Raw genomic sequence first — 288,358 nt, forward strand, 5'->3', positions numbered from 1 at the left:
AATTCCAGGTCATCATCACTTTCTACGTAAAAAAGTTTTTCCTCACGTTCCCCCCTGCATCGCTTGCCCAAAACCTTAAATGCATCCCCTAGTCCTTGTACCATCAACTAGTGGGAACAGCCTTTCCCCGTCTAGCCTATCCAAACCAGTCATAATCTTGTACACCTCTCAAATCACCCCTCAACCTCCTTTGCTCGAAAACAAATTCGGCTTCTCCAACTTGTCCTTATAGCTAAGATCCCCCATTCCCGGAACCATTCTGGTAAATCTCCTTTGCACCCTCTCAAGGGCCTTCACGTCCTTCCTAAAGTGTAGTGACCAGAATTGGACGCAGTACTCCTGCTGTGGCCTAACCAGCGCTTTATAAAGGTTCCGCATAATTTCTCTACTTTTGTACTCAATACCTCTATTTATGAAGCCCAAGATCCCATATGCTTTGCTAACCACACTCTCAATATGTCCCGCCACCTTCAGGGCCCTATGCACATGAACTCCCAGGTCCCTCTGTCCCTGCACACTCTTTAAAACTGTGCCATTAAGTGTATATTGCCTCTCCCTGTTCCTTCTGCCAAAATGCATCACCTCACACTTCTATGTATTAAATTCTATCTGCCACTTGTCTGCCCATTCTGCTAGCCTTTCTATGTCCTGTTGCAGTCGATTGGTATCAACCTCACTGTTTGCCACACCCCCAAATTTGGTGTCATCAGCAAATTTAGAAATTCTACTCTGTATTCCAATATCCAGGTCATTCATATATATCAAAAAAGGCAGTGGCCCCAGCACTGACCCTTGGGGAACACCACAGTCTACCATCCTCCAGTCTGAAAAACAGTTATTTACCACAACTCGCTGTTTTCTGTCCTTAAGTCAATTCCTTATCCAAGCTGCCACTGACCCACCTATTCCATGAGCCTCAATTTTGTTAACCAGCCTTCTATGCGATACTTTGTCAAACGCCTTCCGAAAATCCATGGAGACAACATCCCTTCATTCCTTTCATCGATCCTCTCTGTTACTTTCATCAAAAAATTCAATTAGATTAGTCAAACACGATCTGTCTTTTACAAATCCGTGTTGGCTCTCCTTAATTAGCTTAAACCTCTCCAAGAGCACGTTAATTTTTTTCCTTGATTATTGTTTCCAAAACTTTACCCACCACTGATATTAAGCTGACTGGCCTGTAGTTACAAGGATTGTCCTTACATCCTTGGTCTGCCTTTTATACCTACCCAACTCATATCCCAAGAACAGCGTTTAATATATCCCAAGAACAGCGTTTAACATATTCCTAAGTGCAACTGTTAAAGAACAAGCTTGCATTTGTATTGCACCTTTCATGGCCTCTGGATGTCAAAGCGCTTCACAGATATGAACATTAATAGAAAGTTTGGTCAAATATTTTTATTATTCAAAAGTAATAAATCAACATTTTGAAGCAGAGTTTACAGGCTGAACGTTTTCACCCCGCTGTATAGTTTCAGGGTTTAAGTGGAAAAGATGTTTCATACAATCCTAGAGTTATTTTTTTGAATTGTCACAATTGTTAGTCCAATCCAATAAAATTACTTGGTAACACTGCTATTTTTACACAGGATGGTGCTGTAACCTCTAGAAACCAATATTATGGCCTGTTATTTTTGCCATTTCCTCTAATTGTAAGCAAGGCCATAGGAGATTCACTAGTGCTTACATATATACATTCACCATGGATACCATGAGTAACCTAGAACTGTAAAGAAAGCCACTAAAGATAATGACTTAATACAGGTAATCCAATCTTCAAAGTTGCTCTGTTCTGAATCTTTGTTTTGTTTGAGAACTCCCACTGCATCAGTGCACAACGAGCACCCAACAGCCTCCTACCCTTCAAATCACACGTGTGATTCTGCTCGGAAATCTTCAGCAAATTTGAGATCAGCGGTGATGGAAGGATTCTCAAGGAGCTGGTTTATCTGGTTTTGTAGATCTGAATCAAGGAATGCACTCTGCATTGCAGACTTCTGAAATTACAGCATTAATCACAAGTTTACTTACTCTCAAACAAACTTTAATAAATACGCAACACCAATACAAAAAGCACTTTACATTTTCTTTGTCTATGAGTGGCTGATAACAAGAGGCTGCAGTCAGAACCAAGTGACAACAAGAAAAGATGTTTCATGGATTTGAACAACAGTTATTGGACGTACAGACAAATTTGGCAGAAATTGTCTTGAGGTACTGACAGCACGTTTACCAAAGCCTAATAGTAACCACTTCAGTGAGCAATAGCTGATCCTGAATTTATAATTCTACAAGTAAAGAACAGAGTTTCACAGGCAGGAGAAGCAGTGTGCAAAATCTTTTGCCCCAATTCATAATTATTTATCACTTCAATATTTGTTCATGTGTGCTTAACCTAGCTAAATACTACCATTATATCAACCAGTATAAAGTAGAATAAACAACAGTTATAGTTTGTTTCACCTTTTTGTTTGATGCAGAAGATGTGATTGGAGGATTGAAGGTCATCTCTTTCATGCTGAACTCCTCAAAAAGCTCTGTAGCGTGCCTGGATCAAGCAAACAAATGCATTCAGTCTCTGCTCAAATGTTAAAATTTGATACTCAAAGATTCACAATAGCAGAGTAAAGAACAAATAAACATGCAAGTTATATAGCACCGGTCATGCCATCAGGGCAACCCACAGCGCTTTGCAGCCAATGGATTCATTTTGAAATATAATGTTATGTAGGCAAAAGTGGCAGCCAATTTGTAAACAGCAAATTGGATAATCTGTTTTTGGTGTCGTTGGTTAAGGGATAATGATGACCAGGACACCAGGCAAACTTTCTGCTCTTTGAATAGAGCCATGGGGTCTTTCATGTCCACCTGAGTAAACAGGTGCCTCATCTGTCTGATGTCTCAGCCAAAAGTTAGCACCTATGACAATACAGTCCTTTTTTCAGTACTGCATTGCAGTGATAGTCTCTATTATGTGCACTGATGTCATTGAGTAGATACATTTTTAGAAGTTGGCCCTTTGAACATCCCTGATATTAAATGCTCCACCATTGGCAGTCGTGCCTTCAGCTGCCTAGGTCCTAAGCTCTGGAATTCCCTTCCTAAATCTCTCCACTTTTCCTTCCTCCTTTAAGACACTCCTTAAAACCTACCTCTTTGACCAAGGTTTTGGTCATCTGTCCTAATATTAATGGCCCAGTAATTCCTGTCACAACGCGTGAGTACGGACGGGGTACTCACACGTGTGCCCGGAGGAATTGCCGGTTTTCAGCATGCACAGCGCATGCGCTGAAAACCGGCATTTCCTGTCCTCTGACCCAAGGGGTTAAGAGGCAGAACGCGTGCGACTGCACAGGCAGCGCATGCACAGTGAAATTCCTTTTTTTTTCCCCCCCAGAGTTGCCCGAGTGTAAAGGCCTCCGGTTTTTACGCATGGAAAAACCAGACATAAGTACTTAGTTTTACAGGTAAGTGGTCTTTTAGTACAATTTAGAAAAAAAATTTCCACAAGTTTATTATTTTTAAAGAATTTACAGTAAATTAAGTTTAGTTTTAGACCCTATTTTTAAAAAATTTTTTTTTTTCAAAAATTTGATTAATTGTTTAAAATATTTTTTTAAACTTATTTATAGTTAATATAATCAGTGGGATGTTTTTTTAAATTTTATTTAAAGTTTAAGTAGTGTTTTGGCAGCCCATACTTTTCATGAGTTTGACAGTTCTTGCTGTCAAACTCATGAATGAGGTTTCCCCTCCCCTGATTGGCTGCACAGTGCTCACCTGATCCCAGCCGGCACATCGCACTAACTACGCCGCTGGATCAGGTAAGCACATCGCGCCGACATCTGAACTGGGCCAGTGACAGGAAATGCAAGCAGGCCCGGGCTTCAGATGTCGGCGCGCAGGGTGAGTGCACATCGGGGGCTTGCACGCGCGGCAAGCTCCCGATCCTAATTTCAGGGCCATTATATATGGCTCGGTGTCAAATTTTGTTTTTTTTGGTAACACTCCTGTGAAGCGCCTTGGATCATTTTATTACGTTAAAGCCGCTGTATAAATATAAGTAGTTGCTGTTGTTGCTACATCACAAATTATTACACTGTCTGAGCATCTTCAAGGATTCGTGAAGTAGGAAAAAGTGCTTAATTTAAGAGAAATTAACTATTAAAAATTACAAAACACAATTTTCAAAGCTGAAGCTGTGTAGACCAGAATTTGCAACAATGACATTACATTTTGTCTATGTAAAACAGTACAATCTCTTACTTTCTACTTAGTTCTGCTCTCAGGGCTCCAGAGCCCTCTGATGGAGCACCAACACTAAGATGCGCTGCAAACCTTCGGACCACAGGATGAAAATGTCTCTGCAATAAAAATAAGTGGAGGTCAATGAAGATCTTGTGGTGAGTCTGGATTCCTGTTGCATGGACTATGTTGGGATTAAGAGTCTGATTATAGACAATTTGTCTTTAACAGTACATCTAACCCAGTACTAACCCAAAACATAACAGATCTGGCAATGACATGCTTAAATCAACAATTTGATCAATAAACACTCCAAATATTGTCATGCAAACTTACAAAAAAAAAATGTAACTGTAGTGGGATTAAACACCATGAATAGTAAACATTTAATGAGATTAAGGGTACTGAATTAAACGGTGTAAATTTGGAGTTAATGTACTATATAGAAAATACTTTTTTTTAAAAACTAAATGGCATTGAAAAGCAGCTTCTATCTAATTCGTCCATATGACTCATGTAGATTTCTTTATATTTAGCTTCATATTTTATTATATTTCCAATTTACTGTGTACCTGTGCGGTACCAACAGGGCTGAATATCTGATAAGAGACACAATGCAAAATGAGCTTACCTGGAGGTAATGTAACTCCCACAATGCAGTGTTCTGTGCATTGCAGTATTCAGGTTCATCAAACTCTGGCAGATAAAGTCCACTACCCTGGGATTCATTGTCGAGCAAAATATCTGTCTTAGGAAACGACTGGAGGAAATAAAAAGCTTTGTTATAAAATAAAATTTTGCACATTGATTCAACCTTACTCCTCCCGTAAGAAAGCAGTTTCTCAGGCCATCAATAACATTTATGCAACTGTAATCATTCAGTACAATCTAATAGTAACCATTAATGTGTAATTTGGTTTCTGAGTAACATAAGCACTTGTTCTCACTTTCACAACGTGATTCCTTTAACTCCTACCTCGTGCAATTACATTCTTTTGAGAATACTGCAGTCTCAGCAAATTGCCAGTTTTATAGGTAAATCCTGGCATTCACTTAATCTGCCATAGACAAAGGTAACATTTCAACTGATAGCAGGCACATCATGATGAACCTTCTACAAGCAAGGCTAATTGTATAACTCATGAGTAACTACACAAGCCTTCACTGAACAATTCCAGACATACAAAAAAACATAAAAAATAATGCACTTATTAATGCTGCTAAACTAAGGATTACATACTGCCTGCTCAAGAATTGATATCCTAATAGCAATAATATATATTTTTAACATTAAAAAAACACCCCAAGGCACTTCAGAGGTGAAAGGAAAAAATAAATGCCTAGCCAAAGAGGGAAATATTAGGAGGGGTGACCAAAACCATGGTTGAAGTAGTCCATTTTAAGAAGGGTCTTTAAGGAGGACAGGGAGGTGCAGAGGTTTAGGTAAGGAATTCCAAAATGTGGGGACAGGCAGCTGAAGGCATGGCCGCCAATAGTGGGGTGAAAGGAGGGCGAGGAGATGCATAAAGGACCAGGGTCAGAGGGACAGAGAGTTCAGTGGGTGGGTGGTGGGGGGCAGGGGACAAGACAGGTTCTGGGTTGGAGGTTATGGAGATAGGAAAGGAATAGGGCATAAAAAGATTTAAACACAAGGATGAGAATTTTAAATTTAAAACGTTGGGAGACCTGAAGCCAATGAAGGCCGGCGAGGTCAGGGGTGATGGGTAAGTAGGACTTGATGTGGGATAGGATATGGGAAGCAGAGTGTTTAATCAGCTGAAGCTTACAGAGGGTGGAGGATGGGGAGGCTGGCCAGGATCATTGGAATAGTTGTCTGGTGATGACAAAGGCATGGACGAGGTGAGCAGAAGATGGGCTGAGGTGTTAAAGAGGTGGATGTAGGGTCAGAAAGTCAGCAGTTATAACTGAAAATAGCCAGCTTCTCCCAGTAAGAGAGCACTTACATTCATTAACACTCTGTTAGTTGCCAGGATACCGATGGTAGAATTGGGTAGAACATTAAGTGCAATTGTAGTCAGACGTTTAATATAAGCAATAGCACGCTGCAAAGAAACTTGCTTTCTGCGTTTTGTCAGCATCACATCTAGACATTGCAGCACAATCAAAACTTCTTCATTTGTGTCTCCTGAAAAACAGAATCAATAAATGTTCAAAGAGCTTTCAAAGCAACCTGTTTCGAGAATTGCTTTAAGACTGGGATTGAGGTATTCACACACAGAGCAGGGCCAAACTGTTTTAATTTGCTATTCCCAGGACCTTAGCACACACTGCACCAGAAATCACTTTACTGCTTGTTGTTCCCAGAGATGTTAGTGATCAGTCAGGGAAGAGGAGTTGCTGAATTACCAAACTGTCTTTTCATTTTTGCTAGATTGAATTAAAGTCTCCTCTCTGTGTTCTTATTGAAGGGTCCAACAAGAAACGAGTATCAACATTCTCAATCTAGTTTATATTAGACATGGAACTCATAAAATGACGATTGGGAGTCAAGTGAAGCACTCGACCTGCCACAACCTTGCTATTTGTTAACTCAATATTACTAAGAAAAATCATAGAAACTTTATTCAACTTACCAGCATGTAGTGCAAACAACATTTTGTAAAGGTGAGTGTAGAATTTCATAGGGTCAATGTTCAGGACATCACCTGAAGAACAGAGTAGAAAGTTAAAACATTTGAATTGGTAGACTCGGAATTGCTATTAAAAGTTTCAATCGGAATAGTTTTAAGAAAAAGAGAAGCATAATGATAAGATGTATTGTGAAGTATAGGAACAACGACCATTTTTATAGTTTCATAATACGTCTGAATATCTGCTTAACAAAGGGGCCTACCTTGACCAGAAAGTACATGAAAGGCAGCCTGAATACAGTGAAGGCACTCTCTGTAATTAAGACTCTGTAACAAAAAAACAAAGTTCATACTAAACGTACAAGAACAAAATGTCTGACCCACCAATACGCAATGTAAAATCTCTCTGCTTAAAGTAAGTACAGGTCCACAACCCCTTATCCGCAATTCCGAAATTCGAAAAGCTCTGAAAACCGAAAGTTTTTTCGTGGAGCGTCACTCGTGTGCACGACATGACCCGAGTGGCACCACACATGACCTGACGCGGCCGATGCTTGACCCACGCAGGTGTGAGGCGTCAGTTGTGTCTCAGCGCTGCTACCAGTCACACGTGCGTCTGCTGCTCTCTTGATATTTTTTGTTATTTTGAGTTTAATTTCACTGTGAAAATGTCAAAAAGAGCTACCGTTCTGAAATCCGAAAAATTCCGAATTCCAAAACACATCTGGTCCCAAGGGTTTCGGATAAGGGGTTGTGGACCTGTAATGGAATAATTTGCACTCACCCCAGAGTCAATGAGAGAATACAGTACTACCAGGAGGTCATCAAAGAATTCCACATTAATAAGGTGAGCAAATCTGTGGGAACATTTATACAGTTAGTTTCTACATTTGGAAAGAAAATTGAAAATACAACTGATTATTAAGTGGTTTTAAGTAATCGGCAATTGCAAGAGTCAAACCACAAAACTTAAACACTGAAGTTGGAATTCTAGTTTTAAACAGATAAGTGTCCCTGCAGCATACAAATAAATTAAAGGTACTCCCTTACTTAGCAAGGCCTTCCAGAACACCAGGAAGAACAACAGATTTTTGTGCTTTCTTCAGGATTCTGAAGTACGTCAGAAACACAATGTTTAGGATTTCAGTGTGCTGTCAGAAAGAGAAAACTCCATTAGTAAAATCTTACTTTAGACTAATTAAAAATAAACGTATAGTATAGAGGAAGTTCAGCAACTTTTTTTTAAAGAAGTAATTCATATACATAACTATAAATAACAATTTCTCAACTGAGGAAAAAAAGAAAAAATCAGAAACTGAATACAGCAGATCAGTAATCATTGTGGCATGCTGCTTACTTGTGGTCACCAACACACAAAAAACTTAGACAAGGGGATGAGATGCCTGCCCTCAAGAGCAAGTATTCCTATAAATTGATGCTGGCTGTCAGGTTTTGATTAGGAATTGGGGGACACAAAGTAGCACTTACCCTGCGCCATAAGCAAATTGCAGTGCCAGTAGAACACACTGAAATGGTTATACTACACGAGGACCAACAAACCAGTGACTGCATACTACACAAACAATGCTTAATTCACATGATGTGCATGTTGCCAACAAGCTGACTAGTATATGACTTTAGTGAAGTCTTTGGAGCAAATACATTTTTAACGTTTGAGATATTTATTTATAAGTTGTAGAGATATTTGTAAGTTCTAGAGATATTTATATTTTCTGTCTGCCAAATACTCACAGTTCCCTTCCACTTGTAGCTCATACTTAATGCTTTACATTTTTTTTCTTCCACATCATGTTACAGCAACTCCACCACAAATACTCCAGCATTTTACTGTGGTTATATACATTGCATACATTTCACTCCAGTGCACCCTTTTAAAATCATCTAGGTGACCTCACTCCACTACCAATATCAACAGCAGACGAGTGGTTTACAGAACTCCAACTGTGGCAGCTTTTTAAAAAAATTTCAGTCCCTTTGCGATCTATTGTAAATCGCAGTTTCTGACTTGGTTGGATGGGAGATTTTGGTAGAGTCCTTTCAGGGATCACTATTTAGAAGCAAATCAGAGATATATAGGCATTTTGCACCAAGGACTGAAACACAGAAATCACATACCAGTTTGAGTTTTTTGTCTTTACTTTCTGAAGCTTCTGTTTCTAGAAGTTCTTTCTCTAGTTTCTCCCCTGCTTTTTTCCACTGAAAAATAGACATTTTAAAATCAAATTGATTTACTTGTAGAAGCATTAGGAATCACCATCTTAACACAAGAGCAAAAGGATATTTTCCACACATTTGCCTGGCGCTGCAACAAAAATTGGACAGTGGAAACATTACCTTTCTCTGCATCCTGGATAGATTTTTCCTCTTCTCTTTGCACGTCATGAATCTTTTTTTAGGGGCGATGTCTTCAGAATCTTTTTTAACCTCCACTTCCTTAATTCGCAAGGTAAGAAATGTCTTCAGCACCTGATTAGAGAAAAATAATTAAATTTTAACGGAATGCACCTGATTCAGATGGCATATTGCGTCATGAGGTGTGGAATAAGTTACTAGGGAAGACCACTGAAAGTGAACTGTACAAATGGGCTTGGCAAAATGAAATGGATTTCTGTAGAGAGAAGGATGGAAGGACATGCTGAGAAGACAGGTAGGTGGATTGATCTATAAAAAGGAAAGGACGGGGTTGCTGGACCTAATGACATTTCTGTACATTATAGAACCATGATGTTGCTCCCTAGTGAACCAATATAGTTCACATCAGGAATGGTGTGATGCAGTACAGCGCCATACAAACTGAATTTCACTATATACATATATACCTTCACATATATATCTTTTAGTTCATTATTTATCAATTTATTTTTGTGCACCACCCATGACCCACCCCAGCCACAGTCTGTTCGCCCTCCTGCCATCTGGGAGACGCTACAGATGCATTCGCACCCGTACGACCAGATTTAGGAACAGCTTCTAAGCCTACATTTAGTTGTGCTGCACTTGTGCACTAACAATGACAATAAAGTTGATTATGATTATGATTAAAGCAAGTACGAGAGCAACCATGGTAACTGAGCAATTTTCCATTTTCTGAGGAGATGAAGCAAGACTACACTAAGCACTTCTAATGTTGACATGGAGATATAGGTCCGGAATTTGTGGTCAGCGGCGAAACAAAGGCATTCGCCGCTGGCCCCAAAGAAAGCTGACGTCAACAAGCTGTCTAAGCAGCCAATCACATTGCAGAATTCTCACAGACAGGGAACCAGGAAATGAGAAGCTGCTTTCACCCGGACATTCTAAAAACATTAGAGAAAGCAAAGTGGGGTGTGGTGGGGGCACAGCGCAGCCTGTGTCGGAGCAGTGAATGACTAACCGCAGCCTCAGGATTTCCACGTTTAGATGTACATGCGCTACATCCTGAAGTTGCAGTCAGTTTCAAAAGTGTAATAACAGCGAACGCTGTTAGTTCACCATTATTACCCATTGCAACTTCCGGCCCATTATTTGAAGAAAGTACTGAATAAAAATGCATACATCAGTTTCATAATCAGCACTTAAAAAAAAAGTTATTAAAAGAAAGGCTTGCATTTATATAGCACCTTTCACGACCACTGGATGTCCCAAAGCACTTTGCAGCCAATGAAGTATTTTTGAAGTGTAGTCACTGTTGTAATTTAGGAAACGCGGCAGCCAATTTGCGCACAGCAAGCTCCCACAAACAGCAATATAATGACCAGTAAATCTTTTTTTTATTTTTTTTAAAGTGATGTTGATTGAGGGACAAATATTGGCCAGGACACCGGGGATAACTCCCCTGCGCTTCTTCAAAATAGTGTCATGGGATCTTTTATGTCCACCTGAGAGAGCAGACGGGGCCTCGGTTTAACGTCTCATCCGAAAGACGGCACCTCCAACGGTGCAGCACTCCCTCAGTACTGCACTGAAGCGTCAGCCTAGACTTGAACCCGCAACCTTCTGACTCAGAGGTGGGGGTGCTACCATCTGAGCCACAGCTGACAGTTATGATAAATGACTTTGGGATTTGGATGCTACCATTTTTATTCTTTAAAATTCAATTTGGCTAAAACATTTACATACCACCTTCTGGATAATGTAGTCAGATTATCCCAACATAAAGGCAAGCAATTCAGTTCTCATGGGTTTAGGATTATTTCTGTACAGCATAACCACACGACACACCTGACATTCTCAAAGTATTATATTGTATACTTGAAGAATCAAGCCTTTCTTTAAAAGGGATGGCAATCTTTTGTATTACAAGAATGTAAAATGCAATCTTTAAAGTTACAGCACCAATCTATAAATTAGCAGTAACCATAATACAGCCCAGGGTCCTACTTGCAGTCCACCTCGCTGTCACACGTGGACATCAGTAAACTTATTGTTCAATGAGTCTGAGGGCCTAATCTGAGAACACACCAGATTTTCGCGAGGGGAAGAAAGAGATGTAAAAGTGTGAGAAGTAAATTAAGCATTCTATTGTAGGTTTGCAAGCACGCCACTGCTCACACTGTGGGCCCTTAACAAGTGTCTTGCAGTAACTTACAAATTATTTGGAATTCACGAAATTTAATTATCGATGGACAAATCAACTGTGGGGTACTGGAACGGAACTGCGTCATGACGAGGGAGAATTTTACAAAAAATACCTATCCTCGGGCTCTCTCAAAGAGTAATTCTAAAACATAAGTCAAGCTAAGTGGTGACGTAGAGACATTAGTAAGATTGTAGCCAACTCCCTTTATAACACAAAGAATGAGTCAAGTTAATGGTATTTATACACTTCCCTTTTACACACACCTCATTTTGTAAATTTGGCTAAACCAGAATTAGATGTGCACGTCAAAATAAGTTTGTTTTAATTTCCAAATTACAACCTGAAGGTTAAAAACTGTCCAGTTTATATCTGCAAGTAAATATTCTATATATGTGCATCGAAAGCCAAAAAAACTTTTTGTATTTAACAGGTAGGAAAACCGATTTATAGATCCAAATTCAATATAGTTCCTTCAAATGCTATTTTTGACATTAAAAAGGGTCATCAGCTTTAAATTTGACAATGTTTCATTTTTAAATAGTTCATGTTCCTGTTGGTTTCCTTTCTATTTAGACCATAGTTTCAAATGTAGTGCATGAAATAATGCCAATCAAAAGCTTGGCATGTTTGCTAGGGCTTTAAAAAATAATTCTCCCTTGCAATTACTTAACCCATTAGAACTTACCTCAGGTTTGACGTCATAGTTTCTGCTTTTAACAAGACCAGAAATTATTTTGACCACAGCAAGCGAGGGCTGGCCAATTTTGTCCTGCTTAAAAAGCTTTTCCACAGCTCCACAACACATTTCTGAAATCTGAAGAGACATCACTGTCAATCACCACAACAAATAACAAAGGAACATAAAACAACCCATCACAGAATAGAATCACAGAATTTTACAACACAGAAACAGGCCATTCATCCCATCATGCTCCATGCCTTTTCCCATACCATTTAAAAGTTTTCTTTTTCAAATGCTTATCCACTTTACTTTTGAAAGCTAACATGGATTCTGCTTCTACTCTACTTCCAGTAGGGTACATTATTTCCCAACAACCCTGTGTAAAAAAAACCTCTTTTTGTTGTTTTGGTGATGGTCTTAAAAAGCACTTCTAGTTACCAACTAATTGACTAGTGGAACTAGTTTATCCTCATTTACCCAGATGTGAGCCTTAGCAGTGGTAGTAATCTAGCCTCTGAGTCAGAAGGTTGTAGGTTCAAGCCCCACTCCAGAATACTTGAGCACATAATCCCGGCTGATACTCCAATGCAGCACGGTCAGAGATGTCATCTTTTGAATGAGACGTTAAACCGAAGCCCCCATCTGCCCTCTCAGGTAGACATAAAAGATGAGCAGGGGTGTTCTTCCAGTGTCTTAAAAATAATTATCCCTCAACTGACATCATTAAAACAGATTATCTGTTCATTATCTGATTACTGAGACCTTCTTGTGCATAAATTGGCTGCAGCATTTCCCTACATTACTCTTCAAAAATACTTAATTTGCTGTGAAGTATTTTGGGACCCCCCAAGGTCACAAAATGTACAATATTTATCTTATCAAAACACTTCATAATTTTGAACACCTCTGCCATATCTCCTCTTAACCTTCTCTGTTTTAAAGAAAAGAATGACAGTCTCTTTAGTCTCTCATAACTTAAAGCCTCTCAACCCAGATATCTATCTCTTCCAATACCATCTCCGTGATCAAGTCATCCTTCCCAATTGGTGCCCAAAACTGGACATAATATTCTAACAGCTGCTTAATCAATGATTTGTGTAGGTTGGGCATTAACTCTTTGCTTTTATGCTCCATGTCCCCATTTATAAAACCTAATAGTATCCTATATGTAATCTACACATATGCACTCACTGGGTCATTTGATAATCAATGTCATACAATAACTTTGTATTTAGATAGCACTCCGCATGTAGTAGAATGTCTCAAAATATTTTGCAAGGGGGACAGAAGGACGAAATGTACAAGAGGGGTTGGACGCTGCAGTGGACCAAAAGCATAGACAGAGATTGATATTTAGGAGGTTTCTGAAGGAAGGGAGAGCAGTAGCCAGGCAAATTAGATTCAGAAGAGTGTTCTGAATGGCAGGGGTGCTATGGCTGAAAGAATGGCCTCTGATGATAGAGCAGGTGATGAGCAGTAAAGAGAAGGAACAGCAAAGGATGAGGATTAGGGCACAAAGCTGGAAAAGATTGTGCAGATAAGGTACATTGTGACTATGCATCTCTTTCTCTCACTTCCTTTACTTTGTTTCTCTTACTTTCCTTTGCTTAGTCTTCTGTTTTTAACCTTGTTTCAGTTTGTCTCTGGAACTACAGCTGAAGAGAAGCACCAGCATCAAGCTCAACAGCGTTGTTTGAACCCCTTTGACGGTAGTTTTAGGTGAGAGCCAGTGGTTAGAAAGTGGGATGGCCAAACCATAATGCTCCCATCACAGAAAAATATGAGTGAGTTTTTTTTAATGAAATCTGCTCACCTCAGAAAAACAACTGTATTTCCAATAGCCATTATTCATACGTGACCGTTGACAGTGAATGCAGGCACGCTATTTGACCTCGGAGACATCACGGCCGAGCCTGATCGTCTTCTCATCCAATAGCCCGTGCATAAGCAAATTAGCCTAAGCTGCTGAACAGCAATCAATTGTGGGAACCCTGCCTGATTTTCCCCATCCTAATTCAAGGGTGCTAAGACCAACTGTAGTACCTCCACTGCTGCGGTGGCCGAGATCAGCTAACTCAACATATTGAAGCTGGGATTCACTCGTCTTCATAGCTCAGCTACTCAATGGAATACCATACTAAGATGAGCAAAACTATTTTCAAACTAGCCCAAAACTGCCATATAATGGAGGATGAGTATTACATTGCTAACGAGGCATTACAAATACTTTGGCCTAAAATTCAGCGGGAGGTTAGTGGCGGCAGTAACCATTAGCACCCTGCGGTGCTGCGCCGCCGGCGATGACGTCATCATCGTGCGCAGCACCCCGGCCGCGATCTTCGGTAGCGCCCCCCCCCCCCGGCTTACTGCCGGATGCTATGTCTGACGGGGTCAGGGGGGCCTACCTGAGGTCGGGGCTGTGCTAATGTTGCTGGCCGCCTGCCAGCACCTGACCCCTCTGCCGTCCGCGGCCTCCTGTGAAGCCCCGCCCCCCGTGGAGTGCCGGCTGCGCTCCGTGAGTCCGGCACTTCTCTTGAGTTCTGGGCTCATTTGCCGGCACTCCAATCCCTGGTGACCCAGCTGGGCCCCAGGTCGTACTGCACAAGGCCCCTCCCCTTTAAGAAGGGGAGGAAGGCCTGCAACACCCCGGAGCGATGTGCCGCGATATTCACTTGCAGCGCCCCAAGAGGGAGGTGGGGTGCTTCCAGTAGCACCCCGCTTCTCTCTTGCGGCCCTACCGATGAATTTCGGCCGCAGGGGCGCTAAAAGTAGCTACGGCAAAGTTAGCACCCCAAAGGGGGTGCGACGCAATTTTTCCCCCTTTATATTTTAAGAAAATACAGAACAAACAATAAAGTTTCAAACAACCAATAAAACAAAATAAGTGCCAGGAGTCTAAAATTAAATTACTGCCTTGTTATTCATATTCTTGTAGGTTCTGATTTATTTCCTGATTGTTTGGAGTATCTTTAAATGCTTAAGGAGTTACGTGGACATGCCATTGAAATAACTTTGTGACTATTATGATACAGCAATTGCAAAAAAAAATACTTCCAAGTTTTTCCACAGGAGGTAATGAGAAAGCAGAGGTTCTGTAACATGTGGTCCAGGGCTACAAGTAGCCCTCGAGTTCTAGTAACTCAGTCCTACATTTGAAAAGGGCCATTTTAAGCACTAGTTACTGTCTCACTGGTGGAAAATCCTACATCAGAACACCAAGATCAGCAACTTGAGATATATGCAAATTCATGGGAACAATGATTTAAACTTTATATGTGCCCAGCTCAACAGTATGCACCTATGTGGCTCACAAAGACAAAAGCTGGGACACCCCACCATGATAAAATGGATTTTGTTGTAGTAGAGGAAAAAAACAGCCTAATTATGTTCTATACTAAGCTTCTTTAAACTGTATATTTTAGATTGAAAATTGTAATCATAACCCTTGATGATTAACACAATCTCTTCCAAACGCTGCAGGCAAATAACGTGCTGTAAAAGACAATCCACTGCAGATGGTGATTCTACCCTCATTTTGAGGTTATCCGCATCAGGTTACGAATAGAATTAAGGTAAATACAGTTTAATAGATGACTGGCAATGAAAATAAAAGTAAATCAATCAAGTGGCTTGGATGCCATAAAGGCAAAAACACACTTTAGAATCTTTCGCTAAATATATAAGGGTGAATTTCCACCGGAGTTCTCCAGTTTGTCTGCCGTAACTTCAATGGTAGAGCTGCAGAAACACCATTTTCCCGCAGCTCTTCTGCTTACGTTATGGTGGATGACCGGGAGAATCCCACTGGAAATTTACCCCAATAATATTAGTCTGTAGTTTTTTAATTGTAATTGTTAGGTGGCATATATGATGAAGGTACATGGCATCACATGACCTATCCAAGTACAGGAATATACATACAGAACAGATTTACCTTTCTTGATGCATCATTCATAAGTGGTACAATCATCACAGCAATGTTGTTATGGAAGTTAAAATGTGGCAAAGCCACTAGCAGTTCACAGAGACATTTTATAGCCACTTCTGCAAGGCCTTTGTATGCTTTTAACGAAATGACATCACTCTTCTTTTTCTTCATCTGCTTCCAGTCTGGATGAAGAAAAGGGAAAATATGTTTAAATTCAAAAATGGCAAAACGCCAAAAGTCTAAAAAAGCTTGCTTCCTCTATTAATGTTACTCTTCCACTCTATTGTTCCAATTTCTATGGCAACAACCAATATCACACAATACAAGCCTGTTCTCAGATATAGTTTAAAAACAGCATCTTTCACCAGCAGCAACTGAACTTTTAACTCATTCACCAACTCACGCCATTCAAACAGAGGCCTTTTCTTTACTGACTGCCTGAGGTCTGAATTATATAGATATATGCACAACTCATTCACAAAATCCTTGGAACACTATACTGCAGCTTAAGCTTTGAATCAATGCCCATTGGGAGGCATTTGGTTCGAATCAAAATATAAATTGGAATCTACACTTGACTATTCTTTGTCTCCACAAAGTGCCAATTTGAACTTCCCATTTCCCAAACTCCTTATTCTTGTGGCTGCTGTGTTACATTTGAAGGTAATGTTCTTGGCCACTGGGAAGCCATTGAGACTGGTCAAACTCCTGATACACAAGACTATTTAGACTCACCAGATAGGCAAGACTTTTATTTCACAAAAGGCGAAAGAGTGTAGTTCATTTCTCACCTAATCCCCAATCAGCTTCAAAACCAATAATGCTGTCTATCACCAAAATTGGCTGACTCCACCCTTACCTCAATCCCACATTTGCTAAAGTACAACACAAGAGGTTGTTACTCAAAATTAGGGCTCATGGAATTGGTGGTAATATATTAACTTGGACTGAGGATTGGTTAATGGACAGAAAACAGAGAGTAGGAATAAATGGGTAATTTTCGAGATAGCAGGATAACTAGTGGGGTGCCGCAAGGATCAGTGCTTGGGCCTCAGCTATTTAAAATCTATTATCCATGACTTTGATGAGGGGACCGAGTGTAATGCATCCAAGTTGGCTGACTATACAAAGAGTTGAGGTAGAAGATCAGCCATGACTTTATTGATGAATGGCGGAGCAGGCTCGAGGGGCCGTATGACCACCTTCTGCTCCTATTTCTTACGTTTATGTTCTTATGACCCATCCCTTACCCGTTTATCAACAGACTCTAGCCTCCAGTACATCCCTGCTCCCTCCATTTCATCACTGGTGGTAAAGCCTTCAACCCTACTCTCAGGAACTTTTGTTTCACTCGCTCTCTCCCCACTTAAGTGCAGTACTGAGGGAGTGCTGCATTTATCGAAGGTGCTGTCTTGCGGATGAGACATTAAACTGGGGCCCTGTTAAGGTGGACGTAAAAGATTCTAGGTCACTATTTGAAGAGGAGCAGAGTAGTACTCCCGGTATCCTGGCCAACATTCATCACTCAACTAATACAGTACCACTAAAACAGAATAACTGGGCTTTGATCTATTTGCTGATTGTGGGATCTTGCTGCCATGTTTGCCTACAAAACAATAATTACACTTCAAAAGTAATTAATTAGCTGTGAAGTGCTTTGGGACATGAAAGGAGTTATATAAATGAAAGTCCTTTCCTCTTCATAAAAGCATTCTTAAAGTATTTATTGAACCACTTTTGATCATCTCTCCTAACTCTCCAACTGCTGCTCAGCATTTATTTTCTCCTATATGAATGCCCACGGGATGTTTTCTGTGAAAGGCGCTGCACAAACACAAGTTATTGTTACGGTTTCATTTCCTTCTCTCTTTTAGAATGACGACAGTAAAAAGTATGGAATTCAGAACGACGACAGTAGAGAGTATGGAATTCAGAACTGATATTCTACAACTGGTTAGAATTATTTCCAAATCACTGATTGTATACGCCACACAATAAACATTCAACCTTTAACTGTTTTAAAATAAATGCCCAGGATACTAGGAAATGCAGCTGAGTTTATCTAACTTATTAATATTATTTGAGTTCAATTCCCCATGTCACCTAATGGACCAATTATATTACAATGAAATAGCAAATGGACCAATTATCACTAAATTAAGCCAACTCCAGATGAACCAAACTCATTTAGCCCGTGTTTGGTCCAACTTGATGCACGTATCCTCTCTGCTCTAAGTGGCGAGATTCTGGCCTGCTCAGTTTAAAAGTACTATTAGATATATAAATTCTTGTATTGATATAGAAGTCCTCCCTGGGCAGGTATCGCTGCCCTAGTTATAATTAATAATTTAGATAATTTCCCTAAGAATGTTTCATAGAGATATAAAAATATATAGTAGTGTTGTAAGCATTCAAGTACCTTTAATGGTCTGTTCAAGATTTTCCAGGTAAAACTTGTATTGACATACTAATCCTTCTTCAAATTCTCTCAGATGTTGGGTTTCTTTTCTAACCTGAAAATAAAAGATACAGTACTTATATAGCTTTTTCCTCCCCCCCCCCCACCCTCCAGCGTGGGTCGCAGCTGAATGACCTTACTGCAACAGTTAAAATTGAGTCAGAATTGCAACTAAATGGAATATTGTAGTGCAAGATGATCTCCACTGATATTGTATAAGGAACTCATATAAACAGGCACATCCTCAGGCCAATTAATCAGAGGCTAATTGTTGAGGAAAATATCTGTAGATTGGCAATCAGAAAAAAACACCAGGATACTATTTGCTTTTTTTCTTACAATTTTGACACTTGAGTGGGATGTCCAAAATTATATATAACATATGGCATTGTACACAGCAAATTGAATGACCATGCTATCAATCCTTCCAAGACATTCCAAGGACATGTGCCACATCAGGCAGTCTCCAGTGGAGGCTTGTATTAAGCAAGTGACGGACACTGCATTTCCAAGGGCAACACCTTCATTACGTTCCCTGTGGCAATATATCCAAAGAAAAGGTTTGCAATAAATTAATGTTCAGCTGGTATCTGACCATGGAAATATCAAACTGCATGTTAATGGTTGTTGGTGCCATCAGTAAGCAGCAATCCATGGTGGCTGGATCTATCGAAGGAGAAGAAACGCCGGGGGGTGGGGAGCAGGAAGATGGCCCTTAGGAGATCAGGGCCAAGCTCTGCATCCATGGCAAGCGACCCCATTGAGAAACCTCCCAACATCAGAAGAGGGCCATGGGCTGGAAGCCTGAGTATCTGTTTACTGTTCCATGTCCACCACCTCTTGCTGCAAGAGAAGTATGCTATCCAGCTTTGACACAATAAACAAAACAGAATGTGCAAAATGGTAACAGTTTTAGAATGTTTGAAATGATGCTCCCCAGATACCCAACTTAGATTGATGTCATGCTTGATGGGCCCCACAAGAAATGTGGAAGTGAGCCTTCCTCCTGATAACAGCAAACTTCCTCATTTGCAGCCAGATGCAAGGGACCTGGGCGACTACATGAACCCAGCTGGCAACCTTCCTTGATGCAACATTATCTTTTACTGAGGGTGATTTTCAGCTCTACATGACTACCTTTCTTTGGTGCACCCCCTGTAGCAGGACATCCAACTCTTCAGCATCAAAAGGGGCAATGCTACCTACATCTTCACTATACCACCATGCCACTAGTGTAATGGCTAGCTGCAGGCTTGCCAGATCTTCTGATCCTCAACTGAGTGTGACATAGGCCAAGCTCTCTGGGTGAGCCTTTTCTATGCCTTCAGCTTAAAACCTATTCAGTTTAGGAGTAAATTGGGCCGGGCCAGGCCAGATCTCTCTGCTGCAGCCACAAGTGAGCTTGCACACTGGACCAGTCTAAAACTATTTTCCTAATTCGCCAAAAATTAGGGTTTGTGTTTCTTACCTCTTGAGTTCTGATTTGCAGATGTTTAGCTCCAAAGAAAAATGCGATAGAAAAAGTGTGACAAAGAGTAAACAACACTTAAAGGTGTGCACTATATCCAAGATCATGATAGGTAGATACTGTAGATAGATTGATAGATAGTCATTTTATACAGCTTGTAATAATGTGATGCTGACTGTGGTTAACGGATTGGGTTCAAGATCAGGGTCGCAGTAATTAAATCATGAGAGAAAAAAAATGTAAACGCTGGAAATATATAGCATTTTGGTCAGTTACTGAAATAAGAAAGATGAAAAATGCTAATGACGTGCTGATATTTCTAGCATTTTCTGTTTTTATTCAATTATATTATTGTGGCTTCCCAGACCATTATAAATTCAAACAACAAAAAGAAACAAAGACCTATCACAGCCCATGCTAACTTTTTCTTATGAAATGTTTCTGAACTCCCTGGAAGAAGCGCCATTATAATTAGCAAACAAGCTAACAGCTCAGCGAGACGAATTCCAAACTTGTAATAATAATTGCACTGACTGTAATTAGATTTACACCAATTTCATTCACAGCTTTCAACACAGTTAATCAATCTTACATTGTAGAACATTCCCCAGATTAGTCTTTGCTGGTCTCCAAGCAAACCATATTCTAAACAACAAACTAAAAGCTGGAAAAGGTTCTAGTGATCCTTAGAGTTGTGAGTCTACAAGTGCTACACAAATATTGCACCACTAGATGGCGATAAGAGCAAAGTATCCTTTCTTTCATAAACCATGTCAGTACTTGCAAAAACCTGATTATGAAACAAGTACACGCATGAATTGATAAGTAGTCCCAACCAAATGTAATTTTTTTTTAAACCAACTTCCTTCTTTACCTGTTCTCTGAAAGCAGCTATTTTACTCAGAAAATATGTACATTTTTGAACACCAACACCGTTCCAGCTCCCCAATGCTGTGTCCAAAGTCAACACAAACATGAATTGGCAGATTTGGATGAATGGCAGGTCGCCAGAGACAGACATGTCAGAGACATTATCTGAGTGGGGCTTTCCAGCTTGAGGCTGCTTTTCCACTTCTACACTCTGGAATAACTCCCTCATACAGGAAATCCTTTTTTTTTATAAATAGTTTCGGGGCGGGAGGAGGAGGAATAGAGTACTTCCCTCTGTAGAAATGTTCCTTTTTGAATATATACACATCAGATTCTAATAGAAACTGTTAGGGGTTTACATTTTTAAAAAGGGGAAATGATAATTTGCTGAATTTTGTGCCATCTCTGGCCAGAAAGGCCTGCTAGAAGATGAAGAGTGGTTCAGGAGGACTAGCCCTCCAACTTTCCTTTGCTGTCGGAATATGAAGCTTTCAGTTAGCATCTACTTGACAACACAGTCATGAGTAATATTGGGAAGCTGTAGTGTAGAGAAACACAGGGGTAAACACTTCTGTTTCTGTCTGTAAGCTGTAGTTAATATTTCATCAAATCCCCAAATTAAAAAAAAAATCATATAGTATCAAATCAATGTTACATTTATCATTTGGTGCATTTTCCTAAATATCAAATATGGAATCAAAACGGTTTGAAACATTTTATATTTTAAAGTCATGACATGAGAATAAAAAAATTAGTTTTCAAATCCTACATGGAATGAGATTTCTACACAAACAGTAAAATAAAGATTAGCAACTTGCATTTGTATAGCGCCTTTAGCGTAGCAAAATGTCCTAAGGCGCTTCACAGGAATGTTATCAGACAAAATAATAGTACAATACAAGATCTCCTTGACATTATTCACAGCTACTGATCCGAAATCAAGCTGGAGGAAGAGAGTGGGGCTCCAGGAAACAGGTTTGGCTCTACGCTGGGCAGATACAGAGGCCTATAAAGATCATAAACATGTCACGTTTCCGACTTCAAAACCACGGCCCTGAAATTCCTAGGGCTGGAGAATGGATGCAACTGCACTTACACCAGCGGAGTGGGGCCCCAGGAATTTCCTGGCCCAGCTCTTTGACACTGTATTTTGTGCCAGGCACATTTTCCATTTTTTTTTTAAGCACACAAGCACATTTCTCTCTCTCCAGCACAGAAGTCACCTGGGTGTGGTTGAAACAACTGCATTACTGTACTGTGCCACGCAGGTAGTTTCATCAAGACGAGCAGAAGTATCAGGTGGCAGACTGCCCTATTCAGGTAGTCACTTTCTCAAAAACAAATCAAGTAACAAACTGAAACTAGATCACACAAACCATCCTATGGCTATTATAACCAAGAGTGTTTCTTTCAAACATAACTTTAGATATTAATATTTTTCCTTTCAGCTCCTTCTAGATTTCTTTCATTGTTAAAGGTATAAAACATGTTTTGTGCAGAATAAGCACACACATTATAAACAATGGCAACACTTCAGAGTGTAAAATTTCATTTGTGTAGAGGCCTGAAAAATATTGGAAGGGAAGCTCCCAGCTGAACGAGGTAAGCTCCAAAAAAGGAGCAAAACTCAGACCCAGGCCACTGAGCAATGGAAGGCCTCTGTGGAGGCAAACATATTGGACAGATTTTCAAGCGACATCATCAACAGTTTTTGGGATATGTTTAAACATTTGCAAGTTTGTATTTATTTGTTATGTTACAACCCTTATTTTTAGGTTAATAGCAAAACAAGATGGCAGCTGAAAAAAAGTTCCAAAATATTTTTTGAGAAGCTTCATTAGTTTGCTTTCTCCTACTTTCCAGTTCTTTATTGATAGCTGTTTGCTAATTCTTCACTGGTAGTTTTTCTATCTGCTTGCTGTTTGCCCATCGGTAGGTTTCCTACCTGCTTAATATTTTGGGCCATCAGCTTTGTTCAGTTAACATTGATTGGTTCCTTTTTTATGAACATGATATTTCAGCCAATGTGGTTCAAATGTGACACGCATTTGACGTGCAAGATTTTCAAGTGTGACATACATTTTTCACGCACAACAGGGGCAAGCTAGATGTGAGAATTCTAATTATATACATTAATTATCAATAAATATAGATTTACCCAAATTTAATAGCAGCATGTCTGTCACAACATGAAGTATTTTATCATTGGCTGTTGCACTGATTTTAACTTAAATCCAAATTTATTCAGTACCTTTGTAGCTTTCTCAGCTTCAGTTAGAGGCCGTATCCTGTAGAATGGTGCGATGTCTTTAAAGAGCTCCAACAAAGATACCATCACCAGTTTTCGAACTGTTACTGCAACATTTGGATCCTTTTCCATTAGCATTGAACGCAGTTCCTTCAGCTTTTTAATCTGTGAACAGAGTAACAGCTTTAGATCAATTTTAAAGCATTTTTTCCCCAAATTAAACATTGTCCCAATATATATTTATTTCATTTATTTTTCTGCTCTTGTACACTGACACTCTTTTGAAGTTCATATTCAGTTAGCCATTATTAACTCCTCCATCTAGAGGCATGAAACCCAATTATTTTGCCTACACAAAACTACAGAGAAGGTTCACTCGGTTGATTCCGGAGATGAGGGGGTTGACTTATGAGGAAAGGTTAAGTAGGTTGGGCCTCTACTCATTGGAATTCAGAAGAATGAGAGGCGATCTTATCGAAACATGTAAGATTGTGAGGGGGCTTGATCGGGTGGATGCGGTGAGGATGTTTCCACTGATGGGTGAGACTAGAACTAGGGGGCATAATCTTAGAATAAGGGGCTGCCCTTTCAAAACTGAGATGAGGAGAAACTTCTTCACTCAGAGGGTAGTAAATCTATGGAATTTGCTACCTCAGAGAGCTGTGGAAGCTGCGACATTAAATACATTTAAAACGGAGATAGACAGTTTCCTAGCTGATAAAGGAATAAAGGGTTACGGGGAGAGGGCAGGGAAGTGGACATGAGTCTAAGTTTGGATCAGCCATGATCCTATTGAATGGCGGAGCAGGCCCGAGGGGCCATATGGCCTACTCCTGCTCCTACTTCTTATGTTCTTATGTTATTTAACAGAGTCACCAGTGCTCGAGTGGAGCTTAAAACGCCGGCATGGACTGGTTGGGCCGAATGGTCTGTTTTTGTGCTGTATATCCTATGTAACCAGTAGTTATCCATGGAGTGCTTAAGATTTCCTCCAGAAGCTATGGATTTCCATAAAAATCAAAACTCACAACAAGTACATGGATGACAGATTATTATTGGATATATTTTTGTTATTTCAGTCTAATATACTAACTTATTTTAGCTATGAGACTTTGAAGTACTTTATTATATGCTAGGAGCGCTAAAAGAAGATACTTTTGAATAATTCATCATGGGACACATTAAAGTTTTTAACTTATGACTCACAGACAGCACAATTAACACAAGAATATAAATAGTGGGCCACACCATTATGTACAGGATGAGGTCCTAAAAGCTGAATATAGGGAGTTAGGAGGTAAATTAAAAAATAGGACCTCAAAAGGTAGTAATCTCAGGATTGCTACCAGTGCCACGTGCTAGTCAGAGTAGAAATACCATGAATACGTGGCTAGAGGAATGGTGCATGGGGGAGGGATTCAAATTCCTGGGACATTGGAACCGATTCTGGGGGAGGTGGGACCAGTACAAACTGGACGGTTTGCAGCTGGGCAGGACCGGGACCGATGTCCTATGGGGAGTGTTTGCAAGTGCTGTTGGGGAGGGTTCAAACTAAAATGGCAGGGGGTTGGGAACCTGTGCAGGGAGACAGAGAAAATGGAAACAAGGATAGAAGCAAAAGATAGGAAGAAGAAAAGCAAAAGTGGAAGGCAGAGAAATCAAGGGTTTAAATCAAACAGGGCCACAGTTAAAAATAATTCTAAAAGGACTAAGAGTGTTAAAAAAACAAGCCTGAAGGCTTTGCGTCTTAATGCGAGGAGCATTCATAAGGTGGCTGAATTAGTTGCGCAAATAGATGTAAACGGATACGATATAATTGGGATTACGGAGACATGGCTCCAGGGTGACCAAGGCTGAGAACTCAACATCCAGGGGTATTCAATATTCAGGAAGGACAGGCAAAAAGGAAAAGGAGGTGGGGTAGCGTTGCTGGTTAAAGAGGAGATTAACACAATAGTAAGGAAGGATATTAGCTTGGATGATGTGGAATCCATATGGGTAGAGATGCGAAGTACCAAGGGGCAGAAACATTAGTGGGAGTTGTATACAGACCCCCAGTGGGAGTTGTATACAGACCCCCAAACAGTAGTGGTGAGGTTGGGGATGGCATTAAACAGGAAATTAGAGGTGCGTGCAATAAGGGCACAGCAGTTATCATGGGTGACTTTAATCTGCATATAGATTGGGCTAACCAAATTAGTAACAATACTGTGGAGGAGGAATTCCTAGAGTGTATACGGGATGGTTTCCTGGACCAATATGTCGAGGAACCAACTAGAGATCAAGCCATCTTAGACTGGGTATTATGTAATGAGAAATGATTAAGTAGCAATCTTGTTGTGCGAGGTCCCTTGGGGAAGAGCGATCATAATATGATAGAATTCTTCATTAAGATGGAGAGTGACATAGTTGACTCAGAGACTAGGGTCCTGAATTTAAATAAAGGAAACTACGATGGTATGAAGCGCAAGTTGGCTAGGATGGATTGGGGAACATTGCTTAAAGGGTTGACGGTGGATAGGCAATGGCAAACATTTAAAGATCGCATGGATGAACTACAGAATTTGTTCATCCCTGTCTGGCATAAAAATAAAACAGGAAAGGTGGCTCACTGTGGCTAACAAGGGAAATTAGGGAGAGCATAAGATCCAAGGAGCAGACATAAAAATTGGCCAGAAAAAGCAGCAAACCTGAGGATTGGGAACACTTTAGGATTCAGCAAAGGAGGACAAAGGGATTAATTGAGAGGGGGAAAATAGAGTATGAGAGTAAGCTTGCAGGAAACATAAAAACTGACTGTAAAAGCTTCTATAGATATGTGAAGAGAAAAAGATTAGTGAAGTCAAGCGTAGGTCCATTGCAGTCAGAATCAGGGGCATTTATAATGGGGAACAAAGAAATGGCAGACCAATTAAATACATACTTTGGTTCTGTCTTCACAAAGGAGGACACAAATAACCTCCCAGAAAGGTCAGGGAACAGAGGGTCTAATGAGAGAGAGGAACTGAATGAAATCAGTATTTGTAGGGAAATGGTGTTAGGGAAATTGACGGGATTGAAGACCGATAAATCCCCAGGGCCTGATAATCTACATCCCAGGGTACTTAAGGAAGTAGCCCTAGAAATAGTTGATGCATTGCTGGTCATCGTCCAAAATTCTAGAGACTCTGGAACAGTTCCCATGGATTGGAGGGTAGCTAATGTAACCCCACTACTTAAAAAAGGTGGTAGAGGGAAAACGGGGAATTATAGACCGGTAAGCCTGATATCGGTATTGGGGAAAATGCTAGAGTCTATTATAAAAGATGTAATAGCAGAGCACTTGGAAAACAGTAACAGGATCGGACAAAGTCAACATGGATTTACAAAAGGTAAATCATGCTTGACAAATCTACTGGAATTTTTTGAGGATGTAACTGGTAGAACTCATAAGGGAGAACCAGTGGATGTGGTGTATTTGGACTTTCAGAAGGCTTTCGACAGGGTCCCGCATAAGAGATTAGCATGCAAAGTTAAAGCACATGGGATTGGGGGTAAGGTACTGACTTGGATAGAGAACTGGTTGGCAGACAGGAAGCAAAGAGTTGGAATAAATGGGTCTTTTTCCGAGTGGCAGGCAGTGACTAGTGGGGTATCGCAGGGATCGGTGCTAGGACCCCAGCTATTCACAATATATATTAATGATTTAGTCGAGGGAACTAGATGTAATATCTCCAAGTTTGCAGACGACACAAAGCTGGGTGGGCGAGTGTGCTGCGAGGAGGATGCAGAGAAACTCCAGTATGATTTGGACAAGTTGGGTGAGTGGGAAAATGCATGGCAGATGCAATATAATGTGGATAAATGTGAGGTTATCCACTTTGGTGGCAAAAACAGGAAGGCAGATTATTATCTGAACAGCAATAGATTGGGAAAAGGGGAGGTGCAATGAGACCTGGGTGTTCTTGTGCACCAGTCGCTAAAGGTAAGCATGCAGGTGCAGCAGGCGGTTAAGAAGGCAAATGGTATGTTGGCCTTCAAAGCGGAGGATTCGAGTACAGGAGCAGGGATGTCTTGCTGCAGTTGTACAGGGCCTTGGTGAGACCACACCTTGAGTATTGTGTGCAGTTTTGGTCGCCTTATCTGAGGAAGGATGTTCTTGCCATGGAGGGAGTGCAGCGAAGATTCACCAGACTGATACCCGGGATGGCAGGAATGACGTATGAAGAGAGATTGGGTCGATTAGGCTTATATTCGCTAGAGTTTAGAAGAATGAGAGGGGATCTCATTGAGACTTATAAAATTCTAACTAGATGCAGGAAGGATGTTCCCGATGGCGGGTGAGTCCAAAACCAGGGGTCACAGTCTAAGGATAAGGGGTAAGCCATTTAGGACAGAGAGGAGAAGGAATTTCTTCACCCAGAGAGTGGTAAACCTGTGGAATTCTCTACCACAGAAGGCAGTTGAGGCCAAATCATTAAATATATTCAAGAAGGAGTTAGATATAGTTCTTAAGGCTAAAGGGATCAAGGGATATGGAGAGAAAGCAGAGACAGGGTACTGAATTTGGATGATCAGCCATGATCTCATTAAATGGGAGAACAGGCTTGAAGGGCCAAATGGCCTACTCCTGCTCCTATCTTCTATGTTTCTATGTACTTCAGTTCCTTGTCCTAAAGGAAAGCAGGCTGTGAGAGCCATTACTGGTTTTTAACAATAAATCCTCATTCTAGCACCATTACAATGTATTCATCTTTTTATGTTATATACACATTGATACTACTTCTATAGGTCCCATAATGTCCCATGTGCAGGTTCTTGCAGAGCGCCTTGTTATGTGGATCATTACACAGCAGCTTAAATACAATCTACTCTACTTTGCAATGCCATCAAAAACACAAAAGTGAAAAAACTCAAAGAATATCTATTGTTAAGTATAGGCTTTAGGTTGCACTCTGAGTCTGTCCAAAACACTCCTACATCCTTGAGACAGTAGTCTGTCTCTCTGAAGCAGTTCTCACTTCACTTATCTGGTGACTATTTGAGATTATATTCCATAAAACACAGAAGTGCTTACGTTATTGTCTGGTTCAGTCAAGATGGATGATGCCAAAGTGGCAATGTGGATCTTTTTTTCTTGTAACGTCTTTCTTCTCAGCAGTAGTAACTCCTCCGTGGTCAACACCTGAAGAGGCTCCTTTGCAGCAACTAAGTGAAAAGGAAAACAATAGAGATGAACAAAGAGTCTTTCCTTAAAGATAACTGTTAGAAGTGCTTGTGTACATACTTTATATGGAAATTGAAATTAATAGAACTTGCTGCTCATCACAGTGCAAGGAAGATACTTGCCACCGGCCATCCATAAGAAGGCAACTTCAAGAGGAAAAACAATGGAGCCCTGGTGGATTAAGCCATGCATCAATCATAATTGTTCTGCAAAACACCTGTCCCTTTTAGCCTTACTTGTTCATTTTTTATTTTTTTATTATTTATTTTCTGCACTCTTAAAATTCTACTGTATTTTTCCCCTCAGGTAATCAGCATTTTTTTTCTTGTCTTGTCATAAATCCTAATCAATTTTTAAGCTTTGTTCAGAATTTTCTTTGTAACTCTTACTTTTATTTTTTAACTTTTGCAGCAAGAAATCATTTTTCAACAGTCAAACTAAGCAGGATTCAAACCCATTTTTTGGAGATGAAAGAGAAGCACTTAATCCCATAATTGACAGTCACAAACTCTGATTAAAAAGGGAGAAATGCATATATATTTATATGCACAGTTGAAATATTCACAATTACAAAATAAATTTTCCTTTCAAGTAGTAGTGTTTCAGTTACTTGATAAAATAAAACCACTTGAAAAAGCTAACAACTCAAAACTGCAGCTAGCATATATTTATTTTAAATCATTTTCACATACACATCATTCAATTTATGAAAGGCTGCCAAAAGCAGTTGGACAAGTAGGAAATTTACCCTTCTAGTAATAGCAGGTTGGGACACAGCTTGAAGTGTGAGACTGAAGCAGGACAGGACTGGAGTATCACTTAAAGAGGTGTGTGTACTGCTTCCTTTCTGACGCTCAGGGTGAATCACTGTATCAAAAACAGGTGATTGAATCACATTTGAAGAAAATCAGTCTGCCCTATCAAAGTCCAGCCATGACTTAGAGCATGGATTAGAGTTTACGTGGAGATGAAAGAAAGTGCCCTTGGTGTCAGGTCGAATGTGGGTTGAGCAATATGACAAGGTTCTATGCCTCTGGGATGAGTTGACGATGATAACTGGGTAAAAAGATGGAGGACTGGAGCAATGTTCCCAGTGATTTTTATGGTGCGTGGGCCCATTAACTGGCTGCACGGCCCATTCAATTTTTCACGCATGCACGATTATTTCCGCCCTGGTGAACAGCCTGCGCAGGACCTCCAGACTGCTGCGCAGTCGCGCAGCTTAGCAGGAACGTTGGTCTGGAGGCCTGTAGAGGTTTGTGGGAGCTGAAAAGGTGGCCTTTCCTTTATATTGACATTACATTAGAGGAAGTTTTGGCTCATCCATGTCTTGACGTTGGAGAGGCCCAGTGTTGTTGATGGAGTTGGCAAGGTGGGATAACCCCCAACTTATAACTTCACTTTATTAGGGAGATAGACTATCAAGATACAAATACTTTATATTGGCGATAGCACCTTATTACACCTCTGAGAAACTTCCCAAAGTTCACTTTCAGCCGATTTATTGCAGGCAATGGACATGACCATTTTGATTACATTGACGTTTGGAAATCTGATGGACCTGCAAGTTACAATATTGAACCAGGCGGTACAGGTAAGTGCTAGAGTTATACTTCTTGAGCTAATATGAGCACCTCTCCCATGGAGTTGGTTAAGGTAAGTAGGAAGATATTGTACTTAGCACATGTCCTTTGGATAAGATGTGACATCCGTCTGCCTGAAATGTTGCTTCAGTTGGATATTCAAAGATCCCATAACATTATTGATGTAAGAGCAAGGAGAGCTCCTTGTCAAGATTCATCAACGGATACTACCAAAAAACAGCTTAACTAGTTATTTGTCTCTTTGCTGTTTGTGCAATTTAGCTGTGTGCAAAAATGGCTGCCTGCAAAACAACTCGCTACATTCCAAAGTAATGAATTATGTGTGAAGCGCTTTGGATATGAGATGCAATATTTTTTCTTTCAACAGTGGCCTGGAGTTTCTGCTAGGTTGCACTGCTAATTCCAGCGCAATTCACCCCAGATCGGTCAAACCAGCACAAAAGATGGAGGAATTTCAAGCGGAAATCGAATTTCCGCAATCTTTTGCGCTGGTTTAAAAAACATCGTGCTGGAAGCCAGCCCGGCCCACAAAACTGGCAGCGCTCCCAGATTGAATTAATCACCATGGCGAGTTTCTGCTGATTGCACCCGTTTGCGGGCCTTCGAAGAGGCTCTTGAAATTATGTTTTATTTTTAAAAGGTACAATAAGCACCTTTTAATTGCTTTAAATTTTTTTTCTACTTTACGAAGAAACTGACGACTGTACACCAATGTAACTAGTATATGGTTCTGTAGTTTTTTAAAGTCATTTTCAGTTATTTAAAATCGAGTTACTAACAGGTAGTAGATTAGACACCAATTTAAAATGCTTATTTTTCAGGATAAACCCATTTTCAGTTGTATTAATAAAACCACACCAGGTTATCACTTAAATATATCATGGAATATTTTTAATGCCAAAGTTTTTCAAACAAAAATTATGTTCTAAAACGCTGCCCAACTGCGCTGGTTCTTGGAAGATTTTACGTTTGCCGATATGCAAATTAGTTTGAGCAGAAACTTGAGCAAAAATTTCACTTTGCAAAATGATACAAATTTGAGCACAATTTGCACCCGGGTCGCCGATTGCACCCAAAGCGGAAACTCTTGGCCAATATATGTGATTTGTTGCTGTTTTAGGAATACGATATATCAGCTTATCAAGTGCCAGTGTGACACAAGCTTCACGTATGTGAAATTCAAATGTGACACTTTAAGACAAACATTTTTTTTAAATATGTAATTGACAGATTTGTAAAATCATTTTCTTACCTTCCTCATGCTGTTGATTTACCTCAGTCATTTCTTCTTCTTCTTCCATTAGAACTAGAGAAAGCATGCTACAGTTAGTATCTGCAATGTAGTTAGTCACACCACAGTCGAGTATATTAAAAATATTGGCCTAGAAATTGAGTTTGCGCTGCGCCAGGGCTTTAGCGCCGGAAGTTAGCGCCGGCGCTAAGTCCCTTTGCGCGCGCCAAAAATTCAGTAGCGCCGCGCCCAAATGGCTGCCGGCGCTACTGAAGGGTTTTAGCGCCTGAAAACTGGCGCAACGCGCCGCATTGCGGCGCTGCGGCGCCCGCTGCGGTGCGGCAGGCTCGGGAAGTGCAGGCCTCCTCCTTCCGTTAAGGAGGAGCTGCCTGCACCCGGCCGCGGCCCGCGCAAATGTCCTCAAAAATGAGCCCGGCACCTCGGACAAGTGCCGGGCTTGCATCTGTTCCGCGGGGGGGGCGGGGGAGAAGTCCGGGGAGGGAGCTGCGGGCAGGCGGCCGGCGGGAAAGCGGCCGGCCGCCGCGCCTCCTTAAAGCGCCGGCGCAGACTCCGGCAGCACTCGTTTGCCGGAGTCTTAGTTGCGGCTGCCACTGGCGAGGCGGCCGCAACTGAATTTCGGCTTGGGGCCGGGTTACCACGGCAACCGGGACGATGCGCACACCGATGACGTCATCGGTGCCGGCGCAGCGCTACCGGTCTACCGCCGCGGAAGGGCCCCAGGCAATTTAGGAACCGGCGCCAATTGCAGCGCTAGGCCCTCTAGCGCCGCAAAATCGGTGCTAAGGGCACTGAATTTCTAGGCCATTACATATTGTCAACATTTCAATGAAATTACTGTGATCATGTCATACAAGGGCACTTGAGAAATCAACATTTTTAGACTACAAGACAAATATTATTTGACCCAGTAACATGCAAAAAGTAAAATTACCAAAACAGTGAGTGTTGCATAAAATGTTAAATTTTGACTAAATTCCCACAAATCTCCTGACGGCCCTCATACTAGTCGGGAACTTCAAAAACCATCAATATCGCGTCTATAAAAAACGCACTCTCTCAACCCCTCTGTCCTTATTAACTGTCACCCAAACTCCAACCTCCTTTTCTTATCCATGGTCCTTGAAAGTCGCCGCCCAGATCTGTGCACACTCTCCTGCAACTACCTGTTTGAATCTCTCCAATCACGATGCTCCCCTTCCCACAGCACTGAAACTGCCCTAACCAAAGTCACGAACAACATTCTCTGTGACCGTGGCTATGGTGCATCATCCCTCCTTGACCTCTCTGCAGCCTTCAAGAGATTGACTACACCATCCTCCTCCAATGCCTCCCCGCTGTTTAGGTTGTGGGACTGCTTTGTCCCACTCTTACTTAGCCAATTGCAGCCAGGCATGCCCAGCAATTGCATCACTTCCCACCCTGAGCATCATCACCTCTGCAGAATCCATCATTGACCCCTCCTTGTCCTCATGCTGCCCCTTGGTGAAATCAACATCAGAAAGTCAGCTTCCATATGTATGCGGATGACACCTATCATGACCCCTCCACTGCACTGTGTGCTGTGAAACTGCTTATCTGACATCCAGTCTTGCATGATCTGTAACTTCCTTCAGGAAAACATTGGAAAGATCAATGTTTTCAGTCCTCACCACAAACTCCATCCTCTCAACAGACTCCACTCTCCTCCTCAGCTACAGTCGCAAACTGAACCAAACTATGGCAACCTTGACATTCTGTTTGACCCCAAGCTGAGCTTCTGATCACGTATCCTTTCCATCACAAAAGCCGCTTACTTCCACCTATGGCAGCCTATCTGCCGCTGAAACTTTCGTACACACTTCTGCTACTTCCAGACTTGATTACTCCAATGCTCTTCAGGCGGGCTTCCCGTCTTCTACACTCCATAAACGTCAACTCATTCTCTGCTGCCCATATCCCACCCCACACTAAGGCCGCAGTTTCGCCTACCAAGGCGGGCTTATGAAGGGAGTCACAGCACGCAGGGAGGTTCTCTTCCCTTCCAATGGGCGGAAGACACCTCCCCAGGACACCAACGAAGCCTGGATGCACATTGCACAGGAGGGCACAAGCAGGGATGTTGTCAGGAGGACCAGGCTGCAGTGGCGCAAACCTTTCAATGATCTCAGTAGATCACGAAACGTTACTGCAAAGCCACACTCAACCTCATCCTGCTGTGCCACTCATCACATCCCCATCACTCTGCCTTTCCTACCCTACTCCTGCACATCCTTACTCACACCAACGTACCTTGCACCTAGACCCATCCCTCTCCCTCTATCTACATCATCACAGCCCCAGCTCACTAGCCACCCCACACACTCACCAAACATTGAAATCTTTATTTTCCACACTTGGCCTTCTTGGACAGATTTGTGTGCACCTTTGGAAGTGGCTTAGTGAGTTGCAGTGAATGGTGAGACATAACGGAACCCCCCGCAATGATGATGAGTGTGAAAGGAATGGCTTGGTCATTGCAGGGATGCTTTATGGTGCTGGTGTGGGGTGGTGCCAACCTGGCACATCATTTGGCAGCCAGGGTGTACAGCGTCAAATGAAGTAAATCTGGCCATGGGGAAGCCATCCTTGGCCTCCCGGGCAGCAATGTGGTCGGGTGCTGATGCCTCGTGTCCTGTGCAGCATCAGGTGATTGCAGAGCAGGTTGGTGCTGTTGTTGGTGTGCCTGGTGATGTTGGTGTTGGGGCTGATCATGGTGGAATTCTGAGAACTACAGTGAGATTTTTTGCAAGGGTACCGATGCTGCTGGAATTGATGGCAGCTGAAGTTGAGATGACAGAAGCGATCTGTCAATGGTGAGAGAGGTTGCTCCAAGGAGGTGACAGTGGATAGAGAGTTTACTCCAAACACTTCCAAACTGCATAAAGCTGAAAAGTGTATTCCAAATCCTGAAGGCTCCAGCTTCTAACACTGGAAAGTGAACAGCTATGAAATGGTAGCTTTTATGCCACTGTTGTAGCTGTCAACTATTCAGAGGAATGGAGTCATTGAGAACCCGACATACTTACCTGACATGATCTCCATGCGCCGGGAACCTTGTGAAAAAGCTGGTAAAATGGTAAGTACATGGTAAAATGCTGCTTAAGTACCTTTTAACAAGCTTTTAAGTATCTGAATTGGCTGACCCACCGCTTGGTGTCAGGTCTGTTCAGGGATGACAGACCCGACACTTGGGAAACTGACACAGAGGCGGGTTGACAGCGGGATACCCAAGTCTTGCTCACCCATTATCCCAATCCTCACTGACCTACATTGGCTCCTGATCCTCCAGTGCCTCAAATTTAAGATAATCCTCATATTTAAATCCCACCATGGCATCACTCCTCCCTATCTCTGTAACTTTCTCCAGTGCTACAACCCCATCTCCCCTGATCTCTCTATTCCTCTGACTCTGGTCTCTTGTGCATCCCACAACTTTCTTCGCCCCTGAACTGGTGGCCGTGCCTTCAGCAATCTGAGCCTCACACTCTAAAATTTCCTCTCTAAACCCCTCCATCTATCCACTTCCCTTTACTCCTTTAAGACCCTCCTTAAAGCCGCCCTTTTTTACCAAGCTTTTGGTCATCCTCTTCATGTCATTGGGATTTTTTTTTAATGTTGACGATGGTGTATCTATGCAAGTTGTTATTTCAAAATTTGTGCTTTTCACAATACTAATATAAACCTAATTAAAAATATATTACAATCAAAACACAAATCTTTCAATTGCCAGTCCATCTCGTAGTCCTAGATCTAAAGGACATTTTACAAGCTACTCCCATATTAATATAAGTACACAATGCCCTGTTTAAAACTTAGAGATTACTTTTCTCCATTAAATTGAAGATTACCATGTATTAACTAAACTGTATCAAACAATATCAATCTTAATTCGTCTGTGAAATTATTATTTAATGTCATTAAGTGATGGGGCCCAACAGTTATTCGTGAGTTATATCTACCAGTAAACATTATTTTATTTAACCTGTGTACTTATTAAAAATAATACATAACACTATCAAGTTTATATTAAACTAGCTGAAGTGCCCGGCGGTGCCGAGGCTTTTTCGAGGGCATGTTGTTGTTGGAAGAGAGAGAGAGAGAGCGACTGGGGGGAAGAGAGTGTGAGACTGGGGGGGGAAGAGAGAGAGCGACTGGGGGGGAAGAGAGAGAGCGACTGGGGGGAAGGGAGGGGAAGGGAGGGCGGGTGGGGGGAAGGGAGGGTGGGGGAGGGGAAGGGAGGGGGGGAAGGGGAAGGGGCGGGGGGGGGGGAAGGGGGGCGGGGGAAGGGGCCGCTCTCGGAGCCCCCGCCCTGCACTCTCGAGAGCCCTGCTCTCCAAGCCCCAGCCGCCCCGCTGTCCGAGCCCCGCCCGAGCCGAGCGTGGAACACTCACCAAGGCCGAGAGCACTGTCGAGAGCCCCGCCCCCCCCGCCCGAGCCGAGCGCGGAACACTCACCAAGGCCGGGAGCACTGTCGAGAGCCCCGCCCGCCCGAGCCGAGCGCGGAACACTCACCAAGGCCGAGAGCACTGTCGAGAGCCCCGCCCCCCCCCGCCCGAGCCCGGAACAGAGACGCCGCGTCTCACCTGCTCCTGCTGCGCGCGCACCCTGACCCTCGTGGCTGACGCCGTTGCCCTAGGTAATGTGACACGGGGGGGGGGGGGGAGGAGCTTAGCAGAAGCCCAATCACCTAGCTCGGGCGTGGCTGGGCAAGAAAGGCGCAGGCTTTCAGGCCTAAGAAAAAAACGGGGAAAGGTAGGAAAAAGAATGTTCAGGTTAGAGAAAATATTTACAAATGAGTGATTTTTTAAAAAACAATTTAATAAATTCAATTTTATTTTGGTGGAAATGTATATTTGAAAAGAAAGACGCAGAAAGCAGGAAAAAGAATGGAAGCAAGATGGCGGCGACTCACCTCGGTTCAGAACGATAAGGCCCGCCCACACACGCACCGATTGGTCGACCGTCAGGTCACCAAAGCGTAGGATTGGTCAATCGTCCCGTCACTCGACCGTAGGAGGGCCCGGCCGCACGCGGCAGCAAGCCGCCGTACGATTGGTCGACCTCGAGGTCACTCTGTCGCTAATGAGCGGATAATGAGATGCTAATGAGCGGAATGTTAAGGTTTTTTGGATACCGCGGGCGCGATTTTAGCCCGGCCGAAACGTAAATACGCTTAAAACCGTCTCGGAAGCGTAAGCTTTCTTTGGAGGTAACGCGCGCGTAGGTACGCCCTGTAACTTTCGAGCGCATAGCCCGCCAGACGCACACGCGATGACAGACAGACAGACAGAAGGACAGATGTACCGATTTATATATATAGATAGATAGATAGATAGATGAGCACAAACAAAACCGTATTTTCTTACTTGGCCTCTCTATTGACTGAGGAATGATACCCCACTTATCTTTGGTAGGCAACAGGTGGATAAGCTCCTTCTCAGGTTCAGTCTGTAAAAACCTTGGCACCTTCTCGTACTGTTTCACCATATTTTCATTCTTTCGTTTTTTGGCATGGATTGGTTCACTGCAATATAACAAATAATTACAATCAGGTTAACTAAGGACCAATATTTAGTGCAAGAGAATAGGTCAGAATTTGTGGAAAAAAGACAATATATTTGCACTTAGAATAAAAAGGCACAGTCTAAATATATTAAGCTAAAGCAATTCCAGACACTGCTTGAGGTTAACTTCCCAAACATATCAAAGCAGTGCTTTATAGTTAGTAAAACTGAAATTAATATGTTGTACTCACTTAATTGTCCAATATAAAATAACCTCACGGGAGGTTAACTAGTACTGTTGTGGGGGAGGGTTTAAACTAATTTGGCAGGGGGGTGGGCACCAGGATGAAACATTTGAGAGGAGAAACAAGGTGCACAGTGGACTGGGAGAGACAAATAGCACTAGAGTAAAGAATAGTTCAGAAATAGGAGGATTCAGACAGGGGGCAAATGCGAAGCAGTCTAAGATGGGTTTGGAGTCCATGTGCGTAAATGCACGGAGCATAGTAAATAAGGTTGGTGAGCTGCAGGCACAAGTCGCCACATGGGACCGTATTATAGTGGCAATAACAGAGACGTGGCTCAAAGAAGGGGAGGATTGCGAACTTAATATTCATGGCTACAAGGCATTCAGGAAAGACAGGGAAGGAAAAAAAGGAGGGGTGGTGGCAGTATTGATCAAAGAAAGTATTTTAGCACTAGGAGAGGGATGATGGAGTTGCGGGGCCAAAGACAGAATCTATTTGGTTAGAATTAAGGAATAATAGAGGAGCTATACACTACTGGGTGTACACTATAGGCCACCAAATAGTGGGAAGGAGATAGAGAAGAAAATTTGTAGGCAAATTACAGAAAGATACAAGAGCTACAGAGTATTGATAATGGGAGAATTTAATTATCCTAATTGGGATAGTAACAGTGAAAAGGGCAAAGAGGGGGAGGAATTCTTGAAATATATAAAAGAAAACATTCTTGATCAGTGTGTTTCCAGCCCAATGAGGAAGGAAGCTGTGCTGGATCTAGTTCTGGGGAATGAAGTGGGGCAAGTGGAGCATGTTTTAGTGGGGGAGCTTTTGGGGAACAGTGATCATAATATCATCAGGTTTAGAATAGTTATGGAAAAGAACAAAGTACAAGCAAGCATAAAATTACTTAACTGGAGGAGGGCTAACTTCAGTGAGTAGAAAAGGAAACTGGCACAGGTGGATTGGAATCAAAAATTTGCAGGCAAAACAGTAATTGAACAATTGGGGGGCCTTCAAAGAGGAGATGGTTTGGGTACAGAGTAGACACATTCCTATGAGGGGTGTAGGAACAGCATCCAAAATTAGAGCTCCCTGGATGACTAAAGATACAGAGGTTAAAATGAGACAGAAAAAGGAAGCTTATGTTAATTGTAAGGTTCATAATACAGTAACCATGCTGAATATAGAAAGTACAGAGGACATCTTAAAAAAGAGAATAAGAGGGGCAAAGAGAGTATGAGAATAGATTACCGACTATCATAATAGGGAACCCAGAAGTCTTTTATAAACACATAAATAGTAAAAGGGTAATCAAAGGAAGGGTGGAGCTGATTCGGAACCAAAAAGGAGATCTTCTTGTGCAGGCAGAGGGCATAGCTGAGGTATTAAATTAATACTTTGCATCTGTCTTCACTCGAGAAGAGGATGCTGCCAATGTAGCAGTAAAGGAGGAGGCAGTAGCGGTATTGGATAGGATAAAAATAGATAAAGAGGATGTACTTAAAAGGCTGGCAGTCCTCAGTCACCCTGTCCGGATGGGATGCATTCTTGAGTTACTGAGAAAAGTAAGGGTGGAAATTGCAGAGGCTCTGGCCACAATCTTCCCATCCTCCTTGGATATGGAGGTGGTGTCAGAGGATGCAAATCCCCTGTTCAAAAAAGGGACAGGGATAAACCCGGCAACAACAGGCCAGTCAGCCTAACTTGGTGGTGGAGAAACTTTGAGACAATAATCTGGGACAAAATTAATTGGCATTTGGAAAAGTATGGGCGAACAAATGAAAGTCAGCTTGGATTTGTTAAAGACAAATCGCGTTTGACTAACTTGATTGAGTTCTTTGATGAAGTAACGGAGAGGGTTGATGAGGGTAGTACAGTCGATGTTGTGTATATGGACTTTCAAAAGGCATTTGACGAAGTACCACATAATAGATTTGTTAGCAAAATTAAAGCCCATGGGCTTAAAGGGACAGTGGCAGCATGGATACAAAATTGGCTAAAGGACAGAAAGCTGAGAGTAGTGGTGAACGGTTGTTTTTCAGACTGGAGAGAATCAAGAATCATAGGCGTTTACGGCACAGAAGGCCGTTCGGCCCATTGTGTCTGTGCTGGTCGAAAAAGAGCTAGCCAGCCTGATCATAAAATAGTGTGGTTACTGGTTAATTCTTTATGGTGGGAGCGTTTTATGGGATCCCACAACCCATACAATGAGGGGGGGCCACACACAGCCATTGGACACAAGTGGCCCATAACTCGGAGCTGGAGCTCTGATCTCTACTCATCAGGACTGCCTGGAGTGGAACCCTGAACCTTCTGACTCAGAGGAAGGAATGCTACCACGAAGCCAAATAAATATACAGTTCCCCAGTGGTCGGTATTAAGACCACTGCTCTTTTTGATATATATTAATGACCTGGACTTGGGTATACAAGGGATTTCAAAAAATACAAAACTCATAAATGTAGTAAACAATGAGGAGGATAGTAACAGACATTAGACAGACTGGTAAAATGGGCAGACACATGGCAGATGAATTTTCACGCAGAGAAGTATGAAGTGATACATTTTGGTAGGAAGAATGAGAAGAGGCAGCGTCAACTAAATGGTATAATTTTTAAAGGGGGTGCAGGAAGAGAGACCAGGGGTTGTACGTACACAAACCTCTGAAGGTGGCAGGACAAGTTGAGAAGGCTGTTACAAAAGCATGTGGGATCCTTGGCTTTATTATTAGAGGAATAAAATACAATAGCGAGGAAGTTATACTAAACCTTTATAAAACACTGGTTAGGCCACAGCTGAAGTATTGTATTCAATTCTGGGCACCACACTTTAGGAAAGATGTCAAGGTCTTGTAGAGGGTGCAGAAGAGATTTGCTAGAGTGGTACCAGGGATGAGGGACTTCAGTTATGTGGAGAAACTGGAGAAACTGGGGTTATTCTCATTAGATCAGAGAAGGTTAAAAGGAGATTTGATAGAGGTGCTCAAAATCATGAATGGTTTTGATAAGAGTAAATAAGGAGAAACTGTTTCCAGCAGCAGAAGGGTCGGTAACCAGAGGACACAGATTTGGCAAAAGAATCAGAGGCGATAGGATGAAACCTTTTTTTACACATCAAGTTGTTGTGATCTGGAATGCACTGGCTGAAAGGGTGGTGAATGCAGATTCAATAGTAACATTCAAAAGAGAATTGGATAAATACTTGAAGGGAAAAAAAATTACAGGGCTATGGGTAAAGAGCAGGGGAGTGGGATTAATTGGATAGCTCTACCAAAGAGCTGGCATAGGCACGATGGGCCGAATGGGCTCCTTCTGTGCTGTATCATTCCATGATTCTAACTTACTAGTAATAAATGTTTGCTAAGGTATAGGAAACTTAAAAGGACTTACCAGTCTCAGCCAGATTCTCTGAAGGAAAGAGGAAAAGCAACTGAGCACGGGACACTTCCCAGTATTACTCAAGTACACATCATGTCAGATGTAAAAAAAAAAGTATTATAGGCCTTTGTGGAAATGTACAAAGACTGCAATATCCCAATCTCTTGATTAAGGATCACACGTTGAGTTGGGAAATAGGGTAGCAAAAATACAACAGTGCTTTTAAAAATTAAGCAAGACTAGCAGCTTATTGGTATCTAAAAACCTGCACAGTGCTTTTGTTCAGTTTATTTGAATAACAAATTCATGATATAATTGGAGCCGATATACTTGCCTCTGAGATATAGTGAATCTGCACAATGAAGTTAAATGAAAAATTTAACTATAAAGATCTTACCTTGACTGAAGATCCCTGGTGAGAAACGATGCCCTTTGACCCATACTTTGCATATATTCTAAATCATCATCCTCCAGCATATCTAAAGGAAGAGCATCCTCCTCCTCCTCCTCCTCATCTATTTATGTATGTGGACAACACAATTGGTTAATAATTTGCAGTGTTCTAAAATACTTTTAGAGTAACTACGCAAAAAAGACAATGGCCCGGATTTTGTGTTGAGAATAACGGTGAGGCTATCAGCGCTCACTGTTATTATGGAGTAAATGAAACAGCAACTTCCGGCGTCCACACATGCACAGATAAAACACAGAAATCTGGAAGTTGCTGTCCGATTTGTCCTGCTCCTCCACAGGTTTCGCTCCACTGGTACCTCACCAATAGATTTGGCATTGAAATCCATGCAAGGACGTGAAGTTCCTGTACTTACCCACTAGACACGCCAGAAAGTTAGGGCTGGTGCATTCAAGTGTTAAGTAAATTTTTAACAGCATGATAAGTTTTAATTACTGCCAAACAACCTCTCTGGCACAGAAAATGTAATTTTTTTTGTTTTTGTTTTGAGTGTGGCGTCTCATTCCTTCAGAATTTAATTCTTGTTGGGGAATTCAAAAAAATAAAAAATTAAAATAATTGTTTTAACTTTTTCTTTGCTTCTTTCATCTCTCTCAATCACATCTTTCTGTCCCTTTCTTTATTTTGATTTCTGTACATGATTTTAAAATGAATTAAATATTCCAATTTATACTTCCTGGTTTAGACTTTGCGTGTCTCAGTGAGAATTCTGCAATCTGATTGGTTGAAGAGTTATGCTGCTGCTTTCCCTGCTCAGAGGCCACCGATCCCCTGTAGAGGGCACCGCGCTGGATCAGACGCCCGATGACAGCAAGTAGCCACTCAAAAGCCCGCAAAAAGTCTGTGGGGCAGCTGTAAGTGTAGTGAACAGTGAGCGCCATTCCTTCGCCGCTGAGCGCAAAATCCGGGCCAAAGAATAATTCAGTAACATTATTCTTTACTATGCCCAACAATCATCATTTGAAGTCTCTTCATTAACCCCATTGTTACATTACTTCAACTTTCATAGAACTAGAAACCAGTTATACAATGTCAATTTACAGCATTAAAAAAAAATCAAACTAACACGCATTGTTTTCTTCTCATACATACAAATTTGCATAGCTTGATTTATAGTAAATAGGTGTCCTGCACTTTTACTTTGTGATGAAGAAGAAATGAGAACAAGGCTGTCACTACACCAAAGTATAATGTTGTTGTGCCTAATATTTAAATTAACAAATGGTAAGAAACTAGAACACGAACTGAACTGATTGGGTTGAATCCTCAAATGAGTTAAATTAACATTTTTAAACAACTGTACCTATTTGATGGAGATGATCAAAGATAAGGGTCGTTCTATACGAAGATCACTGATTCATTTTTTTTCTTCATGGATACATGGGTGGAATCATCATGGAATACAATCTCCAAGTCAGCAGTAAAAAAAAACGTAATCTCATAATAAAAAATGGAATTTGATTTATTTAGCCACTATAATCCGATGGTCCTGCCTATACTATGTGCTTTATTGGGGTCATAATAAGTCAACATAGGTCTATGGGACTTGCCTGGCCTTTTCCTTTTTGGCTGATCCAATGGTGTTCCTGTTTTAGCTGAAACATCTCGAGCAGCTTGTCGAAGCTGTTTCTGTTCTTTCTTGTATTTCTTTGCCACACTTTGCTGCTTATATTGTTTATTTTTCAATTTATTTGCAAGCTTCACATTGCTAGTTTTCAGCAGCCTGCGAAAATTTGGAACTCTCTTTGTGTTTTTTCTCTGTAACAGAAGGCAGATGTTAACATTTCCATGAGACATATAGATTGATGTCTCAGCAAGTTTATTCAGTCAGTAATCCGACAGACCAGGAAGGTTTTTGCTTTGTGCAGTTAATTTATTTCGGCCGGTGCAGTAATATGGACACTACAACTGTTCTCAGTGCCTGAGGTAGGGAGGAAAAACAGGACAGATTTCACATACCTAATACTACTCAGCAACTCCCGCTGGGTGTTGTGTGAGGACCATAGAAACATAGAAGATAGGAGCAGGAGTAGGCCATTCGGCTCCTGAAGCCTGCTCCGCCATTTAATGAGATCATGGCTGATCATCCAAATTCAGTACCCTGTCCCTGCCTTCTCCCCATATCCCTTTAGCCTTAAGAAATATATCTAACTCCTTCTTGAATATATTTAATGAATTGGCTTCTACTGTCTTCTGTGGTAGAGAATTCCACAGGTTCACCACTCTCTGGGTGAAGAAATTCCTCCTCATCTCTGTCCTAAATGGCTTACCCCTTATCCTTAGACTGTGACCCCTGGTTCTGGACTCCCCCGCTATCGGGAACAGCCTTCCTGCATCTAGTCTGTCTAGTCCTGTTAGAATTTTATAAGTTTCAATGAGATCCCCTCTCATTCTTCTAAACTCTAGCGAATATAAGCCCAATCGACCCAATCTCTCCTTATACATCATTCCTGCCACCCCAGGTATCAGTCTGGTGAATCTTCGCTGCACTCCCTCCATGGCAAGAACATCCTTCCTCAGATAAGGCAACCAAAACTGCACACAATACTCAAGGTGCGGTCTCACCAAGGCCCTGTACAACTGCAGCAAGACATCCTTGTTCCTGTACTCGAATCCTCTCGCTATGAAGGCCAACATGCCATTTGCCTTCTTAACCACCTGCTGCACCTGCATGCTTACCTTCAGCGACTGGTGCACAAGGACACCCAGGTCTCGTTGCACTTCCCCTTCTTCCAATCTATTGCCGTTCAGATAATAATCTGCCTTCCTGTTTTTGCCACCAAAGTGGATAACCTCGCATTTATCCACATTATACTCCATCTGCCATGCATCTGCCCAATCACCCAACCTGTCCAAATCCTACTGGAGTTTCTCGGCATCCTCCTCACAGCACACACGCCCACCCAGCTTTGTGTCATCTGCAAACTTGGAGATATTACGTCTAGTTCCCTCGTCTAAATCATTAATATATATTGTGAATAGCTGGGGCCCTAGCACCGATCCCTACGGTACCGATCACTGCCTGCCACTCGGAAAAAGACCCGTTTATTCCAACTCTTTGCTTCCTGTCTGCCAACCAGTTCTCTATCCAAGTCAGTACCTTGCCCCCAATCCCATGTGCTTTAACTTTACATGCTAATCTCTTATGCAGGACCTTATCGAAAGCCTTCTGAAAGTCCAAATACACCACATCCACTGGTTCTCCCTTATCTATTCTACCAGTTACATCCTCAAAAATTCAGGTTTGGCTGTGCTGCCCTCTGTGGTCAAACAGCTTGTCAACACTGCAAATGTCTACATGTGACTAATGTTACTTGGGAATTGGCATGACAGTAACTGATGCCTATGGAACCCTCCCAAGCAAACATCCAACAACTTCATGTACGGAAAGGGTGGAGGAACACTTGCAAAAATATAGACATTACTTTATAATGACCATGGTAAAATAAGGTAGGTAACACACATTTGCACTGTTCCAGCTTTAACCACCCATACTACAATGTGCTGAAATGTTTTTTATATTTATATACATTATACACAAGTGTAATGTTGCCAGTACACACACCCTGTTGGTTTAGCAGGCTCCTTTACAAACAGTATATCCATTTCAAGTGTTGACGGGGTTGGGTGGCAAGAATTGTATCAAATCCTTAATTTTCTTCTTATTGGTAAAACAGATTTTCACACTATAATCTGTGAGAAATAACAGTTTTTATCTGTCTGGGGCAAGCATACTGTGTGCCATGAGCACTGTTTTGATAATTCTCTATTTTCTATTTGTTGACATACTAACACAATTTTTATTGTCGTATAGCAATAAAAAAAACAGGTTTCTACAATCAAAGCAATGTTTTCCTTTAACTAACTAGCACTGTCTTTCAATAGCTACGCCACAAGGTCCCTGGGAATGCGTCAATAATTGTGGGGTCCTTGGGAATATATCAGTATTTACAAGGGGTCACCCATACAGAAACGTTTTAAAATAACTGCTATAGGATCGTGTTTATTTCAGCAGTTAATTTTGATAACGTTCACCATCCCACAAGATCATTTACATGGGCTTCTGCTGTTGCTCTGCTTTGGCCCAACACCAACTTTTAATCAATGTCAAGCAGGAGGTAGGAAAGGTTAACAGCACCATTATGAGGTCATGAATTGCTGGGGTCACTATACTAAACAGCATCTTATAATAGCAACAGATAATTAATTAGGACATAAATACAGTAACTGAAGTAGTTTGGAATGAGTTACATATTGAAGAAACACATGGATTGTTGTCTATTATAATGCAATAAAATGCGGAAGCCATAGTATTTCTCTGCAATATGAAGGAAATAAATGTTAATGTCGCTGCCATTCAAAAAAAAAGTCAGTATTGCTGCCATTCCAAACTTGTGGTATAAGAACACTTCTGCCCACGTCATGAGCAAATCACAAGAGCTGACCTTGTAAGAGGTCATACACTTTGGAGTGTAGTTCAAGGCAGTAACATTGGTGCAGAAATTCCGATCCTACAGGTGGGTACGCGCTGTGTACCCACCTGTAGGGACATCGGAAATGCCGGTTTCAGGCATGCACAGCTCTTGACAGATCCTCCGGCTGCCGAAGGGCCTCTTCAGGCGGATAGTTCCGCTTTTTGGAGACCCTCCACCCGCAGAAAACCCTTACAATTCTTGCGCCTGGTAAAAGCAGTTGGTAAAAGAGTTGAAAAAAAGTAAAAATAAAATAAAATTTTTCCACTGATTTATCATTTAAAAATACTTTAAAGGTAAGTTTATTTTTAGACCCATTAAAAACTTTAATTATTTTTTTCAAAAAATAAAATTTGTTTAAAATACTTAATTTATTGTAATTTAGTCATTTTAAAAATGATTTTTAAATTTTTTTTTAAAGTTTCACTATGTTTTGGGGGTGATCTCTATTCATATATTTGACAGGTCTTCCTGTCAAATGTATGAAGGGAGATTCCCTCCTGTGATTGGCTCCCCATGGCCCACCTGATCCCAGGGACGCTGCGAACTGCCTGCACCTCTGGGATACGTGGGCCCTGCGCACTGGCTGTCTGGAGAGGCCCAGCAGCGGAACTCTGCGCCTCCCGGGAGCCCTCCGGTCCAGGCGCAATTTTTCCAGATCGCAGCCCTCTGCCTGCGGGAGGCCTGCGATCAGAATATCTGGGCCATTGAGTTTATCAATGCCATCTCAACACTGACATGCATTCGATCCCTGAAATGCACTTCCGGCTTGCAATTCTTTTATAATATAAACAGGCGCATTTAATCAGGAAATTTATTCAGTTCCAAGTAAGCTTTCTTCTACATTTCCATCTTTTCTTGGCCAGCACCAGGAGTTACAGTAATCGGCAAACTCCTGCATCTGAATCACATGATTTTAACATGATCTGAAGTTCAATTATAATCGGGGTATTTCACTGTGTCTGTAAGGGTTTGGAATTTGATCGAAGAGTTTTGTGAGCAGGCTTCATACTTCAAGTGTCAAAATATATATATATATCTATATATATAAAGTGGCTCTTCTGTCTGTCCGTTCTCTATACGTTTGAAAGTTACAGAGCGTACCGACGGGCGCGTCGCCTCAAAAGAAAGCTTGCGATTCCGGACTGGTCATAGGCGTATTTACGTTTCGGCCGCACAAAAATCCCGCCCACGGTATCCGAAAAACGTTCAGCCTTCCGCTCATTAGCATCTCATTAGCGACCGTGTGACGTCGAGGTCGACCAATCGGACGGCGGGTTCCTTCCGACAGTTGAGTGTCGAGTGACTCGACGATTGACCAATCCTACGCTTCGGTGACCTGACCGGTCGACCAATCGGTGCGTGTGTGGGCGGGCCTTATCCTTCTGAACCGAGGTGAGTGGCCGCCATCTTGATTTTTCACGATTTTTTCCCCCACTTTCAGTGTGTTAGGGAAGTAAGGTAAATATTTGAATTATGTGTTAGGGAATTAATTAACAATTTATTTGAGTTTTATATTGTGTTTAGCAACCCCCCCCCTCCTCCTCACCCTCGCGCAGGGGGGACTCGGGGCCTGAAGCTCAAAAATTTTCTCTCTCTTGCTCTCTCTTTCTTCCCTCTCTCTCTCTCCTTCTCCTCTTCCCTCTCTCTCCTTCTCCTCTTCCCTCTCTCTCCTCTTCCCTCTCTCTCCTTCTCCTCTTCCCTCTCTGTCTCTCTCTACTTCCCCCTCTCAGGTTTCACGGTGTCGCGGACGGAGCGCGGGCGGGCCGCCCGAAGTTTCCCGCTCGCTAACGGCTGCCAAGCCGCCCTTGCCTGCTCCCCGCGGGCCGCCTCGCGCCGCCCGCACTGACCGCGCATGCGCCGCCCGCCCGCAGCGGCCGTCCATCAGCCGCGCGATACGCGGGGGACCTCAGCTCCGGTCCGTCCCGGCCTCAGAACCCGACCGCGCCTTAAGCGCTAGGCCCCGCACGGCCGCTATCGCAACGGCACCGGACCTCAGGCGCTAGGCAGGGGGAGGGGCCGGAGAGGGACAGAGGGGAGTGGGGGAGGGGAGGGGTGGGGGTGGGCGAGGGGAGGAGAGGGGTGGGGGAGGGTAGGTGTGGGGGTGGGGGAGGGGAGGGAGGGAGACAGGGGAGGGAGAGAGGGGAGGGGAGGGAGGGATAGGACAGGGAGAGGACATGACAGGGAGAGGACATGACAGGGAGAGGGGGGACACACAGGGGCAGGGAGACCAAGCGCCCCAAAATTGCCCTCGCAACGCGGGGCTCCCCAGCTATTTTTATATATATGCATGCTGTTTCTTGTCCTGACTTGAAGGCAGAAACTTATAAGCACTAGGCAATCTGCAAGCTTCCCTCACCAAACAGCAATTAAACTCCGATTGATTGACCCAGGAACTATTTAGATGCCATCTACTCACCAGCAAGTACTCAGGTCTTTGTAATCTGTTTGGAGTCTTATAACTTCACTTGAATGCACGTTTTTGGCTTGCATGTCACTGCATCTTTAAACTTACTTAAAAACCTTCAGGAAGCACAGGATGGTACTGGAGACGGCACAGGATGGGAGTCATCTTGGCCACTGCTTTCCGGCTGGAGGAAGAGAGCCAGCAGCAACACATAGGGCAAATGTTAGGGAGCTGCATATAGGGCTGTAAGCAGTCCACCAAGGAAGAAAGCTGCTCACAGGTATCCTTACCCTGCCTATGGGGTATATAGGCCTAGAATCATCTACCTCCAATTTAGTTAGTAGTGTGTAAGGAGGCTTCTCAAGAGAGGCGATAGGAGAACTTTGCAACCTGTTACAGTCGGGCCTGGAACCCACTGCCTCAAATAGCACTGCATTGTCTGTGGCAGTGAAAGTCATGACACCACTCTCTGGCCTGGAATTTGCGGAGGGTATGGGCCATACCTCCTTTGAAATCCACCACAAGTTCGGGATTTCCGCATGCGCGAAATCCAGAACTTGGGGTTCGTCAACGTACGTGTTGACTGGCCATCCGCACGGCCCACGAAAAAGCAACTGCTGCCAGAGTTGGCCGACTGGTAAGCAATGGCGTTCGGAAATGTTACGGTTGATGCAAACAGGCACAGGACCGGTTTGCATCAGCGGAAGGGGATACATCAGGCATGTTTTCAACATTTTCATCTCGGAAATCATACACATACATGTAGTTGAAGATATAAGAGTTTTAATGATGTCAAAAATTATCAAAAAATTTAAGTTTTAGTAAAGTTGGTGGAATGAAACTAATTAGGAATTAAATCTGATTTCAGAATTCCACTAAATCTGATTACGGATTCCCTTAGGAAATGATTAAAATCTAATTCTGTTTTGTGATTGGAGGACCAGGCCCACGTGATCCCAGGTAGGCTTCCATACCACCTGTGTCCCTGGGATCCGTGGGCCATTACGCTGCCCTCCACAATTTTTGGCCCAATGTTTTTCACCTCAGCCTCCTTCCTGGTTTCAGCAGATGACCCATGTAACATCAATCAGTCTGCAGTCAATTCCTGCATCCAGCAGTTCAATGACACTCTCTTCTCAAAGGCCAATGACTATATCAAGCTCCCCATGAACACCAGAAGCCAGCAGGAAAGTGCTGTGGTTTTTGCTACCATTACAAACTTCCCCCAAGTACAGGCGGTGATAGACTGCACCCTTGTTGCCATCAGGACACCTGCCAACAAACCAGGACCCTTGATAAACTGAGGAATTTCACTCAACACTTAGCTGGTCTGTGACCACCGACAACAGTTAATGCCACTCCCATTGTGCCACTGCCACCACCACAAGGCTGTGGCTCAGCACTTCCATTTATCTGAGGGAGAGCAGAATGTAGGAGACTTGCAACACAACTGTAGCTCTATTTATTCAGTCATTCCCCAGCCTCCTGATGGCAGAGGACATGATGGTGCCAAGAGCCTGACTGGCACGAGTTTGGGCAGCCGAGAGATGCCAGTACCTGTGCCAAAGACTCCTGGAAAAAGGGCCCAACTGCAGCATCCCCCATAAATGGTGACCACATGTTCCATGACAGACTGCAGAGTGCTGATACATTGCACCAGAACCCCCACACAAGCTGGAAGCAGACTCCTCCATAGTCCAGACATGTCCACTGCTTTGCGCAAATACTGGTGCACATGAAAAATCTTTCTTTTAAATGCTGAACCCCTAAAGTCTGCATCTCTGTCCTCTTCAGCAGAGCAAGGACTTAAGCTTGTCATCCAGCGAGCCATTTCCTGGTCTATCCTTTTCACTCGTGCCAGCTCCTGCTCACTTGTGCTGTGTGAATCACTATGCAGGCCCCTCTAACTCACTATCTATACCAGCCAGTGCTGGTTTCTGTGCTGGTGCTTGTAAAGGTTGGAACGTGTGATCACGCATCTTTGCAAGGATGGTTCCCTTTAGCTGCAGGGCCCATTCTACGGATGGACCTGGAAAAAGGGGACAGGGACAAGGGTCAGTTTGATACAGCATTAGCAGACGAGTGGTATTGCAATGCAGCACCAGGTTGCTATGCTGCCTGCATGTGCGATTGTTTGAGGAAAGAACCCTCTGAGAACTCTTGAGTTCCTCCAATTCTGGCCTCTTGTGCATCCCTGATTTCCTTCGCCCCTCCATTGACAGCTGTGCCTTCAGCTGTCTGGGCCCTATGCTCTGAAATTTGCTCCCTACACCTCTCCATCCCTCTTTCCTCCTTTAAGACGCTCCTTAAACCTATCTTGTTCACCTGTCCTAATATCTACTTATGTGTCTCGGTGTCTAATTTTGTCTGACAACGCTCCTGTGAAGCACCTTGGGACATGTTACTATGTTAAAAGCGCTATATAAATGTAAGTTGTTATTATTGTAGCAAGAAAAATAGGTAAGGACTGTAGCTAAATATCCTGCTGCACTTGCCCTCCAGCCTTGTCATCTTCCTCGTGCCAATAACCTCCAAGGGGCTTGGCTCTATTGGACCGGGGGATTGGGCAATGGCTGGACCTTTCAGTTCTGGTTCTCTACCTTGTGTTGCTTGCTGGCTTGCGCTCCAAGAATAGTGGGGGTGAGTTTGTGTGTGGTCCTTTGAAAGGGCTGTGCACATGCGTGAGGTAGCTTCATATAGTGTGCATGCTGACAGGGAAGCAGAAAGTGTGAGCAAGAGGTGGTTATGTGCAAGAAAGTGATTTCAATATGAATTGTGAAAGCAGTTAGCAAAATATTGAAATGCATTCCAGTTGTAATTAGGTAAAAGCAGAAGGCTGTTGGTGCATGTTGAGAGCAGTGTCTGGTTGTGATTGGAGTACAAGCATGGGCATTGGAGGATACAACGGCCGGGTATGCTGAGGACAAGTGTATAGTGGCAAGGCACCATTCTGACAAAAAGACACATCATGAAATTATTCTCACCTTTGCTGTCCGACTAAGGTCACTGAACTTTTATCAACACTGCAGCCAGGTCCTTGGCATAATGCTGCAGACATTGCCATTCTTTGCTACCTCTTTTCAAGCCTGCTGGATCATCTGCCCAGGCACCTGTCTGCCATCTGATGCCCAGAGGACCTCTGTCTAATCCTCATCTGCTCCACTAATACTTCCACTGCAGTACTGGTGAAACAGGGTACCCTGGCCTCACAAATTAAAAAATTGCACCCAAAAGACTTCTGAAATTAAAAGAAACCCCCGTACACTAGATGTATCCGCCACTTAGCCCCTTCCCCTCACCCAAATGACTTCAGAGGATAACTGTAAATGAGTGGTCTTCATTAAATAGACATTTTAAAATGTTTAATTTTTAACCCTCACCATTTTTAAAGCTGAGGATATGCAGCAAAGTGGTCGGATGTACCAGTTGAAGGTAGGCTGACACTCCAGTGCAGTACTGAGGGGGGGCTGTCTTTCGTATGAGACATTAAACCGAGGCCCGGACTGCTCGCTCAAGTGGACGTAAAAGAGCCCATTGTACGATTCAAGTTCTCCAAGTGTCCTGGCCAATAATTATCTCTTAACTAACATCACTTATGATCTGGTCATTGTCACATTGCTGTTTGTGGGACTTTTCTGTGCTGACCTGTTTCCTTTATTGGCTACTTTATTTCCTTTATTGGTTTCCTACAACACTGACTACACTTCAAAAAGTACTTCATTGGCTATGGAGCGCCCGGTGGTCGTGAAAGGCGCTATATAAATGCAAGTCTTCCTTTCTTTGAATGCCGTGTTTATGCCATTTTCCCGGGGTTTCCGCGGCCCTTTCGCCAACATTACGCCGGACAAGCAGGAGATCCCCTCACCCCGGCAGTTTAACCAGCGAGGGCCGGCTGATCCAGTTAACCGGCCATTTCCAGGATTTGTTTCTATTGCACATACCGGCCGCCGCTTGCTCCAGGTGAAGCCATGTGAGCGCAGCTGTCACAAACCGCTGGGCCCTTCAACACCCCGGCCCACCCGCCGCTCACTTACCGGCCCCATGTTGCACCGACTCTGCTCACTCGACTACTTCCCGAAGAATTTCAACCACCAGCGGTCTGTGGCGGGGCCGCTCGGGCGCTCGAGCCCCGGCCTGTGGCGGGCGCCGCTCGGGCGTTGGAGCCCCGGCCTGTGGCGGGGTCGCTAGAGCCCCGGCCTGTGGCGGGGTCGCTAGAGCCCCGGCCTGTGACGGCGGGGCCGCGCGGTCGCTGGAGCCCCGGGAGGAATGGAACGTTCACCGCTTCAAACCAAACGGTTTGGAATCAGAGTCACACGTGCCCCCGGATCCATGGAGATACAAACAACGCACAAGCGCCGCCAAGAGCGGCGCTATAACGTACATCACCGCCCCCCTGGAGGACCAAAATCCTTTCATTGGAGGACTAACCTGCTCAGGGGCATAGACGGCGTTTCACTGCAGCTTAGAACGTTAGAAACTCAGACTATTTGAAACATAGATATACATATTCAGAGACAAAACAGGCGCCATTTTGGAGCGTCTGAAAACAAAAGACCATCTACTTAGAACTTTAAAACTGCCAAATCACTGACAGTGGGAGTGAAACTATCCTCTATTGACCACTTGATTCAGCAAGCTGGTTAGAGAGAATCAGAACTAGTGGTGGAGGAACCTAGAATGGGGTCCAAACAATTTTCCTTCTGCATCTACCACATCCCAGTGGAGTGTTCTGCCATCAGGACATGGTCTCTGGGAAAAATTCACAAAGCACCGCTAAGCCTTCAAGACAATTTGTGCTGTTTGTTCGCTGAGCAGAAATTTCTTCCAACTAAATATTGGGAAGACCAAAACCATTGTTTTTGGACCCTGCCACAAACTCAATTTCCAAGCCACCAACTCAATACCTCTCCCTCGCGACTGCCTGAGGCTGAACTAGACAGTTTGCAACCTTGGTGTCATATTTGATCCCGAGATGAGCTTCCGACTACAGATTCGTGCCATCACCAAGACGTGAAGACACCTCTGACACATTGCCCGACTCTACCCCTGCCTCACCTCATCATCTGCTGAAACCCTCATCCATGCCTTTGTTACCTCTAGACTTGACCATTCCAACGCACTTCTGGCCAGCCTCCCACTTTCTACCCTCTGTAAACTTGAGGACATCCAAAATTATGCTGCCCGTCCTAACTCGCACCAAGTCCCATTCACCCATCAACCCTGTTCTTGCTGACCTACATTGGCTTCCGGTTAAGCAACACCTCAATTTGAAAATTCTAATCCTTATTTTCAAATCCCTCCATGGCCTCACCCCCTCCCTATCTTTGTAATCTCCTCCAAACTTACAACCCTACGAGATATCTGCGTTCCTCTAATTCTGGCCTCTTCAGCATCCCCGATTTTAATTCTCCACCATTGATAGCTGTGCCTTCAGCTGCCAAGGCCCTAAGCTCTGGAATTCCCTCCTCTCTACCCTCCTTTAAAATGCTCCTTAAAACCTACCTCTTCGACCAAGCTTTTGGTCATCTGTCCTAATATTTCTTTATGGGGCTCACTGTCAAATTTTGTTTCATAACGCTCCTGGGAAGCACCTGGGGATGGTTTACTATGTTAAAGGTGCTATGTAAATACAAGTTGTTGTTGCGATTTCTCAGTATTCGAGCCCCCAAGCACCAGTTTATTTTTGGGATTTCAAAATCTGCTCTCCTTTTGCATTTGTAATTCAAAACCATCAATTGGAATTCACTTTTATTGGCATTGAGATGGATTTTGTGTGGATAAGTTAACCTCACCATTATTACGTGGTAAATCGGACAGCGACTCCCGGCGTCCGCACATGCGCAGTTAAACGCAGAAATCCGAAAGTTGCTGTCAGATACCCCACTCCTCCATAGGCTGCGCTGTTACAGTCCTCACCGATAGACTCGGCACCAAAATGAATGAAATGGCTTGAACTTGGGGTAGTTCCCCACTAAAGACGGCACAAATTCATTATCAAGGAACACAAAACAAAATAGTAAAATATTTTATAGGCACATCAATAAAAAAAAGGTTGGTATGGCAATAGGGTCATTAAGGGATAGTCAGGACAATACCACAGGTAATGATAGAGAAATGACAGAAATATTAAATAATTATTTTGCTCCAGTATTTACCAGGGAGGTAGAACAGGTGGACATGACATTGGATGATGAGATCAGTAATGAGATAAGTGCATTTAAAATTAAAAAATGGGATATGTTAAATAAAATAATCAAACTCAGAGGATAAAACCCCTGGTTCAGGTAGATTGCATCCACACATTTTAAAAGAATCTAGGGAAAAGATAGCAGAGGCATTACTACGCCTATTTAATAATTCGTTAGAAAAAGGTATAGTGCCAGAGGACTGGCGGATAGCTAACGGAATACCAATATTTAAGAAGGGGGATAGAACATTTCCAGGGAAATATAGACCAGTCAACTTAACATCGGTGGTAGGAAAAATAATGGAATCCCTACTAAAGGAGAAAATAGAAGAAAATCTAGAAACCAAAAATAGAATAATGAATAGTCAGCATGGGTTTCAAAAGAGAAAGTCTTGCTTGACCAAACTTATTGAATTTTTTGAAGAGGTAACAAAGAGTAGACAATGGTCTTTGTACATGAGTCACAAAGTGAATGTGCAGCAAGCCATTAGGAAGGCAAATGGTATGCTGGTCTTCATTACAAGAGGATTGGAGTACAGGAGTAAATAATAATAATTCAACTTTGTCATTGTACAATGCACAAGTACATGAACAACGAAATGTGATCTTGCAAGCTCCCATGAGTCCAGTACAAATAACATTAACATTAAACGTAAATAGCACCATCCTGGGAGAAGCAAAGCCGCTGCGTCTGTGCGCGCCGCCATTCCATTTCCACCATTCCTCCTGTCCGACAATCTTCAGCCCAACGCCCGGGCCTGCTCACCAGCCGCCCCTCCCGGGGCTCCTTCCGTGACCTTCTCACCAACCGCCCCTCCTCGGGGCTCCTTCTGTGACCTTCTGCACCTGGTCTTCCCGGATGGTCACCCCTCCAGGTACTAACCAGGCCTGGCTCTGTTTAGCTTCCAAGCCTTGCCAGTGACCCTGTCCCTAGTCCCAGGAACAGGGCATACTCGTCTTACTCGAATTATATAGGGCCTTGGTGAGGCCACACCTCACCACACCTGGAGTACTGTGTACAATTTTGGTTTCCTTACCCAAGGAAGGATATACTTGCCATAGAGGGAGTGCAACGAAGGTTCACGAGATCAATTCCTGGGATGGCGGGACTGTCGTATGAGAAGAGATCGAGTAAACTAGGCCTGTATTCTCTGGAATTCAGAAGAATGAGAGGGGAACTCATGGAAGCATACAAAATTATTACAGGGCTTGATGGGGTGGATGTTGGGAGAATGTTTCCCTTGGCTGGGGAGTCTAGAACCAGGGGCCACAGCCTCAGGATAAAGGGTAGGCCATTCAGGACTGAGATGAGAAGAAATTTCTTCACAGAGGGTGGTGAATCTTTGGAATTCTCTACCCTAGAGGGCTGTGGAGGCTCAATCATTGGATATATTCAAAACAGAAGTCGATAGATTTCTGACTAGTAAGGGCATCAAGGGATATGGCGATAAGGCCGGTGAATGGAATTGAGGCAGAAGATCAGCCATGATCTCATTGAATGGCGGAGCAGGCCCGAAGAGCCGAATGGCCTACTCCTGCTCCTATTTCTTATGTCCTTATAGTAATGCAATAGATGTAATTTATCTGGATTTTCAATACTGAGGAGGACTGCAACAAATTACAGGAGGACATTAATAAACTTGCAGAATGGGCATATAATTGGCAAATGAAGTTCAACACCGATAAATGTGAGGTATTACATTTTGGTAGGAAGAATAGGGAGGTTGCATATCACTTGGAGGGTGCGAGTCTAGGTGGGGTAGAGGAACAAAGCGATCTAGGAATAAAAATACACAAATCACAAAGTTGCAACGCAGGTTAGCAAGGCCATAAAAAAAGCAAACCAAGCACTAGGGTTTATTTCTAGAGGGATAGAATTGAAAAGTAGGGAAGTTACGTTAAATCTGTGTCAAACCTTGGTTAGACTACTGCGTACAGTTCTGGTCGCCATATTATGAAAAGGATAGAGGCGCACTGGAGAGGGTGCAGAGAAGATTTACAAGGATGATACCAGAAATGCAAGGGTATACTTATCAGGAAAGGATGAACAGGCTGGGTCTCTTTTCTCTTGAAAAAAGGTTGAGGGGTGACCCAATAGAGGTCTTTAAAATTATTAAAGGTTTTGATAGAGTGGATACAGAGAGAATGTTTCCACTTGTGGGGAAGGGCATAACCAGAGGCCATCAATATAAAATAGTCACCAAGAACTCCAATAGGGAATTCAGAAGAAACTGCTTTATCCAAAGAGTGGTGAGAATGTGGAACTCGCTACCACGGGGAGTGGTTGAAGCGAATAGTATAGATGCATTTAAGGGGAGGCTGGACAAACATATGAGGGAGAAGGGAAAAAGAGGGTTATGCAGATAGATTTAAATGAGGAAAGACAGGAGGAGGCTAGAGTGGAGCATAAACACCGACATGGACTGGTTGGGCCGAATGGCCTGTTTCTGTGCCATATATCCTATGTAAAATGGTAGGGCTGGTGCATTCAGAAGTGAATTTTTAACAGTGTGATAACTGATAATTACTGAAAAACCTCTTTGGCCCTGAAAATTTAATTTTACAAGTGTGGAGTCTCATTCCTTCAGAATTTAATTAGTGTTGGAGATTTAAAAAAAAACTTTTTTTGACTATCTTTTCTCTCTCTCCTAATCCCATCTGTTAGCCCAATCTTTATTCCGCTTTCTGTACATTATTTAAATCCTTCCTGCTTCATACTTACTGGTTTAGACTGTGTCTCAGTGAGGATTCTTCAATCCGATTGGTTGAACAGCCTCACTGTTTCTTGTCCTGTAGAGGGTGTACGCTGGAACAGACGCCGGATTAGAACAAGTCATAGAAACATAGAAGATAGGAGCAGGAGTAGGCCATTCGGCCCCTCGAGCCTGCTCCGCCATTCAATGCGATCATGGCTGATCATCCAAATTCAGTACCCGGTCCCTGCTTTCTCCCCATACCCCTTGATCCCTTTAGCCTTGAGAAATATATCCAACTCCTTCTTGAATATATTTAATATATTGGCCTCTACTGCCTTCTGGTGGTAGAGAATTCCACATGTTCACCACTTTCTGGGTAAAGAAATTCCTCCTCATTTCTGTCCTAAATGGCCTACCCCATATCCTTAGACTGTGACCCCTGGTCCTGGACTCCCCGACCATCAGGAACATCCTTCCTGCATCTAGTCTGTCCAGTCCTGTCAGAATTTTATAACTTTCAATGAGATCCCCTCTCATTCTTCTAAACTCCAGCGAGGACAAGCCCAATCGACCCAATCTCTCCTCATACGTCATTCCTGCCATCCCAGGTATCAGCCTGGTGAATCTTCGCTGAACTCCTTCCATGGCAAGAACATCCTTCCTCAGATAAGGCGACCAAAACTGCACACAATACTCAAGGTGTGGTCTCACCAAGACCCTGTACAACTGCAGCAAGACATCCTTGTTCCTGTACTCGAACCCTCTCGCTACAAAGGCCAACATGCCATTTGCCTTCTTAACCACCTGCTGCACCTGCATGCTTACCTTCAGCGACTGGTGCACAAGGACACCCAGGTCTCGTTGCACTTCCCCTTCTCCCAATCTATTGCCATTCAGATAATAATCTGCCTTCCTGTTTTTGCCACCAAAGTGGATAACCTTGCATTTATCCACGTTATATTGCATCTGCTATGCTTTTGCCCAATCACCCAACCTGTCCAAATCATCCTGGAGTTTCTCAGCATCCTCCTCACAGCACACGCGCCCACCCAGCTTTATGTCATCTGCAAATTTGGAGATATTACATCCAGTTCCCTTGTCTAGATCATTAATATATATTGTGAAAATAGCTGGGGCCCAAGGACCGATCCCTGCGGTACCCCACTAGTCACTGCCTGCCACTCGGAAAAAGACCCGTTTATTCCAACTCTTTGCTTTCTGTCTGCTAATAAGTTCTCTATCCAAGTCAATACCTTGCCCCCAATCCCATGTGCCTTAACTTTACGCGCTAATCTCTTATGCGGGACCTTATCAAAAGCCTTCTGAAAGTCCAAATACACCACATCTACTGGTTCTCCCTTATCTATTTTACCAGTTACATCCTCAAAAAATTCCAGTAGATTAGTCAAGCACGATTTACCTTTTGTAAATCCATGTTGACTTTGTCCGATCCTGTCACTGTTTTCCAAGCGCTCTGCTATTACATCTTTTATAATGGACTCTAGCATTTTCCCCACTACCGATGTCAGGCTTACCGGTCTGTAATTCCCCGTTTTCGCTCTACCACCTTTTTTAAATAGTGGGGTAACATTAGCTACCCTCCAATCCATGGGTACTGTTCCAGATTCCATTGAATGCTGGAAGATGATCAGCAAAGCATCAACTATTTCTAGGGCCACTTCCTTAAGTACCCTAGGATGTAGATTATCAGGCCCTGGGGATTTATCGGCCTTCAATCCCATCAATTTCCCTAACACCATTTCCCTACAAATACTGATTTCTTTCAGTTCCTCCCTTTCATCAGACCCTATGTTCCCCGACATCTCTGGGAGGTTATTTGTGTCCTCCTTTGTGAAGACAGAACCAAAATATGTATTTAATCGGTCTGCCACTTCTTTGTTCCCCATTATAAATTCCCCTGATTCTGACTGCAAGGGACCTACGCTTGACTTCACCAATCTTTTTCTCTTCACATATCTATAAAAGCTTTTACAGTCAGTTTTTATGTTCCCTGCAAGCTTACTCTCATATTCTATTTTCCCTTTCTTAATTAATCCCTTTCTCCTCCTTTGTTGAATCCTAAACTGCTCCCAATCCTCAGGTTTACGGCTTTTTCTGGCCAATTTATATGTCCTCTCCTTGGATCTTATGCTATCCCTAATTTGCCTCGTTAGCCACGGTTGAGTCACCTTTTTTGTTTTATTTTTATGCCAAACTGGGATGAACAAATTCTGTAGTTCATCCATGCGGTCTTTGAATGTTTGCCATTGCCTATCCACCGTCAACCCTTTGAGTGACATTCCCCAATCAATCCTACCCAACTCGCACCTCAGACCATCATAGTTTCCTTTATTTAAATTTAGGACCCTAGTCTCTGAGTCGACTACTTCATTCTCCATCTTAATGAAGAATTCGATCATATTATGATCGCTCCGACCCAAGGGGCCTCGTACAACAAGATTGCTAATTAATCCTTTCTCGTTACATAATACCCAGTCTAAGATGGCCTGATCTCTAGTTGGTTCCTCGACATATTGGTCCAGGAGACCATCCCTTAAACACTCCATGAATTCCTCCTCCACAGTATTGTTACTAATTTGGTTAGCCCAATCTATATGTAGATTAAAGTCACCCATGATGACTGCTGTGCCCTTATTGCACGCTTCTCTAATTTCCCTTTTAATGCCATTCCCAACCTCCGCATTACTGTTTGGAGGTCTGTATACCACTCCCACTAACGTTTTCTGCCCCTTGGTATTTCTCAGTTCTACCCATACAGATTCCACATCATCAGAGCCAATATCCTTCCTTACAATTGTGTTAATCCCTTCTTTAACTAGCAATGCTACCCCACCTCCCTTTCCTTTTTGCCTATCTTTCCTGAATATTGAATACCTCTGAATGTTGAGTTCCCAGCCTTGGCCACCCTGAAGCCATGTTTCCGTAATCCCAATCAAATTATATTCGTTTACCTCTATTTGCGCAGCTAATTCATCCACCTTATTACGAATGCTCCTTGCATTAAGACACAAAGCCTTCAGGCTTGTTTTTTTAACGCTCTGAGACCTATTAGAATTATTATTTACTGTGGCCATGTTTGATTTAAACCGTTGATTTCTCTGACTGCCACTTTTGTTTTTCTCCTTCCTATCTTTTGCATTTATCCTGGTTTCCCTTTCCTCTGTCCCCTTGCTCAGGTTCCCAACCCCCTGCCATTTTAGTTTAAACCCTCCCCCGGAGCATTAGCAAACACTCCCCCTTGGACATCGGTCCCAGCCCTGCCCAGGTGCAAACCATCCAGTTTGAACTGGTCCCACCTCCCCCAGAACCGGTTCCAATGTCCCAGGAATTTGAATCCCTCCCCATTGCACCATTCCTCTAGCCACGTATTCATCTGAAATATCCTTCTATTCTAGCACGTGGCACTGGTAGCAATCCTGAGATTACTACCTTTGAGGTCCTATTTTTTAATTTACCTCCTAACTCCCTATATTCCGCTTTTAGGACCTCATCCCGCTTTTTACCTATATCGTTGGTACCTATATGCACCATGACAACTGGCTGTTCACCCTCCCCTTCCAAGATGTTCTGCAGCCGCTCTGAGATATCCTTGACCCTTGCACCAGGGAGGCAACACACCATCCTGGAGTCTCGTTTGCGGCCGCAGAAACGCCTATCTATTCCCCTTACAATAGAATCCCCTATTACTATAGCTCTACCCCTCTTTTTCCTCCCGTCCTGTGCAGCAGAGCCACCCGTCCTGTGCAGCAGAGCCACCCCTGGTGCCAGGAAGTTGACTGCTGCTGCCTTCCTCCGGTAAGCCATCCCCCCCCCCCCCCCCCAACAGTACTCAAAGTGGTGTATCTGTTTGACAGGGGGATGTCCACAGGGGGCCCCTGCACTACCTGCCTGTGCCTAGTACTCTGTCTTTGGTCACCCATTCCCTTTCTGCCTGTCCAACCTTTGCCTGCGGTGTGACCAACTGATCAAACGTGCTATTGACGACGTCCTCAGCCTCGCGAATGGTCCAGTATGAATCCAATCGCAGCTCCAGCACCGCAATGCGGTCTGCCAGTAGCTGCAGCTGGACACACTTCCTGCACACATAGTTGTCAGGGACACAGGAAGTGACCCTGAGTTCCCACATAGCGCAGGAGGAGCATACCACGGCACTGGGCTCTCCTGCCATGACTTACCCTTTAATTAATTGCAATTATATTAAATCAAATCAATCCCACCAATTACACTACAGGTAAATAGTATATTTATGGGCCCTGGTTTATAAACAGTCCCCGCTACACCACAGAGACTTTAGAAACTATAAACCAGAGTTAAAGTTTATAAAGAGAGAAATACTCACCAACCAATCACTGACCTGCTTTCTGGTGACGTCACACTTCGATTACTTTTTACTTCTCTCCCTCTGCGAGATTGGAGATTAGTAAATCTACCTGGTCTCTGGGGTCTTTTTATATCACCGCCACTCCGAGATTCCTCCCGCCGCCGCCGCTGAGGCCTACCTGGTCTCTGGGGCCTTTTTAGTCGCTGCTCCGCGATTCCCACCGAGATTTCTCCCGCTGACGCTCTCCACTTTAAAGCCCGCGAATACTTTGTGGGCAGCCCTCAGCAAGGGGAGCAGCGAGCGCCGTTTCTTCACCGTTGACCTCAAAAGCCGAGCCAATGTATTTCTACTAGTGGATCTTCCATGGCATTGCTCACAATCTGCAGCAGTCATGTTTCACTGTTAAGATGATGCTCTGTTTAACTTAGCCTGTCCTTTTAAAGCCACTGCTTAAGTACTCCTACCAGAGAAGTGGTCCAGGGAAACGTAGCTTCTTGTCACTTATATAACAGTTTACGGAGCTATCTTTTCTCATATCACAAGATTATTTTGTTAAGAATCTATTATATCAGCTCTGTGGACGACTTATAATGGCTCCTGCAAGCATAATTTTGAGTGGAAATTCTCGTGCCTTGATTTCTCTATATTGGAGGAAATCCACATAGCTGGCTGCTATGCCAATTTCCACTTCAAGGTGGGTACATTACCTGTGTCTCGGTCAGGAGTGTCAAACCCAATTTATATGGTGAGCCTGATGAGATATCCTGACACTAAGCATGGGCCACATTCAGCAAACATCATTTGGACACAGTGGGGTATGCATTTCGCCCATGTTTTAGACATAAAACGGACACAACGTATGACAATTTTTGGTGGCGAGGTCCCGCACATAATCTTCACTGACAGCATGGCCGCCACCATATTGGTCCTCACTGTTTTTAGGCGCATCTGGTGGCTAGCCTGAAATCATTGTTGGATCAAGTTAAATATGCAAAAAAAAAGTTCTGCGTCTGTTTCAGGACCCGTCTGCAAAATGTGAGAAAAACTATGGAGTATGCACGTGCAAGCTCTGACTCGTTTTTCCTAGTTGTACAGAGGCTTAAACAGTTTAAGAAAGGGTAGGGAATGTTTTAAAAAGTTTAAAAAAAAATTTAAACTTTGCTTTCTGTGGAGCCAGGAGTAGAAGTGCTGAAATAACAACAGAAAATGCTGGAAACACTCAGCAGGCCAGGCAGCATCCGTGGAAAGAGAAACAGAGTTAACGTTTCAGGTCAGAGACCCTTCGTCAGAACTGGTAAAAGTTGGAGATGTAACAGATTTTAAACAGGTGCAGAGGCAGGGAAAGGGGGGGGGGGGGTGGGGGGAGGAAGGAACCGAAGGGACAGTCTGTGCTAGGGCGGAAGGCAGGAGAGATTAAAAGATGCAAATGGGGATAGCAGAATCATCAACAGCTGCCGCCTGAAAAAATAGGGGGGGGGGGGGGGGGGGCGGCGGTGTTATAGTCTGAAATTGTTGAACTCAATGTTGTGAATCCAGAAGGCTGTAAAGTGCTCCTCAGTATGACTGTGGGACACTGCTGGCCCATACTCAGCTCACCTGCATTTTCCTCGACCCCCACCTTGCAGGATTTATCGGCAATGCAGCAGGCCCAAATTTGACTCGCAACGTCGGTCGAGCGGCTTCTGGAGACGTGGTGGACACCGGCTGCTCACCTCTATTATTACAATGAGGCCAGAGGCCCAATTGCAGATGAGCCTCAGGCCCCGACTTGACGCAAGCTTGAATTTCCACCCCACTATTTCTGCAAGGTTTAGCATGTAGTTCAAAAATTCCTCAGAAAATGGTTTTGATGACACAATTATTTTGTGGGCAATAGCATCACTTACATGGCGAGCATTAGCAAACATTGACTGCTGCTTTTTAAACGATGGTGCTAACTCAGAAAATGTATCTTTACCTAACTTTTCTGTGTACAAATCATTACTCACCATGGTTTGCTTCACTGTGTCTTCAAATGTTGTATTTTCAGCACAGCTACCTGTTGCTTACAAATCAAGAACGTGGGCCTTCCACTCATGTCCACAAAGAAATCTGAAATTAATTTGATAATTCATGTGAATGTTCTGGTAATTTACCTAACTGGCACAGAGTGTGACCTGGGTTACAAACTGTAGTTTGCGAGGGGGAGAACAAAAATTAGTGAAGACAATTGTCAGTGCTTAAAAAAATTATTTCTGTTTCTGAAAAAAGCTAGATTTTCTTTTGTAACTCGAGCCCTGAAGCTGGTAGTAATTGTTTTTCTCAAGTGAATCGGTAGCATGAGTTCGGCCAAGGAAAAATAGCTACTTTATTTTTTAAATTAAAACTTTGTATTGTTAGATTTATCACCACCATTAGTAAAGTAAATGGTGGAAATAAAAACATATCAATAGATTTAGGCATGATCACATCTGCATCTCAGATTTATGGATTTGTATCATTAAAATCCCAGCCACCAAGACAGTCTCCCCCTCCAATCCCATCTTTCAGCTGTTCCCTTTTGGAAGCTCCTACATCACAGCCACAAAGTCATAATAATTGTGTAGTTTTAACAAAATCAGATAAATCAGCATTTTTCTTTCAAACTAGAGTGCAACTCCATCATGCTGCATACTAATTGTTTGTTGAGTTTTCTGCTTCCCTCTCTCTCTGCATTCTAAAGAGTGAGCTTATTGGGCTACTAGACCCAAGTTATTTTAGCTCAGCCTGTTCTGAATGGACTTACTTTTCAAGCTCACCTTTTCCTTATCTTACACTTCCAATTCAAACAAAAAAGGGGAAGTGCTTAGAAGGCAGTGTGCTGCTACTCTGACATACTGTACAATACCAACTGTAGGATCCAGATTTTTATCAACTACTCCAAAAATAGTTTATACCTGGACCTAACAAGACAACCTAAAACCAAGGCTAATTTGACTTTCTAAGCAGGCTATGCAGGATTGACGTGCACAAGAGATAAATAACCAAATCAATTCACATTACATTTTTGAAAAACATATTCATCTATCATGCCAAACATTTAACAAAAGAATAAATGAAAGAGTAAGATCGGTGCAAAATTGAAAGAGTTCTCTTGGGTTGTTAGAAGCAGTGCTCGGGAGATTTCATATCCCATTCCAGGAAACTCAGCAACCCTGAACACAGCAAAGGCCAGATGAAACTGTTCCGCAGACCATACATTCGACACCCCTGGTCTAGGTGGGCTGTATATTGAGTGTTAGATTCAAGGTTTCCCTGACGTCCCTGATTACTGGGCTGAAAAAAATAAAGAGCTAATTGTTCGGGATTGCCGTCTAGCCCACCAGAGTTGCTTTGTTTCACATGTGTAAACATATCAGGAAAAGTGGTCATGCAGACGGTACCTTTCAACCCTATTTTGATTGATATATTTAACTATTCTGAAGTTATCCCCTTTTGATCTATCTTGGTGCCAGTTTGGACTTCATAGCAATGAAGGGATATAAGTGCCCGGTGTCTTTAGTGCATAACCACTTCACAAGGTCGTTGAATGAGCTGGGGTTAATTGGTGAATATCTAAATTGACAGAAGCTTTTCAGCACAGGTGTGTGTTCCAAGTTACCAGAATTATTAGTTGAGATGTGAACTGGATTTAAAATGCAGATGATAAATCAATAATTCCTCTATTGCAATTAGTAAAATCTGCTGTTTGCACACTGGCTTCTATTTAGTTTTAATTTGCAATAACCTGATTTATAGTTGATAGCCTGAAATATATGATCTGTTAGTGTTATTTGTCTATCAGATGCAAAGATTACGAGAGTAAAAAGCATCTCATATTATTTCCAATAAACTTATCAGCAGCATAAGGGATTCATTGTTCACCCTGGGCCTATTAGCTCCCAGATTACTTTGAGCACAAATTTATGTTTTGGCTCATATGAAGTGTACACCTGTGGAGACAGCCCTTTCTGCTGGACACCAGAACAAGTTCTCCGGTGAGATTCTGAATCACAATAATTATAAATACATTACCAACCCCCAATTCCCCACCATCAACATCCTGGGGGTCACCATTGACCAGAAACTTAACTGGACCAGCCAGATAAATACTGTGGCAACAAGAGCAGGTCAGAGGCTAGGTATTCTGTGGCGAGTGTCTCACCTCCAGTCTCCCCAAAGCCTTTCCACCATCTACAAGGCACAAGTCAGGAGTGTGATGGAATACTCTTCACTTGCCTAGATGAGTACAGCTCCAACAACATCCAGGACAAAGCAGCCTGCTTGATTGGCACCGCATCCACCACCTAAAACATTCACTCCCTCCACCACCACCGTACCGTGGCTGCAGTGTGCACCATCTACAAGATGCATTGCAGCAACTCGGTAAGGCTTCTTTGGCAGCATCTCCCAAACCCACGACCTCTACCACCTAGGACAAGGGTAGCAGGCACATGGGAACACCATCACCTGCAAGTTCCCCTCCAAGTAACACACCATCCTGACTTGGAAATATATCTTCAGTCCTTCATCGTCACTGGGTCAAAATCCTGGAACACCCTCCCTAACAGCACTGTGGGAGTACCTTCACCACATGGACTACAGCGGTTCACCACCACCTTCTCGGGGCAATTAGGGATGGGCAATAAATATTGGCCTTGCCAGCGATGCCCACATCCCAAAACGAATTTAAAAAAAAAGGTGCATAAGTGACGTTCCAGAGCTTTCCTACAGGGAGAGGATTTCCCAAGACAAGTCATTCCAAATCTACCTGGTAGTGGCCAGCTGAACATGGCCATAGATCTGCCACCAGGTCACCTTTCAGCTGGAGTGCTCAGGGAGACCCAAAGAGCATATGAAAAAAAAGGAAACAACTGTAAAATTCATCTGACCTCCTTTCATTAGCCAAGAGTTATGCAAATACCTAAATCAATGGAAATTCAAAACTAACTAATGTGCTCAACACCACAACGTGGCCTGCTGATAGCTATTGAAGAAATGTGCAGCATCGCAGGCTTTTAGTAAGACACTGTTCACTACACTAGAAAGCTCTGAAATGGAAAAATACATTAAGGAAACATCATTTTACTTGATTTTACTGATGTTAGATAGCAACAGCTATTGTGGAAATATTAAAAATCAGACCCACATACAAAAAAAAGACAGGGAGAAGAACATAGGCAAGAAAAACTGCCTCTAAGAGGGAATGACAACTGGGTTTTTTTGTTTATTGCCTCACAGAACCAACTACTGAACACTTACCCATGTGATGCTACACGTCCTATTTGGAGAACACCAAATAGGATAACCCTATTGAAAGTTACGCAAAACTGAAAAAGCACACATTTGAAGGCACTTGACTTCATACTTTATTTACATGTGAAACTGGTATCTAGTGGTATTAGCTGTGGACTGTTTCCCTTCTATTTACAATCAATTTGCATATACATTACATCTGTAGTCAGTACGAAATCTGTACAATAGAAAGCAAGATAAAGAATTTCATTCAACTAAATGAAAGGATATATAAATAAAAAATCTTATAATTCAAACAAAGTATTTTGCACTCAATCTGTAGTACACTATTGTTTATGTAACATGCCAATTCCTTTAATAGAGACTTCAAAACAAACTAGAAGGTAAAAATTCCTACACAATTCATATTTTTATACTCCAATAAGATAATTTGCAATACAGGGAATACAGGAACTGGTTTTGCTAAGAATACAAGAAAATAAAGTACAAATCCTTTCAAATAAAAAACAGAAAAGTGTAAGAAAGTATACTTTATAATCTGCACGCGAGACAAATCTCAAATTTACACAAACATCTGTCACCACACTCATTGCAGAAATTACAAGTCAGGTTAGAAAAAAGCCTGATAGTTAGCCCTCTGCCCTTTTGTGATTACTGACAAATAATCTCACTTTATTGTTCCATTGTGAGCAGACAACAGTCTTGAGCAATGTACTGTAATATAGCACACATTGCTACAGCTTGTAGCTGTCATCAGTTTATCATCACCTGATTTGAAATAAAAGTTATTGAATGTTATCATGGTTACATTCCAAGACTTGTGCAAAGCACTGTGCCATTTTGGAGTTTTCTGTATTGCACATCATAAAACATACACAGTTACGAAAGTCAAGCCCACAGCACCTGTCTGAGGACAATCACAAAGGCTTCATCAGCTGAGAGACACTGACTTTAAACTGTAGTAGTACAATATTTGGAAGTTTCTAAACTTGGACATTTCACAGTTCTACCATTCTGCTTGCAGTTCGCCCCTAGGCCTGGAAATGATACAACACCCCTATTTCCACTGTTGAAAGCACCAGAAAAGCAGCTAACTACTGAAATGAAGGTCAGTAAAAATATTTGTAGTACAATTCAGTAATTGAATAAAAAAATGCCACAGTTCAGTAATTGAATAAAAAAGATCCTTCTCAGGTTTACAAGAAACAGGAAATGCCTGGAAATATTAAAGAGGATGTTGTGGAATATTTCAAACCAAGCACCTTTGCAGGTTGCTAACAGGAATGGTGGTTCTGTAAAGCAGAACAGTACTGGTTTTGATGCTCTCAGCCTGGGCCTTTTACTTCAGAATCTTAGAAAGCAAAATGACCGCATTAAAAAGTAAAAACCAGCTATTTCCAAACAGGACTATCACTAAAAAATTACACATAATGGAGGAAAGTAATTCAAAATCCATTTGGTCCACATTAGGTAGTTTCTGGGAATCAGCTGGCTTTGGAGGTATTCTGTGCACCAAAAAAAAGTGTACAGCAAGCTGGTTGGTCTATAAGTGCTCAGAAATTTTACATCTCAGTTTTCAATCAGCTAATAAATGCAGAATAAACTACTTTGCACAGGACTCGATTTTTCCTTTAATACTGACATTAGTGTAAACATTTCTTCATTTTGTTGGACGCAAGCCACGAAAGGATCAACTGCACCAAAACACTCTTCCCATCAATGAGGATGACAGACACAGATCTTTGGGTCATTCGCAGTCCAACAATATTCAGTTCTTTAACTCCAACAGACATCAATTTTAAATAGATGCACTGAAGAAATTTCCATATAATATTGCTACACCATTAATGCTAACAAATTCCTGCTCACTGACAGTCGCAAACATCAAATGTCCTCAAAGGAATATTAACTTTTCAGGGCAGGGCTGTGGTTTTTCTCAACTTCCTTGTTTTCCTTCATCAGTGAAGCAAACACCTGCAGATTATAAAAGGAAAGAATGAGACTTTGTACAAATGGCCAAAAAGTCTGATTTACAAATTAACTTGAGAATGGAGGTGCACTGCAGCATTAATAATTACTGTAATTATGCACTTAAGGAATCAAATGGCAGATAAAACCCCTCTCAGTCCTGAACCCAGCAGACTCCAAAACAATAGTGAACTTAATGAGAAAAGTCTACTCCACGCCAGAGTCTACCCTGGACAATATTGGAGAGATGCATCATGCACAGTTACAAGATCCTTGCCATAAGAGTTGCTAGTGCTTAAACCAGGCCTCGACTGTTAATGCAAAAGCAAAATACTGCAGATACTGGAAATCTGAAATAAAAACAGAAAATGCTGGAAATACTCAGGTCAGGCAGCATCTGTGGCGAGAGAAATAGAGTTAATGTTGCAGGTCGATGACCCTTCATCAGAACTGTAAAAAGATGGAGATGTAACAGGTTTTTAAGCAAGTGCAAGGGCAGGGAGAGGGGGGAGGGGAGGAAGGAACAAAAGGCAAGGTCTGACAGGATGGAAGGCAGGAGAGATTAAAAGACAAAAGGGATGATGGTGCAAAGCAACAGGAGATGGTAATGGGACAAGTTAAGAAACAAAAGATGACTCAATGGCAGAATGATCGACAACTGCCATGAGAGAGAAAAAAATGATGGGGGCAGAAGTTATGGTCTGAAATTTTTGAACCGATGTTGAGTTCAGAAGGCTGTAAAGTGCCTAATCGAAGGATGAGGTGCTGTTCCTCGAGCTTAGGTTGAGCTTCATTGGAACAGTGCAAGAGGCCGAGGACGGAGAGGTCAGAGTGGGAGTGGAGCGGAGAATTAAAGTGACAGGCGACCAGAAGCTCGGGTTCACCCTTATGGACTGAACGGAGGTGTTCCACAAAGCGGTCACCCAATCTGCGTTTGGTCTCCCCAATGTAGAGGAGACCGCATCGTGAGCAGCGAATACAGTATACTAAATTGTAAGTAGTACAAGTAAATCGCTGTTTCACCTGGAAGGAGTGTTTGAAGCCCTGGACAGTGGGATGGGAGGAGGTAAAAGGGCAAGTGTTGCATCTCCTGCGCTTGCATAGGAAGGTGCCGGGCAAAGGGGAAGGGGTGTTGGGGGTGAGAGAGGAGTGGACCAGGGTGTCGCGGAGGGAGCGGTCCCTTCGGAATGCTGAAAGGGGAGGCAAGGGGAAGATGTGTTTGGTGGTGGGATCACGCTGGAGGTGGCGGAAAATGATCCGTTGAATGTGGAGGCTGGTGGGGTGAAAGGCGAGGACAAGGGGAACCCTATCGTGGTTCCGGGAGGGAGGGGAAGGAGTGAGAGCAGAAGTGCAGGAAATAGAACGGAAATGGTCAACGGCTGTGTCAACCATGGTAGAGGGGAATCCTCGGTTGAGGAAAAAGGAAGACATGTCAGAAGCACTAGTATGGAAGGTGGCATAGTCAGAGCAGATGCGGTGGAGATGGAGAAACTGGGAGAATGGAATAGAGTCCTTACAGGAAGCAGGGTGGGAGGAAGTGTAGTCCAGGTAGCTGTGGGAGTCAGTGGGCTTGTAGTGGATGTTTGTCAATAGCCTATCCCCAGAGATAGAGACAGAGAAGTCGAGGAAGGGAAGGGAAGAGTCGGAGATGGACCATGTGAAGGTGAGGAAAGGGTTGAAATTGGAAGCAAAGTGATTGAAATTTTCTAGTTCAGGGCGAGAGCAGGAAACGGCACTGATACAGTCATCAATGTACTGGAAAAAGAGGTGAGGGAGGGGACCCGAGTAGGACTGGAACAAAGAATGTTCCACATATCCCACGAAAAGGCAGACATAGCTAGGACCCATGTGGGTTCCCATAGCAACACCTTTCATTTGGAGGAAGTGAGTGGAGTCAAAGGAGGAGTTGTTCAATGTGAGAACAAGTTCAGCCAAGCGAAGGAGGGTGGTTAATGTTAATGGCTGCGCTTCAACATTCTGTATCAATCCAAAATCCAGATAGAGAGCCAGCAGCAAAGCTTCACATATCACTCCTCTTCTGTTAAACGCCCTCAGATAACTACTGGAGGATGGGAGGAAGGGGGAAAGACACACGTTCCTCATCTCCCAGTGGAGATAGCCCTCTGGTTGCTGGAATGTCCATTCACTTGCATCACGAGCAGAGATAATTTCTAACTTGTCAGTTAGTACCCCGGCACAAACTGAAGTAGGATTTTCTGTGCACTTAGTAACCAGAGTCAATTCTGAAAGGCCCTTTCCCTCGCCATATTTGCCTCTGACTTCAGTGTTATAGCTTATAACATAAAAATAATAATTGTAGTTTCTTCTGGCCAGCTGCTGTCTAATTCCTGTGCCTGTTTCACACTTTCTTTTTTATAGTGATTGATTTTTATAGTAGAACACTACTGAAACATAGAATTTAATAAACAGTTTTCTCTACACATTCAACTGTTGATGCTAATAAATTTCTATTCTAAACAATTTTTACATTAAAAAATACTATATTCATCACAACCAGTACTGTACTTTCAGAACTAAAAGGAAAATACTGTGGATACTGGAAATCTGAAATAAAAACTGAAAATGCTGGAAATACTCAGCAGGTCAGGCAGCATCTGTGGAGTGAGAAACAGAGTCAATGTTTCAGGTCGATGACCTTTCATCAGAACTGGAAGATGTTAGAGAGGAACAGCTTTTATGTAAGAACATTATTTTCTTGGGATGGCAAGAATGACGTACGATGAGAGATTGGGTCGATTGGGCTTATACTTGCTGGAGTTTAGAAGAATGAGAGGGATCTCATTGAAACTTATAAAATTTTAACAGGACTAGACAGACTAGATGCAGGAAGGATGTTCCCGATGGCAGGGGAGTCCAGAACCAGGGGTCACAGTTTAAAGATAAGGGGTAAGCCATTTAGGACAGAGATGAGGAGGAATTTCTTCACCCAGAGAGTGGTGAACCTGTGGAATTATCTACCACAGAAGGCAGTTGAGGCCAATTAATTAAATATATTCAAGAAGGAGTTAGATATATTTCTTAAGGCTAAAGGGATCAAGGAATATGGGGAGAAGGTAGGGGCAGGGTACTGAGTTTGGATGATCAGCCATGATCTCATTGAATGGCGGAGCAGGCTCGAGGGGCCGAATGGCCTACTCCTGTTCCTATCTTCTATGTTTCTATTTTCAGACTACAAAAATAGTCAATCAACAGCCCAATCTCACTGTCCTTTTCCACCCGAGCTGAGCTTCCAAGTCCATACTCTCTCCATCACCAAGATCGCCTACTTCCACCTCCATAATTTCACCTATTTTCACCCCGCCTCAGTCCATCTGCTGCTGAAACCCTCATCCACGCTTTAGTTACCTCCACACTCAACTATTCCCAATGCTCTCCTGGCCGGGAACCCAGCTTCCACCCCCCATAAACCTGAGCTCAACCAAAACTCTGCTACCTGCATCAAGAACCGATTATTCATCACCCGTGATTGCTGGCCTATATTGGTTCTCGGTCCACCAATGCCTCAATTTTTAAATTCTCATCCTCGTGTTCAATTCCCTCCATGGCCTTGCCCCGCCCTATCTCTGCAACCTCCTCCAGCCCTACAATCCTCCGAGAACTTTGCATTCCTCCAACTCTGGCCTTTTGTCTATCCCCCACTTTCTTTGCCCCACCATTGGCGGCCGTGCCTTCAGCTGTCTAGGCCCTAAGCTCTGGAATTTCATCCCTTACACTCTCCACCTCTCTCTCCTCCATGAAGACGCTCCTTAAAAACTTTTTAAAACTAGAAAAACATGTTGCAGAGATATAAAAGGCACCTCCGGTTGGAAAGACAAAATCCCTTCATCTCCCATTTTGCTTCAGATAATTATAATTTTCATCATCGTGCTATTTGCAATCAAGAGTCTCATAACATATCAGAAATACTGAAACTTCCTACCACATTTCATCTTATCCCATGGGATTAAATATTCTTTGAGTAAACCCTTTGTGGCTCTCATCATTCATCCCACATTTTTTTCCTTCACTCCACCCTGCCCAGTCTCTTCCTCTCTTACATTATCTTTGCTCCACATTCATCGCCTCCTAATGACAATTATTCAAATTGCTTCATATGACACCATCACTCTTGCTTTTCCTCCCAACTCTATAATTATTGTATCCTGCTCTCTACTGCATCTCGGCAAGCTTTCCTCTTCTCTTTTCCCATAGGCTTTGCCCAAAGGCCCTATTGCGGGAATGTAATTTCTAACTTTATTCAGCATATACTCTATTACTGCTCATGTCCAAATGATTAGTCTCAGGTAGGACTGAGCATTAATCAAGTGACTAATGTACAGAAAGACCGCTCTGTTAATCCATAATGAACAATGGTGCCACGAGTGCAACATATGCATGCAAAACCATGAATGACCACTGCAATTCCAGCTCATACAAGTTCTATAATTTCAATTAAACACCGATATACACACACATTCTTTTACAAAATGCCCATTTTCACCTTCTTAAATTAAAAGAATAGATGTAATTCTGTTAGAAGGCCCATCAAGGAGTTAAAATGATGCCATAAGCTATAAACTGAAGAACATGGATAAGAACCTTAAGAGGGAGCCTGAGTTTGTGGCAGCCTGAAAATGATAGCATGAGAAGAGATTGCCTGTCTCATTAACATCCATCACAAGTGAAGCAAGAACATATAATGTGGCTCTGACTACTGCATCAAAACTTCAGAGTTTGATCAGTAATTATTAGGGACTTGAGTATTGTAATTATGCCCAATGATTTGAGAAAGGAAATCAGGACTACATCCTGCCATTCACTGTACTCAACCTTGGAAACCTCCCAAAATTTTAGGAATATATCCATAAACATACATACAAGGTTACAACCATAATGAAATGGGCACAAGATGGTTGTGAGCTATGAAAGCAGAAAGCATAGACACAAGTTACACGGAAATACAATCAGGAGAGTTTCATTATTAAACTGCTGCATGGTATTTAAGGGGATATTACTTCACAGGAAAATGTGATAAATATAAAGGCTAAAAACATTTCCATCATTACTTGTCAATTCAGAAGGCATTCTGTGCAATATACCTATTGCTGTCAGTTACAAAATCCTACACAAATAAAACTAAAACTAAAATCAGTAACAAATACCCAAATCTTTCCATTTCAGAGCACACACTAGATTATATTTCAAAGCAGTAACACACCTCGTGTGCTTGAGAATATGTAAATTATTCAAGCTTTGCTCTTATAGTTTATCATGTTATAAGTGACTGCAGATTGCTGAGACATACCAAGCCTGTATTGTTGTTGAAATAAAGGTCTTCACATATCAAGCATTTTCCACATTAATTATGCATTCTGTACCAGTAATAGTCATGAACTAAACACTCAATACTCAGCTAACAATGCGTTTCCTCACCTGTGTCCATTTTTTGTTACTGCTGTGCATCTGAACAGTAGTGATGCAAGCAAAAAGCTTTTCTGATGTGATGTCTTCAGGCAGTTTGGTAAGGAATTGAGCTATATGAATAAAGTCCATTTGCACTAAAATGTCCTCATACAATTTGAGGATGCCCAACGCTGTCCGAAAAAGGAACTCTTCCCCATCACGGCAAAAGACATCCCAGACTCGACAAGCCAGGTCCAGAGGCAGTGACTTACTATAGAGTGTAAATATCCTGCAATTTAAAATACAACAATCAAAGGAACAGTGTAATAGTGGCTGCTGTAGCCATGCACCATTCAAACAAGTAATACGATGCAGTCCGTACTATGCATTACAAATTACATATACTCGTGCAAGGAATGGAATAAAAGGATTGGAATAAAATCTGATCAGTTTTGCTGAACTATTTCAAAAGGTTAAACACTTACTCTGGATATCAATCCGTCAACAAATATAGTGCACACTGACCCTAAACTGCAAAATTTTCAATATTACTGAAGATTCAACATCCAAACAAATGATTATTGCACTTACCAGTCTATAAGGTAGATATCTGGAGTCAAATTATTTTTCGTGAAGTGTGTAAAAAGTTTTGGAAGATTTTCTTCAAAAAACACTTCAAATGATGCAAAATATTTCAGCATCTGAGGAGAAGAATATTTGTTTAATCATTTTTTTTAGATTTCAATTATTTAAAAAACTTGTCAACCAATTTTATCATGTAGTTACTTTTTTTTTAATGATTTGTCTTGAAAGGAATACAAATTGGCTCACAAAAATCAAGATCTGAACCTTTCTCTGTATTTGACCTTTAAATCCGATTAAATTAAAATTGGGGTGATTACGGCCAGGCTACAGTGCACAAAAACAACCCACAATGACAAGAATGCTGGATACCAGCTTCATTGTTAAACTGAGTTGACCTGAGCAGTTACTATAATGACATATTGTACTCTCAGTGGGCAGTCCATTTCATTAAAGGAAAAGATTACCCACTGGGAGAGTAGTGCGCCATCATATGGTCCACAGTTATGATTTTTATGAATATTCCTTGGAGTATTCCTTTGATTTTTTTCTAGTTTTTCTCCTCCTGTCCCATGAAGGTGTTCCCTCATTTATGAGGGATCATTCCACAGGTCCTGTCAGACATGCTGCTTTGCCCAATTTTCACTGAAGCCTAGACAATGAGAGTGTTGTTCTACCATTTGACTTGTGGGAGGGATTACAGCCAAATCCAATCTGTCCTCACCTGAAGTTCACACACATACTTTTCAGGAGAGGTCATGAAATAGCAAACAAGAGCAAGAAAACCTGATTTTGTCCCCCGCCCAGTCCAGGGATGCGTAGGTCATTATATCATCCCCATTTTTGCCATGGCCAACATCTGCTAAATCACGGAATGAAGTGGGACCTTCATGATCCATAGGCTTCATTACTACACCGTGTTGTACACTTAGTTATTGAGCCTCTAGTTATCAAGGATTTTTTCCTCAAATATTTTTCATCACTTGAGTTCTCTTGCATTCCAATTACCTTCTCTCCATATAACTTCTAATACACAAATTAAGTTGGTGACATGTTCAATGCATGTTTTGCCACGGTACGGTATGATGTGTATTTGCAGGTGGGATTTCCCCATGCTGTGCACCCCCTGATCAAGTCAGCAGGAGTAATGAACCACAGAGGTTAACATCCCTCCTCCCACAGGGAGGGAGCAAAAGCAGAAAGAGAAAAGACAATAAGCGCACCACAGCAGAGAAGTGAGAGCAGATTTTTCTAACCAATTATATCACAAGTGCCATGTGACACAAATTCTCCTGAATTATCAACCTTCGTGTTGTTTGACCTCTCTGCTGGACTCTCACACGTGACCATTTTTAAGACATTTGCTGATATGTGAGAATGGACGAGGAATGGTGCGACTTTAACAAAAGGGGAATCATACCAATGCGTAACATAACAATTGTAACATGCACAGTTGCATTAAGATTTTATGGCTTAAACAGACATTTTTCCTACAGCGCATCTGAAACAAACCCAATGCCGTTGTCGTAGACTAATTGTCGGTGGCTCCACAATTGGTTTGAGGTAGCATCAGCCCTTCTATATGCAAAAAAAAAAGCATCAAGTAATCTTGTCATCTGTTTCAAGATATCTGTGCACTGCAATGTCCTTACCATGCCATGATCCACACGGAAAAATGCCAGCTGACAGGGTTTGTTCAATAGGTTGGCGAAAGCTATGAAAGCATCTGCTTCTTCCAAATTAAGGATAAGCACTGCTGCAACAAAGGACATTCCTTGGACCTGCAGGAAATGGCATGTTTATGACTAATTGCTTTATTGAAGTTTAATTATCAACTTATGATCTGGCTTCCACATTGCCGTGTCAGAATGTGCAGAATTTCATGCATTGTCACTTTTACTTTTTACGAAGATTTTAACACTACCTGTATTTTCCTTTGCAGTTCTGCTATACTTGCAAACTACAAAGTATTTTATAACCTGCTCCAGCAACAGGGAGCCAAGAAGCCCATTTTCTTCAATCTTGGGGAACACAATTGGAGTAACAGATTGGAGGGAGGTAATCACCATGCATGGTCACAGGGAATATCTACGCTCCTTTGGGATATAACTAGCAACAGCACTGGCTATTACAGAACTATGTTCAGGGTCAGTTATGTCTAACAAACACTGCGAGATGGCAGGTCTTGCTCGATCTGGGATTTAAGATATAGCTGCCCTGAAAGAAAAGAAAATTAATAACTGAATGTTGGGCCCGCTCTTCAGGATAGCGTAGTGTGTTTTATGTTGTTACAGGAAGGGTTGTTGGAGAAGTGCTACTTTTGCTCAGCCACTTGTATTCTGCAAAATTAACCAGTTTCTTGATTTATCATCAGCCTTGTTCTTCAAGGTATGGTAGTGTAATGGTTGTGGTACTGGACGAGCAACCCAGAGGTGGCGAGTTCAAATCCCACCATAGCAAATTGTCAGATTAAATTCAATAAATGTGGCAATTTGTGGATGAGCACCAGAAATAAATGACCATGAAAACTGCCGGATTATTGTAATGTCCTTCAGGGAAGGAAACCTGCATCCTTACCTGGTCTGGACTACATGTGACTCCATTCTCTTAATGCCCTCAAGACAAATAGAAATGGTAATAACCGTCACCCATTTTCCAAAAACAAACTTTCTCTCTCAAAGTTCTGCCTAGCGAAAGATTAAAGGAGTACACATGCGAGTTTACAATATCTACTTTGTATGTCAAGGGGAAGTATTGTTAGATCCTCTGGGTAATGCTATCATACAAGTAGATGTGAGTTAACTCCAGAACACAAGAGACATGGGTTCTTTTTTTATAAAGGAGCTGACCAGAACCGCTTACTGGAGCAGCTGATGCCCCTGAACTCAAGAAAGTAAATCAAACTTGTAATAAGCAGCCTCACTGTTCTACTGGCAAGATTCTAGCCTCGATAAATAACAGATAATAAGGAAGCCATATAGGACCATAATAATGTGACACAAAGGGTTTTAAAAGCCATGGACTACGGACCAGAAATATCAAAATCTTTGCAGATTGATTAGCCTGAATTTAGAAAGCAGAAAACGTGTTATACAGGTATTACCTTCATGATTGTGTTATGTCAAAATATAAAACATATATGCATACCAATACAACTGGTTCACTAAAACTGCAACTGGCAAATAGGAGAATGGCTTACGAACAGGATACCAAATTTTACAAATACATGATCGTAAAAGGTCAAATACTTACATATCCAACATCAGGCCTATAGCAGGTATATGCCCCAAGGACACTGTGCAAGAGATCATGATATGGTCCACCCTTCAAATGTAACACATGACTGTCAGATCTTATTATGGGGCATTACAGGAAAACAAATACAATGAACACAATTTATTTTTCCACAGTAACACCCCCCCCTCCACAAAATCTGGCTGATACTGTCCTTCCCAAGGGCCAACTCATGCCTCAATCATCTTATCCTCACTATTTGAATTCCCCTCTCAGCAACCTCCCCTCGGCAGTGGATTGGCATCACCGAATTAATTGCGAGGATTTCACAGCCAGAGACACAGAACACTGAAGAGCACACCCTCCTGTGGCCCTCTCTTTTCCATTCCTTGACCTCTAACCTACCCCTCCTGTCCCCACCCTTCCCCCCTCTCTTCCCATCTTCTCATCTCTTTCCCCCCTCCCCCCTCACTGCTTGACCTGAAAAATAATTTAAATTGGTCTTGACTACCTATGTACGAAGCCACGGGAAGATTGACTAGTTATACATTATAGATGTTGAAAAATTCAGCCAACCTGCCAGTCTAATGGCAGCTGATAAAAGCTTACAAGGCTTAACTTAAAACAATGATTAACCTAATATGAATATTAAATGGTATGGGAAGCAAGGAGAGTGGGTTTTGATTAGGTGGCTTATGAGAGAAAAACACTGGCAAAGACTTGAAAGGCCAAATGGCCCGTTTCTGTGCTGCAACATCCCATGATTGATACTGTGATTGCTCTTTTGATATGTGAATACATTTCATAAATGGGCATTCCCTGTTGCTAATTCACCATCGCAAATCTCTCTCTTTGAATGTGGTTTAACTGTTATATTGGCATTTGCCATTTTATGATGACAGTGGAAGTGCACACCTTTCAAATTTGAAAATATCACAATACCCTTTCTTTAAAAAACCTCAAACAATTGTGATTAACATTGTTTGAATTGAAGTTGCCTGAAATCAACCCTTAATCAAAGGCACACAATATAGGGAGTATTCCTTGCTTGCAGGAATATGCAATTACAAGTCTTCTTCCACAGGTTTATTATTCACAGCTTAAACAGGAAAAAAAGCTGTAGCTTAAATTACAGAATCAATGATTTTTTGGCAGGGAATTTTGTAAGAGATATCAATGGTTAACCTTGCTCTAAAGAGGGATAACCTTTGAGCTACTTTGACCATTTAAAAATCATTTAAATCATGTCTAAATGCATCATTGTGTGACTAAATTGTTTTAGCATTTCCTTGGCAAAGAAGTTTTCCCAATACATTTACATGAATGAAAGCAGTGCCTGTTTAAACAAACCAATTCCATGTCAGAATTATCTGGAAATTTTACTGACCATTAAAAAAACCTATTTTTTAAAATGAGACCCATTAGATTGAGTTCATGCTTAACTGACGTGCTTAGTTCTCTTTGAATGCATTCTTTCAGAATCAGTTTAATATCCATATATTTTGTTCTGACAATTTACTCAAAATTGGTCTCAATAAAATACTGATTAGTTCTGGAAAAAAAATCTAATGTCAAAATAATTACCCAGCAGTTGTTTTTTATTGCAAATTCCTAACCATAAGCTAGTTAAGAACCTACAATGAAGGTTACAAAGCTTTATAATCCTTTTAACTGTTTACCAGATGTGTGCGTAACTGGAACATCCTGCTTGGTCAGTGAGCAAAACATTCAAGTCGGTTGCCATATTTCCGAAACTGGCATGTAATAATTCTGATTTAGAGCGATGCTCTCAATAATATAGAGCTCTAAGTAAAATTGCAAACCTTTTGGAAAATGAAGAGAGAAGGGAATGTACGGGAGATGTCCAGCTTTATCAGTTCAAGACTGGCCTCTCTGTCAGCCCCCGATGCTCCGGGTTCTAGAAAACAAGGACAGTAAACAAATCATTACTGAAAGTGCAAAGTGAACTTGAGTCTACATTGTGTCTTAACTGACAATAGAATGGATTTTCTGTGATGGAATTTCTCCAAATCAAGTTAGTCAAAAATTTGTTGGCGGCCTATTTTAATTACATAATCATATACTATATGTGTGTGCAATTTCCCCTAATCTACTGTGAATTATTTTCTCATATTATGGTAATTATGCTACAAGGAAACAGAAACTCTGATTTTCATTCAGCATTGTGTGAAGATACTGGGAAGTTCTTGTAAAAGGCAAAAATCAAGAGCTCATATAAAACAATGTTTTCACTTGTAAAATTGCACAAACGTTGTACATGTTTCTCCTATCAGAAAGCAATATAAAGGATATGTATTTTAAACATTTACTTAGGTTACAGTTTTATAGCTTACTTCCAGGGATTTGTTTGTTTTATGTTATGTTATGTCTCCAGCATCTGCCACATGGAAACGTCACACCCACAGTAGATAGAACACTACTTCTCGTTGCCACTAGAACTTGTATTTTCTGAAACCAACCTAAAATTTACCTAACAGCACTCACGGAATTACAGATGACAATGATTACCTTTCATTTTGCTTTTGCTGCCATGCATCAGAGGAAGATGCAAGATCATGACACTTCACAGAAGATGCCCTCAAAGACCCACATATAAAACTACAACCACCAGATAAGCCAGCGTGAGAGTCATACACAATCAAGGACAAGGCAATAAAGCTTCAGCACCCACAGTTCCAATCACACAACTGTACCACTTGCCTTCAAAACCCAAGAAATCCTTAAAAAATAATCTATGATTGCACACAACAGCTTAGAACATCAAGACATTGTAGGAACGGAATGTTACATTACGGTAATAATGGTACATAGAATACAGAAACCACTTAATGAGGAAGCATGAATAACTCGACTTCACCACACATGGGTGTTAACTTTTTTATAACCAAGTAGTGATTGAGTGAAATTTATCAAGTGAGTAGGACAATGGAGGCAGAGCATGGGGGATGTTGGGATGGGAGAGGAGCAGTACAGACAGTTTGAAGAGCTTTTGGTAAAATGCTGGATGCACTGATTATTGATCTTTTTTGGTTTGGTTTGGTCTGATTTAATCTATTTTAACATTTAAAATGCACTTACAATATATTTATTTTACATTGATCACGGATGTCGAGGCAAGAAAGCTGATAAATAATAAATCAGAAGATAGCGGAGAACAAAGTTTATCTATTGTAGACATTGATCCACAGAGCATTTGAATTGTACCAAGCAACTTTCCAGCACTTGGCTGCTTTGTTATCTAAATCTGAGTAAAAACATTCATAGATTTTACAGCGTAGCATCAGGAAAGGCTGATAGGAAGCACGCGGCATCAGTTCCCACATGCAAAATGATGCCCTGATGGATTAGCAGGAGTGTTATTCTACTTTTAATTATAACATTATTTAGCTTTTTTTTGATGCTAGGATTGCAACATTAGCAATTCTCTCACCAACAGCTAAATAATGCATAAGCTCAAGCCAGTACCAAGTTGATAGTAAGCTTCAACTATAAAGGCCCAATGCTGTACTTCTTTCGTATTGCAGCTGGAAAAGCAACATTACATGTTGACATCCAAGTTCGTCATCCACTTTATGGCCTCTGGTGAAACGGAGCGTGTAGAAGCTATTCCTGCAGGAAAGGATCTTAGTGAACAATGATTCCCAAGATGCTCCATGGTTTGGATAGCTTCTCCACAGTCGCTCATCGCTTCATCTTCCCTTTACGTAGCAGGTGGTTGCAGCACCCATATGAAATTCTGACACGGTTCACAATGCCCCCTATTTTACGCTGCATGGTGAAGCTGGGTTGATCCACGGGGTTCACGATCAGGTCCTGATTCTCGACCCCCACTGGTTTCCCACATCGTCCGTCACTTAACTTTAGGTGAGAGTTCAGAGATTTTGAGTGTTTCGGCCGCTAACCAGAAGCAGTTCTTGAACTTAAGGCGGGACCTCGGAAGCTTCATTAATAAGCAGGTGAGTTTGCTAGGGCCCGGTTGTAGTCTCTGATTAGTGCTGCTTCTCTTCTCAGAGGTCGTGACAAGATCTGTGCAAGGACAGGGAGCCAGACTCTCAGTGTTGGTTTCAGCACTCCTGTGATGATTCCCCTAGTGTTCAGATACATGTCAACAAGGTTTGTCTGCGCACTTCCTGCCCATGCTGTACTGAAACATCATGATCCATAATTACTGGTGACACATTACTTGAAGAAAAAGTGCACGTGCTTGGATCATGCATGGATTTCAGCTGTTACCACAGAAGCACTCGAGATTCATTTAGTTTCCAAAGACAAAACAAGTTTTTCACCTTGAATCTTCATTTTTTTCCCTGAATATTTAGAAAAACAAAATATGAAACATGAATACCATCCATGTTTGTAGTTCAAGCTGAATGTAATGTTAAGCTTTAAAAACAGCAGTTTTAACCATGTTGGCGACTTTTTAAAAGCTCACACTTATTCTGTATTGAAAAATACTGCATGGTAAAAGCAGAAGGCATGAGGGGGCTTCCAGCACCTGTGATGGAAGTATTTTCAATGGGAAATGAGTGGACTAGTCTGCACAAATAAGAGAATGACAGCTGCAGATTTATGCTATCAAAGGCCTAGTAAAAGAGGAAAATAAAATGGTCTGGGCACAAATGGTCGAGTAGAAGTGTGACTGTTTCAGCATGGAGCGCAGACATAATGACAGACCTGTAATAATGCAAGGAGGCAACAGCGAAGAGGATTGCTTTGCTTTTCTGCATTGATAATTTAGTAATTTGCTCCATGTGAGGCACTTCAAAAGCCAAGTTTACCTTCAGTTTCATTCTCTGATCCAATCTCACTGAAGCTTTTCCATCGCTCCTTAGCTCTAGACAGGAAGATTTCATAAAGTTCTATGAAATGGAAAAACGTTTTAAACAATTAAGGCAACTTTGAAACAAGTTCTCCTTCCAACTGAGCTAACTTGATCCTGGGCACCTAACAAAGCCACTCTAAAAAGTGTCACTACAGGGTGTGCGACAGTGGTCCAGAACAGTAAGTTCTCCCTTTGGGAAGCCATGGCCCTCCATTCAGTGTCTCCCCAGTAGTATAGCTGAAATCAGGAACTAATTACTTGAGGAAATGTTGGCACAAACTCGTGTCAATTTTCTGTTCTTTTCTGCTTGTCATTTCAGTTAAAAGGTCTGAATATTGTGCTGAAGGAAATGTTAGATCACTTCCAGACCTAATTCAGTTTGAATGAGCTTAATTTCCTAAACATCATTGGACCCAGTGCTATTTATAAACAAGCTAAAATTAGATCTCGTTCAGTTGTAATCATTAGTGGATTATTGTATGCTGCACAACTATATCCTGTAACACTAACATGACTGACAGTACATTTACTCCCTTCTCGATAAGTCTTACACAGATATCTGCAGACATAGTAATATAACCAACACTGGCACAAGATAATGACTATCAAAATATAATTGCACAATACTGCGGATGCTGGAAATCTGAAATAACAGAAAATGCTGGAAATACTCAGCAGGCCAGGCAGCATCCGTGGAGAGAGAAACAGAGTTAACGTTTCAGGTCTGGGACCCTTCATCAGAACTGGAAGAAGCTGGAGATGTAACAGATATTAAGCAGGTGCAGAGACTGGGGGTTGGGGGGTTAGGAGGGGAGGAAGGAGTAGAAAGAACACCCTGTACTTTTGTAAGAGGCAGGAAAGACAAAATGTTGTAAATGGGAATGGCAAAAATCATACTGCATGAAAAATGGGGGCAGGGATAATTATCTGAAATTGTTGAACTCAATGTTGAGTCCGGCAGGCTGCAAAGTGCCCAATCGAAAGATGAGGTGCTGTTCCTCAAGCTTACGTTGAGCTTCATTGGAACAATGCAATAGCCCGAGGACAGAGAGATCAGAGCGGGAGTGAAGCGGTGAATTAAAGTGACAGGCGACCGGAAGCTCAGGGTCACCCGTACGGACGTGTTCTGCAAAGTGGTCGCCCAATCTGCATTTGGTCTCCCCAATGTAGAGGAGACCGCATCGTGAGCAGCGAATACAGTATATTAAATTACAAGAAGTACAAGTAAATCGCTGTTTCACCTGGAAGGGGTGTTTGGGGCCCTGGACAGTGGGAAGGGAGGAGGTAAAAGGGCATGTGTTGCATCTCCTGCGCTTGCACGGGAAGGTGCCAGATGAAGGAGCAGGGCTGTTGGGGGTGATTGAGGAGTGGACCAGGGTGTCGCGGAGGGAGCGGTCCCTTCGGAATGCTGAAAGGGGAGGTGAGGGGAAGATGTGTTTGGTGGTGGGATCACGTTGGAGGTGGCGGAGGATGATCCGTTGAATGTGGAGGCTGGTGGGGTGAAAGGTGAGGACAAGGGGAACCCTATCGTGGTTCTGGGAGGGAGGGGCAGGGGTGAGAGCAGAAGTGCAGGAAATAGAACGGACACGGTCAAGGGCCGTGTCAACCACTGTAGAGGGGAATCCTCGGTTGAGGAAAAAGGAAGACATGTCAGAAGCACTAGTATGGTGGAAGGTGGCATCGTCAGAACAGACGCGGCGGAGACGGAGAAACTGGGAGAATGGAATAGAGTCCTTACAGGAAGCGGGGTGGGAGGAAGTGTAGTCCAGGTAGCTGTGGGAGTCAGTGGGCTTGTAGTGGATGTTTGTTGAAAGCCGATTGACTGACCCAACATTTCATTCAATAATCACAAACTATAATCGCTCAATGGGTTAATGGGCTCCCCTATAGGACAGAGTGTCATACAGAAGGCTCCAGGTTCGATCTTGATCTCCGCGGACATTGCGGATCTCAGTTGGGGTGGCAGTAGGAATATTACAATTTGCTTCAGTTCCCTGGAATTATTGGGGAAGTCAATCAGCAAGAGTTCCTTTTCCTGGTCTAAATTCAGTGACCTCTGCTGGAATAAAGCAAGGCCAGAGTCAGTTAGACCTGTGATGTCACACTCAGTCCAACAGCCTGCCAAACTCACCAACTAGGTTTAAGCAGAAGGCACTCTTGGAAGTTACTGGAGGGCTGCCAGAACGGTGCATTTGTTAGAATGTTTCTGAAACAACAATTTTCCTTCCTTTCCCTTAACAGATCAATTAATTTATGTGGAGATTCATAGTGTACATACCATGAGTGATATTCAGTTCATTACCAACAGCCAAGCTCCATACTTTCCCTCGAACGCCTGGGGGAATACCCTGCCACCACAGTTCACGCACCTTCCGTGTATTTCGACTAAGTATTTGAGAAACAAGGTATTACAGATATGCACAACTATCACAATTAAATGTAGCTGCTTTTCAATAGTGATCCATTTACATGGAAGAAACTTCACTTACATGGTCTCCCAGTTGGGAAGAATATCCGTGTTCCAAATAATCATAGCATGAGCAATACTTTCTTCCTGTCTGAATCGCTCCTTCATAATTTTTTTTCTTCGTTGTGCTTCTTTCATCTCTATCAAATCAAGGTTCCCAACAACATTCCAATTACTATTTACAAATTATTCATGTCCAAGTCTGCCTGAACGCATACCCTTGTGGGGTCAGACATTTAATCTATTTTCAGAACTCTGACAATCTTTGATTGCCTGAGGAGACATGAGCTTCTACCCTGGAAAGACACCCCTCAGATTTCCCTTCTCTCTATCCCCCGCGCGCCCCCCCCCCACCCACGAGACAGTTGCCTTCACCAGGCATAACGTGGCTAAGAACAGGAACTGAACTTGCATTTTATCCTTCCAATCCTGACCATTGGCGCTCCATAATTATCCCTTTAATAGATGACAGCAGCACCCAGCAATGAAGGGCACAAGGTTACTGCAGTTCTCAGTTGCTAAATGTACTTTACACGTCTATTTTGATCACATTGGCTCGTATTTTGTGGCCCCCTACAGGTGCGGAGGCGAAGTGCATGCGCGAAAACCCAGAACTTGCGATCTACCAACTCATCCCCGGGAAAAGGGCCTCCGCGGGCGGAGAGTTGAGCTACTTGCTCAACTTCTGCCCAGCGAATGCCTGAGAAATTCTTACACCTGGTAAGATTTTAAATGAATGTAAAAATACATTTTTTCAATCATTTGGACAAGGGAAGGTTATTTTTAGCCCCTTTAAAACATGGATCCGTGGATCCCGAGGCCCCAAGTAGGCACGGATCTTCTTTGCGGATCGGAGGCATTTCTCTGCGGGAAGCCTCCGACCACAAATTCAGGGCCGTACTGTATTGTCCCATTTAATTAGTTTGTTGCCCCAAAAAAGTTACCCGTAAATGAATCTTTGTACCGATCGGTATTTCCTTCATTATCAACATATCCCAAACGCTTTAATTCTTTGCATTTGGATTGCATTAGTCCTAGGACCCCAGCTATCACAATATATATTAATGATCTAAACGAGGGAACTAGATGTAATATCTCCAAGTTTGCAGACGACACAAAGCTGGGTGGGCGTGTGCTGTGAGGAGGATGCCGAAAAACTCCAGTATGATTTGGACAGGTTGGGTGATTGGGCAGATGCAATATAACGTGGATAAATGTGAGGTTATCCACTTTGGTGGCAAAAACAGGAAGGCAGATTATCTGAACAGCAATAGATTGGGAGAAGGGGAAGTGCAACGAGACCTGGGTGTCCTTGTGCACCAGTCGCTGAAGGTAAGCATGCAGGTGCAGCAGGCAGTTAAGGCGGCAAATGGTATGTTGGCCTTCGCAGCGAGAGGGTTTGAGTACAGGAACAAGGATGTCTTGCTGCAGTTGTACAGGGCCTTGGTGAGACCACACCTTGAATATTGTGTGAAGTTTTGGTCGCCTTATCTGAGGAAGGATGTTCTTGCCATGGAGGGAGTGCAGCAGAGATTCACCAGACTGATACCTGGGATGGCAGGAATGACATATGAGGAGAGATTGGGTCGACTGGGCTTATACTCGCTGGAGTTTAGAAGAATGAGAGAGGGGATCTCATTGAAACTTATAAAATTCTAACAGGACTAGACAGACTAGATGCAGGAAGGATGTTCCCGATGGCGGGGGAGTCCAGAACCAGGGGTCACAGTGTAAAAGATAAGGGGTAAGCCATTTAGGACACAGATGAGGAGGAATTTCTTCACCCAGAGAGTGGTGAACCTGTGGAATTCTCTACCACAGAAGGCAGTTGAGGCCAATTCATTAAATATATTTCAAGAAGGAGTTAGATATATTTCTTAAGGCTAAAGGGATCAAGGGATATGGGGAGAAGGCAGGGACAGGGTACTGAGTTTGGATGATCAGCCATGATCTCATTGAATGGCGGAGCAGGTTCGAGGGGCCGAATGGCCTACTCCTGCTCCTATCTTCTATGTTTCTATTTTAATTTACTTTTCACAATAATTAAATTTGTTTTAAATATTTAATTAAATGGCATTTTAATTCATTTATGTAATTTTTTAAAATTTGATATTTCCATGTATTTTTGGGGATATTCCCATTCATGCTTATGGGGTTTCCGTACATATGGAATCCCCATAAGCATGAATGGGGATCCCCTTTCATTCATTGAGCCAGCCCACGTGATCCCAGTGGCGCTTGCGAACTACATGCGCCCCTGGGATACGTGGGCCTCTACCCGCACGTACCCAGGGAGGCCCAGGAGTGCAAATCGCCGTGGATCCCGAAGTCCCAGGTAGGTGCGGATCTTCTTTGCGGAACGGAGGCATTTCTCTGCGGGAGGCCTCCGACCGCAAATTCAGGGCCGTACTGTATTGTCCCATTTAATTAGTTTGTTGCCCCCAAAAAGTTACCCGTAAATGAATCTTTGTACCGATCAGTATTTCCTTCATTATCAACATATCCCAAATCCTTTAATTCTTTGGATTGCGTTATTCCTGCTCTCCAGAATTTTTTTGTCCTCTAGCCAATTTTTCTCCCCGCCCCAAAGGTGTTAAATCCTTCCTGGGCTGCGGTTGCTCAGATCACCCAAGTGGCCATTATTTGTGAGCTTTAACAGTCAACTAGGTTGGCAGCTTATTTTACCAGAGGGCACATCACAGCTGAACCCAATCCTGTATAGCAATGAGGGGGCAGAAGCGCTGGCCAATTCTCCTTCCCAAACCCAGGGAAACTCCAACCAGTCACCCTGATGAGATGAGTTAACTCAGCACAGACCATGGCTAAGCTCCAGAATATCAACCTGCCAACTACCTATTGATGTAATTTTGTGATAACTCTATTTATGTACTATATTCAGTCATTCTGCACAAGAACAAAATTAACAAGGCCCAGCCATTATTATTGGCTGCAAATGTTTGCTGATCAGAAATCCTAAGGTGACAAAACAAAATGTACAAAATAGGTTAATTTTGTACACGGCACAATCATGAGAACACTGGCACATAACATTTTGTTTGAAGTACGAGGGGATAAATCGCATAGATTATTTCACATATGTCATTACATCTTTCCCAGTAAAGTAATAAAGTAATTAATTGGAGCACCTCGTTTCTTTGCCTCTGCCACCATCTCATCATATTCTTGTCTGTGTCTTTGAGCCTCCTCCGCAGACTTTGCAGGCAGGTGTCTGCAAAAAAAAAAGTTTTCTGGTAAATACAGGAATGAAAGCTTCAACGCCAAATGTTAAAATGAAAAGCTGTCCGCACATGCACACAGATACAGTACTTTTTTCCATCAACCGTACGAAACTCCTTCAGAATCACCTATCTACATTTAGAGTTTCATCTTCCTGCTATTCAAAATCTATCCATGAGGTGATTTTTTAACTGGCCTCAGTATCCAAAACCCTGTTGCTCCTCCCCCTGCTAGACATGTTGTGGTAAACCACTGTTATAATTATCACTGTATATTGTTCTCACTGTTCTCACTGTCACATCACTACACGAGGTCGCCTCTTGTCGCACTGTTATACCTGGGCTGACCACCTCCGACTCCGCCCATTACCTGCCCAGGTATAAAGGTAGCTGACTGGCTAGTATTCCTCCCTGTTGGATCGGATCACCCACGAGGGTGGGCTCTGTTATTTAGCTAATAAAAACCTTCAGTTACGTTCTTAACTCGTCGCCTTTTATTGGACTAATTGATAGGCATATCACATGTAAGTTACACAAGCATTTACTGGGACAGTGCGTCTTCCAAACCCATGGAACGTTGTATGGGGGGGAAAAATGTTTTTTTAAAAATGCATGTACAAAGCAGGTACTTTGCCACAGGCATGCATTTGTTGTCATTATGTATAGTACCTGGGAAATTGAGTCAAACTGTTTTCCAAATAGTCAGTTAAATGGTGGCACAGTGCGTTCAAATACTATCTTTTCACATCTTGGACATGGACCTGGATAGGGACTTGGAGACGTGGGTATATTCCCTTGAATTTTATACTAAAAATGCAACATTCTGCTTATTTTTAAACTGTTGATAGATTGGATTTCATGGCAGATTAGAGATTATATAGTACATTGAATCAGATAATGAAGCTTGTATGAGCATTTTTGTCAATTGGCTGTAAATGGACAGGGAGAGAACACTTTAGTTGAAATGAAATTAGAGGTGGGTTATACAGCACACTTGCTTGAATAAATTAGTGAAGTACTGGAGTCTGCATGCATGAATTGACAATTTATTTCTAAAATGTAATAGGTTTGCTGCTTTATCACTAATCAGTAAAATAATCAATTATCCTCCTAAATTTGAACCTAGGTTTTCTGATCAGTGTCACTTTAATGGTGGCAGTTATTGCCAGCGTTACGACAATGCCAACTGGAAAATCTAGGTTTTAATCTCAAAACCCCATGCAGCAGTAAAATGCTGCCCGTCAGTTTAAAAAAAATCATAAATTCTAGAATTTAATTGACGAGAACTTAGCTTAATAACTGGTAGTTTTGAAACCTAAATGCTCGGGTTATTTTACAACTAGCACAACCTCTAATCCATCGTTCATACGCTCACAGAAACTGACTTCTCAAAACGGTACGTCACTTTCAACCAATTATTTCATCACTACACTATGGACATCTAATCTATAGGTGTCCTAGGCCCAACCATCTTCAGCTGCTTCATCAATGACCTTCCCTCCATCATAAGGTCAGAAGTGGGGATGTTCGCTGATGACTGCAGTGTTCAGTTCCATTCGCAACTCCTCAGATAATGAAGCATTCCATGCCCATATGCAGCAAGATCTGGATGACATTCAGGTTTGGGCTAATAAGTGGCAGGTAACATTCACGCCACACAAGTGCCAGGCAATGCCCATCTCCAACAAGCGAGTGTCTAACCACCGTCCCTTGACATTCAACGGCATTACCATCGCTGAATCCCCCACCATCAATATCCTGGGGCTCACCATTGACCAGAATCTTAACTGGACCAGCCACATAAATACTGTGGCAACAAGAGGTCAGAGGCTGGGTATTCTGCGGCGAGTGTCACACCTCGACTCCCCAAAGCCTTTCCACCATCTACAAGGCACAAGTCAGGAGTGTGATGGAATACTCTCCACTTGCCTGTGAGTGCAGCTCCAACAACACTCAAGACAAAGCAGCCCGCTTGATTGGCACCCCATCCACACCTTAAACATTCACTCTCTCCGCCATCAGTGTACTGTGGCTGCAGTGTGTATTATCTACAAGATGCAACTCGCCAAGGCTTCTTTGGCAGCACCTCCCAAACCACGACCTCTACCACCTAGAAGGACCAAGTCACACACCATCCCGACTTGGAAATATATCACCGTTCCTTCATCGTTGCTGTGTCAAAATCCAGGAACTCCCTCCTTAACAGCACTGTGGGAGTACCTTCATCACACGGACTGCAGCGGTTCAGGAAGGCGGCTCACCACCACCTTCTCAAGGGCAACTAGGGATGGGCAATAAATGCTGGCCTTGCTAGCGACACCGATGTCCCATGAACAAATTTAAAAAGTTGTTAAACATGGACAGCGTGATTCAGTAAGAATCAATTTAATGTCAGATCAATCAGCATCCACCAAATTTCAACCTTCAGATTAAAAGTGCTTGTGCTTTCTTTTACAGGCTGTGCTCACAATTGGGACGCATTTATTTTGATATGTCTTTCCGATTTGGATGAAATTACCAGATTCTGTGAAATAGTCACATACGTTCATAAGGGCACACTTGCACATAGCCAAGAGTATAGGCAGGCATGTGCGCTTAAATAGATAGAATGAAAGTTTCCTCTCTCTGCCAACTGGCTAGGTACCATAAGGAAGGCATTTCAGCTTGGCAATCTCACTTAGGCAAGAATGCCATAAAATTGGATAATGCTGCAAAAACATTATAATTTTACTTCTATGTAACTTCACGATGGAGCTGGGGGACAACTCTTGACCCTGCCCAAACTGATGACAATCTCCCAAACAGGCTACGCCCTTGGTCCTGGCTTGTTGGATTGGTTTTGTTAACTGATCCTTCCCACTTTTTCTATACGATTCTATTATCTGCCATTTGAACAGGGCTTCTATGCTGCTTGTCTCAATACTTGAAGTACATGGATGTTGTTTCCCCCTCCACACCATAACAAGTACGGTGTGAGATGAAAATTAACAGCAATTTATGGAGCTGAATTTTAAATGAATGCCTCATACTCGAGCATTTTTGGAATAGGGCTCATTTCCCCAGGATTTCAAAGCTGCACAATATTAATGGTTTAAATATGTACCATACACTCATCAGTTTCTTTCTCTCCACCTCCAACAGGGTAAGCAATGACATGCTATATTTCATCAGTTAGCTGCGCATGCTGCACAAATAAACACATTGCTCTGTCGGTGATGATTTAAATATTTGAACTGCTTCAATTTCATTCACTTTCATAAGTTTCTGTGGCTTTGTTAATGGTTTGACTCGTCGTTGCTGCTCCTCTGAGATAAGCTCAATCTCCTTCACAAAGGTGTGTTGGGCTGCACATAGCTAACGAGACTGGGCCGGACCTGATAGTGATATTTTTCAGCTACTTGGCCAATTAAGTCAGTCACTGGCAGCTTTTAAAATCTTCATTCTTGGTATGTGGACACCGTTGGCAAGGCCAGCATTTATTGCCCATCCCTAGTTGCCCTTGAGCAGGTGGTGGCAGGCCTTCTTTTTGAACTACTGCAGTCTGTCTGGTGAAGGTGCTTCCACAGTGCTGTTAGGTATGGAGTTCTAGGATTCTGACCCAGCGACCATGAACAAATATGTCCACGTCAGGATGGTGTGCGACTTGGATGGGGAACTTGGAGGTAATGGTGCTGCCACACAACTGTGGCCTTTGTCCTTCTAAGTGGTAGGAGGTCACAAGTTTGGGATGTGCTGCTGAAGAAGCTTTGGCTACCAATTAATGAATGATCTGGTCAGCAGGCCATCCCGTTCATCAGGTCGTATATCCACCATATCAGTCACATAATCATGTAATACCAGATAGTGGTGGACCACAAACTGTAGCACATTGGCACAACTGATAGAGCCTAGGTTACTGCTGGGCTACGTGCTTGGAGCAGTTGTACAGGGCCTTGGTGAGACCACATCTTGAGTAGTGTGTGCAGTTTTGGTCGTCTTATCTGAGAAAGGATGTTCTTGCCATGGAAGGAGTTCAGCGAAGATTCACCAGGTTGATACCTGGGATGGCAGGAACGACGTACGAGGAGAGATTGGGTCGATTGGGCTTGTACTCGCTGGAGTTTAGAAGAATGAGGGGATCTCATTGAAACTTATAAAATTCTGACAGGACTGGACAGGCTAGATGCAGGAAGGATGCTCCCGATGGTCAGGGAGTCCAGAACCAGGACAGAAATGAGGAGGAATTTCTTCACCCAGAGAGTGGTGAACCTGTGGAATTCTACCACAGAAGGCAGTAGAGGCCAATTAATTAAATATATTCAAGAAGGAGTTGGATATATTTCTCAAGGCTAAAGGGATCAAGGGGTATGGGGAGAAAGCAGGGACCGGGTACTAAATTTGGATGATCAGCCACAATCGCATTGAATGGCGGAGCAGGCTCGAGGGGCCAAATGGCCTACTCCTGCTCCTATCTTCTATGTTTCTATGAGCCATTTTTCTCCTTCGCAACGACCCCTACAGTCAACTTGGCATTAGTGTTTGAGTTTTGGGGGGGGGGGGGGGGGGGGGGGAGAGAGACCATCAAGGTGAATTCCAAATTCCCTGCCAACTATTCCACCATTACATGGAATTTACAGCACAGGAACAGGCCATTTGGCCCAACTGATCTGTGCCAGTGCTTATGCTCCACACGAGCCTCCTCCCACCCTACTTCATCTCACGGTATCTGCATATCCTTCTATTTCTTTCTCCCTCATGTAGTTATCTAGCTTCCCCTTAAATACATCTATACTATTCGCCTCAACTGCTCCATATGGTAGCGAGTTCCACATTCTTACCACTGAGTAAAGAAGCTTCTCCGGAAATCCTTATTGGAATTAATGGTGACAATCTTATATTTATGACCTAGTTTTGGACTCCCCACAAGTAGAAACATCTTGTGATATATAATAAAAGAATTCCACAACAGATGATTTTATATTTTCTATACAACTGAACTGGTTTGACATAAATGCACCTGTTCACAATGCCCCAAGTTCCTTCATTTAAAGCTGCTCTACCTCAATTTGTTACCCTGTAAAAAATATTAAAATGCATAGCACAACTTACTGACTTCTAAATGACGTTCGCATTCCACCACTCGACACCTTCAATTTACCTTCTTCCATTTGGTGCTTGAACATGGGCATTTTTCCATGTTTGAGTGTTTTCAAAATAGGCAGTACATTCTCAACCAATCTTTGTGAAGTCCACTACAAAGGTAACAGGTGTTTTTAATATGAATAATTTAAAAAACTATTACTTTTGTAGTGCACTTCATTAAAAGATTGAAAGCCTGTATATATCCAGGTATGCACTACCTCAATGTCAAATAATAATTAGTGTTGGGAGGGGGGGGGGGGGGGGGAGGAGTTTTAAAGCACTGCAGCTAGACAAAATGAGAATTTATTTTGCCTATGTATAATTGCACCATCCACTGATTTTGTTTTGCAACATACTATATCTTCAACCCTCTTTCTTGCATCATTACTTTACCGCCTTAAAAAGTGTGTTTCTCATTTATTTTTTGTTCAGTTATATTGATTTATAAGCTGCTTTTACATTGCACGTAAAGCACTATGGCCACCAGCTCTTGCACAGCCAGTAGCAATCCCAGAATAAACTTGCCAGATTCACTAAGGCCGGCTGCTTTAGCATATCTCCCTCGCAACTGGCCTCATCAAACCCAGTGAAGCCCAGTTTGAGGTTGTTGCTGCTGCGTCCGGAGTTGGCAGCCCTAGCACCCCAATAAACATTAACCAGCTCATCACAAACCGGACCAGCAAACTGGAAAGGTTCCACTGCATTTGAGGTCATGAATTTAAATCAGGTTCTAAAATTAATACATGCAGGATGACTACGGGACAAACAAAACACTTAGAGGATGAATTTAATGCTAGATACTAGAAAATCCAGTTTTTAAAACTGTTAGATTTGCTGGTGAGAATATGAATTACAGAATCATGCTTTATTAAAGAACAAAATTAATGTTGCTAGTTAAAAAAGATATTTGTCAAGAACAACTTGTATTTATATAGCGCCTTTAACGTAGTAAAACGTCCCAAGTTGCTTCACAGGAGTACAGTATTAGAAGGCAAGAAATTGACACTGAGTCACAAAAGAAATTAGGGCAGATGAGAGGTAGGTTTTAAAGGAGCATCTTAAGGACAGAGAGGTAGAGAGGCAGAGGGGTTTCGGGAGGGAGTTCCAGAGCTCAGGGCCTAGGCAGCTGAAGGCAGGGCCACCGATGATTGAGCGATTATAATCAGGGATGCTCAAGAGAGTAGAATTAGAGTGTAGCTATCTCGCGGCTGAAGGAGTTTACAGAGATAGGGAGGGGCGAGGCCATGGAGGGATTTGAAAACAAGCATGAGAATTTTGAAATCAAGGCATTGCTTAACCAGGTGGGTCAGCGAGCACAGGGGTGATGGGAATACGGGACTTGGTGCAAGTTAGGACACGGGCAGCCGAGTTTTGAATGATCTCAAGTTTACGTAGGGTAGAACGTGGGAGGCCAGCCAGGAGTACATTGGAATAGTCAAGTCTAGAGGTAACAAAGGCATGGATGAGGGTTTCAGCAGCAGATGAGCTGATGCAGGGGCGGAGACGAGCAATGTTATGGAGGTGGAAATAGGCAGTCTTAGTTATGCCGCGGAAGCTATGACACCAAGGTTGCGAAGAGTCTGGTTCAGCCCCCGACAGATGCTAGGGAGAGGGATGGAGTCGGTGGCTAGGGAATTGCGTTTGTGGCGGGGACCGAAAACAATGGCTTCGGTCTTCCCATATTTAATTAGAGAAAATTTCTGCTCATCCAATACTGGATGTCGGACAAGCAGTATGTCAATTTAGAGACCGTGGAGGGGTCGAGAGCAGTGGTAGCGAGGTAGAGCTGGGTGTCGTCAGCATAGGTGTGGAAATTGACATCGTGTTTTCGGATGATGTCGCCAAGGGGCAGCATATAGATGAGAAATAGGAGGGGGCCAAGGATAGATCCTCGGGGACCCCAGAGGTAACGATGCGGGAGCTGGAAGAGAAGCCATTGTAGTGATTTTCTGGCTATGATTAGATAGATAAGAATGGAACCAGGGAGTGCAGTCCCACCCAGCTGGACGACGGTGGAAAGGTGTTGGAGGGGGGTGGAGTGGTCAACCGTGTCAAAGGCTGCGGACAGGTCGAGAAGGAGGACGAGGAGGGATAGATAGGGATGAGGAGGGATAGTTTACCTATCCCTCCTCGAGAACAATTAAGAATTCAAAAAACTTTTTGCTTTCTTTTACTATATCAAAAATCCAATTACAACCATCTTCTCCTGTACCTGCAGATAATTTAAAAGTATAATAACCTTCTTCAAAAGATTGTTAAACTGTAAAAGGAAAAAGATACCTAATGAAGTTATTCTCATTTATTGAAGAAAGTTACAGAAAATCCTATGGTGAAAGTAACATCGAGATTAAGATGCAAAATAACCCTCAAAATATTTTCTAAGAAATGGTCGAACTGGTGCAATAAACATTAACCTGCTTCCACAAAAAAGCTGTTATATGGATGTATAAGCTTTGACACAACAGAATGGAAAATTCAGAAGTACACGTGCCAAGGTTTAAAAATAGTACATTGGGATTGGCTTGTTTGTTGCATGAAATAGAGTGTAAAAAGCAAGCAGTACAATGGATGCCACCTCCAGTAGGTCATATAACATGTACCCAGGTGTCTGCCATGGTTCAGTGGTAGCACTCTTGCCTCTGAGTCAGAAGGTTATATGAGTTCAAGTCCCTCTCCAGAGACTGGGGTACAAACCATCTAGGATGACACTCCAGTGTAGCACTGAGGAAATGCCAGACTGTTGGAGGTGCCATCTTTAGGATGAGGCATTAAACAGAGGCCCCATCTGCCCTCTCAGGTGGATGTAAAAGATCCCATGGCATTATTTTGATGATGATCCAGGGAGTTATTCCTGGTATCCTGGCCAATATTTACCCCCACAACCAGTATCATTACAAACAGATTATCTGGTCATTATCACATTGCTTTTGTGATAATCATTTTGTGCGTGCAAATTGGCTGCTGTATTTCCTGCATTACAACAGTGACTACACTTCAAAAGTACTGTACTTCATTGGCTGTAAAGTGCTTTGGGACTTGAGTTTTTTTAAAATTTTGTGGCTAGATTGAAAATATATTTAAATGTATATTTAAAACAGTTTCAAGAGAGCCAGAAACAGAAGATACCTGATACATTAAGAACTGAACATGTTGGTTAGGAAGGGAATGACTGTCCCACATGGTAGTTCCACTACTGTTTTAAAATGAAGAAAGCTGTTCCTTTGCAAATACATTGGAGCACTGTTGTAATAGTCCATGGCAACTGTAGCCTCATTAGAGATGCAAATTGGAAACCAGTGCGCATGAGATCTGTGGGTGAATGTTGGAAGGCTTCTGAATGTCTGGAATCAGCTGGCCAGTTTGCACATTAAGTACAGGCCCAATGTGCTTGTTGGGGACTCGCAATGGAACACAGGGATGTGAGTCAGCTGTCTAGGTGGGAATCATGAGGTTTGAGCATGGGGGAGGGGGTATCTGGAGTCCAGTGTTTAGAGGCAGAGTGCGTTATGCTGTTTGCTGCGTTTGGTTGGGGGGGGGGGGGGGGGGGTGGGGTGGGGAGAGAAAGAGGACAGGATGAGAGGACTGCTTAGGCACGATTATGGGTAAGCTTGGGATTTTAAATAAATCCGTTGTGATAAATTTATTTGGCAGGTACGTAGTAGAGTGGGTGACGATGTGTCATGACGCCCATACAAAGATAATTTTTTTCTATTTCCAAATCCCATAATAATCCCCACTCAAATACATCTATATATGATAGCAAAATACTGCGGATGCTGGAAATCCGAAATAACAACAGGAAACGCTGGAAAAACTCAGCAGGCCAGGCAGCATCAATGGAGAGAGAAACAGAGTTAACATTTCAGGTCGATGACCTTTCGTCAGAACTCTATACAGGAAACTTTCTGGTATCCGGCACTGACGGGACCGAGCTGGTGCCGGTCGATCAACACTGCCGGAGAAACCAGTGCTAATGTTAAAACATACGGAGCTCAGAGCTCCGTCTGAAGCAACAAACCCTGTTGCTTCAAAACAGTCAGCGCAGCTTGCAAGCGTCTCTGTAGCTAAGCAACAGCTTCAGCTAGACGCTTGCAGAGCCAGGAATGGAGAAAAAAAGCAACGAAAAGTAAAAAAAGTTATCTGAACAGACTCCTGAATTTTGCCGGTGGATAGAGCATTCCAGAGATTTAACCTCCGTTTAAACGAAAGTTTCCTGTATATGATCCTAGCCTACGTGGAGTGTACAGCTGAAGTAGAAGGGATAAGATCTGGACCAATTAAGTAGACTTGCTAAATTATGTATTTTAATGATTAATGTGATAAAACACATGGTACATAATCAAAGGTGCCTATTAGCAAAGACACAAAATGATTTGGGTATTATTGCTGGTTATTAACTCAAAGCATCCTGTCTGCATAAACCTGTCAATAAGGTTAATGAAGTACGGTAATGCATCTCAATGTTATTTAGTTAATCTTGTAAATATCTTTATTGAGGTCAGATGTAGAATACGGAGTGTGTTTTGGGCTCCCTATTGTCAAAACGATCATGCACTGGAGAGGGTTCAGAGAAGGACAGGATGAATCCATGACTTAGGGATAGCTGCAAATTAGGAGGAAAAATTTGCAATACTCTAATGCCTTTCTTTGGAGGAAATATGACTGGGGACATAATTCTTTAAAATGAGAACCATAGCTAATAGAGATACTGTACAAGTTGGCTACCTGGCTTGTATTGTGGATGCAAGACTAGAGACTAGAGAATTTTTACCCCAGGGACATGTGGATATGTGGAATAACTGCAAATCAAATGGAAAGTTAATGCTGCATTGAATATTTGGTTTGGAATGGGATTGAAGGTTTATAGTGATAATTATAAGCTAATGTTCACATAGTCCATAGTTTCTCCATTGCCAAAATCACGGAAAGGTCATCTGGAGAAAGCAACCTGACAGGGTTGAATAATATAAATATGAATAGATATTCTGGGGTTTCAGTTGATTACCTTCAGTGGCCAGGGGAAAATTTTGCTGAATTGTCCATCAAGGAGCAGGTTTGATGAGCCAAATGGACTTTCTGCATTCCATGCTTAATATTCATTTTCCTAAGTTAAGACTATCCTGCCTATGCACCGTAGATAGTCAAAGGTGTTCAACCAGCCTGTGAGGAGGTGCATTGAAGCCACGCAGGCAGAGCCGTTTTCCCTGTCCTAGATGACACTAAAAATTCAAATATTAATTGAGAATCCAAGGCTCCAATACTGTAGCTGTCAGATTACCTGATATGTAATTTACCTGGACCCCTTTACATACAATAGAGCTTATTATTATAACCATAGGGCACAGCTGTAGCCAGATCCAAGTCTCAACCATGCACCAGTAAGACCAGAGCTGGATGTATTTTGTAATGGAAGCAGATCTGGATTTGCAGAAACTTAGTGGCTGAAGCAATAAACAAATTTACTGGACATCATATGAGAGTGCAGTAATAAAAGCAAATCTGAACAGCATACATCCTTGGAAGTATGGCCTAGACAATTTTGAACTTTGTTTTAATCCCCTTTTCCTGCTCCTTTGAAAGCCCCATGCCACAAAACCAGATGACTTGCGTGACAGACTGCTAATCCACGAGTTGACATTCAAGCAACATTACATTTTTTCTCCAACTATCTATTTGATGAAAGCTGATGAAAATCTCCAGATTAATTCAACAAAAGGAGCATTTTTCTCCTTTGGGCCAAATGACCTTGGGCTTCAAAAGGGACAAGAAGCCAAGTCTTATTGGCTGATGGGATTTTGTGTAAAACCCTTGAGACAGAATTTAGTACAGCATGCCATTTTACTAATTTTCCCACATAGTAAATGCACAGGTACAAGCTTTTTTATAGAATTAAAGTTAAACTTGCCTGTACTGTTAGTTAGGGCTTTTAAAAATATTCCTTTTTCAATAGTTGAATAAGAAGTGCCCACATCCTTTGTAGTCTAGTAGGCTACATCTTAGGTTGCATAGCTCAGGGCTAACAATGACCCTCTAACAGCAAAGCTGTGCTCTAGCATTTTATAGCATTTTCACAGCATCTCCTGTCACTCTGGAAGGTGGAAAATATCAAACACTGGACCCACTTTGTGTAGACCAAAATAATAAAATGTATTTACAATTAAACAATTTACAGAAGCAAACATATTGTGGAAGTATTACACAGCACAATATAGAAACAGTCCACAAGAGGTTAATTTACCCTTCCAAGCTTCAGACTTCCTTCATTTAAAGCATTCTACACCAACAATGTCTTTCAGTTCAGTAAAGTCCCCCTTCATGAAAATAATGTAACATTGGTCTTTGTTATGGAGTTTCTTCCTTCTGACATGCTCAGAATGAAAAAGAACAGACAAAACTGAGGGCATGGAACTCAAGAACACTTTTCTCTGAAGGCAGCATCAAGCTTGGTTAAACAAACGCAGTAACAAAGCTGTATTTCACCTTATTACATACCCATAACATTTCTAAGATTAAAATACATTGGGCCAGTAATTCCGGTCCCAACGCGTGAGTACGGACGGGGTACTCACACGTGGGCCCGTTGGAAGTGCCGGATTTCAGCATGCACAGCACATGCGCGGGAAACTGGCATTTCCTCCAAGGGTTTCAGAGGTCCAACGCGTGCGCGCAGGACTCTGCGCGCACGCGTTGAACTTCCTTCTTTTTGACAGGTTTGCCCGTGTGCAAGGGCCTGAACTTTTTACACATAAAAAGGAGGCGTAAGGACTGGATTCTTGAAGGTAAGTGGTCTATTATTTAAAATTAACATTTTTTCCACAGCTTTATTGTTTTTAAGGACTTTACAGTAAGGCAAGTTAAATTTTAGACCCGATTTCTTAAAATTATTTTTTGCAAAAATTTGATTAATTGTTTAAAATTGTTTTTTTTAAGTTATTTATAGTTTATTTAATTATTGGGATGTTTTTTAAAATTTTATTTAAAGTTAAACTAGTCTTTTGGGCGCCCATACTTTTCATGAGTTTGACAGTTCTTACTATCAAACTCATGAATGAAGTTTCCCCTCCCCTGATTGGCTGCACAGTGCTCACCTGATCCCAGCCGGCACATCGCACTAACTACGCCGCTGGATCAGGCAAGCACATCGCGCCGACATCTGAACTGGGCCAGTGACAGGAAATGCAAGCAGGCCCAGGCTTCGGATGTCGGCGCGCCGGGTGAGTGCACATTGGGGGCTTGCACGCGCGGCAAGCCCCCGATCCTAATTTCTGGCCCATTATAGGAGCTGACCACTGGAGATAGTTGAATATTTTTTTATAATACAATGGTACAACTTATAATAGAGTTGTCAAAGCATTGGCAGGCTATTGGCACCTCGCAGACACTAGCATTTTAAACATGCTGTTATCAAGGAGAGCCTTTATTTTATTTTAATTAATTCTTGATCAAAGAGAAACTGCCTATCCACGCAGACATTAAAAGGAAACTGCTCCCATCCTGTGGTTTAGAATTCCAGTACAGCATGCAATTGGAGGGAGCCCTTTAAAAATATACACAACCAAAACAGGACTAAATTTCCTTATTAATCCGTGGCACAATTTCCAAGCTTGTATAGTGGAATTGTACTTTGAGATGATTTATGCAAATGGTTTGTTTATGATGATCGGTCAGACCATTTGACATGATGTTCACTGTAGATGAAAATATTTAAGATTGAGCACTGTGCAAAGATAGATAGAAGGTGAAAGAACATTAGAGGTAGGTCTCAGAAGTTAAAAGAAAAAACTTTGAAGACGTTCCAGAAATTAAGATTGTGCAGTTGTAAGGAGGTGCCGAGCCAGAGCATAGCAAGGTGCTAGGAATGAGGTTCTGCTTACTCGCTGGTCGAAGGTGAGTGCAGTGTGTTAAAAAAATAGAAACCCAAAACGGATAGACATTAAAATGATGTATGTTCCATGAACCAACTAGTTAATGGAGCATGCTCTTATACAAAACTGTCAAACAGAAAGAATCTGGTTTAAATACTACAAACACAGCCAAATTTTCATAGCATTGATAAGTTTGAGATTTGCAAGAGTTGATGTCTTCTCCCACAAATATATTCTTGTAACAGAATTAGATACTAAAATGGGCATTATGCATGGCAATTAATGCAGTGTGACAACACTCAAAGAATACAAGACTGCAACAGTGAATTGTACCAATCATCTTTGTAGACTGTATAACAAACTTTACTTACGCTGGCCGATCCTCTAGGATCAGCGCTGTAGTAGACAGTGGCTCAAATTCAAGATTTCGGCGCCGCCCAGACTGGAGTGGGGTTTTGGTCATTCGACCAGTTCGGGCTTCATATTCCTATTTTCAGCAGAAAGAACAAATCAACACATTGCAAATATACTTTTAACAATTTAATACAAGTTTATTCAGAGTCTGCTGCCCCCTTTAAACCAAAAAGAACAGCCAATGGACTCAGGAAAAAACTGACCAACAGCTCAAACAGTCATTTGTGAGTTACAGGCAAAGAAAGTAAACATTTCTGTAGTTCTGTTTTAAGACACTATTTTCAATAGCAGGACATATTAATGCTCAAGATACATTCACTAATGTAGATTCATTGCAAAATGCAAAACATTCATTTTCAGGTAGCATAGCAATTACTTCTGTGCTATTCCAGATTATAAACTTGGAGATAGAATTCTAACTCACCAGCAGCCCCCCCACCCCCAAATTTTCTGCAATAGTTATGGCACATACCATGTCCTTTGTTCAGGAGCCCAACTGTGAGTCAGGCTTAATTCTATTGATTATAGCACAAATGCGTTTTGGACCGTCACTAGAGCATACCAAGTACAGTATAATGCTGCTTTCTTTGGGACATTTTAACAGATAACTCATTTTTTGTTGGTCTTTTTTGGGCGATAATTCAAAAATAGAAAATAATCTCTTCAACATGCTTTGTAAAATATTTTGCTCTCCTCAACTGTCATATTGCAATGCACTAAGGCTAATTCTGTTAATTCAAAGTTGCTTAATTCTAATTTAAATGCTTTTTAAGCATTTTCACTTTGCTGTGTTATTTATGTTGCTTAATTCAAATTATTGATTCAATTTTTTTTTTTTAGCACAAATAATTTCATATTCAAGAGTAGACTATATAATTGGATATATACGAGAATAAGGCAGTTTTTGCAGATTGGGGATTTTGTTTCAACGGTTAAGCTTAAAACTATATTTTTAAGCAAACTGCCCATAGAACATGGAAAGCTATTTGTGTTTTATTTTGCCATTTGGACATTCCTTGAACAGGTTACTTCTTTACTAATATTTGACTGCCCAATTGAATTTTAGCAAAATAAGTCAACAGGAAAAATAGGAAAAGTGGAAACACATAAGCAATGGAAGAGAAATGCAAGCATATCCTTCCTGGGAGAGAAGACGAGGGAACAGAACGATTGGAGATTAGTAGAGAAATACATTGGATAGACATTTTATGGAGTCATGGCAGTTTAACTTTTTTTTTTATAGATGAAAGGGAATACTATAGGAAAGGCTTACAAAGGATATTCAAAACATAAATCTAAAATTACATTGTTGCATTTGTTTAAAATAATCCAATTCCATGCCACATTCGAACAGCTGTAACCACGACCCCATTCCTGTGCTCTTGATAGGCATGTGGGTTTATTGGACGCCATATCCATCAGCTGCAAAAAGTTAGAAAATATTGCCTGCTGGGAACGCAGACCACTCGCACAGCAAGGCTGCAATGCAAGTCATGGCTAGGCTCATCAATGAAGTAGGAGAGCGCTAGACTTTGGGCCGGATATTCCGATCCCTATGGGTGTGTACGCGCTGTGTACACACCCGTAGGGACATTGGAAATGCCGGTTTCAGACATGCACAGCGCATGTGCTGAAAACCAGCATTTCCGATCTGTCAAGAATGCTCGACAGATCGGACGCCTGCCCTGGAGAAGGGCCTCTGCAGGTGGATAGTTCCGCTTTCTGGAGACCCTCCACCCGCAGAAAATCCTTAGAATTCTTACGCCTGGTAAAAAGCAAGCGTAAGGCCTGCTTTTAACAGGATAAGAATTGAAAAAAGTAAAAAAAAACTTTTTCACTCATTTATCATTTAAAAATACTTTAAAAGCTAAATTTATTTTTAGCCCTGTAAAAAAACTTATTTTTTCAAAAAATTAAATTTGTTTCAAATATTTATTGTAATTTCAACTAATTTTTAAAATGTGATTTAATTTTTTTTTTATGTTTTGAAGTGTATTTGAGGTGATCTCCATTCATATATTTGACAGGTCTGTCAGTCAAAAGTATGAAGGGAGATTCCCTTCTTTTGTTGGTTCCCCATGGCCCACGTGATCCCAGAGACACTTGCGAACCGCATGCGCCTCTGGGATACCTGGGCCCTACGCACTTGGAGTTGGAGAGGCCCAGCATCGGAACTATACACACCTCGGGAGCCCTCAGTAAGTGCGTAGGTTTTTTCAAGATCAGAGGCTTCCGCATGCGGGAAGCCTCCGATCGGAAAATACGTCCCTATATGTTTAGTGCTTGCACATAATTAGTGCAGGAAAAAAGGTAATAGATGCAAAAAAATCTGATAATTCACACATTTTGAAAATATCTGCTTCAGCTTTCTAAGAGTTTGTAACTGTGATCTGCACATAGTCAGCAGAGGAATTTCTGGGGCCAGGTTACAGATACAGGGCTTTTGAGGGTTGGTTTGATCTTGTCTGGGCATCTCTTTCCTGGCATTCAGGCCTTCTCTTCTCTTTAGAGCAAGAGTTTTATGGTTTTTATTAGTTTGGGGTTAGTGTTTCTCTTAGACAACATGGATGAGTTAGCCTCTCCAAGAATGCAATCTAGCTCAGTACATCTTTTAAGCATACTCAGATTTGCCAGGATTTGTTGCCTCTTTTACATCAGATGAGTCTGAGGAACCTCTTTGCCCCATGTGAAGTGGTGGTGACTTTTGCCCCAATAATTCTAATGCTTGCATGATTTGTGTCATCACTGCCATTCAATGGAATGTTTGCTTGCATGATGCACTATTTTTGTTAAACTGTTTACATGGTCACTTCCACCTCATTTATAAAATTTTAAACGTAGCTGCAAATCCAAGATGACATGTTTCACCCCGTTTAATATCTTACAGCTCCAAAAGGATAGCTCACAAACTATTTTTGGAACCTTCCTTGGCGTATATTTCCGTAAAAATTATTTTTGTACATTTCTCAAACTCAAAAAAGATGAAATTTGCAGTCCTAAAAAATATCATGGCAGCTGGCAAGCACAGACAATAATTTGCTGTAATTCAGCATCTCGAGCGTGCCTGGGAAACTGAAGGACGTGGTTTGTTATGTGCCAACAAAAGAGACGCAATATCTGTACGGTTCTTTATGTAATGGACAAAAGAAGACATGTTCACATAATATTCGGAACGAAAAATATGTTTAGCTACTGTAGTCATTTTTTGGTCATGCAATAGGAAGCTGATTTTTTTTTTATATAAACACAATTTAAAACCAACTCCTCCCCTCTCTCCTTGCCCCCACCCCCACAAATATACTTTAAAAAAAATTAAGAATTAAAAAAAATTTGTTCTGACAGTCAATCAAGCTGGCCCCAGGACAGGTACAATTATGAGCCTACTCGGTTTATCCCTGTAAACAGTGACGCTAGTTTATGCAGATTTCAAGATGACATTGGAATTTTCTTTTTATTGTGAACTAGAGCCAATCTGTAGATTTTTCCACTTTCAATAGTGCTTTTCCTTTGGAGGCACAAAGCAATATTAAGGTGTTAACACTCAAAAAATATCAGAAGTAATACTTCTGTTCAAAATACTTGATTGATGACAGAATATCAAACCACTACCATGTAATAGTGATACTGCATTGGAGTAAGTTGCACAACTTGAATTGACCAACTGAAGCATCTAGGGGCATTTTCCACCGAAGTACCACATGTAAAACTAACCTGAAAAGCATTTTTGTAAGACATACCGAAACAAATGTTACAATGATACACTGATTAGAAATATAAATGACTGTCAAACTCTATCAAATATTACAATCATGTAAACCCTTCTAAGAATTAACTGTCAAGCTGGCTAAAAGAAAAATGCAGGAATAGAATTGTCTCCATATTCTGTATTCTAACACACCTCAAGAAAACAGAAGTAATTCTAGGTGAATAATTAAAATGATGCAATTATAGGACTATCAAAGCCACAGAAACACAAGCATGACTTTGATGTGAATTTAACAGCATTCTGAACAAAGGCACAATATCTGAGTCACACATATTACAGAGTACATGGTGCCAGGCTGCTCATCCAACAGCTGGTGCTTATTATTCATTTCCATTCAATAGAAAACATCACAGCTTTTAAAATTACACTTTTTTTTATATTCCCTGATCTGAAGCCTATTAAATATAGTTCAATAGACCATTCAGGGTAGGGAAACCACTAAATGCAACAATTGGACAGCTGGCACTGCAGTATTTCAAAGAACATCTGTGGGCTATTATTCATTTGAAACATTTCACTTAATGCAAAATTATTTCTAAAGAAATGACTGCACAGATAACTGAAATTAGGGTCACTTATTTGCATATTGGCAAGATTTCAGGAGCAATGAGATGGCATATCTGAACTCAAAAGTTTAATTGTTCAGACAAATGCTAATCAATTAATCCTCCATTGGAATTTACTAGATAATGGGATCATCCTGCACAAAGGAAATTAGTACACCATGGAGCACAACATATACATCTAATAACTAGGAAATCTACAGTCATTGCGACTAAAAACAATGCATGACAGAATGTTGAAGGTTCTGAAATCTGTCTGCGAAGATGGCACAAAGCAACAACGTGCATTTATAGAACACCTTTAACATAGAACAATGCCCCATGGTGCCCCACAGAAGCATAATCAGAGAAAAATCGACACCGAGTCAAAGGTGGAGTGACTAAAAGCTTGGTCAAAGAGGCAGGACTAAGGATAGAGCCTTGGCGCCAGAGGTATCAGTGCGAGGGTGGGAAGAGAAGCCATTACTGGAGATGCATTGGCTACGATTGGATAGCTAAGAGTGGAACCAAGTAAGGACAGTCCCATTGAGATGGACAACTGAGGAAAGGCATTGGAGGAGGATAGTGTGGTTGAACACATCAAAGGCTACAGAAAGGTCGAGAAGGACAAGGATGGTTGGGCACCATGGTCACCGTCGGAAATGTCATTTGTGACCTTGATTACTGCCTTTCAGTGCTCAGGCATAGATGAAAACCTGACCGGAGAGATTCAAACATAGAGTTGCATTAAAGATGGGCATGGATTTGGGAGGTGACAAAACATTCAAGAGTTTGAGAGGAAAGGGAGGTTGTAGATAGGGGCAGTGGCTTGTAAGAACAGAGAGGTTGAGGGTGGGTTTTTTTTCCCCTCGAGAAGAATGCGAATATGGCGTTTTCGAAATGGATAGGGACAGTACCCGAGGAGAGGGAAGCATTTATAATGTCTGCTAGCATGGGAGGGCGAGGAAGGGAAGTTGGGTCGTCTAAAGTTTAATGGGAATGGGGACATGGGAACAGGAAGTGGGCGTCGTGGACAAGATGAGCTCAGAGAGGGCACGAGGAGAGATGGAAGAGAAACAAGGAAGACGCGGGTTCAAGGCTAGGGTAGGGGGAATCTTAGTTGAGGTCTGGCTTGCTGAGCAAGGGGAAGAGGCAGAGGCAGCTTAACAAATGGTCTCAACCTTAGTGACAAAGAAGTCCTTGAGCTCCTCACACTTCTTGTTGGAAGTGAGGGTGGTGGGGGAATGGGAAAAGGGATTTAAAGAGACAGTTGGTTGTGGAGTGAAGCAGCTGGGAGGGGCGGCAGTTATCTTTACTTTCCAGGACAATCCTGAAGTTGCGAGCGGTTTTGCAGAGGAGTGCAAGGCATGACAGTGCTTTGTGGTCCAGCCAGATCTATCGATGGATGGCCGAACCAGTTGTGTGCCAGAAATCTTTCCAATGGAATTGCAGCTCAAGAGTTGCAAGGTATTGTGCTTTCCTGTAATCTTAGCTGAGAAATTCCAGTAATATAGCCATAACAACATAGTATTTATACAATAAATACATTAGCAAAGATACACACTTGAAAAACAACTTGTACAGGGATGCTCCTAGAATTTTCTGTGTATTCTATTTCAAACTTAAAATACATTTATAATAAATACATTTTTAATATTCTGCGCTTCAACATTCTGAACCTGGAACAATTCACAAGCAAGATAAAATAAAGTCGATGACCTTTAATTAAAAGCCGTTAATGTGTGTTAATACTCAGTGGAATCAAATCTAAAATTGACTGGTAGACCAAAGGTCATTAATCCCTGGCAAAGGAATTGGGATTGGAAAACAAAATTTGTTATTAAAACACTGAGAATGCATTTAAAATTTCTGCACACCAACAAAAAAATGCTTGCCTAAAACAAATGTCAAAATGGCTTATCCTGAACCATGTACACTTAATTGCTATAGTGAACGGTCTGCCATATTAATGTACTGGAATAGGACATTCGACTCTCCTTTATTTTAATTAGCACTATTACAGATTATTTGAGAATGCAGTTTTTTGTAAGGTAAGCTTTAGATGTAGTACAATTAGAGAGACTGAGAACACATGCAAGCCCTTTGCAATGTTGTGAGTAAACAAGTAGTACAGGGTACTAGATTTTACTCTGAGGTAATGTAGTCAAGCCGAAACATTACATCTATCGTCCAGAAATAGCTTATTCAACTGCTTTTGATAAAATTTAATTTACAGGTGTGATTTCAAGCTAAAGAAGAGGGAAAGTGAACTGCTCCCTTCCCATCAGCTGGGACAATGTTCATATCTAGTCATGCAGTTTTAAGCAGTTACAATTAACAGCAGCCTGTGGGGACTGGCAGCACACTGGGTTAGACACTGGTCTTTCTTTTCTGGAACCTGGGTTCAAAGACAGCACAAACTGATGGGATGAAAGTCTACTTACTGGCTGAGAGAATCCTACAACAGTGTTGTCACTAGGATATTAGTAAATCATAATGGTATATGAAGACATTTTCATACTATATTGAAAAAAAAAATCTAGCAGTACAAATAGCTTATAGATTTTACCCTTCCAAACTGGAGTTGTTTCTGAATCAAAAATATTGCACAAGGAGGATATTGGAACATCGAAAGTGCACGAGTTTAAGTGCAACATTTCCGATAGCATATTGGTACCAATACTCCAAATAAGCCCAGTGACAACAGTGAAAATTAGTTTGGGCTGTCTCAATTCCGTTCGCAATAGACATGGATCACAGTACAAAACTACCTCTAAGTTAATGTGGTTACCTTCAAAACATTGGCTAAGTTACAATAACCTACCTGAAGGTAAATTATAATCACATTTCTATATTTTCTTTTACGTTACCAATATTAGAATATTTTATCTAGTATGGTGCAATCAATGCAAAGTGCATAAATGACTGGGTAAATGGTGTTTTAGGGATTAAAGACAATAGTGGGTTCAAATGCATTCCCTTATTGCATTCAAATGGGTGTTTCAATGTTCTAATGTCAGTACAGTAATATGAATTGTGCTCATCATGCTCAAATAAAGATGTGTAGGTGAAAGACAAACACAGGTCAACATAATGTCATGCATGGTTTCAAAATTGACTGGAAGGAAATGTAGTAATTTCATACCCCTGTATTGAACAGGTTAGGTGCAGACACTGACGCAAGACTGCAACCATAGCTGTCCTGATGAAAGAAACAGAGTCCAACTTTAGTCATCGACAACAAAAAATAGACAATTAAATTTTTAAAAAATATTTTAAAAGCACAGGTTTTCTTAGGTATAAAAACCGGCAAGAATGAAAAGGTAATTTTACAACAGGGTGACTCATTACAAATCTATCTAAAATGTATGACCTAGTGTCCATAAAAAGACTATGAAATAGCCATAAATGTGTATAATTAAAATATAGCTTTACTTAGTTGTTTTATTCCACCTTTAATCTCCCTCCCACCCCAAATCAACCCGATCAAAATGACATTTTTGAAGTGCAGACCTAAGGAGCCCCCCCCGCTCCCCCCCCCCGGACAGGATATAATACAACCTGCTTATTACATCACTTGCATCATGATTCTATCACACAAAGACAACACCAAAGTAAATATTTCTACTTTCTGCATAATTTTCAACATTTGAAATCATGTTACAGGAAACTTTCTGGTATCCGGCACGGACGGGACCGACCTGGTGTCGGTTCATCAACAATGCCGGATAACCGAACGCTATAGTAAAAGATTCAGAGCTCCGTATAAAGCAACAAACCCTGTTGCTTAGCTTCAAAACAAGCAGCACAAGTTGCAAGCATCTCTGTAGTTTAGCAACAGCTTCAGCTACATGCTTGCACATCCACAAATGGAGTAAAAAAAGTAACAAAGTAAAAAAAGTTATCTGAACCGACTCCTGAATTTTGCCGGTGGATAGAGCGTTCCGGTTATTTAGTGGCCGATTAATCGAAAGTTTCCTGTATAATCAATTCTTTTTCATTAAAGCACACAAAATAGGCATAGCAAATGTAAACATCAATTTATCTAAAACATGGATTTTCAAACTTGGCTCCATGAGGTAATCTCAGATGATCCACAAGATTGTTAAGAGGGGGAAAAAATTGCCGTTATTGCCATTCAGCACTCCAGGGCAAATGGCACTGCTAACCCCTTATTTGGAGTGGTGGGGAGACCATTTGCCCTGATTGACATTACAGTCATACAAATCACTGCCTGCACACTGAGCTTTGGCTGCAAGAGATGTCAAATCAAGCGATGGGACCTAACGGACGATCACTATTAGAAGTATATATTTGGTATTAAATCTTTTTTTTTTATATAAGTAAACTGCTCAATCTGTGCACATCGTACTACTCACTATATGGAGACAAAGCTCAAATCACTACTGGGCTATAAAATTGATTCAATGATTTGGTTAATATTTTTTAAAAACAGTATGGTTATTTTTTTCTTAGATTAATTCTCTAGTTCTGTGCTACACTGGAAACAAACAGGAGAGTCTTACCAAAGTTAAATATCTTAATGTGCAACAACATTACAGAACAGAAACCATGTCAGCAAGTAATATGAAATAGTGTCAGTGTCTGGTGCTTAAAGTATGTATTATTCTGTGCATTGTGCGGATAGCGGGGATTGCTGATTATTGTTATTTTGTCTATGCACTAACATATCAGCAGTGCTTCTTGCTGATCCTGCTGTGAAGCAAGCAGCAGCCTATACATGTCAAACCTGGGATGAGAGATAAGAACCATAATGGGGGCCATGTGTCATACAGACTGCTAGCTGCTTATAGGCCTGGCCACCACGGTCATTAGGAGCTTATCCAATAATACTGAACAAATCAACTCTGAATTAATGCTCTTCCTCATTCCCTCCACTCCACCATCTGAAGCCAATCTTTCAGTCATGACGTACTTCACCTCTAGAATTTGTTTTCAAACAGACTTTGGCTTGCTACCATCCAATCAATCAGTCATTGCCCCATGAATCATTTGTCAGGCAAGGTGAAGCAAGCATATCTCACCACTGACACCACTAGTGTGCCTAGCTGCACCAGCATGTCTTGAGAATTATATATTTAATTTCTTTCTGTACTTTTCTGTCTTTGACAAACATTGCTTCTGTTGCCAGTACTAATACTGAGCCAATTTTTTTTGCAAAGGCAGTACTGTTTACCTGTGGGCAGCTGACACTCTTTGGGAATTAGGACAAAGGGTCTGCAGAACTGTGTCAATATTTGCAGGGGTCTCATACCTAAATGTTTGAAAACGACTGGTCTAGAATGGTTAAACCTTTGGAGTTAAATGATAGGCAGTGATTTTGTAGCTGTCAAAGTGGAGGATGCAAGTACTACGAGAAGTATACTTTTTGCCTCTTGCCACCCAGTGTCCGCATCAGGAATTCCCAAGTCAGTGACAGGACTGGTTAAGTCCAGAGTAAAGCTAGTACAGTAGTGTGCCTTAAAGCTAGAACAGTACCAGCTATTGCAGCAGTAACTTCCATTTCCATGGTATGACTGCTTCATTGGTCATTTTGCTCCTTAGGTTAGAGGCACCTTCTGCTCAAGCACTTTGGTCAATCATCCATCAATGCAGTGGACATCTTCAAAGCCTTCGCCAGATCCGACCCAGTGCACTTCTGAACAAATTATCATATGGTCAGTCACCAGAGTTATAGTCATCGCTATTTAACTACCTCGCAAATTGCGCTCTCTGTGCTGTCATTTGATGGCTTATCCTCCGGCTCTTATTCAATTAACTCCACTAAATATTATCCCCTCTCCACTCTGTTCCTTCATATCCTGATCTTCTCTACCTATCATTCAAACCTATCCACTCTTTTGCTGATTATTCCACTCACGGTACACAACCTCCAGTGCAACTAGTGGTTGAATCACTTGGTCTTGATTTCCTCCATGCTCTCTGATGAGAGAATAAGTCAAAATTCTTTCCATTCTTCAAAGACAGTTTCTTGATCTCTCTCTAGACTAACCAACAACCATTACCCCCTTACATTTCATGTAATTTAGTCCTTCTTCACCGATTGACCTTCATGACCTCACTATCTCCTCCAACCTCAAATGGAATTCTCACATCTTTAACACTGAAGCTGCCTCCAAGAACCGTTCTCTTTCATCCTAAATTCTTCTCACTGCAACTCACTCTAAAGTTCAGATGTGTCCAAGACTTGAATAATGCTTCCGTATCAGAGAGGCTCTGAAACACCTCGCCCGTGTTCCTGGACAACAAAGGTTTGATGGTGGAGAGTTGGCCGTCTCTCATGTGGAGCCTCCAGCTTCTTCCTGTCACATCTCTTTCTGTCACTCTCAATTTTAAATCAATGATATTATGGGTTAGTGCTTCATTGAACTTTTCTCTCTTGTTGCTTCCAAGCTCCAACTGTACTGCCCTACAAGCTTTTCTCACTGTGTTGAAATCTAGACTTATTACATGGACTCTTGCTCCAATTAAATTCTTTCATAGTACCACAAACCATGGAACTATGACCTCCCTCAATGTTTGTTTCCTTCTAGCTTTTAAAACCTTGCTCGCTATTTCCTAACCTTTACTTCCTGGCTCAGTTGAGCATCTCTTACTTTTTTCAACCTTGGTTTGGCTCTGTACAATGGCTTTTCGCCATGCACCTTGATTTCTGAACTCAAAGTTGGAGGCGAGGGAGCTAAGTGGGCTGCCATAAAGATTGCACAAGGGTCGAGTTGGCATGGATTGCAACAGAGAAGGCTAAGAGGAGATTTGATAGAAGTGTTTAAAATCATGAAGGATTTAGATAGAGCGAAAAGAGAAACTGTTTCCAATGGCTGAAAGTTGATAACCAGAGGGCACAGATTAAAGTTTATTGGCAGAAGAACCAGAGGTGACATGGGGAAAAACTTTTTTACACAATGAGTGGTTAGGATTTGGAATGCACTGCCTGATAGGGTGGTGGAAACAAATTCAATAGTAGCTTTCAAAAGGGAATTGGATAAATACTTGAAGGAGAAAAAATTGCAGAGATGTGGGGAAAGAGCGGGGGAATGGCGCAGACTCAATGGGCTGAATGGCCTCTTCTGTGCTGTACTATGGAGTCTTTAAAGAAAATAGATTTCAAATGTCTTTTACTATTCATTTTATTTAATGCTCTTCATGGTTCTGTATTTTCACATGGACTTGTAGGGAAGCTCCATGATATGCATCTAACCAGCCAACAGACAAAAAGCTTAGGCGTTCCCACTATTCACAGCATCGCCCTGCCATGCCTAAAGAGATAGTGTGGTTCAAACCATTTTAAGCACATCAGAACCTCAGTAGAAGATTAATTATACATTCTACTTTAATATTTCAAGCACATAGTTCAGACATTTTTTAAGGTACTTAAAATACAAAATTTCAGATTATTTGTCTTTCTCTAGCTTTTAACTTCAATACAATGTCACCAACAGTTGAATTTTAATACAAGTCACTGAAATACTATATATGCAAATACATGTGAAACATCATTTGTCTGCTTCTAATGAGTTCAATTATCTTGGTCAAGACAACCAGGAATAATGCATTCTACATCAAGGTGTCGGGTTATTACTCAGCCATGTGACACGGTAAAGATCGGTGTAAAGAAACCTCACTGTAGAATGGTCATATTAATTGAGTGCTGGTGTACATTACACTAAGAACAGGGCAGAAGGTAAACTTACCTTGCACAAAGGAGTCAAAAGAATGTATGAAATAACTACTGGCAACAACTGCAATTTTCCATCTTGCCGTTATCACAAGGAAAGCAGTCACTGTAAACGACATTATTCACACACTGAAGGTTCAAATTAAATTACTGCAGCCATGAAGCCACAGACGATTTAATTATACAACAAATGTAATTGAATTTGCAAAAAATTGGGCCCCAACTAAAACAATGATCTGCAAGATGGTTGTGGTGATTGGAGGTCAATCATCACAGCCCTAGGACATTGCTGCAGGAGTTCCTCAGGGCAGTGTCCTGGCCCAACCATCTTCAGCTGCTTCATCAATGACCTTCCCTCCATCACAAGGTCAGAAGTGGGGATGTTCGCTGATGACTGCAGTGTTCAGTGCCATTCGCAACTCCTCATATAATGAAGCAGTCCATGCCCGCATGCAGCAAGACCTGGATGACATTCAGGCTTAGGCTGATAAGTGGCAGGTAGCATTCACGCCACACAAGTGCCGGGCAATGGCCATCTCCAACAAGCGAGCGTCTAACCACCGCCCCTTGACATTCAACGGCATTACCATCACTGAATCCCCCACCATCAATATCCTGGGGGTAACCATTGACCAGAAACTTAACTGGACCAGCCACATAAATATTGTGGCAACAAGAGCAGGTCAGAGGTTGGATATTCTGCGACAAGTGTCTCACCTCCTGACTCCCCAAGGCCTTTCCACCATCTACAAGGCACAAGTCAGAAGTGTGATGGAATACTCTCCACTTGCCTGGATGAGTGCAGCTCCAACAACACTCAAGAAGCTCCTCACCATCCAAGACAAAGCAGCCCGCTTGTTTGGCACCCCATCCACCACCTTAAACATTCACTCCCTCCACCACCAGCGTACTGTGGCTGCACCCTGTACTATCTACAAGATGCACTGTAGCAACTTGCCAAGGCTTCTTCGGCAGCACCTCCCAAACCCACGACCTCTACCACCTAGAAGGACAAGGGCAGCAGGTGCATGGGAACACCACCACCTCCAAGTCTCACACCATCCTGACTTGGAAGTATATTGCCGTTCCTTCATCGTAGAACTCCCTCCCTAACAGCACTGTGAGAGTATCTTCACCACACGGACTGCAGCGGTTCAAGGCGGCGGCTCACCACCACCTTCTCAAGGGCGATTAGGGATGGGCAATAAATGCTGGCCTTGCCAGCGACGCCCACATCCCATGAATGAATAAAAAAAATTTAAATTAAAAATTTTTTTTTTTTTTTTTTTTTTTGAAGTATTCTACAATAACTATTTTTGTATTTTGGATTGAAAGCTGATCCAGAGGGCTGGTTCATAAAGAGCTGCTCCAGGTCACTGAGAAGTCCTGATATAAGCTGCCATTCCAGATGTGTAGGAATGTACCTACAGCACAATTGCTAAAGTGGTTAAAGCCTTTACACGCAGATAATACATTTAAGTTCAATGGAGCATTGCGCATAATACTTATAAAACAGAATCAAAAGAGAGCAAAAAAGATATTTAAATTGCAGATGAGAGAAGGATCACCATCAGATAAAAAGCTTTTTTCTAGTAAATGGTCCAAAGTTCAACAGAAGTGTAAAAAAGCCTCATCAGATCAGGAACTAGTCTTCAAGTCTTACACTTTTAAAGTTAAAATCTGCAAAAAGAAGCATTTGGCCTCACAGACCCTCTTAGAAAATAAATCTTGTGTCTTCAAACATGTGTATTCCGTCAGGTTTTCATGTACTGGTAAAAATAACCCATAAATACGTGAATGAATTTTGGGTATACCTACAGCTTAAGTTTATGTCCTGCTGTACTTTTAGTGAAATTATTTGTTTTCAAATGTCATAGGCTTATATTCAAAGTTATTTTAGAGTTGTCAGCTCTTTTGAAGCTGCTGGTCAGCTTGTACTTGTTTTCTAAGTTGGCATATATGATGAAGCCATGAAAAGGTACCTTGACAAGGTACAGACTTAGCGAACATAGCCTAGCGATCGAAAAAGGCAGACACAGGCAGACCAGGCTGCCAAGAGAAGACAGGATATGCTCTCACTGCAGTCAGGGAGTAGTGGAGACAGAGATGCACTTCCTCACAGCCTGTGGAAAATATCAGGGCATCAGGGAGAATTTCTACCAAAAATTCTCACAAATATTCCATGAATTCAGAAATCTGAATGACAACCAAAAACTCCCATACCTACTGGGGGAGGAGAGAAGCTGTGTAACACTGGCGGCACACTGTTACAGCGTGCCATGAACAGAGGGACAACCAGTAAACTAAGAAAAGAGTATATATAAATAATGCGATTGTATATTTATACACTCAGGGATATACCTGTTTATACACTATGAATAGAACTGCGTTTATGTGTTCAACCATAAATGTATTATGATGCTTTGGCAACATAAGATGTACCTTATCATGCCAATAAAGCGATTTGAATTTGAATTTGAAAAGTAAGAGGGACCTGCAAGAGACAAAGAAATTCAGAACAGTATGTCGATTGAAAAAGTTGAATGCTCATTCTCTGACTCAACTACAAGGGTTGAGAATGTTTTATAGACATATAAATTCAGGCTCTGGCAGTACCTGGAGATTTGAAACCAAAGATTTCAAGTGGAAATCTGCTCAGTATGGTACCAGTACTTGTAGTGTTTGACAACTAGAGGGAGCTTTCTGTAATCACAGAGATTAGGTGCTTCTGACAGGTGCAGAAGACATTATTCTAATTTTCTTCAACAACGTAGCACATCCAAACCTCTCATTACAGCTATTATAAATTACAGACACACAATGTGTAAAGTTAATCTTAAAAATACAACCAAGACATTTGCTTTAAATTATTCTAACCTTAACTCTGTCCTAAAAAAATGAAAAGGCTTTTGTGGAGCTGGTAACAAATCTCCATTTGCTAAGTTTCTCAGACATGTTCCAGATCTTTGCACCATTGAGACCAAAAGCAATGGCTCGGTTTATACCAAGTTTGAGTATTTTCACCACACCAATATCTAATTTCCAGAGTAAATCCAGCGTATACAATAATCATGGCTGATCCTCTATCTCAATACCATATTCCCGCTCTCTCCCCATACCCTTTGATGCCTTTTGTGTCTAGAAATCTATCTATCTCTGTAGGATTCGCAAAATCCAGAAAATACAGTCTAGATTGGTAAAACCCCTGAAATGGCCACATTATGAGAACACAAGATGGAGTTGGCCGTTCTCATGGCTCAGTTCAAAAGGACACACCAGCAGTATCTTACAGCAGCCTGAGTCATCACCGATTAGAAGATTCCAGAACTTACTGCTATTGATATGATAATATGGTTACAGCAGTAACGAACTCGTAAACAAAAGTATTTACACCTCAAGGTGTGTTAATTGCTAGCAAAACGCAAACCCATCTCTGAAATCTCTGAGCACAGAAAAAAACCCATTATCTGTACCAAACTCAGAGGGACACAGGACACGGTGGCATAGTGGTTAGCACTGTTGCCTCACAGCATCAGGGACCCGGGTTCAAATCTGGCCTCGGGCGACTGTGTGGAGTTTGCACATTCTCCCTGTGTCTGCGTGGGTTTCCTCCGGGTGCTCCGGTTTCCTCCCACAGTCCAAAGATGTGCGGGTTAGGTTGATTTGGCTATGATAAATTGACCCTTAGTGTTAGGGGATTAAATACGTGGGGTTACGGGGATAGGGTGGGATATGTGTTGGTGCAGGCTCGATGGGCCGAAATGGCCTCTATCTGCACTGTGGGGATTCTGTGAGGACAGATCCCATCAGTTTCATTTACAAGACATTAAAATAAAGTACTTGCTTTTGTCAAAGCAGCCTGCCCATTACCTTGACAAAGAAAGCCCCTGATTTGGCGCAGAGATAAGGACAAGGAAACAGTATAACTGTGGAGGGAGAATCGACAGCAAGACGACTTCTTATTCATTCAGTGAGATTCAGACAGATCCATCACAGATTCACACAGACACAAGGTCAAGGACAGAGCGAGGAGGACCCACAAGATTGTGCAGGAGGAGAGATTCAGCCAGACTCAGACAGATCCACAAGATTCACCAGAAGCAGTGAAGTCCAAGTCCAGATACCATCAGGAGTTCGAAGACCGTGCGGAAGAGTAGACGGCTCGAGGAGTTCGGAGGACTTCCAAGTTTGTGCAGGAGAGCGGGTCCAGGAGCCGGTCCCATAAGGAAGATTGGAGATCCCGGACGTAACAAGGAGTACCAAGGTCCAGGAGGGTTTTAAAATTCTGGTGAGCATAAAGGCCCAACTCTACCTAACTGACATAGTTGAGGTATATTTTAGCAACGGGAGGGTTTATAACATTAAGGGTTTTGTAATTCAGGAGTGTGATTTATCCCTCGATGTGTCCGTGCGCTTTTCCCACCCCCGTTCTAGTATACCGCTGATTAAGAATTGTTGTATGATTTAAGATAGTCAAAGTTATTCCTTGTGTGTTAAATTTTAGTTCCCATTGGGAGACGTGCTAATGATTTTTGTCTAAATTGATTCTTGCATTCTCTGTGTTTATTCTCCTTGAAAATAAAGCTATTTCTGATTTAAAACTCACCTTGTCTCACCTGATCCATTTGTCTTCCGAGTCACAAGTTGGGCCACACATCAAGGTTGTCTGGCAATAAGCCCAGTGTCTAGAACCGGTGAGGGGGGAGCGCTTCGGAACCGCTCACGAGCAGTGCGAAATCAAAACCGATCTAGCACACCATAAGCTCGTTAAAACGACCCCTTACATCTCCTTTCTTAAATATATTCAGTGACTTGGCCTCCACAGCCTTCTGTGATAGAGAATTCCACAGGTTCACCACCCTCTGAGTGAAGACATTTCTCCTCATCTCAGTCCTAAATGTCCTACCCCATATCCTGAGACTGTGACCCCTCATTCTAGAGCCCCCAGCCTGGGGAAACATCCTCCCTGCATCCAGTCTGTCTAGCCCGGTCAGAATTTTATACATTTCAATGAGATCCCCTCTCATTCTTCTAAACTCCAGTGAATACAGGCCTAGTCGACCCAATCTCTCCTCAAACAACAGTCCTGCCATCCCAGGAATCAGTCTGGTGAACCTTCGCTGCACTCCCTTGATGGCAAGTATATCCTTTCTTTAGGTAAGGAGACCAAAACTGCGCACAGTACTCCAGGTGTGGTCTCACCAAGGCCCTGTACAACTGTAGTAAGACATCCTTGCTCCTGTACTCGAATCCTCTTGCAGTGAAGGCCAACATACCATTTGCCTTCCTAACTGCTTGCTGCACCTGCATGTTTGCTTTCAGTGACTGGTGTACAAGGACACCCAGGTCCCTTTGTACATCAGCATTTCCCAATCTATCACCATTTAAATAATACTCTACCTTTCTGTTTTTCCTACCGAAGTGGATAACTTCACATTTATCCACGTTATACTGCATCGGCCATGTATTTGCCCACTCACTCAACTTGTCTAAATCGCCTTGAAGCCTCTTTGCATCCTCCTCACAACCCCACCAAGTTTTGTGTCATCAGCAAACTTGGAAATATTACATTTGGTTTCCTCATCCAAATTAAAATATAAAATATATATATATCTATCATAGATAGTGAATAGCTGGGGCCCAAGCACGGATCCCTGCAGTACCCCACTAGTCACCACCTGCCACCCTGAAAAAGACCTATTTATTCCTACTCTCTGTTTCCTGTCTGTTAACCAATTTTCAATCCATACCAGTATATTACCTCCAATCCCATGTGCTTTAATTTTTCACACTGTCTTCTTATGTGGGACTTTATCAAAGATCTTCTGAAAATCCAAATACACCACATCCACTGGTTCTCCCTTATCTATTTTACCAGTTACATCCTCAAAAAACTCCAGTAGGTTTGTCAAACACTATTTCCCTTTCATAAATCCATGTTGACTTTGTCTAATCCCGTTGATATTTTCTAAGTGCCCTGTTATCACATTCTTCAGACTAATATGACTCCATACCTATGCTAGCTTTGGCACATGACCAGTCATATTGACATTGCTGTAATCTAAATCCTAGAAGTCAAATCTTGGTTTACTTATTTCAACAGCATTCCAAAATGAAAAACAAAGAATCAGGAAGATTTCTGCAGGTTATGATGGCAACATATACAAGGACACTGCTCAACATCTAAATCACAGTAACTCCTCCGGCGAAGTTAGGAGGTTTTTATGCGCAGTGTACAAAGGGGAATAGAATTCTTCTAAACTGCAAATAAGAACTTGTTTTGTTGGAATCAAGATCTACTAGTTGTTTCATTATATACTCAATATGTCAAACCTACTGTAGGAATATAATTGCCTCTTATGACGATTATTCCTCAATTCAGATACTTTCTACAGTGTGGAGTACCACAGGCAAGAACAGCAACAGGAATTTTTTATACAGCTCAGATGGGAGATCATAGAAGAATTTCAACTTCATTTGGAGGAATTGACAGAACCTTCCAATCAGATTATGTGCACTGCACTGTGTTAATGTGCTTTTCTTCAAAAGATACTTATTTCAAATGGTTCACAACAAATGTATTAAAAATTTCAGAATTTATTTTTTCCTACTCTTATTTTCCATTTAGTTTTAATATAAATTTGGTAAACAGTGTACAGGTATCTCAATCTGGCTACCACGTGCGTTAAGGTCATTTCTCCCACTATCAGTTTCTGAGCTGAATTACGTGGTATGCATGCAACTCCAAAAAAATGTTGTCTTCTTACCACAAGCCTAATTTACTCAGGATTGCCTTCATATAAAAAATAACCTCTTAGATAATCTGTATAATCACACCGTCATTGCTACTATCCAAAAATATGCAAATCAGTACAGCCACAGGAGAATACAAAATTAAGCATGTTTAATTAGCAGGTGGCGCTGCACAGAAAATCATTTTCAGAATAGTTTTTCTATCCGCATTTTCACTACGCTCAAGATTTCATCAGTAATATGAGATAAATGTTTTTGTTCAACAGATTTAATTAAACTTACTAAATTTAATTAAATTATGCTTGCATTGAGGAAATTAAAAACTTCAGCCCAAAGGCATGGCTTTGTTTTCTGAAGCACCCAGTCCGTGTACTGTTATCAGCAGAAGGCCTCTTCATTCATAATCAAAGTCAAAATAATATTCTTTAGCAAGAACTTGGTCTCCCTGCCTTTTAATCTATAAGGCAAGCTTCCCGTCACGGAAAACCAAAGTAGTACACATGGGAGAAGTCACTGAACAGTAACACAACAAAGAATGGTTATTAAAGGTCATTCATTACATTGTGCACAACAACCCAACAAGAGTTATGCCAGATCATGTGTTTCCTTCCCCCCCACCCCCCACCCCCCTCCTCCTACTCAAGCAGTGGGTGGGCCTAACCACATATGACAATGTTTACAGCTGCAAGTGAGAATTAAGTCAGTTTGTTTTTACCCTGCTGGTGTTTAGTGTTTGCCTTCATCCTTCTCCCAAGGGATTTTACATTCCAGGAGAATTTTCTCAGCAGGTGATGACAAACTGTTTCAAGCAAGCTATCCTGAACACCTGTGGCAAAAACAACAGATAGGCAGCCACAGATTTTAACCTGGGTCTAGTTGCTCCCAAAAGTAATAGATTAGGCTGACGGAGGGAGAACACAATGTCTTAGGAATATTAACAACTTGCATTTATATAGCGCCTTTAACATAGTAAAATTGACACCGAGTCAAAGGAGGAGATATTAGGACGGGTGACCACAAGCTTGGTCGGAGATTTAGGTTTTAAGAAGCACCTTAAAGGAGGAGAGAGAGATGGAGGCGCAGAATTAGGGCCTTATTGGCTGAGGGCAGTGGAGGATGCACAAGAGGCCAAATTGGAGGAGCGCAGAGTTCGCGGAGGGTCGTAGAACTGAAGGAGGATACAGAGATAGGGTGGAGCAAGGGCATGGAGGGATTAGAACATGAAAGTGAGAATAAAATAGAGGCGTTGGTGGTCCAGGAGCCATTGTAGGTCAGCGAGCTCAGGGGGGACGGATGAACGTGACTTGTTGCGAGTTAGGATACTGGCAGCAGAGTTTTGGATGAGCTCAAGTTTATGCAGGGTCAAAGACGGGAGGCTGACCAGGAGAGCATTGGAACAGTCGAGCCTGTAAGTAACAAAACCATAGATGAAAGTTTCAGCAGCAGATGGGCTGAGGCAAGGTCAGAGACAGGCAATGTTATGGAGGAAGAGGTAAGCAGTCTTGGTGATGGAGAGGGTATGGAGAAGCTCAGTTCAGTGTGGAATAGGACTGAGAGATTGAGCACAGTCTAGTTCAGCCTGAGATGTTGGGCGGGGATGAAGATGTAGTCAGTGGCGAGGGTATGGAGTCAGCCTCAAGAACACAAGCAGTTTAGAATGAGGTGTGCAGGGTTTGTTCATGTATGAAGAATGATCACTTGGGAAGTTATGTTACTTATGCAGAAGAATGCTGAACTCAAGGATAAACTGGCTATACTTCACAACATATATGGGGAAACAGTACAGGAATGTGGGTAAAATTGGACCCCTATTTCCTTGTGTAGATGGGTCAAGTGCAGTGAGTAGTGGGGGAAGAGTGCAAATCATATGGCACATGGGCAACAGTGTAAGAATAAGGGGGCATATAAAGTATCTGTGGTGTTGTACCCCAGCAGTGGTCAGCACCTTCAGGGGAGGAAGGATTTTTGAAAAAGATTCAATTGAATGGTGATCAATTTATTGTTGAATGTTAGATAAGTTGGAAGGAAGGATAGTCTACATTTTCAGTCCAGTCACCCAGCATTCTGCCTGGAATGTGTAATTTGATCCAGTGTTAGACTAGAGGCTGGCGGTACAGCATTCAAGCTCTGCTCAACAATGCAGAGATAGTTACCAACTTTCAGTGACACTGTAGGCATACCCTTCAGAGTTCAGACAATGCACAGTGCCAATACTCCTGACTTCAGGCAACGCAGTGCTAACACACCCCACAGTTCAGACAATGCACAGCGCCAACACTCCCCATAAGTCAAACAATGCCACAGCACTAACACTCCCCAAAGTTCAGATAATGCACAGTGGTAACACCAGCAACCGAGTTGTCACTGTCCCATCCCAGGAACCACCTCCATCCAGACTGCCTACTCATCCTTTACCTGGGGCATAACTCTCTGGGTGCCAAGGAGCCTTTACCTTTTGATCCCATTATCTACCAGAAATCTCTCTTCCCAATGTTCATATGTAGCTACAACTTTCTCATTTCCCCTTCTTGCTGACTCTGTCAAGGGCACAGATCTGGGTGCATCCTGCACACAACAGGCACCAACACTAGAATAGCTGCTGTTGGCAAGTTGCGTGCTTGCAATTCATAGTGCTACAATTTATTGATAAACTACTTTAGTTGCATGATTGTAGTGATAATACCACTACAATCATGCAACTAAAGTAGTTTATCAGTAGTTAATCTCAGAAGTGATATTAAACTCAATATAGTTTGTGGGTTCCTAGTAACTGCACAAGATGCTGTGCATCATATGGTCTTGTGCTGCTAGAACTGATTGTCCGATTAACTACTTCAGTTGTATAATTAGAGTGCTAATAACCTCAGTAGTGATTAGGGGTAGTATCGCCAACGACTAATGCCGTGTCCTTTGTTTGGTGCTCTTTGTCTAGTGAGTGGCTAGAGTTTTGCTCCACGTGCTACCCCCCCCCCCCCGTGTCCTTTGCACTTGTGTATTAGGCAAAGGGCACGGGAGGAGCACATGGAGGAAATCTCTGTGCGCAGCGGACAAGGGATAGATAGTGAGCCACACCTAATGTGGTACAAGCTTTACGTTACACCAAAGGGCACAATTTAAAAAAATCATCGATGCACTATAGAGGAATATATTTTAAAATGCTGCAAATTTAGATTTCGATAAAATATAATTGATAGATAATAAACTGGATTCCATAGCTACTAGGTCACCCTCAGCTGAAATGGATACTTGCTACTTTTTCCCCTCTCTTGTACAAATAAGACTTCTACATGGCTAAGCAGGTAACTAAATTGCTCCGAAACAATAAAAATGTTCCAATTAATTTTAGCAACATATTCACCAAACCTAGAAAAGTGAACAAAGGTCCATAATCAACAACTGGATTATACTATTATACATACAGTGTCCTTTCTTATGGTTGGAGCCAAATTCACTGACAATCCAGCATCAGTCTATCATTGTACGGACCACAAGGACTTTAAAATGTAGGCTTTGTAAAGTTGGAGCAACACCCAACATTCTCAAAGCTACCTCTAACCCTGTTTAGCTGAATTCATTGAATTTCTTCAAAAAATAAATCAGAAAAAGGAAAACATTTTTGCGAGGAAGTGCTGTTTCAGGTCCAATTAGGCTCAAGACAGCAGCGTAGTTTCCACTTAGGCACTGATTTTTTTCAATGCAATTCGCCTGAAATCGGCGTAACCAGCGCAAAAGATCGCGGAATTTTAAGCTCAAATTACGTTGCGCAAATAGAGCAGGTCAGGCAACATCTGTGGAGAGAGAGAGAGAAACAGAGTTAACGTTTCAGCTCAATGACCTCTTGTCAGAACCTTGACAGAATCTGATGAAAGGTCATCGTGCTGAAACGTTAACTGTTTCTCTCTCTCCACAGATGCTGCCTGACCCGCTGAGTATTTCCGTCCACAAAACTGGCAACGCCTCCAGGGTGAAATAATCACTATTGGGAGTTTCCGCTAATTGCGCTTGTTTGAGGGCCTTCAAGGAGGCCTCTAAAAATTAAGCTGGCTCTTTTGGGCACAGGGACACCAATAGACACGATTTAAAACCTTGAGTGTAATTGTTTTTTTAATTTACTAAGAAACTGACTACTGTGCCCCATTATAACTAGAAAATGGTTCTGAATATTTTTTTTAAAAGACATTTTCAGTAATCTAAAATTGAGTTACTCACAGGTAATGGATGAGACACTGATTAAAAATGCTTATTTTTTTAGATAAACCCATTTTCAACTGTATTAATCAAACTGCACCAAGTTACCACTCAAATATATCAAGGAATATTATTTAAAGCAACATTTAAAAAAAAATTACCTTTTAAAATGCTGCCCGATTGCGCTGGTTCATGGCAAATTGCAAATGAGTTTCAGTGCAAACGTAAGAAAAAAAACTTTTCAAAACGGGCGCAATTTTGCCCAGTTCGCCGACTGCATACAAAGTGGAAACGCTACCCCAGCTTCTCCACCCATGGTCATCAAATAAAGCGGAAATACTGAGACAACACTAAAAACCTTTCCACCTCACTAAACTATGAATGAGGATACATGATCTGGAACCAACACAAGTACACCTCAGACTTTTGGAATTAAAGCACTCAACACAAGACGATGACTCATTTCATGAAGGGAGATCAGGTGTTGCCATCTTACACCACTTTGATTTCAGATAAGCCACCCCGGTAAGCCATGTGAAAGAACTCTACTATAGTGTAATACAAGGTTACTTATGAAAAAATGTTACCGCACATTGCAATTCAATTTCCTTAGCAATTACCTTCTAGGTACATGTCAAATTGTGTAGTTTGTCTCCATTCACCCAATGTTTCTCCCCCTTATCCCAGTCATTTTTCCCCCCAAAAAAGCACCAAATTTGCCATTTTAACTTTTCCTGCTTCATGTTCCCATCTATTTATCCACAGCATAATTATACAGGTTTCTGTTAACATTCATATTTTTAAAAGTGTTTGATGTTATTCACGCAAAATATTTATCATTTACATTTGTCATTGTTATGGCAGATCATTAACAGAGATTTTGTGATAAAAGGAAATTGCAACCAACGGGTTAACATTAAATTACTGAAATCTACCTAAACGGATAGTGTCATTCTTATTATAGGCGATGCGGCAAACAACTTGTATTTATGTAGCGCCTTTAACGTAGTAAAACGTCCCAAGGCGCTGCACAGGAGTATTTTAAGGCAAAAAAATTTGACATCGAACAGAACGTCATTTTTAATCTGAACAGGTACACTATATCTAAGAGATAGTTGGTACTTTAGAATTTTTTTTAATGTATACCTGCTGTATTGTTTTGGAATCCTTCTGCGAATTTTCCCTTGGGGGTATTTTCCCAAATAACTTCCAGCCAGGAGCACTAAAAGCAGAAGGAATGGGTTCCTTCGTCTTCTTGGTAAAAAAGCTTCTAAGAAACAAGAAGAAACATTAATCAGTGATTTAATTCGCTTCAAAAAAATATTGCAGAATTTCAGATTTGACCAGTTAGCTCTATACTGCTATTAACAAACATAGAAGGCAAAGGTGTTTCAACACAGTTCTGTGTACCATAGTTTTCGTATCTTACAAGAAACTTCTTTTAATAATGGAGTTATGTTGGTGAACACAGGAACAGGAGTAGGCCATTCAGCTCCTTGAGCCTGTTCCGCCATTCAATGAGATCATGGCTGATCTGTGACCTTAATCCATATACCTGCTTTTGGCCCAGATCCCTTAATACCTTTGCTTAACAAAAATCTACCAATCTCCGATTTAAAATTAATTGATCTAGCATCAATTGCCATTTGCGGAAGAGAGTTCCAAACTTCTACCACCCTTTGTGTGTAGAAATGTTTCCTAATTTCACACCTGAAAGGTCTGGCTCTAATTTTTAGACTATGCCTCCTAGTCCTAGAATCCCCAACCAGCAGAAATAGTTTCTCTCTATCTACCCTATCTGTTCCCCTTAATATCCTGAAAACTTCGACCAGGTCACCTCTTAACCTTCTAAATTCTAGAGAATACAACCCTAATTTGTGTAATCTCTTCTCTTAACTTAACGCTTGAAGTCCGGGCATCATTCTGGTAACCTACGCTGCACTCCCTCCAAGGTCAATATATCCTTCCTAAGGAGTGGTCCCCAGAACTGCACTCAGTACTCCAGGTGTGGTCTAACCAGGGTTTTGTATCGCTGCAGCATAACTTCTACCCCCTTGTACTCTAGTCCATGTCTTGACACCCATGTGCACAATCACCCAATTGGAGGTATACATATAAATACACCTTCACTTTCTTACAGCATTAATTTTAAGAAATGAACAAAAAATGGCAGAGCACTTGCTGCATGAAGCACTGTGACAGGAAGTGGGGAGGCCACATGCTCTTACACACGATTCTCTACCAATTGAAGTCCCCATTTCATCCAATTGGCAGAGGCTAGGCGCTAGGCTGGTGTGAGAAGGAATCAAAATAGAAAGAAAGTCATCACTGGGTGCCTCACACACCTAATTTTGGCTTAATTACAAAGCAACAATCACAGGTACTGAACAGCATACTGCATGCTCAGCCTCTTTGGAAATAATTTACGTGCGGTGGGAGCAGAATCTAAAAAAGAGCTAGGATTTAAGGGGAGAAAAATACACAAATACAAGTGGGAAAATTTCTGTAAAAAGCTTTATTTTTTCCAGAGTAGATAGAAAGCACTTTGAATATAATGGCACCTTCAGCATATCCACAGGATGTCCCAAAGCACTTCACAGCCAATGAATTACATGTGAACTGCAACAGACAATTTTGTGCACCGCAGGATCCTTCAAACAAATGAGACGAAGAACCAGTTAATCGGTTTCTTTGTTGTTGGTTGAGGGACTGATGCTGTCCAGGACACTGGGAGAACACTCTGCTCTGCTTACAATAGTGCCACGTAAGCTTTTACATACACCTGAACAGCTGTGAAATCATAGCAACTGAAGTTTAGAAATAGAGCAGGAGAAAGCTCAAATCAGAACAAACAGTGTAACCAGGTTAGGCCTGAAATAAAAACAGAAGAAACGACTTCTTATCGTGTCCACGGACAGTCTATACATAGCCCAGCCAGAACTGGACACATTTTTGCGCCTTGTTGAATTCGGCAAGATCTGCAACAGTGCAGGGTTCCTCTAACGATGGGCATTGCAGGAGATGTTGCATAGTCTGTGCCTCAGTTCCACATTCACAAGTTGTCGGGCTGGTTGAATATCCCCATTTGCTTAGTGACACCTTTGAGCAACCTACACCGGTCCTAAGTCTGTTAAGGCACTTCCAGGTTGCCCAGTTGCAATTAGCTCCTGGGGAAAGGCTTTCATTAAGTAAAATTTCCATCACTGGGGGTGGTTCGAGACTGGCGAGCCAGTCTTTCCACAAGGCGATGCGGGCTTCAGATGAGGTTGATTGTAATGGAACAACACTGTTCATGAAGCTTTTTCTTGACTTTAGGCGGCTGGGTGAAGGTGTATGACAATGCAGAGGGTCTCTCATCTGGTGTTTGACGTGTTTCATCAAAGGGAGGCAAAACATTGTTTTTTAAAAACTTCAATATTATTTCACTAATGAATGAGCCTTCTGATAAGTTACACAGGCCTTCCTTGTTCAATGTTTGAGGAGAAACAATTTGTAAAGTGCTTTGGGACGCTATATAGATGCAAACTATTTTTTTTAATTTTAAAACTTTAACCTGTCTTTTCTCTTTGTAGATGCCGACTGACCTGTATTCCAACATTTTCTGTTTTTATTTTATAAAAGTTAATCTCCCATAGCATTGAATATGGGGAGTTAAGATCAGCATTTTCATACAATAATTTGATTTTATATTATTTGTAATTATAAAAAAAGAGAGAAACTTACAGCAATTGGGTAGGAGAGAAGTAGAGCTGGTTGGTGCAAAAGCAGAGGGACCTGGAGCTGTATATTCACAAATCCTTCAAGGTGGCGGGGCAAATTGATAAGGCGGTTAAGAAAGCATATGGGATACTTAGCTTTGTAAATAGGGGCATTGAATACAAAAACAAGGAATTCATGCTAAACCTTTACAAATCACTGGTTCGGCCTCAGCTGGAGTATTGTGTACAATTCTGGGCATCACACTTTAGTAAGGATGTCAAGACCTTGGAGAGGGTAGAGAGGAGATTTACCAGGATGATACCAGGGATGAAGGTCTTCAGTTATGTGGAGAGATTGGAGAAGCCGGGATTGCTTTCCTTAGAGCAGAGAAAGCTAAGGGGAGACCTAATAGAGGTATTCAAAATTATGAGGGGTTTTAATAGAGCAAATAGGGAGAATCGGTTTCCTCTGGCAAGTGGGTCGGTAACCAGAGGTCATAGATTTAAAATAATTGGCAAAAGAACGAGAGAGAAATTTTTCCACACAGAGGGTTATGATGATCTGGAACACACTACCTGAAAGGGTGATGGAATCAGATTCCATAGGAACTTTCAAAAGGCAACTGGGCATGTAGTTGGAGAACTAATTCGCAGTGTTATGGGGAAAAGGCGGAGACGCGAGACTAAATTGACAGCTCTTTTAAAGAGCTGGCACAGGCCCAACGGGCCTCCTTCTGTGCTGTAAGATTCTATCATTCTAAGAGTTTCTCTTAACCGAGAGAGCGAAGAGGAGAGGAGCTGGGAATTGCAAAAATGAAATGCCACAGTATCACTACTAGTCGGAGGATGTAATTACATTATGACAAGTTTACATAGTCTGGTACAGTTTCTACAACAGGAGTTTGGAGAAATGTTTCCTGAAGTGATTCTCCAATATAAATACCTTAAACAAAGTCTTTGTGCAATCAGTTTTAGATTTCCAAAACCCATATGCTACGTGAAACGCACACGTAGTGAACTCAACAGTGCCAATTTTAACCACATTTTTGTTCCTAATTATTTCATATACTGCCATTTTTTAAATTTGCATTTTCAATTCATAATCTCACCAAGTCACATATTTATTCTACAAGTTCTACTGCCACAGTACTTGGAATGTTCAGCTAGAACAATGACCTTCAAAGCCCCTATTATGAAAATGAGCGTTAACATTTCTAAATCAAGAGTTCAGCATGCAGTAGAAAGAGAATTCAGTACAGGTGGTTGAGCAGTTTACTTATCCAACATTATAGGCGAGTCAGTACTTTTGAAATGAAATTTTAATAGTGAATGGGCTGAAAGGCATTTTCACTAAAAGAATATCACAAAATTAAAGTTCTACTATTTGGTTGCTCAGATACCATGCTAGTAAATATTAAAACCTGTACAATGCTCCCGAGATAGGTACTGGGAAAGGCAAACAACTTATAAAGCTAGACGACCTTCAGGTAGGACAACTAGTTTATTGGACAAGAAATCTTTAGTTATCTGTCAGAGACACAGAAGAATTGTGGACTACCATAATTAGTGAATCAGCAAGGATGCTTCTGGGCCAGCTATACATAACATGCATTTATATAGCACCTTTAACATAGCAAAACGTCCCAAGGCACTTCACAGGAGCGTTATCAGACAAAATTGATACCGAGCTGCATAAGGAGATATTAGGACAGGTGAGGTAGTTTTTGAGGAGCATCTTAAAAGAGCAGAGGGATAGAGAGGTGGAGAGGAAGGGGGGGAATTCCAGAGCTTAAGGGCGTAAGCAGCTGAAGGCACTGCCACCAATGGAGAGGCGAAGAAAATCGGGCATGTGCAAGAGGCCAGAATTGGAGGAGCGCAGAGATCTGAGGGTTGTAGGGGCCCACACTTTACAGTGATAGAGGGGGGCCAGGCTATGGAGGGATGTAAAAACAAGGATGAGAATTTTGAAATTGAGGTGTTGTCGGTACGTGAGCCAATGTAGGTCAGTTCGCAGGTGAACAAGACTTGGTGCGAGTTAGGATACGGGGCAGCAGATTTTTGGATGAGCTCAAGTTTACGGCGGGTGCAAGGTGGGAGGTCAGCCAGGAGAAGAGACACATTATAGATCTATCCCACAGCCATTTAAAATACTGGAATTATCCATAAAGACTGATATTCTTGCTATTTCCTCTCCACTAACAGCTACCAATATCCTAGTCAGTATAATACTACTACCACACTGATTATAGTGGTACTTGTACAGTGTACCACTTGAGACATAGTGACATGGCTGGAAAGATCACCAGGAGACAAGATGATCTAGAATTTCCTTTTGAAAGAAAGGAGGTTTTGATATATTACTTGACACCCCTCCAGGTTGGCCCACTGTAAACAGCACACGAGTTTTTTCAGAAACAGTATAATGGATAGTAAATGGCAAAAACAGTACGACCATTCTGAAAACTGCAAGTTCAGTTGGAATTATTGACATAGAAAAACCATCATGGGTAGAGGGAAAAAAACATTAGTTTTAGAGATAATGACCCAGATTTTGTGGTCAGTGGCGAACGAATGGCACTCGCCAATCATTACACTTACCCACAGACGTTCTATAAGCTTTTGCACTGATACTTGCGGTTATCAGAAATTAAAAACAGCCCGGCGCCCTCTACAGGGAATGTGGGGCCTGTGAACAGGGCAAGGAACGGTGTGGCTCCTTAATCAGATGGAAGAATCCTTACTGAGACATGCAAAGTCTAAACCAGGAAGTGTCAGTTAGAAGAGAGTTAATTTAACGTTAAATCATGTAGAGAGTGAAATAAGGAGGGGAAGAAAGATGGGATTAAGAGAGAGAGAAAAAAGACAAAGGCCTAGAAATTCAGTTGGCTGCGCCAGCCGTTAGTGCCTTAGGAGGAGTAGATCTCGAGTGCTAGGCGCTTAGCGCCCGGGCGCAGCGCGATCTGCGCCTCGCCCCAACTTCAGTAGACATTTAGCGCCGACGCAAAGTCATTGCGCGCGCAGATCACGACGTCATTTCGTCGTGCAACGCCCTTTGTGCGCCCGGAACCGGAACTTCACTCGCGCCACCCCATAGTCGTTCGGGCCGCCCGGCGCACAGTGAAGTGGAACGGTACACAGCCGAGGCGGGGAGCGCAAATTAAAGGGCACTCCTGCAGTACACAAGGCAGCCGTTTTGCAAGGACAACAACGAGGGAGCAGGAGGAAGAGGAAGAGGAGGAGAAAAACACAAATACACTAGTCTCGGCCTTTCAAAAAAACAAATCCACCCTCCCCCTTTAAGAGCTCACCGGAGCCAGAGTGTCTGCCGGCAATCAGCAGCTCGCCGCACCTGCCCTGCTCCCAACTTCCGGTGTTAGCGCCCCGGGCTGCCGGCTTAGCGCCTTATGATAGTCGTGCATCGCCTGTTTTAGCGCAGCAGCAACCTCTTAGGGCGATGCAACTGAATATCGGCGAAGGGGGCTCGACTTTGCGCCGGGCGCAAACTTTAGCAGCCGCCCGACTTCACCGCCCCAAAAGTGGCTATACTGAATTTCTAGGCCAAAGAATTTTTTTTTTAATTTTATTTAAATCTCCAACAATAATTAAAATCTGAAGGAATGAGACTCTACACTTCTAAAAGTAAATTTTCAGTGCCAGAGAGGTTGTTTGGCAGTAATTAAAACTTATGCTGTTAAAAATTCACAAACTTGAATGGACAAGCCCTAAATTTTTCTGCTGTGTTTAGTGGGCAAGTACCCCAACTTCATACCATTGCATGCATTTGAATGCCGAGTCTTTGGAAGAGATACTGTTATAGGAAAGCTTCTGGAGGAGCAGGGCAACTCAGACAGCAACGTCCTGATTTCCGCGGTTAACTGCACAAGTGCAGATGCCAGAAGTTGCTGTCCGATTTACTCCATAATAGCGGTGAGCGCTGATAGTCTCACCATTATTTCTACCACAAAATCCAGGCCAAAATATTATATATTGCTACACCACTGACATGTATATCAAGTATATAAAGACATTTAATCTCACTTGATGGCTTAAGGCTATACGGTTAAGGAAACCCAAATATACTGCAACTGTTTTATGAAGGGGAAGTCATGTTTGACAAATTTGCTCGAATTCTTTGAGGATGTCACATACAGGGTGGATAAAGGGGAACTAGTGGATGTAGTGTATTTGGACTTCCAAAAGGCATTTGACAAGGTTCCACACAAAAGATTACTGATCAAGATAAGAAATCACAGGATTGGGGGTAATATACTGGCATGGGTGGAAGATTGGCTATCTAACAGAAAACAAAGAGTTGGGATAAATGGTTCACTCTCGGGCTGGCAATCAGTAACTAGTGGTGTTCCGCAGGGGTCAGTGCTGGGACCCCAACTCTTTACAATCTATATTAACGATTTGGAGGAAGGGACCGAGTGCAACATATCCAAGTTTGCCGACGATACAAAGATGGGAGGGAAAGCAGTGAGTGAGGAGGACATAAAAAACCTGCAAAAGGACATAGACAGGCTAAGTGAGTGGGCAAAGATTTGGCAGATGCAATATAATGTTGGAAAGTGTGAGGTTATGCACTTTGGCAGAAAAAAATCAAAGAGCAAGTTATTATCTAAATGGAGAGAAACTGCAAAGTGCTACAGTACAAAGGGATCTGGGGGTCCTGGTGCATGAAACACAAAAAGTTAGTATGCAGGTGCAACAGGTGATCAGGAAGGCCAATGGAATCTTGGCTTTTATTGCAAGGAGGATGGAGTATAAAAACAGGGAAGTCTTGCTGCAGTTATACAGGGTATTGGTGAGGCCACACCTGGAATACTGCGTGCAGTTTTGGTTTCCATATTTAAGAAAAGATATACTTGCTCTCGAGGCGGTTCAGAGAAGGTTCACTCGGTTGATTCCGGAGATGAGGGGGTTGACGTATGAGGGCAGCCAATGTCAATGAACAGCATCACTCTGGGCAGCCAGTGTCGATGAACAGCATCACTCTGGGCAGCCAGTGTCGATGAACAGCATCACTCTGGGCAGCCAGTGTCGATGAACAGCATCACTCTGGGCAGCCAGTGTCAATGAACATAGCCATCTGTCTACAAAGACAAATTTATTTGCACATCAGCTTAAGAGAATGCCATTGTCTTTCCGATCGAAACTGCTTTCAGCGGAGTAATTAAAGCAGATTAGGAGTAATTCTACATGACAGGACAAATGGTATCTTAGTGACTGTAGACCCTGCATGGGTGAACACACCTACAGATTTCATCAAGAGTTGCAATATTTACAACATAATTACAGTAATACACAGGACAATCTACATCCTTACTTTTACCATGTTAATGTTTATCTCTTAAAAGTCAAAATTTTCTTCTATGCACATGCACCAACAATTCATTGTTATATATATTCTATCAAGCAATCTACTCAGCCTTCATGATACAGTACACCCACTGCAGCGATCAAATACAGGATTTATTTCCTTAAACTATGTGTGTACTGTGAATTAATATTATAATGAAAACCAAAGGAGCATACAGAGTAGTTATTAACAATGCCAATATTTCCTGCAACTGAAACAGCCTGACAGAAATTCTACCACAGCCCTCAGAGCGAGAGCTGAATCAGCGAATCACATTCTCTCATTATATTGAACTTATATATCTCATTAGATACAGCGCAGACGATGCCATTGAGATATTAAATTTCTTCACATACATGACATTCATTTCAAGATTCTTGAACATCACAAGAAAGGGAACTCCTCCAATTGCTCATTATACAAAGGCACAACACAAGATGGATATATGTAACAGACAGGAAAGTTTCACTTTTGATCACTGGCCTGTGCTGCATTGGCTGAGTTCAGCTATGCCAATGCCACAGTTAAAAGAATGAACGAACTTGCATTTATATAGTACCTTTCATATCCTCAGGATAGCCCAAAGCTTTTCAGTCAATGAATTATTTTGAAGTGTAGTCACTTAACTTATGTGGACAAACACTGCAGCCAATTTGTGCACAGCAAGATCCCAGAAACAACAATTAGATAACAGGCCAGAAAATCAGTTTTTCTTAGAGGTCAAGGAACAAATATTGGCTAGGTCACCAGGAGAATTCCCCCACTATTCTTTGAATGGAGTAGGGAGATCTTTTATATTCAACTGAACGGGCAGATGTGGCCTCGGTTTAACATCTCAGCTGAAAGACAACACGTGTCTCAGTACTGTAATAAATAGTCAGCCAAAATGTGTTCAATGTTTGGAGTGGGGCTTGAGCCTCGACTTGACTCAGTGGCGAGAGTGCAACCCAATGAGCATACATATCCACAGGCTTGTTTTGGGGGAGGGGAAGGGTGTAGAAATATCAGCTGGAGTTCCCATTCCTGATCACTATTCAATCTGTTACTTGTTCAAAGTATGCATGTTGGCAAGATAATGACCTGGCTTGACCAGGATGTTGCAACGTGCATTCCACCACCTTTTCTTTGAATAATCCTAACAACATTCACTGTCTCGACTCGAGCACAAAACGGCCATTTGGGCAAACTGCGATTATCCATGGAATCATGCTGAGCACATCAGTGCCTTCAGAATAGGAGAAAACGAGAGAAAAAAAAATAGCAATATAACTAAACTCCAAAAATAACTATACAAAAACTTTGGTTATCAAACCTAGTTACTTTTTAAGTTACATTTGAGTGCAGATTCTACCAATTTTGCAATGATGTTATTAAGATTGTAAAGCACAGAGCTGTGTGAAGGTTTAAAATGTCCCACAGAGTATTGTAAAGAAAAAGTCTATTAGAAAGATATAGGTGCAGTATAGTACTGCCGTTGCCCCAAAGGGGAAAATATCAGAGCAGGAACAAGCAGGTCAAGCTGTAGGATTACATCAGTAATTAAGAGATTCATATAATGTCCATTAGAATCCACAAGTGAAGACTGACTTGGTATTGACAGAGCCAAAACTTCACAAAGCCTGCCTTTCCAACCAGTAGTCAGTGCTTACAAACAAAAGCTCCACCTCCATGAATGCTGGCAAAGCCCTAGGAACAATCATTTGCACATCTCAAGCTGCCATGTCTCAAGATGTCAGAGTGGAAATGTAACTGTGCTGCAGTACACGATAAAGATGTAAAACAAAAAACATTTAAATCCAACCCATGAAAACCATACCCCAGAACAGAATACACAACAGACAAAAATGTGCAATAAAAAAGGTAATCTCTGACCATAGAAACATAGAAGATAGGAGGAGTAGGCCATTCGGCCCCTCGAGCCTGCTCCGCCATTCAATGTGATCATGGCTAATCATCCAAATTCAGTACCCGGCCCCTGCTTTCTCCCCATACCCCTTGATCCATTTAACCTTAAGAAATATATCCAACTCCTTGAATATATTTAATGAATTGGCCTCTACTGCCTTCTGTGGTAGAGAATTCCACAGGTTCACCACGCTCTGGGTGAAGAAATTCCTCCTCATTTCTGTCCTAAATGGCATACCCTTTATCCTTAGACTGTGACCCCTGGTTCTGGACTCCCCGACCATCGGGGACATCCTTCCTGCATCTAGTCTGTCCAGTCCTGTCAGAATTTTATAAGTTTCAATGAGATCCTCTCTCATTCTTCTAAACTCCAGCGAGTACAAGTCCAATCGACCCAATCTCTCCTCATTCGTCATTCCTGCCATCCCAGGTATCAGCCTGGTGAATCTTCGCTGAACTCCTTCCATGGCAAGAACATCCTTCCTCAGATAAGGCGACCAAAATGGCACACAATACTCAAGGTGTGGCCTCACCAAGGCCCTGTACAACTGCAGCAAGACATCCTTATTCCTGTACTCAAAGCCTCTCGCTACGAAGGCCAACATACCATTCGCCTTCTTAACCGTCTGCTGCACCTGCATGCTTACCTTCAGCGACTGGTGCACAAGGACACCCGGGTCTCGTTGCACTTCCCCTTCGCCCAATCTATTACCGTTCAGATAATAATCTGCCTTCCAAATTCAGTACCTCACATTTATCCATGTTATACTGCATATGCCATGCTTCTGCCCAATCACCCAACCTGTCCAAATCATCCTGGAGTTTCTCGGCATCCTCCTCACAGCACACACGCCCACCTAGCTTTGTGTCGTCTGCAAATTTGGAGATATTACATCTAGTTCCCTCGTCTAGATCATTAATATATATTGTGAATAGCTGGGGTCCAAGGACCGATCCCTGCGGTACCCCACTAGTCATTGCCTGCCACTCAGAAAAAGACCCGTTTATTCCAACTCTTTGCTTTCTGTCTGCCAACCAGTTTTCTATCCAAGTCAATACCTTGCCCCCAATCCCATGTGCCTTAACTTTACACGCTAACCTCTTATGCGGTACTTTATCGAAAGCCTTCTGAAAGTCCAAATATATCACATCCACTGGTTCTCCCTTATCTATTTTACCAGTTACATCCTCAAAAAATTCCAGTAGATTAGTCAAGCACGATTTACCTTTTGTAAATCCATGTTGACTTTGTCCGATCCTGTCACTGTTTTCCAAGTGCTCAGCTATTACAGGTAGACTATCCTTTATCCGAAAACCTCGGGACCAGCCGTGTTTCGGTTTTCGGAAAATTTCGGATTTCAGAAGGTATTTTAAGACTGGGAAATTTGTCGGGGGTGGGGTCGGCGTCGGGGTCATAGAGTTTTACAGCGCAGAAAGAGGCCCTTCGGCCCATCGTGTCTGCGCCGTCCATCAATCCCTGTCCAGTCTAATCCCATTTTCCAGCATTTGGTCCATAGCCTTGTATGCAATGGCATTTCAAGTGCCCATCCAAATGCTTCTTGAATGTTGTGAGGGTTCCTGCCTCTACCACCCTTTCAGGCAGTGAGTTCCAGCTTCCAACCACCCTCTGGGTGAAAAAGTTCCTCCTCAAATCCCCTCTAAATCTCCTGCCCCTTACCCTGAATCTATGCCCCCTTGTTATTGACCCCCCTACTAAGGGGAAAAGTTCCTCTTTATCTACCCTATCTATGCCCCTCATCATTTTGTACACCTCAATCAGGTCCCCCCTCAGCCTCCTTTGCTCCAAGGAAAACAAACCCAGCCTGTTTAGTCTTTCTTCATAGCGGAGGCGCTCCATCCCAGGTAACATCCTGGTGAATCTTCTCTGCACCCTCTCCAAAGCAATCACATCCTTCCTAGTGAGGCGACCAGAACTGCACACAGTACTCCAGCTGTGGCCTCACCAGCGTTTTGTACAGTTCCATCATAACCTCCCTGCTCTTATATTCTATGCCTCTGCTAATGAAGGCAAGTATCCCATATGCCTTTTTAACCACCTTATCTACCTGTTCCGCTGCCTTCAGGGATCTATGTACATGTACACCAAGGTCCCTCTGACCCTCTGTACTTCCTAGGGTCCTACCACTCATTGTGTATTCCCTTGCCTTATTCGTCCGTCCAAAATGCATCACCTCGCACTTTTCCGGGTTAAATTCCATTTGCCACTTTTCCGCCCATCTGACCAACCCGTTTATATCGTCCTGTAGCCTGAGGCTTTCCTCCTCGCAATTTACCACTCCACCAATTTTCGTGTCATCCGCGAACTTACTGATCATACCCTTTACATTCTCATCCAAATCATTAATGTAGATCACAAACAGCAAGGGACCCAGCGCCGATCCCTGAGGTACCGGGTCGGCGGGGGTCGGGGTCGTGCGCATGACTTATGCTGAACGAAAAAACTTTCGGTTTTCGGAAGTTCGGATAAAGGATAGTCTACCTGTACATCCTTTATAATGGACTCTAGCATTTTCCCCACTACCGATGTCAGGCTTACCGGTCTGTAATTCCCCGTTTTCTCCCTACCAGCTTTTTTGAATAGTGGGGTAACATTAGCTACCCTCCAATCCATGGGGAGCAGCACCTCATCTTCCGATTAGGCACTTTGAAGCCTTCCGGACTCAATATCGAGTTCAACAATTTCAGATCATAACCTCGGCCCCTATTACATTTTTACTTATATTTTTTTTCTCCCCACCCCTTTGTTTTGGGTTTTCCCTCCCACACCACCCACCCACGCCCCCCCCCCCCCCCCCTCCTCCTCTTTTTTTTTTTTTTTTATATAAACATGGCAGCTGTCTCATTCTGCCAGTACATTTCACACCTAATCTGAGCCGTCTTTTGTCTCTTTACTAGTCCTATTACCATCTCGTCTCGTCCTGAATACCTCTTAATGTCTATTCACTTCTTTTGTTCCCTCCCCAGCCCTCCTTTCGATTTATTTCATTTCCTTTCCCGTTTTGAAAAAGGGTTTCGACCCGAAACGTCAACTCGAATTTCTCTCCACGGATGTTGCCCGGCCTGCTGAGTTTTTCCAACATTTTCTGTTATTTCGGATTTCCAGCATCTGCAGTATTTTGCTATCGCTCCAATCCATGGGTACTGTTCCAGATTCCATCGAATGTTGGAAGATGATCAGCAATGCATCTACTATTTCTAGGGCCAGTACCCTAGGATGTAGATTATCAGGCCCTGGGGATTTATCGGCCTTCAGTCCCATCAATTTCCTTAACACCATTTCCTTACAAATACTGATTTCTTTCAGTTCCTCCCCTTCATCAGACCCTATGTTCCCTGACATCTCTGGGAGGTTATTTGTGTCCTCCTTTGTGAAGACGGAACCAAAATATGTATTTAATTGGTCTGCCATTTCTTTGTTACCCATTATAAATTCCCCTGATTCTGACTGCAAGGGATCTACGTTTGACTTCACCAATCTTTTTCTCTTCACATATCTATAAAAGCTTTTCGAGTCAGTTTTTATGTTCCCTGAAAGCTTACTCTCATATTCTATTTTCCCCTTCTTAATTAATCCCTTTGTCCGCCTTTGTTGAATCCTAAACTGCTCCCAATCCTCAGGTTTACTGCTTTTTCTGGCCAATTTATATGTCCTCTCCTTGGCTCTTATACTATCCCTAATTTCCCTCGTTAGCCACGGTTGAGTCACCTTTTTTGTTTTATTTTTATGCCATACAGGGATGAACAATTTCTGTAGTTCATCCATGCAGTCTTTGAATGCTTGCCATTGCCTATCCACCGCCAACCCTTTGAGTGACATTCCCCAATCAATCCTACCCAACTCGCACCTCAGACCATCATAGTTTCATTTATTTAAATTCAGGACCCTAGTCTGAGTCAACTACTTCATTCTCCATCTTAATGAAGAATTCTATCATATTATGATCGTTCCGACCCAAGGGGCCTCGTACAACAAGATTGCTAATGAATTCTTTCTCATTACATAATACCCAGTCTAAGATGGCCTGATCTCTGGTTGGTTCCTCAACATATTGGTCCAGGAAACCATCCCGTAAACACTCCAGGAATTCCTCCTCCACAGTATTGTTACTAATTTGGTTAGCCCAATCTATATGTAGATTAAAGTCACCCATGATGACTGCTGTGCCCATGGTTGGATACTAGGTCTAATTCAGAAGTAAAAAAAGGGGACACTCTTCAATCATATCTGTGGCTCTCAGTTTCCCATTCAACTGATGCACACAGCAATGCACCATGATGGGTACAATTCCCTGTACTTATACAATGTAGTACGGTAACACACTAATACCACTTTCCCAGGACTATTCCAAACCATTTTCAGGTGTGCTAAAATGGCCAGTCACAAATTACATCCTCTGTGGTAAACGATCCCTCCTCATCCTTCTTGGCCTGTCAGCAGCCTTCGACACAGTTGACCACACCATCCTCCTCCAACGCCTCTCCTCCGTCATCCAGCTGGGTGGAACTGCCCCCACCTGGTCCCATTCTTATCTATCCAGTCATAGCCAGAGAATCACCTGCAATGGCTTCTTTCTCTGCTCATACAGCGTTACCTCTGGAGTCCCCCAAGGATCGATCCTTGGTCCCATCCTATTTCTCATCAAGATGCTGCCCCTTGGCGATATCATCCAAAAACATCAGGTTCCGCATGTATGCTGTCAACATTCAGCTTTATCTCACCACCACTACCTCTCTCGACCCTTTGTATCACACATTACAGGCAAACCACAAATTACTCTGCAGAAATTCCAACCTCGCCCAATATTTAGACAGTCACTCCCAGAATGGAACTTCTATACTTACCACAGATTGAACGCTTTCTAAGCACGCCACAACAGACCAGCAAAATTTATACAACTTCCAGCACAAAGGCTTTAGCAATAAAAGCTCAAAGGTTTAATTTTATGATGTGGAGATGCTGGTGTTGGACTGGGGTGGACAAATGTAAGAAGTCACACAACACCAGGTTATAGTCCAACAGCTTTATCTGAAATCACAAGCTTTCGGAGCGCTGCTCCTTCGTCAGGTGAAGTGGTGAGATGCATATAGGCACAGCTTATATAGTCAGAGAATACTGCCAGATGATTACAGGTAATCTTTCTAACTGCCCTTTATCACACCTCGGCAGAGAGATAATCACAGCAATCAAAGGTGTGAATGTATGCTCAAGCTGTCAGGAGATGCATCAACGCCAGATTCATCAGCCGCACTCACAAGACAGTCCAGAATGTCACCCGAGCACAATGCAACGCCATCCACGCTCTCAAAACCAACCGCAACATCGTCATCAAACCAGCAGACAAAGGAGGAGCCATCGTCATACAGAGCAGAACGGACTATTGCAAAGAAGCATACCGACAACTGGACAACCAGGAACACTAAAGACAGTTACCCGCAGATCCGACCAAAGAACACACCCGCCAACTCAACAGACTGATCAAGACCTTCGATCCAGACCTTCAAAGCATCCTACGCGCTCTCATCCCACGTACTCCCCGCGTGGGAGACTTCTACTACCTCCCAAAGATACACAAAACCAACACACCCGGACGTCCTATCGTATCAGGCAACGGAACCCTGTGTGAGAACCTCTCTGGATACATCGAGGGCATCCTGAAATCCATCGTACAGGGAACCCCCAGCTTCTGTCGCGACACTACAGACTTCTTACAGAAACTCAGCACCCACGGACCAGTTGAGCCAGGAACACTCCTCGCCACGATGGACGTCTCGGCACTCTACACCAGTATCCCCCACGATGACGGCATCGCTGCGACAGCCTCAGTACTCAACACCAACAACAGCCAATCTCCAGACGCCATCCTACAACTCATCCGCTTCATCCTTGACCACAATGTCTTCACCTTCGACAACTTGTTCTTTACCCAAACACACGGAACAGCCATGGGGACCAAATTCACACCCCAATACGCCAACATCTTCATGCACAAGTTCGAGCAAGACTTCTTCGCTGCACAGGACCTCCAACCAATGCTATACACCAGATATATCGACAACATTTTCTTCCTATGGACCCACAGCGAAGAATCACTGAAAAGACTACACGATATCAACAAGTTCCATCCCACCATCAAACTCACCATGGACTACTCCTCAGAATCGGTTTCATTCTTGGACACACGAATCTCCATCAAAGACGGACACCTCAGCACTTCACTCTACCGCAAGCCCATGGACAACCTCACGATGCTCCACTTCTCCAGCTTCCACCCTAACCGCGTTAAAGAAGCCATCCCCTATGGACAAGCCCTGCGAATACACAGGATCTGCTCAGACGAGGAGGAACGCAATGGACACCTACAGACGCTGAAAGACGCCCTCGTAAGAACGGGATATGACGCTCGACTCATCGATCGACAGTTCCGACGGGCCACAGCGAAAAATCGCATAGACCTCCTCAGAAGACAAACACAGGACACAACCAACAGAGTACCCTTCGTCGTCCAGTACTTCCCTGGAGCGGAGAAACTACGCCATGTTCTTCGCAGCTTTCAACATGTCATCGATGACGATGAACACCTCGTTAAGGCCATCCCCACGCCTCCACTACTCGCCTTCAAACAGCCGCCTAACCTCAAACAGACCATCGTTCGCAGCAAATTACCCAGCTTTCAGGAGAACAGCGACCACGACACCACACAACCCTGCCACGGCAACCTCTGCAAGACATGCCAGATCATCAACACAGATGCCATCATCACACGTGAGGACACCACCCACCAGGTACATACTCATGTGACTCGGCCAACGTTGTCTACCTCATACGTTGCAGGAAAGGATGCCCCGGAGCATGGTACATCGGCGAAACCATGCAGACACTGCGACAACGGATGAACGGATACCGCTCAACAATCGCCAGGCAGGAGTGTTCCCTCCCAGTCGGGGAACACTTCAGCAGTCAAGGACATTCAGCCTCCGATCTTCGGGTAAGCATTCTCCAAGGCGGCCTCCGAGACACACAACGCAAAATCGGCGAGCAGAAACTGATAGCCAAGTTCCGCACTCATGAGGACGGCCTCAACCGGGATCTTGGGTTCATGTCATGCTACATGTAACCCCACCTGACGTACAGTCATCCAAACTCGAGTCGTCGTTGGTTTGTTCTCTCTACACAGATGCGGCCGGACCTGCTGTGATTTCCAGCAAAAAAGAGAGTTTTTGGTTTTTTTTTTTTTCATACAGACCCCAGCATCTGCAACATTTGACCCCTTGTAACCTCACCTCATTGTTCTTTGATGTAATGTTTTCCTGACTGACCTGTTTGGACACCATGCACACCTTTGATTGCTGTGATTATCTCTCTGCCGAGGTGTGATAAAGGGCAGTTAGAAAGATTACCTGTAATCATCTGGCAGTATTCTCTGACTATATAAGCTGTGCCTATATGCATCTCACCACTTCAGCTGACGAAGGAGCAGCGCTCCGAAAGCTTGAGATTTCAAATAAAGCTGTTGGACGATAACCTGGTGCTGTTTAATTTTATGACTGCCAGTTAGATCAGGTCCCATGCCAGATTCCCTGTCAGTGCCAAGTTTGCTGGGTTTATGGAGGCAATTGTTGGGGTCTCCTTATCCCTAGACAGGCGAGGAGGAAAAAAAAAAATCATCATCAGCAAGGGGTTTGCTCCCAATTACTATCCAGTATCCTCTGCTGCTAAGTTAGTGTGTGAATGGATGGTGGTGAGAACAAGGACAGGTTTGACTGACTCCTTTCATGGTCAAATAACCCGATATTCTCAGCGTTAAACTTCTGATTCTGAGCCAAAATTGAGAGTTCAAGCGCCAGTGCAGGACTTCAGCACTGATCAGAGGCTCACACGAGTGCAGCATTGACAGAGTGCTTCATTGTTAGAGGTCCAGTCTTTTGAACAAGATGTTAGATGGGGCTATATTCATTGGAATTTAGAAGAATGGTGATCTTATTGAAACATAGAAGATACTGAGGGGGCTCGGCAGGGTAGATGCAGAGAGGATGTTTCCTCTCATGGGGAAATCTAGAACTCGGGGGCACAGTCTCAGAATAAAGGGTTGCCCTTTTAGAATTGAGATGAGGAGGAACTTCTTCTCTCAGAGGGTCGTAAATTTGTGGAATTCTCTGCCCCAGAGAGCTGTGGAGGCTGGGTCATTAAATACATTTAAAGTGGAGATAGACACATTTTTGCAAGATAAGGAAGTGAAGGGTTATGGGGAGCAGGCGGGGAAGTGACTTTGAGCCCTAGATCAGCCATGATCTTCTTGAATGGCGGAGCAGGCTCGAGGGGCCAAGTGGCCTATTCCTGCTCCTATTTCTTATGTTCTTATGGATCTCATTGAAGCATACAAAATTATTACAGGGCTTGATAGGGTGGATGCTGGGAGAATGTTTCCCTTGGCTGGGGAGTCTAGAACCAGGGGTCACAGCCTCAGGATAAAGGGTAGGCCATTCAGGACCGAGGTGAGAAGAAATTTCTTCAGAGGGTGGTGAATCTTTGGAATTCTCTACTCCAGAGGGCTGTGGAGGCTCAGTCATTGGGTATATTCAAAACAGAAGTCAATAGATTTCTGACTAGCAAGGGCATCAAGGGATATGGCGATAAGGCCGGTGAATGGAATTGAGGCAGATCAGCCATGATCTCATTGAATGGCGGAACAGGCTCGAAGGGCCGTATGGCCTACTCCTGCTCCTATTTATGTTAAACCAAGTCCTCATCTGCTCTCTCAGGAGGACACAAAAGATCCCATGGCACTATTTTGAGAGGCGCAGGGGAGTTCCTCTAGTATCTTAAACATTGTTTATCTGCCAAGCAACATGACCAAAAACAGATTAGTCATTTATTTAATTTGCTGATTGTGGGATCTTGCTGTGCACAAGTTGACTGATATGTTTACTTACATAGTAACAGTGACTACACTTCAAAACAAATTAATTGGCCATGAAATATGTTGGGACATGGATGTGGAAGGCAGTATATAAAATGCAAGTTCTTCTTTGTATAGGCTCAGAGTTAAAGACCATTTGTACGAGATACCCGAGAGCTATCTCTGCCCACAGAATTGTACTGCTGCAGGAATCAGCACCTTCAAAAGAGAATGCAAGAAAAATGGAGAGAGTTTTGAATTTTTCCCCACAGACATTTATTAACTACCAAAATTAATTTTCAAAAAGGTGCAAACAGACCCATTTTGCAAAGCTGCTGTATTTCTGACTGCATGGGGCTTACAGAATAGCACACAGGATTGCAATCTCTACTGTAGGATCCTTTTCTACTAGTCTGTATAGCCAAAGCACACCCTACTCTGCCTTTCCCCAAAGCCTAGAGCAGTTTCACTTACATCCATTTCCCTTTGACAGTCGGAGTAATCAGCTGGGTGGCAGGCTTCTGTACAGAATTGAAGATGCAAATCCAACTTAATTTCTGTGCAGCAGTGAATCATAGATTTGTTTAAATAATAGAAATCTGAAAATACACACTAGGTTCAGCAGTAAGTAAATGAAGCAAGTACCAAGTTGGGGGCCAAGATGAGCATATAACTGCAACTTACAGTACTTCCTCTGTAGATAATTTTAAAGATAGGAGGCATTGAGGGCTGGGTGGCGTAGTTACTTACTACAGTATATTATCTTTTCACTTCTGGAATCTTGGTTTGGATCAGCTCAGACCGATGGGCTCAAGTTCTCTTTGCCAGAAATACAGAGCAGGCCTATCAGGAGAAATGACCGGTTAAAGTTTTGGTGTAAAATTTTGGTCAGAACAGAATGTTAACCCTTTTTAGATAATGAAAAACCAGCTGTGCACTGCTAGCATTTTAGATTTCCAACATTTGCAGTTTTCTTTACTGCTGTAAGAGTCATATGAGAAATGAGACTGGGCAGTTCAACAGCACAAAACTGCCCACAATAAGACTGAACTGCCAATCTGAATCAGAGGCCACAATGATTGCTGCTGTGGAAAAGGGGGAAATTCCTACTGGTGAAGTAACATGTGATTTTCTAAAGCACATTTCTGCAGCCAAGTCACACCACATCTCAACTGGAGATTTCTAATTTTATATACCAGCTAGTAAAGCTACATACTGAAATTTGGAGCCAAAGTGCAAAAGGGATTCCTTCCCCATCACTAGAAAGGCTCCCAAAAATAAACAACCTTGAGTAACAGTTCTCAATGTAATGGAGGCAGTCAAGAATGCTCTTCACTTTTAATACTCCCATTTAGAAAGAAAAATAAATTCAATAAGCATGTCAAAAATAACAATGAATAGTTTATGCCCCGTTAAAATATTTCCACCCAGAGTGTGGAATGTAACCCCACTATTTAAGAAAGGAGGGAGAGAGAAGTTAACATGCAGGTACAGCAAGCGATATGTTGGCCTTTATTACAAGAGGATTTGAGTATAGGAGTAAAGACGTCTTACTGCAATTATATAGGGCCCTGGTGAGACCACACCTGGAGTAGTGTGTACAGTTTTGGTCTCCTTACCCACGGAAGGATATACTTGCCATAGAGGAAGTGCAACAAAGGTTCACCAGACTGGTTCCTGAGATGGGGGGGACGGGGACTATTCTATGAGGAGAGATTGAGTAGACTAGGCCTATATTCTCTAGCATTTAGAAGAATGAGAGGTGATCTCATTGAAACATACAAAATTCTTACAGGGCTTGACAGGGTAGATGCAGGATGTTTCCTCTGGCTGGGAGTCTAGAACCAGGGGTCACAGTCTCAGAATAAGGGGTCAGCCATTTAGGACTGAGGTGAGGAGAAATTTCTTCACTCAGAGGGTGGTGAATCTTTGGAATTCTCTACCCCAGAGGGCTGTGGAGGCTCAGTCATTGAGTATATTCAAGACAGAGATCGATAGATTTTTGAATATTAAGGCAATCAAGGGATATGGGGATAGTGCTGGAAGGTGCAGATGAGGTAGAAGATCAGCCATGATCTTATTGAATGGCGGAGCAGGTTCGAAGGGGCGAATGGCCGACTCCTGCTCCTATTTCTCATGTTCTTATAAATCATTCAGATCACAATCATTCATTTGTTCCCGTTAGTGATTTCCTGTATTGCTGCTTAGCAATAAACGGTGCCAATGCCTCTCATTCAGTACCAGTGTCTCACTTGCTATCAAGTGCCAGTTACAGTATATGTAATGCTAACTCCTACTTGTAGGAGATATGTTACACAATTTAGATATCACATTGTACTACAGTACAAGTACTGCTGCATCCTGTCCATAAACCAGAAAAGTGCCTCGTGTAATGTTTTCTCTTTTCTTTCCCACTCTCTAATTCTTTGCATCACTCTCTGCCTTTGTTTCAGTCTTCCATGTCTTTCTCTCTTTGGATCGCACTTTTTTTGTGGTCTCTGCATTGGTTTTGTTTATTTTTTGAACCATGTTTTTCTGAAAGTCTCTCCTACCCACTCTCTTTTCTCCAGACTGTATGTCTCCCAATCAATTTCTGACCGTCACTCATGTCCCTTTACCGATGCACTCAAATTTCTCTCGCTCCATTTTTAAAAACAATGGAGCACAGCAAAATGGCAGCCAAATTGTATTGGATGAGACGCAGATATCGGCATTGGATAAAGAGTGCTTGCTAGAACATGAATAAAGTGAAAAATTGAGGGCTAGGTATGAGTAGGGAGTTGACGCACAGCCAGAAGCAAGTGGACAGTCTAGGGTTGGAGCTTGGGCAGCAGAGTAGGCTCAGCTTGGAGGTACTCAAGGGAGGGTCTGAAGGAACTACAGGGGTCTGCGAGCATGGGTGGAGGGGGAGCTTGCAATGTTCATTTTTTTTGGTTAAAAAGGCACAACCAGTGAGGACGAACAGGGCAGTTAACATCTGAACCTGGTTGATCCATAACCCAGTCAATCATACTGCCATACTCAAGATATCTTGTGAGCTTCACCTAATGAACTAATCAGATTGTTGGGATGTGACATTTCAACCAGTTTAATAGTAGAGATATATATTGTATGTAACGCTGGAGGTTATGTTCTGTATTTCTAAAAAAATAATCTACCCTTCACCTGCAAACACCAATAAAATTTACGTTACCAAAGCATGTTGCTGCAACCAGTACAGACAGAACTAGTTACACCAGTCAAGAATTTTAAAATGAATTTATTTATAGACCAATTCCCACATCCTAGTTATTAGTTTGAATTCCAGAGCTGCCATCACACACAGTTAGTTCAGTGCAGGAGTTGTGTCGTTACATGACTGCCATTTGGTACAGCAAGATATACATGTTCAGTTATAAACTGGGGTGGAAAAGGAAATGAAGAAAAAAAACTAATGATTCAACTAATTTGCTCAACAGTTCCCAGTAGCCAATTACATAATGACAATGACTACCTTGGAGATGACTTTTGTTCTGAACACTATTTTGTCTCGAGGGAGAGATGGTGGCAGCACGTTAATGTTGGTCAAGGCTGGGAAGGAAAGAAAATTTCAAGGGCTGCTGGCGCTGCACTAAAAATTTAGGTAGTCCCGATTTTTGGAATAGCTAGCGTTAAATTGCGATGTGAACTCCTCAAAATAACTATATATTTGTTTGGCATGCACTTAAATCTGCAAATGGGTAATATGCTTTTCAGTGTTTTAACAGCTGCGCACAATTCCATCCCCCCACACTGTGCTCTACTCGGGTGGCATTCCCTTCGTCCGTGCACTGCTGCCTGGTCCCCTTCTGCCCCCCCAACTATGTACTGCTCCCTGCCCCCACCTTGCTGTGCTCTGCTCCCCAGAACTTTTCCTGCAATATTACTTCCTACTTATATTTATTTTGTTGAATAATAATGCTTTCTGCAATTAAGGCAGTGTTTTCCTAACTGACACTGACTCTCAGAAGTTAGGACAAGGAATCCCCACAGTGGTGGTTATATTTGCACAGGATCCTCCATGCAGAACAGTTTGAAAACCACTGGTGGGTAACTCAGTCTATGGTGGTTTATTAACTGGCAAAGAATGCACCCAGAGATGCTGTAATTATTTTTACCAAAGGGTACCAACTCAGCTACTTGGGACAAATTACAGTCCTTTTAAATAATAATCATATCATTCCCCTTGATGCAGTAGTGTCAAATTACCATAGAATGTGGTAAATTTGCTTTAACAAAATATGTCAAAAATATTAAAAGTGTCAATGGTCAGACAGGACTAATTTTATCATGACATTTACAGTACTGGCAGCTTTATGGGCCAAGTTATTTCTTACTTAGAACACAGAACAAAAGAAATGAATCATTTGACACAACTACACAGTCGCTTAAAATCAGTTAGAGCCAACTCATTTTGCTGAGCCAGCATACACTTTAAAATTTGGTTCATGTACAGCTGGAACAGCACTGGACCTCAATGGTGGCCATGTCTGGATTCGATTAAGTTACAAAAATAAAAGCATAGGAAATATTCTAGGATGACATAACTCGAGAACTAAAGTAACAGATGGATACATTTGTATAGAGTTCATTATGTCTTGCATTTCATAATTAGCCCCATTACCAATTACAGGAAACGCTTGTTTAAACGGCACCTAAATATCCGGAATTCTCTATTAACCGGCAAAATTCATAGTCCGAAAACAACACCTCAATAACCGGAAATGTTGCCGAGTCAGAGTCTCAGTCTCCCGCGGTGGCCGAGTTAGTCAGTGGGGGTAGTTCTCCAAACTGCCACTACTCGGCTTCTTGGCGCTGTCGGAAGTCCGAACACCTCAATAACAGGAGTCTGACTCTCCCGCGCTGCCGGCAGTCTCTTCCGATCCGCCAATTACTGTATACTGCACATTTCTTGATTTTTTAATTTTTGTTTGTTAAAAATAGCCTCGGTAGATAACCCGCTCCGTCATCCAGAATTTTTAATCAACCGGCACCATCCCGGTCCCATCGGTGCCGGATACCAAAGAGTTTCCTGTACTATAAACAAGTGTTCCAATAAATTTTTATCTTAAAGGTTTTAAATATTGTTTTTCATCTTGCACCTGTGGCAGCTGGTGGGGGAGGTAGAAGAGAACAAACAAAAACAGCAGGCCAATATGATTAGACAGGCACAGTTTTTAATGTCTCGCTGACTTGCCTCTAAGTCCACATGGAGATGCAAAGGGAAAATACAAAAAGGAAATGCATGAATCAAATAAAACACAGAGCAGGTCAGTCAGCATTTGAAGAGTGAAAAGATAGGATTAGGATTTCAAGCGTAGACCATAAATCAGAACTAGTCCCCAGTTCTCTCAAATGATTACATTCAAAACATTAAACTACCTTTTCAGATGCTGACAGAACTGCTGTGTATTTCAGTTTGCGGTTTAGATTTAACATGGTGTTCAACTGGTCATTGGAACCTTCATTATTATAAACCACAATGTTGTTTATAATAATGACTGAACCATGTGATTTTGTTAATTCCCCTTCAACAGGCAGTCAGTGGAGGTGCCAACAGAGCTAGGTCAACACTTTCTCCCACGTACATCTTAAAAGGTTACATCCTAAATGCCCCATCTTATTTCAAGCTGGTAAAATTTCAGCACCAATTTCACACTGAAAACTTAGAGAAACTCTTCGATAATTTAATCACGAGGTTGTTTTACATTAATAAAACACCATCATCTACAGGAGTTGATGGCACTACACTATAAATGACCTGACCCGCAAAAGATGCAATGACTTACATTTTCCCAGTTTACACAAGCTGCTGCCGGGTCTCCAGGTAAATCTAAAAGCAGAGCCAGATTCCTTTCCTTTTAACAATGGAAATCATGGGACTCAGAATTGAATTAAAAACAGTACCAGAAAGAAAACGGGAGGTGTATTAATGGGCGGCCGATCCGATATCTGCCATTTTACACTATTGCCCAGAGTTAAAATTACCCCATCTACTTCTTTAAAATATCTAACTTTATTAACTCCCTTCAGGTATTCAAATCAGAACACATGCAGCAACTCACTGACTAAACAATCGACAAACCTATTGGGGGAAAAGGAGGAAACTAATTTGCAGCAATTATGGAGAATCAAGTACCGTCCGAAGCATTTTGAAAACTACTGCAAGTCATTTACAATATTTTTTTAAAAACTACTGAAGCTCAATACAAGGCAAGAGTTTGCAAGTTGCTAGCTTCACAAGCAACTCGTTAACCCAATTTAAAAGTTGGTATCCGCTGGGATACCTGCTTTGCAATTTTTGCAGTAAAATGTCTTGCAATATATGTTAAATGTTGTGGAACACCCATGGCAGTAATGGCACAATTTCTATGTAATCAGAAACTAACTACAGTAAAGGCAGGTTTAATGTTGACAACAGAAATAAAAATGGCTTTGGCCGAACGGTCATCAACCTGAAACCTAACCCTTCCTTCCTCTCTCCACAGATGCTGCCTGACCTGCTGAGCGTTTTCACCATTTTCTGTTTTTACTTCAGATTTCCAGCATCTGCAGTATTTTATTTTTTGGGCAATGTTGACAACAGTCTCTGAAATTGCTTCCTGCTGTTTATATACCACCAGCATTCCAAAGGCCAGGACAATTACCAGTGTTAAAGCCCTTTAAAAGTGCAAAGTGTTCACAAAACCATTTTGTTTGGAGTCTTGTATTCTTTTGTCATGACATCATAGGCATGCTATAAAACTCTACAGTGATGCCATTTAATCAAGTTGATGAAAAAATGTTTCACATACTTCATGAATATGGTGAGTTTTAATGTTGTAGAAAATCTGAATACTTCCATTGCTGACTAGTCACAAGTGTAGCTACAGCGACACCATTTTAGCCACGTGCACCAATTTTTGTTAAAAATAAACCTTACATACGCCTTGGAAAGTAAGAAACTAAATGTGGTAGCAGAGCAAAGAGAATGGAGCAACATGAAGACACAGTTGTGAACCCTAGCATAAAAAATATTTTGTACTACAATTTCCCTGCACTGTGAAATCAGTCAAGTGATTAGACTACAAGCTGAAAGGCAAGCTAAAGTATTAACTCAACTAGCACTAAAGTCTTAATACCTTTTTTCCACAGAAACTATTTTGGGGGGGGGGGGGGGGGGGAAACTTACAGTTAAGGGCTGTGTTTTAAAGCTAAGTGTATTGCAACAAGTTGACAAAAAGTGGTTAAAATACAAATGAGTTAGGCTTTAAAATTATTTCCCCCAGGAGTGTAAACAATAAACAGTGGCCTATCTCAGTACTGTATCAAGAAATATCTCTCACCCATTGAGGGCGGACCCTGGTCCCAGGCACTGAAGGTTGTCGGGCATAACTCCTCCTAGAGGTTGTGAACACAAGGAGATTAAAAAAAATATGGAGACAGCGCAATCAGTCAGGTGTTTAACCAGAAAGCTGCAAGGGCAAGCTTTCAACAGGCACAGAAGGTTAGAATGCAGAAGGGTCATTAGAAGTTATTTTGTTTAAGTCAAGCAAAACAACCCACGAAAGTGCAAAACCATAGCATGTTCAGTATGTTGTATTACATAAGTTGTACTGATTGATTTAAGTGAGCCTGATTATGACTGTTGCTCAGTATGTTCACATGAAATAAAGCAGCTTAATTTGTATTCGGCCTTGTCTTAGCAAGTATTTTCACTGTCTTCATTTAAAAAGATTGGAAAGGCATGTGCGGGCACATGTAAAAGACACAGATACCTAGTTCAAATAACAAGGAGGACTGTTGGGTTATGTTGTTGCATAACAAGATATTAGACCATGTGAATCAACTCTGGCATACAAGGGGCTTGGGATCCGCTTACAGGAATGAGTGGTGCTATTGAAGGTATCGATGATAAACACAAATTTGTAACATATAGTAATAAATATTTCTTACAAATCATCTTTAGGCAATTGGCTATCTTGCAGAGGCCTATCCGCCTCAGGTGACATCACTTACAGGAATTGGCATGCAAGTCCCAGAGTGGATTATTCGCCTCAGTGCTGGCCATCATTTCAGACCAGTCTGCACACTGACCTTATGCAGTCAATCCCCAGAAAACTCTCCACTGACTGCGTGCAGCAGCACGCCGCATAGCAAGTGCTTAGATTTTTCTTCTATAAATTGTCTGAGTACTGTCTGTGGCTATTGGAGAATATCCAACTGCAATTTATCTGCATTAGTTCACATTTCATGGAAATTTAAGACAAGTCTGTGCATACACTACAGTAGGAGTGTGAAGGCAGCAGACACAATGTCAAAAAGAATGGCATGCCTTTGAAAGTGCAATTGTGTGCGCAACTCGCCCTTTTATAAAATGGGGACTGAAAAATAAAAAGTATGCATGCAATCTAGAGCATTTATAGAAAAGTGTTACTACTTTGATGAGTAGAACCAATTGCAGCTCCCCTCAGGGAAAAACCTTATATACATGCCTGACCAACCGTGCAAACGTTATACAGTGCAGCAGATAGCAAGACACAGAAGCTACCTCATTTTACTTTCAAAATCAATAGTGAATATAGGTAATTCAGATTTTCTACATGATACTGTAGTTCTTCTGCCACTGATTGTTATCTTCCTCTGCAGCAGTCCCACAGGCTCGAACTGTATGCACCAAATCAAATACAGATTCCAAAGCGGTCATACAGGTTTCAATAGTTGTTGCCTAATTCTTTGAGTTATCACTTGACAGGTGACACTTCATATATGCCTTGGGATTTTTTTTCTAAATTCAGCTTCTGCAGTGAAAAGTGCACCGAGGCAAAATTGATGTGAAGGCCTTCAGAACTAGAAATTAGTTGGTATTTTTGTTTCAGCTTTTACAGATAGCTGTTTTGGATGGTTTGCAGCCCTAAAAAAAAATAATTGCTGGCGAGAAAAAATGTGAGCCGTCGCGTAAAGGAGTTGCACCTAACAATATTTGTGGGAGTCCTTTCCCTGGCAAATTATCAAAGTTCAATGGCATTTACTGAATCAATTCAAGTTAAGTACAATTATAACAATAGAACAACTGCAATTTGTGGTATCCACGGACAAATTTGTAGCAGTTTATTTTAAACAGTTTAAATTAGTCATAAAATTCCCTTTTTACCCAATCGACAGTTCCAGAATTCAGTCAGGACTGTTACTGAGCATTGCTCACGCCAAAATCAAAGAAAGCCAATTCATACAATTTCCTGCTTTGCAGCATTGTGGACGTCAGATGGGTTCCAATTTCAGTGGCTGTACTAAAAACAGGCACCACACCATTAAATGATCAGAGCTGTATGCTGGAGGAATGGGCAAACCTGATCGACCTGTAGAATATCTGGCTTTTGGTGTTCAGCTGTGACCTCGGACAATCTTTTTGGCCATTGGTTGATCCTGCTGCTCGGAAATCCGCAAGAAAACCTTGGATTGCATTCCCCCCCATCTCACCCACTGAGCAGGTGCCTGACCACGACTGGGAACTTGCCACATTGGGGAATTATGGTCACAAACTGACTGCCCTTGCCTCTGCAGCAGCTTGTTGGGAGACCAGCAAACAATTTCAACTTGCTTTTTCAGGAACACACTTCCTACCTGGTTTAGTACTTTGGGATGGGGGGAGGGGAGAAAGCAGAAAGCACAAAGTCTCAAAAACTGAAACATAGTACTTGCAGTCCATGCTGTTTAGGAAGCATCTGTGCAATCATTTTCTCCTGGGCTCAGTTCAAATTAAGAAATGTAAATGAGCTCAGCTGGTGCAGTCCAATAAATAAAAGGTTCATTCTGTTTTTTCGCTTCTGCTTTCTTCTCCTCGCTAATAATGCTGCAAGGTTCTTGCATTTTAAAATTGAGAATACAAACCATTCCCAAAGTCCTCAAATGGATAAGAGCATTTGCTGAACAATTAGTAAGTTAAAAATGCAATCATTGTAAGTTTATAAAAAATATCCAATGCAATTAATACAGATTATGCCCTGCAAAGGGAACACAGCATTTAAAGAGTTTAAAACTACCAACTGCCTATGCACAAAGAATGGGGAGACTCTCCAGAACGTGTTCCCATTATTTTCACATTTCTGCTAAGAAATAGCATCAAACTAAACAGCCAGGACCTTTTACATTAATGCTGGATACTGGAAGCGCTTTGCTTAAGCAGTGGCTGGCGAGCTTGGAACATTGCTGCTCTTTAACAATCCTCATGGGAGGCTGATAAAAACATGGCAAATTCATCTGGTTCCTATCAGCTGTTCCTGGAGTCCATGAAAAGCTATGACCAGAGGATGCAGAAGCATTAGATTTGCCTCCTTTATATTATAATGTAGTTGGCACACGTGGCACAGATGTTGCATTACCAGTATAAAATAGCTTTAGATAGCTTTGGCACTGAAGTACCCGAGATCCAAAGGGAAAGCTTTAAAACCAGTGTTCGGACAAAGGATCTACATCTGAAACGCTAATCCCTTTCCCTGTTGAGACATTTAGATGGATCTGTTGTGCATTTTCTATTTAAAACCATTAATCGGAGCAACAAACTGTTATTCTGGCAAAATGAATTGCCATTGCTGCACAATAATGGCAAATTAGCTTAGCTCATTTTTAAAAGATGATATTACTTCATCAACTCGAGGCATTACTTATGGGACTTTTGCACTCTTCACATGGTGTCACTGCTGGTGCTGGCATCTCATCAGTGTAAAACAGATAAACTGCATGACTCCAAGACTTCATTTTCATGGGTCCCGCTATCAGAGGCAATTCAAAACACTGACCTTCAACAGGTCAGCACACCACAAAAGGGTTTTTAAAAGAGCAGCGCTCACAGGTCCTTTGTCTCTCTCTGAATGCTCTATTCTGGTGCCCCACCATCAACATAAAAGCAACTTTAATCATGTCACCACTCATCAACAACTTGCACTTATATAGTGCCTTTAACGTTGTAAAATGTCCCAAGGAGCTTCACAGGACTCTACCAGACAAAATGCTTGGTCAAAGAGGTAGGTTTTAAGCAGCATCTTAAAGGAGGGGAGAGAGGCGGAAAGATTTAGGGAGCTAATTCCAGAGCTTAGGACCTAGACCGCTGAAAGCACAGCCGCCAATGGTGGAGCAAAGGGCATCAGGAATAATTTTAGATGCTTCATGTTCTAATACTCAAAGCAACATTTGTTGTGTATTTTATTTACTTTGATATAACCATTAAAAAAAAGACAAAATACAAATCCAGTATAGATTTACATTTACAAACATAACCACGTGCTCTCTGATCACTTTGAACACGAGCTGCAGTGTAAAACCACAAAATCCAAATTCCATTGGTGGTTTTTAAAATGGATTAGTGGAATTTGAAAAGGGTAAAGACCACACAGGGACACTGCACTGACGTAACCCGAGAAACAAATCAAGATTGAAATCTGAGCTTGAGGCGATCTTAGGAGCAAAGTGCCACACTACAGCTGATGGCGCTGTAAATGCAGTTTCCACACCTCAAACACAGCAGCATCTACTAAAAACGTGAAAAAAAGCAGCAATTAGACTGCATTGCTCAGAGGAACAGCTGTGATTGTACGAAACAGCAACTGAGAGATCAGAACTCTATCCTACATGATAACCTCGGAAACTGGCAAAAATGCTGACCCACAGTTTCAACAAAGCTGACAGCTGCCAAATTGCTGACAGTCCAAATCAGCCATATGTATAGGTCTAATGACACGTGGAAACAAGGAGCTCGACTTACAGTGCAGTGGAGCACATGCTTGTCATAAACTACAGGTATACTCAACATTACATCACTTTTATTGTAGGAGGAAAAAAAAACTGAAGTAGAGTTTGCAGCAGTGGTGGATTTAGAAATTATTGAAGAAATGCTGACAGCATGAGATTTATTTCCTAAGGGGACCCAGAAAGCCATAATTTGGCACTTATTTTAGTGCATTTATCATCTGGAGACTTCTGCAGTTCTGCCCGTCAAACAAAAACACACTCTCTCCTGGAAGGGTTACAGCGATTTTAAATGTGAAAATAAAAGTAGTTGTAGGAACTTCAATACAACTTTACAGGGTCCAGTAAATCGGACTCCAGATACAGCATGTTAATTTGAACTGAAATCTTTACATCACGTCTAGCAATAATCACAAGCAATAGTATATTCTACATGCACAAAGCAAACAGGCTCAGCATCACTATCCTCATGCATTAAGGTTCCGCTCATTTAATTATTTTAAATAAACAATTATTCTAATTAGCTTTGGAAAGGACCAGGATGCGTCAATATCATTGTAACACAATCTTAGAAGCGTGTTCTTACGAAGGATTGTACCCGACCACTAACCAACCTTTTCTTCTTTCAGAGGCTGATCAACCCGCTACGCATTTCAAACATTTTCTAACACGGGGATAGAAATTTCTGCTGGTGTTAAAATAGACAGAGGCATGTTCATCTATTAACAGTGAGGTTTACCTAAAATAAATCGGTTAATGTGCTCCATTAAAATATCAAGCAGAGGAAAATCATTTTAACATGTTTTAACATTTATCTATTACTAAAAACAGTAACTTTCAGTCTATGGTACTCTCTTGACTGTCAGAAATATTTATTTTCTTGCACTGGAAATAAAAATTATTGCTGCCTGACCACCTGAGTATTTCCAGCATTTTCTGTTTTTATTTGATTTCCAGCATCCGCAGAATTTTGCTTTTGCACAAAACACGGGCCCTGATTTTGCGGTGGTAATGACGCCAAAACTGTAAGTGATCGGTGTCATTACCCCTCTGAAACTGACCGTAACTTCAGGAGTCAGCGCATGTGCTGATAAATGCGGAAATCCTGAAGCTGCAGTCAGTCGTACCATGCTCCGTCACAGGCTACACTGTGGAACTCCCCATAGCTGTAACTTCACCGCTGACTGCAACTTCCGGTCCATGGTCTGCAGGAATTGGGGAGCGCGAATTTCATGCTTAGGTGGACCTGACTACCTCCAGATTGGGGTTTGCCATCTATTATACTCTTACTGTTAAAGTCACTCCCTCCCATTTCCTCATTGGCTGTTGACCACTTTTATACGGATGGTGCTGGCTCACTCCACAATTACCCCATGGTAACAATGGGGCCTCCACACAAGCATGTAAACACACTGAAAAGCATTTTCAATGTTATACAGCATAACCGGGCCCTACAACTCAACCACAAACCAGCCAACTGTCTGCATCATACCCCGTAGAACAGTAAATGAAATAGAATTCCTCACCATTCCAGTCCCACTCCTCATCACTTCCAAACTCCAGTAATTCCACAAATGCAGTGACCGGAATGCTCAAGTAAACTGGCTAATATAATCACAATAGGAACAGCACCCTTATCTTAACAAGGTTTCTGCAATGTTAAGAAAATAAACCTTGATGTAAGAAAACTTAGCAGCCAAGCTTCAAAGTTCCTTGGAAGGATGATTTTTTTTTTAATGCTGCATTTTATTAATTTACTTGTTATATTTAATTTCTTTAGAGGAAAACTCTGAATGAGCACACAAGTAACTACAACTCTAAGAAAACATCAGCTTATCTGAAAAATTTCTAAAGTTTGTACACGGTTAAAAATGAAAGTAACATCTAAAACAGCCTTCAGTGCTACCAAATAACCAATCTGACCAATTGATATCAACAGCTTCTAGTCCCAGTGAAATAAAGCTATTTTGTTTCTTTATAAAACACCAAGTCGACACATGGGTTAAACAGCTGAAAAGTCTGACATTTGGCATGCATAATTTCTGCTGCCCAATTACTCTGATAAGGCCCGACCCCTCATTAAATCGACGTCCTTCCCACTATCAGCTGAAGCTCGGGAGGCTTTCACCAGTATCAAACAGGACATTGAAAGGGCTGCACTGTGTGCAGTGGACGAAAGCATTCCCTTTCAAGTCGAAAGCGATGCGTCAGACTTTGCCTTAGCTGCGACCCTCAATCAGGCTGGGAGACCTGTGGCCTTCTTCTCCCGAACCCTTCAGGGACCCGAAATCAGGCACTCTTCTGTCGAGAAGGAGGCACAGGCTATAGTGGAGGCAGTGCGGCACTGGAGACACTACCTAGCCGGCAAACGTTTCACCCTGCTCACCGACCAGCGGTCGGTGGCTTTCATGTTTAATAACAAAGGGGGAAAATCAAGAATGACAAAATACTCAGGTGGAGGATCGAACTATCCACGTTCGACTATGATATTATGTACAGGCCGGGAGCCCTTAATGAACCCCCAGATGCCAGCATTCATACGGACAAATTACAGGGTCTCCACAACGACCCCTGTCACCCTGGGGTCACCCGACTATACCATTTTATAAAGTCCCGCAATCTGCCCCACTCCATCGAGGAGGTCAGGGCAATGACCAGAGCCTGCCGCATCTGTGCGGAATGCAAGCCTCATTTCTACAGGCCTGACTGTGCACACCTTATCAAAGCCACACGGCCATTCGAGCGCCTAAGTCTGGACTTCAAGGGACCCCTTCCCTCTGCCGACCGTAACGTATACTTCCTCAATATCATCGATGAATATTCCCGCTTCCCCTTCGCCATTCCCTGCCCAGACATGACCAGTGCCACGGTCATCAAGTGTCTCTGTAATCTATTCTGCATGTTTGGCATGCCGAACTACATACACAGCGATAGGGGGACGTCATTTATGAGTGACGAACTGCGCCAGTTCTTGCTCTCAAAGGGGATAACCACTAGCTACAACCCCCGGGGTAATGGGCAAGTGGTAAGGGAGAATGCTACTGTTTGGAAGGCTGTCACGTTAGCCTTAAAGTCAAAAGGCCTTCTGACCTCCCGCTGGCAGGAAGTCCTCCCAGACGTGCTCCACTCCATAAGGTCTCTTATGTACAGCCACTAACGCTACCCCTCACGAAAAGATGTTCATTTTCCCCCGGAAATCCACCTCGGGCATATCTCTACCCGCGTGGCTGACGTCTCCGGGGACAGTACTATTGCGGAAGCACGCGAGAGGCCATAAAACGGACCCCCTTGTGGAAAAGGTACAGCTCCTCCATGCAAACCCTCAGTACGCCTATATCGAATACTCTGACGGGCGAGAGGACAGTTTCCATAAAAGACCTCGCTCCCTTGGGGAGCGGAGAGAACGATGAGAGACTACCCGAGGAAGACCTACACCAAGAGACAGGACGCCCAGAGGTATCAATACCCAACCTTAACCTGGAGGACACTGCAGATAACCTGGAAGACACTGCGGAGGCCCGGACAGCGGAGGAACCAGAATCCACTCCCCTAGAGGCACCCCAACCGGCTTTGTGCCGATCGCGGAGAACCGCAAAACCTCCTGACAGACTCACTTATACCAACTTTTAAGAAACATCACCCCGATGGACTAAATCTAAAGATGGGGTGAATGTAATGAAATCTGTTTGTCTTGCCTGTATTCGTTTTGCACTCATGTAGATTATCCTCCCCCACACGGTGTATAGTTTCACTTCCTCATTCCTGACTAACCTGGAAGATTCCAGGTCTTGGCTCTTGGCTCCGCCCCTGACTTCTCTTTCTTAAAGATCCCAAGATCTGTATGACTCATTCCTGTGAGCCAGTCGGTGTGTTGAGATGTTAGCTCTGATCTTAGTGATTCAAAGCCAACTTGTTAAAGTCTATAACTTCTAGTTTTGTGGTTATTGAAGGCACATCAGATGTAAAGAAAGAACTTGCATTTATATAGCATCTTACACAACGTCAAGTCATCCCAGAGCACTTTACAGCCAATGAAGTACTTTTGAAGTGTAGTCACTGTTGTAACACAATGTACAATTACAAAAGTTAGCCAGCTAGGCTGCTTAGAGATTTTGCCTTTTGCCTTGTACCATCTCTTAATGTCTCTTAATCTCTCCTGCCTTCCATCCTCACAGACCTTCCCTTTTGTTCTTTCCTCCCCTCTCCCTGCCCTTGCTTAAAATTACCTGTTCGATCGCCAGCTTTTTCCAGTTCTGACGAAGGGTCATCGATCTGAAAGGTAAACTCTGTTTCTCTCTCCACAGATGCTGCCTGACCTGAGTATTTCCAGCATTTTCTGTTTTTATTTTATATTAGAGATTTCGCCAGTTGATAAACTAAGCTTGGCTATTAGCTTCGTTAATCTAATTTTATAGGTCTTTCCTTAATCTGTAGGATTTCCCTTTCTCTCATTATGATGCATCATGCCACTATTCCACTAGTGTCAGTATAACAACCAAGTACTTAATTTTGAAAAAAGTTACATTCCAGAGATAAGAACATAAGAAATAGGAGCAGGAGTAGGCCATACGGCCCCTCGGGCCTGCTCCGCCATTCAATAGGATCATCATGGCTGATCTGAATCTAGACTCACGTCCACTTCACTGCCCTCTCCCCGTAACCCCTAATTCCCTTATCTGCTAGGAAAATGTCTATCTCCATTTTAAATTTATTTAATGTTGCAGCTTCCACAGCTCTCTGGGGTAGCAAATTCCATAGATTTACTACCATGAGTGAAGAAGTTTCTCCTCATCTCAGTTTTGAAAGGGCAGCCCCTTATTATAAGATTATGCCCCCTAGTTCTAATCTCACCCATCAGTGGAAACATCCTCACCGCATCCACCCGATCAAGCCCCCTCACAATCTTATATGTTTCGATAAGATCGCCTCTCATTCTTCTGAACTCCAATGAGTAGAGTCCCAACCTACTCAACCTTTCCTCATACGTCAACCCCCTCATCTCTGGAATCAACCGAGTGAACCTTCTCTGAACCGCCTCGAGAGCAAGTATATCTTTTCTTAAATATGGAAACCAAAACTGCACGCAGTATTCCAGGTGTGGCCTCACCAATACCCTGTATAACTGCAGCAAGACTTCCCTGTTTTTATACTCCATCCCCCTTGCAATAAAAGCCGAGATTCCATTGGCCTTCCTGATCACCTGCTGCACCTGCATACTAACTTTTTGTGTTTCATGCACCAGGACCCCCAGATCCCTTTGTACTGTAGCACTTTGCAGTTTCTCTCCATTTAGATAATAACTTGCTCTTTGATTTTTTCTGCCAAAGTGCATAACCTCACACTTTCCAACATTATATTGCATCTGCCAAATCTCTGCCCACTCACTTAGCCTGTCTATGTCCTTTTGCAGGTTTTTTTATGTCCTCCTCACTCACTGCTTTCCCTCCCATCTTTGTATCGTCGGCAAACTTGGATATGTTGCACTCGGTCCCTTCCTCCAAATCGTTAATATAGATTGTAAAGAGTTGGGGTCCCAGCACTGACCCCTGCGGAACACCACTAGTTACTGATTGCCAGCCCGAGAACGAACCATTTATTCCAACTCTTTGTTTTGTTAGATAGCCAATCTTCCACCCATGCCAGTATATTACCCCCAATCCTGTGATTTTTTATCTTGATCAGTAATCTTGTGTGGAACCTTGTCAAATGCCTTTTGGAAGTCCAAATACACTACATCCACTGGTTCCCCTTTATCCACCCTGTATGTTACATCCTCAAAGGATTCGAGCAAATTTGTCAAACATGACTTCCCCTTCGTAAAACCATGCTGACTCTGTCGTATTAAATTATGTTTATCCAAATGCTGTGTTACTGTTTCCTTAATAATGGACTCCAACATTTTGCCAACCACAGATGTTAGGCTAACTGGTCTATAGTTTCCAGCTTTTTGCCTACTTCCCTTCTTAAATAAGGGTGTTACATTAGCAGTTTTCGAATCTGCCGGGACCATTCCTGAGTCCAGGGAGTTCTGGAAAATGATCACCAATGCATCCACAATCCCTACCGCCACTTCTCTCAAGACCCTAGGATGTAGGCCATCAGGTCCGGGGGATTTATCCGCCTTAAGTCCCATTATTTTACTGAGTACCATCTCCTTAGTGATTTTAATCGTGTTTAGCTCCCCCCCCCATTGCCCCCTGTTTGTCCAGTGTTGGGATATTTTTAGTGTCCTCTACTGTAAAGACTGATACAAAATATTTGTTCAGCGTCTTTGCCATCTCCATGTTCCCCACCACTAGTTTCCCGGTCCCATCCTCTAAGGGACCAACGTTCACTTTAGCCACCCTTTTTCTTTTTATATAGCTGTAGAAACTCTTGCTATCTGTTTTTAATATTTTTTGCTAGTTTACTTTCATAATCTATCTTCCCTTTCTTAATTAATCTTTTAGTTATTGTTTGCTGGCTTTTAAATGCTTCCCAATCTTCTATCCTCCCACTAGATTTGGCTAATTTATATGCCCTTGTTTTCAGTCGAATACTATCCTTTATTACTTTACTAAGCCACGGATGGCTGTCTTTTCTTTTACTCCCCTTTTTCCTCAGTGGAATATATTTATCACAGAAAGAAATCACAGAAACCCCACAGTGCAGATAGAGGCCATTTCGGCCCATCGAGCCTGCACCGACACATATCCCACCCGATCCCCGTAACCCCACTTATTTAATCCCCCTAACACTAAGGGTCAATTTTATCATAGCCAATCAACCTAACCCGCACATCTTTGGACTGTGGGAGGAAACCGGAGCACCCGGAGAAAACCCACGCAAACACGGGGAGAATATGCAAACTCCACACAGACAGTCACCCGAGGCCGGATTCGAACCCGGGTCCCTGGCGCTGTGAGGCAACAGTGCTAACCACTATGCCACCGTGCTGCCCTAATTATCTTGAAAGATGTGAAATATCTCCTTGAATGTAGACCACTGCTCTTGTACCATCTTACACTTTAATCTGTTTTCCCAGTCCACTTTAGTCAATTCTACTCTCATACCTTCATAGTCTCCTTTATTTAAGCTTAGTACCCTCACCCTCACACTGAATTTGGAATTCAACCATATTATGGTCACTCATTCCAAGGGGATCCTTTACTAGGACATTTTTTATTAATCCTGTCTCATTATACAGGACCAGATCTAAGATTGCCTGCCCCCTGGTTGGTTCAGTTACATACTGCTCAAGGAACCCATCCCTAATACACTCTATGAACTCTTCCTCAATGCTGCCATGCCCAATTTGATTAGTCCAGTCAATATGAAAGTTAAAATCCCCCATGATTATAGCTGTTCCCTTATTACAAGCCCCAACTATTTCCTGACTTATACTCCGACCAACAGAGTTGCAACTGTTAGGAGGCCTATAGACTACGCCCACTAGTGACTTTTTCCCCTTATTATTCTTTATCTCCACCCAAACTGTTTCACTATCCTGATCCTTTGACCCAATATCATTTGACTATTGCAGTGATTCCATCCTTGATTAACATAGCAACCCCACCTCCCTTTCCTTCCTGTCTGTCCTTCCTAATTGTCAAATACCCTTGTATGTTTAGTTCCCATTCATGATTATCTTGCAGCCATGTTTCCGTAATGGCCACCAGATCATACCCATGTGTAGTTATTTGCACCGTCAACTCATCAATTTTGTTACGAATGCAGCGTGCATTCAGATAAAGAACTTTCAAATATGTTTTCTGACAATTTATTCCTGCTTTTACCACTTTACCTTTATCATTATACATTCTGTCCCTTCCTGACACGCTCTGGTTTTTAATTTCCCCACTGCTACCTTGCTCTATTGCCTTCTCCGGTCATTTTTTATCTTTCGCTCTCTTAAAACCTCCCCCCCACTAATTAGTTTAAAGCCCTCTCTACAGCCCTAGTTATTCGATTCGCCAGGATTCTAGTCCCAGCACTGGCCAAGTGAAGTCCGTCTCAACGGAACAGCTCTCTCCTGTCCCAGTACTGATGCCAGTGTCCCAGGAAGCAAAACCCATTTCTCCCACACCAGTCTTTGAGCCACGCATTTAACTCTCTAATTTTATTTACCCTAGCCAAATTTGCACGTGGCACAGGTAGTAATCCAGAGATTATTACCCTTGTGGTTCTGCTTTTTAATTTGGCCCCTAGCTGCTCAAACTCCCTCAGCAGAACCTCCTTCCTTGTCCTATCTATGTCGTTGGTACCAACATGGACCACGACAACTGGATCCTCCCCCTCCCACTCCAAGTTTCTCTCCAGCCCAGAGGAGAGGTCCTTAACCCTGGCACCGGGCAGGCAACACAGCCTTCGGGATTCTCGCTCTTGGCTGCAAAGAACGCTATCTATCCCCCCAACGATACTATCCCCTACCACTACAACATTTCTTTTAACTCCCCCCCACCCCCCCCCCCCCGCTGCTGTGGCCAGGTTGCTCATCCTCCCCGCAGTCCCTGTTCCCATCCTCACAGGGAATAAGAGCCTCAAACCTGTTGGACAAGAGCAAGGGCTGCGGCTCCTCCAACACTACCTCCTGGATCCCCATACCTGCCTCACTTCTAGTCACACCATCCTAACCCTGGCCACGGACTACATCTGAATTAATTAATCTAATTGGTGTGACTACCTCCTGATACACAGAGTCCAGGTAATTCTCCCCCTCCCTGATGTGTCTCAGTGTTTGAAGCTCGGACTCCAACTCTTCAACACGGAGCCGGAATTCCTCGAGCAGCCAACACTTACTGCAAATGTGATCACCGGTGAGCATCAATGGTGTCCACCAGCTCCCACATATTGCAGCAGCAACACATCGCCTGATCTCCCATTCTATGTAATTAATTTAATTTATTATTATTTTTAAATACCCTCTGCCCCGATTCTAGATGAATATCGCACCTTAGAAACTATAAACCAGAGTTTAAGCTTAAAAAAAAAGAGAAATACTTACCAACCAATCACTTACCTGCTTTCTGGTGACATCACACTTGGATTACTTTTTACCTCTCTCCTTCCCTCCGCGTTCCGAGACTGGTACGCCTTACCTGGTCTCTGGGGCCTTTTATAGCCCCGCTCTGCCGCTCGAGATTCCCGCCGACGCTGTGAGGCCTTACCTGGTCTCTGGGGCCTTTTATAGCCCCGCTCTGCCGCTCGAGATTCCCGCCGACGCTGTGAGGCCTTACCTGGTCTCTGGGGCCTTTTATAGCCCCGCTCTGCCGCTCGAGATTCCCGCCGACGCTGTGAGGCCTTACCTGGTCTCTGGGGCCTTTTATAGCCCCGCTCTGCCGCTCGAGATTCCCGCCGACGCTGTGAGGCCTTACCTGGTCTCTGGGGCCTTTTATAGCCCCGCTCTGCCGCTCGAGATTCCCGCCGACGCTGTGAGGCCTTACCTGGTCTCTGGGGCCTTTTATAGCCCCGCTCTGCCGCTCGAGATTCCCATCGACTGATGTAACCAAAACCCCCACTGGTTTAATCAGAGAATCTCATGTACTGATTGCTTTATGGATGAGGCCTGTTGAACAAACAAGGACTTGGCACTTTGAGCTGGAGAACAGTGGATTTCGTGCCCCAAATTATATTAGTTTAAAAAAAAGGTACCAGTGTCCTAGAGTTATAGGAAGGAATCAGTGACCCCACAGAGCATGAGTGCACACAAGGAATCAACTAGATGGGAGATAGCCAATACATGGAAAAGTATAACAACCAAGTACTTAAAATAGCTTAAAAACAGTAATATAATAGCAAAATACTGCGGATGCTGTAAATCTGAAATAACAGAAAATGCTGGAAATACTCAGCAGGCCAGGCAGCATCCGTGGAGAGAAACACAGGGTTAACATTTCAGGTCTGGGAACCTACATCAGAACTGGAAAAAGCTGGAAATGTAACAGATATTAAGCAGGTGCAGAGATGGGGGGGGGGGGGGGGTTTAGGAGGAGAGGAAGGAATTGAAAGAACATGCTGTGAAAATGTCGCAAATGGGAATGGCAAAATCATACTGCATGAAAAATGGGGGGCAGGGATTATTATCTGAAATTGTTGAGCTCTACGTTGAGTCCGGCAGGCTGCAAAGTGCCCAATCGAAAGATGGGGTGCTGGTCCTCGAGCTTACATTGTTCCAGTGAAGCTCAAAGTAAGAGGCCGAGGACGGCGAGGTCAGAGTGGGAGTGAAGCGGAGAACCAAAGTGACAGGTGAACAGAAGCTCAGGGTCACCCGTACGGACTGAACGGAGGTGTTCCGCAAAGCGGTCGCCCAATCTGCATTTGGTCTCCCCAATGTAGAGGAGACCACATCGTGAGCAGCGAATACAGTATATTAAATTGCAAGAAGTACAAGTAAATCGCTGTTTCACCTGGAAGGGGTGTTTGGGGCCCTGGACAGAGGGAAGGGAGGAGGCAAAAGGGCATGTGTTGCATCTCCTGCGCTTGCACGGGAAGGTGCCAGGTGAAGGAGAAGGGCTGTTGAGGGTGATTGAGGAGTGGACCAGGGTGTCACGGAGGGAGCGGTCCCTTCGGAATGCTGAAAGGGGAGGTGAGGGGAAGATGTGCTTGGTGGTGGGATCACGTTGGAGGTGGCGGAAATGGCGGAGGATGATCCGTTGAATGTGGAGGCTGGTGTGGTGAAAGGTGAGGACAAGGGGAACCTTATCGTGGTTCTGGGAGGGAGGGGAAGGGGTGAGAGCAGAAGTGCAGGAAATAGAACGGAGAGTCAAGGGCCGTGTCAACCACTGTAGAGGGGAATCATCGGTTGAGGAAAAAGGAAGACATGTCGGAAGCACTGGTGTGGAAGGTGGCATCGCCAGAACAGACGCGGCGGAGACGGAGAAACTGGGAGAATGGAATAGAGTCCTTACAGGAAGCGGGGTGTGAGGAAGTGTAGTCCAGGTAGCTGTGGGAGTCGGTGGGCCTGTAGTGGATGTTTGCCGAAAGCCGATCGCCAGAAATGGAGACGGAGAAGTCAAGGAAGGGAAGGGAAGAGTCAGAGATGGACCATGTGAAGGTGAGGGAAGGGTGGAAATTGGAAGTAAAGTGAATGAACTTATCTAGTTCAGGGCGAGAGCAGGAAACGGCACCAACACAGTCATCGATGTACCGGAAAAGAGGTGAGGGAGGGGACCGGAGTAGGGCTGGAACAAAGAATGTTCCACATACCCCATGAACAGGCAGGCATAGCTAGGGCCCATGCGGGTTCCCATAGCAACACGTTTAATTTGGAGGAAGCGAGTGGAGTCAAAGGAGAAGTTGTTCAATGTGAGAACAAGTTCAGCTAGGCGGAGGAGGGTGGTGGTGGATGGGGACTTACCTTTTCTAATGTAACTGCAGAGCCTGGCTCTGGAAGTCAAAAGCAACAATGGTAGCTTAGAAAACCTTTGTAAAACCATAGTTAAAAAGAATGAGCTATCACAGGTCCTTGGCCTTTACACAGGGCAGGAGGAGGGGGTCATATGAAGGGCAGTCCTGATGAAGTCAGAGCAAAAATGCAATGCTCTCGAATCAAGACAAGTTTCTATGATGCGTTAGGGATGCTTGAATGAAGAAGAATATTTGTTTTGTATGTAGCTTTTTTTAAATCAAGCTACACAAGATCAAATTCCTTATTTTACTAGTGTCTCAGATTTAAAACAGTCATTTAATAAATCCACCACTGGTACTACACATCAGAGTAAGGATGTACAAACTGAAATCTATACATTATATCATACAAATAATTTAGTATGCAATTTCTTTGGCCCCTATTCTAAAAGAGTGTTAATCAATTTCAATTAGACAGGGTAACACCTCTGCCAAAACAGACAGGAATGGTGTACAAATGTTAAACATCTACCCTTCTAGATTTGCCCAGCATAATTTCAAGGTGTTGGGACTCGCTTGTGGTGTGTACAAGATTGGGAAAATTTGAAGAATATTTCAGAATACCCACAGACATCCTAAATACATGAACAAAAATGTACCTTATTCGCCAACCCAATTTTTAGGATCTTGGCATGTATCAAAAGGTGGCTCAAATTGCCTCAAATGAATTGCAAGGCTACCTGTGTGAGAACAAGTTCAAATAAGTTGACAAAAATCACTACCTTTAAATTTGTTCCATTTTAATCAATACGGTTATGCTAATTGCTCCTCTGAACTGTCCTTTCTTCTTCCTCTTCAGCTCCAAAAACCTAGTCCTACAGTTTAAAATCACGATCATTTGTTCCCAGGACGGAAAACTGCCAAACTCTTCAGTTCCCTCAATCTTCTTTTCCTTCTAAAATCTATAGTTTTTAACCCAAGCTGGCTGCACCTAATCAATACTACTCGATATATCTAGTCTTCTGTACTTTGGGCCTTAGCCCTTCATCTAATTTGGTCAACAATTTTTAAAAAAAGGAATATTCTCCAGGATCTCTATTTTTTATTGATTATATACCCAGCAAGACCCAGCAATCCAATAGAGGGCTACTATATTCCTGAAATTACAGTAAAAACTATTAAAAGCACTAAAATGTTGAATTGTGCATAAAACATACAAACGTTAAATCATACAACACAATACTTATGGTATTTAACTCACCTTATTATAAAGTGTATGCTACTATAGGTTAGAGGCACTGCATTAATAAGCAGAACAAGTTCCAAAACTTCTGACCCAATCATATGATATAGCAAAAGGAAGGCAAAAGGCCATCAGGCCCATCCCATTCAGGCAACCAACTGGCAACCATCAGGCGCCCCTTAATATCACAATCTCTTGTGACAGGCAAATTAAATTATTGTGTACAATAGACAAAGGGGTTCATTTTTGTTCACCAATACATCACCCCCCTCATGTAATATAAAAATATTACTACATATTACAAAATATAAATATAAAGGAGTATATTACAAGACAGCAACTTTATCAACAATCCTCTTGGTGATGGAGGGGAGGGGGTTGCTAAAGGGTAGCTGGTGAGAGCAGGAGGTAGGAAAGAGAGGAAAAAAGTGATGGAGGTCAGGTGGGGGAGACGGGTGGCTCAAGATCTTGTAGCTGCATAATTCCTTTGTCCAGTGGAGGTGTGTGGTCCATAGCGGCAAATGGCCAGTGTGTTCAGTTCCAGATCAACTTGAGAGAACACAAGATGCTCAAAGAACTCCAAACACCTGAACCCAGGCCTACATTTATTGGGAATAAAAATGCAACTAGGGTAATACTCCCAAGAGAGGGTGTGGAGTGTGACTGGGAGTAGAAGATCTTGAAACAGTATGTAAACACACTTCAGCTTCATAAACAACCCTGTGTATGTAAACCATTCTTCTACTCAAAAATGACCTCAACTCACCAAAAAGTTATGCTTTACATAGTGATGTTTTTAAGCCAATAAAAACAAATTTATATTTCTTTCAATCAATAAAATTCTGGGATCTGTAAATACAGATGCGTGCTGAATCTTTTTAACTGACAGCTACAGGTCAGTAAAGCCCCATGAACTCAAGCCTCAGGCCTCTCAGAAACACAAGCTTCTGATGGAAAATATTACAGGCATTTCAAACACAAAATACTATTGCATAGGCAAGTGTCATTGTTTTTGAGGGCTTTGCAGTTTATGCTACAAACCATATTCCTAGTTTAGTGAAGAAATCAAAAAGCAGCTAAAAGGATTCTCAAAAATAAGCGATTTCATTAGCTTCACTTTTCCTCTCTTCAATGGTATACTTCACTGATTGCTCATTCATGATTTGTTGTTTAATGCCTTTAGCAGTCTCTCTCTGATGATTTTGTTCCCATTTTTCCCATTCTGATTGGCAAGCTGCTGGCCTGCGATTTGCAGCTGTTTTATGAATATGATGAAATCTGAGCCAATCAAGTGTGATAGACATTTGCAGAGAGCTGTGATGCCTTAAGTTGACTCAATTAAATGTATGTACTCGGGAAGAAAACTTGTTGCAAAGCTTCCTGAAAGGCCACTTTTTCTCTTCTTTTAAGTGCTTATTCAGCTCAGAGTGGCTATTTCTTCACGCAACAGTATAAGTACAGCATATACATTAGTAAAAATGCATTTGGAATTATTTTCATGCATTGCTTTACATTCAAAGTCTGCATATTTCCTTACACAGAATTTTTAACATGTGGATTTGTTCATAGTAGTTACAATTGGCTAGTCCCAAATTTTATTTCCTGTTCAAAGAAAATGAAAAGCAGACTTTAGACAAGCATACTTCAGCCAGTTATACTGCCCACAAGACCGAAGGAAATCTGAAAATAGCTCCACTGAAAAACAAGCCAATTAACTCGGCTTTTCTCTCTCTCCTCAATAACCAGTAGGGGGAGCTAATACAGGTACCATACCATTACCCCTCAGCAGTTTACAGATCAAACAGCTATATGTCTAACATTTCTGTTTTGCTGAGTATTGAATGTGAACATTCAACAAAGGCATTTCAAACAAAAGATGCAACTCCAGCACTATTCCAGGAAAAATGCCATTCGTTCTCCTTTTAACCTCAAATATCAATTTTGAGACCTAGAACATTTTGTTTTTGTTACTGCTTCATTCGCAATTTCCTTATGTTGCCTTTCTGCAATAATACAAACATCCACATCACTTAAAATGTATTCTTTATGAATGCATAGATCAAAATAAATTATAGGTTTAATTTATTGAAGTGTTAAATCATACAAACTAGGCAGCTGGTCAACTTTACGGCAATATTTATAAAGTCTATTAACTGGTGCATAGCACAGCACAGTAGATAAACACCAAGTGAAAAACACCAGTTCTGGAGAAACAAAGTCAAAGATGACAAACTTTCAGACATAGGAACAGGTTCTCAAAACAAAGGTTTCGGAAAGTTGGGCCTCTGTACTGTGGGCCTTAAAATCAGTCACAGGAAATGATCACTGGAGTGAATCAAAAAATACAAACAGCTGGAAGCCAGGCTGAAAAAAATGCACATGTTGTGGACTGTACAGCAGTTCGTCAGAGAAGCATTGCTGCTGTTCATAGTATTTTGAGAGGAGATTATACAGACAAAGCAATATTAAATTCAAGCTGCAGGTGCAAATTCAATTTTTTTTAAACTCCAATCATTGTACAGTTTCAGCTGAAATACAAACTAATTCACTCAAATGAGCAGAAATATGGTACGGTCCTGAAACATAGACATTAGCTGGTCATGAAACCTTCTTATTCTTGCTTCTACTTCAACTGTATGACTAGAATTTTACATATAAAAGTGCTGCCAAATTATGCCACGCCGCATGATTTTATTTTGGGTAGAACTTTTTTTTAAAAAATTTTTTTTTTAAATTCGTTCATGGGATGTTGGCGTCGCTGGCAAGGCCAGCATTTATTGCCCATCCCCAATTGCCCTCGAGAAGGCGGTGGTGAGCCGCCTTCTTGAACCGCTGCAGTCCATGTGGTGAAGGTACTCCCACAGCGCTGTTAGGGAGGGAGTTCCAGGATTTTGACCCAGCGACGATGAAGGATCGGCGATATATTGCCAAGTCAGGATGGTGTGTGATTTGCAGGTGGTGGTGTTCCCATGCGCCTGCTGCCCTTGTCCTTCTAGGTGGAAGAGGTCGCAGGTTTGGGAGTTGCTGCAGTGCATCTTGTAGATGGTACACACTGCAGCCACGGTACACCGGTGGAGGGAGTGAATGTTTAAGGTGGTGGATGGGGTGCCAATCAAGCGGGTTGCTTTGTCCTGGATGGTGTCGAGCTTCTTGAGTGTTGTTGGAGCTGCACTCATCCAGGCAAGTGGAGAGTATTCCATCACACTCCTGACTTGTGCCTTGTAGATGGTGGAAAGGCTTTGGGGAGAACTAGGCCAATATCCACTACTAATTAATATCCAAAAACGAGCCATCAAATTTTGGAAACACCTAAAAATGAGCAACCCCCACTGCTATCATTACGATGCCTTGAAATGCCAAGAGATGATCATAGAGAAGAGTCCCCTCAGTCAACTAGTCCTGGGACTCAGTGAAGTAACTACCAACACTAATAATAATAACCAGCCCCAGGACAGTGACACCCTAGCACAGAGAATTCAACCCAACACAATTATAACTAAACAAAAGGAAAAATACTTGACCTATTGGACAGAAACGACAAAAACCCAAAACAAACTCGATTGCTATTTGGCCCTAAACAGACAATACACCATGGCTGAATACCTGACCATGGTAAAGGATAGCAAACTGAGAAAAACCTTGACAATGTACAGACTTAGTGAACATAGCCTGGCCATCGAAAAAGGCAGACACAGGCAGACCCGGCTGCCAAGAGAGGACAGGATATGCTCTCACTGCAGTCAGGGAGTGGTGGAGACAGAGATGCACTTCCTCACAACTTGCAGAAACTATCAGGACATGAAGGAGAATTTCTACCCAAAATTCACAAAAATATGCCCTGAATTCAAAAATTTGAATGACCTCCAAAAACTCCCATATCTATTGGGGGAACAGAGAAAATGTGTAACTATAGCGGCAAACTATGTTACAGCTTGCCACAAGCAGAGGGACAACCAGTGACACATTAAATCTAAGAAAAGATTATATGCATATTATATGTGCATATAGCTATGTATACATGGGTATACTTGTCTATACACTATGTCTAGATCGGTGTTTATGTGGTCAATCATACATGTATTTCTGTGCTTTGGCAACAGAAGACGTATCTTGTCATGCCAATAAAGCAATTTGAATTGAATTGAATTGACAGGAGGTGAGACTTGCCACAGAATACCTAGCCTCTGACCTGCTCTTGTTGCCACAGTATTTATGTGGCTGGTCCAGTTAAACTTCTGGTCAATGGTGACCCCCAGGATGTTGCTGGTGGGGGATTCAGCGATGATAATGTCGTTGAATGTCAAGGGGCGGTGGTTAGACACTCACTTGTTGGAGATAATCATTGCCTGGCACTATATGAAAAGATTCTCATTCCATCAAATAGCATAGAAATTACAAGACTGAACAGTCGTAAAAGATTGAATATTTCTGACAATCCTAATTAGAATGCATTGTTCGATTTTCAAACCATCAAATTATCAAATACAGCCCACAGAAATGTTTAGTCTGAACAGACACTGGCACAGCTCCTTTTGTTTTGGATTGGGGGGGTGCACCTGCACCAGTCTGGTCAGATATTTGTAGGCATTCACTTATTTGATGCTGATAGATAGCTTGGACCATGTGTAATTCTGACACCTGTGCTGTTTCTGGAAAAACACACTAAAATTATCTACACAATTGCGATCAGAGAAAGAAATAACTTATACTTTTGTCATACCTTTCTTATCTTCAGGACGCCCAAAGCGTTTCACAGCCAATGAAGTGCAGTCACTGTTGTAATGTAGGGGAACGCAGCAGTCAATTTGCACACAGCAAGGTCCCACAAGCAGTAATGAGACGAATGGCCAGTTAATCTGCTTTTGGTGATGCTGGTTGAGTGATGAACATTGGCCAGGAAATACCTGCAATAAGCTGCCTCCCGATTGGCCTGCCTCTCTATCTGGACCTGCGGTGGAAATTTTACTAGGGCATGAGAGCTGCAATTTCCACTGCTGTTGATACAGTAGATGCATCGTGGGAGTTGTAGTCCCACATGAACAGGATGAAAACTGGAATACTCAGTGTACTGCCACCCCCTCAAAAAATGTAAAGAAAAATGTTTTAAAAAAAGTTTCAGCATTTTATACAGGTTAAGCCGTCAAATAAAAATTACGCTAACTGCACAGTTTAGCATGAGAATGCACACGTTGCTGAGGGGAACTGACACTGGCCATGGTGGATATTTGTATGGCATTTTGATACGGATTCTGGGCATTACAACCAGTGTGGCAGAATTTTAATTTAAAAAAAGTGAAAAAAATCTAGAAAAAATTAGTTAAAATCTAAATCCAAAAGAATCAAGAAAATTTGAACATGCTCTTGAATTAAAATGGTTTTATTTTTCTTCAATAGGCAATGCCACAGGATATAAGTGTATAAAATTGGTGAGCATTTAGAATTGCATGGATTAATCAAGGACAGCCAGCACAAATCTATTAAAGGCAAGCCATGTTTGATACATTTAATCGGCGTTTTGAAGAGGAGACTGATTGGATAGATAAAGTGAATATAGCTGTGGTGTATATGGATTTTCAGAAGGCTGTTGATAAGGTGACTCAAAAGAGGATTACTCGAAACACTCAGGCATGTGGCTGGAAGGTGGGTTGATGGACAGGAAACAAAGAGTTATGGCAAATGTGTGTTGATTGGAGTGGCAAAGGATTGGAAGTGGTGTACCCCAGGGGTCAGTGCTGGGCCTACTTTTGCAGATTTATTTATTTGGACTTGGCCATAGAGAGCACAATCTCAAAATCCACGCTGGCTGTTCTTGATTAACCCTTGCATTTCTAAATGCTCCCCAATTTCATACACTAGCTGATAGCCTGTGGTGGTGTTCTAGCATTTAGCAAACATTGACAAGGGCTGCAAAAGACTTCAGGGAGAGAGACAGATTAACAGCGTGAGCAAACAGGTGGAAGATGCAAATTAAGGTGCATAAGTATAAGGCAATACATTTTGGAAGGAAAAACAAGGCTGAAGGGTGTGAATGAACAGAGAGACCTAGGGGTCCCTGTAAGCGCAAATACAAGTCAATAAAGCCATAAAAAGGCCACAGCATTTGGGGTTTTATAATTAAGGACATAGATTATAATAGTAAACTACTACAGGTAATTGTATACCACAATATAAAAAGGACATTAAAGTCAGAGAGATCATGCAATGCAGATTCACCAGGATGATGCCAGGGATGGGAAAGAGATACTGGGGCTATTGCAGTGTCCACTGAAGCAGAGGAGGGGGAGATTTAATAGCATTTAAAAAAAATGTGAAGTGTTTTGATAAAGTGTAGAGTGATAAACCGATTTCCTCTGGTTGGGGAGTCAGTGACAAAGGGGTATCAATTTTAAAATGGTCACTAGGAGAGTGAGAGGCATTAGAAAACATGTTTTAATGTAGAGGGTTGTAGAAACATGGAATGCTTTGCCACAAAGTGGTCAAGGCAGAGACCCTTGCATCTTTTCAGAGAAAATTAGATCAATATTTAAAGCCGGGGAAGGTACAGGACCATGGGGAGAAAGCAGGGCAGTGGAGGTAGTTCTGCACTACTCTGCTAGCAAAGAGCTGGCACAGACTCAATGGGCCAAATGACAGCCTCCTGTGCTGTAAACTAGTATAGTAGTTCTATATAAATTAGTGTTCAGTTTGCCAGTGAGTGAAGAGTGAAACACCACAAAAAGAGGAACACAGTGTTCAGTGTTAATGGAGGTAAACGCTCTATTTAAGTAAAAACACTAACAAGCTGCAACTACACTGCTGCCTTTGTACAAGGCTGTAAAATAAACACACAGTTGCGACATTTGAGTACAAGCTGCAAAAGGAAATATGGCTTTGCATCAAAATCAAGTGCAAGGCCCATGGTCCCCGTCACTTCATAAATACAAAGTGGAAAGGAACCAAAATATCACAGGAAATCACAGGAACCCCACAGTGCAGATAGAGGCCATTTCGGCCCATCGAGCCTGCACCGACACATATCCCACCCTATCCCCGTAACCCCACGTATTTAATCCCCCTAACACTAAGGGTCAATTTTATCATAGCCAATCAACCTAACCCGCACATCTTTGGACTGTGGGAGGAAACCGGAGCACCCGGAGGAAACCCACGCAAACACGGGGAGAATGTGCAAACTCCACACAGACAGTCACCCGAGGCCGGATTCGAACCCGGGTCCCTGGCGCTGTGAGGCAACAGTGCTAACCACTATGCCACCGTGCTGCCCTAATATGTAACTTATCTCTTTCTATTTCAAATCAATGAATGTACAAGAGTGATTAAAATGAACCCAGGATGTGTGGGGGGTTTTGGGGTGCAGGGAGAGAACATTTGATTTGAAAATCAGATGTGACACAGCAAGAGTCACAAACTGCAGGAATTCAGAGTTGCATGACTGCACATCAAGAAAGGGGTGCAGTCATGACTGAAAATGGAGGGGTGGCTAAAGGGTTTTGAGGAGCTTTTTGAAAATGGGGAGGGAGAGACAAAGCATGACAGAGCACCTTGGGACAGTTTTCTATGTTAAAGGCACTATATAAATGCAAGTTTCAGGGGGCAAGGGGTACCGGTTAAAAAAAAGTGGTGACTAGCGCAGAGAGCACAAAACAAGACAGTTAGAGTAGCATGGGACGTGGATACAGATGTATGGCTGGACAAAACCACTAAGGTAGGTTGGGACGAGCACATGGAAATATTTGAAAGTGAGGTGGATGATATTGGAAGTCAATTCACTTGGGCATGGGTAACCAGTAGAGCTTGGAAGGGAGAGGGGGAGAAAGAGATGAGATTGCAGAACTTGAAATCCGTGGAGGGTGACAGGCTAAAGAAGTGGCCTTAAGTTAGACATGAAGTCTGTAAGTCCTCACAGTAAAGATAGAGGGTATAGAAGAGATCAGAATTGGTGGTGATAAAGAGGAATATGAGTTGCTACTGCTCTCCCAAGATGATCTTGGAGTAGCAGCAGATTTGGCTGTTGTGGGGGTGGCAGGCTGGAGATTCAGGATGTACGTGGAAGGGAATCATTTCTTTTTCCCCATGCTGAAAATTGAGCGCGGAGGAGTCTGATAGAGGTAATCGGATGTGTAGAATGGAGAAACTGGTTAGAGAGAATCTTACTGCCAATACAGACTTTGAAAGTCTCAGTCAGGTGTAGTGACGAGATCAAGAGGTAGACATGTGTGATGGTGGGTATCGATATGGAGGGAGCAGGGAAATGAAGAGGACAAGGTAGTAAAGGGAGGTGGAAGTGGGTGTATTCAGGTAAAGGTTGTGGTCACCAATGCAAGTCTGCTCAGTACAAGGACTGAGGTTGGGCAGGAGGAAGGCAAAGACACAGGTGGTGGGGCAGTAGACAGAGTATCTTGAAAGAAGTTGGAGGGGCAAGAGGATGAGTTGTTCAAATATGGAGAAGGAGTCAGAAGAATAAGGGAAGACGACAAGCTGGGATCTGAAGGAGGGCTAAACTGCTAATACTGCAGTATGGATGGGAGGGGGGATGGAACATGAAGCAAGGTGGGGCAACTTCAATGAGGGGAGAGGAGTTGCATTGGTAAACCAGATTTCAGTGAGCTCCAGGATGTTGGTGTGCTCACCAAAGATGAAGTCACAGATAAAGAGAGCCTCTTTCTGCAAGAGAGCAAACATTTTATAGGGCACTGTGCAAGGGGAGGGTAACCAGAGATGTACTGGAGGATCCCGAGGGGGTTTAGGAAAGGGGGCACACCAGAAAAGAGGCAGGAAAATGGGGAGAGGATTTGAGAAAGCACCATGGGAGGAGCATAAGGCAGTGAGAGTAACTGCTGTAATGCAACAAGTGACGTGTGCATTGAAAATGCCCAGGTTGAGGAAGAGCAAAGCAGATGGTCAGTCCAGGAGGGCAACAAGTTGCAGCATGAAGGAAAAGCACTTCAGCTAGAGTGTAGCAACAGGTAGAGTTGTGGAACGAGGCAGCTTGAAGCAATTTGTAGGATAGGGCAGGTTGGTGGGCCCGCCGGGGGTGGGTGGGGGGGTGGCGGGAAGAGAGAGATTATATTGAGAGGTGTTGCATATATAACCAATAAAATACATCATAGGCTGTAGTTATCTTGTACACTAGCTAGCAGCACTGTGTCTTCACTACCTAACTGACTCATCCTGATTTGTGTTTAAACGAATCTGCTACCTCCCAGAAAATTTTAAATGTATGAGAACAAGGCTGGAACCGCTAGGCTCTCAAATCATTGAAATACGAGCACTTTTTAAAACCAGCCTTAACACCGACAACAGTTATATGTCAAACCAGCAAATCAGTAACTCAAGAAAAAAAGTTGCTTATGTTGCCAGGCTATCCAAACTCTAAAAGGGTTGCCAACTGGCTTCAATCACCAACATTCAGCTGCTTGGCTTCATAATCAAATATACATGGCCCAATGTTAGAACTAGGGTTTGAGCAAAACACAATAATGGTTGTATAAAATGTTCATGCTATTAACACTTTAAATTGTTATATAGAAACATTCAGCTGTATAAATCATAGCCTTTGTTCTTTCAAACTTGGGTTTTCGGTAGGGAGAATTGAAGTATACAACACTAGTAAGCACGGATGCTGCCATTTCTCATACGACTGACTGAAACAGTACCATGACAAATTTAAACACTTAAGCCAGAACCGCCAGCTTTATACAAAGTACAGTATACAAAAGCTGCTGCAGCTGCACATTAACATTCTGCATCATTCCAAAAGCTCTTACTTTCTATGGAACTATGTCCCAAACAAGCTAGAAGTCTGTCACTGTAGACAGAAGTTAAAGGCAGAATGAGACACTTGATTATCCAGTACTGATGGAGCGCACAGCTATGGGAAATTTGTTGCCTGTCACCCCAGTACACTTTGCCCAAGCCTGTGTGTTCTCGGCAACTACTAGCATTAACACGGTCCTTATTACAGTCATCACCAGCTGCAACCTTTTATTCCAAAATGCATTCCAGGAATGATTGAAGTACAATAATAGAACTTTATTATGCTATTGACATGTGAACAGGCAAGATGGCCAATACTGTCTCTCAGCAAAATATTGTACATTGGCGTTTATGGTCACATAATTCAACCAGCTGTGCTGAGGCACAGGATAACAGAGAAAGATATACCGCATTGTCAAACAAATCACATACTGGAAGATGGGAAACATTCTCTAACTTGATTCTGACGAGAATAGAGACACAAATTAGATTGCCTTTAAGCTGCAGTAATAGTAAAATCCATGTGAAATGCCCAAGTAAAACAAATTGCACTGACTTAGATTAAGATATTACAAAGGAAACCAATGGGGGCTTGTAAAAGAACCAAATTCTGTGTTTGGTCAACTATAAATGGGAATACATTTTTAAAAACGGAAAATGCTGGGAACACAGAACTCTGACATTGGGTTATACCTGAGACATTAACTATTTTTTCCTCTTTACAGGTGCTGCCAAAGCTATCGAATACCAACATTTACTGTTTTTTATAAATTGAAACTGTCAACTTGCATACTTATACTAGAAAGTTGTCCATGAAATACCATGAGGCACTCCATCAGGATAACATAATTAGAGCACTCATCTAATATCCAGTATGTGTGGTCAAACCTCAAGTCATTAACTAAGCTATTAGAGGGAAGTAGATTAAGAACTGAGCAAATAAAACAAAAATTATACAAGAACAGCTACGATAATAAATAGCAAATTAAAAAAGATAGCCATCCATTAAAAAAGCAATAATTTGTTAACATGTAGTCCAAATCAATGCCTTTTTTGTTCTTATGGTCCATTTAGTTCGTTGTCCCTTGCACTGCAAACATCAAAAGGATGCATCATCTTGAAATAAATCACTGCCACTTCCTTTATTCTAATTCTAAAATACATCTTTATAAATTATACTTAGCACTATTGAATGTAATGCTACAAGATAGGAAAAAAATATACTTTTGTTAAAACATGCAAAATGTCATGACACTTTTTTTTTACACAAATCAGAGCTGAGAAGAATTTGATTTCAAAAGAGCAAACTGGGATATTTCTTTATTCAGGTTATGTATTAGAGTACAAAGCTATATTTGGCTCACCGCCATCACTTTTCATTACCAATCATTCTATCAGCCCTATGGCTCCCACAAGGACTTTAAGGCCCAGGAATTGCACCAAAATCTGGTACATCAAACACAGCATGAATTTTTACTTTTTAAACAAGAATGGAGTACACACTGGAAGGGGGCACAAGTAAAATGCAATATCCAGGGAGGCATGGCTATTTTTTACCCCATAACACTGATTCTTTGAAATTAGGACAATTTTCCTAAAAAATAACATTTATTACTCTCAAGCCCAAACTGTAAGTAGGGATGAAAAGTACAAATACAGGAATACTGACTGAGGAAACATTCAATATAGTAGTAGCTGATAATAAAGAATCGAGAAAAGGAAGAACTTAAATCACTCATGCACACTAAACTCCATTTTAGAAACAATAAATATTTTTTAACCCTGATATTCAAAGTCATTTCAGGACATAAGAATCAATATGTGCAAACAACCAATATTTTACATGAATGTTTGTCAAAAGGTTAGGCTTTTTTTTTTAGAAAAGATTAAGTTATTAAACAGTCACGTCATACTTTTGAACGGAGGTTAAAAAAAAGGCCTATCAGGAAAAAGTGATTAAATATATCTTTTCTTAACAGAGAAATACTGAAAGCATGAATAGTGAAATTCATGTGAAATGAGTGAAAGCAGTTTATGGAGACTCATTGCATCTGTTCTTCAAAAAGAAACCTCTTAGGATAATGTATCCAGTAAGTCCTTCTATAGACGGCTGCTGCTGAGCAAAGCCAGGATTAGCATCCTTACTCTAGGATGCGAAGTCTTGTATTTAAATGTATGTATGTCGAAGAGTTGGCATTGACTAGGTGATTCCCCAGCTTGTCCTTCACATGCACTGCAAGATCAACACCCAGGAGTAAGAAATATAATGATCTCAGCAGCAGCCAACTGGATAAGTCATCTTAAATGGGTCTCTTGTGATTAGGAAATCCGACCTAATTTTGGACATGTAGAAGTAAATATCTCTTCCTCAAGACAGGCCTCTACTGGAGTGGGGGAGGGGAGGGGCAGGGGAAGAGGTTGTTGCTCCTCTTCATGGCAAACCCTTCAGGTTATAATCACTCTCCGAGCAGCCACTGAAGAGAATATTCCAAACATTCTACACCCATACCACATAACTTAACAAGCACTCGCACAGCTTAAAATGCACTGGATCAGCAATCAAAGGAACACACCGCACCATTAATCACTTAAATATACCTAATTTTTGATGGATCGTTTAAACAAAATACATTACGAAGACAAATGGGATGATTTATCAGCTACTTACAGCACCAGCCAATGGTTGTTTGAAATTATTAGGTCGGCCTGCGGGTCATTGTCATGTCATCAGGAGCAAAGTAATTTACTCTGCGCTTAAAAGTTTGGAGTCCATTGGATTGGTAATGGAGGGAGAAAATTGAGGTGATGAATCGTCCCCAGACAATTCGTCAGAACATGACTTTACTTACCATTAGAAATGGAAAGCACAGCTCTTTCAATCTGGGTTTTTGAAGCTATTTATAGACGTGCTGATTTTAGAGCATAGTGTCGCAGGAGCTCATTAAGCAAAGCGCCACTGAAATTACCAGTGTTTGCTGGTACTGTAACTCCTTTTCAATTAAACAAACGCCATGGGGCAATTTTGGGCACATTAAAGGCAGATGTTGCCAACACTGAAAAGTTTATTATAGAACAAATCTTTCTATTGCAGACCATACCAGAGTCCAGATAGAATACAAGTACACTGCCAATTGAGATCAGATAGTAATTTGCATTTAAATAGCACTTTTAACGTACAAGATGCCCCAAGAAACGTTACAAAAGCAATAATAAGATAACAGACACCAAGCCATAGGAGAGGTGACTGAAGGCTAGGTCAAAGAAAGATTTTGAACATCAGATAGTTGAAGAGACTCAAGTGTTTCGGGACAGTCTCCTAGTTACCAAATGTATATTAGTAAACAGCAGAAAAAGCACTCAATTTGAACATTAATTGGCATCAATTCAGAAACTGCTCAAAAAACTAGATTCGGAAAAACTCCTGCACTTGCCCAATCAGGATGTTTTCTCAGATTGTACTTCAACCAAGCTGTCACAATGATATACTGCACGGCGACATTTGCACTCCAGCTGGCCATAACCACACATGCAAGTGACAGATGCTGTTTTTGGATGCAAGGCAAGAAAATATTCCACTTCAGGACAGTAAAATCATCCCTCACAGCAGGCACAAAGACATTTCCACCACATTTTTAGGTAGAGCGTTCCAGATCCCGACAACTCAGAAACATTTCTCATCTCCCCTCTAGATCTTTTGCCAATGATTTTAATTCTTTGACTTCTGGTAATTGACCCACTCGCCAGAGGGAACAGCCTTTCTCTCTCTACTCTTATCAAAACCCCTCATCATCTTAAAATTCTCTATTAGGTCACCTCTTAACCTTCTCTGTTCCAAGGAGAACAGTCTGAACTTTTCCAACCTCTCCTCATAACTGAAGTCCTTCATCCCTGGTAACATCCTGGTAAACTTCCTCTGAACCCTTTCTAAGACCTTTACATCTTTCCTGAGTGTGGTGCCCAGAATTGACCACAACACTCCAGCTGAGGCCTAACAAGTGATTTATAAAGTTCCAGCATGATCGCTTTGCTTTTATATTCTATTCATCTATTTATAAATCCAAGTAACCCATGTGCTTTTTTAATCAACTTGCCCTGCCACCTTTAAGGATTTATGTATATGAACACCAAGGTCTCTCTGCTCATCTACACTTTCCAAAATCGTGCCATTTCAAGTATACTCCCTTTCCATATTAGTCCTCACAAAGTGCATCACTTCACACTTCTCCGCATTGAACTCCATCTGCCATGCTTCTGCCCATTTCATCATGCTGTCTATGTCATCCTGAAGCCTCTAACTATCCTCATCACTGTCTACTACTTTGCCAAGTTTCGTATCATCTGCAAACTTTATAATGCTGCTCCCTACACCCGAGTCTGGACTGTTTATAAAAATTGAAACGAGTAATGGACCCAAAACTACGACATTTGGATTTCTTGGAACAGAACTATTGTACAACAGCACCATTGTTTAACTTTAAAGGTTTATACAGTTAAAACTGGTCAAAGCAAGAAAGATCAAGGCATTTTAAGCATAATTTTAAAAATTAAAGAAATAAAATGGCTTGCAGTTACAGAAAATGGAGAATTAGGAGGCAGCTACCGCCCATTTTTAGTTTATCACAGTGTAATCATTAGGATTTCAGTAAAAATAGTGGGTGTGGGACGTTTTCATACCATGTCCATCTAGACTGCACACCTTGTAATAATAAAGCAATTATTGATTTTGTCCTTTCAAACTTGGGCAGTATCAGCAGAGTCTTTTGAGAAGTTATGTTAAGTTAATTAATTAGAATAATTTGAAATGATGAATTAAAAAGTGCATCACAAAATGGAGGAACATTAAAGCATACTGGCTTATGTGAAAATTTTCCAATAAGCCTGGTGACAGGATTGCAGGAAACAAACTTTAGGTCAGAAAAAATCAGTTTTATTTAAAAATTATGAAACTCTTAAGCTTTCGTGTGTAAATATCTCAATTAAAAAATTATGGATCATTTTAGGAGATTAAACTATTCCACTTTTTAGTACTCCACATCAACAAACATTTCCTAGATGCACAGAAAAGTGTCTTCTACTTGACCCAACATCAACTGAGCGAGAACGTCTGCTGCACCAGTATAATATCTTATACACAAGCCACCTTTGTTGCCGCTCAAGATAGATCATCAATTTAGCGCTAATTGGTGCAGTGGACCACGTTCACTAGATTGCGGTTGAGACAGTCTAACTTAAGTAAAACCTTTGCGGCTGCCAGGAGTTTAAACTAGTCCATTTTCAAGTGGATTCAAACCCGGTAGGCAGAGATAAGTGTGTACAAAAATGAGCAGTTTTGAGGTAGAACATCTTTAGGCTGCTGGGATGGCTAGAGATTATTTACCCTAGACCTAGATGATATTTGTACAGTACACAGTGAGACACACCAGTGAAAACAGAATTACGCAATGCAGACCTGAAAATCAAGGCTGAAAAAGAGGCCATCACTGCAGTAAAAAGCACTGGCCCTTTATAAAATTTAAAAATTGTAATTCCAGTACTTTATATAGACAAATGCCGTGGTTTCTAAAAAGAAAATTACAAGAAACTTCCTGCAAATCAATGCAGTGCAAAGAACATATATTGGAATGTCTTCATTAATCCATCAGTGCATCATACTCCCAATGTCGAGTTATCCAATACATTGCACTAATTTTGATCAAGTAGAACCATGTTAAGTGTCAAGGTTCTAACCTAATGCAATGAAAGACAGTTAGCACAAATGCCATGCCTGGTAATTTAAGGATTAATGCTATACACTATATGCAGCCTTCAGGGTCTAACCTGTCTCCGGAGTGAAGAGGAGGGAGTCGTCTCTCACCACTCCCGTCTGATACCAAATATATGTGTGCATATATTTGAATAAATAGTGACATTCAAAACTCACAAGAAATCAGTAGTTACAAAGTTGGGAATTGATTGCCTTTCAAAAACTGTCACACCACATTTCCATTGTTGCCATGTGATTTTACATACCAAATTCATATTAATAAAAAAAGTGCAGATGTAACCCAGAGTATAGAATCTCAGTTTTCAAAGCTATTCCAAAGGTATTTTAATTTTAACACCGCTCAATAATTTTTTGCTTTTCAAAAGTTGGTTACTGTCATTTATAAATAATTTGGTGCTGCAGCTTTTGGCCTACTAAATGTTTGATTATAGATATAGGATTGCAAGACGCAACATCATGCTTTGCCTCTCTGTTCAGACAGATTGGGTAGCAAGGCCGGGTTGTTCAAACCTCTGCTTCTACTGTTACACCACTGCCAAGCTCCAACACCAACGGACTGAAGCTTGATTTAACATGCTGATCTTAAACTACACTTTGCAAAGAACATATTTGTAGCCATTTTTCCATATGTTATTGATCTTTTGATAAGAGTGTCTGGCATCTTTGATTAACAAATTCTTAAACTGCAGACAAATATTCTTCCTTTATTTGGTAGTGTTGGCGGTGGTTGGGGAGGGAAGGGCAAAGATATTTTCACATTTAGTGGGAAAAAAACTGATGTCCTATAATATTGATTATAAATCAGCCGCTTTACAAAAAAGAGATAATGTGGAACATAACTATTATTTTCATACCATGTCACAAACCTTGTAGTTTGGTAAAAAAAAGTGTTTTCACAATAGTAGGTGGCTCAAAAATAAAAACAGCCAGTGGATGCTGCAATGTGTGGTCATAAAACTATAAACAAATAAAACTTTAAGATAAATATTTCTGCATGGCAGCTAAATTATTGCTACAAAAAATGATCAATTGTCCAATTGAAAAACATAATAAAAAACAACAGAATAGACAACAGCAAGAGCTGAACAGTTAACATTATAAAGGCATATGAATTAGCTTTGGCAAACATACTCATTTTTCTGACATCTGCTTCTCTGACACAGATTATACTAAATAAAGAAAATTCACCAAGGACTTATTTACTTAGAGATCAAGTGTGGCGAGTCCACTTAAAGTGACCAGTTATGTCTAAACAGGAGTGCTTCCCAAAGGATCTCACCACTGAAAATAGACACCCGTTCCCACCTGTACACAATATACAGCACTGTAACGTAGCTCTTTAACTAGTGCTCTTCACATAGGGTGAGCCCACGACCCTTTTTGAATTTTACCTACAAATGTTTCTCCTTTTGCGTCTCTGAATCATTCCCCTTGCCTCACCAAGATGATGGGCTGGCAACCTGCACTTAAGCATCACCCCATGGTGCCCTTCAAGCTGTATACTAAAGAGGTAGTCCAGAGTGGACTCGAGTGACAAGCTCCAATTTTCTCCATTTCCTGTATGGATGTATCTGACAACTGTTTAACATCTTCCCAACAGCACAGCCAACATGTCTGGTGTGCAAGAAATTGCAGTTATTAACCCACATCCTGCTACTTTGAAACAATATACACTGTGGCCCTCATGCACCGCACCACCTTTTAACATCCCACATTTTTGAGAAAATACACATTTGGAAGAAGTTTGAGTTAATGAATAGTTTTGTATGCCACTAATGGGATAGGGCAATCTAGGCTATGGACATCTGCACAACAGTAAGTGTCCAATTGTCATCCAACATGTTGTGTGCCAGGCAGATTGGATCCTCAGTTTTCCCAACCATGAGATGGTCCCATAAAATGCTCCCATCTAGTGGCCCAGCAGAGAACTGGCACACTTCACCCACTGATGTCTGTGATTGTTCAGACTGGGATATCAAACTCAAACCCTTTGCAAAAGTTGTCAGGGTGGCAGTTAAAAACAACTTTTAAATCAACAGCATATTAAAATGAATATGGAAATATTTCTACGAATCATTCAGCACAGGAGACAGCCTGTGCCGGATAAAAGAGCCACCAATTCGTCCTACTCCCCTTCTCTTTCCCCATAGCCCTGCAATGTTTTCCTTTTTTTAAAGTAGAGATTCAACTCCCTTTTGAAAGTTACTATTGAATCTGCTTCCACCACCCTTTCAGGCAGTGCATTCCAGATCAAAACAATTTCCGAGTAAAAATATTTCTGGTCTTCCCCCCTGGAATTTTTGCCAATTATTTGTCCTGATTATCGACCCGCCTAGCAGTGGAAACAGTTTCGCCCCATCTACTCTAACAAAACCCCTCATAATTTTGAGCACCTCTATTAAATCTTCCCCTGAACCTCTCTGCTTTAAGGAAAACAATCCCAGCTTCTCTATTCTCTGCAGATAACTGAAACCCCTCATACCTGGTACCATTCCAGTAAATCTCCGCTGCACCCTCTCCAAGGGCCTGACATCCTTTCTAAAGTGTGGTGCCCAGAATTGGACACAATACTCAAGCTGAGGTCTGATACAATCGTTTATAAAGGTTTAGCATAACATCCTTGCTTTTGCACTCTGTCTCCATTTATAAAGCCAAGGATCCCAAATATTTTTAAAGTTTTATCAGCGTCCTGCCACCTTCAAAGATTTGCCTGTGTGAACCCCCGTGTCTCTGTTCCTGCATCCCCTTTAAAATTGTACTGTGTATTGTTGTTGCCTTTGTTTAACAAGTGCATATAAATGGCACTGCTGGTGGAAGGGGTGATGTTTTATACACATTTGTAAATTAGCATTTAAAATACGGCGACTCCGAAAGGTGTTTCTTCCGCAATTTGAAAAGACAATACGCAAACTTGAAAACAACGATCGTGTGATTGGAAACTCCATTCATTCCAGCTGTGCAAGAGCATTTGTACCGCGCCTTGACCTACAATTACAATGAGCCAAACACAGCAGAACTACAACTTCGGGTTTGTTTATAGGAAGCAGACCAGAAAAATACTCAACATTTGAAACAACCTAAAACAAACATTAGATATTTCCACAAGGAAAGCTCATTCTTAGCCGTGCCCAGGTTCGTGTTATTTTATGCTTCGGCAGATGTGTAATCAAAACAAATACGAGTGCGTCGTTAATTCAAAAATACCGGGGTGTCTCTCTTTTGTTCTCTGCCTTATTTTAAATAGTCCTGGTTCCTAAATTGTGGCAAACCTTTCCAGCGGTGTTGAGGAACTCTCTGCCACCGAACTGACCAGAGGCTGTGTGGCTGCCAGCTGCAGGATCGGAGCATGAACTTTCCCGGGGCTGGGACCAGCTTGTTGATGCCAGTGACAGCTCTGGGTGTCCCAGTGAGGGGAGCGCCCGTGTCCTGCAGGGAGGGGATGGGAGGAGACCGGAGCCCCGCTCTGTGTGTGTGTGTGTGCAGAATTTACCTGCTGATGTAGTCGGCGATGCCCAGTCTCTTGGGCTTGGCTCCCTCGTCGCTCGCTAGTGCGGGTGCCGGCGAGTCGAGCCCGTCCGCCAGCTGCTCGGGGGCGCTCTGCCTGCGACTCGCCTCGAAGGAGTTCCTCGAATGCAGGCTGACATCCATGAACTCCAGCAGCTTGGTGTCAGCGGGGCCGGGGCTGCGGGCCGGGTCCGGATCCGGGCTGGGAGTATCCTCGCCGCTGGTATCAGCAGTCCTGAGGCCCGGGGGAGGAGAGCCGCCCTGCCAGTGACCGAGTCCATTGGGGCCGGGCGCGGAGGTGGAGGCAGCGGTGACGGGAGTGTTAGTGTTTGCTTCCCTCGGGGACGAGGAGGAGGAAGAGGAAAGCGAAGAGGCCGACGAGGATCCCGAGCCGCCGGCCGGAGCCAGCGGGCTGGAGGAGGAGGCCGAGCTCCCGCTCCGCACAGCCCCGGGAGAGGCGACGGGAGCGGGCTGGAGAGCAGCGCTGTCGCCGCCCGCCTCTCGCCCCGGGCAGCAGCCGTTGAAGACCTTGTCCCCTAAGGCGGGGTCGGTGCGGGCGTGGAAACGGGCCGCGGCCGCTCGCTGTGTGTCGGGGCCCCGCAGGCAGCTCTCATGGTTACTGTGGAGATATATCATTCCCGACATGGAGCGCCCTGCCGGCCGCTCTGCGCTGCACCGCCCTGGGCTCCTGGGCTCGGCTACAGCCGGGTCCTGCCGCCCCACTACTCTCACCGGAACCGGAAAGCGAATCGGCAACCCACGCCTAACGAAGGAGGAGGCGGGATTCCTCAGCCAGGATTTGTGCTGTTCATCATCGCCCAGCATCCCCCTGCTGGAAAAGTGTGTTTGGACAAGGCCAAGCTGGGCTGAGATACCGCAGATTTAAGATTTTGGACAAGAGATACAGGGGGGATGTGAGGAAAAACTTTTTTACGCAGCGAGTGGTGAGGACCTGGAACTCGCTGCCGACGGAGGTGGTGGAAGCGGAAACACAACGTTTTCAAGGGGAGGCACTTGACAGAAGTAAACTTGCTGGGCTATGGGGAATAGAGCGGGGGAATGGGACTGACTGGATTGCTCAACAGAGAGCCGGTGTGGATGCAATGGGCCGAATGGCCTCCTTCTTTGCCGTTATGACTCAGACTCTATGACTCCCATTTATATAGCGCCTTTCGCCACCTCAAGACATCCCAAAGCGCTTCACAGCCAATCAAGTACTTTTCTTGAAGTGTAGGCACTGTTGTGATGTAGGAATCACGCCAACCAATTCTGCACACAGCAAGCTCCCACAAACAGCAATGTGATAATGACCACATAATATGTTTTTTTTCCAGTGATGTTGGTTGAGGGATAAATATTGGCTAAGACACTGGGGATAACTCCCTTGCTCTTCTTCGAATTAGTGCCACGGGATCTTTTACGGACACATGAGAGAGAGCAGACAGGGCCTACGGTTTAACGTTTCATCCAAAAGATGGCATCTCCCAACAGTGCAGCAGTCCCTCAGTACCACACTGGAGTGTCAGCCTAGATTATTGGGTTCAAGTCTCTAGAGTGGGACTTTGAACCCACTACCTTCTAGATTCAGAGGTGAGAGTGCTACCAACTGAGCCACTGGCTGACACTACATAAAGTGCTGGGCTTGGGTCAGGTCAGGAGCCACAGAGGCCCCTCCCCCGCTCCCTGGAAAAATAGCACTCCTTTGACCATAAACTGAAGAATTTGAATTACTAATGTCGCTGTTGCGCTCGCTCAGTGACCTCGCCCCTTACAAAGTTGGCAGAGTACAGCTATACATTTGTGTATGATCGTAGACAGCGGGTTATTTGGCTATCATCAGCCTCGTTGCCACTGGTTGAATGTCCACCCCCTTCACCACCTGTGCACCGTGGCTGGAGTATGCATCATCTACCGCAGGCACTGCAGGTGCATATGCCGACTTAACCGAGACAAGACAAGAGGCTGTGAGGGGGGCGCTGCCTGAACTTCAGGCGGACTCTTGCTGCCTTCGCTGGCTCCCAATTCGCTCACCTCACCCCAGGGCCCCAGAGCTGTGCACCAATCTCAATCCCATGCAGTGGCCCACCCTCTGCTCCTGGAACCGGATTTTAAGGTCAGACCACTGCTATCTTAATGCAGGAATGTAGTTTTGCTTTGGGGCATTTGCCAAACATGTACAGCCCTAAGAATTCTATGTTTTAAGTTTCTCCGCTCCTCTCTAGTGAAGGTGCTAATTCATGGTGGTGTACAGTTCCCTAGACATAGAAGATAGGAGCAGGAGTAGGGCATTCGGCCCCTTGAGCCTTCTCCGCCATTCAATGAGATCATGGCTGATCATCCAAATTCAGTACCCTGTCCCTGCCTTCTCCCATATCCCTTTAGCCTTAAAAAATATATCTAACTCCTTGAATATATTTAATGAATTGGCCTCCACTGCCTTCTGTGGTAGAGAATTCCACAGGTTCACCACTCTCTGGGTGAAGTAATTCCTCCTCATTTCTGTCCTAAATGGCTTACCCCTTATCCTTAGACTGTGACCCCTGGTTCTGGACTCCCCGGCCATCGGGAACATCCTTCCTGCATCTAGTCTGTCTAGTCCTGTTAGAATTTTATAAGTTTCAATGAGATCCCCTCTCATTCTTCTAAACTCCAGCGAGTATAAGCCCAATCGACCCAATCTCTCCTCATATGTCATTCCTGCCATCCCACGTATCAGTCTGGTGAATCTTCGCTGCACTCCCTCCATGGCAAGAACATCCTTCCTCAGATAAGGCGACCAAAACTGCACACAATACTCAAGATGTGGGCTCACCAAGGCCCTGTACAACTGCAACAAGACATCCTTGTTCCTGTACTCGAACCCTCTTGCTACGAAGGCCAACATACCATTTGCCTTCTTAACCGCCTGCTGCACCTGCATGCTTACCTTCAGCGATTGGTGCACAAGGACACCCAGGTCTCGTTACACTTCCCCTTCTCCCAATCTATTGCCGTTCAGATAATCTGCCTTCCTGTTTTTGACACCAAAGTGGATAACCTCGCATTTATCCACATTATACTGCATCTGTCATGCTTCTGCCCAATCACCCAACCTGTCCAAATCATACTGGAGTTTCTCGGCATCCTCACAGCATACACGCCCACCCAGCTTTGTGTCGTCTGCAAACTTGGAGATATTACATCTAGTTCCCTCGTCTACATCATTTATATATATTGTGAATAGCTGGGGTCCTAGGACCGATCTCTGCGGTACCCCACTAGTCACTGCCTGCCACTCGGAAAAAGACCCGTTTATTCCAACTCTTTGCTTCCTGTCTACCAACCAGTTCTCTATCCAAGTCAGTACCTTGCCCCCAATCCCATGTGCCTTAACTTTACACGCTAATCTCTTATGCGGGACCTTATCGAAAGCCTTCTGAAAGTCCAAATACACCACATCCACTGGTTCTCCCTTATCCATTCTACCAGTTACATCCTCAAAAAATTCCAGTAGATTAGTCAAGCACGATTTACCTTTTGTAAATCCATGTTGACTTTGTCCGATCCAGTCACTGTTTTCCAAGTGCTCTGCTATTACATCTTTTATAATGGACTCTAGCATTTTCCCCACTACCGATGTCAGGCTTACCAGTCTATAATTCCCCGTTTTCTCTCTACCACCTTTTTTTGAATAGTGGGGTAACATTAGCTACCCTCCAATCCATGGGAACTGTTCCAGAGTCTATCGAATTTTGGAAGATGACCAGCAATGCATCTACTATTTCTAGGGCCACTTCCTTAAGTACCCTAGGATGTAGATTATCAGGCCCTGGGGATTTAATCGGCCTTCAATCCCGTCAATTTCCCTAACACCATTTCCCTACAAATACTGATTTCTTTCAGTTCCTCCCTCTCATGAGACCCTATGTTCCCCGACATCTCTGGGAGGTTATTTGTGTCCTCCTTTGTGAAGACAGAACCAAAGTATGTATTTAATTGGTCTGCCATTTCTTTGTTCCACATTATAAATTCCCCTGATTCTGACTGCAAGGGACCTACGCTTGACTTCACCAATCTTTTTCTCTTCACATATCTATAAAATCTTTTAGTCAGTTTTTATGTTCCCTGAAAACTTACTCTCATACTCTATTTTCCCCCTCTTAATTAATCCCTTTGTCCTCCTTTGCTGAACCCTAAACTGCACCCAAACCTCAGGTTTACTGCTTTTTCTGGCCAATTTATATGACCTCTCCTTGGATCTTATGCTATTCCTAATTTCCCTTGTTAGCCACAGTTGAGTCACCTTTTTTGTTTTATTTTTATGCCATACAGGGATGAACAAATTCTGTAGTTCATCCATGCGATCTTTGAATGTTTGCCATTGCCTATCCACTTTCAACCCTTTGAGTAACATTCCCCAATCAATCCTACCCAACTCACGCCTCATACCATTGTAGTTTCCTTTATTTAAATTCAGGACTCTAGTCTCGGAGTCAACTACTTCACTCTCCATCTTAATGAAGAATTCTATCATATTATGATCGCTCTGACCCAAGGGGCCTCGCACAACAAGATTGCTAATTAATCCTTTCTCATTACATAATACCCAGTCTAAGATGGCCTGATCTCTAGTTGGTTCCTTGACATATTGGTCCAGGAAACCATCCCGTATACACTCCAGGAATTCCTCCTCCACAGTATTGTTACTAATTTGGTTAGCCCAATCTATATGTAGATTAAAGTCACCCATGATAACTGCTGTGCCCTTATTGCACGGGTCTCTAATTTCCCGTTTAATGCCATCCCCAACCTCCGCATTACTGTTTGGAGGTCTGTATACCACTCCCACTAACGTTTTCTGCCCCTTGGTATTTCTCAGTTCTACCCATACAGATTCCACATCATCAGAGCTAATATCCTTCCTTTCAATTGTGTTAATCCCCTCTTTAACCAGCAATGTTACCCCACGTCCTTTTTCTTTTTGCCCATCTTTCCTGAATATTGAATACCCCTGGATGTTGAGTTCCCAGCCTTGGTCACCCTGGAGCCATGTTTCCGTAATCCCAATCATATCATATCCGTTTACCTCTATTTGCGCAGCTAATTCATCCACCTTATTACGAATGCTCCTCGCATTAAGACACAAGGCCTTCAGGCTTGTTTTTTTAACACTCTTACACCGTTTAGAATTATTATTTACTGTGGCCATGTTTGATTTAAACCCTTGATTTCTCTTACTGCCACCTTTGTTTTTCTCCTTCCTGTCTTTTGCTTCTCTCCTTGTTTCCCTTTCCTCTGTCTCCCTGCTCAGGTTCCCAACCCCCTGCCATTTCAGTTTAAACCCTCCCCCAGAGCACTAGCATACACTCTACTGGTACCTTTCCAAGTTGCTATTTGTATATGATCATAGACGGTGGGTTATTTGACTATGATCAACCTTGCTGCCACTGGTTGAAAATCCAGCCCCTTCACCACCTGTGCACTGTGGCTGGAGTATGCATCATCTACCGCAGGCACTGCAGCAACTCACCAAGATTACTTCAACAGCATTGCCCAGCTCCATGACCTCCAACACTAGAGAAGGATAAAAGCAACAAGATCATGGGAACATCGTCATCTCAGTTCCCTTCCAAATGACATACCATTAGGATTGGTCCCAAAGCATTGTTCCTTCATCACCGCTGTGTGCAAAATCCTGGAATTCCCTACTTCTATCATGGAAGCGCAAGGAGCAAGCCCATCAACACTTCCTCCGGGTAACTAAGGGTGGACAATAAATGCAGCCTTGGCATCACCTACATATTAAAAATTAAAGACTGTCATCTGTGATCTCATCTTAGAGGGCCCTGCAGACAACTCCAATGTTTAGCTGTTAGTAGTTGTGCTGCCTTCCTTTAGGAATTTATGTTAGTTTTCAAGTTAATTCAGGAGTTTGAGTAATTTGGGTCGATTCCCATTGTGTGCTGCCACCAAGTGGATATTTGGTACCTAGCAAGTGCAGTAAAGTGCAGTAAAGTAAAATTGCTGTAAAGTAAAATTGGTGTTGCAGTTATTTTCTTGTTATGCTTCGGCCTTGGACACTATTTGTCTGTAAATACTTGAGAATGTTATAGATGATTAGTGTACACTATATTTGCAGAAAATGTTTAGTTTGTAACCTCTCTCTGTAAGCAAACCTACACAGCTAGCCGTGAATTGCTCGCTCTCTGTATCTAGCTGGTTAACTTGTAGCTGTATTTTGATGCACTATGTACAGGGCTAATTTAAAGTGAATGTAAGAGAATGCCTTTCAGTTTGCTAAATGTATATTCACAGTAAGCTGTATTTTCACGTGTTTTGGTAAGTTACATGCCAAATGTACTGTGTTGCTCACGCTTACCTAAGTTTGTGTATGCATATCAGTTATGTGCTTGTGTACTAATGTATGCTTCCACTTCTGTATTGTATTTCAGTTTCACAATAAGAATCTTTCAGTAAAGTTTACAAGAAAAGTCAAGCCTTGTGATTTTTATGGGAAGACAAGTTGTTAGCTACCTGTCTAGCTCTGCATAGGAACGCGCTGCAAGGGCAGAATAGTAGTTATCACTACTGATTTAATTCAAAGCTAGTCCCCCCACTATATTTGCTTTTTAGCAGAAACATTCAAAACCAGATGGAAATAACCAAGAGGTTGATGCGTTCTGTTCCTGCTGCACTGAGTCAGGAGGCTCAGACTAATTTCTACTGCTCTTACATTTGGAGGGCATACTACACCCTGTTAGATTCACACATACACAGCAACATTACAGCAGTGAACTAGTTTTGGATTTCCACAAACATATAGCTAAATTCCCATACAGTAGATGTTTTTGCCAAAACTGCAATTGTAATAGGAGTGTAACATTTATGTTGAATTTAAAATACATTAATTTCACAGCCATGAGAAATTATCAAAGGTGTTGAGTGAAGTTTTGAGTTTACTTTTGTCAGCTGTGGCTCAGTGGATAGCACTCTCACCTCTGGGTCAGAAGGTTGTGGGTTGAAGTCCCACTCCATGGGACTTGAGCACATAAATCTCACGGACGCTGATGGAGTGCTGCACTGTTGGAGGTGCGGTCTTTTGGATGACACATTAAACCGAGGCCCCGCCTGCTCTCCCAGGTGGACATAAAAGATCCCATGACACTATTTTGAAGAACAGCAGGGGAGTTATCCCCGGGGTCCTGGCCAATATTTATCCCTCAATCAACATAACAAAAAACAGATTAACTGGTCATTATCACATTGCTGTTTGTGGGAGCTTGCTGTGCGCAAATTGGCTGCTGCATTTCCCACATTACAACAGTGACTACACTTCAAAAAGTACTTCATTGGCTGTAAAGCGCTTTGAGACATCCGGTGGTCGTGAAAGGCGCTATATAAATGCAAGTCTTTCTTACTAATGAACACAGTAATAACTGCAACCTCACATATAGGCAACTCCCAACCAGCTCATTGCTGTTTACAATTCGTCTGTTATGTATGAATTTCAGTGCCTCAAACGTATCAGTATATTTAGAAGGCAGCTGACATTCCATATAAGAATTTCCATCTTGTCTAATCTGTTTTACTTTTTAAATATGGGATGTTTGCTTTTTTTCCCCCATTGGTGTGCAATATCCAAAGACAATTTTGCTTGTTAAGCAGTTACAGCATCATTGATGTTGATTTAGCCAAAGACGCTGCAGTGGTAATTTCCTTACTCCTCTTGTTCCTTTGATCACTGGGCTAATATCAGTCTTAATCCCATTCCTGAAATCCATAGCATGAACTTCTCTGGCCGCCACCATCTTCTGACCAAGTTTCCAAAGTTTATCTTCTCACCTGATTCTGTAATCCATTCAAATGAGTTGTATTAACAAATATACTAATAGCATCTTAATTTGTTTGAGAAGAATATTTACAACAACAATCAAGTAAGGTACCAGAATATACATTCCGATAGCAAATTGCTACTTGGTTTGTCCCCTGTTAGTTCCAGAAGAAACTAACTTTCTTTATGAAATGCCAAGTATTTTTACTAGACATCTTGTAGCTATGGGTTAAATAAAAGCATTTCTTATATGTATCTTTGCCTCATGTGAGGCAGTATAATTTTTTTTCTGTGTTACTGCTACCGGTTGGCTTTCAATGATTCAAAATGTGCAGGATACCGACATCAAACTCATCTGTCATGTTCTGTAAACCCCTCAACAGCACACAGCACCTCCATCAGATGGCGCCCAACAAATGGTGATTCAAGGCAGCGATGCATGGCACATTGCTTAATAATTACTATTGGCAATATTAGTGGATGACAGCTTGATGCATTCTTGTAACATTGCTCTGTCCACCATTTTAGGAGCAGTATTGACCCATTTAAGTTAAATGGATTAATGCCCATGTTAAACATCAGGCAGAGGAATGAGTTAACCATTCATCTGCTATTTCTAGGGTAGGTTCATTTGGAACCAGTTTCTGTTTCTTAGCTTCTGGGCAGAGCCATTGTTAGACAATTGTGTTGATACCTCACAACTTGGATGGTACAGAGATGCAAATAGCACAATGGACTTTGCTGCCATAATGTATGACAGGTATAAGATTGTAGGATTTTGGTTCACTTTTTTGATTTTGTGAGGTTTGCACTGTGTTGTAGTGTGGCACACACCACTGCTGTATATGTGAACAACAATCTACTCAGGGGATAAGTCTCTGTTAAATTAATGAGAATCAATGCTTTGGGTGGAATATGTTACAGGCTGCGAGCAGAATAAAATCTTCCACTAGTGTCAAAAAGAAGGCAACAGACATTACGAATGAAAGTTAAATTGCAACAGTAATGTTTTATTATTTTAAAACTATTTGCCATATTTTTGTTTCTAAAATGATTTAACTACTTTTTCGCCGTACAAAGCTAATATATTGTCAGTGCAAGTTACCACAGTGCCTTAACATATCAATGTAGGATAGTGTACCATGACAGGCTAACTGGCTTGGCATAGGCATAAAACATGATGGGATAATGCACAAGTCATGCTTCCCTGACAGCCAACCCATCCCCGCCACCTCCATCCTATCCTTTTACAGTTAGTAAATAAGCAACTTATAGCAAACAACAATGGTTAAAAAGGGCAAAAATAGTAGAGATTTCCTAGTAATGGCCAGGTTGCCAGTACTAATCTTAAACTTCTATGTGGACACTAGACAGTGGTCACCATGCGCTTTACATTGCAGCTGTTCCTGATCCACACCTGTTGGGCAGTGTGAAGTTATTTTTGGTTACCAGACATTTGCAACTGGTAGCTAGCTATTTGATTGTTGTAAACTAAAGTGGTGTTTGTCCGCTGTCTATTTGCATCAAAATCAGGTTTAATCAGTGTGATATGTATTAACACCCCAAATACAGTCAACACTGTATATGACTATAAGAATTCTGGAATTAAAAAAAAATATTCCAGTAGGGTAGAGCAGATGGAGTTAAGATACAGATTAGCCATGATCTAATTAAATGGCGGAACAGGCTCGAGGGGCTGAATGGCACTCCTGTTCCTATGTTCCTAGTACTGTTTGAGATAACTACATAACATTTCTATTGTTTTATTAATCCCACTACAGTACATCTTTGTTATAACTTATAAAATGTTATTTAGAAGCTAGCCAAACAACAAATTATACAAGGAGGGATATAATGAGGAACCCATCCACTGTTTGGAATGACAGTATCTATAACACAGACTGCTGTCTTGATGTTCAAAGTTACATTTCTGCTGCTGTCCTGATAGTTTAAATTTAGCTCACACTGTCCAGACTTTAATTTAATTTCTGATGCTACAAGCTTTTCAAAATGATTTATGTTGTTGTTTCTGTCCTATTTGTTACTTGCTGTCAAAACACAATACAGTGTAGTACTACAATTAGCAGAACCTGCACACAGAATTGACAGTAGGAAGAAGCAAAAATAGCACTGGGGCATGCAGCTGAGAGTAGCAAAGGGACAGGGGCTGAACCAGGGCTTAGAGCTGAAGAGGAGAACGGAGACAAGGCATGTAGATGAGAATGGTAGAAGCAACAACAGAACAAGATTAGAGCCGAGAACGAGAAAATAAGCACCAACAAATAAAATTAAATAGAAAACTTGTTTTAAGAATTGAATTTTTGAAAGAAGTGGGAGCTAGTTAGAAACTATTCAAAACAATATTGGACCAAGGAGGCCATTCAGCCGGCACAAACACGATGGGCCGAATGGCCCTTTTCTGTACCGTAAATCTCTGATATGAAAGCAACTACATATGTTAGTGTTCACAGAAAGTCCAGTTCTCAGAATACAATATATTTTTTTTGCTTTCTGCCCATTTTGTAAATTATTTTCTCCTGGCTCCTTAGGTTTATAAGTTGTTTAATTTTTGATTCTCCACCTTTATTGTTTACTTTGAAGTTATAGGTCAGCATTGATGGACTTTCATTTTAGATGGGAGTTCACCTGTACACCCATGTTGTAACAACTCATGGATTTCAATTTTTCTCCTTACAGCATGAGAAAGATCACGGCCAAGAGTTTCCACTTTGTGTGCTATCAGCCACCTGGGCGCAAATTGCACTTGTTTTCAGAAGTGATTTTTTTTTTGGTTCAAGTTTCTGCTTAAACTCATTTGTACATCAAATGTAAAATCTGCCAGGAACCAGTGCAATTGAACAGCGTTTTAGAACATTTATTTAAAAATTTGCATTAAAAAATATTCCTTGATATATTTAAAGAGTGGTAACCTGGTGCAGTTTTATTAACTTTTGCCCTGCCAGTACACTTTACACCTAATCCCAGCCTATTACCATCTCGTCTAGCTTCTAATCTCTTTTACTTCTTTTGGTTCTTTTATTCTTTTGTCCGATCGCAGCCCTGCCTTCGATCTAGTTCCTTTTCTCTCCAGTTTTGAAGAAGGGTCAAACCCGAAACGTCAACTCAAATTTCTCTCCACGGATGTTGCCTGACCTGCTGAGTTTTTCCAGCATTTTCTGTTATTGCAGTTTTATTAATACAGCTGAAAATGGGTTTATCACAAAAAATATACGTACATATGAATTAGGAGCAGGAGTAGGCCACTCGGCCCTTCGAGCCTGCTCCGCCATTCAATAAGATCATGGCTGATCCGATTATTCCACATTCCCGCCTACCCCCGATAACTTTTCACCCCCTTGCTTACCAAGAATCTATCTACCTCTGCCTTAAAAATATTCAAAGACTCTGCTTCCACCACCCTATGGAGGAAGAGAGTTACAAAGACTGCCTCCCGGAATAAAGTGTCCAGGTAACTTTCCCCCTCCCTGATGCATCGCAGAGTCCGCAGCTCAGCCTCCAACTCATCAATTCTGAGCCAAAGCTCCTCAAGCCGCAGACACTTACCACAGACGTGTTCGTCCTGGTTCACACTGGCGTCCAGGCGCTCCCACATACTGCAGTCACAACACATCACCTGCCCTGCCATCTTTATTGAGTCTTAATTAATTAATTTTTATTAATTAATAATTAACAAACCCTACTACACCTAATAAGATTTATTACTGCTAGTAAATTAGTACTAATGAAACCTTACAATTACTAATAAATTTCCTGGGCTTTAAAAAAAATAAGGGAAGTGAGCAAAATACTCACCAACCAATCACTTACCCTTTTCCCTATGATGTCACTTTTTATTTTTCTCCAGATGCGGTCAGGGGGTGTCACAGAGCCGAACTCCTGCTGGTTCTCTGTCCCCTCTTGTGCAGCTTTTTAGCTCCTGCTCTCCTGGAAGCTGACAAAGATAGAAACTCACAGCTTAACACTCTGTTCCCATCTGCACTCTAGCCTCCCTTATTTATACTGCTGAGATTTAAATAAGCAAGCTCTCTGGCAGTTACAGAACCAGATTAGACCAGTTAATTAATTAATTACTCTCACCTGCTCTCCAGCACAGAGCTTGCTTAGCCCTGCCCAAGCCTGGAAGAAACTTAAAACATGAAACAGTAAATTTAAATTTAAATTAAATGCTAATTGCAAGCACACGAGACTAGATTTTATATAAAAAAAGAGATTAACCTTTAAGATTCACTCCCTCACTCACCAAACTCGCAGCTTTACACTCTGTTCCGAGCTGCACTCCGTGCCAAACTGCACTCTAGTCTCTATGCATTTTAATCAGATTGTCTGGTCCACCACCTGTGAGTAACCTGATTTTAAATAACTGAAAATGACTTTAAAAAACTATACTGAACCATTTACTAGTTACATTCTTCTTCTTAGGCAGTCCCTCGGAACCGAGGATGACTTGCTTCCACATTAAAAAATGAGTTCTCAGGTGACGTGAATCCAGGATGGTTTGTTGCCTCCCTGGTGCCAGGGTCAAGGATGTCACTGAGCGGCTGCAGGGCATTCTGGAGGGGGAGGGTGAACAGCCAGTGGTCGTGGTCCACATTGGTACCAACGACATAGGTAAAAAGAGGGATGAGGTCCTGCAGCAAGAATTTAGGGAGCTAGGTGAAGGATTAAAGAGCAGGACCTCAAAGGTTGTAATCTCTGGATTACTCCCGGTGCCACGTGCTAGTAAGTATAGGAATAGGAAGATAGAACAGATGAATGCGTGGCTAAAGGGATGGTGCAGGGGGGAGGGCTTTAGTTTCCTGGATCACTGGGTCTGCTTCTGGGAAAGGTGGGACTTGTACAAGTCGGACGGTTTACACCTGAACCAGAGGGGAACCAATATCCTTGCGGGGAGGTTTGCTAGCACTGCTGGGGAGGGTTTAAACTAACTTGGCAGGGGGTTGGGGTACAGAGTGGAGCTATAGTAGGGGGTGATTTACAGCCAAATACAGAGGGAAAAACAAGTCAGCTGGGAAGGCAGAGCAAATATGTGAAGGCAAAAGAGAATATGGCAGGGCTGGAAGGCATTTATTTTAATGCAAGGAGTCTTGCAAATAAGGTGGATGAACTGAAGTTGTTGTTGAACACATGGGAGTACGATATTGTTGCTATCACGGAGACATGGTTGAGGGAGGGTCAGGACTGGCAGCTCAATATTCCGGGGTATAGAATCTTCAGGCGAGACAGAGGGGGGTGTAAAAGGGGAGGGGGTGTTGCAATATTAATTAAGGAGTCAATTACTGCTGTAAGGAGGGATGATATATTAGCGGGTTCCTCTAATGAGGCCATATGGGTAGAACTTAAAAACAAAAAGGGGGCAAGCACTTTGCTGGGAGTGTACTATAGGCCCCCAAACAGTCAGGGGGAGATAGAGGAACAGATATGTAGGCAAATCTCAGAAAAGTGTGAAAATAATAGGGTAATAATAGTGGGGGATTTCAACTTCCCCAATATAAATTGGGACAGTCAGAGTGTGAAAGGCTTAGAGGGTGCAGAATTCTTAAAGTGCATCCAGGAGAGCTTTTTGAGCCAACATGTAGAAAGTCCTACAAGAGAGGGGGCGGTACTGGACCTAATTCTGGGGAATGTAGCCGGGCAAGTGGTGCAAGTGTCAGTAGGAGAGCATTTTGGCGACAGTAACCATAATTCGGTGAGATTTAAGGTGGTCATGGAAAAAGACAAAGACGGCCCGGAAATAAGGGTTCTAAATTGGGGGAAGGCCGATTTTAATATGATAAGGCAGGATCTGGCCAAAGTGGACTGGGAGCAGCTGCTTATAGGAAAATCCACATCAAAACAGTGGGAGACTTTCAGAAGGGAAATAGAGAGAGTACAACGCCAACATGTTCCTGTAAAGGTCAAGGGTGGGACCAACAAGCAAAGGGAACCTTGGATGACAAGGGATATACAAAAATGCATTAGAACTAAAAGGGGGGCTTTTGGCAGTTACAAAAAACTAAAGACGGAAGAAGCCCTAGAGGAGTATAAAAAGTGCAGGGGCATACTTAAAAAAGAAATTAGGAGGGCGAGGAGGGGCCATGAATTAACACTGGCGAGCAAAATAAAGGAAAATCCTAAGATGTTTTATAAGTATATTAAGGGCAAGAGGATAACCAGGGAAAGGGTAGGGCCCATTAGGGACCAAAGTGGCAATCTGTGTGTAGAGCCAGAGGATGTAGGCGGGGTTTTAAATGAATTTTTTGCATCTGTGTTCACTATGGAGAAAGACGATGCAGACATAGAAATCGGGCAAGGGGACTGTGACATACTTGAACATATTAGCATCGAGAGGGAGGAGGTGCTAGCGGTTTTAGCAGGCCAAAAAGTGGATAAATCCCCAGGCCCGGACGAGATGTATCCCAGGCTGCTGTGGGAGGCAAAGGAGGAGATTGCAGGGGCTCTGACACAAATTTTCAGAACCTCTCTGGCCACAGGGGATGTACCAGAGGACTGGAGAACAGCTAACGTAGTACCATTATTCAAGAAGGGTAGCAGGGATAAACCAGGGAATTACAGGCCAGTGAGTCTAACATCTGTGGTGGGGAAATTATTGGAAAAAATTCTGAGGGACAAAATTAATCTCCACTTGGAGAGGCAAGGATTAATCGGGGATAGTCAGCATGGCTTTGTCAAGGGTAAATCATGTCTGACAAATCTGATTGAATTTTTCGAGGGGGTGACTACGGGGGTGGATGAGGGAAATGCTGTGGATGTGGTTTACATGGACTTCAGTAAAGCTTTTGACAAAGTCCCACATAGGAGACTGGTCAAGAAGGTAAGAGCCCATGGGATCCAGGGTGCCTTGGCGCATTGGATCCTAAACTGGCTGAGTGGCAGGAGGCAGAGGGTGATGGTCGAAGGTTGCTTTTGTGACTGGAAGCCTGTGTCCAGTGGGGTACCTCAGGGATCGGTGCTGGGTCCCTTGTTGTTTGTGATCTACATAAATGATTTGGATGAGAATGTAAAAGGTATGATCAGTAAGTTCGCAGATGACACGAAAATTGGTGGGGTGGTAAATTGCGAGGAGGAAAGCCGCAGGCTACAGGACGATATAAACGGGTTGGTCAGATGGGCGGAAAAGTGGCAAATGGAATTTAACCCTGAAAAGTGCGAGGTGATGCATTTTGGACGGACAAATAAGGCAAGGGAATACACAATGAGTGGTAGGACCCTAGGAAGTACAGAGGGTCAGAGGGACCTTGGTGTACATGTACATAGATCCCTGAAGGCAGCGGAGCAGGTAGATAAGGTGGTTAAAAAGGCATATGGGATACTTGCCTTCATTAGCCGAGGCATAGAATATAAGAGCAGGGAGGTTATGATGGAGCTGTACAAAACGCTGGTGAGGCCACAGCTGGAGTACTGTGTGCAGTTCTGGTCGCCTCACTATAGGAAGGATGTGATTGCTTTGGAGAGGGTGCAGAGAAGATTCACCAGGATGTTACCTGGGATGGAGCGCCTCAGCTATGAAGAGAGGCTGGACAGGCTGGGGTTGTTTTCCTTGGAGCAGAGAAGGCTGAGGGGGGACCTGATTGAGGTGTACAAAATGATGAGGGGCATAGATAGGGTAGATAAAGAGGAACTTTTCCCCTTAGTGGGGGGGGTCAATAACAAGGGGGCATAGATTCAGGGTAAGGGGCAGGAGATTTAGAGGGGATTTGAGGAGGAACTTTTTCACCCAGAGGGTGGTTGGAATGTGGAATTCAATGCCTGAAAGGGTGGTAGAGGCAGGAACCCTCACAACATTCAAGAAGCATTTGGATGAGCACTTGAAATGCCATTGCATACAAGGCTATGGACCAAATGCTGGAAAATGGGATTAGACTGGACAGGGATGGATGGGCGGCGCAGACACGATGGGCCGAAGGGCCTCTTTCTGTGCTGTAAAACTCTATGACTCTATGACTGATGAGTCCAATGTGGGACCTACAGTCTCTGTCACAGGTGGGGCAGATGGTGCTTGAACAGCATTCTGGTCTGTCACTGTTGGGGTTGTCCATGAGGGTCCTGACGTTCCAGGTCCCGAACTTCATTTTAAAGGGTGGAAGATGCCTGTGCGTGAATTCTTTTAATGTGGGGTGGCCGTTGCACACCAGCTACCACACGGGCTTGACAGAGCATGGTCTTGGTCCAATGGCAAGGTGATCCAAGATGATTGGAGACCTGCTACATTGGCCTAGCACACACACACAAACATACTCTGACTGTCCTCCTTCCTCCTTCCCGCAGGGGGAGAAGTACCTGGACTCTGTGCATCAGGAGGTGATCACACCTATGAAGTTAATTAATTCAGATGTAGCCCATGGTCAGGGACAGGACGGTGTGACTACGAGTGAGGCAGGTACGGCGAGTCAGCAGAGCGTGCTGTGAGTTTGGGTAAGTGTGTGAGTTAGGGTAAGTGGGGTGTTAGGTGCTCTTTTCAAACTTTAACTCTGTGGGTTGTAGTTAATAAGGCCTTTCTGGTGCAGAGTGACTGTTGGTAAACCATTAACTGGTGTAATTAGAGGGATTGATTTAAATTAAATCCAATTAATTAAAGGGGATACTAGCATCTATAATCAGGCAGAGGGTGTCCATAACTAACAATAAAAAATGTAATTAATTACATAGAATGGAGCAGGTGATGTGTTACTGTTGCGAGATGTGGGAGCCGGTGAACCCCATTGAGGCTCACGGTAATTACGTCTGTGACAAGTGTCTGCTGCTACAGGAACTCCAGCTCCGTGTTGATGAGCTGGAGTCTGAGCTTCAGACACTGCAGGGAGGGGGAGAAGTACCTGGACTCTGTGTATCAGGAGGTGATCACACCTATGAAGTTAATTAATTCAGATGTAGCCCATGGTCAGGGACAGGACGGTGTGACTACGAGTGAGGCAGGTACGGGGATCCAGGAGGTAGAGCTGGAGGAGCCACAGCCCTTGCTCTTGTCCAGCAGGTTCGAGGTTCTTACTCCCTGTGGGGACGGGAGCAGGGACTGCAGGGAGGATGAGCAACCTGGCCACAGCACCGTGGAACGGGGGGGCCATTCAAGAGGGGGGAGTAACTAGAAATGTTGTAGTGGTAGGGGATAGTATTATTAGGGGGATAGATAGAGTTCTCTGCAGCCGAGAGCGAGAGTCCCGAAGGCTGTGTTGCCTACCCGGTGCCAGGGTTAAGGACATCTCCTCTGAGCTGGAAAGAAACTTGCAGTGGGAGGGGGTGGATCCAGTTGTCGTGGTCCATGTTGGTACAAACGGCATAGATAGGACTAGGAAGCCAGTTCTGTTAAAGGAGTATGAACAGCTAGGCGTCAAATTAAAAAACAGAACCTCAAGGGTAATAATCTCTGAATTATTACCTGAGCCACGAGCAAATTTGGCTCGGACAAATAAAATTAGAGAGTTAAATGCGTGGCTCAAAGACTGGTGTGGGAGAAATGGGTTTTGCTTCCTGGGACACTGGCACCAGTACTGGGGCAGGAGGGAGCTGTTCCGTTGGGACGGGCTTCACTTGGCCAGTGCTGGGACTAGAGTCCTGGCGGATCATATAACTAGGGCTGTAGAGAGAGCTTTAAAGTAACTAGTGGGGGGGAGGTTCCCAGAGAGCAAATAATAAAAATGACAACAGAGAAGGTCATAGACATAGGTAGCAGTGGGGAAATTAAAAACCAGAGCGTGTCAGGAAGGGGCAGAAGGTATGGAGTAAAAGGTAAAGTAATAAAAAGGGCAAAAGCAGGATCTAAGTGTCACAAAACATATTTGAAAGTTCTCTATCTGAATGCACGTAACATTCGTAACAAAATAGACGAGTTAATGGCACAAATAACTACATATGGGTATAATCTTGTGGCCATTACAGAAACATGGCTGCAGGGTGACAATGCCTGGGAATTAAACATACCAGGTTATTTAACGATCAGGAAGGACAGGCAGGAAGGAAGGGGAGGTGGGGTGGCTATGTTAATAAAGGAAGGAATCACTAATGCAGAGAAATGATATTGGGTCAAAAGATCAGGATAATGAAACAGTTTGGGTGGAGGTAAGGAATAATAAGGGGAAAAAACACTAGTGGGTGTAGTCTGTAGGCCTCTGAACAGTTGCAACTATGTTGGACGGAGTATCAATCAGGAAATAGTTGAGGCTTGTAATAAGGGAACATCTATAATTATGGGGGATTTTAACTATCATATTAATTGGACAAATCTAATTGGGCAGGGCAGCCTTGAGGATAAGTTCATTGAGTGTATTAGGGATGGGTTTCTTGAGCAGTATGTAACTGAACCGACCAGGGGGCAAACAACCTTAGATCTGGTCCTGTGTAACGAGACAGGATTAATTAAAAATGTCCTAGTAAAGGATCCCCTTGGAATGAGTGACCATAACATGGTTGAATTCCATATTCAATTAGAGGGTGAGAAGGTTGGATCTCAAACAAGCGTGCAAAGCTTGAATAAAGGAGACTATGAAGGTATGAGAGCGGAATTGAGTAGAGTGGATTGGGAAAATAGATTAAAGGGTAAGACGATACATGATCAGTGGTGTACATTTAAGGAGTTATTTTACAACTTCCAAAAAAAATATATTCCACTGAGAAGAAAAGGGTGTAAAAGAAAAGACAGCCATCCATGGCTAAGTAAAGAAATTAAGGATCGTATTCGACTAAAAACAAGGGCATATAAGGTAGCCAAATCTAGTGGGAGGATAGAGGATTGGGAAAACTTTAAAAGACAGCAAAAAATAACAAAAAGATTGATTAAGAAAGGGAAGATAGATTATGAAAGTAAATTAGCAAAAAATATAAAAACAGATAGTAGGAGTTTTTATAGTTATATAAAAAGAAAAAGGGTGGCTAAAGTAAATGTTGGTCCCTTAGAGGATGAGACCGGGAAATTAATGGTGGGAAATATGGAGATGGCAAAAACACTGAATGAATATTTTGTATCAGTCTTTACAGTAGAAGACACTAAGAATATACCAACACTGGACAAACAGGGGGCTATAGGGGGGGAGGAGCTAAACACGATCAAAATCACTAAGGAAGTGGTACTCGGTAAAATAATGGGACTCAAGGCGGATAAATCACCTGGACCTGATGGCTTACATCCTAGGGTCTTGAGGGAAGTGGCGGTAGGGATTGTGGATGCATTGGTAATAATTTTCCAAAACTCCCTGGACTTGGCAAAGGTCCCGGCAGACTGGAAAACTGTTAATGTAACACCCTTATTTAAAAAGGGCAGTAGACAGAAGGCTGGAAACTATAGACCTGTTAGCCTAACATCTGTGGTAGGTAAAATTTTGGAGTCCATTATTAAGGAGACAGTAACAGGACATTTGGATAATCATCATTTAATAGGACAAAGTCAGCATGGTTTTATGAAGGGGAAGTCATGTTTGACAAATTTGCTGGAGTTCTTTGAGGAAGTAACATATAGGGTGGATAAAGGGGAACTAGTGGACGTAGTGTATTTAGACTTCCAAAAGGCATTTGACAAGGTGCCACACAAAAGATTATTGCTTAAGATAAAAAATCACAGGATTGGGGGTAATATTCTGGCATGGATAGAGGATTGGCTATCTAACAGAAGGCAGAGAGTTGGGATAAATGGTTCATTCTCAGAATGGCAATCAGTAACTAGTGGTGTTCCGCAGGGGTCGGTGCTGGTTCCCCAACTCTTTACAATCTATATTAACGATTTGGAGGAGGGGACCAAGTGTAACATATCAAAGTTTGCAGATGATACTAAGATGGGAGGGAAAGTAGTGAGTGAGGAGGGCATAAAAAACCTGCAAGGGGACATAGACAGGCTAAGTAAGTGGGCAGAGATTTGGCAGATGGAATACAATACTGGAAAGTGTGAGGTTATGCACTTTGGCAGGAAATATCGTAGAGCAAGCTATTATCTTAATGGCAAGAAACTGGAAAGTACTGAAGTACAAAGGGATCTGGGGGTCCTGGTGCACGAAACTCAAAAGATTAGTATGCAGGTGCAGCAAGTGATTAAGAAGGCCAATGGAATGTTGACTTTCATTGCTAGGGGGATAGAATATAAAAATAGGGAGGTATTGCTTCAGACCGCACCTGGAATACTGCATACAGTTTTGGTGTCCATACTTAAGAAAAGACATACTTGCTCTCGAGTCAGTACAAAGAAGGTTCACTCGGTTAATCCCGGGGATGAGGGGATGGACATATGAGGAGAGGTTGAGTAGATTGGGACTCTACTCATTGGAGTTCAGAAGAATGAGAGGCGATCTTATTGAAACATATAAGATTGTGAAGGGGTTGGATCGGGTGGATGCGGGGAGGATGTACCCGATGATGGGTGAAACTAGAACTAGGGGGCATAGTCTTAGAATAAGGGGCTGCTCTTTCAAAACTGAGATGAGGAGGAACTACTTCACTCAGAGGGTGGTAGGTCCATGGAATATGCTGCCCCAAAAAGCTGTAGAAGCTACATCATTACATAATGCAGGAATTTGGACATGAGTCTAGGTTCGGATCGGACATGGCCCTGTGGGTAGCGGAGCGGGCCCAGGGGCCGTGTAGCCTGATCCTGCTCCTATTTCGTGTGTCTAATTCTGTTAGATTCAGGAGATGGTTCTGTGATAGTAGATTGGCGGTTAGGATCAGATCAGGCAAGATCTTATTAAATGGCGGAGCAGGCTCGAGGGGCCGATTGGCCTACTCCTGCTCCTATTTCTTATGTTCTTATGTTCTTATGTAGGTCCTCTCTGCCTGGGTTTCATAGGCTGCAGTGTTGTCCTCCCAACCCTCCTGCATCACTCCTGGGCCTTGACCTCGCTGCTGGGCTCGTCCTCGCTCCTGTGCCTCGACCTCACTCCTGGGCTCCATCCTCGCTCCTGGGCCCCGTCCTCGTTCCTGGGTCCCGTTTTCGCTCCTGGCCCTTGACATCGCTCCTGAGTCCCGACCTCCTTATAGTGTGTCTCCTTCCAGTGAGTGTGTCCCGTGGTGTTTCCTTCCAGTGAGTGTGTCCCGCAGTGTCTCCTTCCAGTGAGTGTGTCCCGCAGTGTCTCCTGCTCGTGACATTGATGTACAGTATTCAGTTCCTTAGTAAAAAATTTTTTAAAGCTTTTAAAACGTGCCTAATAGTGTTCTTGTGTCTAAAATAACCAGCTTAATTTCAAAAGCCTCCTCGAAGGCCTGCAAATGGATGCAATTAGCGGAAACTCGCCATGGCGATTAGTTCGATCGGGCCTGTTTTGTGGGCGGGGCAGGCTTCCCGTGCAATGTTTTTTAAACTAGCGCAAAAGATTGTAGAAACTCGATTTGCGCTGGGTGTAATTTCTCGATCATTTGCGCTGGTTTGGTCGATTTTGGGCAAAATGCGCTGAAAAACCCAGCACAATCTAGCGGAAACTTCAGGCCTATGTGTGCAAAGTTGTATTTATGTTTTACAAATTGTTACGATTTGAGCTTCTTCCCAATACTTTTTACTCATGCTCAACATAAAAAGTTGGCTTCCGTAGGCATGCCCCGACTTCCTCTGGACTGAAACTTGAAGTACAGGTTGACTATCCCTTATCCGAAAACCTTGGGACCAGCTGTGTTTCGGTTTTCGGAAATTTTCGGATTTCAGAAGGTATTATTTCAGACTGGGAAACTCCTAGCATTCTTTTCACAGGCAGGCTCTGGAAAGCGTCTCTGTAGCTTAGCAACAGCTTCAGAGATGCTTCCAAGCTACTGGGCCAAGTGTTTACAAGCTGTTGCTGAGCAACAGTGTTTGTTGTCAGATACGGCAAGCTCTGGAAAGCGTCTCTGTAGCTTAGCAACAGCTTCAGAGACGCTTCCAAGCCATGGGCCGAGTGTTTACAAGCTGTTGCTGAGCAGCAGTGTTTGTTGTCAGATACAGAGATGAAAACCTTCGTATCTGACAACATTAGCGCTGGTCTATCCGGAAGTTTGGATAGAACGGCAGCATATCGGACGGGCCGCTGTATTGTTGGGTTCACTCTCCCGGTACCTCCTTCACACTACCCGGCTCGGCCTGCAATCTCCTACCCAGGAGGGAACTCTGTGACCCTCTGCCCTGCTCACAGGGAAAGGCAGAGCTCCCTCAGTCACACTTAACATCGAGAGCGAAGGCCGGCGTGTCGACAATTTGCAGGAATTCTTGTTCTGGGCCCCGTGGACCACTCCTGTCATGTTTTGCGCCACTCGGGTCATGTCATGCGCACGACTTACGCTGAACGAAAAAACTTTTGGTTTTCAGAGGTTTTCGGTTTTCGGAAGTTCGGATAAAGGATAGTCTACCTGTATTTTTAAAAATGTATTCATGGGATGTGGGCGTCGCTGGCAAGGCCAGCATTTATTGCCCACCTCTAATTGCCCTTGAGAAGGTGGTGGTGAGCCGCCTTCCTGAACCGCTGCAGTCCGTGTGGTGAAGGTACTCCCACAGTGCTGTTAGGGAGGGAGTTCCAGGATTTTGACCCAGCAACAATGAAGGAACGGCGATATACTTCCAAGTCAGGATTGTGTGTGACTTGGAGGGGAACTTGGAGGTGGTGGTGCTCCCATGTGCCTGCTGCCCTTGTCCTTCTAGGTGGAAGAGGTCGCGGGTGACGTAAGAAAACTACTAGGCACTTGGTCTAAGTATTAAACAAGGCTTTAATCAACTGTTTTTCAACATGGAGATCTAGTTGTGTCCTTCACTAGTTCCTGTTAAAGAACGTGCTGAGCAAGCTGGGCCCATGCCTGAGTATTTATACTCTCCCTGGACAGTGCCACCAGCAGGCCGCCCAGTGTCATTTCATAAGTAATTTCCACATGAATGACAAGATTCATGTCAGCGGGTTTGGGAGGTGCTGTCGAAGAAACCATGGCGAGTTGCTGCAGTGCGTCTTGCAGATGGTACACACTGCAGCCACGGTACGCCGGTGGTGGAGGGAGTGAATGTTTAAGGTGGTGGACGGGGTGCCAATCAAGCGGGCTGCTTGGTCTTGGATGGTGTCGAGCTTCTTGAGTGTTGTTGGAGCTGCACTCATCCAGGCAAGTGGAGAGTATTCCATCACACTCCTGACTTGTGCCTTGTAGATGGTGGAAAGGATATTGTTGGAGCTGCACTCATATGAGATAGAGTGCCACAGAGTGAGCAATTGAAACCTTAAATGATTGGGATATGGCCTGTCCAAAGTGTCTCCAGATCTCTCGGAATTGGTGGAAATGATCACACTCAGCCTAATCTATCAATTTAAATTTGTTGTAAGGAGTAAAATTATACAGAAACAGGAATACATTTGTAGAAAAACAAGAAATAAAGTATTTAACTTCAGACATAGTTCCCAAAAAATGAACATTCTAAAGTATTAGCAAGGATCTTCAGTTATGTTTGAACATGAATCAGTGATGAAAAGCTTTGTGAGAAATAACCTCATTGAGCCTCTAATTACTCTCAACTCGTATATGGTACCGCAAAATAGCAAACTGAAGAACATGGGGCACTAACCCAGTTATATGTCTCTTTTCTTTGATGTTCAAGGCAATGCAATTGAAGATAAAAAGATATCCTTCATAATTAATCAAAATGATCCCACTTCAAATACTTCTCGCAGCATCAAACCAGAGACAAAGAGCCACAGATATAAATGCAGTCTAGCCAAAGGGGATCTGACTTAATTAGGTTCAGATACCCCAGTCAGGGACGGATTAACCCATGGTCTTATGGGGCTTGTGCCCAGGGACCCCAGCCAATGTTGTGGCCCCTACCAGGGAACCCATGCAAATATAGAAACATAGAAGATAGGAGGAGTAGGCCATTCGGCCCCTTGAGCCTGCTCCGCCATTCAATGAGATCATGGCTGATCATCCAAATTCCGTACCCTGTCCCTGCCTTCTCCCCATATCCCTTGATCCCTTTAGCCTTAAGAAATATATCTAACTCCTTCTTGAATATATTTAATAAATTGGCCTCCACTGCCTTCTGTGGTAGAGAATTCCTCAGGTTCACCACTCTCTGGGTGAAGTAATTCCTCCTCATCTCTGTCCTAAATGGCTTACCCCTTATCCTTAGACTGTGACCCCTGGTTCTGGACTCCCCGGCCATCGGGAACATCCTTCCTGCATCTAGTCTGTCTAGTCCTGTTAGAATTTTATAAGTTTCAATGAGATCCCCTCTCATTCTTCTAAACTCCAGCGAGTACAAGCCCAATCGACCCAATCTCTCCTCATACGTCATTCCTGCCATCCCAGGTATCAGTCTGGTGAATCTTCGCTGCACTCCCTCCATGGCAAGAACATCCTTCCTCAGATAAGGCGACCAAAACTGCACACAATACTCAAGATGTGGGCTCACCAAGGCCCTGTACAACTGCAACAAGACATCCTTGTTCCTGTACTCGAACCCTCTCGCTACGAAGGCCAACATACCATTTGCCTTCTTAACCGCCTGCTGCACCTGCATGCTTACCTTCAGTGACTGGTGCACAAAGACACCCAGGTCTCATTGCACTTCCCCTTCTCCCAATCTATTGCCGTTCAGATAATAATCTGCCTTCCTGTTTTTGCCACCAAAGTGGATAACCTCGCATTTATCCACATTATACTGCATCTGTCATGCTTCTTCCCAATCACCCAACCTGTCCAAATCATACTGGAGTTTCTCGGCATCCTCCTCACAGCACACACGCCCACCCAGCTTTGTGTCGTCTGCAAACTTGGAGATATTACATCTAGTTCCCTCGTCTAGATCATTTATATATATTGTGAATAGCTGGGGTCCTAGCATCGATCCCTGCGGTACCCCACTAGTCACTGCCTGCCACTCGGAAAAAGACTTGTTTATTCCAACTCTTTGCTTCCTGTCTGCCAACCAGTTCTCTATCCAAGTCAGTACCTTGCCCCCAATCCCACGTGCCTTAACTTTACATGCTAATCTCTTATGCGGGACCTTATCGAAAGCCTTCTGAAAGTACAAATACACCACATCCACTGGTTCTCCCTTATCTATTATACCAGTCACATCCTCAAAAAATTCCAGTAGATTAGTCAAGCATGATTTACCTTTTGTAAATCCATGTTGACTTTGTCCGATCCTGTCACTGTTTTCCAAGTGCTCTGCTATTGCATCTTTTATAATTGACTCTAGCATTTTCCCCACTACCGATGTCAGGCTTACCGGTCTATAATTTCCCGTTTTCTCTCTCCCACCTTTTTTGAACAGTGGGTTTACATTAACTACTCTCCAATCCATGGGAACTGTTCCAGAGTCTATAGAATTTTGGAAGATATTTCATTTAAGTGCAGTATATTGTGATATGATTTGCTTTATTATTAAAGCAGTGTGTAAACATTCCACAGGCTTATTTCTTTATGCATTTTTCTACATGTTTGTGTGTTATTAGAGGGGGGAGGGGAAATGTAGAGAGGGGCCACTAATGTTCTTGACACCCAGGGTCTAAGAATTCTTGAACTGGCTTTGCCCCCAGTGGAACACCATTTTTAGATAATGGTTCTGACTCTTTCTTACAGTGACAAACTCACATACATTGTCCTAGGAAACAAACCATTTTTTCTGACAGGGAAAAAGTAGTCAATACAAACAGCAGCAAGTCATCTCTATCTGACGTATCAGCCTGGGCTCATTGTAGTATTCTTGCTTCTGAGTCAGAAGGTCATGGGTTCAAGCCCCATTCCATGGTCTTGAGTACATAATCTAGGCTGACACTTCAGCGGTTCTGCGGGAGCGCTGCACTGTCAGGCAACATTTTTCGGAAGAGTCGTTAGACCAAGAGGCCCTCTCAGGTGGCGTAAGACATCCTATGGTATTATTTGAAGAAGAACAGGAGAGTTCTCCTGGTGTCCTGGTCAACATTTATCCCTCAACCAACACCACAAAATAAATTATCTGGTCATTTATCTCTGCTGTTTGTGGGACCTTGCTGTGTGCAAATAGGCTACCACCATGTTTGCCTACATTACAAGTGATTACACTTCAAAAGTACTAGATTTACTGTGAAGCACTTTGGGATATCCTGAGGATATCAAAATTGCTGCATAAATCCAAGTTTATTCTTTCTTTGAAGCAACCGCCTAGTCTTTCACGATTTTTTGGTATCTAAAGGCTGTGTAGCTTCAAGTTCATACCACTAGATGTCACTATTGTGCTTTACTAAAAATACATCGAAAATTTTGACTTCAAAGTATGAAATGAATTGTGACGGATAAATGAAGTTAACAGCCTGAGGTATTTATATATTGGTTTGTAGGATTTGTATACCAAAATAGACTTATTTGCATTTTAAGATGAGTATCTTCAACATGAAAAGGAGGAATACTTAGTACTGAAAGTACCAGAGTCTAGTATCAATGATCATTTCAAAACCCCATGAGTGTATAAATCATATCCCATGGATCATTTCTAATCCACATGAATATAAATCATAGCCTATGGCAGGTGTTCTCAACCATTTTGCTTCTCAGGCCCCATTCCCATGTTATAAACATTCCACAGACACCCCCCCCCCCGTAACACAACACAAGTAATTCTTTCTGTATAAAATTAGTTATACAATTAAACATATATTTATTATTATTTTTGTTTTACTTACCTAATTATCATGAAGTTGAGACTGTTAGCAAGGTTGGTAGAGTTCTGCTCAAGTTAGTAGACTGTTGCCGAGGTTGGTAGAGTTATACTGAAGTTAGTAGACTGTCAGTAAGGTTGGTAAAATGTCACTGGAGCTGATAGAGTGCTGATGAGTCCCATGGACTGGAATTTTGTTTACTTGGACAGGTCGGATGCGGGTGGTCACCATGGCGGGTCGCGACCCCGCTGCTCATTCCATCTCACTCCTGAGATCGACTTTCCGTTAATGGCGCCTGTTAAGGCAGCACTGTCCATTACACGGCCCTATTAAATGGTGCAGGTCTGATGATGTCATCAATGATGCGTTTTCAGTTGGGATATTTAAAGGAGCCGTGACCACATTGCATTTGAAGGTTCATCTAAGATTATGCAGGCACTGCACTGCACCATCGGAGTGTTCCAAACACTTGCAAACATGACTGCACAGAGGCAGAGGACTGCACCCAGGTTCTCCAATGACTCCCTCTATACACTTGTGGAGGGAGTGAGAGCACGCAGGGAGGTCCTCTTCCCTTTGGATGGGCGGAAGGGCCTTCTCCAGGAGACAAAAGGAGCCTGGCTCCAAATTGCAGAGGAGTTGAACAGCAAGGATGTGGTCAGGAGGACCTGGGTGCAGTGCCACAAATGGTTCAATGATCTCATTGGATCAGGAAAAGTGAGGGCAAAGTCAGATTCACCTTCATCCTGCTGTGCCTCTCATCACATCCCCATCACTCTGCCTTCCCAAGCCTACTTCGGCACATCATTACTCACACCAACATACCTTGCACATCCACCCATCTCTCTCTCTCTATCTACATTATCACATCCCCATCTGACTAGCCAACCCTCACACTCACCCTCATCCTAGTGCAATCATACCAGCTAACAACACGCAAGGGGGCCATTTGGCATTGGCATTTCACTCCCTCATATTCACCCTCTAAAGATGTTACCCATCCATTTCTTACACTCACTCAAGTTTCTCTTCTTTGCCTCCTTGCAGGTGAAGAGAGCCCACAATAAGAGGGAGAGGGAGAGGGAGAAAACCGGAAGTGGCCTTCCATCTGTGGCCACCTTAACAGCAGCAGAGGAGGTCACCCTGGAAGTCTCAGGAGTCGCAGAGCAGCTGGTGGTGGGAGACGGAGAGAGGGCGACATCTCAGCAACCTCATGACAGAATTACATCTCATACAACCACATGGCATACAGCAGTCACTCATATAGGGACTGATGTCAGCAGCCAGTGAATGTTCATCATGTGCATAATGGTATCGTTACCCATTCTTGATATGAAATTTCTAACTCATCTCTTTACTCTCCCACAGGTCCATCAAGATCCCCCCCACTGTCCAGGAGGAAGAGGAAGATGACTCCTCAGAGGAGCCTCCAGCCTCTGAGGGTGCACCGTCACCAGACCCAAGCACACTCAGCACCAGCGCAGATACGCACACCTGCGTGGGTCCCACGCGAGATAGAGTAGTGTTGTCACCTGGTGTCTCACAACTCACAAGTGAGCAAGAGCAGATGGTGGAGACAGGGACAGCAATGGAGACTCCTTGCTGGAGGGTACAGGACTCTCCCACCTCTGCTCAGCTGAATGCAGACGCTGAGCCATCCAGAAAGAGGGCGACCCTGGAGGTGCAGGAAGAAGTGCAGGGGACTCTGTCAGGTTTTGCGAGCGCAATGTCTGCTAATGTGCAGAGAATGGAGGAGTCCATCTCCAACATGAGCACCACCATGTCGCAGGCGATGGTGAATGTAGGCTCTTACATGGATAGGATGGCCACCTGCATGGAGCGGCTAATACACCACTCACAGGAGCACATGGTCTCTATGGAGAATAGATGGCAGACACTCATAGATCTTCTCTCTAGGAGGGTTGTAAACGTAGACGTGGGTCCTCATGGCCCCACTAATGTGCAGCAAGGTGCTCTCCAGCTCCTTGCTAGCAGGAAGTGCAGGTGGCTCATGAGAGGAATGACGGTGAGAGGGGACATGGAAGTGGGGGCTCCTCTCAAAGCACTCGCACTTCTTCCCCATTGCCCCCCTTAGTCAGAGCAGCACATGCCTCCTGGAATCGCGATGGCCAAGTCTGCCCCTGCACAGTCGCAGGAGGAACAGACTTTGGCGGGGCTATCACAGGCTCCAAGACCCAGAGGATGTCCACCAAGAGTGAGCAGGCTGCCTCTACCTCTGCTGATGGCACAGGGGTAGCACCTCGTAGAAGCATGTGTAAGAGAAAGATGACACATAAGTAGATGCACAAGGGTAATCACTTTTAATAACTGTTTGTGTGAAGTTTCCGTTAATGTGATGTCAGAGGTAAAAATTCTTATTTTCACCACTTTCCACCATGGCCAATTGTGTCTGCAACTTTGGAAGTGGCTTAGTGAGTTGGAGTGAATGGTGAGACAAAAAGCTACCTCCAGCAATGGTGGTCAGTTTGAAAGGAATGGCCTGGTCATTGTAGGGATGCTTTATGGTGTTGCTGTGGGGTGTAGGGAGCCTGGCGCAGCATATGGCAGCCATATGGGTGTACTGCGTGAAGTTAAGTAAATCTGGCCATGATGAGGCCATCCCTGGCCTCCCAGGCAGCAAAGTGCTCGGGTGCTGGTGGGATCTGGACAGCAGGTTCCTCCTCCTCCTCCTCGTCTTCCAGCTGATGCTGCTCCTGCTCCTCTGAAGAGGCTGTGCGCTCAGTGCCTTGCTCCTCATGCAGGGGTAATCCTCGCTGCTGCACTATGTTGTGCAGGGCGCAACAGACCACGATGATTCTGGAGACCCTGGCTGGTGTGTACTGAAGGACGCCTCCAGATCTGTCAAGGCATCTGAAGTGCATTTTTCAGCATGCCTATTGTCTGCTCTAAATGTGGCTTTCAATATATCTCTCCTCCGACTCAGTACTTGGCCTCCTCAAGGGTGTCATGAGCCACGTCTTCAGTGGCTAGCCCTTGTCTCTAAGCAGCCATTGTGGCATCAAGGAGTCCTAGTAAAATTGAAGTCAATGGGAATCAGGGGGAAAGCTCTCCACTGGCTGGAGTCATACCAAGCAAAAAGGAAGATGGTTGTGGTTGTTGGAGGTCAGTCATCTCAGCCCTAGGGCATCGCTGCAGGAGTTCCTCAGGGCGGTGTCCGAGGCCCAACCATCTTCAGCTGCTTCATCAATGACCTTCCTTCCATCATAAGGTCAGAAGTGGGGATGTTCGCTGATGATTGCACAGTGTTCAGTTCCATTCGCAGCTCCTTGGATAATGAAGCAGTCCATGCCCACATGCAGCAAGACTTGGACGATGTTTAGGCTTGGGCTGATAAGTGGCAAGTAACATTCACACCACACAAGTGCCAGGCAATGATTATCTCCAACAAACGAGAGTCTAACCACCACCCCTTGACATTCAACTGCATTACCATTGCCGAATCCCCCACGATCAACATTCTGGGGTAACCATTGACCAGAAACTTAACTGGACCAGCCACATAAATACTGTGGCTACAAGAGCAGGTCAGAGGCTGGATATTCTGTGGCGAGTGTCTAACCTCCTTACTCCCCAAAGCCTTTCCACCATCTACAAGGCACAAGTTGAAGGGATAACTACTAGTCCTAGCCCTTTTCGGGCTACCCCAGATCAGGCGTATTCCCCAGACGTTCACCTTCAACTAAAGTTAAAGGTAGCCAAATTCTATAAGATGCTTAATTAGGTCTAAAGGTTCAGATTATCTCTCCCTAAAGGAAATGATCGACGTGAAGATGTTACCGTCCTCCGGATAGCACTTTTAATAAGTTTAACTAGACTATAACCTTCCGGATATTATGAGGGTCCGGAATACCCCTCAGAATTCTGCAACTCCTTACAAAAGAGTGTACAGAAATTGAGCTCATGAGATTGACACTTGAATACTATTTGAGACAATTCTAAAAATATATAGATTTATTTAAGAGCCGACATACAGTTAACAGCTTGTGAGTCAATCGCAACTTTAACAGTTCAAAAACAAATAGCTTACATTGCTTATCCTCAGAGATCCTTATTCTCAAATCTTAACTTCGTACATTTTTACATTTCTTATTCTTAATTCTAATGCAGAATATCCACCAAAATCAATTTAAAAGTACCTTGATCCCCAAGACTCAGAGTTAAAAACTTACAGAGCGTACCTCTGAAGTTGAGAGAATTGCTTTGCCCCTTTCCAGTGACTTCTGACTGTCTATCTGAAAAGCTCTATTTTTATACCTTTTTTAGTGGTTTAACCTTTGAAGTTTTCTGCTGATGTAAGCTAATTATCTCTAGTCATCTTCCTGTTGACTTTTCTTCTATTCTTACTGTCAATTTAGCTGCTGCATGCATAATTATGTCTCTACCTTTAGGTGTTTCAAAAACTTATCATATAAAATTGTTATTACAGATTTATCTCTTTGATGCCATTCTTATCGAAGGACTTCCATTCAATTCTAAAACCACCTTAACTGGTTACAACCACAGACTCCTGTCTCTGTGGTGTTCCAAGTTCAATACAAAAACCATGTGATTGCTTGGTACATCTATTGAAGTCATATCTTCAAAGTGTTCTGTTGGTATCATATTTACAACATGTAAATTAATGACACTTCAACTAGGGTGTTTGTTTTCCTAGCCATCTTAGTTGGTTATATTATATTGTGTTTCCTTTGGTGTTACTTTTACAAAGGCACATGGTTTTTTAATATTATGTGTTCCTGTTCGAAGTGTTAGTTTTTAACACTTTACTTGGGTCATTCCATTTCTCCCAAACTCCAGGCCTTCTGGAAGTGCCGAACTGCTATTTCAATAGGGCCATTGTTTTAGTATTTTCAACCAATTCCCATTTCAAAAGCTTGTGGTGTTTACAACTTTTGTGTTATCAAACCATCCCATCTCAGAAGCCTGTTTGCACAGCTTGTGTCGTTGAGACTTTTGATTTTTAAACCCAGTATATCATGTATTAATAAAATCAGAATTCTGTTCATATGATGGTGTATTTTTCTGAAATATGGCTTATTCCTTCACAAAGTCAGGAGTGTAATGGAATACACTCCACTTGCCTGGATGAGTACAGCTCCAACAACACTCAAGAAGCTCGACACCATCCAGGACAAAGCAGCCCGCTTGAATGGCATCTCATCCACCACCTTAAACATTCTCTCCCTCCACCACCGGCGCACTGTGGCTGCAGTGTGTACCATCTACAAGATGCACTGCAGCAACTCGCCATGGCTTCTTTGGCAGCACCTCACAAACCTGTGACTTCTACTACCAAGAAGGACAAGGGCAGCAGGCACATGGGAACACCATCACCTGTAAGTTCCCCTCCAAGCTACACACCATCCTGACTTGGAAATATATCACCATTCCTTCATCGCTGGGTCAAAATCCTGGAACTCACTCCCAAACAGCTCTATGGAAGTACCTTCACAACATGGATTGCAGCGGTTCAAGAAGGCAGCTCACCACCACCTTCTCAAGGGCAATTAGGGATGGGCAATAAATGCTAGCCTTGCCAGCGACGCCCACATCCCATGAACGAATTTTTAAAAAGCCAGTCGGAAAGTCTGTTTGGGTGAGAGAAGAGCTGAGGGAGAATGGACTGGTGTAGGACAAAAGAGTCATGACAGCTGCCAGGGAATTTGGCACACACATGCATGATGATCTTCCTATGAACATAAGAACATAAGAACATAAGAAATAGGAGCAGGAGTAGGCCAATCGGCCCCTCGAGCCTGCTCCGCCATTCAATAAGATCATGGCTGATCAAATCAAATCAAATCAACTTTTATTGTCATTGTTAGTGCACAAGTGCAGTACAACGAAATGTAGGCTTGCGGCTCCCGAGAGTGTACAATTTGGATTAGGACACTTAAACATTTCAACATACATTTGTACATATATATTAGCATAAATATGACCATAATAAAGTGCATCGGCAGATGTGCAGGCTTTAGTGTTTATTTGTGGAGTTCAGTAGGTTGACAGCCCTGGGAAAGAAGCTGTTCCTAAATCTGGTCGTACGGGTGCGAATGCATCTGTAGCGTCTTCCAGATGGTAGGAGGGCGAACAGACTGTGACTTATGGTCCTAACCGCCAATCCACTATCACAGAACCATCTCCTGAATCTAACAGAATTAGACACACGAAATAGGAGCAGGATCAGGCTACATGGCGCCTGGGCCCGCTCCGCTACCCACAGGGCCATGACCGATCCGAACCTAGACTCATGTCCAAATTCCTGCCCGCTCCCCGTAACCCTTAATTCCCTTTACTTCTAGGAAACTGTCTATTTCTGTTTTAAATTTATGTAATGATGTAGCTTCTACAGCTTTTTGGGGCAGCATATTCCATGGACCTACCACCCTCTGAGTGAAGTAGTTCCTCCTCATCTCAGTTTTGAAAGAGCAGCCCCTTATTCTAAGACTATGCCCCCTAGTTCTAGTTTCACCCATCACCGGGAACATCTTCCCTGCATCCACCCGATCCAACCCCTTCACAATCTTATATGTTTCAATAAGATTGCCTCTCATTCTTCTGAACTCCAATGAGTAGAGTCCCAATCTACTCAACCTCTCCTCATATGTCCATCCCCTCATCCCCGGGATTAACCGAGTGAACCTTCTTTGTACTGACTCGAGAGCAAGTATGTCCTTTCTTAAGTATGGACACCAAAACTGTACGCAGTATTCCAGGTGCGGTCTCACCAATACCTTGTACAACTGAAGCAATACCTCCCTATTTTTATATTCTACCCCCCTAGCAATGAAAGCCAACATTCCATTGGCCTTCTTAATCACTTGCTGCACCTGCATACTAACCTTTTGAGTTTCGTGCACCAGGACCCCCAGATCCCTTTGTACTTCAGTACTTTCCAGTTTCTTGCCATTAAGATAATAACTTGCTCTACGATTTTTCCTGCCAAAGTGCATAACCTCACACTTTCCAGTATTGTATTCCATCTGCCAAATCTCTGCCCACTTACTTAGCCTGTCGATGTCCCCTTGCAGGCTTTTTATGTCCTCCTCACTCACTACTTTCCCTCCCATCTTAGTATCATCTGCAAACTTTGATATGTTACACTCGGTCCCCTCCTCCAAATCGTTAATATAGATTGTAAAGAGTTGGGGACCCAGCACTGACCCCTGCGGAACACCACTAGTTACTGATTGCCAGTCTGAGAATGAACCATTTATCCCAACTCTCTGCCTTCTGTTAGATAGCCAATCCTCTATCCATGCCAGACTATTACCCCCAATCCCGTGATTTTTTATCTTAAGCAATAATCTTTTGTGTGGCACCTTGTCAAATGCCTTTTGGAAGTCTAAATACACTACGTCCACTGGTTCCCCTTTATCCACCCTATACGTTACTTCCTCAAAGAACTCCAGCAAATTTGTCAAACATGACTTCCCCTTCATAAAACCATGCTGACTTTGTCCTATTAAATTATGATTATCCAAATGTCCTGTTACTGTCTCCTTAATAATGGACTCCAAAATTTTACCTACCACAGATGTTAAGCTAACCGGTCTATAGTTTCCAGCTTTCTGTCTACTGCCCTTTTTAAATAAGAGTGTTCCATTAGCAGTTTTCCAGTCTGCCGGGACCTTTGCCAAGTCCAGGGAGTTTTGGAAAATTATTACCAATGCATCCACAATCCCTACCGCCACTTCCCTCAAGACCCTAGGATGTAAGCCATCAGGTCCAGGTGATTTATCCGCCTTGAGTCCCATTATTTTACCGAGTACCACTTCCTTAGTGATTTTGATCGTGTTTAGCTCCTCCCCCCCATAGCCCCCTGTTTGTCCAGTGTTGGGATATTCTTAGTGTCTTCTACTGTAAAGACTGATGTAAAATATTCATTCAGTGTTTTTGCCATCTCCATATTTCTCACCATTAATTTCCCGGTCTCATCCTCTAAGGGACCAACATTTACTTTAGCCACCCTTTTTCTTTTTATATAACTATAAAAACGAGCTGCACATTGAGGGAGTGGAAGCCCTTGTGGTTGGCAAACACTCCTGGGTGATGTGGGGGTGCCCCGTTGGCCACATGTGTGCAGTTGATGATGCCCCGCACCTGTGGGAAGCCAACCAGAGCGGCAAAGTCACGCGCCCCCTCAGTAACTCTGGCTTCATCAGTGGCAAAATTCATATAATTGGCTGACTTGTCAAACAGGGCATCGGTGACCTGTGTGATGCATCTGTGGGCAGCCGACTGCGAGATGCTGCAAATGTCTGCTGCAGATCCCTGGAAGGAACCTGAGGCGAAGAAGTTGAGGGTGCTGGTGACTTTGACAGCCACTGGTAAAGCGTGTCCACTCGCTCCTCTGGGCTGCAGGTCTTGCTCCATCACTCAGCAAATGTCTGCAATAACCTGGCGCAATAGTCTGAGCCAACTTTTGGCACTGCTGCTCAGTCATGTTGAGGAAGCCTGCATACCCTGCGTTGGGGGTATCGCCTCCGGTTCGGTGCAGCCCTGTGCTGATGCCCTCTGTCCTGTGCAGCATCAGGTGGTTGAGGAGAAGGTTGGTGTTATAGTTGTTGCCGCTGCTGGTGTGCCTGGTGCTGCTGGTGTTGGGGCTCCTCGAGGTCTGATTCTGAGGACCAAGGTGAGACAGCATAACCGGCACCCATGCTTATGTAATAGATGGCAGGTCAAGTAGAGATGACAGAAGCAATCTGTCAATGGTGTGACAGGTTGTACCAATGGGGTTGGTGAAAAGACTTGCAACCTCTAGAAAGCTAAATCTGTGCTGACGATACACTCAGCAACAGCATCTGCCTTAGAAAGTGACCAGCTGTCAGGTGAGAGTTTTTATTGTACTTTTCAGGCTGTGCACTAATGAACTGAACTTCCACCTCAGGTTCATAGACCCTGGGGGCGATTTTGCCAGCCCTGGGGAGACAGGTATGGAGGCGGGACTGCCGGGAAAATGGCAGAATTTGGGGCAGGTGCCCAACCCGCCCCCAACCCACCTCCATGCCGTCTTGCCAGGAGGCAGGTAGCCGTCTCGCGCCGGGTCCCGTCTCCTTGGAGGTACAGTAAACTCTTGTTTAAACAGCACTTAATCATCCGGAATTCTTTAATAACCGGCAAAATAGATAACCGGTAATCTTGCCGAATCCGTCCATTTTTCGTTTTTCCGAGTCCGAGTTTCCCTCGGTGGCCGAGTTAGTACATGGTTTTTATTTTTTTTGTGTTAAAAATGGCCTACCTCTCTGTTATCTGGAATTTTTCATCAACCGGCACCATCCTGGTCCCGTAGGTGCCTGATACGAAAGAGTTTACTGTAGTTAACAGGCAGAAAATAGGATTATCCCCTTTTTGCCCGCACAAGTGCAGGCTTCCCGAAGGCGCCAAAACCCGCCAGGTCAGCGAGGCAAGTACTGGGTCTGCAGGGATCGGGGGGTTGCAAAAGTGTGCTGTGAAGGTAAGCGATGGGTACAAGAGTGGAGAGGTGAGTATCTGAGGTAAGTGCAAAGTGTTAGTAAAAGTGCACTTAACATAGAAACATAGAAGATAGGAGCAGGAGTAGGCCATTCGGCCCTTCGAGCCTGCTCCGCCATTCAATGAGATCATGGCTGATCATCCAAATTCAGTACCCTGTCCCTGCCTTCTCCCCATATCCCTTTAGCCTCAAGAAATATATCCAACTCTTTCTTGAATATATTTAATGAACTGGCCTCCACCGCCCTCTGTGGCAGAGAATTCCACAGGTTCACCACTCTCTGGGTGAAGAAGTTCCGCCTCATTTCAGTCCTAAATGGCTTACCCCTTATCCTTAGACTATGACCCCTGGTTCTGGACTCCCCGGCCTTCCGAAACATCCTTCCTGCATCTAGTCTGTCCAGACCTGACAGAATTTTATAGGTTTCGATGAGATCCCCTCTAAATCTTCTAAACTCCAGTGAGTATAAGCCCAATCGACACAATCTCTCCTCATACGTCATTCCTGCCATCCCAGGTATCAGCCTAGTGAATCTTCGCTGCACTCCCTCCATGGCAAGAACGTCCTTCCTCAGGTAAGGTGACCAAAACTGCACACAATACTCAAGGTGCGGTCTCACCAAGGCCCTGTACAACTGTAGCAATACATCCTTGTTCCTGTACTTGAACCCTCTTGCTACGAAGGCCAGCATACCATTTGCCTTCTTAACCGCCTGCTGCACCTGCATGCTTACCTTCAGTGACTGGTGCACAATAACACCCAGGTCTCTTTGCACTTCCCCTTCTCCCAATCTATTGCCATTCAAATAATAATCTGCCTTCCTGTTTTTGCCACCAAAGTGGATAACCTCACATTTATCCACATTATAGTGCATTTGCCATGTTTCTGCCCAATCACCCAACCTGTCCAAATCGTACTGGAGTTTCACGACATCCTCCTCACAGCTTACCCTCCCACCCAGCTTTGTGTCGTCTGCAAATTTGGAGATATTACATCCAATTCCCTCGTCCAGATCATTAATATATATTGTGAACAGCTGGGGTCCTAGGACCAATCCTTGCGGTACCCCACTAGTCACTGCCTGCCACTCGGAAAACGACCCGTTTATTCCAACTCTTTGCTTTCTGTCCGCCAACCAGTTCTCTATCCAAGTCAATGCCTTGCCCCCAATCCCATGTGCCTTAATTTTGCACGCTAATCTCTTATGTGGGACCTTATCGAAAGCCTTCTGAAAGTCCAAATACACCACATCCACTGGTTCTCCCTTATCTATTTTACCAGTTACATCCTCAAAAAATTCCAGTAGATTAGTCAACCTTTTGTAAATCCATGTTGACTTTGTCCGATCCTGTCACTGCTTTCCAAGTGCTCTGCTATTACATCTTTTATAAGAGACTCCAGCATTTTCCCCACTACCGATGTCAGGCTTACCGGTCTATAATTCCCTGCTTTTTCTCTACCACCTTTTTTGAATAGTGGGGTAACATTAGCTACCCTCCAATCCATGGGTACCGTTCCAGAGTCGATCGAGTTCTGGAAGATGACCAGCAATGCATCTACTATCTCTAGGGCCACTTCCTTACGTACCCTGGGATGTAGACCATCAGTTTGTTTCTTCCTGCAGGCTTCAGTCGGTGTGTATGCGGAGAGTCTCGGACCTCCATGTTGGAGATGACAGATGGCCGTTGCATTCTCAGATGCAACAACCATCTCATTTCTGTAAAAGAAGTTTCATGAGATCTTGAATTCAAGACCTCATTCACAGAGCTGTCAAACGATGACAATTCAAACATCATACGTTGACATTCTCTGCAACCGGCTTTCCCTTAATTGGCCTGTTAAGCCTGCTGGGTGGACTTAACAAGGTCAATCAAGGTAAAATAGTGTGGGTTGGCCAGAAGTTGATGGGGGCGGGACTGAAACCCGACAAGTGGGAGTCCTGCCTCCAAAAGTTCCCCATTGAGAAAATCACCCCCCCTCCCCCAAGTTCCTGAGCTGCGTGATTCCCATGGTCATCCAGGGTATTTTGAAAGGTAGGGTTAAAAAGACAAGCTTAAGGATCTGACAAGTACCTAATAATCATCTGAATTAGCTCGGCCGCCTCTGCCGTTCGGGTCACTGCCGCGCTGGCAAATGTGCCCGAGGGAAAGGCGCATGGGGGCGGGATGACAGCAGGTTCCCATTCCAAGTTATTTCAAATTTCCCTCCCAACCCGCCTCAATCGCGCCCGCACAAACGCAAGAAATATCCGGCCATGGTGTTGACGGCCGGACCAGTTCCCGCTTCTCCTCTTGTCCATTACTAAGGAGCCGAGCGAAGCGCGCCCCCTGAGTCCTTGGTAACACGGCGGACTGATAACCATGAGCCTCTGGGGCCAAGCGATGATTTCTGGTTCCTCACGTCCTGAGCTGGGATCCGGGACTAAAAGGTGTGACTGTGCTAGTGTTGATCGGTGACTCAAGGCTGGAAGGTGCCCTGGTTACTGTAACCTTTGGGGATCAGCATTAAATCGACTTTAAACCGTCTGTCTGCGCGGTGGAGACAGGGAGCCACTTGCGGACCCTTGAAACTGACCCATGGACCCCTGGGGGGGGGGGACCCCCCCCTGGTTGAGAACTCCTATCTTATGGAATCTAAATCATTTTGGATTTGACAGCACTCATTTACTGTCTTAACTCTTACACAGATTTTGGTGTCAATTGCAAACTTACTCACCATACTCACGACAACACTGGTCATTGATAAAGACCATGAAGTATAGTGGGCCTAGGACCAATCCCTGGGGGAGACCATTGGTAACATGTCTCCATGCTGAACCACATCCGTTAACTACAACCTTTTGGCTGCGGTTTAGAGCCAATTCTGGATTCAGCGTTTCAAATTTCTACTGATACCACAAGATTCTATCTTGTGAAGTAACCTACAACAACAACAACAAGTTCCTGCAATTACGTCATAGTTACGGACTAAACTCACCACATGAAGTTAGGGCTTGTCTGAATTGATGCAAGGAGCTGGTCTTGCTCCTTAAAGTTTGTGCATATTTAATTAAGCCAGGATTCATCCTGAGAGAGTTTTGTTTAAAGCTGCCAGAGACTTGTACAAAACATCTGGAAGAGCCGGGTGTCAGAATTTTTTGCATTTATTTGACATCAAGAGTCCTAGATATGCTTAAAGAGGCCTGTGATAAAAAAGGGCGGGGGGGGGGGGGAATTCCTTTTCCACTTGGGATCCCACTGTTTATGTATGTACTGTACAGAATGCAAGGTCGACACAGGGAACAACACAGAAGAATCAAACATCATGCCCATTGGCTCCCCATCCCAGAGAGTGTACAGGGAGAGCCTGCCTGGAGATGATATCAGAAGAGGTGTGTGTGTGTGAGGAGACTACACTTTACTAAGGAGGCAATCGGTCATCTCTGTCAAATGTTAAGTGGATCTTCAGCCACATACTAACTCCAACAGGCCTGGTCAGTGGCCATGAAGGTAACCACAGCCCTCAAATTTTATGTCATTTGTCAGACACCGGTGACATATGCAACACCACCCACAGCGCTGTGAGCAACGTTCCCTTTAAGCTGCACAAATGCAAAAATGCACACATGTGTGGAAGCTTGAATGGGCCGGCAGCCCAAAAAAAATTAGGAGGAACATTGGCTGTGAGTGTTTGCATTCAGCAGGTCACGGATGCCATATTCCGCAGGGCTTCAGTTCATCAGCCTTGACATTTCCCCAGCACGCCAAAGAGAGAGGTCTATTGCATTCTACAGGATCGCTGGCTTCCCCAGAGTGCAGGGGGCAGTCAGCGGAACCCATGTGCCATTGAAGGCACCCAATGATACACCCATGACATACATCAACAGGAAAGGTTACCATTCGTTAAATGTGATGATCCTTTATGATGCCCAATTGCGGATATTGAATGTCAATGCAGATCACCTGGGATGTGCTCACGATGCCTTCATCCTTCGGCACTCAAATGTACATGATTCCTTCGCTGGAGTGGGGCAAGGATCTGGATGAATCTTGGGTGACAAGGCCTACCTGCTAAAGTCATGGCCGATGAAACCCTACCGATAGTGCAGCACAGGAAAGGTACAACCGTGCCTACGCCAAGCAGTGGAGAGGACAATACGGGCGCTGAAATCACGCTTCCGGTGCCTAGAGAGGTTGGCGGGGATGGGTACTCGCCTGTCATGTTCAGGATTGTGGTGGTATGTTGCGCATTGCACAACTTTGCCCTGTGGGAAGTAATGATCCTAAACCAGGCAGATGAGATGCCAGTGGTAATGGAAGATTCCAACCCAGATGTCGCTGGGGCCATAGTTCGTGGTCTACCCGAGGAAGCCACAGATACAGCAGGCAGGGCAGCTGGAGAGCAGCTGACGGCTCGTGTATTTGGACAGTGATGAAAGTGGCAAAATGACTCCTCTCCTCCCCAGGAAAGCACACAAAGACAGACAAGATTGAAAGTCAAAGAGTGGACTTTTATTGCAAAGTTTTATACATAGTGCAAAACTTTAACAGGTAGTTACTGCAAACCTACATAAACATTGAGGTGCTTAGTGCAAAACTTAAATAAAAATTGAGGTAATTAGTTATTTTCTACTTTGGAGCAGTTGCAATGTTATGGTTGAAATTCATAAAAACTTTCAAACAGTTACAAATGACTTCTGACCAAATGATTTAAGGACAGCAACAATTGTAATACAATCACAAGAGAAATATATATATGAATAAATAATGCAACACCAACAATTGAACAAGAACAAACAGAAAAAATCAACAGACTTGCCCGCTCACAGGCATGCCTGAGGGCCGCAGTGACAAAGTGTGAGCAAGGGGAGGTGGACTGTGCACAAGAGGGGCATCCTATTGCCTCCTGCGCCTCACCCTTCCCTGTGAACCGACGCCCTCATGCCAAGGGCACGACCTCTGTGTCTGGTCTGTTGGTCGTCATCAGGGAACTCCGTGCTGTTGCTCCAAGGGGACATTGGGAGAAGTAATGTCTGGTGGAGGCTGAGCTGCCGGCTCTTGGGCCTGTACTTTGTCTGCACTGGGAACCGGCACAGTGGGGGGGGGGCAGGGTTGGGGGGGGGGTGCGGTATCATGGGCATCATGTGCAGTATAGTCGTAATTGTTGTATACACCTCAACTACATGTAAAAAGAACATGGCAAAGGTTACCTACATTCTGCCCAATATGGCCAAGCTGATCACTAACATTCTGGCCAACGTCCTTAATCTCCTGCCTCATGGAGGCAAGAAAGTAAAGGTACTTATCATGCTCAGCAACCATCGTTCGCCTCACTTGTCTACTAGTGACGTCCTCTTCCCACTTGTCATCAACATGGGGCTGATGTCTACCCTGTCTTAGAGTGGACTGGGACACATCTCCCGCAACTCCCAGCCAATGTTCCCTCTAATATTTTTTTGTACTGAGCGGGGCACGAACTCCTTTCAGTGCGACCTTTTTGTCTGTGGGCAAATATTACAACAACAACAACAAATTTTACAACAGCAACAACCACTTAAATGCATATATACAGTAATGCTATATTGCCATCCCACCATCTCAGGTCATGAGACAATCAGACAAACTCTGAAAAATCATTAAATTAGTTGCTCTTTTTTGGTTTAGAAACCTCATTAGTGGCTTTATTTAATCTACAACAGTTCACAGCGCTTACAAAATCTATAATACACGTGTCTCATGTAAGAATTTGCTCTGTCAGGTGTCCCAAAATTAATCATAACTTCTCAGGATCATTGTCCAATTAGGATATATTTTTTAAATTCATTTATGGGATCAGAGCGTCGCTGGCAAGGCCAGCATTTATTGCCCATCCCTAGTTGCCCTTGAGAAGGTGGTGGTGAGCCACCTTCTTGAACCGCTGCAGTCTGTGTGGTGATGGTACTCCCACAGTGCTGTTAAGTAGGGAGTGCCAGGATTTTGACACAGTGACAATGAAGGATTGGCGATATACTTCTAAGTCAGGATGGTGTGTGACTTGGAGGGGTACTTGGAGGGGTGGTGTTCCCATGCACCTGCTGCCCTTGTCCTTCTAGGTGGAAGAGGTCGTGGGATTGGGAGATGCTGCCGAAGAAGCCTTGGTGAGTTGCTGCAGTGCATCTTGTAGATGGTACACACTGCAGCCACGGTACGCTGGTGGTGGAGGGAGTGAATGTTTAAGGTGGTGGATGGGGTGCCAATCAAGCGGGCTGCTTTGTCCTGGATGGTGCCGAGCTTCTTCAGTGTTGTTGGAGCTGCACTCATCCAGGCAAGTGGAGAGTATTCCATCACACTCCTTACTTGTGCCTTGTAGATGGTGGAAAGGCTTTGGGGAGTCAGGAGGTGAGACATTCACCGCAGAATACCTAGCCTCTGACCTGCTCTTGTTGTCACAGTATTTATGTGGCGGGTCCAGTTAAGGTTCTGGTCAATGGTGACCCCAGGATGTTGATGGTGGGGGATTCAGCGATGGTAATGCCGTTGAATGTCAAAGTGAGGTGGTTAGACTCTCGCTTGTTGGAGATAGTCATTGCCTGACACTTCTGTGGCGCGAATGTTACCTGCCACTTATCAGCCCAAGCCTGAACGTCGTCCCGGTCTTGTTGCATACGGGCATGAACTGCTTCATTATCTGTGGAGTTGCGAACAGTGCTGAACACTGTGCAGTCATCAGTGACCATCCCCATTTCTGACCTTCTGTTGGAGGGAAGCAGCTGAAGATGGTTAGGCCTAGGACACTGCCCTGAGGAACTCCTGCAGCGATGTCCTGGGGCTGTGATGATTGACCTTCAACCACCACAACCATCTTCCTTTGTGCTAGGTATGACTCCAGCCAGTGGAGCGTTTTACATAGAAACATAGAAACATAGAAGATAGGAGCAGGAGTAGGCCATTCGGCCCCTCGCGCCTGCTCCGCCATTCAATGCGATCATGGCTGATCATCCAAATTCAGTACCCGGTCCCTGCTTTCTCCCCATACCCCTTGATCCCTTTAGCCTTAAGAAATATATCCAACTCCTTCTTGAATATATTTAATATATTGGCCTCCACCGCCTTCTGTGGTAGAGAATTCCACAGGTTCACCACTCTCTGGGTGAAGAAATTCCTCCTCATTTCTGTCCTAAATGGCCTACCCCTTATCCTTAGACTGTGACCCCTGGTTCTGGACTCCCAGACCATTGGGAACATCCTTCCTGCATCTAGTCTGTCCAGTCCTGTCAGAATTTTATAAGTTTCAATGAGATCCCCTCTCATTCTTCTAAACTCCAGTGAGTACAAGCCCAATCGACCCAATCTCTCCTCATACGTCATTCCTGCCATCCCATCAGCCTTGTACTGATCTCGCTAGACGTGCTCCTATCTAGTTATCCAACCAGCTAAACACTCATTCAAATAATTCCTCGACAAGCAGGTTTGCTGTTTTGAAGCTTTATTTGAACAAATTTGTGAAACTGTAAACAAAGACAAAGTATGTTTTGTACATAGAACTGAGTACTATACATTAGATGTTACATAAGATATAAACATATTTATAACAATAGAATAGACTAATTATATAACTAAATAGCACTTGAGCTAAACTTCTGTAGCTAACAACTAATAACTTCTTATAAACAAAGTATTGTCAAATACTACACTGACAAAGTTGCTATCATGTTAACAAACAAAGATACTCACAGACATTGCGTCCTGCCCAGCATATAAGATGAGATGACACAGGATTGAGAATCCCTCATGGGAGATTCTCCATAACTCAGTAGGTTCTTTCTGGAATACTACTTGCGGGTTAAAACAGGAACAAGGTCAAATGACCTATTGAAGTATACTAACACTGCTATACACTAACTACCACTAGAGGGTGCTATCTGCATGTAATAAGTCCAGAACACTCCCCGTCTGGGGTCGTTAGCGACTCCACATAATCTTAACTTTACTTGTCACTGGAGTCCTCTGGCGACAAAAGAAGGACCACCTCTGAGAAGTCCGTCGGTGTCGATGATAGGATGCAACTTCCGTAGACTTCTGTGAGGGGGTAGGTTGCGTTCTGCTGCTATGCACTTCAACTCTTCTGAGTAACACTCGTGTTGGACACTCTTTATCACAAGGATTTTGGCTCTCTTAAGCTCCTCTTCAGAGGGACTCTTACGACAGATGTGCCACCCATGGCAGCTCCTCTCTTGTGTAGACTGGGAGAAGGTACGAGCTATGTGGGTTAGGCGTGCTACTGTCTTCATGAGAGTGTTCCATTTGGAGAAACTCTCAAAGCGTTTGGTGCTCATCAGGTCCTTAGAGATTTGAGTAGCGTTCGCTGTGACTTTTGGGCGTATCTCAGAGTCAGAAACAGGGTTGAGGAGGTCGAATGACTCATTGAGTTCGGAGGAGTGCAGGGACTGATCCTGAAGAAAAGCAGGTCCTGACAGCCAAGTCGTGCTGATGAGAAGGGACGCTGTTACAGATCTAGACCCATGGTCAGCTGGGTTCAGGTCTGTGGGGATGTACCTCCATTGGTCAGGGGATGTGGACTGTCGAATACATTGGACCCTGTTGTTCACGTATACGTAGAACCGTCTACTTTGGTTATGGATGTATCCTAGTACCACTTTGCTGTCTATATAATATGTGATGCTGTCGAACTTCAGATCAATCTCCTCTACTATGAACTCTGCAATCTCAACTGCTAATACTGCTGCGCACAGTTCCAATCTGGGTATGGTGAAGTCTGGCTGGGGTGCCAACTTGGCCTTACCAAAGACGAAGCCGACTTTGCTTTGTCCATCTTGAGTGTTGACCTTCAGATAAGCCACACCTGCAATGGCCTTAGCGGATGCATCTGCAAAGACACAAAGCTCTTTGAATTGGGCACTTGAGGGAGAGAAGGACATATAGGAGCCCAGATCTCCTGTAAGTCTTGAAGTGAGTCTCTCCATCTGTCCCACTCTGCTTCCATCTCTTCAGGGAAGGGTAAATCCCACTCTTCAGCGCGTGTGGAGAGTTCCCTGAGGAGCAGCCTGCCTTGTATGGTGACGGGCTAAGAAGCCGAGAGGGTCATATAGGCTGTTGACTGTAGAGAGCACTCCTCTATGTGTGAAGGGTTTCTTGTCATCTAAGGCTTGGAACATGAACGTATCTGTTGCTATGTTCCAAGAAACTCCTAGGCTACGCTGTAGGGGGAGGTCATCAGTGAAGAGGTCTAGATCCTTGATGTCCTTAGCACAATCTTCAGGGGGGAATGCCTGCATCAATGCTGGTCTGTTAGAGGCTATCTTGTGTAGCCTGAGGTTAGATAGTGCAAGTAGTTCCTGAGCTCGTCCAAGGGTACTGATGGCCTCTGCTTTGGTCGGGAATGACTTCAGTGCATCGTCGACGTAGAACTCTCATTCGATGAACCCTCTCACACCACTGTCAAAGTCATCTTCTTCCTTGGCAGCCCTCCTTAGTCCGTATATGGCGACAGCAGGGGACGGGCTATTCCCAAAGACATGGACACGCATTCTGTAGTCCACAATGTCTCTGTTGGGGTCATTGTTGCGATACCACAGGAAGCGGAGGAAGTCTCTGTGGTCTTCTCTCACCACAAAGCAGTGAAACATGTGCTGGATATCGGCAGTGATGGCGACGGGCTCTTTCCTGAATCTCATGAGTACTCCCAAGAGGCTGTTGTTGAGATCGGGCCCTGTGAGGAGTACGTTGTTGAGAGAGACCCCCTGATATGGTGCACTGGAGTCAAACACCACGCGGATCTGTTCCGGCTTTTTGGGGTGATAGATTCCGAAGGAAGGGAGGTACCAACACTCTTGGCCTTCCTGGAGTGGAGGAGCTATCTCTGCATGATCGTTGACAAGCATTTTCTTGACAAACTCTAGGAAGTGTGCTTTCATCTTCGGCTTCTTCTCTAGTGTGCGATGGAATGAGTTAAGACGATTATAGGCATACTCCCTGTTGTTCGGCAGCCATCGTCTGAGGCGCTGGAAGGGTAAGGGTGCAACCCAGCTGTTAGAGCTGTCACGAGAGGCCTCATTGTCCATAATCTGGAGGAATCTCATGTCGTCGATCGATGGAGCAAGTTTGTGGTCATTGGCGGTGCGACAGAAGACTGACTGACCTGGGTTCTCTCCAGTGAGCATCATCTGTGTGCTGTTTGTGGAGATCAGCGCTGGGGAGTTCTGAGGCTGGGCCGTATGACGGAACTTCTCTGTCACTCGGATCTGACTACTGCATGGGGTAAGGTAGATTGGACGACCATTCTCCAAGATGGAAGTCTTGAGTGTGCTCACCTGAGATGGCTTGTGAGCACCCTTGAGGCACACGTCTCCAACAACGACCCAGCCGAGGTCTAGCCTTTGGGCGAAAGGGGCGTCATGTGGACCGTTGATCTGTTTCCTTATCTTATGTACCCATAGGATGTCCCTTCCCAACAAAAGAAGTATGTCTGCGTCTGGATCAAGAGGTGGGATCTCGTCTGCAATGCGTCTCAGATGATGGTGGTGATGAGCTGCATTCGGAGTGGGAATCTCAGAACGGTTGTCGGGGACTTGATTACATTCGATGAGTGTAGGAAGGGGGAGACTAATTTTCCCGTCGGCTGACTCAACAACGTAACCGCAGGCCCTCCTGCCGGCTGTCTCTGAAAGTCCAGCACACGTCTTCAACGTGTAAGGCGACGGACTTCCTTTGACCTTGAAGATGTTGAAGAACTCGGATCTTGCTAGAGAACGATTGCTTTGTTCGTCTAGTATGGCATACATCTTTTCCGATTCCTGGTGACGTCCTACAGGGTACACATTAACGAGGCATATCTTGGAGCATGCTCTTGCGCTCACTCCTTCTCCACACACGTTGGTGCACTTGGATGTAATCTCCGGACCGGCAGCTCCCTCTCTCTCCCCGCCGTGCTCTGAGGCGGGAGGAGACAACTCTGACTTCCAAGGAGCTGGGCCTGGGTGGAGTGCTGAAATGTGCCGATCACTTTCACATTCTGTGCATTTTGCATCTACCTTGCAGTTCTTGGCCAGATGATTCGTGGAAGAGCAGCACTTGAAACATATAGAGTTCTCTTTGAGATACTGTTTGTGATCTTCCAGGGACATCTGCCTGAAGCCTCTGCACTTCTTTAATGGATGGGGCTTGTTGTGGATGGGGCATTGTTTGCTCATATCCTCAGATTTCTTCTGATCCTTTGTGTTCTCGGTTGAAGACACTTGCATTTTGTGGACAGATATTGGTGTCTTTCCATGTCTGTCAAACTTATCTCTCCTGGCAAGTGCTGTGTGGAAGGAGAAGAGGTTGAAGCTGGGGTCGGTCCTGGCTTTGGCTTCTTTACGGATGAATTTGGCAAACACGGAGAATGGAGGGAAGGTAACGTTGTGCTTTAGCTTAAACTCTGACCTGAATGATATCCACTTCTCCTGCAGATTGAATGGAAGCTTCTCAAGGATGGGACTTACCCCTCTGGAAGTGTCTAAGTACGATAGGCCGGGTAGGTAGCCGTCCTGCTTTGCAGCTTCGAGTTCCGACAGCAGATCTCCAAGGTCGTGGAGCTTCTGGGGTTCCTTATTTGTCAACTTCGGAAAGTTCTCCAACCTGGCAAAGAGAGCCCTTTCAATGGCTTCAGGTGAGCCGTAGCTTTCTTCCAGCCTTGCCCAAGCCATCTTCAACCCCGCTGGCGGATGTCCCACATTGACCGCTTTTATCCTGCGTGCCTGTCCGGCGGACTCTGGGCCGAGCCATTTGATAAGGAGGTCGAGCTGTTCTCTTGCAGACAGGTCTAAGCCCGATATGGCACCGTGGAAGGAGGACTTCCAAGCCCGATAATTCTCTGGCCTGTCATCAAACGTGGTTAACCCTGTAGTCACCAGCTGGCTGCGTGCAAGGTATTTGGCAAGGTCATAGGTGCTGGGACCTGTGCCAGGGTTGCCTTGAATAGGGGCTCTGATGGGGGTCTCAAGGAAACGAAAGGGGGTTTGCTGCTGACTTTCTCTCTTCAGCGTTCTATTCCTCTGCACCGTGTCTTCTGTTTTGCAGGGGAGGATCCTGCGACTTGAGGCACGCTGTCTATTTTGACCTTGGTTGGTGACTTGGGGCATGTTATATGACGTGATTGCGTCTGTAGAGATGTGCGGGTCTTCATCCCTCTCTCTCGTAAACTGTACGTCGGCTTGGTCGCTCACGTAATCTCTGGTGTGCTGTCGTCGACTCTGCCGCGGAACGGGAATTAAAGGTATGTTAGCTGTCTCGGGATCAGCTTCCACTAAGATTGCCTCGAATACTTGTGCCTCAGCTAATGCAGCATCTATCTCTTTTTCTTGCTGCAGAGCGTCAAATGTAGCTTGGAGACGGGCCTGTTCAGCTTGGCGTCCTAATTGGAGACGGGCCTGTTCAGCTTGGAGTTCAGCTTGGAGATGGGCCCGGTCGGCTTTTATTTCAGCTTTGAGACGGGCCTGTTCTACTTTTATTCCTATTTCTCTGTCGGCATGCGCAGCTCTGGCTTGAGCTGCTTCTAGCTTAGCCCGTGCTTTGGCGACGGCCATGCTTATTACCCTAGAACCACCTGATGACCATGAACCAGCTTGCGATCTAGAACCAGCCGATGACCGTGAACCAGCTTGCGATCTAGAACCAGCTGATGACCGTGAACCAGCTGATGACTGTGAACCAGCTGATGACCGTGAACCAGCTTGCGATATGTAATAACCGGAGCTTATAGACCGATTGTCACATTCTACAGTTTCATCTAACTGTTTAAGGCCTTCTACTCGCTGAGTAGCGTTTTCGCTATTATCTTCTGACATGTTGATGTGAGGTAAGTGTGGTACAAGGTGAAGACTTAAGCTGGCTCTGTCGTGATGGCCTACTCTGAGTTCCTGCTGCTCCACTCTTCACAGCTAGCCGTATTGCTGTCTTTTCACTGTACTGATCTCGCTAGACGTGCTCCTATCTAGTTATCCAGCCAGCTAAACACTCATTCAAATAATTCCTCAACAAGCGGGTTTGCTGTTTTGAAGCTTTACTTGAACAAATTTGTGAAACTGTAAACAAAGACAAAGTATGTTTTGTACATAGAACTGAGTACTATACATTAGATGTTACATAAGATATAAACATATTTATAACAATAGAATAGACTAATTATATAACTAAATAGCACTTGAGCTAAACTTCTTTAGCTAACAACTAATAACTTCTTATAAACAAAGTATTGTCAAACACTACACTGACAAAGTTGCTATCATGTTAACAAACAAAGATACTCACAGACATTGCGTCCTGCCCAGCATATAAGATGAGATGACACAGGATTGAGAATCCCTCATGGGAGATTCTCCATAACTCAGTAGGTTCTTTCTGGAATACTACTTCCAGGTTAAAACAGGAACAAGGTCAAATGACCTATTGCAGTATACTAACACTGCTATACACTAACTACCACTAGAGGGTGCTATCTGCATGTAATAAGTCCAGAACAAGCCTGGTGAATCTTCGCTGACCTCCTTCCATGGCAAGAACATCCTTCCTCAGATAAGGCGACCAAAACTGCACACAATACTCACGATGTGGTCTCACCAAGGCCCTGTATAACTACAGCAAGACATCCTTGTTCCTGTACTCAAAGCCTCTCGCTACGAAGGCCAAAATGCCATTTGCCTTCTTAACCGCCTGCTGCACCTGCATGCTTACCTTCAGCGACTGGTGCACAAGGACACCCAGGTCTCATTGCACTTCCCCTTCTCCCAATCTATTGCCATCTGCCTTCCTGTTTTTGCCACCAAAGTGGATAACCTCGCATTTATCCACGTTATATTGCATCTGCCATGCTTTTCCCCAATCACCCAACCTGTCCAAATCATCCTGGAGTTTCTCGGCATCCTCCTCACAGCACACACGCCCACCCAGCTTTGTGTCGTCTGCAAATTTGGAGATATTACATCTAGTTCCCTTGTCTAGATCATTAATATATATTGTGAATAGCTGGGGCCCAAGGACCGATCCCTGCGGTACCCCACTAGTCACTGCCTGCCACTCGGAAAAAGAGCTGTTTATTCCAACTCTTTGCTTTCTGTCTGCCAACCAGTTCTCTATCCAAGTCAATACCTTGCCCCCAATCCCATGTGCCTTAACGTTACACGCTAATCACTTATGCTGGATCTTATCGAAAGCCTTCTGAAAGTCCAGATACACCACATCCACTGGTTCTCCCATATCTATTTTAGCAGTTATACCCTCAAAAAATTCCAGTAGATTAGTCAAGCACGATTTACCTTTTGTAAATCCATGTTGACTTTGTCTGATCCTGTCACTGTTTTCCAAGTGCTCTGCTATTACATCCTTTATAATGGACTCTAGCATTTTCCCCACTACCGATGTCAGGCTTACCGGTCTGTAATTCCCCATTTTCTCTCTACCACCTTTTTTGAATAGTGGGGTAACATTAGCTACCCTCCAATCCATGGGTACTGTTCCAGATTCCATCGAATGCTGGAAGATGATCTGCAAAGCATCAACTATTTCTAGGGCCACTTCCTTAAGTACCCTAGGATGTAGATTATCAGGCCCTGGGGATTTATCGGCCTTCAATCCCATCAATTTCCCTAACACTATTTCCCTACAAATACTGATTTCTTTCAGTTCCTCCCTTTCATCAGACCCTATGTTCCCCGACATCTCTGGGAGGTTATTTGTGTCCTCCTTTGTGAAGACAGAACCAAAATATGTATTTAATTGGTCTGCCATTTCTTTGTTCCCCGTTATAAATTCCCCTGATTCTGATGCAAGGGACCTACGCTTGACTTCACCAATCGTTTTCACTTCACATATCTATAAAAGCTTTTAGAGTCAGTTTTTATGTTCCCTGCAAGCTTACTCTCATATTCTATTTTTCCTTTCTTAATTAATCCCTTTGTCCTCCTTTGTTGAATCCTAAACTGCTCCCAATCCTCAGGTTTACTGCTTTTTCTGGCCAATTTATATGTCCTCTCCTTGGATCTTATGCTATCCCTAATTTCCTTTGTTAGCCACGGTTGAGTCACCTTTTTTGTTTTATTTTTATGCCAAACTGGGATGAACAAATTCTGTAGTTCATCCATGCGGTCTTTGAATGTTTGCCATTGCCTATCCACCGTCAACCCTTTGAGTGCCATTCCCCAATCAATCCTACCCAACTCACGCCTCAGACCATCGTAGTTTCCTTTATTTAAATTTAGGACCCTAGTCTCTGAGTCGACTACTTCATTCTCCATCTTAATGAAGAATTCGATCATATTATGATCGCTCCGACCCAAGGGGCCTCGTACAACAAGATTGCTAATGAATCCTTTTTCATTACATAATACCCAGCCTAAGATGGCCTGATCTCTGGTTGGTTCCTCGACATATTGGTCCAGGAAACCATCCCTTAAACACTCCAGGAATTCCTCCTCCACAGTATTGTTACTAATTTGGTTAGCCCAATCTATATGTAGATTAGAGTCACCCATGATGACTGCTGTGCCCTTATTGCACGCTTCTTTAAATTCCCTTTTAATGCCATCCCCAACCTCTGCATTACTGTTTGGAGGTCTATATACCACTCCCACTAACGTTTTCTGCCCCTTGGTATTTCTCAGTTCTACCCATACAGATTCCACATCATCAGAGCTAATATCCTTCCTTACAATTGTGTTAATCCCTTCTTTAACCAGCAATGCTACCCTACCTCCCTTTCCTTTTTGCCTATCTTTCCTGAATATTGAATGCCCCTGGATGTTGTGTTCCCAGCCTTAGCCACCCTGGAGCCATGTTTCCGTAATCCCAATCAAATCATATTCGTTTACCTCTACTTGCGCAGCTAATTCATCCACCTTATTACGAATGCTCCTCGCATTAAGACACAAAGCCTTCAGGCTTGTTTTTTTAACGCTCTTACACCTATTAGAATTATTATTTACTGTGGCCATGTTTGATTTAAACCGTTGTTTTCCCCCTGATTCCCATTGACTTCAGTTTTACTAGGGCTCCTTGATGCCAGACTCGGTCAAATACTGCCTTGATGTCAAGGGCAGTCACTCTCACCTCACCTCTGGAATTCAGCTCCTTTGTCCATGTTTGGAACAAGGCTGTAATGATGTTGGGAGCCGAGTGGTCTTGGCGGAACCCAAACTGGGCATCAGTGAGCAGGTTATTGGTGAGTAAGTGCCACTTGATAGCACTGTCGATGACACCTTCCATCACTTTGCTAATGATTGAGAGTAGACTGATGGAGCGGTAATTGGCTGGATTGGATTTGTCCTGCTTTTTGTGGACAGGTCATACCTGGGCAGTTTCCACATTGTCGGATAGATGCTAGTGTTGTTGCTGTACTGGAACAGCTTGGCTAGAGGCGCGGCTAGTTCTGGAGCACAAGTCTTGTCAGGGCCCATAGCCTTTGCTGTATCCAGTACGCTCAGCCGTTTCTTGATATCACGTGGAGTGAATCGAATTGGCTGAAGACTGGCTTCTGTGATGGTGGGGACCTCGGGAGTAGGCTGATATGGATCATCCACTCGGCACTTCTGGCTGAAGTTGGTTGCAAATGCTTTAGCCTTGTCTTTTGCACTCAGGTGCTGGGCTCCACCATCATTGAGGATGGGGATATTCTTGGAGCCTCCTCCTCCCATTAGTTGTTTAATGGTTCACCACCATTCACGACTGGATGTGGCAGGACTGTAGAGCTTTGATCTGGTCCGTTGATTGTGGGATTGCTTAGCTCTGTCTATAGCATGCTGCTTCCACTTTTTAGCATGCATGTAGACCTGTGTTGCAGCTTCCCCAGGTTGGCACCTGATTTTTAGGTACACCTGGTGCTGCTCCTGGCATGCTCTTCTACACTCGTTGAACCAGGGTTGGTCCCCTGGCTTGATGGTAATGGTAGAGTGAGGGATATGCCGGGCCATGAGGTTACAGATTGTGGTGGAATACAATTCTGCTGCTGCTGATGGCCCACAGCACCTCATGGATGCCCAGTTTTGAGCTGCTAAATCTGTTCTGAATCTATCCCATTTAGCACGGTGCTAATTTTTTTCCCCATGTCACCTCTGGTTCTTTTGCCAATCACCTTAAATCTGTGCCCTCTGGTTATCGATCCTTCAGCCATTGGAAACAGTTTCTCCTTATTTACTCTATCTAAACCCTTCATGATTTTAAACACCTCTATCAAATCTCCTCTTAGCCTTCTCTAACCTAAGGAGAATAACCCCAGCTTCTCCAGTCTATACATGTAACTGTAGTCCCTCATCCCTGGAACCATTCTAGTAAATCTCTTCTGTACCCTCTCCAGAGCCTTCATATCCTTCCTAAAGTGTGGTGCCCAGAATGGGACACAATACTCCAGCTGGGCCCGAACTAGTGTTTTATATAGGTTTAGCATAACTTCTTGGCTTTTGTACTCTATGGGCTGGATTTTGCCAGCCCTGGGGAGGCGGGTTTGGAGGCGGGACTGCTGGGAAAATGGCAGAATTTAGGGGCGGGTGCCCAACCCGCCCCCAACATGCCTCCATGCCATCTTGCCAGGAGGTGGGTAGCCGACCCGCGCCGGGTCCCGCCTCCTCGAGGCGGGAAGGGGATTAATGCCAATTAACTGTCTGTTAACAGGTAGTTAACAGGCAGTTTTTTTGCTAATCCCTATTTTGAGCCCTGTAGTGTGGGCTTCCCGACGGCTCCGAACCTCGCCAGGGTCAACGAGGCGGGCCGTCGGTCTGCGGGGGTCGGAGGGGCCGAGATGTCCGGTGTGCAGGTGAGTAATGGGTGCATGTGTGCAGAGGTAAGTGTGTGAGGTGTGTGTAAAGTGTTTTAATAAGTTTTACTTACCTTTACTTCTTCCTGCAGGCTTCCTCCCTTCAGGTCTCGGGAGTCCCTCAGCTCACCGGCACAGAAAGCACAATGGCCGCTGAACTGTCAAAAGCTGCAGCCTTCTGCTTTCTGGTCAGGAAGGCTTTCTAATTGAGTCTTGAGTAAAGACACAACTTAGAAGACAGATTGTCAGTGTTTGACAGCTTCACAGAGCCATCAAACAATGACATTTCATCTGTCAAAAGCTCTTGACAGATGAAATAACACTCGCTGATGTCACCTGTAACTGGCTTTCCCTTAATTGGCCTGCTCAGCCCATTGGGTGGGCTTAACAAGGTCAATCAAGGGAAAATAGCGTGGGTTGGCCACAAATCAATGGAGGCGGGACTAAAACCCAACAAGTGGGAGTCCCGCCTCCAAAAGCTCCCTATTGACAAAATCCAGCCCTATGTCTCTATATATAAAGCCCAAGATCCCATATGCTTTATTAACTGCTTTGTTAACCTGTTTGGCCACCTTCAAAGATTTGTGCACAAGCACCCCCTGGTCTCTCTGTTCATGCACCCCTTTAAAGTTGTACCATTTAGCTTGTATTGCCTCTCCTTATTCTTCCTACCCTCTAGTCCGAAAAACAGCCATTCACTACAACTCTGTTTTCTATCCTTTAGCCTATTTTGTATCCATGCTGCTACTGCCCCCTTTATCCCATGGGCTTAAATTTTGCTAACAAGCCTAATATGTAGATTATAAGGATGATTATAAGGATTTTGCTACAGCCAATGCATGGAGGAAATCTTCCCCCATTGAAGTAAAAATATTTAGCCACACTGTGAATATTGAATTTATTCCTTGTATAACCATCAGTTTTAATGCTGTGGTGTTACAAATTGTCCTTAGATTCTGCTTTATCACCAATGCAATTTACAAAACTAAAATTCAGCTAGAGTATTTTGCTACATGAAGCATTTGTTCCATTTATTGAAGTACTAAATGTAAAAAAAAGTCACATCATTTTGCCAATCCCCTTTTTAAAATAAACTGAGAGAAATTCTATCCAGTAGGAATTCTGGAATTGAAGTTAAGGAGAGGAACATGTTCACAACTAAAGGGTTACATTCACACATTGATCTTCCTATGTATTTTTTAAATTTTAACTAATACTAAAGGACGTTCCAAGCTCCAGTTCACATTTATCAACAACTTGCATTTATATAGCACCTATAGCACGGGGATAGACTCTGGAACAGTACCCATGGATTGGAGGGTAGCTAATGTTACCCCACTATTCAAAAAAGGTGGTAGAGAAAAAGCGGGGAATTATAGACCGGTAAGCCTGACATCGGTAGTGGGGAAAATGCTAGAGTCCATTATAAAAGATGTAATAGCAGAGCAATTGGAAAGCAGTGACAGGATCGGACAAAGTCAACATGGATTTACAAAAGGTAAATCATGCTTGACTAATCTACTGGAATTTTTTGAGGATGTAACTGGTAAAATAGATAAGGGAGAACCTGTGGATGTGGTGTATTTGGACTTTCAGAAGGCTTTCGATAAGGTCCCGCATAAGAGATTAGCATGCAAAATTAAGGCACATGGGATTGGGGGCAAGGTATTGACTTGGATAGAGAACTGGTTGGCGGACAGAAAGCAAAGAGTTGGAATAAACGGGTCATTTTCCGAGTGGCAGGCAGTGACTAGTGGGGTACCGCAGGGATTGGTCCTGGGACCCCAGCTGTTCACAATGTATATTGATGATCTGGATGAGGGAATTGGATGTAATATCTCAATTTGCAGACGACACAAAGCTGGGTGGGTGGGTATGCTGTGAGGAGGATGTCGTGAAACTCCAGTACGATTTGGACAGGTTGGGTGATTGGGCAGAAACATGGCAAATGCACTATAATGTGGATAAATGTGAGGTTATCCACTTTGGTGGCAAAAACAGGAAGGCAGATTATTATTTGAATGGCAATAGATTGGGAGAAGGGGAAGTGCAAAGAGAGCTGGGTGTTCTTGTGCACCAGTCGCTGAAGGTAAGCATGCAGGTGCAGCAGGCGGTTAAGAAGGCAAATGGTATATTGGCCTTCGTAGCAAGAGGGTTCGAGTACAGGAACAAGGATGTCTTGCTGCAGTTGTACAGGGCCTTGGTGAGACCGCACCTTGAGTATTGTGTGCAGTTTTGGTCGCCTTACCTGAGGAAGGATGTTCTTGCCATGGAAGGAGTGCAACGAAGATTCACCAGACTGATACCTGGGATGGCAGGAATGACGTATGAGAGATTGTGTCGATTGGGCTTATACTCACTGGAGTTTAGAAGATTGAGAGGGGATCTCATCGAAACCTATAAAATTCTGTCAGACCTGGACAGACTAGATGCAGGAAGGATGTTTCCGATGGCCGGGGAGTCCAGAACCAGGGGTCACAGCCTAAGGATAAGGGGTAAGCCATTTAGGACTGAAATGAGGAGGAATTTCTTCACCCAGAGAGTGGTGAACCTGTGGAATTCTCTGCCACAGAGGGCGGTGGAGGCCAGTTCATTAAATATATTCAAGAAGGAGTTGGATATATTTCTTAAGGCTAAAGGGATCAAGGGATATGGGGAGAAGGCAGGGACAGGGTACTGAATTTGGATGATCAGCCATGATCTCATTGAATGGCGGAGCAGGCTCGAGGGGCCGAATGGCCTACTCCTGCTCCTATCTTCTATATTTCTATGTTTCTATGAAAGGTCCCGAAGGAGCTTTGGAGGGATTGTAATCCGACAATAAATTTTCACTAAAGGAGGGGAGACTCAAACACAGAAAACTCATACAAGAGCCATCTCCCTGCACTGTGTTGATTTTAATCATTTCAGTAATTCTGAAAAAAGTATTTCAAATAGGATATTTCACACTGACATTACATGCTGCTGAAATTCATCACTGTCATTTTTATTAAATTGCATATTTTTAATCTCTGGGTAAAAGTGACTGCAACTGATTTCTGAAGATTAGTCGCCCATCTGCAGATCTCCCAACTCACCCATGTGTTAATGAGATCTCCCTCTCACCCTCAGCATTTTGTAAGAGTGCACATTCCACAATATTATGAACAAATGTATAGCCTGCACAAGCAACAAAATACTTCTGTTGTACAACCCCCCAATTATGTCTGCTGATTTTTTTTTATTGTTGCATATAATCGATTTTAGATTTATGAATATGAAAATCCCCATTAACGTGTTGTTTAACCGCATCAGTGAACCACAATGAGCAGTCCCAATAAGTACCACTGCTTCCGCTCTTAAAACATGGGCAAAGTCCGCAGATCTACAGAACAGCAGTTTTCCCGCTAACTCTGTCCTGCTCGTCGGGTTCAGTTGTCATTGACCTGAATGGTGCCCTCGACAGGGCCAAAGATCCACTTCACAAAATACACCCGTGCAGCAAATAAAGGCAGGGCTTGAGAAAGAGCAGCAGGAAATGCAGTGCAAATTCCCGCAATATATAGTCGAACTACAATAATCTGCTCACCGACACTTCAGAACAGTTCAGTTCCTTATTAGTTCATCCAGATTTGAAGATAGTTCTATTGCACGTCGCCATTTTAATATGGCGCCTTGGGCCTTTCCCCTGCTCTAGCTCTCCACTGTGCACTGCGTCCACCACCACCGGTCCACGGCCACTCATGGGCATTGAGTCCTCTTACTCCACACAGACATGAAAATAAAAATTAGTTTGCGCTTGTTGGTGTGAGAGAGACAAGTTGAGCAGTGTGGAGACAGGGTCTAATTCACTAATTGCAAGTTGACACCTCAAAACTCCAGAGTACAGATTAGTGAGGCCCGTCTCCAATGGCAACTGCGTTTTACCACCAGTTGATATTAGATTGAACCATGACCACCCATAGACAAGCTCTTCCCTATTTCATTGCATAAGCAACAGTAGGGACATGTAAAAAAAATGTCTACAAACCTCAGCGGATTGCGTTAAGTCATTAAATGTTTTGCAGCACTGTTACGCTGTCCGTGGCATGGTGAAATTCGTGCTCAGGGAATGTGCCTCCTCCTCCCATGCTAACACGCTGACTTTCTGTGGCACTCTACACTTACTGGTCCCCAGAAGCCGCCGATGCCTTGCCTTCACCTCATTGAGGGGAGTGTGCAGAGATTGTCATCACTAAAGTTGTGACACCTTTTCTCTCCCATCTTTTGCTCTGCCATCGTTTTTTCTGTTTGTAAGTGCATGGAAAGTGGGGCTGAATAACGTTTCTAACTTACCCTGTCTCTGCTGTCTCTCTCACCTTGTCTGCTTCTGTCTTTGTGTCTCTTTCTCCTCAACTCTACTTTTTACTTCTCTGTCCCCTTCTTTGTCTTTTCTTCTTTCCTTTTGGGAGAGAGGTGGCATGGCAGGTATCGGAGCCACAAATAGCTGCATTTGGAGAAGTTGTTGCTGGAAGAGCAGGATTCTCAGCAGCTCACTTTCCAACCCTTCCCCAATTGTGTGTGCCTTCCCTACACTCTTGTCTCCCCCAGCCCTTCACTTTTCCATTATCCATTCCCCTTCCTCACTCCCAATACTTCCCATAACTCTTTCCATTTGAACTATCTGCTCAACCCTTGTATCCTCCTCTGCGTTTGTTCTGCTGTCATTCACCTAACTCTTGTGGTAATAGTCCAGAGACTCCCCTTACCATGAACTAGTTCCCCATCTATCCTGCCTTCCTATCTGTTTCCTTCAGGAGGCTGTGCTTGATTTCCAAATTCAACTGGTTTTGTTTTTTTAAAAGAGAAATCAAATTAGAATGAGGAAATAAACTGCCTTCCTCTCTCTGTCTCATAGCTGGTATAAACTAGAGACTCTAACAGGTGTAAGGAAGCACCATTGAGCTTTTCTGTCCAGAAAACACAGGTGAAATAATTAGTTGGCTTCAAATTGAACTGGTGTATTTTTGAAAATTGAAGTAATGCTAAATACATACACATACAGAGGGCTAGAAATTCATTATAGCCCAGGAATGATAAAATTAAAAAAGTTGGAGAATTAGCATCAGGCGCGAATGCTTTAGACTGCATGCAAAATTCATGCTCACTGCTCAAAGAAATGATTGGAGCACTAATTCAAGTCTTTAAGCCCAAGCTCATTGAAATTACACTCAAAGGGTGGACCAATATCAGGTGCAGTCTAATTGCAAGTCATGATTGCCGCAGGCTTTTTCCAGTTCTTGAAGGGGAGGTTCATTGATGCTGCAGAACCTCATTCTCAGCATTGCTGGCTGTGAGGCTGCCTCAGCAAGCAGCAGCAGGTCAAGGAGAAGGAGCTGGAGGACTGAAGCAGCAGATCCACGCCTCAGGGAGAGAGCCCACAGATTCAGCGATCAAGCATTGACGGCTTTGGTGTTCGCTGTAGAGAGACGGAGGTTAGTGGTTTACCCGTCAAGTGGCAGGCAGCCCTCACCGCAAGTCTTCCGCACCATGTGGGTGGAGGTAGCACAGCACGTCTCGGGCAGCACTGTGGTCCCCAGGACCCACACCCAGTGCAGGAAGAAATTTAACAACCTCATTCGGGCGGTCAGGGCGAGTCAATGCTTCAACAAATGCTACATACCACCATCTGAACCAGTCTTCACACACTGCCCAAAACACCACACCCCCAGTACTCACCCACCAACAATCTCTACCTACCAACACTCACATCCACATCTCACACCTTGCACACAATGACAGCTATTCAACTATGGCAGAGGGCTAGAAATTCATTATAGCCCAGGAATGATAAAATTAAAAAAGTTGGCGAATTAGCATCAAGCGCGAATGCTTTAGACTGCATGCAAAATTCATGCTCACTGCTCAAAGAAATGATTGGAGCACTAATTCAGGTACATCACCCAAACACATTGCTCCACACTCACTCACACACTTTCCTTTCTCTTGCAGGCCAAGGTGGCTCACAACAGGAGGGAGCAGAAGCGCACAGGTGGGGGATAAGTCGACACCCAACCACTGTCTGCGCTGGAAAATGGAGTGCTGCAGATTATTGGGCGCCGTGGCCACCGGCAACGTTGACCCCCTTGGGGACTGAAAGGATATTTACTAGTCCTAGTCCCTTTAGGGCTATCCCGGATCAGGCGTATTTCTCAGATGTTCACTTTCAACTAAAGGTTGAGGTAGCCGAATTCTAAAGATGCTTAACTGGGTCTAAAGGTCTGGGCTATCTCTGCCTAAAGGAAAGGAACAACCCGAGAATGTTACCATCCCCCAGATAGCACTTTTAATAAGTTTAGCCAGGCAGTAATGTCCCAGATGTTATGAGGGTCCAGAGATTTCCTTCAGAATTATAACTCTTCACCAAAGAGTGTACAGAGATTAGGTCCGCGAGTTATTGATACAGAAGACTTATATGAGACAATTCTAAAAGTATATAGAGATTTATTTTAAAATTTTACATTGGTGAATCAGTCAATTGCAACGTTAACAGTTCTAAAAAGAGAAAAAATACAACCTTATTCTTAACAGAGAATCTTACTTTTAAATCTTAACTTCGCTACAGTATTACAGTTCTTAGGGGGAAAAATTCAGTATCGACCCATTTGGGGCGCGATTAATGGCTGTGCGCAAAGTTTACCGCCTGGTACTAATTATCGCCTTCAACTGCAAACTTGGCTTTTATCACCCCTGGAGGTGATTGGAGTACATAATCAGGCGCTTCACACCTGTTTTAAGGTGCAAAGGCCAAGGAGCGAGGCGCTACCTCAGAACGCTGGCGAAGCTCATTTGATGTCAGTCAGCAATGGAACACAGACACAATGGCGCCAGCCAGTTCTTAAAGGGGAGGGTTGATCTTGCTCTCCATCCACATCCTGCTCATTGCAGCCTTGAATCTCGGCCTGGAGAGACCTATACATCAAATCTGCTGGAAAGAACAATGGAGAGAACCAGGGAAAGAGCTCAGAGTGCAGCCCCCACAGTCTCTTCTAAATCGATACAAGGAAGGGCAAATCAAAATGAACCTGCAAAGTGCTGTTCAGTACCCAAAACTCCTCCACACAGCGTTGAATCTCTGCAGGAAATTAGGGATAGCATAAGATCCAAGTAGAGGGCATATAAATTGGCCAGAAAAAGCGGTAACCCTGAGGATTGGGAGCAGTTTCGGATTCAACAAAGGAGGACAAAGGGATTAATTAAGAAGGGGAAAATGGAATATGAAAGTAAGCTTGCAGGGAACATAAAAACTGACTGTAAGAGCTTTTATAGATATGTGAAGAGAAAAAGATTAGTGAAATCAAGTGTAGGTCCCTTGCAGTCAGAAGCAGGGGAAGTTATAATGGGGAACAAAGAAATGGCAGACCAATTAAATGCATATTTTGGTTCTGTCTTCACAAAGGAGGACACAAATAACCTCCCAGAGATGTTGGAGAGCATAGGGTCTGATGAGAGGGAGGAACTGAAAGAAATCAGTATTTGTAGGGAAATGGTGTTAGGGAAATTGACGTGATTGAAGGCCGATAAATCCCCAGGGCCTGATAATCTACATCCTAAGGTACTTAAGGAAGTGGCCCTGGAAATAGTAGATGCATTGCTGGTCATCTTCCAGAACTCGATAGACTCTGGAACAGTACCCATGGATTGGAGGGTAGCTAATGTTACCCCACTATTCAGAAAGGGTGGTAGAGAGAAAGCGGGGAATTACAGACCGGTAAGCCTGACATCGGTAGTGGGGGAAATGCTAGAGTCCATTATAAAGGATGTAATAGCTGAGCACTTGGAAAACAGTGACAGGATCGGACAAAGTCAACATGGATTTACAAAAGGTAAATCATGCTTGACTAATCTACTGGAATTTTTTGAGGATGTAACTGGGAAAATAGATAAGGGAGAACCAGTAGATGTGGTGTATTTGGACTTTCAAAAGGCTTTCGATAAGGTCCCGCATAAGAGATTAGCGTGTAAAGTTAAGGCACATGGGATTGGGGGCAAGGTATTGACTTGGATAGAGAACTGGTTGGCAGACAGAAAGCAGAGAGTAGGAATTAACGGGTCATTTTCCGAGTGGCAGGCAGTGACTAGTGGGGTACCGCAGGGATCGGTCCTTGGACCACAGCTATTCACAATATACATTAATGATCTAGATAAGGGAACTAGATGTAATATCTCCAAGTTTGCAGATGACACAAAGCTGGGTGGGCATGTGTGCTGCGAGGAGGATACCGAGAAACTCCAGGATGATTTGGATAGGTTGGGTGATTGGGCAGAAGCGTTGCAGATGCAATGTGACGTGGATAAATGCGAGGTTATCCACTTTGGTGTCAAAAACAGAAAGGCAGACTATTATCTGAATGGCAATAGATTGGGAGAAGGGGAAGTGCAACGAGACCTGGGTGTCCTTGTGCACCAGTCACTGAAGGTAAGCATGCAGGTGCAGCAGGCGGTGAAGAAGGCAAATGGTATGTTGGCCTTCATAGCGAAAGGGTTTGAGTACAGGAGCAAGGATGTCCTGCTGCAGTTGTACAGGGCCTTGGTGAGACCACACCTGGAGTACTGTGTGCAGTTTTGGTCGCCTTATCTGAGGAAGGATGTTCTTGCCATGGAAGGAGTTCAGCGAAGATTCACAAGGCTGATCCCTGGGATGGCAGGAATGACGTACGAGGAGAGATTGGGTCGATTGGGCTTATACTCGCTGGAGTTTAGAAGAATGGGAGGGGATCTCATCGAAACTTATAAAATTCTGACAGGTCTGGACAAACTAGATGCAGGTAGAATGTTCCCGATGGTCGGAGAGTCCAGAACCAGGGGTCATCGTCTAAGGATAAGGGATAAGCCATTTAGGACAGAGATGAGGAAGAATTTCTTCACCCAGAGAGTGGTGAGCCTGTGGAATTCTCTACCACAGAAGGCGGTTGAGGCCAACTCTTTAAATATATTCAAGAAGGAGTTAGATATATTTCTTAGAGCTAAAGGTATCAAGGGATATGGGGAGAAGGCAGGTATGGGGTACTGAGTTTGGATGATCAGCCATGATCTCATCGAATGGCGGAGCAGGCTCGAGGGCCCGAATGGCCTACTCCTGCTCCTATCTTCTATGTTACAGAAGTCTCTCTCTCTCTCTATCTCTCTCAGAATGCGTGGTGCAAAAATGTCACAGACAAAAAAAGGCAGGAAGCGGTCGCCTTTAAATAGCGCTCCCCCAGTCCCTTCCTGACTGCAAAACGCTCCCCTCAACCTGTCGTTGCTATCGGCAGGCGGTAAGGCAGGGGGCACCACTCAATATCCGGTCTGGGGCACTACCGGGGCATTGCACACTCGACTGACGTCATGATCTGCCAGTGCAGGAGATCGTGGCGGTAGTGTTTAGTGCTGCCACAAAATGTCTAGTTAATTTCGTGAGCGACGCAAACATCGCCTCGCATGGGCGCTAGTTGCTTTGCGCCCCATTAGCACCCTCTTAAGGTGCTAACGGGCGGCGCAAACCAACTGAATTTTTCCCCCTTAAACTTTTCTTATACAGGATATCCATCAATTATCAAGGTAGCAGTTACCTTCAATCCCCGAGGTACAAAAGAGTGAAGGACTACAGAGCCACCTCTGTAGTCGAGAATCGCTTTGCCCAATTAAAGCGAGTCTGCTTTTCTCATTCGAAACTCCAACATTTTTACCCCTTTTTCAATTGTTTTTCATAAGGTTCCTGTTGATCCAAGTTAATTATCACTAATCATCTTTTAGCTGACCTACTGAAATTCTTACTGCCGCATCATCAATAGCTATAGGGAGTTTACCATATGTGGGCAAAGGGCAGATGTACCTTACCTCATGTCATTCTCAAGAGGTTTTAATCAAGATCATTCATCCAGGGTTGACCATTGTCTTGTTTTAATAAGGTTGCCCATTCTTCTGTTTCAATAAGGTTACTTATTCAGGGTCAACAACTTTTCCTATTTCAATAGCCAGAATTTTTTCATAGCTATTTCATAGTTAGGTTTCTAGGTTTTAAACAATGTATAAGGTAGAGGGCTAGATTTTCAGTATAGACAGTTTTGGGGCGCTAACCTTAGCGCCCGCCCGAAGTTAGCGCCCGCCCCAAAGTAGCGCCCCGTTGCCGGAAATTCAGTGGCTTCGCCTTAAGAGATTGGTGGAGCGCTAAAAGAGGCGTTCCACTCCTATCTTTAGGCGCTAAGCCGGCGGTCCAGAGGGATAGCGCCCAGGCGGGGCGCAGCGCGGGTGCGGTCGTTTTTGGACTGACAGCAGACCCCGTGGCGCCGACCAGCTCTTAAAGGGGGAAGGGACGAATTGGTCTGCTGCCACGCCCTGCACACTGCAGCCTTGCAAAGAGACCTCAACACTGCTGCTCAGCCCCAGGGAGTCATGGCAACGCCAGAGAAGGCCCGTCAGCGTGCCCTGCGCTTCTCAGAGGGTGATCTGGACATAATGGTCACAGCTCTGGAGGTGAGGCGCAAGATCTTGTTCCCAGAGAGTGGGAGGAATCCAACCCACCACGACTACACCAAAGCCTGGAAGCAGATCGCCCAGAGGGTGACGTTCACCGGCGATGCCCCCAGGACCCACAAACAATGTCGTAAAAAATACAACGATCTGACCAGGATTGTGAAGGTGAGTAGCCTTTCCAGTCTCCTCCTCATTCTTGCATGTACACCTGACATGATGGGCAAAGGGAGCTGAAAGTCCTATTGGCCAGCCCTCAGCCAGCAGCATTGGGACAGTCATGAGCATCACATGGCCATTCGGCACTCTACACTTTGTCCAAGCTGTTCCACCATGGGAGGCAGTGCACACTACATCAGGGCTTCACTCTGTCCACGCTATTCCACCATGGGAGGCAGTGCACACTACATCAGGGCTTCACTCTGTCCAAGCTATTCCACCATGGGAGGCAGTGCACACTACATCAGGGCTTCACTCTGTCCACGCTATTCCACCATGGGAGGCAGTGCACACTACATCAGGGCTTCACTCTGTCCACGCTATTCCACCATGGGAGGCAGTGCACACTACATCAGGGCTTCACTCTGTCCATGCTATTCCACCATGGGAGGCAGTGCACACTACATCAGGGCTTCACTGCGCACTTACAGCCCGTCCTTTCTCTTGCAGGCTAAAGTAGCGGTTAATCGCCAGGCGCGTGCCAGGGGTGGCCGCGCCAAGCTGCAGAAGCTCACTCGGCTGGAGGAGCGCGTGTGTGTGCTCATGGGAGCCCGTGTGATTGTCCCCACAGCGTGCGGAGTATCCGACCCTCCACTGCCCGGCAATGGTAAGGACCTCGCCTTTTGGCCCTCTCCCGTCGCACTGGCCCGTCCGAGCTACCTCCTTTGCCACTGTCCCACCAATGTGCTGAATGCCACCAGTCCTAACTCCCTCGCTGACGCCGTCTCCTCACTCTGAAGCTACTCTTGTGCATTCCTGCTTTCAGCTGGTGACGACCAGGACCCTGAAGCTGCCAGTGACAGCACCTCCGACCAGGAGGAGGAGGAGGAGCAAGCCGGACCTTCGGGGGAACAGTCACGTCCCGCAGGAGAGGAGGAAATGCTTGACACCTCCTCACTGGACGAGTGCCTGGAGGAACTGTCGCAGGGCAATGCAGCTTCTGGGACCAGTGGCGTCCAGCCACCCAGGAGCCGTGCGCGTGGCCCGCGGCCTTCCCCCCAAAGGGGGGAAGGATCAGAGGGGAGTGCTGCTGTTCGGCACACTCGCCGCCACCAACGCGGCAAGGGTCCCCTAGTTCGGCCCCCTCCTCCCCAGCGGGAGAGTCGCGACTCCAGTCCGGACACCTTCACCTCGGAGGAGGTGCGGAAGCTGGATAAGATGGCCGAGGATTCGGACCAGCGCCACACGGAGCTCATGAGCGTGGTGGGGCGCATGCCTGAGGCCATCGAGTCGCTGGCGACCAGTGTGCGCGAGTTCGGGGCAGCAACTGCCGCGAGTGGCCGCATGCTGACTGATGCCGTCAAGACCCTGGCGGCTGTGATGCGCGAGCACATCAGGACCACAGGGGCACTCACTGCTGCCACACGCGCTGTCTCAGGCAGGCATCGCCAGGGCAGCCGCCGCGCTGGACCATCCCAGCAAGCCGCCCCTCGGCTGATTGTTGCGGATCCTGCAGTGCGGGCCCGGCTGAGTGCCACCGCGCCACAGCACCAGCCAGCGCATCCCACACGCCAGCTGGCCCACATTGCGCCATCCGTCGCCGCCATTCCCCCACTGGGGCGTCAAGGGCAAGCGGCTGCAGCTGATGGTGGCCAGGCTCAGGTGCGCCACTCTGCAGACGGCCCCTCGAGGCCCAAACGCCGTGTAGGCCGCCCCCCAGTGGCATCTGGCGGAAGGGCATCTGAGCCTCAGGCACCTTCCCCCAGCCTCGCAGCAGCCACTGGGCAGAGCTTGCGAAGGAGCAGCAGGCCGGGCAGGGGAGGCAAAAGGCTGGGCAAGGTCTCGCCCTCGCGGGCCACTCAGTAGAGGGTGTGGGCAGCTTTCCTTTTATATGGCGGTGGCCATCTTTATTTTGCCCATGGTTGTGTTGTTGGAGGGCTTATTTTTTGCGTTAGGCCGACGTTGAGGCCCGGTTTGAAGAAAGGTAGAGTGACTCCTCCCCAGTTTGTGGGAGTGAGTCGTTTGTTGGGCTTTTTGTGGGGCCCGTTTATTGTTTTTGGGGATTCATGTGGGAAGGGCTTTTCATTTTTGTGTAATAAAAAATTATATTTATTCATGCAGTCTCCATGGTTGTTCTTCTTAGTGTTTGTTGGCTTCGCCGGCTGAGGGGTTGCGGAGCGGCTGCATTCATCTTCCCTCATGGCCCCTGGCCATTCCCTGACAGGGGGCTTAGAAGTACCGTGTAATAAGGTGGCGTCGTGCGGCCCTTGGCCCTGGTCGCTCCCTCCTGGGAACGTACTCCTGCTCCTCCTCCTCCTCCTCCTCATGCTCCTCCTGCTCCTCCTCCTGAGGTGCTGGTCCAACGTCAGGTGGCAGTGCCTGAGTCCTGCGGATAGCCAGGTTGTGTAGCATGCAGCAAACCACCACAAATTGGGAGACCCGGTCCGGCGAATACTGGAGAGCTCCTCCGGAGCGATCAAGGCAGCGGAACCGCTGCTTGAGGACCCCAATAGTTAGCTCGATGATGTTGCGGGTGGTTTGATGGCTCTTGTTGTAGGCCTCTTCAGCAGCGGTCCTGGGCGCGCGGAGCGGGGTCATGAGCCAGGTGCACAAAGGATAGCCTTTGTCCCCGAGTAGCCATCCTCTTGGGGGAGGCTGTGCCTGGAACATGTCATGCACAGTACTCTGCCGCAGGATAAAGGCATCGTGGCTGCTGCCTGGGAAGCTGGCATTGACTGCCATGATGCGCTGCTTGTGGTCACAGACCAGCTGCACATTCAGAGAATGGTAGCCCTTCCTGTTGCGATACTGCTCGCCATGCTCCAGAGGGGCCCGCAAAGCCACATGCGTACAGTCAATGGCGCCCTGCACCAAGGGGAATTTCCTGAGTCTGGAAAATCCCAATGCACGCTGATGCTGGCTCTCCAGGGCCATGGGGAAGGAGATGAATTGGCTTCTCCTTCTGAACAGTGCTTCGGTCACCTGGCGGACGCAGCGATGCGCGCCGTACTGGGAGATGTTTGCTATGTCCCCAGCAGCGTATTGGAAGGAGCCGGTGGCATAGAAGTTCAATGCCACCGTCACCTTCACTTCCACCGACAGAGACGTCCTGCACCTGAGCTTTGGCCGCAGATCTCGGCGAAGCAGGTGGCAGATCTCTGCAATCACCTCCTTTCGGAATCGGAGCCTTTTAACACATCGCGCGGCACTCATGTTTAGGTAGGAGCGCTGCTGGCGGTATAGCCTGACTGGGTAAGGCCTACGTGGCCGACGCCTGTAGCCCCCTCTGCCTCTAGCCAGGGCTGCCCCTCTCACAATGCGTCTGCGAGCCCTACGGACATGGAGCTGCAGCTCCGCGTTGGCACCCCATGCAACCCCCATCAAATCCTGGCAAACACTCTAATTTCCAAAAGGCCACTTGCAGCGCTCTGGCCTGAGTCCAAAAATACCTGGCTCTTGCTGCTTGAAACCAGTTAGCTATCCTCCTTGTTGTGTCTCCAGAAATGCGTTGCACAAGAGTGTTTTCTGAAAAAAGGCTGGCCTTTATACTGGAGAGTACGTCCCCTTTAATTTGTGCCCCCCGGGGCCCGCGCTGGTTGTGTTGCGTTCCTTTTTCCAAACGCTCCGGCCGCCAGCCGCACAATGGGGCGGTCCGACTGAAGTTTGGAATCGGGGCGCACAAAGGGCGTTGCACGAGGATGTGACGTCATTTTCTGCGCGCGCATCCGGGCGGGCGCTAAACTTTGCGCCGGCGCTAACGGGCAACTTAATTTGGGGCGGGGCGCAAACTGCGCTGCGCCCGGGCGCTACACGCATAGCGCCCGAAAAACACTTCTCTTAAGGCGCTAACTGCTGGCGCAAGCGACTGAAAATCTAGCCCAGAGTTCCTTATAAGGTACTCTTCAGGGTTAACCACTCTCTTATCTCAACGAGGCCGGAATTCTTTCAGAAGGTAGGATTTCCAAATCCAGCTAGCCATGCCTTCCTTTAAAAAAGTTATATAGTGTATTTATCTAAAAAGGTTATATAATAGAATTCCTTCACAGGACAACAATGGTATATTCATCCCTACTCCTTCTTCTCACATCCCACTTCCCCCTCACCCCACAAGCGTTTCACACTTTCCAGCTAATTATGCTGTATGCATGCATTTCTCCCTGCCCCCTCCCCTCACCTTAACCTGACTCATAATCATAATAATCATAATCAACTTTATTGTCATTGTTAGTGCACAAGTGCAGTACAACGAAATGTAGGCTTGCGGCTCCCGAGAGTGTACATTTAGATTAAGACATTTAAACATTCAACATTCATTGACTCTTGTGCCTTTATGCTTTCAGATAATGAGCAAGCACCTGAGCAGCCTGTCTCTGAGGGTACTGTAGAGAGCAAGGCGGGAGAAGAGGAGGAGGAAGAACACATTGCGTCACTGCATTTCTCACCCGCAGGCACCAACTCAGATACTGGCATGGCGCGTTCTTTAGCGGCTAGTATAGGAGCGGGATCTGCACAGGGTGAGACACCGGGGATGAGTGGGCTGCAGCAAGGCCAGAGGGAAAGGGTAGCTCGGGGGCCAGCTCCCCAGAGGGTGGGTTTGTGCTCATGTTCTGACAGGTCTCAGATGAGGACCTCGATGGGGAGGCATTTAGAAGAAGGGTGATGGGCATGCACACGGAGATGATAGGTGCAACGGCAAGGGTGCCAGAGAGCCTCTCGGCAATGATAAGGAGCGTGGAGGAGTCCACCTCCAACATTGCACAAGGCTTGCGCACACCATGGAGCCCATCATTTCCAGTCTGCAAAGGATGGTAGACTCCCAGAGAGACTATAGCGAGCCAGACCTGATGCCGCGTGTGATGGGCGATCTGGCAGCTTCCATTGCAGCACAGGCGGAAGCGACGCAGCGTCTTAGTGCTGTAATGCAGTCTATGCTTGGTGGCATCCAATCTCAGACTGCTCTCATGCAGTCTCAGCTTGATGCCACGCAAGCTCTGACTGCTGCTATTGTGGCTGGGTCTAGCACCGTCGACCGGGGCTTTCACAGTGTCGCAGCAGGCCAGCAATCTGTGCTCCAACAGATTGCTAGAGATGCTGAGGTGCTGCCCCAGGGGAGTGGCAGTGGGTCAGTGGAGCAGAAACCTGCTGTCCCCTCTCAGGATGACAGCATTCCTGCTCCCACCACTGCCACACCACTATTGCCCTTGTCGCTGCCTGTCATCCAGCCAGCCCAGACTGCTGCCACCCATGCTGAGGTGGTGTAGTCTACAGCTGGGCCTTGCAGGCCCAGAGCTGGTCGAGGGCATCCTGCAAGGCCATCTGAAATCTCCCGCACGGACACTGAGCAGCCTTCCACCAGCCGTGCTGCAGCCACTGGGCCAAACACTTCGTAGAAGCACTAGAGTAGGCAAAGGCACAGTAACGACAGGCACTAAGGGATTGCACAAGGGTGAATAGTTAATATTTTTGTTGTAAATATGTGTTCACTGATTTTTGATAAATTTATTAATTCAGTTTGGATTCTTTTGTGGTGTGTCTCATTTCAGCTTTGCTTTGTGATATGGCCTGTGACAGGGATGGAATGATAGGGATGTGGTGAGCAATGGGGAACTGGGGTTGAATTCATTCTAACCGCAGTTTGATGAGGCGGTCATGGACCGCCCTTGCGGAAGGCCGATTGAGTGGCTGCCTCCTCCCTCGCTCCTGTTCCTCATCCTTGTCATAGCCCTTATCTTCCTCTTCCTCCTCATCCTCCTCCTCCTCTCCCTCTACCTCCTCCTGAGCAGGTCCCGCAATCCCTGCTGGCAAGTGCTGGGCCCTCATGAATGCCAAGTTGTGGAGCATGCAGCAGACCAGACAAAATAGGACACCCACTCAGTCAAGTACTGGAAGGCTCCTCCCAAGCGGTCAAGGCAGCGGAACCATTGCTTGAGCACACCGATGGTCTGCTTGATGATGTTCCTGGTGGCAGCATGGCTCTCATTTTATGAGTGCTGGGCAGGAGTGTTGGGATTGCAGAGGGGAGTCATGAGCCAGGTGGAGAGTGGATAGCCCTTGTCTCCAAGCAGCCAGCCGCAAACTTGATGTGGTGGCTGGAAGAGTGCTAGAACACCGGTCTGGTGCAGGATGAAGGCATTGTGGCTGCTGCCAGGATACCGGGCATTGACATAGAAACATAGAAACATAGAGATAGGAACAGGAGTAGGCCATTCGGCCCTTCGAGCCTGCTCCGCCATTCAATGAGATCATGGCTGATCTTCGTCTGAGATCATAGCTGATCTTACCAGTTCAGTACCCCGTCCCCGCCTTTTCTCCGTAACCCTTAATCCCCTTAGCCTTCAGAAATATATCCAATTCTCTCTTGAAAATATTTATTGAATTAGCCTTCGCAGCCCTCTGTGGCAGGGAATTCCACAGGCTCACCACTCTTTGAGTGAAGAAATTCTTCCTCATCTCTGTTTTAAATGATTTGCCCGCTATTTTTAGACTGTGGCCCCTGGTTCTGTGCTCCCCGGCCATTGGAAACATTCTCTCTGAATTCAGCCTGTCCAGGCCTGCCATAATTTTATATGTTTCGATGAGATCCCCTCTCAATCTTCTAAACTCCAGTGAGTACAAGCCCAAACTATTTAATCTCTCTTCGTAGGTCATTCCCGCCATTCCAGGTATCAGCCTGGTGAATCGCCGTTGCACTCTTTCCATGGCAAGAACATCCTTCCGCAGATGGGGCGACCAAAACTGTACACAATACTCCAGATGCGGTCTCACCAGCACCTTGTACAGCTGTAGTAAGGTATCCCTATTCCTATACTCGAACCCCCTTGATATGAAGGCCAACATACCATTTGCCTTCTTAATCTCCTGTTGCACCTGCATGCTCTCCTTCAGTGACTGGTGCACAAGAACACCCAGGTCCCTCTGCACTTTCCCATCTCCCAATCTATTGCCGTTTAGATAATAATCTACCCTCCTGTTTTTACCCCCAAAGTGGATAACCTCGCATTTATCCACATTATAGTGCATCTGCCACGTATCCGCCCATTCCCCCAACCTGTCCAAATCGCACTGTAGCCTCCTGACATCCTCATCAGAGCCCACCCCTCCTCCTAGTTTAGTGTCGTCAGCGAATTTGGAAATATTGCATCCAATTCCCTGATCCAGATCATTTATATATATTGTGAACAGCTGGGGTCCCAGGACAGATCCTTGCGGCACCCCGCTGGTCACTGCCTGCCACTCCGAAAACGAGCCGTTTATTCCAACTCTCTGTTTTCTATCCGCCAGCCAGTTCTCTATCCACGTTAATACTTTGCCCCCAATCCCATGAGCCTTAATTTTGCATGATAATCTTTTGTGTGGAACCTTATCGAAGGCTTTCTGGAAGTCAAGGTACACCACATCCACTGGCTCTCCCCCATCTATTTTACCAGTTACTTCCTCAAAAAATTCCAGCAGATTAGTCAAACACGATTTACCCTTTGTAAATCCATGTTGACTCTGTCCGATCCTTTCCCCATTTGTCAAGTGCTCCGCTATTTTATCCTTAATAATGGACTCTAGCATTCTGCCCACAACCGATGTAAGGCTTACTGGTCTATAATTCCCTGCTTTCTCTCTACCCCCCTTTTTAAATATTGGGGTAACATTAGCTACCCTCCAATCCACGGGTACTGTTCCCGAGTCAATGGAGTTCCGGAAGATGATCCTTAGATCGCACACCAATTGCACATTAAGTGAGTGGTAGCCTTTGCGGTTACGGAAGATCTCAGGATTGTTATGCGGTGCCCTCAAACCCATGTGGGTGCTGTCAATGGCGCACTGCACCATGGGGAATTCCGCTATCCTGGCAAAGCCCCATGCGTTCTCATCCTGCTTCTCTCTGGTGATGGGGAAGGAAATGTAGTCCCTTCTCATACTGTAGAGAGCCTCTGTGACCTCCCGGATGCAGTGTTGGATGGCAAACTGCGAGATGTTAGCTATGCCTCCTGTTGCAGATTGGAAAGATCTGCTGCCGAAGAAATTGAGGGTGACGGTGACCTTGACTGTCACTGAGACAGTCATGGTCACCCTGATTTGAGGCTGGAGGTCTGGTTGCAGGAGGTGGTAGAGTTCTGTGACCACCTCCTTGGTGAAATGGAGCCTTCTAATACACTGCTCCTCGCTTAATTGGAGGCAGAAGTGCTCTCGGAATACCCTTGGAGGGTAAGGCCTCCTGTTGAGAACCCTGATGGTCCTTGATGTAAGAAAAAGGAGGCTTACCATCAAGTAACTTTAAAGTAAGCTTTAAGTAACTTATAAACACACTATATACAAGAGAGGTCTTTACCATGCCTCTGGTAGAAGCCTCTTACAATACTGAACAGACCAGTATTTATACCAGTCCAACAGCAAGTGACATATGACAGGAAGTGAGGTATGTACACAGTTCATAGTTCATAGTTCACAGTTCACAGGAAGTGATGACATAACTTCCCGGAAGTTATTATTTTGATCACATTCTTCCCTCCTGCAGGTTTAGGAGGCTGTGGTCTACCTTTTGGTCCGCAGCCGCCGAACAAGGAAGAGTCGCACCCGTTTGGATTCCCGTCGTAGAGGGCCGCTGGTCCGCTTACATGCGGTTGGCCATTGGTCAGAGTCCGTGTGGCCTGGATTGCCCTGTGAAGGGTCGGGGAGATCATGGCTTCGAGTACGAGCCCCAATAGGTTCAAAGTCGGACTGCCTCTGTTCAGAGGGAGGTGCAGAGCTGGTCTGTGGCGGACCAGTACTTTCATGCGCGGTACTGGGAGGGTCGCAACCTTGAGCACGGGGTTCTACCGGCACCAAGCTAGTTGGTGTCCGATCAGGATCCTGGAGAGGGGTACCCGATAGGTCCCAAGAGTTTCCTGGTGAAATGCCATCACCCGATGTCCCACTAGGTCCTGGTGGGCAGGGAGCCAGATCCCGTAATGATACGGTAGATTCTCGGCCGTCGGAATATCGTATGTTTGCATAGGTGGGGTTGGCATCGGTTAGTTCGACCTCGTCTACAAGAGGGTCATTTTTAGACGTCCGAACGTATCTTCGGAGTAATACAGGTCCAGGAGTAGTTAGCCATGACGGGAGTGATGTCCCATGAGATGAGCGACGCTGGAATCCAAAGAACCGCTCATGAGGTGTAGTATTTGTGGCTGTAGAAAGCAGGGACCGTATAGAGTGCAATGCATCCGGAAGCACTGTTTCCCATTGCTGGTCTGGTAGGCCCCGAGATCTTAAAGCGAGACGTACGGAATTCCAGATGATACCGTTATACCTCTCTACCTGCCCATTTCCGATGGGATGGTATGGTGTTGTTTTGCTTGTAGCAATTCCCCGTTCTGAGAGGTAGTCCTTGAGTTCCCTCGACATAAAGGATGGACCCCGATCTGAGTGAATATAAGCCGGCATGCCACAGAGAGAAAATACCTGCTCAAGGCAGCAGATTACTGTGGACGCCAGCATATTGGAGCAGGGGAAGGCAAACGGAAAACGTGAATATTCGTCGATCATGGTGAGCAAATATGTGTTCCGAGTTGAAGAGGGCACTGGGCCCTTAAAATCGATGCTAAGTCGTTGCATCGGTTGGGTTGCATGTATGAGTATACCATCTGAGGGGCGGAAGAACTGAGGTTTTAATTCCGCACAAAGCCGGCATTCTGAGCATATTTTCTTTACATCTCCAGTGGAAGAAGGGAGATTCCGTGATCGTACGAAATGTAGCATGCGCATAACGCCAGGATGACACAAACCATTGTGGACATCCATGAGAGTGGAGGATGACATAGTGGAGCAGAATGCCCGTGTGAGGGTGTCCGGGGCCACATTCTCCTTGCCAGGCCGATAGAGAATGGTATAACCAAAAGAGGCCAGTTCCATCCTCCAAAGTTGTATTTTATTATTCTTAATTTTGGTTCATTTTTGATTATCGAGCATGAAGGCGACTGATCGTTGGTCCGTGATCAATGTAAAGTGCTGGCGAGCTAGAAAATGGTTCCACTTCCGTACTGCCTCTATGATGGCTGTGGCTTCTTTCTCAACCGGAGGATAATGTAGCTCGGCACCTTGTAAGGTCCTGGACATAAATGCTACAGGACGACCTTCCTGATTCAGAGTAGCCGAGATCGCCACCTCCGAGGCATCACATTCAACCACGCAAGGGAGATTCTCATCAATGGAGTGAAGAGCCGCTTTCTCCAACTGGTTTTTGAGAAGGTTAAAGGCTGCAACAGCCGCTGTTCCCAGTGGAAATGATCTAGCATGCAGCAAGGGTTGGATTTTGTCCGAAAAATGAGGAATCCATTTAGCGTAGTATGCAAACAGACCGAGAGCCCGACGTAAAGAAGCCGGATTCTTAGGTGACGGGAGCTCTTGGAGCGGGCGAAGTCTTTCTGGGTCTGGCTTAATGATACCATTGCCTACGCAGTAGCCAAGGATGTTGATGGTCGGTTGCGACTCAACAGATTTGGATTCATTTAGGGTCAAATTACGGCGATGGAGGGCATCCCGAAATTTTTGGAGGTTGGAGTCGTGTTCCTGTTGATCGTGACCTGCAATGGTAATGTTATCAAGATAGGGAAAAGTGTCCCTTAGGTTTTCCTGCTTAACCAGGCCATCCATTGCCCGTTGAAAGACAGCCACTCCATTAGTAACCCCGAATGGGAGGCGACGAAATTGGTACAGCCGTCCATTAGCCTCAAAGGCTGTGTACTGCTTATCTGAGACCTTCAAGGGTAACTGATGATAGGCACTTTTTAAATCGTAAGTTGAGAACACTTTGTATTCGGCCAGTTTATTAACCATATCATCAATGCGTGGCAATGGGTAGGCGTCCAAGTCGGTATATTGATTGATGGTTTGCGAATAATCGATGCATAGTCGCTGTTTGTGAGGTTTTAGAGGGTTCTTGACAATGACGACTTGAGCCCGCCAGGGCGACGAACATGGTTCAATGATATCCTCTGCTAGAAGTCGAGAGATTTCAGCCGCAATAAAAGATTGGTCTTCCTGATTAAAGCGCCGCGATTTCGTTATTATCGATTGGCATTGAGGCGGAATACTGGCAAATAATGAGGGTTCATCAAGTGAAGCTGCTGATAATGCAGAAAATGGTAATTTAGACGGTATATTAGAAATAGTAAGTCCGGGTTTGGATCCACCAAACTCAATGGTGAGTTTCTTATGCTGTTTTTGGAAGTCCAGCCCTAAGAGGAGATCACTACATAAGTCCTTGAGCACCGAAAGTCGGGTGGAGGGATACATACGACCATGAAGTGTCATATCAACAACACAAAAGCCGGAGATTCTGGTATTAAGTGATGACTGGGCCATCGCAATTGCCTGGTCCGATGGGAAGACATGTAGTTTCAATTTCGCAACAATCTGTTCCTTAATGAAACTATCAGTACTTCCTGAGTCAATTAAGGCATCTAAGGTATGCCCTTTAATTGAAATTTTTGTGGCTGCTTGAGACAGGTTCTGTGGGCAAGCAGCTGTAATTGGTGTCGTTGCACAGAGAGTGGCTAAAACTCTCGGTGTGCTTCTTTGGGAGAGAGCTCGAGAGGAAGCTTGATAGGTCCTAGCTGGAGCATCTTGATAGGCCCTAATTGGGGCAGTTCGGTAGGCCTTAGCTGGATTGGCCCTCGTAGAGGCCCTTGATAGGCAAACTTTAGCAAAGTGTCCTTTTTTCCCGCAATAACTGCAGATTGCATTGCGAGCAGGGCAGGTTTTCCTAGGGTGAAAAGCATCTCCACAAAAGAAGCATTCCTTCCTAGATTGCCAAGAGGCTGCTAAAGTGGGGTCGTCCTCCTCTTCTTCATCAGAATTATCAGAATTAGATTCCCCCATGATAGGGTTCACCTGAGACCGCTTGAATTGTCTGGTTGCATCTACAGCAGCAGATCGAGATCTGGGCAGCTGATAGAGGTCTGCATTTCTCTTTGCCAAATCCAGTGAACAAGCTAGGTCAAAAGCTTTTTGTAGCTCAAGTGTTTTACTTTCTAGTAGATGCTGGCGTATAAATGGAGAGGCAATCCTGCAGATGAAAGCATCACGAATCATTTCTTGGCGGTACAGCTCAGCTGAGGCTGCCTGAAAGTTACAATCTACGCTGAGCCTGCGAAGTTCTTGCAGGAATTCGTCAATTGATTCCCCTGGCCCTTGTTGGGCTGTGGCCAGTAGATGTCTAGCATAGACCTCATTTGGGGTCTTGGCATACAGTTTCTTAAGTGCCCAAATCACCTCATCGTAATTATCCCATTCATCAACATATTCGAACACTTTTGGGGTCACATAATTGATAAGTATCTTCAATCTAGCAGGAGCATCCGCTTCACATTCATCCAGAAAATTCTCAAAAGTACGGTACCAATGCTTCCATACCCTGCCAGCTGCTGGTGCATTCGGGTCCAAGTCCAGACGAATAGGTCTAAGGATTTTCTCCATGATGGGTGGTTCCCTGGATCCTTAATTCCGAGTTTGTCCGAAGGTCTAGTATTTGTGAGTGTAAATACTAAGTTACTTAAATTGATGTAAGAAAAAGGAGGCTTACCATCAAGTAACTTTAAAGTAAGCTTTAAGTAACTTATAAACACACTATATACAAGAAAGGTCTTTACCATGCCTCTGGTAGAAGCCTCTTACAATACTGAACAGACCAGTATTTATACCAGTCCAACAGGAAGTGACATATGACAGGAAGTGAGGTATGCACACAGTTCATAGTTCATAGTTCACAGTTCACAGTTCACAGGAAGTGATGACATAACTTCCCGGAAGTTATTATTTTTATCACAGTCCTCCTCCTCCCTTTGGGCACATGTTCCAGTCTTTCTCGCTGCCTCCGCTCCCTCCACCGTAGATCCTGGAGGGCGAGGTCGACTGCCAGTACAGCCCTCATTAATGTAACCAAGTGTAGCAGTTTTTTTTAATAGAATAAATGTAGCTACTTTTTAGTTGTCACAACACTCCTGATACTAAATAATCTTGAAATTACAGAATGAGACTGTTGCACTATGTGAAACTGAAAAGAAAGCACTGACACTCCACTAACCTACAGCTGCGACTCATTACTGATGATCCCTTTAAATAACATCCCTGGAGCCAGGTTCCTGCTGCTTCATGCCAGCTCTCCCTGTCGTTGTTTACTCCAGGTACTAAAGTAGGTGGCAACAATCAATTTTGCAGATCAGGCAGCCAGTAAGCGTTGCACACTCACTGACATCATGATCCTGCCGGCGTTGACCGTTAGCGGCAGCACTGCGGGCAGGCAGGATTTGGCATGTGGCATTGGGTTTGCCTTGCCCCAGCAATAATGCTCTGGTGCCCTGTTACTGCCATCTGCTGGCACTAACAGGAGGCGCTAAGGTACCGAATTTTTCCCCAAATTCTCTCACTTTCCTATCTCAATCTTGATCCCTTAGCTTAATACAGTAACAACTTGCATTTATATAGTGTCATTAGCGTAGTAAAATGTCCCAAGGCACTTCATTACACACAACTGAGCAGAAAGTGCCATAAGCTGAAGAAAATTATTCCATCAGTACAGCTGACTGAATGGTACTGATGCATCCTGGGAAGTATTTCACATGCTCAGGCAGCATTCACCCAATTCACCACACAGACATGGCTCTGGTTAAATACATCAAATCCAAGCCGTTGTTTTTTCCAAAGAGGCTGAGGCCTTCAAGTAACGACTTTAATGAGGGCATTAAACGACAGAAAAGAATTCATTAGTGAAATTTAGTCATGCTATTGCAAAATATGCAACTGTTACGATTTTTTTTTGGACATTAGAGATTTCAGTTACTGAGAAAAATTGCACATGAAATTAATTTAAGAAAGCATTTTGAGTGATTTGTTGGAAGTCAGTGGCCAGATTGTGCAATGAGTTCACATGTACAAAACCATTGTAAATGTAGACATGGGAATTTATAAATGGGAAAAGCTGACACAAAACATGCGACAGAAATGTGAACACATGAAGTTAAGTTGTGCAAGCAGAAAGTGTGCTTGCATACACAAGATTGTTTTTAATATATTGTAGATATGTAGGCACACCAATAGAAGGTCTCTGGTAGCATTGTTCATTGTCAGTCAGAGTTATGCTGCAGTGTCAGAGGTGGAATTCGGAAAAAAAATAACCAGCCCAGAGAGTACAGAATTCCCCAGAGTACTTTAAAATCTCACACACATAAACTAACACAAGTCTGATGGTTAAACGTGACAAGATTAAGTGTATACACAGATAAATCAAAACACAATAGTTCCGGTCCTATTGAGAATATGGAAATGTCATCTATGGAATGCAACAGCCAGGTTTGAATATGTACTTCTAGACTTATACCGAATTTCATGGCCATGGAAAAAAATACATGGAATTATTTTTTGGAAGTTCACCTATTATTACTCACCTTCCTCAGGAAATTAAATAAGTTGGGCAGAATCTATTGCTACTACTAGAGATGAAAGGAAAAAAAGCTGAGGCTGAGCCAAAGAAGGAGAAATTGGGATGGGTGACCAAAAGTTTATTCAAAGAGGTGGGGTTTAAGGAGGATCTTCAGGAGTAAAGACAGATGGAAAGGCAGTGGATTTAAGCAGGGAATTCTAGAGCATGGGGCCTAGGCGCTGAAGGCATAGCTGTTAATGGTGGCACAAAGGGAGGGGTGATGCACAAGAGACCAGAATCAGAGGAATGCAAAGTTCAGCGGTTGGTTCGAGGAGCATACAGAGATAGGGAGGGGTAGGGCCACAGAGGGATTTAAACACCAGGATCAGAATTATAAATGTGAGGCATTGGGGAAGTGGGAGCCAATGTATGTCAGCGAGGACTGGTGTGATGAATGTGTGGGACCGGACATGTACAGCAGAGTTTTGAATGAGCTGAAGTTTGTGAGGGATAGGAAGTTGGCAAGAGCGTTGGAATAGTTGAAATCGGAATTGATAAAGATATGTATGAGAGTTTCAGCAGCAGATGGGCTGAGGTGGTGTGGAGGCAGGTGATGTTATGGAGGTAGAAGTAGGCAGTATTTGTGATGGAGAGGATATAGTCTCGGAAACTCAGCTTGGGGTTGAACAGGATACTGAGGTTCCAAACAATCTGGTTCAGTCTGTGACAGTGTCCAGGGAGGGGGATGGAGTCGATGGTGAAGGTGCAGATGTTGTGGCTGGGGCCAAAGATGATGGTTTTGATCTTCCCAATGTTTAGATGGGGAAAGTTATGACTTATCCAAGACTGGATATCGGACAAGTAGCCTGACAGCACAGAATCAGTGGAGGGGTCAAGAGAGCTGGTGGAGAGGTAGAGCTGGGTGTCCTGGGTGTACATGTGAAAGCTTACCCCATGTTTACAGACAGATCACAGTGCAAACTACACTTGGTTCATTGGAAATAGTGTGCTCAGAGGGCTAAACTGCTTTTGTCTTTTCACAGTTTCTTATGTAGCTCTGTGCTGCTGAACAATCTCCTTTGTTATGTTAGGCCCTGAAGGTATCATTGCTTCTCCTTCACCCAAGCAGCTACTAATAGTTGACAGTGACACTGATCATTACAGACTGTGGTTTTGTTGTGCTATTTGGAGTAATATTTTGGCAGAGGATTGTTTGTGAGACTGAACTAAAAATGTATAAAGAACGACATTCATTTGGGCCCCGTTTTGGGGGGGGTTGGGTAACTGAGTTATCGCTGGAGATTTAGCGCCTGGTGTGGAAGTACCGCCCCGGCTGCTAAATTCGGCTTACGGCCCCGGCAAGGAAACACAACATTATCTCGGGCGCTCCACTTCCTCTCGGGGCGGGGTTGGGGGTGCAAAGCATGGTAGCGCCGGAGCGCTACGCGGCCGCTACATGTAGCGCTAGTGCATTGCAGCACCCCTCCCCTTCCGTTAAAGGGGAGGGATGCTGCGAGCCCTGCAGGGCCTCCACTGGCCCACCAGGGTGGCGTGGTGCCATGGCCACAGCCCGGCACCGAGACATGATGCCGGGCTGCGTGATGGCAGCCACGGACCATGGACCACGCCAAGGGCCACCATGGAGGGCTGACCTGGAGGTTGGCCAAAAAAAATAAAATGGCGGCGCGGGTCACGGCCGCACCTCCCTTTAATTAGCTCCCAGCGAGTGGAGGTTGGCCCTGCTTGCGACCCGTGAGGCTAGCACTGACACCACCCATGGCAGCCTCGTGGGGCGCAACCGAATTTCTGCCGTGGGGCGGTAAGTGGTCATGCCAGGGCGCTAAGGGGTTGCTGCAGGGCGCTAAGGGGTCGCAGCGCATGGCGATGATGCTAGTGCCTCAGTAGCGCCCCGCCGCATTTCTCAGGAGAAGCTATCCCACCTGGGCAAGAAGCCCTTTGCGCCCCGTTAGCGAGGCGCTAACGGCAGGCGCAAAGGAGCTGAATTTCGCGGCCATAATCTTTTTATGGAGCAGTCATTCTTCTATTTTAAATGGAATTTTTCAGCAATTAATAGAATTTATGTACCCAGCAGAATTACTTTTAATATTGTGATGTACTGTAGAATAGCTTACCTGCAGTAGTTTTGCTTTTCCATTTAAAAATCTGAAGCCTTTGGAGACGAACACTGACGGTTAAGACAAAGTACAGCTTTTGAACAGATTCTACTGGAGTTTCACATTCACCACTGTCAGGCCTCAGTTCTTTTGCAAACATCAAAAGCCATTAAGGAAGAAAACTCCTTATATCCTTCTTATTCAAAAAGCCTTCCCTGAATTTATGTGATTTTAGTTAAGTGTATAATTGTGAGAACAAATACTCATTTGAATGAGGACATTGGTAATTCTAAATTTCATAGATTTTACAGCACAGAAACAGACCATTGGTCCAACTGGTCCATGCCGGTGTTTATGCTCCACATGATCTCCTCCCACCCTCTTCATCTAACCCCATCAGCATATTCTTCTATTCCTTTCCTCTTCATGTGCTATCTAGCTTCCCCTTAAACATTGCTGTTTGTGGGAGCTTGCTGTGTGCAAACTGGCTTCCACATTTCCTACATTACAACAGTGACTACACTTCAAAAAGTACTTAATTGGCTGTAAAGCACTTTGGGACATCCTGAGGTCATGCAAGCCGCTATATAAATGCAAGTCTTTCTTTATTAATCTTTTAAATGTTAAAAAAAAAAAATCTTCAATTATTATTTTATATTTTAACCACTGTACTGGATGTGCATGGCTAAAATTTGAAACTGTTTATTAGCATCTCTACTGTGGCTCATTCTTTGATTCCATTGACAGCAACTGCAGGAACATCCTTTAATGAGCAAAAGGCTACTAGAAAGAGATAATATTGTGCCGGTGACCTCTATTTTTCCTTAAGCATTAAGTGTCTCTACTAAACATCTGGCTTTGATAAATAATTGCACAATTTAGCTTAATTGTATAATGGACTAGCTGGGTGAACAAAACGAAAATAATCCAAATTTTAAATCAATATTTTTTTTAAACAAATCTTGAAACAAAATGAAGTGTGGAATGTGCAAGTAAACATCTTTAAACTGGATTTGAGGAATTTCTATGGAAAATCATCAAAAATTCTTAATGTATAAATATAATTTCTTCAGGCATGTCTCTTTGTTGTGGCGTGTGAGCAATATTACATTTGTTAACCATCAAATGCTTTAAAAGTTGTAACAACTGTGTTGGTGCAGACGCCTCAAATTATGGCTATCTAGGGAGGTGGTTGTTGTTGTTTAATATGATGGGAAAAGCTTATAATGGAATGTCTAGTTTGGCTATCCATTCGATGACCTTCTGAGATGCCGAGTGGAGAAATGAGGTGCCTCCCACAACAGATCCTAGTGGGCAGGTTGATGTGATGTGTTCCATGGTCTGGGACTCATGGCCACAGTCACACTTCGCATTGTCCCTCATCTTCCACTTGTGGAGCAGGTGGCTGCATCATCCATGCCCTGTGCGGATTTGGTTGAACGCTGTCCACTGTCTTCGAGGGAGCTGATGACAACCTACACGTGGCCTCCCTGCATGTGCTAGTTCACCGAGAACTTGCCAGCTAATGTCATCAAGAAGACGACCGAATGCCCGAAAGCGGCCTCCTGGCCTGCAAAGCATGAAAGCATCTAGGGAGGTCGGAGCAAAAGGATAGGAAGTTCTCCTGAATGACAGGGAAAAAAAGAATCAGTTAAACCGTGATTCCATTGTCAAGTACACTGTCTGAACCACTTTTAGAGGTGGAGAAAAGAGGTTTGAGGTAGATCACATAGCTGCCCTATCGACAGAAGAGTGACACGAAGGACCTTAGGGACCAGATAGAAAAAGCTGAAAATGGGCAATGGTAGAAATACTGTACATAAAAAAGACGTCTTAAATAAGCTAGAATATTACCTTGCATTTGCTTCAGGGATTAATATTTACCATCTGGAATTTTCACAAATTAGTTTGAGCATGTTTTGTAACATGGCAATGCAATCTAATAATAAGTACCATAATCATCTAATAATAATATCATAAGAGCATTTCAAAACCACAACTTCAGAAAGTAAGTGTATAGACTTGGCATGGATAAATGTGAATTTTAGAAAGAAGCATTTTGATTATAAATTCCCCAGTAATACCACTATATTTTACAGGTATGAATATAGATCACCAACTAAAAGTTATTTTTTATTGAGTCACAAAAATACACGGTTATAAAAAGGAAATAACTATGCAAAGTATATATTAGGTGGGACTAGTAGACATACCATCCACAATTACTCTGACTCAATTTTGTGGAAATTTTATAAATTGTAACTGATAATTTGGATTTCAAGATATGTGCATAGCAATGTGTTCAAAATTCCATTGGCCCAGAAATTCGGGTCTCCACGGGTGAGTACGCACGGGGTACTCACCTGTAGGCCCAATGGAAGTGCCGGTTTCCTGCATGTATTGCGCATGCACGGGAAACCGGCACTTCCGTTCCCCTGAAAGCAGGGGTTCAGAGGTCGTACGCGTGCGTGGCAGAGGCTGCGTGTGTGCATCGAACTTAGGTTTTTTTACGGGTTTTCCCGGGAGGGTAAGTCTCCAGAAGTTACACATTTAAAAAGCAGGCGTAAGGCCTGCTTTTTACAAGGTAAGTGGTGAATTAATTAAAATTAAAACATTTTTTCCACAGGTTTATTATTTTTAAATACTTTAAAGCAAGGTTAAGTTTATTTTAGCCCCATTAGAAAATAAAATTATTTTTTTCAAAAATTTAAATTATTGTTTAAAATAGTTATTTCATGTAATTTATAGTTTATTTAAAAAATGTGATGTTTTTTTAAAATTTATTTGAAGATTTAGTGATGTTTTGGGGCCCGTAGTATTTCTAAGTTTTGACAGCACTTCCTGTCAAACTTATGAATGGAGCATTCCCTGCTCCGATTGGCTCCCCATGGCCCACGTGATCCCAGGGGACGCTTCGAACTATCTGCGCCCCTGGGATATGCAAGCACTGTGCGCCGGCAGCTGGAGCAGGCCCCGGATCAGAATTCCATGGGGACCCACAGTTCAACGGCCGGCGCGCAAGGTAAGTGCAGGTCGGGGGCTCACACCCGCGGGAAGCCCCTGACCCGAATTTCTGGGCCAATGTTTTGTAAACATTTCCTTTACATGCAAAATGCAATGGATTTCATTTATCTTCCTGTTAAGTGTTAAGTTCAGTAGGAATGGAACGCAACAACACAAAATATATTAAAACAGAGTTGTGAGACTTGTTTGCTCCAGATGTACCGTCAATGAATTGTGAATTTGCATTAGTCTCATCCTCCAATTAGGGAGATATTTAAGAAATCCCAAATGTTTACTTGAGTAATTGTCTTGGCTCATTGGATTTTGAGACAATAAATGGCTCCTGTGTCAAGACATATAAACAAAACCCAGATGCAATTTATTGTCAAGGACATTCCAGAAAAACTAAGGTCAGTCCTACTGTTTTACATTTTAATAAGAATTGGTCATATGGATGTTTTTCTACCAACACATCCTAATTGCCCCCCACCCAGGAAATTTCTAGTGAAAATCTATTAACTGAAACCTGCATCTTTTGTACTTGTGAGGAGATTCATAGATTATGGGACTAACAATCATCCCTTAATCATGAAATATCACACTGGGCACCATGGGGCATGTCCACCACATTCTTCTGTCCACTGTAAAAGTAAGTTCAATATCACAATACACATCAAGGCTCCAGCTTAAAAGCAGTCAAATTTATTTACCAGAGATACCATCCATAAAGGCAGTAGGGCACAGAGAGAAACTCAAGTACAATACTAGACTTACAAAAACAGTTTCAAAACAAGAGTCCAAACATCCTTGTGGTTCTTTTCAGTCTGTGAGGGACATTATGTGGGAAGATAACTCACATGAAGTTATTCATAGCCCCATAATGTGGCATTGGCAAGCAGGGAAATGAAAACCATGGATCATAAGTTACTTTGGGTGTAAATGCAGGCTCTTCATTGCTCATTTGCTATTGATGATTGAAAATCATATCTTGTACAGTTCTCACATACCTGTCAATACTTAAACAATTCACAACCAGAAACCTCCTGGAACAAAGCTTCCTTAATGGCTCAGCCACTTAAGATTGTAATAAGCAATCATTTGTAAGCTTGCACAATTTGCCAGCAACTGAAACCATTTCTATGTCAATTTAGCATCAGTTGCATTGTATATATAACATATTAGAGTTTAAACTAGAGTCTTAAACTTAAATAAAGCCAATTACATAGGTATGAGGGGTGAATTGGCTAAGGTAGATTGAAAAAATAGATTAAAAGGTATGGCGGTAGATAAGCAGTGGCTAGCATTTAAATAAATATTTCATAATTCTCAACAAAAATACATTCCATGAGAAACAAAAACTCCATGGGAAAAGTAATCCAACTGTGGCTAACTAAAGTAGTAAAGGATAGCACTAGATTGAAAGAAGAAGATTATAATGTTGTGAAGAATAGTAGTATGCCTGAGGATTGGGAGAGTTTCAAAAACCAGCAAAGGTTGACTAAAAAATTGTTAAAAAGGGAAAAAATAGAATATGAGGGAAAACTAGCAAGAACTATAAAAGCAGATTGTAAGAGTTTCTACAAGTATGTAAAAAGGAAGAGAGTAGCAAAAGTAAATGTTGGTCACTTAGAGGCTGAGGCAGGAGAAATTATTATGGAGAATAATGACATTGCAGAAACGTTAAGCAAATATTTTGTATCTGTCTTCACAGTAGAAGACACAAAAAGCATACCAAATCCCCTGGACCTGACGGCCTACATCCTAGGGTTCCAAAAGAAGTGGCTGCAGAGATAGTGGATGTATTGGTTTTGATCTTCCAAAATTCCCTAGATTCTAGAGTGGCCCCAACAGATTGGAAGGTCACAAATGTAACACCGCTATTCAAGAGAGGGAGAGTGAAAACAGGGAACTACAGGCCAGTTAGCCTGACATCAGTCGTTGGGAAAATGCTGGAATCCATTGTTAAGGAAGTGGTATCAGGGCACTTAGAAAATCATAACATGATTAGGCAGAGTCAACATGGTTTTATGAAAGGGAAATTGTGTTTGACAAATTTATTCGAGTTTTTTTGAGGATGTAACTAGCAGGGTAGATAAAGGGGAACCAGTGGATGTACTATGTATGGATGTCCACAACGCATTCGATAAGGTGCCACATAAAAGGTTATTACATAAGATTACAGCTCATGGGGTTGGGGGTAATATAGTAGCATGGATAGAGGATTGGTTAATGGACAGAAAATTGAGAGTAGGGATAAACGGATCTTTTTTAGGTTGGCAGGCTGTAACTAGTGGGGTGCTGCAACGATCAGTGTTGGGGCCTCAGCTATTTACAATCTATATTAATGACCTAGATGAAGGGACCGAGCGTAATGTATCCAAGTTTGCTAACGATACAAAGCTAGGTGGGAGAGTAAATTGTGAGGAGAACACAAAGGGCTGGATTTCGCCAATGGGGAGCTTTTGGAGGCGGGACGCCCACTTGTCAGGTTTCAGCCCTGCCTCCATTAACTTCTGGCCAACCCATGTTATTTTCCCTTGATTAACCTTGTTAAGCCCGCCCAGCGGGCTTAGCAGGCCAATTAAGGGAAAGCTGTTACGTCCGTGAATAATTGAGACACGGACAGCAGGTGTGAACAAAGTAAGTCTTTACTGGTGGAAGTCAATAGTGAAACTAAAAACACAGAGGCTAAATAGCGCCTTTTATACAGGGGTGGTCACTGCCAGTACTGCAGTCTGAGACCAGTTATTCTCTTAAAGGTACATACACAACAATTCCTCCCCTTTTAGATAAACAGTACATAACATTCATTTAACAACTAAATGATAACTAGTTACAATCACAATTACCGTTGCTAGATACATTGGTTAAGTTTAAGCAATTATAAGTTCAGTCTTTGAGGAGTGATGTAAGCCCCCAAAGCGTGGACTAAGTGATATACAAAGTCGACAACACTGGCTTGTTATAAGAAAGACAGACCCAATAATTGAAGTAAAAACGGTTTATTCAGGCCTGGGGAGCTGTGGCTCTTGCGTCCCAACACAAGGCTCCGACTCCACCGAATCTCTTGAGGTTCACACAGTTATACAAAAATTAAGGCCCTGCCCTAAAGGGGGGGTTAAGCTTATTAACATATACAGAATTATAGTTAAATTGTAATTATAAAACCGTGACATTCCATTCTTCCAATCGCTTACAAATCTCACATTTCGTTATCAGTTGGTCTTGTTACTTTCTCATGACCCGGGCCTCAACTTTATTACTTTATGATCGCCCATTTGCTATTGTCAGATGGCTTGGTCTTTTTAAGTATTTCTCTAAGATAGTAGATCTTTCCAAAGCGGGCAATCCGCAGACTTTCTGTCTCTCTCTCTTGAATTATTTCTACAGAGCAAAAACACTTTAGTTAGTTAAAAGAATAGAACCCTGTTGAGCTTCACACTTAACAAACCCTTAAGTGCAAAGGTGTCGACTCGCGTGGCCGAACCCATATATCTCTCCCTCTTTCTAAGGGGTTGTTTTGACAGTTTTAATCTCTCAGCAGTTAACCCGTAGTCCTGTTTAAACCTTATCTGGGTTTATACAACTTTTACAGACTTCTATTGTTCAACTCAGAGCACGAATTAACCTATTCCCTTCATTTTGTATATTGGTGTTACAGATGAATCCTGGTTTGTTTTACCTTATTAAATCCAATTTTTAATATCTTACTTCAGTCCCCCCTTTTGACCTTTGGACAATTGCTCCAAACAGGTCAACATGTATTTCCACTTCCTGGTGTCTGCCAGAGCGTGCACTCCCTGGCCTTCTACCAGTTTAGGTTATACATGTATATATATCTTATCAATTTGGAGGCCGACTTCCCCCTCTGTGGTATGGTGGTCTTTCCTTTACGGTGGTCTTTCCTTTAGGGTGGGCTTTCCTTTATGCACTCCGTCCGGTGTAACCATTCCCAGGGCCCCTTAGACCCTACACTAATGGTTGAGGCTTTTCTGCTCAAGCCTGTCCCTCATTCCCACGTGGGGTGTGTGACGTGCCAATTCGAGACTGTCATCACACACCAATCCTCATTCACCACCCTCCTTCTGCCACCCTCCTTCTGCCACCTCCATCTTACGGTTGGCCGGCCCGGTCTTTATTTACCATGCCCAATTAATCCCATATAATTTCAGGGCTTCCCATCGCGTCTTACACCATTTGCCTTGGAGAGGCAGGGGAGTTGTCCATTCTTAACATCGCTACCTGCCCCTCCTCAGGCTCTACTTCTTTCACCGCACCAATTTTGGCCTTACTCATTCTGGCACAAAGGCACTGGAGAAATAAAAATACACAATATATCAGAATAACAATCAAGAGGAATATCATTATGCCTTGTATCACTGAGGCGCCCACAGTCCCCGACCATCCTGGTCCCCAATTATCAAAATATGAGGAAGTGGGTGAGTTTCCTCTAATGTTGTACTAATGTCTTTTTGTTGTTTCTTTAAGCCTTCTTCTATTTTATGATAGTACTTTAAAATTTCCTTTGTTTCCTGCCGTAACTTCTGCCAAGCTTCCTCTAACTTAGGAATTGCCTTGGGCTCTGGTATGACATAAGTTTCAACCCTTTTTAGTAAGTCTCATATTATCAAATGACCAGGTTTTCCTATCTGTATAGGTATCTTTAGACCAATACAACGGTTTGGCTGGGGAATGGTATAAGCCATATCTTGACATTCATATTTCTGTTCAATTGTGGTGACACAACAGGTCCCATTGTTCCTTGATGCTACCCAGGTCCGGTGTATCCCCTTGGGTGAACCTCGAGGGTGCAATTGGCAATTTTCGTAAATCCGTACTCTGATGTGTCTCCCTCGGTGGGGGGGTGTGTGCACACCCATGTCCTTCCCTTGTGGTGGCACCCGTCCACTACCACCCCCCTTTAGGTTTCATTCTTCTGTTTATTATCTTCATCCCTTTCCCAAAGCGCCTTGGTAGGGACATCATGATATTTAACCCACTTTCCCTTTGTACTTCTCCTATATTAATCACGTCGTATCGGAGTTGTCCCCCTTCTGGGAATTGTGGGATGGCCAGTACAAAGCCAATCATCTTAGTCCATGGGGTCAGACAATCGCCTGCCCGGTATACTTGTCCCATTTTACATTCCTTACATAGGCTTTTATTTGTGTCAATCCAAGGTTCCAGATCCTTATTAGTAATCCAATCAGGGATCTGTCCATTATTTATTTGCCTCATGTTATGCTGAGCATTCGACAATATCCATGAGCCCTACGTGGCACATATTAGTTCCTTATCGGTTTGGCGAGAAGCATTATTAAGTCTATCAATAATTGTATTGATTGTTTCTGCATGGGGGGCTACTATCTCTTCCACCCCCGACAATTGCATTATTGTTTGGTTTCCCTGCCAGTGTCAATTGCCGGCTATTTCCAGTAGCTTGTTTTAGTAACTTCTCTATTTTTGCTTGTAATTCTTCTACTCCTTCGTTTACTCCTTCTATGTCCAAGCTATTAACTGTTGCTAACCCGGCTGCATACCCTGCTCTGGTCGTTTCCAATACTCCCCGTTTCTTACATCTTTGTAAGATAGATTTTTCCTGTGGATCCTCTAATTGTTTTACCCACAGGGAGTTCCAGGTTTGTTTTGTATCTCAAAAGTACTCATATTAATGGCAAGCTTAGTAACTCTATGTGCTACACTAAAATACACCTCATCCTGTGTTCTCCTTATTACTAATCCCCCTCGATAATGGCAATACTTATATTTATCCCTAGAATCAAGGCGAGGACGCTCCATCTCATTCCGGACGTCCAGTATTCCTGTAATTACAAAAAGGGGCTGGTCGTCACCAGCCAGTTAGAATTATTCTGCTCTTATCCATTTTATCAGTTCAAAATGCTGTACATCTGGTTCATTTCTTGTTCTGTGGCTCTGTCCCCAGACATACCTGAAGATGCAAACTATGGCATATAATATTATCATCATACACAGCCTATTATCATCATACACAGCCCTATCATTGATATATGTAGTAACTCCCCTTCCCATTCTTTATATCTTCTAGTATACTCCTCACTCTGTCAAAAAGGGCACCATCTCTGGTTTACTCATTGTCTTTCTTATATATTTTTAACTGAGTCCAGTGTTTCCACCTTCCTTTACCCGTTCCAGACCCATCTACATGAGCACATGTGTCATTATTCATTAATACTTCATAAGGTCCTGACCATCTGGGTGCTAGCCCTGGTTTGGCTGGTATTATTTCTGCTATCACTTTGCTGTCTATTGCTAAGACCTCCTTCTGGTCGTCCCGTGTATCCTGTTCTTGATCCCGTATAATCTGTTGGTCTTTGGCCTCATGTCTCTAACTATCTGTCCAGATTTATCTTTGGGTAACAGGACAGCTTCCCAAGCAGTCTCCCGGCTGTTTGAGACGGTGCTGCAATTAGTTTATAAGATAACTTCCATTTATCAAATCCTAATTTTCCTTCTATCACTGTGGGGAAATATTAACTCAACATTAAGAAATTTACATTTAATAATGTCCAATATCTTTAAATTCTGTTCAGTAATACTGAAGTTGTTGCTTGGTGAACTCAAACAGCTGTCAGTGGAAAGGGTTAACTCCTTCGCAGGCTTTTGAAGGTGGAGCTAAACATTATTGCGTCACTTCACGCAACCCAAAAAACATCCCTGACTGAGAGACAGTTGTGGTTTCACACTTTGACTCAACATGAACATTTGGGCTTCATTGGTCAGATTCCCTCTCTCAATTGCTCGTTTAGCTGCCCATCCTCTTGTGTGCTTTAATTTATTATTATGCACTCTTTGGGTAGGAGAGAGGTTCCTACTAATTCCTTGGTTATATTCTTGTGTCTTATGGGTCCTTCTCCTGGCGTCATATATCCCTGCCTACTCCCGCTATCATGTAATCAGACACCACCCCAAAGGCATTCCGACTATCTATATAGGTTTACACTTTTTCCTTTGGCTACCCCCCTTTGATCAAATCCTGTATAGGCTGGGCCATTTCTACTTTGTTTCCCGGGCCTGCCTGTTTGTTTGACTTATAATCTGGGGGCCAGTACACTTCATTCGCTTTAGGGTCGACTAAAGCTCCTACTTCTCGCAGTATATCTATCCCTAGGATTGTTCCTTCGGTGTTCTCGCATACCCACAACTGTGTAGGTATTATTATACATCCAATTTCTAGTAAGACTGTTTCGCTCTTATAAGCCCTGATTCTTCGTCCACCGATTCCTGCTATACTAACTGAAAGTTTCGTTCGGGGCAAGGGTAAGTCTGTCAATGCGATTGTGGCTCCTGTGTCTATTAACATTTTGCACTGTCGGCCCCCTACCAATGCGTCAACAAACATCCTCGGATCCCCCTCCCCTCTCTGGCGCGGTCCCTTCCTGCTGCCATCCCTAGAAGCTTGCGAGTAATCAAAGCACGCAACCAGTCCTAATGCCCCTCCCATCTGTTTTTGGGCATTTGTCTCTTCCCTTGTGTCACTATGTATCCTAGGTCGACTACTTCATCCTTCCCTACCTATACCTTTCTAAGGTTTAACTCTAGTCCCGCCTTCTATAAGGCTTCCAGTACCATAGTCAATTAAATATTGTAAAGGGACCTGCAGCTATCAGATATTCTTGCGGAGTGGAGTTATCTTATTCAATTCGGACTACACCAATTTACATCAACCAGAATTTCACTGTGGCCACAATGAAAGTCTGGTTTTAATAGGTTAATTTACCTCATAACTTCAAGGTTAGATCTTGGACTGAAACTTAATCTTTCATTAAACAAACTTTTTGTTGCTCTTCTCAGTTTTTACACTTCAGCTTAACTTAAATTGTAATAGGTTTTTTTCATTCTGAGGGCACAATCTTATTTGCACATTCTTAAACTTCCAAAATCCCCGACAAGACAAAGGGGTTAAATGCTTTTACTTTAACACAGAGAAGTGGGTGGAGCTACAACACACAGCAGACATTTCTTTTTCTTAACAGACAGATTTTCAGACAAAGGAATATTGTATCCTCTTAAACATTCCTAATCAGGAAAACATCCACACTCACACATTTTTATACAAACTGTAATTTCAGCATATGTCTAAGGTTCCTTTCACTCAGCAAATCTCGTGTTTTACTTGTCTTGGTACAGATGCTAATAACTTCCATGTTGGTAAAGCTTTAAGTTTATCTTTTCCTTCCTTTTTAAATCTGTGACTCAACAGCTTTCCCTAGTTTCCAAATCCCTGTTTGTTTTTTTTTGCTGGGGTTTCAAATTGGTTCGCCTGCAAATTAGATCTTTTTCCTTCTTTATCTCTCCCTTCTGTTTCAATTCCTTACATTATCTGTTGCCTCTTTATCTTTAGCTCCTCCCCACCAAGCCTTTGGCTCTCTGCACTATATTTTTTTCCAGGAGTCGGGTTATAGAATCCAGGTCCCTTGAGGATTCTTCTTCCACCCTCTTAGTCATAACTAACTGCTATGTTTAATGCGTAATTCACGGTATTGGTGAATTAGTTTTATACACTACGTTGCTCACCCCTATAGCGTTACTCTGATTAATTGCTCACTTCCTGTCAATCACTCTTTCGTTAAACACACCAACCCTTTAGTCCCGAGGTTTTGAGTTTTAACCTCTTTGTGACTGTAGGGGTTTTATTTCATTCACTCACCACGGTGCACCCATTCATTCAATTGTTGAGATTTCGCCGTCTCACGGCTGAAAGGATTTCCCGCCTCCCGGGGTAGGGGTCTTTCCGCTCCTGTCGGTTTGCCGCCACACGGCTAAATGAGGATTTCCCGCCTCCCGGGGTAGGGGTCTTTCCGCCCCTGTCGGTTTGCCGCCACACGGCTAAATGAGGATTTCCCGCCTCCCGGGGTAGGGGTCTTTCCGCCCCTGTTGGTTTGCCGCTATACGGCTTAGGGAACACCTTATCCCTATCTTTTTAACCGCCTTCAATTAAGGGTGTCTTTCTTCTTATAGTTCTTTTATACGTCGATTCTGACTCAACGTCTTGCCAGCGATTAACCTCTAATTTTACAGGTGGTAATTAAAACATACTCACCCGTCTTAGGTTAACGCTGTCCGAGAGTCTTGTTCAGAACGCATATCCCATCCTCGTCGCCAATTGATGTAAGCCCCCAAAGTGTGGACTAAGTGATATACAAAGTCGACAACACTGGCTTGTTATAAGAAAGACAGACCCAATAATTGAAGTAAAAATGGTTTATTCAGGCCTGGGGAGCTGTGGCTCTTGCATCCCAACACAAGGCTCCGACTCCACCGAATCTCTTGAGGTTCACACAGTTATACAAAAATTAAGGCCCTGCCCTAAAGGCGGGGACAAGCTTATTAACATATACAGAATTATAGTTAAATTGTAATTATAAAACCGTGACATTCCATTCTTCCAGTCGCTTACAAATCTCACATTTCGTTATCAGTTGGTCTTGTTACTTTCTCATGACCCGGGCCTCAACTTTATTACTTTATGATCGCCCATTTGCTGTTGTCAGATGGCTTGGTCTTTTTAAGTATTTCTCTAAGATAGTAGATCTTTCCAAAGCGGGCAATCCGCAGACTTTCTGTCTCTCTCTCTTGAATTATTTCTACAGAGCAAAAACACTTTAGTTAGTTAAAAGAATAGAACCCTGTTGAGCTTCACACTTAACAAACCCTTAAGTGCAAAGGTGTCGACTTGCGTGGCCGAACCCATATATCCCTCCCTCTTTCTAAGGGGTTGTTTTGACAGTTTTAATCTCTCAGCAGTTAACCCGTAGTCCTGTTTAAACCTTATCTGGGTTTATACAACTTTTACAGACTTCTATTGTTCAACTCAGAGCACGAATTAACCTATTCCCTTCATTTTGTATATTGGTGTTACAGATGAATCCTGGTTTGTTTTACCTTATTAAATCCAATTTTTAATATCTTACTTCAGGAGGCTTCCTGATTCTGTCTGGATAATGCCTCTTTGGGGTATCAGGTTCTTCTGGCAATGTTGAGTCGGGATCAATGTCGTTGTTTGGTTCATCTGCTTCCAATATTACCGGTTCTGCGGTAGCTACAATTAGAACGTCGATTTCATTACCAGGTGTATCAGATCGTGGTGTGGAGTTGACGTTTTCCCGTGACTCTAGAATCTGGTCAGCATGGCGTCTTACAATGCTCTCCCCAACGTCCACGGTATACATGAGAGGTCCTTGTCGTGTACAAATCGTTCCTGGCTGCCATTTCTCAGTGCGGTAGTCCCGGGCCAAAACTGGTTGACCTATCTTAAAACTCCTGGTCGGCCTTTCATTCATATTCTGAAACTGCCTGTTCTCCACATCTCTTCGGACGTTTGGCTTAACCAAATCCAAGCGGCATCGTAGTCTTCGATTGAAGAACATCATGGCTGGAGTTTGGTTGGTAACCGCATGTGTCGCATTCCGGTAGGCAGACAAGAAGTTGTCCACCTTGTGTTGTAGGGGTATATCTTCATTACACATTGCCTTGATAGCCTTCTTGAATGTTTGGACAAACCTCTCGGCCAATCCATTAGTGGCTGGATGATATGGGGCAGATGTGTAATGCTTAACACCATTGTTCTTTAAGAACCTCCGGAACTCTTCAGACACAAACTGTGGTCCATTGTCAGAGCAAATCTGTTCAGGCAGCCCATTCCTGGCGAATATGGTTCGTAAAACTGTTGATAGTTTTTTCTGTGGTGGTTGAGGACATTTTTATTACCTCTGGCCACTTTGAATGTGCATCCACCGCAATTAAAAACATCGAGTCCATGAAGGGACCAGCAAAATCAATGTGCACCCTTTGCCATGGAGATGAGGGCCACTCCCATGGATGCAGAGGAGCTTGTGGTGGGGCGTTTTGGACCTTCTGGCATCCTGCACAGCTCTTGGTCATCTCTTCGATTTCTCTATCGATTCCCGGCCACCACACAAACGCTCTGGCTAAGCTCTTCATTTTTACCCCACCCAGATGACCCTCATGAAGCTCATTGAGCACTCTATCCATCAACTTAGGTGGAATTACTACTCTGGATCCACACATCAAGGTTCCTCTGCACACTGACAGCTGTTCTCTTCTCGGCGAGAATGCTGGCAGCAGTGGTTCGCCATGTGCTGGCCATCCCTTCACCGTTAAATCATAGACCCGTGATAGTGTCGGGTCATTCCGTGTTTCCTTTTCTATGTTTGCATTCGTCACAGGGAGACACTCGACTATGGTCGAGTGGAATAACTCCATCGGATCCACTGCAAGGTCTTCTTCTCCCACCGTCGGCAATGGTAGATGCGACAATCCATCAGCATTTCCATGCTGTTTAGTTCCTTTGTACTCGATGTCATATTGGTGTGCCCCTAGGAAAAGGGACCATCTCTGCAGCCGTTGTGCTGTCATTATCGGTACGCCCTTCTGAGGGTTGAAAATGGAGACAAGAGGTTGATGATCGGTTAGTAGAGTACATTTTTGACCATGCAGGTAGTGATTGAACTTCTTCACCCCCCACACTAGGCTGAGGGCCTCTCTGTCAATCTGGGCGTAGTTACGCTCGGCAGAAGTTAACGAGCGTGACGCAAAAGCTATCGGCCTCTCTAAACCATCAAGGAACTTATGTGACAGTACCGCCCCAATGCCGTAGGGAGACGCATCACACGCCAGCCTGATTGGCAGTGCTGGGTTGTAGTGAGCCAATACTTCCCTTGAAGTGATTAAGTCCTTACTCTTCTGAAAAGCACACTTACAATCATCGCTCCATTTCCATGCTACCCCCGTTCGTAGCAGGGCGTTCAGTGGGTGCAGAATTGTCGACAAATTGGGCAAAAACTTATGATAGTAATTCACCAATCCGAGGAATGACCTCAGTTGCGACACATTTTCAGGCGCTGGGGCCTTAACAACCGCTTCAATTTTGTCAGGGGACTTATGTAACCCCTCTTCATCAATCACGTGGCCACAATACGATATCTGTTTCTTAAACAATTCGCACTTGGGGCGGTTGGCTCGCAGCCCATGTTCCCGTAGTCTAGTGAGCACCTGTTCTAGGTTGTTAAGGTGTTCACTGTCATCTTCACCTGTTACAAGGACGTCGTCCAAGTAACACTGAGTCCCCGGAATCCCTTGCAGGACTTGTTCCATCGCTCTTTGCCATATCGCCGGAGCCGATGCTACTCCGAATACCAATCGATGATACTGGTAAAGACCTTTGTGAGTGTTTATCGTGAGATACTTCCTAGAGGACTCCTCAACCTCCATCTGCAAATATGCTTGTGCTAGGTCAATTTTTGTAAAACGCTTCCCTCCGGACAGTGAGGCGAATATGTCTTCTATCCTTGGAAGAGGATATTGTACTGTGTGAAGGACCGGGTTCACTGTCACCTTGAAATCCCCACAGATGCGAATCTTCCTTGGCTCCCCGGACTTATTGCTTAACGTTTTCTTCATGACAGGAACGATGGTTGTCGCCCACTCGCTCCAGTCGACCTTAGACAACACGCCCGCCTTCTCCAGATTCTCCAGCTCTGCCTCGACGGCTGGGCGAATTGCATATGGTACCGGTCTTGCTTTGAAAAACTTGGGAACTGCATTCTCTTCTATTTTTATCGAGGCGGTTACGCCTTTAAGCGTGCCCAGTTCTTGTTGAAATACCTCTTTGGCGTTTGCTAAGATTGTTAACAATCGTCCAGGAGTGACGTCTTCATCTTTTTTACTGTCCACCATCATTGTATGAATGGAGTGCCAATCTAAGTTTATCTTCCTGATCCATTCCCGTCCCAATAACGGTGGTCCACCATTTGGCAGTATGTAGAGATACAATTTCCGTATTTTCTTGCCGTTGTATTCAACAGGCACCCTTATTTTTCCACTGGGGTATACTTTTTGCCCCGTATACGTCGCCAAGACGATGGATGTCTCTCTCAAGGGTATGTGTGAAAATAGCCGCTCGTAGTCTCGTCGATTCATGATGGTTAGCGCTGATCCTGTATCCAATTCCATTTTAACTTGGGACCCTGCTATCGTGAGGGTGACCCAAATGGTTCGGTGATCCTCTTTTGCGATTACATTGTGAAGTTTGAGACAGCTTAGTCTCCTGTTCCCGGATTCACTATCGCTCATCTGGTCTTCGGAACTACTGTCCGTCATCTTTTGTACTTTCTTGTACGGTTCCTTAGTAGCCTTTTTGTTGTCGCTGGTCTTCTTCCCAGACCTGCAAACTCGTGCAATGTGTCCCATCTTCCCGTATTGCCTGCATATTTTGTCTTTGGACCAGCAGTCCTTCTGGTCATGGTTAGTTCTGCCGCAGCAATAACATTTTGCAAATCCCCGTGTCATTTCGTGGGTGCCGTATTCCTGTGGTTTTTGTTGAATTTCTGCAGCTCCCCTGGCTGCTGCTTCATACGATACTGCCACGCTGAAAGCCTTATCTAGCGTCAGCTCTTTCTCTGAGAGTAACTTCTTCTGTGTTCCTTCACTCAGGAGTCCACAGACAAATTTGTCCCGTAGGGTATCTGCCAGTCCTGCTCCGAACTGGCAGTGCTTTGATAGCTTGCATAGTTCCGTAAGATACTCAGCATTGCTCTCATCTTTATGCTGAGTTCTCCTGTGGAATTTAAATCTTTCTGCTATCAACAGCGGTGCAGGGTTTAAGTGTTCCTGTAGGACAGCAACAATTTCGTTAAAACTCTTCGCCTTCGGTTTGGCTGGAGTAATCAGGTCCCGCAATAGGCCGTACGTTCTAGCGCCCATTAAGTTTAGCAATATCAATGCCTTTTTCCCCTCCGCTATTTCGTTTGCCTCGAAATATACCTCGACTCTTTCCACATACGTGGTCCAGTCCTCTATTGTATTATCAAAAGCAGTGATACAGCCAGTCTTCGGCATCTTGCAAATCTAAAATGGCACCTCCCGCGCTTTGCCTTCTTCCCCGATTTAACAAAATGGCGCCTCCCGCGCTTTGCCTTCTTCCCCGCTGTTGTTAGCGCTGCTTTCCATGGTTTCTTGCGCGTTTAATATTGATTTTTTTTTCTTTTATTATTTTCCCGTCGTGGAGCGGACCCTCTGGGACACTTCCCTCCCTCTTCTTAGGTCTGAACGCTGCCCGGCTCCGAAGCACCGGCCGCGCCTTGTGTGCTCCACCCTCTCTCTCTCTCTTTGCTTCCCGACTCGCTGCCCGGCCCCGTTTAAAAGCCACCCGATCGAGCTTCAGCCTGCCGCAGCCCAGTAAGGATCAGTGCACTACCTGCCACCAGCCCGATTAGCTGGGAAACCACAGACCGAGGAACCAAGCCTGGCTCTGGACAGTCTCTCCTGCAAGTTTCCAATCCGACGATTTGGAGGGCGGTTGCCCATGGTCGACGCCCGTTTCTCGAGTTTCTTTGGATTTTATTTATTTTTTCTTTCTTCTGGCTTCGACCTTCAATAACGTCGTCCGAGGTGCTGCCGAATTGCAGGTAAGTTCATTTCTTACTTGTCGCCAGTGTTACGTCCGTGAATAATTGAGACACGGACAGCAGGAGTGAACAAAGTAAGTCTTTACTGGTGGAAGTCAATAGTGAAACTAAAAACACAGAGGCTCAATAGCGCCTTTTATACAGGGGTGGTCACTGCCGGTACTGCAGTCTGAGACCAGTTATTCTCTTAAAGGTACATACACAACAAAAGCCTGTTACAGAGAATGTCAACGTATGACTTTCATCTGTCAAAAATTTTTGACAGATGAATTGTTATTGTTTGACAACTCTGTGAAGCTGTGAAACACTGATATTCTCTGTAGTTTGATGAGTTCTTGAATTCAAGACCTCATCAAACCTCTTTCTTTTGTAGAAATTAGATGGTTGCTACATTGGAGAATGCAACAGCCATCTGTCATCTCTACCATGGAGGTGCGAGACTCTCCGCATACCACCGATTGAAGCCTGCAGGAAGAAACAAAGGTAAGTACACTTTTTCTAACACTTTGCACTTACCTCAGATACTCACCTCTCCACACTTGCACCCATCACTCACCTCCACAGCACACTTTTGGACCCCTCCGACCCCTGCAGACCCACTACTTGCCTCAGTGACCCTGACGGGTTTCGAAGTCTTCGGGAAGCCCGCACTTGTGTGGGCAAAATGGGGATAATCTTATTTTATGCCTGTTAACTACCTGTTAACAGGCAGTTAAGTGGATGTAATCTCTTTCCGCCTCCAAGGAGATGGGACCCGGCGCGGGACGGCTACCTGCCTCCTGGCAAGATGGCACGGAGGTGGGTTGGGGGCGGGTTGGACAGCCGCCCCCAAATTCTGCCATTTTCCCAGCAGTCCCGCCTCCAAACCCACCTCCCCAGGGCTGGGAAAATCACCCCCTAGGAGTCTGCAAAGGAATATAGATAGACTAAATGAGTGGGCAGTAAGGGGGCAGATGGAGTATAATGTAGGGAAATGTGAGGTTATTCACTTTTGTAGGAAGAATAGAAAAACAGAATATTTTTGAAATGGTGAGAAACTTTCAAATGTTGGTGTTCAGAGAGATTTGGGTATCCTCATGCAAGAAACACAGAAAGCTAGCAAGCAGGTACAGCAAGCAATAAGGAAGGCAAATGGCATGTTGGCCTTTATTGCAAGGGGATTGGAGTATAAGAGTAAGGAAGTCTTGCTACAATTGTACAGGGCCTTAGTGAGACCACACCAGGAGTACTGCATACAGTTTTGGTCTCCTTACCTAAGGAAGGATATACTTGCCTTGGAGGCGGTGCAATGAAGGTTCACAAAATTGATTCCTGGGATGAGAGGGCTGTCCTATGATGAAAGATTGTGTAGAATGGGCCTATACTCTCTGGAATTTAGAAGAATGAGAGGTGATCTCATAGAAACAAGATTCTGAAGGGGATTGACAGGGTAGATGCTGCGAGGTTGTTTCTCCTGGCTGGACTGTCTAGAACTAGGGGTCATAGTCTCAGGATAAGGGGTAGGCCATTTAAGGCTGAGATGAGGAGGAGTTTTTTCACTCAGAAGGTTGTGAATCTTTGGAATTCTATGTCCCAGAGGGCTGTGAATGCTGAGTCTTTGAGTATATTCAAGGCGGAGATAGATTTTTGGGGGGCAAAATTCGATTGCTTTGGGCCTCATTAGTGCCCGAAGGGCTCACTAATGGGGCGCAAAGCAACTAGCACCGGAGCGCGGTGCCGCTAATGCCTCCCTCAAAAGCTAGCAGTGGCGGTAGCTGGTAGCGCCCCATGGCGCTGCACTTCCGGCGATGACGTCATCACCATGCGCAGCGCCCTGCAAACTTGGGCCGCGCCCACTGATGTACCGCCAGACGCTATGTCCAACAGGGTCAGGGGAGCGTACATGTAGCCAGGGTGGCGATATTTAAAGGGGTGGTGTTGGGCAGCCATTTTTTTTGCTGGCTGCCTGCCAGCTCCTGCCCCCTGTGCCCTCCTCCCGCAGGGTGCCGGTCATGATCGGGCAGCCCAGCACTCCTCTTGAGTGTCAGGCTCTTTTGCCAGCACCCCACTCCCTGGTGGCCCAGCAGCGCTATGCAAGGCCCCTCCCCTTTAATAAGGGGAGGAAGGCCTGCAGTCCCGCAACGCGACGTGCCAACGCGTATGCTGCTGCGGCATGTAGTGCCACGATATTGGGCTGGAGCGCCCCAAGAGGGAGGGGGAGCACTTCCAGTAGCGCCCCGCCTCCTGCTTGGGGCACTACCATCCAATTTCGGGCGCAGGGGCGCTAACTAAAAATAGCGCCCCGGCAAAGTTAGCGCCCTAATGGGGGGCGCGACGCAATTTTTCCCCCTTGGACTCTAGGGGAATCAAGGGATATGGAGATCGGGTGGGAAAGTGGAGTTGAGGTCAATGATCAGCCATGAGCTTATTGAATGGCGGAGCAGGCTCGAGGGGCTGTATGGCCGACTCCTGCTCCTATTTCTTATGTTCTTACTGTCCTTCAAAGCTGGAACCAGGCTTCTGCATCCTGGCCCATCTACAGTTAAATAGCCTACCTGCATTCTTGCAGAGGGCTGAACATCAAATTTAGCAAGAAAAGACAGCTTTCACATTTACGCCGGTTATTTCAAAACAGTATAATATAATATCACATACATTTTCTCTATTGGACATAGGACAAAAACTCTGCTTTTGTTACAATAGATTTAAAAAGCATACTTTCATATA

General features: G+C 43.6%; 2 protein-coding genes and 1 long non-coding RNA gene across 6 annotated transcripts; all 3 read right to left on the bottom strand.

The window, feature by feature from the left end:
• Positions 1 to 1,384: 1,384 nt before the first annotated feature.
• Positions 1,385 to 51,973, bottom strand: noc3l (NOC3-like DNA replication regulator). Its single transcript, XM_085994809.1, has 23 exons — positions 51,857 to 51,973; positions 51,767 to 51,802; positions 51,667 to 51,731; positions 42,304 to 42,511; positions 40,679 to 40,796; positions 36,522 to 36,679; positions 31,138 to 31,191; positions 28,132 to 28,262; positions 23,079 to 23,240; positions 18,451 to 18,544; positions 16,038 to 16,213; positions 12,107 to 12,235; positions 9,198 to 9,329; positions 8,979 to 9,059; positions 7,893 to 7,993; positions 7,627 to 7,699; positions 7,106 to 7,169; positions 6,846 to 6,917; positions 6,216 to 6,397; positions 4,883 to 5,011; positions 4,273 to 4,370; positions 2,470 to 2,554; positions 1,385 to 2,003 (listed from the first exon to the last, which is right to left on the bottom strand). The coding sequence occupies exons 3-23, from the start codon at positions 51,673 to 51,675 to the stop codon at positions 1,875 to 1,877; spliced, it is 2,385 nt and encodes a 794-aa protein (XP_085850935.1). The 5' UTR covers positions 51,676 to 51,731; positions 51,767 to 51,802; positions 51,857 to 51,973; the 3' UTR covers positions 1,385 to 1,874.
• A 14,232-nt stretch (positions 51,974 to 66,205) lies between these two features.
• Positions 66,206 to 188,353, bottom strand: tbc1d12b (TBC1 domain family, member 12b). 4 transcript variants are annotated; one of them, XM_085994811.1, is made up of 15 exons: positions 187,392 to 188,353; positions 125,335 to 125,458; positions 108,697 to 108,753; positions 101,201 to 101,316; positions 87,754 to 87,836; positions 84,630 to 84,747; positions 84,419 to 84,525; positions 82,097 to 82,177; positions 81,605 to 81,625; positions 79,121 to 79,215; positions 77,316 to 77,387; positions 75,716 to 75,844; positions 74,073 to 74,182; positions 73,512 to 73,770; positions 66,206 to 68,084 (listed from the first exon to the last, which is right to left on the bottom strand). In XM_085994811.1, exons 1-15 carry the CDS (start codon positions 188,228 to 188,230, stop codon positions 68,016 to 68,018), a joined length of 2,280 nt encoding a protein of 759 aa, XP_085850937.1. In that variant the 5' UTR covers positions 188,231 to 188,353; the 3' UTR covers positions 66,206 to 68,015. The 4 variants fall into 4 exon arrangements, with proteins under 4 accessions (XP_085850937.1, XP_085850938.1, XP_085850939.1 ...); XM_085994812.1 differs by lacking the exon at positions 81,605 to 81,625 and having other exon boundaries at positions 187,392 to 188,347; XM_085994813.1 differs by lacking the exon at positions 108,697 to 108,753 and having other exon boundaries at positions 187,392 to 188,346.
• A 5,226-nt stretch (positions 188,354 to 193,579) lies between these two features.
• Positions 193,580 to 214,070, bottom strand: LOC147113572 (uncharacterized). Its single transcript, XR_015079230.1, has 3 exons — positions 213,815 to 214,070; positions 199,044 to 199,167; positions 193,580 to 195,232 (listed from the first exon to the last, which is right to left on the bottom strand). It is a non-coding gene; the product is annotated as an uncharacterized LOC147113572 (long non-coding RNA).
• Between the last annotated feature and the right edge of the window lie 74,288 nt (positions 214,071 to 288,358).

The sequence above is a fragment of the Somniosus microcephalus genome, chromosome 8 (assembly GCF_052327205.1).
Source record: "Somniosus microcephalus isolate GS21.2 chromosome 8, FLI_Smic_1.0, whole genome shotgun sequence".
Classification (NCBI taxonomy): Eukaryota; Metazoa; Chordata; class Chondrichthyes; order Squaliformes; family Somniosidae; genus Somniosus; species Somniosus microcephalus.

Coding starts and splice junctions, on each gene's coding strand:
- noc3l (XM_085994809.1), bottom strand. Junction 18,545..23,078: donor AAGCTGAGAAAGCTACAAAG/GTACTGAATAAA, acceptor TTTTATTTTCAG/GTTAGAAAAGAAACCCAACA. Junction 9,330..12,106: donor ACTATGACGTCAAACCTGAG/GTAAGTTCTAAT, acceptor TTCTCTAATCAG/GTGCTGAAGACATTTCTTAC.
- tbc1d12b (XM_085994811.1), bottom strand. CDS start 188,230: ATGCTGGGCGATGATGAACAGCACAAATCCTGGCTGAGGAATCCCGCC. Junction 84,526..84,629: donor CTTCCCAACTGGGAGACCAT/GTAAGTGAAGTT, acceptor TCAAATACTTAG/TCGAAATACACGGAAGGTGC. Junction 73,771..74,072: donor GATATCTACCTTATAGACTG/GTAAGTGCAATA, acceptor TTTAAATTGCAG/GATATTTACACTCTATAGTA.